General features: G+C 41.3%; 2 protein-coding genes across 11 annotated transcripts in view; both read left to right on the top strand.

Moving 5' to 3' along the window:
• The window catches only part of ATF2 (activating transcription factor 2), a 93,645-nt gene extending 53,237 nt beyond the window's left edge, over nucleotides 1-40,408 (top strand). For 5 of the 7 annotated variants that reach the window (XM_084642793.1, XM_084642790.1, XM_084642792.1 and 2 more), the window contains 4 exons: nucleotides 6,795-6,944; nucleotides 10,423-10,629; nucleotides 25,629-25,734; nucleotides 34,837-37,954. In XM_084642793.1, coding sequence (XP_084498919.1) covers nucleotides 6,795-6,944; nucleotides 10,423-10,629; nucleotides 25,629-25,734; nucleotides 34,837-35,063 — 690 coding nt within the window. In that variant the 3' untranslated portion in view covers nucleotides 35,064-37,954. Of the gene's footprint in view, nucleotides 1-6,794; nucleotides 6,945-10,422; nucleotides 10,630-25,628; nucleotides 25,735-34,836; nucleotides 37,955-39,040 lie in introns of those variants that run through there. The other 2 variants (XR_014713519.1, XM_084642795.1) reach the window with 2 other exon arrangements.
• Nucleotides 40,409-71,961: 31,553 nt separating this feature from the next.
• CHN1 (chimerin 1) lies at nucleotides 71,962-239,670 on the top strand. Of its 4 annotated transcripts, none has more exons than XM_084643859.1 (14): nucleotides 71,972-72,066; nucleotides 72,325-72,456; nucleotides 115,751-115,789; nucleotides 120,080-120,135; nucleotides 129,714-129,745; nucleotides 130,949-131,062; nucleotides 156,739-157,027; nucleotides 193,456-193,533; nucleotides 216,145-216,229; nucleotides 233,055-233,228; nucleotides 234,092-234,169; nucleotides 235,338-235,475; nucleotides 236,381-236,486; nucleotides 238,841-239,669. In XM_084643859.1, the coding sequence occupies exons 2-14, from the start codon at nucleotides 72,438-72,440 to the stop codon at nucleotides 239,010-239,012; spliced, it is 1,380 nt and encodes a 459-aa protein (XP_084499985.1). In that variant the 5' UTR covers nucleotides 71,972-72,066; nucleotides 72,325-72,437; the 3' UTR covers nucleotides 239,013-239,669. The 4 variants fall into 4 exon arrangements, with proteins under 4 accessions (XP_084499987.1, XP_084499985.1, XP_084499986.1 ...); XM_084643860.1 differs by lacking the exon at nucleotides 71,972-72,066 and adding an exon at nucleotides 72,131-72,226; XM_084643861.1 differs by lacking the exon at nucleotides 193,456-193,533 and having other exon boundaries at nucleotides 71,962-72,066; nucleotides 238,841-239,670.
• Nucleotides 239,671-248,761: the final 9,091 nt, after the last annotated feature.

The raw sequence follows: 248,761 nt of genomic DNA, 5'->3' as shown, positions 1-248,761 counted from the left end.
CCTGGGAAAATGTGCAGTCTAAAATGGGGCAGAGCTTCATTGTCACTGCTTTTTAACATTATTTTAATTTTGTTTTTTGTACATAATATTTAATGTTGCAAAGTCAAGCACTCAAAAGCTAGGAAATGCTATGATAAAGGTTCCCCATGTAACCTTAATTTGATCCTCTTATATGTATGCATTATAATAGAATCATAGAATATCAGGGTTAGAAGGGACCTCAGGAGGTCATCTAGTCCAACCCCCTGCTCAAAGCAGGACCAATCCCCAACTAAATCATCCTAGCCAGGGCTTTGACAAGCCTGACCTTAAAAACCTCTAAGAAAGGAGATTCTACCACCTCCCTAGTGAAAAAGTTTTTCCTAATATCCAACCTAAACCTCCCCTGCAACTTGAGACCATTACTCCTCGTTCTGTCATCTGCTACCACTGAGAACAGTCTAGATCCATCCTCTTTGGAACCCCCTTTCAGGTAGTTGAAAGCAGCTGTCAAATCCCCCCTCATTCTTCTCTTCCGCAGACTAAACAGTGCCAGTTCCCTCAGCCTCTCCTCATAAGTCATGTGCTCCAGACCCCTAATCATTTTTGTTGCCCTCCTCTGGACTCTTTCCAATTTTTCCACATCCTTGTAGTGTTGGGCCCAAAACTGGACACAGTACTCCAGATGAGGACTCAGCAATGCTGAATAGTGGGGAACAATCACATCCCTCGATCTGCTGGCAGTGCCCCTACTTATACATCTCAAAATGCCATCTTGGCCTTCTTGGCAACAAGGACACACTGTTAACTCATATCCAGCTTCTCGTCCCTGTCACCCCTAGGTCCTTTTCTGCAGAACTGCTGCCTAGCCATTCAGTCCCTAGTATGTAGCGGTGAATGGGATTCTTCCGTCCTAAGTGCAGGACTCTGCACTTGTCCTTGTTAAACTCCATCAGATTTCTTTTGGCCCAATCCTCTAACTTGTCTAGGTTCCTCTGTATCCTATCCCTACCCTCCAGCGTATCTGCCACTCCTCCCAGTTTAGTGTCATCTGCAAACTTGCTGAGGGTGCAATCCACCCCATCCTCCAGATCATTAATGAAGATATTGAACAAAACCGGCCCCAGGACTGACCCTTGGGGCACTCCGTTTGATACTGGCTGCCAACGAGACATGGAGTCATTGATCGCTACCCGTTGAGCCTGACAATCTAGCCATCTTACTATCCACCTTATAGTCCATTCATCCAGCCCATACTTCTTTAACTTGCTGGTAAGACTCCTGTGGGAAACCTTATCAAAAGCTTTGCTAAAGTCAAGAAATAACGCCTCCACTGCTTTCCCTTCATCCACAGAGCCAGTTATCTCGTCATCGAAGGCAATTAGGTTAGTCAGGCATGATCTTGGCCAGCCTTACGTAAGGCCCTGACAGAGCCAGGGGCAAACTTGAACTCACTGGAGTCTTCATCTAGTACTATAAACACAAGAGAGCATACTTCCTGTTCTCTGTAACCCTCTGTACCATAACACACACAGCTAGTCAAAAGTCAGAATTTCCGTTTTGTGGAAAAGTACAAAATTCTGGAGGAGGGGGGAAATCATCCAAGTTCAGAATGAAAAGCAGAATATTTTGAAATGTCCAACAAAAGGGAAAATCCTCGCAAAACTTGTTCCAGAATCTAAATGTTTCATTTTGGAAATTTTGAGCCCCAAGTTCCAATGGTTCCAGCTGCACAGGAGGGAAGCTGGAAGTCCTGAATCAGGAGCTGAACCACAGCTAGAGTCAGAAGTTACAGCTCCAAAGGAACCAAGCATGTGGTTGTCAGAAGTTCATAGAACATGATATGTTTCTGCAAAACATTTCAGATTAGATGACTTGGCATTTTCCAGCAAAACCCTGCTTCCAAAATTCCTGGCCAACTCTAATAAAACATGCACAAGGGGGGTGCATTAAGCTTGTATTTCTTTAAATTATGAGTGACTTTTGAACCTTTAACATTCTGGTGAAAAGTTTCACAGAATTTTTTTTAAAGAAGCTATCAGGTGAACCCATATTGTTCCACAGCATGGGTTATCACCAGGAATCCAAGACTAGATTCTAGAGGGATAGCCTAGACCTCGACCACTTAGGTAAGATTTATGCACTGTAATAAGAGTGCCCATACAATATTCTAGGTGCCCTTAACGTTTTATATAAGAATACACGTGAATTAAAGCAATAACTAATTGTGATAGTAGGCTGTTATCATCTATGTGGACCAGTCACCGAAGGGGGACATTTTACTACAGACACTGTGTCAGTGGCTTGCACAACTAGTTTCAGGATAGCAGAGGAATGTTGGGAGTTAGGAGTTCTGGATTCTATTCCTAGCTCTGAAGGCAAGCCTAATCTAGGCAAGCACCACAGCTAAGCACATAGATTTGGTATAATTTGTTGTGCAAAGCAACTGATGTGACTTGCCATTTTAGAGCTTTGGGTTCTGTTCTCGGCTCTGACAGAAGTGGCTTTGTCCAAGCTGTTACTTTAATAGTAAAATGGATTAAGATCCTTTCCTGCCTCCTAATGTAGGGAAGGGTATGAATCCTTGCTTAACAATAATGGCTTTGAAGTTCACAGAATTAACATTGTTTAGCTGAAAATGTGAGATTAGAACTTCATCTCCGCTTGACTCACAGCCCCCAGTACACCTTCTTGCAGGCCAAGAGTTTGGATGCCTGCCATTGCCTCCTGTCTTCAGATATCTAGCTCTGAAGCAGATTGTGAGTTCTGAGGGCATGCTTAGTGAGTTGGTATATAGTGAATTCTGTGGCTCTGGGGCATATCAGTTCAGAATGGAATACTTGGAGACTTTTTAGCAGTAAGCCTCCAACAACCTTTGCTGAGTATGTGCAGATCTGGATGGACTTCTATGAAAACAGCAAAAGACACCTCTTTGATATCAGGACTATCCCCTTTGCCAAATTTCAAGTTTATGCTCCAATGTGTGGAGGTGCCAGAGCTCTTCAAAGAAATTCCTGGAAAGAAAAATTTATCATAGGAAAAAATAGTTTTTGTCACTCTTCAGCCTCAGATTTAGCAAAACCTCTTGCTAAAACTTTTTCCAAAAAAATTCAGTCTGAGAATAAAGAAAGAGAGCATGGAAAATTCCAGTCCAAGTGATTAAAGTTAGACAAAATTTATAAGCAACTGAAAGTGGGGACCATTAATGGAAAGTGCTAAGTAACCTTTACAATGGGCATCACTGCCAGTTATGCTTGTAATATCTTATCATACTCCAAATAGTCTTCAGGTGTTGTAGGGCTGAATGTGAATTTTAGGCTATTTAAACACAAATATCTCAATTTAGCGCTTTGTAAGATTTGGATTATAGCTGAGCATCTACATGTTCAGATGCTTATCCAGACCTGTAGAGGCATCTATATGAGTCTCCATCTGTCCCCACAGCTTCCCTTAGGTAAAGCCCTGTTGGGAATCAATCTGTGGTCTTCCTCCTGTGGGTAGTGGGGAGTCTTATATTCAGAGAAAGGTGGCAGGCCTATTTTCTACTGTTCTTCCTAGTATCTTCCAGGGCTTCCTGGGGTGAGGAGCAGGGAGTGCTTCTGCCTTACTCATCAATATATCTGCATTTTGCCTTTTTTGAATTAATGACCTCCTTTCTTGTGCACTTTTGTCTATGGTACACGGGAGAGCTGAATTTACACTAAGCCTGGTGGCATTCAAAAAAGGATAATAAATATTGATGTTTTTTCTTTTATGTTTGTGCAGAAGGTAACAATGTGCAATAATAAAGATTATTCGAGAGATGTGCATTTTAATGTATTTTAGACCGTCATGTAATAAAAAAATCTTTTAATTTGTTGTAAAAGTATACTAATGTAGTTTTTAATGAAGTTGATGGTTTTAAGTACAGTACTGATCATTAGAAAGATGCAACCTCATGCACAGTTTATCTTGCAGGGAAATTGTTTGATAACACTGAATAAAACCTTACTGTGGGAGTGCAAAATTTTGAAAATAAAACAAACCTATTAATATAATCATTGCGGATACCTACATCTGTGTTTTTATTAAGAAAGAGAGAGACAGAAAATATCATATTGCCTCTATATAAATCCATGGTACACCATGGTATGTGCCGATGTGGTCGCCCCATCTGAAAAAAGATATACTGGAATTGAAAAAGGTTCGGAAAAGGGCAACAAAAATGATTAGGTGAATGGAGCGTCTTCCGTATGAGGAAAGATTAATAAGACTGGGACTTTTCAGCTTGGAAAAGAGATGACTAAGGGGGGATATGATTGAGGTCTGTAAAATCATGACTGGTGTGGAAAAAGTAAATAAGGAAGTGGTTTTTTATTCCTCATAACGCAAGAATTGGGGGTCACCAAATGAAATCAATAGGCAGTAGGTTTAAAACAAATAAAATGAAGTATTTTTTCACAGAATGCACAGTCAACCTGTGGAACTCTTTGCCAGATGAGGTGAAGGCCAAGACTATAACATGGTTCAAAAAAGAACTAGATAAGTTCATGGAGGATAGGTCCATCAATGCCCATTAGCCAGGATGAGCAGGGATGGTGTCCCTAGCTTCTGTTTGCTAGATGCTGGGAATGAGCGACGGAATGGATCACTTGATGACTACCTGTTCTGTTCATTCCCTCTGGGGAACCTGGTATTGGCCAGTGTCTGAAGACAGGATACTGGAATAGCTGCCCCTTTGGTCTGACCCGGTATGGCCGTTTTTATGTTCTTATGTCCTTACACCACATTAGGCATATAAGCTTGTAAACAGAATACATTAGCTTTTGTTGAAAATCTGCTGTAATTCTAATTCACGTTTATAGTGAAAGCATAGCTTTTATTTTCAAGCGGTTGTAAACTTAATTATCAAATAGACTAGTACAGTCAATGAGATCTGTTTTAGAATATAGCATATAGTTAATATATAAAATCATCTGTGGCTCTTGAAATATATTGTATACAGATACAGTTTGTAATTACTATTTTTTGTAATTGTGTTGCTTAATAAATCAGCTAATAAAAGCTTTTGTAAACCATTGTTGAAAATATTTAGCCCGTGCACTATGTAAACATTAGTTAATGCTCACATCTGAGTGAAATAATGTCAATCATTTAATGCATCATCAAGATATCATCTTAGAATAAAGAATATGATTAAAAAAAACAAACTATAAACCCACCCAGATGTTTTTTAATTTGGTTTTGAAAGAAATTTCCTGTGTCTGGGTTTACTGTCTCTGTGTATTTATCCACTCTTGTTTCTCTATCACATTGTACACTGTCCACTCCACTCCATCATTGGTATTAGTTCACTTCTCTGCAGGGTGGATTTGATTTAAATCAAATTGATTTAAATCACTAGTCAGGAACACTCAATTTAATCATGGTTTTCTTCATAAAAGTGCATTCTTGTTGGTTGTTATAACCTTAATACATATTCTTCACAACTCAGAGATAGATGTAGATTTCATTTTTAGAAGGTATACACTATACATTTTTAAACAGATATATTTTGAAAACTTTTTCAGATTAGTTTTACAGCTATATCAGAAAATGAATGATTGTTTGGTTATTTCATTTACCAAAGGTAATTGAAGCAGATATTTATGAAGTCATTGGGAAGTGAACTATCTCCAATTCGGCAGGTTAATCATTAATATTTGGAGGATTTTCTTGCCATGCTGTATTCGGAGAAGAAGACATTTAAATTGTTTTATTTAACTAAAACAACAAAGTTAAGTATTCTGGATTTTTTTCTTCAACAGCAAACCTAGAATATTTTAACAAAAAAGCATTTGTCCCTCACTTCTCACATTTATCTCCAGACTTCTTCTCCTTGTTCAGCTCTATTCCGCCCCCAGCAGTCGTCTATTCTTTGAACTTTTTGAAACTTTGCACTTTTAGAGTGAAGTAAGGGATTGACTCTGCGTACACAAATTTGCAGAGGGACAATAGAGTTGAGGTCCGTTGTTTCTCACCTCTATTTATTTATTTACTTACTTTAAAACATTTTTGCTGTTAACAAGCATGTTACCTCTGGAGACACACATCCACAGTTTGAGAACTGCAAAACTAAACATCTCTAATGGTCTCTTCTAGACTGAGCACTGAGTCCCATTGGATAGATAGAAAGATTAACCTAAATAATTTATACAGAAGCCTGTGGAACCCCATAAGATTGGGTCCCTAATCCATGAACTATTGGAACTTATTTACAAAACTTTTCTTAAACATTACATGAATATATTGTCTCATACTATAGAATTAGAATTTATAATCCCTATTCCATGATGAAATACGTTATAGCTCAACGATATCTTAATTAAAACTATATTTAGATTTTTTCCTCAAACATTTTATCAAAATCTGATTTTTTTATGTATTTATTTATTTTTAAAATCATTGATTTTTCGCCACCCTGCTTCTCCTACACTGTTCTGTGCATTTTCTTCCATATGATGCTCTGTAGAAGGAATGCCCTTCCTAAACTTGTTCATAAAGCCGTTACCCTTCTTTGTATTCCTTTTCACTACTCACTTCTACAGTGATGGTTGCAAGCAATTTTCAACTAGTAGAAGGCCAATTAGATTGTTGAAACATCAAAACATTGTTTTATCCTTTTGCACCCTGTGTGTGTTTCTTACCTTAAAATGTGAGCTCATTGTGTATGTTTGGAAAGTAGCTAGCAGTATATGGGTGCTACTGCTATATAAATAGCTATTATTTAATGAAAGTTATCACAGTATCTTCCATTATGAAAAATGTGACAGAATATTTTCTTTCTATACTTTCAGCGATTGAAAGCTGCCTTGACCCAGCAGCATCCTCAGGTCACAAATGGAGATACTGCCAAGGGGCATGCTAGTGGATTGATTAGGACTCAGTCAGAGGAAGCCCGACCACAGTCATTACAACAGCCTGCTACATCAACTACAGAAACACCGGTATGACAACAAAGCCAAAATGTACTTCTAACCTTTTACTGTTATGCAAAAATCTCTGATCCTCTTTCCTTTATTTTATATATTGAAAATAAGATTGAGGTGTGGTATGAACCAATATTGGAAAAAAATGGGGGTTGTCTTACCTACTTGATAAGAAGCTAAGGCCTCCTGATTTCCTTAGCACACTGGCATTGAATTCTGGGGTAAACTGAAAATTGTGCAGCAAGTTAAGATACATCTGGAAAATATCACCAAAACAAGGGTTACCATGGTATTGTATTAGTTTAATATTAAATATCATGAACACCTCTTAAAATATTTTTTCAATCATTTCGGGTTCCTGCTTAAGGTACCATTTGCTTGGAAGAGCCGTTATTGACTGATATAAAAATGAGAGACTCAGCTGCATAATTTAGTTAGTTTACTGTGCTCTCTTGGGTGTTGTGAAAATGGTGATGTTGGGAGAACTATCCTAGATGATGACTAGGAATAGGATGAAAATGGGTGGGAACAATGAGCTAGGTTGGAGAAGGGGAATAGGTGTGCAATTGGGAGTTGGGGAGAGGTCTGGTCCTCTTGATTCTCGGAGAAGGTTTCAGAAGCTACAGTTTTTACCTCAGAGGTGTGATGTTGACTTGCTTTCATCTGGTCAGAGGAGCCTGTCTGGAAAGCTCTTTCTCTAGAAAATCCAGTCTTACTAAGTAGCACAGTTAAAAGAGAACCACACACCCCTTTTGTGGGGGGAGAAAGAGACAAACATGAAGGAAGCAATGCTATAGTGAGTGTATTTCAGATGGTAACTTTCTTTTGTAGGTATTAATGTATACGAGGAAAATGACGTTTAGTAGACGGAGGTTGTCAGCAATTGGTCACTTTGTCTATTCAGGAGTTCCTTCTTTCCCCTAGCCAGTGTCCTTAAAATCAGATGATCTGTATCTCTCTCCTGTCTGTTTTCCCAGCTGTAGAATTTCTGCCAGTGGAAAAGCTGATATGAAATACTTATTCTCAAATATCATTGCTCCTGTGTTGGCAAGCTCTAGCTTTTAGAGTTAGACTTTCAAAGAAAAGATGTATAGCATCTCTCTTCTCTGATACCTGTGGATACTACTTTGGCTCTGTAGTACCCAGCTGGAACTCTCTCACATGGTAGTGGATCTCTTGAACAGTAACATCACATGCTAGTCTTTTTAAGGATGTTCAAAATAAAGACCTGAAGATAGACTCCCTTCAGGATTTATAAAGCAATTGGTAGGGCCTTAAGAATCAAGCTAGAGTATTCCTCTAGGGTTCTCCTTTTAGAGGTGAGGTGATGTTTGGTTTTTAGAGCAGCTGAGAAACAAAAACAAAGACTTTGTCATAGTTGCATGGGATTTCAACTTTATCATGAAAATCTTCTCAGGGATTTGAAAAGAGCTTCTGTGGAGTGCTTTAGGAAGATTTCTAACCATAATGTTGTCTTAATAATGGCCATCTGCTTGTCCAGAAAATTGAGGATGAAGCTCCCTCTATCCTTACCAGTTTTTTCATCAGATCAAGATAGTAACTAAGGGTCAAAATTTAAAAGGATTCTTAAACTTCTCTCTCTTTGTGCCTATAACCAGTGACAGGCTCATTAATAGGAGGTGTAAATGCTGTCAATACAATCAAGCAGTAAGATGTGTTTTAAAATTTTTCGTCACAATTGTTTGGTGCAAAAGGAGACAGTTGAAAATAATTTGTGTGTGTGTTCGGTCAGGAAGTTGTTCTCCCCTTGTTCTGTCAGGCCTGGTGAAACTGACTGAGGGACATACTTTCATACATACTATAGAACAAGCTTTGCACTTCCTATCTGCAGAGAACTTTGAAAATTAGAAAAACAGATCCCCTGCTTGTTCTTTTGTGAAGTACCAAAAAAGGCATTACAGCTTTTAAAGTTTAGGTATCTTGGCCAAGACTTCCAAAAATGGACGTGTACATTCATATCTAGGCACCTAAAGAAGAAGTCTGATTTACAAAAGTGCTGAGCACCCATTAAAGGCAATGGGAGGTGGTGGGTGCTCAGCATTTTTGAAAATCAGGCCATTCAAACACTGAACGTCAGACGTCCCTTTTAAAAAATCTTGTCCCCTTCTGGTTTTGGGGCTAGGTTAAGCAAGTGCATGCTGCCCAGGGTAAAGAGGCTCTTCTTACTGAGTCCATCCAGAAGAGCAATGTCTACTCTTGGATTGAGACTGTGTAATGTCGCCACGTCAGTGTTGTCCTCTACTTTTTATGTTGTTAATCTTGATGTGACAATCTCTGCAGATGCTGCCCTGAGAAGGCAGATCTTTTTTTTTTTTTTAAAAAAAACACTTGGTCACAATTTTTCTTCTAGGTATACATACCCTGTGTATAATCTGGTTAATGAGTACTACTGTGAAAGTTCTCAGTGTCTAATCAGTAAGAAATATTTGCAAATGGTCAATTCCTAACTGTTAATTTAACATCTCAAAGTCCCTTTATACCAGTCTACATTTCATATTATGAGCTGTGGCAGTTAGGATTGGTACTTTGATTTTTATTTTTATTTATTATTACTTTTTGCATAACAAGTATTGAGCATGCAGAGTCAGCCAGGTCCCTTTATGAGGAGAGTTAATTCAAGGTGCAATTTTATCCTCCTTATCAGCTGATTAGACTTGAAAATCCGAGGTTGTATAGCTATAATGCAATAGTCCTTTTATTGGGGACTATATTCTGCCCATGTAGAGGGTGGGCTGTATGATTTAATAGGATATTTTCATTTCTAACTACTTTGATCCTATCCATGTCTGGGCTGGCATAGAGGGACTTGGAAAAGCCAGAAATAACAGGTAAGAAATTACTCTTCTAGGGATCAGTAAATACCAATGCTTTGTCCAGATCCTTGTGATGAGCAGTTATTATATATTGGGCAATAATTACATAATAACAACCAAAGTATAGTTAAGTTTTAGGAAGATAGGTGTTTGGAAAACACCAGAAACAGAAACTATATGAAGTTATTGCCTGATAAATTTCATTTTACAAAGTCATTTTTAGTTAAAGGGTCTTTTAAAAGTTAAACCCTGTAAATATTTTGTCTTCCTGTAACTTTAAAATGGGTAAAAGAATGTTTGAAAAAAAAATCTAAAAAGTTATTTCTTTCAGGCTTGCTTTTATGCTAAGTATCAAAATGGAATGAATTTTTGCAGCAAGATTACAAATCTGGAAACCAGTGGGTTATGATTAAAATACTGACAGAACCTTAAATGTAGTGCACTAGTGAGCAAAATCACAATGAAAACCATTAGACAGTATTCATAGAATTAAGATGTATATCTAATGTTTCCTTTAGTCAAAAAATATATTTTAAATATTAGAGAAATATTGTTGATGTTTTCCTATGTAAATATGTGTACATTTATACATGTAAGTCAAACCCTTACATTTGAGTTACATGTTATGTTACACTGAACTATGATGTTCCTGTTTCCTTCAGGCTTCCCCAGCTCAGCCCACACCCCAAACCCAAAATACAGGAGGTCGTCGAAGAAGAGCAGCAAACGAAGACCCTGATGAGAAAAGAAGGAAGTTTCTAGAGCGAAACCGTGCTGCTGCTTCAAGATGTCGACAAAAAAGAAAAGTGTGGGTGCAGTCATTGGAGAAGAAAGCAGAAGACTTGAGCTCACTAAATGGTCAATTACAGGTATTTTCTTTTTTGGTTACAAGCAAGAACTAAAGAGTTATCTGAATTTTCAGTTAGCAATCCTGAGGTCATGGGGAGCAAACTTGGTATGGGATCTACAATATGAATAGCTTTCTAAAATGCAGTTGAATTCAGAACAGACATAATTGGTGAATGCACAAATCAGAGGTATAATGAGAATGAGACTATGCAGCTTCAAAGATATGTGAAATCTGGGATCTCACCTACTTGGCCTTTGTTCCATTTTAAGTAACTTTAGGGTTGTGACACAAACCAACAAGAGCAAGTCCATATTGAAGTGAAGTCTCATTGGCAGAATGTTAGCCTTAATTTAGAAATGCCTTGTTTATATCAATTTGTGTCACTGCCTGAGTTACTTAAATTCAGATTTTTGTTTCCTTTGTATTTTTTAACTGTAGTTTTTTTTCTTTAAAGTGAATGTAGTGCTCGTGAAAGGTGCCAGATTGACAGCACTGGAAACTGAAGGCCTCTATTTGTCCACAGAACAGGTACAGCACAGGCAGTGGCAGTGCAAATTTCACCCCACTGCCCTAGCAGTGCGCCTCAACCCTATTTTTGAGGGACCACGTAGTATGAGAGGGTTGTCCAGTATCTGTTCCTAGTCAGCGTTTGGTGCCTTTGCTGAGACTGCCCAGAATGTGTCAATTAATGCCAAGTTGTGATGTTGACCCCCACCCAAATCCAGTGAACTGAAACTACCAATTCATTTCATTTAGACAATAAAGCAGGCAACTGGTGCTACTGGCATTTTGCTACCGATCTGGATCTAAGCTCTGTATCAGTCAACTTGAGCCAGCTAGGCCTCTTTAATAGGCTTTTAAACAAAAAAAAAAAAATACAACCACCCACTTAGAAGTGTATAAGAATTAACACAATAAACAATGTCTCCTTGTAAGGTACTAAGGTAAATAAAAAAAACATAGCTATCTTTTATTTTTATTGAAGATTATCAGAAATATAATAGGATAGAGAGTAAAGCAAAGAATCACAGTAACATTCATTTTTTGGTTCCTGAATATTAATATACAGAAAACTTTGGGTTGTCAGATCCTCGCTGGTATAAATTAGTGTGGGTTGACTGAAGCCAGTGGAGCTTCAGTGACTTATACCAACAGAGGATCTGGTTCTCAATCTCTTGACATCCACATTTTTAAATGAAACTTAGAAGCAAAATATTGTAAGATGTATTGACATAAATTACTTATGCCATACTGTCCTTCCATTTTTTTCCTGAAAACAGTTGAATGCAAAATGAGAGGAAGAATAACAAGGAGCAAGAAAGAACAAATTTTCAAACATCCATTCTTTATTCTTTGACCTGCAGAGTGGGCAGGCATGTTGAGCACAATGCTGCAACATGCTGAACACCCTTAGTTCCTCGTCTGCAGGGCTCTTCAGCATGTCCGAGGATCCTGTCCCATTATGCAAATGAGACTTAAATCTAGGTAAAGGACACAAAGCTGTCACCCAAATTCAAGAAAAGATGCATTATACCTCAATATTGGTGGAATTACATTCAAATATAATACATAGTGTCTCCGCAAACTCTCTCACTGCTCAGTAAACATTTTTCTAATAGTAGTGGAGTAACAGTTCTGACTTCAGAGTACTATAATACAATGATGCAAGGAACATGTACAGCACCAAAGTTAGATGTAGATGGGTGTGGGCTTATAAATGGTAATATTGATAGATTTTAAAAATACATAAGCTTCTTCACTGCCATCTATTGACTGCACCATGATTTTATTAACATTGACAGGAGTTGTGTAAATAAGTTGTGCATATCCCACCAATTATCAGACATACTAAATGAAACTTTTTGAAGATTACTGAAGAAATTAAAATGTATGCCACAATTACTGGCCAAAATTCGGTTGCTTCAAGCGCTTGCACATGTCCCTTCAACTGTAGGTATGTGCACCTCTATCACAGTCACTGCAGATTTTTCCCTCGGTGGGACCTGCCTGGGAGGCTCAGGCACTTTCTCGTGCTGCACAGTCATAGCGCCAGTGTAAAGGGGCCCAGATGACTCCTCAGTTCCTTCTTACTACCTGGGATGGTCTCTGAAACTGTTCTTTTTGCTATGGCAAGCTTTCTCAGTCGTCTTTATTTTTCTGATAGTTGTATATAATTAATAGTTATAAATAATTAATTGGTCTTCATTAGTATAGTTTGTTTTTCTCTTTCTGTTAGTGTTTTTTCCATGCTCGGTGCCAAGGCATGCCTCGGTCACCGGGCTTCAAGCCCTGTACCTCCTGCATCAAAGCTCTGCCCCTGAGCGACCTGCACTCCAGTTGCTTGAAGTGCTTGGGTGAGGCTCACTTCGGGGATCGCTGTCAGATTTGCAGGGACGTTAAACACCATATGAAGGAGGACTAGGAGGCCAGGTTCAAGTTCCTACTTATGGAGGCAGCGCTGAGACCTTCCTCCGAGCCTAGCCAGTTGGACTCAGCACTGAGCACCTCGGCATCAGTGAGGAGTGCTCCTCCAACCATGTGAGAGTCCCAGCACCGTTCGCCATCCTTGGTGCCAAAGAAGAGGCATAAAAAGCAGCCAGCTGAGAGGGGACGTTCCCCAACACCAAAGAAAGCCAGGCATGGGGAGCAAAGCAGAATGCAACCTAAGTCAAGCCACTCCTCTGCCTCAGCATTGCAGCAGTAAACACCATTGCGTCTGGTTCTGGATGAACCATCGGCACCCAGTGTGGTACCAGCGCTATTGTGATGCTGTCCACACTGGAGGTGTTTGCTGCCACCAGGGACCTGCTATTGCTGTCCGTACTGGTGTCACTGGCAGTACAGGCGTTGGTGGTATTGGTGCCAGTGGGAAGGAGAGAGCAGGTGCCCCCAGTTACCGTCCGGTACTGGTCCCTGCGGTACCGTCCAAGGAGAAACCAACCATGCTGGCCGCAACGCAGCCTTCCCTGCCTCAGCACCGATCTCCATCACTGGTGGGAACTGCTCCTCTGTGGTCACCAGATGGAGACTCCTTGTCTTTGGAGTTGGAGGTTGGGTCAGACACCTCTCATCCAAGGAGTTGACCCCGCCACTCCTCCAGTGATCCCTACCCTGCCCTGAATTGGGGCACAGGTGGGCCATTGAGTGCTTGGCCTAGTGGTCACTGAGGCACCTATGGCAAAGGAATGGCTCTTTTGGAGCCCATGAGGGTTTCTACCAAACCCAGGACTCCACTTGAGGCAGTCCTGTTCGGTGGCCCCCAAGAGAAGGGTTCCACCACCCCATCAGGCAACACCCCATCCAGACTCCAGTCAGCTCCATGGGATCCAGTCGGCACAGAAAGGGAAAAGAAGTACCCTCAGGTGATGATGAGGCTGTGTCAGGAGCAGGGGTGTTGCCTCCCTATCAGGCCTACCAGGAGTTGCTACAGAGGGTGGCCCAAAATATGGGCATGCAGGTGGAAGTAGTAGAAGAGTCCTCCCATAGTCTGGGCGACATTCTGGCCATGATGAGCCCGTCAAAAGGTAGTCCTGCCTCTCAATGAGGCCATCGTAGACCCTGTGAAAACCTTGTGGCAAATCCCCACTTCCCTTCCCTACACCTCAAACAGAGCCAAGAGGAAATTCTTTGTTCCTGCCCAGGATTATGCGTTTCTCTATCTTCATTCCACCCACCCCACTCCCCCAATCACAAGTGTTTTCTGCTGCCAATAAAAGGGAAAGGCAGGGTTTGCAAGGTGTGGTACCTAAAGCAAAGGACTCCAAAAAGCTGGACTTATTCAGTAAAAAGGTCTACTCTACCAGGTGTCTGCAGCTCAAGATCGCTAACCAGCAGATGCTGCTCGGCTGATATGATTTGTTGAACATGTGGGACTCCATGTTGAAGTTCAAAGACTTGGTTTTGCAAGAGGTGAGGCTGGAGTTCTCGCTCGTGGATAAGGAGAAATCTATAGCAAAGGTTTCCGTGCAAGCTGCCCTGGATGCAGCAGATTCAGCAGCCAGGTCCATGGCTTCCACAGTCACCATGCGTAGGAGTTGCGCAAATCCTCCAGGATCTCCCCTTCAAGGAAGCTTCACTCTTTTCAGGGCAGACTGGTGCGAAGCTTCATGGACTGAAGGACTCCAGGGCGACCCTTATGTCCCTGGGATTGTTTGTGCCATCAACTTCAAGGAAGCACTACAAATCTCAACAGTCCTCCAGGTACTCTGACCCACCGGCCCGTCAAGACCCACAGAAGAAAAGGAGCAGGAGCTTTACGTATAGATCACCACCCCCTGCTATCTCAGCATCACTGTCTGCCACACCCAGGAGATTCCAAGCTGGCCTTTTGGTGGGATGCTCGAGGACATTATACCAGTCCCTGTGTTTCCGGATCCGGTTTACCCTGTATTTGTGGACCGCCTGTCCTGCTTCATCTGTTCATGGTTCTGTACCACTACACAATGTATGGGTGCTGATCACAGTGGAAATACTTGACAGTTCATTTTCACCCTCGTCCCCAGCCTTCCTCTCACAATCTTTGGCCCAGGAGATTTCCTTCGGGTGGTAGCCGTGGAAGAGGTTCAACAAAATCTAAGGGGTAAGGAGTTCTCTTCCTGTTGTTTCTTAATTCCGAAAGCCTTCTAGACCTTCACTAGCTCAACAGCTATCAAGAAATTGACATAGGGGACACCGGGGAAAGAGCTATCAAGAAATTGATAGCTATCAAGCTATCCCACAGTATTCTTGTCAGCAAGTTAAGGAAGTATGGGCTGGATGAATGCACTATAAGGTGGGTAGAAAGCTGGCTAGATTGTCGGGCTCAACGGGTAGTGATCAATGGCTCCATGTCTAGTTGGCAGCCGGTATCAAGTGGAGTGCCCCAAGGGTCGGTCCTGGGGCCGGTTTTGTTCAATATCTTCATAAATGATCTGGAGGATGGTGTGGATTGCACTCTCAGCAAATTTGCGGATGATACTAAACTGGGAGGAGTGGTAGATACGCTGGAGGGGAGGGATAGGATACAGAAGGACCTAGACAAATTGGAGGATTGGGCCAAAAGAAATCTGATGAGGTTCAATAAGGATAAGTGCAGGGTCCTGCACTTAGGATGGAAGAATCCAATGCACCGCTACAGACTAGGGACCGAATGGCTAGGCAGCAGTTCTGTGGAAAAGGACCTAGGGGTGACAGTGGACAAGAAGCTGGATATGAGTCAGCAGTGTGCCCTTGTTGCCAAGAAGGCCAATGGCATTTTGGGATGTATAAGTAGGGGCATAGCGAGCAGATCGAGGGACGTGATCGTTCCCCTCTATTCGACATTGGTGAGGCCTCATCTGGAGTACTGTGTCCAGTTTTGGGCCCCACACTACAAGAAGGATGTGGATAAATTGGAGAGAGTCCAGCGAAGGGCAACAAAAATGATTAGGGGTCTGGAACACATGACTTATGAGGAGAGGCTGAGGGAGCTGGGATTGTTTAGCCTGCAGAAGAGAAGAATGAGGGGGGATTTGATAGCTGCTTTCAACTACCTGAAAGGGGGTTCCAAAGAGGATGGCTCTAGACTGTTCTCAATGGTAGCAGATGACAGAACGAGGAGTAATGGTCTCAAGTTGCAGTGGGGGAGGTTTAGATTGGATATTAGGAAAAACTTTTTCACTAAGAGGGTGGTGAAACACTGGAATGCGTTACCTAGGGAGGTGGTAGAATCTCCTTCCTTAGAGGTTTTTAAGGTCAGGCTTGACAAAGCCCTGGCTGGGATGATTTAACTGGGAATTGGTCCTGCTTCGAGCAGGGGGTTGGACTAGATGACCTTCAGGGGTCCCTTCCAACCCTGATATTCTATGATTCTATAATTCTATGAAATTAGTTTCGCATCTCTCCCTGGCTTCCATTATTCCCTCCCTGGATCCTGGGGACTGGTACGCTGCTCTCAATTTGAGATGCCTACTTCCCTATATCAATTTTCTAAGGCCACAGAAGGTTCCTCAGGTTCCACACGTGAACCACACGCTCTACCAATTCGCATTACTCCTGTTTGGCCTGTCAGCAGCTCTGCGGGTGTTTACAAAATGCATGGCAGTAGTGGCAGCCTTTCTGAGGAGGTGAGGGGTGCAAGTCTACCCGTACCTGGATGACTGGCTAGTCATCGGCCGGTCCAGGACCATGTAGAATCATAGAATATCAGGGTTGGAAGGGACCTCAGGAGGTCATTTAGTCCAACCCCCTGCTCAAAGCAGGACCAAACCCCAACTAAATCATCCCATCCTCCTCATTGCCCTAGGCCTGCTAATAAATGTACAGAAATCTACCCTCACTCTGTGTAGCGATGCAATGACTCACCGGTGTGGCGCCTCTTTCTGGTCGTCTTTGGAATTAGCTGTCCAGCATACAGAGCACCTCCTAATGTCCGCTGTCTTGCCTGCCACTGGCTCCGTGTCCCTCCCGGACCCCGGTGCCCTTTACCTCGGGGTTCTGCCCCAGCAGTACCTCCACGCTCTGGGTCTCCCCTCCCAGAGGAACCCCCAACCCTCTAAACCCACCTTGCCTCAGTGATCACTGCTAGTCATCATCTAGCCCCTGCTCACTGGGGCAAACTGCAGTCTGTAATGACCACTCATCATTGGCAAAGGGTTAGGACCTGTTGCCTTTTCCTGTTCCCAGGCTGTATCTCTGCAGGCACAGTACCTTTGAAGGCCTTCACCAAGGCCTCCAGCCTGGGGGTTTACCAGGCTGGAGCTCCCCCGCTCCCTTTGCTCTTCCACAGCACTGCTCTGCTTCAGGTACCTGCTCCCAGGCAACTAGCCCTCTCCACTCCAGGGCTATAGTGAGACTCCTCACAGCTCCTGGCCCACATCACTCTTATCAGGGCCAGCTGGGCCCTGACTGAGCTGGCCACACCTGTGGTCAGCTATTCGGTCAGCTTCCCCCAGTTGTTCTCACTCATCTTATTTCAGGAACGGGGTAACTGCCCTGCTACACTCTGGTACAGAGGATAGAGTTTATTGAAGCGGTGCTCAACTCTACCAAGGCCTGAGCCTTCCGTCCAGAAGGGCGGTTTCAGGTGACTAAGTCCTCTGACAGGGCACCTCAAGGGCCAGTCAATTGCAACTGCCCAGAATTGTCTGAGGCGTTTCGCTCACATGGCCTCCGGTACGTATGTAGTGCAGCATACAAGACTGCTCAGACACCTCCAGGCGTGGCTGGCCTCGGTGTCCTCACCAAACCGTCACCATCTAGGCTCCGTTCTTACAGTACCTTCCTTGGTCCTCACCTCCTTCAACTGGTGGCTGGACCCCACTGGTGGTCTGCACCAGCATTCCATTTTCATGGCCCAAACCATTGATATCCCTGGTCTTGGACACATCAGCACTAGGCTGGGGAGCTCACCTGGGACCCCTCAGGACTCTCAGGACCTTTGTTCTCCGGAAGAGTTCTCACTGCACATCCATGTCAGAGAGCTCAGGGCAGTTTACCTGGCCTGTCAAGTGTTCTTGCCTCACATTATGGGCAAGAGCATGTTGGTTCTTACAGACAACACTGCAGCCTTGTTCTGTTTCAACAGGCAGGGAGGGTCTTGCTCTTTCCCCGGTGTCCCCTATGTCGAGAAGCAGTTCAGCTGTGGGAGTTCTGCATAGCCCACTCAATCTACCTCGAGGCTTCTCACCTTCCAAGAGCACAGAATGAGCTAGCAGATCACTTTAGCAGGTCTTTCTCCAGTCACCAGGAGTGGTCTCTTTGCCCGGATATTGCAAAGGACATTTTCCAGCAGTGGGGGACTTCCCAGGTAGACCTATTTGCAACCAGGCGCAACAGGAAGCGTCACCAGTTCTGTTCCCTTTGAGGTCACAGCCCAGGATTGCTCATGGATGCCTTCCTACTCCCAGGGATAGGTCAACTGTACTATGCTTTCCTTCCTATCCTGCTAGTGCACAAGATTCTGCTCAAGATCAAGCGGGACTAGGTACAGGTCATTCTTATAGCCCCAGCTTGGCCCTATCCACACTGATTCACGATGCTGCTAGGCCTTTCCATGGTGGCTCCAATCCTGCTCCCTCTGCATACAGACCTGATCTTTCAGGACCATGGTCAACTACTTCAACTGAAGCTCAGCTACCTCCAGTTTATGGCCTGGAAGCTCCATGGCTAAATCCCAGAGAGCTGGCTTGCTTGGAGCAGGTTTATTAGGTCATATTAGGTCATATTAGGTCATAGCAGGAAGCCCTCCACCAGGTCTACTTAACTCTCAAAGTGAAAGCAGTTCTCCATATAGGCTTCTCAATGCGGGGGTCTCACCCATGCAGTCTTTGCTGCAGGACTTTCTTGAATATGTATTACACCTGCAACATCAAGGTTTAGTGATTTCCTCAGTTAAGGTGCACCTTGCATATCTGTTTTCTACCATTGGGTGGATAACCAGTTCATTTTTCAACATGAGATGTCTATCCGTTTCCTCAAGGGCCTAAAAGGACTATACCCCAAGTGTGAGAACACATCCCTCCCTGGGACCTAAACCTGGTCTTATCAAAACTTATGGGTCCCCCGTTTGAACCGTTGGCGACATACCCCTTGTTATACCTTTCATGGAAGGTAGCTTTTTAGTGGCCATTGCTTCGACTAAAAGGGTCTCGGAGATCTGCGCCTCTGTACACGATATCCTTTAAGGATAAGGTGCAGCTATGTCTTCACCCTAGCTTCCTCCTGAAGGTGGTTTTCCAGATTCATAGCAATCAGGCAATATTCCTGCCAGTTTTCTACCTGAAACCATATGCGAATAGGGAAGAACAGTGGCTTCGCACACGGGACATAAGACATGCCCTAGCATTCTATATAGAAAGGACCAAACCATTTCGTAAATCCACCCAACTGTTCATAGTGGTAGCTGAGAGGATGAAAAGTCTCCCCATCTCTGCTCAGAGAATTTGGTCATGGATCACATCGTGCATTCGCACATGTTATGAGCAGGCGGGTATTCCGCCACTAGCTATCCTGACTGCCCACTCCATGAGAGTGCAAGCGTCATCAGCGGCATTCCTAGCATAGTTCCCTATCCGGGACATTTAAAAGCAGCAACTTGGTCGTCTGTGCTTACGTTCTTTGCTCATTACACCATCACTCAGCAGTCTAGGGACAATGTCTGATTCAGTCGAGCTATTTTGCAGTCAGTATGTCCATGAGCTCCAATCCCACCTCCTATGTAACTGCTTGGGAGTCACCTACAGAGGAATTGATGTGTGCAAGCACTCGAAGAAGAAAAAACGGTTACTTACCTTTCTTTAACTGTTCTTTGAGATTTGTTGCACATATCCATTCCACAACCTGACGTCCTACCCCTCTGTATTGGAGTTGGCCAGAAAGAAGGAACTGAGGGGGCATAGGGTTGGCTGGGCCCTTTGTACCAGCGTGGCATAGTATATGAGCAGATGGCCCGAGCTGCCCCAACAGTTACCACTGAGGGAAAAATTACCAGTTACTGTGCTTGGGGCATGCACACACCTCCAGTAGAATGGATATGTGCAACACATCTTGAAGAACAACAGTTATGGAAAGGTAAGTGGTTTTTTTTCTTAATCAAAGTTATTTTCAAGTTTTACTAATACACAAACTTAAATCCATAACTCTCTCTATTTTTTAATTTTCCAATAACTTAAAACAAGCTAAATAACATATTGTTTGCAATTTATTAATGACTGAGCTTGAGAACCATGCCAGATATCTGCCTACAGCAAATATTTATGGTGGAATTTAAAACTTTTAATTAAATATTATATACTATATTCATTCTAGCCACTTCTTTAATACCATTTTTTAGTGCTTTATAGTTGCAAAATGTCCTGGTACACTTCTGCTTTTCATTAACTGTAAAAGGAATTCTGTTTTTGCTATACTCAGTATCTATGTTCAAAATTCCATTTTATAGACATATTATAAAATTATAGCAATTCTTTGGATATTTTAGTGAAAGTAATGTAGTTGTCTCATATCTATATTTAAATTAGCTGTCTCACCATAAATACTTGTAGCTGTTAAAAGGGACCGGGCAGCTATTGGAGAAAACAGTTGGTAAACATTTGCTAGACTCCACAAATCTAAAAAGAAGCTCAAAAATTCTCTAATTCTCCACTGCTTGTATTTCCATTAATCTGGCTTGTCACATGTTATTGGCAATAGAAGTAAATTTTGCGACAAATGGGAAAGCAAGTCAGGTCACCAGTGAGATAAAATTTTGTGTTACTTTGGGTCTTTTGTGCTGATGCTGCAACCACTTAAACACATGGTTGACATTATTTATGTCCCATTGAGGTCAGTGGGATTATACTAATAAGAGTAAACTTACTTAGGTGGCTGTTCTATAGCTTTTATCTGTTAGCATTATTAGACCCATATCTACACCTAGAGACTTTCTTCATTTAAAAAAAAAAATACGAGAAGCGTTTGGCTTCCAGATTGTCAAGAGTTAACCCAGTAACAGTGAATTCAGGGGAAAGAAATTTCTTTCCGTCTGCCAATACCAAAACCGTTAACTGTGAAGAACAGAATGACTTGTAAAGAAAATTGAATGTCAAAGAAATAATTAAACTGTACTTTATGTGAAAACATTAATCAATCCTGCATTTCCATAATAGATCTTCACTTGACAGCCTGGCACAGCTGATCAGCATAGTGGGCAGTAATGACCCATGATTACTTATGTTCTATTTAATAATAAATGTAATAAGTTTGGAGCTTTGCCTTAGCATAGTTTTACAGACTGCATGCTAGGGTTTAATAGTTCATATTTTGTTTAATAGCTAAATGCCCTGCTCAGCTGAATTTTACTGTTGACATCATTAAGCTATTTCTAAAAATAGACTGATTTTATAAAGACTGAAAGTGGTATTGAGCTATTGAACAAAAACAATTGTCTTTCACCAGCGTTAATAAGTAGTTGTCCTAAATTCAAGTATCATACAGTGTTGTGTTAAATTTCACAGGGTTTTTAGAATGAAGACACGAAACAATACATATAGAAATAGGAAGATGAGACTGGATATTCTTTCTGATGTAATTTCTACATGATATATATTTTACTGCATGTTCTCTGTTAGCTTCCCATAAACACACTTCTATACAAATAAAGTCTACTTTAACCTTTCTTGGTACTGTCCAGTATCCTATCTCCTTCTTAAGTTAAACGGTTGTGTATAATTCCTATTGCTACCCTTCATTTTCTTGGTTTTGAACTATTCTATTTTATTATATATGTAGTACAAATGTCTATTACTTGCATCACCTCAATAACATTCAATATTTTCAGTTAAACCGGCAAAGTCTCTTCTTTAATACAAGCTCTTCTACATCAGTTGCTCCACACATGCAATCTTTTAAAACTTTGTATTCTTTTTGCTTTTGTGGATGGCTTTCTCAGCCAATATGTTTCCTTGTTAAAAGATCTCAAACATTATATATAATTCTAAGTATTGCCTCTGTGCCTTACAGAAATATTGCAGAATACAGTATTCCTGTAACAATAAAACATACCCTGTTGTCTGTTTTACTATAACTAAGGCTATGATTTAGTCACGGGTATTTTTTAGTAAAAGTCACGGACAGCTCAAGGGCAATAACCAAAAAGTCACGGCCAGTGTGCTCCAGCAGACACTGCTCCTCCTGGCGGTGGGGGATGGCCCAGGGCCCTGCAGATGCTGCTGCTCCTGGCGGGGAGGGGGCATGGCCCGTGAGGAGCTTGCCGCACATTCTTACCCGTTTTTATATAGGGTTTCCTTTAGGATAATCCTTTCACTTTCCCTATAATGTAATCCCTTCTGAATGGCTCCCTCTTTATGGTGACTTGAACAGACACATCACAGATGTTGCCTTTTCACACACACACCCCCAAACCCTTGTGCAACAAAAATGCTTAATCCATTCCATGGACTATATACAAATACATGTAGTCTGGACCTGTTAGCTTTTGGCTCAAACCAACAACAGGCCAGAGAAGTTCTCATGCTGAATCTCATGAGGATTGGAAGTAGAAAGAGAGTATTTTTTGTCTGGGGGAATACAGATATGTTGAAACAAGCTATGAGGAATCTAATAGAGACTTAGTTTTTCTCCACAAATTTTCTTTCTGATAGTATATTTTGAAATCTCTGAATTTAGAAAATGTGTATTTCATCACTATTACTTTGCTCAAGATGTATTTCATATTTAGTTGCATCTAACCAAATATTTGTCCATGTACTTAGCTTCTTGATGTTGTCATGGTATCTGAATACATTAGTGATGTGACAGCTCACCTGCCCGGTGCCATGAATCTAAATTTTCATTTTTTATTACACCAGTTTAAGTATTCCTCCTTTGTTTTCCTTCCATTTTCCTGTTTTCTGTAAAGAATACTATATATGAAGATTTAGGAGAAGAAACCTCAAACTGTCATGTACAGAGCAAAAATATGCCAGGGAATATAGAGGTTGGGTCTAGCTTTATTACACTCTATTCTGATTTCATTACCTTCCAAAACTGGTTTCTAATAATATCCAGATGACTACCCTTACTTGAACTTGTGTGTCATTAGTCTTCATGCTGTATACAACGTAAGTACTTACATATACACTGGTACACTTAAGAATGATTAATTTCATACTTTCATCAAAATCATGTAAGACTAACTTCAAATGCGTGGTATCTGTTAGCACTAAACACTGATAAATATATAGTATATGCCATTGTTAGCTGGTGGTGTTTTTGCGTCATCTCACTTGTTAATGATGATGCTAATTTGAGTTAGATACCTCCAGAGTTTTTTAAATTTTATATAAAAGAATCTGACATTTCGTCTTTCACTTTCAAGTCTGCTTAAATATAAAAGTTTTGAGTTATTTTCCATATTTTTATTAGAAAAAAATTAAAAAATTTAAAAACTACGTGGGATTAGGCTATAAAATACTTTTTCAACCATTATCTTTTAAAAACATTCTGGAGTTATGCTGATAATTACCCACCTCGTCTTCTATCTGCCATTAGTATATGGAATTGTTCAGAATTAATTTTCATAAAAATTAGACACACGTGGACAGGAAAAAGCAAAAAGACACAATCTAATGTAGGCTGAATAGTCAACACGTTTAAAATTGCTACATCTTGTTGAGAATATTCTCTGGAGTCAAAATGGCCGTCTCCTAAAAGGAGACCAAACTATTTGTTTGTTTTTGTTTTTTTTTAAACTTATCTTTATATATTAATAAACTACTATTTACATAGGATGTACCCCGAGGAGTGAAAGTAAATTTAAAATCTCGAGCTCTCTCTGCTCCTTCTGCAGCAACATTAAATTCACATACCCTATTCTGAGAACTATTCAGGTATCTTTTGTGCCAATTCAGTAGACAATCACCTATTTACTAGAGCTAGTCAAGAAAAATTTCATGAACATTTTTTGTCTGAATTTCTGACCATTGAAATTGGAGCATTCCACAGGACAATGTCAATTTTGATGAAATTCCACTGAAAACTGGGTAGGTTTCTGATGGAACTCTGTGTGCAAAGCAAGTTTCAAAAGTTGCCTGGTTTCCTACCAACTCGCTTGCTCATCAGCCTGAGCTCCTAGGCTCCTCAGCAGCCTGGCTGGCTGGCTGACAGAGAACCTGAGTCCCAGCACCGGGGCTTCCGGGGTCCAGGGCAACCTGCCATGTGGACTGCCCAGGAGGCAGGACTTATAAAGCTGGGTAGAAAACAGTAATTCCATTTCCCTAAATATTTGAAATTTTGGGGGGTTGTCACAAATAGGAACAATCTTCTAACCTCCAAGCTAATATATACCATATTTGACATAATTTTATCTTCAAGGACCTCTTTCAGACCTAATTTTCTTCTGTTCTTTCCTTTATTCCCCTCTTTTACTGAATATAGTAACACACTGATAAACTGAACAATTTTTTGCTATGTCAAGTTTCATAAGCTACTGTGAGAACATACTCCTCTTTAATATGCATATTTCTATGAAGGATTTTTGTTTGATGCAAAAATTAAGCCATCAAAACTTGCATTGAAAATACATTTTGAAAAGATATGGGAGCAGCAAATATTGACAGGTAACTTAATGTTTTGTAAAAAATTTGATGTTGCTTAAGATAGTTTGTAACTATTTTTAATGTCTAAAATGTCACGCTGTTCTTAATTTTGATTCTTGTCTAATATAATACCAGCTGTTATCAGGCTCTTCATCAGTAGAGTTCAAAGTACTTTACAAAGGAGGGCCAGTATCATTATCCCTTTTTTACAGATTGGGAAACGTAGGCATGAAGAGGTGAAATGACTTGCCCAAGGTTACCCAGCAGGCTAGTAACAGTGCCAGGAACAGAATCCAGTTGTTCTGAGTCCCAGTCTAGTGCTCTACTAGGTTACACTGCATCTGAGTGTATCATTATTAATTCTTCTTTCCTACAGTGCGTTTGTTCTCATTCCCATTACTTGATTCTTGCATACTGATTGTTTCCTGTTAATGGCTATAAAAAAAAAAATCAGAACATTAATAGATCACTATTCTATTATCATTCCTGTTACATTTTGTAGGGAGGCACTCTTTTATAGAGTCTAAATGTGTTTATAAAAAAATTCATTCCACACTCACTGAGCATATTTGGGGTTATAACATATGTTATAATGTGGATGGTTAAAATTAGGTTTACGTGGTTGAAAGAGAACCTACAAAATCATCCAGAAGAGACATAAAACAGTCTGATCATGTGAATTGGACTGTGTGTAGAACCTGCAGTCTACTAACTACAAAATGTAATACAATCAATGTAATGGCATATACTATTAAAAAAAATCTTTTTACAAGTAATATCTCTAGTTTAATATTACAGTGTTCTAAAGTCAAAAATAGTTCGTTTGTTTTTTTTTTGCCATCTGCAGCCATGGAAATGTGTACTGTGTTTTATTTACCCCTAAATGAGCATTCAAAGATCTTGTAAAATTTAAGACTGTTAATACATACCTCTGAAATGCACATAGTCTGAGCCTGGTAAAGTGCATAACTTTCTTCTCCTTTAGAATGAAGTCACCCTGCTGAGAAATGAAGTGGCACAGCTGAAACAGCTTCTTCTGGCTCATAAAGATTGCCCTGTAACCGCCATGCAGAAGAAATCTGGCTATCAGAGTGAGTAATGTTCCATTACCTATAGCCTGAGGCTGCAACAGTGAAATACTGCCAAAGTGAACTGAGCAACCATTAAAAATGAGAAGTGCAGTTATAATATTTAACATTTAATATATAAAATTCTGCAAGCTTATTGCAAGACAGGAATGAATATATGATATTTTGCAATTATTTTTCTAAATGCTTTCAGTTTAAAAAATGTTGTAGATTATCTGAAGTTTAAAGATAGTTTTGGTTGGTTTTTCTATAAGTATGTACCCAAAATTAATACTAAAGGACTCTAAGCTGCAATAGCTGCTTCTAGTATATATGATTAAAGTATTGACAGTATATGGTGAACAATCTCTGTAATGCATCATCTTAGGTAAGATGAAAGGTCCTTGTTTCTTCCATTTCATAATGAGATTTCCATTGAGGGGAGGGTAACAGCTGTCCTTATTTACTAGCACATCCAGGATCAGTCAACCCATTAAAATAATCAGATGCAGGTTCCTGGCTCTTACTGTATGCTGTCCCTGAGATTGTTTTGACTTAAAATAACTGTTGTTTGTCATACGAATTTAAGATGTTTTGAATTTTTAAAATAGGATTCTAATAGTGAAGGGCTTACTGAGAATTCTCAAGTTAAACTGAAATCAGTAAAACTGTAAAATAAAGTTTGTTATTCACTTAATTTTTCACATTTGAAGCATTTTAGAAGTTAATTGTGCTTTTCTTACTTCTAACTTCTTTTTTTGGATATGATGCACAGAGCTAGAACCAGCTGCTGTTGTAGAATAAATGGCCAATTTTGTCCATTGTACACAAATTCGTAACAAATAACTGAGCTGGGAATGCATTAGGCAACATTCATAATATATAACCCACAGCTTTCGTTTTTATGATTTAGTGATATTTCAGGATATTTGTAAATGTGAAGATTGTTTCAGCCATATGTAGCCACTTCATTTTAATTTGCCAGTGTCAGTAATTCGGGAGAATAAAGGAACATTTTGTATTGCATGCAAACAGTTCCTCAGGTGCTTGCGATAAAACTTAATGGCCACCATCTTTACTTGTAGTCATTGTAAGCAGTTTCATCAGAATGGGCAATATTTTTTAATTTAAAAGATTCAGGAGATTTAGCAACTCTCTGTTGCCATATATATTTAGAACACTGATTTTGTCAGTTTGAGCTTATAAATCTTAGTCCTTTGATCTCCAGTCATTTTGACAGGATGGAAAATAGCATCTTGGAGTAAATTGGAACCATATAGAAATATGTTCGGGATTTATATTAACAATGATTGCTGCAGGAATGAAGCCATTATGGCTCCCATCTGACAGAACAACATAATTTCATATAGAAGCTACTAGAAGATACCATTATGCATGCACGGTTTTCCTAAACAGGCTAGGTTTCTTGAATTTTGCTAGTTTGAAGATACATGTGTTTCTGTGGATTTGCATGAAAAATTATTAAACGTATGCATTTTTTAAATAGACTGGCAGATAATTCCAAATTAAGGATTTTTTTCATTAAAATTCTAAAAACTAAATGTTTAGTAATACTGTTGACCTTCATACTTGCAAAAATGCTACAGTATTTATAAATCACTGCAGATCTTGAAGTTCTTAGGCTTGTCTTCATTATAAAAGACAAAGTAAAACTAACTCACTGCTAACCAGAACAGAGAATGTAAAGTTGATAAAATATCTATTTTTGAAAAAAGGAACTACATTTTAAAATAAGTATAAAAAGATGTTCAGAAGGGAACGTGCAGGCATAGTTCACTTAGTATTTTTTTAAAGCCTTTGGCACAGTGCCACACAAAATAATGATCTACAGGATTAGTATAATGAGTAATATGGTATGGGGATGATCTAGGTACATGTAAGTAGATAAAGAATGCGCATACACACCAAACTCATCTCTCTCTGTATAAGTGTTATGTCCAAAGCACTTCACAATATCTCTGAGAGAATTAAATAATATCTTAATTTTACAGATATTGGGGCAACACACACATAAAGTGACTTGTGCAAGACTATATGATGAGTCATAGCAAGTACCAATTAAAATGGTTTTAGTTAATGTTTGTGGTTGTGGCATGAATAGAAAATAACTTCAAATCTTTAAAAAAAAATTAACAAAGTTATGTCCTATGTACATCAGCAGCATGACCATGTTAGCTGAACTTTTTAAAAAGTATTAAATAGTTTCTTATCATCTTGTGTGGTATAAAAGAGGCAGAATTAGAATACTCCTGCAGTGCAAGGTATTGTGTGCTGCTGGGACACAGTTAATTTATATCCTGCGGACATGACTTTAACAATTCGGTCCACAATTTAATGGGGTTTCACTTAAAACGCACTTAAACAGGCAGAAGCAAACAATGGCATTGCAGGATTTTTTGACATTTATTTAGGTATCTTTAAAAGATCTTTTGAACAACTTCTGCTTCACATAGAGTGAAAAACACAAGTACTAGGTCCCTCTTTCTTACTAGCATTTTCCAGTTACTTTAAGTACCTTTCACCTGCTTCTGAGGCGAGAAACCAGAAAAGGCAAAAAGAGAAGTGATTACATTTCATGAGGCTGTTTGGAGGAAACCCTGAAGCAATGTAAGAGTTGTCAGTCAAGTATAAATTCATGTCATTCCCAAGCAGATATGCTACTGGTCAGTTGTTTAGGAAATTTCTTGAACAAGCCCTTAAACAAAATTTTTAAATCGTATGTGTAATCTACAAGAGAAACCTAAACCCTACGTTTTCTATCTATAGTCCCATCTCAGACCCAGTTTCAGGAATACGCTGCTGCAAAGCCTATATAGTCTCTTAAACTTCTTCTTGGTGTGGAGGATGGGGAGAAATGAGGGAGGATGAATAATCTTGAAGGGGCAGAGGGTAGTTGGAGAATTGTAGGTGTGAGGACATTACTTCTCTTTGTTAGTAAAGATTCAGGAAGCTTCCAGAACGCTAGATGATCGCATTTGAATAAAACTTAATAAAAATAGGGATTGTAATTGAGTCATGATTGAATCAAACATTTTTTGATTCCTGCTCTAGTTAATTGTAAAGAAACAATTGGGGTCCCGCCATTACAATAATTATGTAAATCCATTGCCTACAAATTGTTCAGGATAAGTCAACCCTTTCTGTGATTTAGCCACCACCCTAGAGAATTTTCTAGCTACTGTAGAATTGCCTAGATGTTGACCTACATATTCCCATAGTCCCCTTGCGCCCTCAGTATCTGCTTTTATCTCTGGAGACTTCATCTTCAGTATTGCACTCTGCACTTGACTCTGTCCGTTCTGTGCATTTGCACCAACCTTATGTAAGCTGTCACAACTGTGTGAATAACTGATTTTTTCGGTTTGCTGGCATTTCCAGAAAAAACAGCAAATGAAAAATTCGAAGGAAAAAAAAATTGGAAAGAGTGAAGTGTTTTGTTTGACCCAAAACATTTCACTTTTGAGCTTTATCTTTTAAAAATAAAATTGAAGGAAATCTAAAACAAAGTCATTTCAAATAGAAAAATCACAATTTTCATTTAGAAAATATGAAAATGTTGGTTTATATTTTCAGATTTTTTTTGAAAGAATTTTTCAACTAAAACAATATAGCAAAATTCACACATTCACTAAATGTTTTGATTGACCCAAATCTCCAGGTTTGGTCAAAAAACTTCAACCAGCTCTAGTCAGACTACACCTTTGGCAGAAAGTGTTGGCAATTTTTTCCCATTTGGATGTCTGACGAGTGTGTAGCAATACTTTTTAGTGTACCCAGAAGGCATTCGCCCATACTTCGAAGCTTGTTGTAAATTTCTTCAAAATACCCTACTTCCAACACATTCTAGTCTACGTGGTAGCCCACTTCCAAAGTGCGTGGGCAGAGCCCTCCTATCTATGAAGAAGACAGTCAAAATGAAGCAAGCCTTACAAGAATTGTGAAGTCACCAAGACTGCAGTTTTTCCTGAGTTTTAGTTAGAACCCATCAAGACCACTGAATTTGGACAAATTTACTCTGTCAATGCCACTCTGTCATGGTGGCTTCCAGATTTAACTGTTCCTACATTTGGATCTCAAGATGCTGGCCCTGACAGCTGGGCACATAAAAGCTAAATTGTTCAATAGCTGTGTCAGAATGCAATTCTATCTTTTTTTTTATACCCTGGGAAATTTCCCACCTCCATTTCTGGCTTCAGATTTAGGAAAAAAAGTTTCCTTTGGTGTCAAGTAGTTCTCTAAGTGCACTATATTTCCACTGAGTAGAATTTTTTGCTCTTCAAAGGGAAGTTCTTAATTCCAGCCTTTGTCTGCGGGTGATATGAAGGACTCACCAGGCAGGGGACTCTGAAGTGTGAGCAGCAGAAGGAGCTGGTGTATAGGTTGAGGAGTTTCTGGGACTTTCAGTATTTTCAGTCAATGGGTGGAGCAGTAACAGCAGCACCTGACAGGGGAAGAAGAGGTTTGTCAGCTGGGAGTCCCCATTGTACATCCTTTTCTCCAGTGATGCCCCATCCACTACCTCCTTAGTCTCTCCAAGAAAGAAGGGACACTTCACAGCTCTCCTGTCAGTTTCATAAAATGTTGTTGTTTTTTAAATCTCTTCATTTTGTAAAATACAGGAAATTGCATTGAAGTTTCCATTATTTTTCAGGGACAAATCTCTAACCTCTTTGCATCTCTCTTTTTATTTGGTTTTACATCAATAGAGGTTTGTATACTGCTTGAAATGGGGTATGGAATACCAAGGATGTGACCATTACCAAATGGTGCACGCTGAATGAATAAACTCTCTCTCTCTCCCACCCTTCCTCCCTCCCTGCTCCCCACCATGGGTGGCTACAGCCCTGTTTAGGGACTTGAACAGCTTTTGAAGCCATTTGTTCTATCTCCTTTTTCTTTATCTTGCTGCATTCCCTTGCCACATGATCTTTTGAGATGTGTGAAAACAGCCACCAGTCAGTGAGCTTCCCCTCCTATCCTGATACCATTTCTGTCTCCTTTGATGTTTGAAGCATCCATTTAAAAAAAAAGAACAAAGTCCACAAAAACATGCTATCTAAATTAATAGGGATTTTTTAGCAGTCTGTTCCAAAGGGTCAGCACTGCACTCTTGAAATAGGACTCATTCCGTAAAAAAACACCGTAATAGAGATTCAAACTAAATGTCTATCCCAAATTTAAAAAAAAAAAAAAGTAAGACCAAAAAAATGCCACCATGGGTAAAGAGTGGAGAGTAAAAGTGGTGAGAAGCAAAAAGGCGCAGTTTAAAACCTGGAAGTCAGATCCTACTGAGGAAAATAGGAAGGCGCATAAACATTGGCAAGTCAAATGTAAAAATATAACATGTGAGGCCGAGAAAGAATTTGAAGAGGAACTAGCTAAGGACACAAAAACTAACATTACCCTATTTGTTTAAATACATCAGAAGCAGGAAGTCTGCCAGAGTAAGTGGGACTACTGGACGATTGAGGTGCTAAAGGAGCACTCAAGGAAGACAAGGCCATTGTGGAGAAGCTAAATGAATTCTCTGCATTGGTTTTCACTGCAGAGGAGATCCCCACACTCAAGCCATTCTTTTTAGGTGACAAGTAAGAGGAACTGTGCTTGACTGAGGTGTCAGTATAGCAGGTTTTAGATCACCTTGATAAATTAAACCATGTTAAGTCACCAGGACCAAATGGTATTCACCTAGAATTCTGAAAGAACTCAAATATGAAATTGCAGAACTGCTAGCTCTGGTATGTAACCTATTGCTTAAATCAGCCTCTGTACCAGATGACTGGAAGGTAGCTAATGTAACGCATATTTTTAGAAAAGGCTCCAGAGGCAATCCCGGAAATTACAGGCTTGTAAGCTGAACTTCAGTGCAGATAATTGGTTAAAACTGTAGTAGGGAACGGAATGATCAGACACATAGATGAACATGATGTGTTGGGGGGGAAGAGTCAACACAGCTTTTGTAAAGGGAAATCCTGGCTCACCAATCTCTTAGACAAGGGTAATCCAGTTGACAGAGTACTTTAACTTTCAGAAAGCCTTTGACAAGTTTCCTCACCAAAGGCTCTTAAGCAAACTAAATAGTCATGGGATAAGAGGGTAGGCCTTATCATGGGTCAGTAACTGGTTAAAAGATAGGAAAAAAGGGTTAAAAATGAACAGTCAGCTTTCATGATGGAGAAAGACTAATAGAGGGTCCCCCATGGATCTGTACTGGGACCTGTGCTGTTCAACATATTCATAAATGATCTGGAAAAAGGGGTGAACATGAGGTGGCAAATTTTGCCACCTCAATACAAAATTACTCAATTTAGTTAACTCCAAAGCTGACTGGGAAGAGTTAAAAGGATCTCACTAAACTGGGTGACTGGGTGAGAAAATGGCAGATGAAATTCAATATTAAATTCAAAGTAATGCACTTTCGAAAAAATAATCCCAGCTGTACATTCAAACTGATGAGGTCTAAACAAGCTTTAATTACTCAAGAAAGCAATTTAGGAGTCATCATGGATAGTTTCCTGAACACATCTGTGCAGTGGCAGTAAAAACAAACAAAGCACCCCAAAACTAACAATGTTAGAAACCATTAGGAAAGTGATAATAAAACAGAAATATTATAATGCCACTTGAAAAATCCATGGTATTCCCACATCTTGAATTACTGTATGCAGTTCCAGTTGGTCCATCTCAAAAAAGATATATTAGAATTGGAAAAGATGCAGAGGACAACAAAAATTATTAGGGCTATGGTACAGCTTCCATGCAAGAAAAGATTAAGACTAGAGCTGTTCATCTTAGAAAAGAGACGACTAACGGGGGATATGACAGAGGTCTAAAAAATCATGAGTGATATGGCAGAAGTGAATAGGGAGTTATTTAGCTGTGCACATAACGCATGAACTATAAGTCATCTGATGAAATTAATAGGTAACAGGTTTAAAACCAACAGAAGGAAGTACTTCTGCCCACAATGTACAGTCAACCTATGAAACTCATTGCCAGGGGATATTGTGAAGGCCAAAAGTATAACAAGGCTAAAAAAATTAGCTAAGTTCATTGAGGATTGGTCCATCAATGGCTATTATCCAACCCATTCTCTGAGTGTCCCTAAACCTCCAACTCCCAGAAGCTGGGACTGGATGACAGAGATGGGTCACTTGAAATTGCCCTGTTCTGTTCATTCCCTCTGAAGCATTTGGGCACTGGCTGATGTCAGAGACAGGATACTGGGCTAGATAGACCATTGGTGAGCCCCAGTATGGCCACTCTTATACTGTTATACTAGTTAACATTTCTTTGGAATACATTTGCAAGGCTGCCTACTTGCATGTTTGTCTGACTTTGCTTCTATTCAAGCAATACTGTGTAAAACGGTTACTTTCTGTCTCTGAAAGTAATCCCTTCTTAGTGTGGATATAGGACTGCTATAAAGATCTCATTATGTTGTAGAATTGACTTGCTCATCAGTGAATTTTCATTCTTGCAACTGGTATTTCTGCACTGAAAAAACCTCAGCCCACAATAATCTACCTTCAAGGTTTTTTTGTTGTCCGTGCTAGGTTCTTAGTTATTATCGTAAACTTTGGTGTATCCTTCCTTGGACAGTGTTTGTGTCTTTGTTATCCTTTTTAGTTTTGGATTCAGTTTTTCTATGCATACCCTATTCAATAAAAATCTTTATTTTGATTGCGCCATTTTAGAATGGAGCTCTTTTCCTCCTTAACTTCTAGACAGGTGTCCGTCTCCATTTCAGTTATTAAGTGCAAAAGTAAATGCTTTGGAAGTTGCCGCAGGAGACTCAAGCAACATTCCAGGAAGCTTGGGATGGTACCAAAAAATCTTGCAGTTAAATTTATCATTCAACTTTCCATTTTTATGTGAGCAAAAACCGGTTGTGAACTGAAATTACTTTATCTGAAAGATACCACTTACCGGTAAAAAATCTGAGTTCCTCAATTTATTGTCACTTGATAATAATGCCTGTTCAACAATCTGACTAATCAGAAATAGAGATTACACAATGGAAGAAGAGATTTAATTAAAACACTAATTAATTTACCAATTATCACATATAAACATAAAATAAAAGTTTGATGTCTAAACAATGTTCTCATCTAAATATATGTGTCTGTCAGATAATCTATTAAGTGGATTTCACATCTCATATTGACTTCCTTATCTCCTAAAATGCCCCATATATATATATATGAACTTTCTCTGTTCTAAATGAAAGGATTGTGTTGTAAAATGTAACTGATGCATTTATTGAAAGAGTAATTCCTGTTAAATCGTGCCTCTGTTTTTAAAAAAAAAACAAAAAAAACCCCTATATTTGCACAGGAAGAAAATTTTTTTGTTTTTTCAATACTTGGATTTTCTGATAAAAAAAATTAGGGACAGGAATGTTTGGGTAATTCATTTGAGTACTTCATTGATTCAGAGCAAGCCAAACAAAAGAAGTTCTTGGATGTCTTCTCATTTTTAAAGACTTTTATATCATACATTAATTAACTCTTATTGGCAGATATTTAAGTGCTAAGCAAAACAAATGGAATTTCACCCTGTTGAAAGAATGAAGATTTTGCATATTGAAAACTTTCTTGTCCAACTGAGCAATAGCAATTTACTGTATTACAGAGAGTGATTTTCATAAACATTATTAATGATCAAACTGAGAATGATTCTCTTGCTGAATTACTAGTCAAATGCAGTATCTTGTGGTTTTTAAAAAATCTGAATCCAATTAATTCACATAACTATAGAACAGCTGGTGGCATTTAGACTATAAATACTGTTTTTCTCATATGTGTGCATCATTAGACTCAGGTGTTGTAGTCATCAGTTCCTGCACTAGATGGAAAATCAACCAAAATTAACTGTGGTTTTAAATAGGTGGGAATAATCATTTGAAAATGTACCTGTGTCCATAAATATTCTAACTTTCTATCCTGGTTTTGTTTATCAATAGCAATTATACTAAAAATAAATTTTTGAAAATGTCTTTATATATGTGCTATTAATTGTGATTATTTACAGGACTCGTATTGTTAGCTGAACATTTTTTATGCATATTTTAGAAAAAACAGCAAGTGAATTTTTTTTCTTTAGCTGCAGATAAAGATGACAGTTCTGAAGACATTTCAGTGCCAAATAGTCCACATGCAGAAGCTATTCAGCATAGTTCTGTCAGCACTTCCAATGGAGTAAGTTCCACCTCCAAGGCAGAAGCCGTAGCCACGTCCGTTCTCACCCAGATGGCGGACCAGAGTCCAGAGCCAGTGCTTTCACAGATCGTTATGGCTCCACCTTCCCAGTCACAGCCTTCAGGAAGTTGATTAAAAACTTGCATTGCAACAGTTTCTTAGATATACATTTGTGACTTTAAAGGGAAATCAAGACCAGTCTCCATCTAAAAAAATATGTAGCTTAAAATTACTCATTTTTAAAATTTAAATTTAAATTTGGCTTTAAAGATGGGCAAATGAAGAGGAGACTGAACAGCAGTTTCTAGTCTCCTTGCAGAAGATGGATTTTTTTTTTAAAAAAAAAGATGATTTACTAGTTATTTTCTGTGCTCAATGTGTAAAGTGTGTGTAAAGTACAATGTGGTTTATTTCACTTTTAATTTGGTATTATTTCAGCCAACTTTGGGGTGAATTATTAAAGCTCATCCCCTAGACTGTGATAGTAATATTATGTGACATTTTATACCAAAGTTCTGCATAGTCCCTATTGACTTTGTAATGTTGGCAAGGTCATAAAGCACTAGGCAAGAGAAAAAGACAGTAATAGTACATTTGCTTTTAGTCTTTTTGCCTTTTTATTGTTTTGCACATTATGAGAGAGAACATTGGGAGAAAATGTTTGCTTTGTATCATGTGTAGCATTTTGTTTAGCTTATTAACTGTTTTGTTTGGTTGGTTTTTTTTTGTTTTTTTTTTTAAATTGTTTAACAGGGCCAGTATGGTGTAGGGACATACAGTACTTTTGTGCACATACCTAAACTAGATGAGGGTCATTACTAACTAGATTTTCTTTAAAAACTGATGCCAATTTTTTCAACACTTTAATTTTAAAGCGGGAGCTTTATTTCTGCTGTCAAAACAATGGTCTACAACTACCCTTTGTTGGTAGGCTAGTAGAAAACAGTAAAAAGATATTGTACAATACAGGGTTATCAAATATGGAATAATTTTCATAGCTAGCTTGATACGTTGTGGATTTTTGAATCACAGACTAAGGAGTTTACTCATACACGAGTATGGATGCCAGAAAAGCCTAAAAAACCTTTGTTAAACACTTTTTCCCTTCTTCTTTATCATGGTCTTGTATTTGCAAGCTAACTTGTACTTAATTCTTGTGAAAGCACTGTCATCTTTTAGTAGCAAAATTTTGATACCTTTCTTGTGGAAAAATCAGTATCTACCATATCTTGGAAACAATGTAATTATAATGTGGCATGTATGTGCGCGTATGTGTGTGAGGATGGTTCAGTAGTTTATGCCAGCAATCTTTGCTTGAATGTTTAAAGATGCCTTCAATGTGATGCTGGCTGATAGATTGCAGTTTAAAAATGTTATTTACAGTGTGAATTTGGATAACTAACATTCCATGATGTACGTTTGTTTCTGATGAGATGATTGTAGGTACACTTTTTCTCATTATCCAGTCGTCTGTAAGATATTGAGTTTTTTAAATGTGCCATTACCTATTTGGATTCTGTACTCATGTTCAAAATACAGTACAATATTTTACAACAGATTATGTTGGGGGGAAAAAAGTAGATGTGTGCTTTCAGGTCAGAAAACTTCGTATAATAGCAAAAGAGTAGCAAATTTTGGCAGTAAGACAGGATTCCATTATGTATATAACAAAGATTTAATGCATTTATAATGGGTTGTGTAGTTCATTTTCTCTTCCTTCTCCATGCTACACTGTTTTAAATCTCAGTGCTATCAAATTCCTTATGAGATTCATTTTTAAATCTATGAAATGTAATTGGTAATACAGAGGAAGAACATAATTTGTATAATATACAATCATACTATAATCAAAACTGGACAAAGACATATCTGAATTGTGTGTATGTCATTTCAGTGCTGTAAGTGTGAAAATAGGAATTCTAAATATTTTGTATTTTAAAAACAAGGAAGTAATTTTTGAGTTGATAAATCCATATGTTTAAATACTTTTACCAGTTTCATGGGGGAAAAAGTTAGTTACTAAAAAATTCCGCAGTGGTAAAATATACCATAAGTCTTGTGAGAAGGGAATTTATCTCAAAGGCACAAAATGTGAATTACACAGGAAAGCTATACAGTTACTATGTTTCATTGTAATTTTGGTGAACTAGATAAAACCTCATTGGTTACAATATCATTCTCTTTCCTAAACACTAAGGCATTTTTTATCTTATTTATGCAAGTGATTTTTTTTAATAAAACTGTTGTGCCTGTAAAATAAGTCTACATAGGTGTGAGAAGACATGTAAGCATTTAACGAATGGGGTTGGGAAAAGAACCATAATAAACATGTCTGTGTTCAGCAAATAGAGAAAACAGTTATTAGTTGTACAACCATGAATTCCGTTTTGATACATGTGTCACACTACTTCTGTACTTATCATTTCAAGTCTTTACATTTTAACATTTCACAAACTGTACTGTTTTCTTTTATGTGCAATTTGCATGAGTAAATCATCAGAGAATAATCTTTTAAATTATGTTCCTATTTTAATGAAATTACAACTGTTCTAAAAAGGTAGTGGTGTACTCAGACTTCTTTCTCTAGGGTTTTTTTCTCTAATGGTTGTTAGCATTTATGTGGAACTCACCACTAAAGTGTCAGTGTAACATTAGATAAACATAGAAGAACATCCCTGTCTTCTAGAGAAGGAGTCAAATTCCATTCCTCTACCCTTGGATTCAAACTACTTTGTTTAGAGGAATTATTCTTCCATCATTAGTTCCAGGAGCGGAAGATGGACATCAGAAAGGAGTCTTACAACATGACCCGTAGGTCACTGATGTGGTTCAACCTGATTTCTGTTGGCAGTGAGTTCCATAGCAGAGTTTAATGTTTTTTTTGTCTCTCAGCTAATAATCTGTAAAGTTACAAAAGTAATGTAAATCTACAGCTAACTCATATAATCCCTTAATAAATACAGTAAGTATGTAGAAAATAGAGGTGGGCAAATACTACAAAAATTATGAGCATTCAAATTTAAAAATAAAATGTTCCCCTTTTGTTTGCTTTTTCTGAACATTTGGGTTGATTAAGTTTTATTCTCATAAATGTTTGTGGAAAGCTTATTACAAGTTTACATGCTCACTCTGAAAGTGGTGCATTCTGTATGGGTCACCCCTTAAAGTATAGAGCAGGGATCTGTAAGCTTTGTCCCACGGCCCGCCAGGGTAAGTCCCCTGGTGGGCCGGGCTGGGCCGGTTTGTTTACCTGCTGCATGCGCAGGTTCAGCCAATCGCAGCTCCCACTGGCCGTGGTTCGCCTCTCCAGGCCAATGGGGGCCTTGGGAAGTGGCAGCCAGCACATCCCTTGGCCTGCGGGCTGCGTGCCAAAGGTTGATGATCCCTGGTATAGAGATATGGTTCCCAAAATCTCTCCACAGAGCGCTGATACAGAGGCAGAAAAATAAGCAGACAGGAACCTGACTGCATCCTTTGAAGCTAGATTTGCGCACGCAATTATTTTGTGTAAATGTGATGAGAAAATTCAATTTAAATTCTGCATGTAGTCATTCATTCTTACAGAAGTTTAATATAGGAAAATTGCTTCAAACAAGGGCTACATGATAAAGAGAAATGTAACATTTTACTATTCTTGCTTTTCTCCCAGAGACATTCAGATACCCTTTTGCTTCATCAAACTCCCTTCCTGATTATAGGAATTATAGTCACCACCTCAGGAAAGAGAAACAATACCATGAGTTTTATGTGAAAAATCACTACTCACCACCATTATTCAAATATTGAGTGCAGGGTCAGACCTAAGTAAATAATTGACTGTGTGTGTATATGGTTCTGGGGCCAAACTGTGTGAGGGAGTTTGGTTTGAACTGAAACTGGATTTATTTGTTTTTTCTTGCAGGAACAAAAAACTCGAAAACATTTCATTCAACCCAAAACAAAATTTGTTCAAACCCAAAACTGTTTCATAATTAGCTAAATTCCTTTACAAAATGGATTTTGAAATGTCAAGTTTCATTTCAAAATGGTTCAAACACAGTTTTAACATTCAGTGTCAAAATGGCTGAAAGTTTAGACATTTTAAAATTTATTTTCCATTTCTTTTTCAGCTGTTGATTTTCAGTAAGTCTTGGTACCCCAAGGAAGCTCTAGAAGACAGGAAGAAAGTTAATGTGCCAATATTTAAAAAGGGTGAACAGGATGACCCAGGTAATTATAGGCCTGTCAGCCTGACATCAATCTCAGGCAAGATGATGGAGCGGCTGATACAAGACTTCACTGATAAAGAATTAAAGAAGGATAATATAATTAATGCCAATAAACATGGGTTTATGTCAAACTAACTTGATACCTTTTTTTAATGAGATTACAAGTTTGGCTGCTAAGGGAATAGTGTTGATGTAATATACTTAGACTTCTATAAGGCATTGACGAGAATAATATAAAATGAACATGGCACACATTAAATAGATTAAAAGTTGGCTAACTGATAGGTTTCGAAATGTAATTGTAAATGGAGAATTATCAAATGATTGTTTCCAGTGAGGTCCCACGGGGATCAGTTTGTGGTTCTACGCTATTTAACATTTTTATCAATAGCCTGGAAGGAAACATAGTCATCATTGATAAAATTTTCAGTTAGGAGTGGTAAATAATGAAGAGGACAGGTCATGGATACACAGAGAGATCTGGATCACTCGCTGTGTGGCTAACGATAAATTATACTTCTAGGAACAAAGAATATAGGCCATACTTACAGGACAGGAGACTATCCTGAGAAGCAGTGATTCTGAAAAAAATCTGGGGGTCGTGATCAATAATGAGCTGAACACCAGCTCCCAGTGTAATGCTGTGGCCAAAAGGGCTAATGCAGTCCTTGGAGCAGAGAGGTAATTTTATCTCAGCAGCAGTTGCACCAGTGCAAAATACAAAAATACTGTGTCCAGTTTTGTGTCCACAATTCAAGAAGGCTGTTGATCAATTGGAAAGGGTTCAGAGAAGAGCCACAAGAATGACTAAGTCATTATGCAAGGTAACCTATTTCCCCCTTTTTTTCCTACCCCTCCCCCCCTCCCCCTGACGTTCTTGTTAAACCCTGGATTTGTGCTGGAAATGGCCCACCTTGATTATCATACACATTGTAAGGAGAGTGGTCACTTTAGATAAGCTATTACCAGCAGGAGAGTGGGGTGGGAGGAGGTATTTTTTCATGCTTTGTGTGTATAAAAAGATCTTCTGTACGTTCCACAGTATGCATCCGATGAAGTGAGCTGTAGCTCACGAAAGCTTATGCTCAAATAAATTGGTTAGTCTCTAAGGTGTCACAAGTACTCCTTTTCTTCTTGCGAATACAGACTAACACGGCTGTTACTCTGAAGAATGATTAAAGGATTAGAAAACCTGCCTTACAGTGATAGATTCAGAGTTCAATCTTTTCAGCTTAACAGAGAGAAGGTAAAGGAAGTACTTGAGTAGTCTATAACAGAGATGGGTAAACTACAGCCCACGGGCTACATCCAGCCCATAGGACCCTCCTGCCCAGCCCCTGAGCTCCTGGCCCAGGAGGCTAGCCCCCGGCCCCTCCCCTGCTGTTCCCCCTCCCCTGCAGCCTCAGCTCACTGCGCTGCCGGCACAATGCTCTCGGCAGCGGGGCTGCAGATCCGCAGCCTGACCCGGTGCTCTGTGCTGTGCAGTGGTGTGGCTGGCTCCAGCTTGGCGGCATATCTGCCGGTTCTGGTGCTGTAGCGCCGCCAGCCATCTGTGCTCCAGGCAGTGCAGTAAGGGGGCAGGGAGTGGGGGGGTTGGATAGAGGGCAGCGGAGTTTGGGGTGGTGATCAGGGGGTGGGGGTGTGGATAGGCTTTGGGGCGGTCAGAGGGTGGGAAATGGGGGTTGAATGGGGGGCAGGGGTCCCAGCAGGAAGGAGAGGGGGTTGGATGGAGCAGCAGGGAGCAGTCAGGGGCGAGAAGTGGGGGGGGGGTCAGATATGGAGTGGGGGCTGGGCCATGCCTGGCTGTTTGGGGAGGCGGAGCCTCCCATAACTGGCCGTACAATTTCGGAAACCTGATGTGGCCTTCAGGCCAAAAAGTTTGCCCGCCCCTTGTCTATAAGTACTTACCCAGGGAGCCAATATTTAATAATGGTCTCTTAAATCTAGCAGAGAAAGATATAACACAATCCAATGGCTGGAAGTTGAAGCTAGACCAATTCAGACTGGAAGTAAGGTATACATTTTTAACTGAGAATAATTAACCATCGGAACAGTTTACCAAGGGTCATAATGAATTCATTATCACTAGCAATTTTTGAATCAAGATGGGATATTTTCTAAAAGATATACTGTAGGGATTACATTGGGGAAGTTCTTTGGGCTACGTTACACAGGAGACTAGATGATCACAATGGGCCCCTTCTAGCATTGGAATCTATGAATCTGTTAAGCTATTTGCTGAATTTGATCTGAATTTGTGAATAGTTTCCCCCCAATTTATTGGCAAATTTACTATTTGCCCCCCAAAAATTTCCAATCCGAGGCTATGTCTTCACTTCACCGAGATAACTGTCTCTGGTTAGTTGTTATTGCAATGTAGAATCCTAATGGAGATGAGTGATGGATAGCTTGTATCTTGATGTAGTGAGTTGATGTAAATGAGTGGGAGGTATAGAGTTGATTTCAACTACCTGTATCTTGTATCCACTATGATTTTACGTCTTGATGTAAAAAACACACCTCTTTTGCAGTGAAGACATAGCGTACTGTTCACAGCAAAACTGTTTCTAGTCAATCTAGTGTAATAAAAGAAAAAGTCAATAAAAATATCAGTTTTTTTTAAGAAAATGATCTGGCTACAAACTCGTCATAACCATGGAGTAAACGATTCATTCAGATCTAGTGAATACTTGTTGGCCCACTGCAGAATATCTCGGACAAATTGTACTCATAGAATCATAGAATATCAGCGTTGGAAGGGACCTCAGGAGGCCATCTAGTCCAATCCCCTGCTCAAAGCAGGACCAATCTCCAACTAAATCATTCCAGCCAGGGCTAATCAGTACTCTGATTTCTAATCCTCTTGTCATCTTGCTTCTTCATGCCCCTAGCCCCCTTGTTGTTTTCCCTCTTGTTGCTGCTCTTTGAAGTTAATAGCTTAGTAATAGGACTGTCACATCAGAGGTAAATAGGTTTTGGCTCCTTCCTTGATCCCACTTCTCGGTTCATTTGCACATGGCAGTCTTGCTGGTTAAAATATCTTAAAATCTATCACTTTTAAACTAAAAACCAAACCTTTCTACTTAGCTATTTTCATGGTATCACACGTTTACTGCCTGCAGAAAACTGATTAAAATGGCATTTTATGTATCCAGGTTAGATCCAAACTCTAGAATTAATTTGCTATAGACAGACAAAAGTACACTGACAATAGAACTTGCTACAGTGACAAGGCGAAAATACACTTTAATAAATTGGTTCCTCTAGATAACATTACATTTAAATACAGTGAGTCCTCATAGATACCAATAAAATGTGATGTTAAATTAAGCTGAACAAGATTTTAGATAACTCTTTGATATATTTTTCATACACTGGAGGAAATGGACCTATTTTGGGAAACTGGAGTTTGTCTGTGTATAGCTATATCTCTTGTAATATGCTATCTGCTTGTCTCTCACTAGTGAAATGATTAGCAGTAAAGAGATTTGTTTTGTAGTATTGTAAATGTTACTTGTCTGTATTATCTGTGAAAATTCTTACTGTGTGTTGCATTATTGCCTGTGTCAGTAATTGTGAATGCACTAATATATACTGGCAGTTAGCATTTTAACCATTGTTTCATGTAACTGCACAGAACAGGCCTGGACTGCACTACTGATGGTCACAGGAATCTTATCTACACTAGTATGATGGGAAATGTTTAAGAAAAATGTAATACAAAACAAAAAGAGTTCAGTTGTCTTCCTGACTTTTTAGGTCCTGACACCTGCTGCACTTGAGGGCAGGAATGCAGGAGGCATCTCACTTCAGAGACATTGTCCCATTTGTTGATGTTTTGTTATTAAAATGGCGACTGTGCACTTAGATCTGTACAAGACAAAGGAAAAAACAGTCTGTCAGGGAAGAGATTTAGACACCATAGATAATAGCCATGCAGAAACAGTGTATTGGCCTTGCTTCCCTGCATCTTTCCCAATCTGATTTTTTTCCTTTAATTTCCACCTGTAGATGTATTTCTTTTATATATATGGATTTTTTTACTTTAACTTTGCTTTATATTTTCCCAGAGCTTTTCCTTTTATTTCTTTTTCCCCCTCTCCACATTTCTATGCAAAATGGTCCTTGTAGGTTGCCCACTACCTTTTCTTGTTTTCCATTTTTGTATTTTGTTATGGGTTCCTTTCTGTATTTTTTTCCCCAAATGCTTTTCCTGAGTTTTAAAATCTTACTCTTTCCTTGTTTTCCCCCGGGTGTTTCTTTCTCCATGTGGATTGCCCCTGTAATTGTTTGTTTGTTTTCAGTGGGCTACACTGGAATTTTTTCATGTTTTTTCCTCTTTTTTTGCTTGCCCCTAGCATACGGACTGTAATGACCTGCCATTTTTCACACACACACACCTCCCAGCCCCCATATTCCAGCAATGAGCAGCCAAAGGGAGCTTTTTCTGCAGCCTGTATACCTGGAGTCTGATTTGACATGTCAGCTTTTTGCAGCCTATATACACTGCAAAATACTCCACAGCACAATGGAAACCAAAAAGTTTATGAAGGTATAATTTTTATCTCTCTCTAGAACAAACCTGTCACATAGATTACATACTGTATTTTTAGATTTAATTAAAGTATGTTCTGGAATGACTTTGCAAATACATCACGCTATTACAGAATTTTCAGTGTGGCATGAAAATTAGTATGGACGCAGAAATCAGGAGCTCTTGCAACTGAATTTAGCTTGTGTGCACCACATGGGGCCCTGCCTCCAAGTTATAAAAAAATAAAGCATGACTGTGCCTTTAAAAGAGGCTTTTTAATCTCCCAATTGTACGGCTGGTCTAGGTCTATCACTTAATAGGATTACAGTTCGTATATTAACAACTTGATAGTTTTTAATTTATTTCATTTGCTGTAAAACATCTCCCCATCATCTTTTGCCATTTTTGTAATGGCGTTCCATATTTTTATTTGCTGTACCTGCACGTAATTCTTTTCTGTTAATAACTTTTTTTTGCAGGGGTGAGGTAGGGGAAGGAGTGGTCTATACTTTCTTCAGTTACTCAGTAAAGCTACATAGTTAATTTTTATCTCAGAATGAAGATTTAATCAGAAAAATGCAGTGAAATGAGTATGTAAGAGCAGTCATTGTTATAGCCTGCCCCCAAGCAGAATGAACGCAATGGGTGTGAGAATGTATGATAGGCTTGTTGAACAAATTTGAATGACAGCATTCAAATCTTAAATTTTACGGCATAAACTGGTCTCTCAATAGTCATGGAAGGAATTCCTCCACCTGTTTCCAGAACAGCATTACTGGCTAGGAACATAATGGACATTTCTGTCTGACTCTTTCTGAATCACTAGTATTAGGTCACTACTGGAGACAAAATAGTACCCTAGATAAAAAATTGAATTGTTTCAAAAAGCAGCTTATTGTTGGCTTCCATGATATTTAAAACAAAATGGAAAATTACAGCTAAATAATATATGTAGGAAATCTAAACAGCAGAAAAAGACTTAAGGTAGATGTAGTTATTACTGATACCCTATTATCCAGTCAAATGTATCCGAAGGACAATAATAATTAATTTAAATGTCTTCAGTGTACATAGTATTTATAATCAAAAGTTATAAAATTATTTTGATCATACTTCAGGTAAGTATTATAAAATAGCCATGGATACATATTTTGTATGGATATGCTTAATGAATTTTAAATGCATGTTACGGCAAGTCAACACTACAAAATTAAGTCAACCAAAGTTACACAACATACTGCTCCCTCAGTAATTAAGTTGCTTTTCTATGTCCACACTACACCCCTTATGTCCGCGGTGTGCATCCTCACTACCAGCACTTGAATCAATGCAGAGATCAGTGCACCGTGGGTGGCTATTCCACAGTGCAACTCAGCACCATCTAGTGCAGGGTGTTTTGGGAAGGGCTTGCAATACCTCACAGGGGCAAATGAGTCATACAGGGGTGACTGGGAGCATGGTTCAAATGTCCCATGATGCAGTTTTCTCCATCCCATCATTTTATCCGCATCTCATAATGCGTTGTCTCTTTTCAAAAGCCCCACAAACCCATGCATCCGCCATCTCTGTGAGAAGCAGAGCTGTGCAGGATCCATGCACTATTGTGATGAGCGTTGCAAGTGCAATGCACCTGATCTGCAGCATTTGCAGAACTGCCAGAGGAGCTGCGAGGAACATGATGATTCCTTGGAGGCTAGCTTGCTGTTGGACATAGAAAGAAACAATTCATGGTTGTTGGCCTTCACGGAGAAGCTGCAAATGGTGGAGCACTAGTTCTGGGCCGGAGAAACAAGCACTGACTGTTGGAATCACACTGTTATACAGGCTTGGGATGGTGAGCAGAACTTTCAGATATTCAGCCACATTCCTGGAAGCGTGTGGAGCTTGCCCCAGCCTTCCGGCACAGCAACACCAAAATGAGAGCTCCACAGCCAGTGGAGAAGTGAGTGGCGATCGTTGTGTGGAAGCTTGCAGTGCCAGATTGCTGTTGTTGATTGGGAATCAATTTAGAGCTGGGAAATCCACTGGGGGGTTGCTGTGATGCAAGTGTGCAGGGCCATTAATCATGTTCTGCTACAAAGGACTGTGACTCTGAGCAATGTGCGGGACATAGCGGATGGTTTTGCAGCAATGGGGTTACCAAACTGCAGTGGGGCGACAGATGGCAAGCATATCCCCATTTTGGCACCAGTCCACCTTGCCACAGAGTATGTCAAAAGAAAGGGCTGCTTTTCTATGGTATTGCAAGCGCTGGTGGATCACTGGGGACATTTTACCAACATAAAGATGCACGTGTCATGTAGCTTTAAGAAGACAGGCCTGTTCAGAAAGCTGCAAGCAGGGACTTTCTTCCAGACCAGAGGATCATCATTAGGGATGTTAAAATGCCAGTAGTGATGCTGAGAGACCCAGCCTACCTCTTACTCCCATAGCTCATGAAGCCATACACCAGCCACCTCGACAGCAGCAAGGAGCACTTCAACTACAGGCTGAGCCAGTGCAGAATGACAGTTGAATGTGTCTTTGGCCATTTGAAAAGCCACAGCTGCAGTCCACTCACGAGATTAGATCAGTGAAAAAAATATTCCCATGGTTAGAGCTGTCTGCTATGCGCTTCATAATATCCGTGAAACAAAGGAGAGAAAGTTTCTTCTGGGGTGGAGGGAGGAGGTGGAAAAGCTGTCTGCAGATTTTGAGCAGATAGATACCAAGGCTATAGGAAGAGCTCAATAGGGAGATATATGGCTCAGGGAGGCTTTGAAAGACCATTTTAATAGTGAGCCACAATAATGTGTATTGCTGTACTGTGTTCTGCCTGGCCTTTTTTTGTTTTTCTTGGGTTTTTTGGAACCCTGATGTGAACCTTGTAATGAGTTGTGTGTGTGTGTGGAGGGGGGTGTGTTAACATAAAATTGCACGTGCACCTCTTGCTATTATCTCTGAATAATGTGAGATCCAGCCAGTATATGTTGTGAACTAATAAAGATGAATTAAGTTTCCAGAACTAGAGTTCTATTCCAAACCCATGCAAACAGACCTATTTATAACTGAATGAAATGTTACAAATACAAGGAAAAGAACCTTGAAATGGAACCTTGAACAGTCGTTTTCATTTCACCAACACACAGACTGATCTGTGAGAGACGTGGTTACTGTATGTGTGGCTGTGATTATCTGTACTGTTCTCCAGGGTAAAGTGGCAGGGGTAGTGCGGCGGCCCTGGGCACCACACGGAGTGGGAGTGGGGGAGCGTAGGGAGGTACAGTTCTCTGTGGGCCGCAGAGGGAGGTGACCATGGGACTGTTGAACCTGAAGGTCAACAAGAGTCTCCAGCATTTGTTTGCCTCTTGAGAAGCACTAGCATGTCCTGCTGCTTGTTTCTCTCCTTGTCCTGTGCTTTGCTCCTCTCTGATCTGTCCATTCCATCCGAGATGGTGATCCTGAAAGCCCTGTGTTTGGTATCCGAAGAGCCAGAGGCTTGCAGGGTCTCTTAGAACATGTCATCCTCCGTTTTCTTCCTTCTACTCCTCATCTGGCTGAGCTACTCTGCTGGTGTGGTTGGAGAGACCCTCAAGGCCACATTTTAAGCTACAAAAGATACAATGAACAGAGGTAGTATTGTGAGTGTATTCACAGGATAAATGGAAACTTGGTATACTGAACTCATTCCCCTTGATCCACACAAGTTGCAAGCACTACATTCTCACTTCTCGTTGGGATTCCTTGAGCGAGCACAGCAGAAGTCCTAGCCAGGGTGAGTACGACAGGGTGGGGTGGGGGACGGGGTTGGCAAGTTGGGACAATAAGCAGGGGATAGCTCACAGGCATAAGTGCCTGTGGAAAGAGCCATTGAACTGAATACTGGCACCGTATCCCACAGGCAGTGGTGATTTTAGGTGATGTCTTACTTCTGAGGGTAACAGGCTGAAAGGGAACAGCTCCTACATTCATATGGCTGCAGACCGGGTCCATATGCTGCTAGCTTGTGTGCTGCAGTAGTGCTTGCTGAAGTAATTGCTCAGTGGTGTGGGAAAGTGTCCTAAGGCGGCCTTCCCCAGAAACCTTCAGGAGAGGATTGCAGACTACCTTCATGAAACTTTCCTTGAGATCTCTACGGAGGATTGATGGGACATACTGGTGCACTAAACTGTTCCACAGGGCCCTCTCTGCCAAACTGTACATGGGAATGAGAAGCAGATAGCAACTCTACCTCACTTGGTTATTTTACTACCTTGTCACTATTAAAAAGATGAAATGATTTAAAAAGAGTAAATGAACAGAGGTGTCCCTGCAATATCAAAGTAACCTGCACACCTACCAGAGGTTCCTTCCACTGCATCAGGTTCGCCCATGCTGGACTGTAGGAACTAGCTCGACTGCTTTGGAGTCAAGAACAGATCCTGGCTCACTTCGCCACTGGTTCGCCCAGTTGCCTGTCCCACATACTCCTCCTCTTCCTCATTCAATACCACCTCCTCATTGTTCACTTTGTGGGCCTGTGGCTCCAGCTCCCCCGAAGTATCCATGTGACTCTTGGCAGTAGTCATGAGGTCTCTGCCAAGGATAGCATGCAGTTCTTTGTAAAAGCAACATGTCTGCGGCTCCATACCAGAGTGCCTGTTAGCTTCTGTTGCCTTCTGGTGCACCTACCGCGGCTCCTTGACTTTCAAGTGGCACTGCTGCATGTCCCTCTTGTAGCCTGTCTCTCCCATGCCATGAGCAATCTACTTATAGATGTCCATGTTTCTACAGCTGGATTGGAGTTGTGCCTGCACAGCCTCTTCTCCCCACAGACCCAAGAGATCCATCACCTACTGTGTACTTCAGGCAGGAGCATGTCTGCATCGTGGAGCTGGCATGGTCAGCGGGGAAGTTGCTAGATGTGCTAGGTGAGCTCTCCACACTGAGCAAACAGGAAATGGAATTTCAAAAATTCACAGAGCTTTAAAAGGGGAGGGGCGCATACCTGGCTGCTGGGCCATGGAGTTCAAAACAGTGACCAGAACAGTGGTAAGGCATTGTGGAACACCTGTTGGAGGCCACTAAAGTCGATGTATGTTGCCCTAACTACATCAACCTAAATGCTACACCTCCTGCAGAGGTAGAGTTATTAAGCCAGTGTGGTGAGCAAGTTACATTGTAGGGAACAACATTTTAGTGTAGACACTTATGGAGTTAGATGGACATAAACTGCCTTGCATTGACCTAATTCTGTAGTGTAGACTGGGCTTTAGTCATTCTACATTTTCTGCTCTGTAAAATATCAGTATAAAGCTTGTATTTACGAAGTATAAACTTTATATTCTACATGTTTATGATTTCATAAGAAAAGAGACTAATGTTTTAATTTTCTTGTAATAGCTTTTGTCTTCTGCATCCAGACAAATAAAGCCTTTCAGCAGAACTGCATTAAAGGACTAATGATTTTTGCTGAAAAAATAGATAATCCGGGTAAATTAAGAACAGATGCTATATATCCGTCATTGTGTGATAGAAACATTTGTTAATTCTGTTGATCATTTTGTTGAGCATGTCATGAATTTTAAACTGGCAGATTTACAACTTCTATGACTGTCACATATGTGTGAGTATATAAAATATTTCCTTATAATATTTCTAACAATCCAAACATTTTAGATCTCTGGCCATTAGAGTGGAGGCAGGGATCTTGTTTTTTTATTTCTTCTCTAAAACACCTAGCACTTACTTGGATACAGCATAAACAGAAGCAAGAAGCATCCATGGGTCTGCAAAACTGTTACCATTCCCCAAGGCCAGTCCTCAGAGCTACTAGTTCTATTGCTATGGTGTCACCCTGGCTGCACCCATGTAGTTTTGTCCTAGCCTACATACTGCAGCGTAGATTCCAGTGCACTGAGAGGGGAGATATGTTTCATGCAGTGGATGCTTCCCCATTACTTCCCCCTTCTAGCTGACTGGGCAGCCATTTTATGCAGCAAATTGCTATAAATTGTGACCCCCTTCCTTGCTTATGCCCTGAGCAACAGCAAGATACACTGTTATCTTTACCTGCTGCTGTAATCTGCCTCTGAGTAAAGAGCATAAGAACAACCATACTGGGTCAGACCAGTGGTCCATCTAGCCAAGTATCCTGTCTTCCGACAGTGGCCAATGTTAGGTGCTTCAAAGAGAATGAACAGAATAGGGTAATCATCATGTCAATTGGGAACAGGGTTAAGCTAAACTGCAAAGAAAAAAAAATCTTAAACCATAATGCAAGACAAGGTTTTTCACTAGTTTTACTAACTGTAACACTTCAGGCAGTCTTCCTGCTGCTATACCATACTGCATTGGGGAAAAGTCAACATGAATTTGGAAAGGGAAGTCATGCCTCACCAATCTACTAAAATTCTTGGGAGTGGGGGTTCAAAAAGCATGTGGACAAGGGGGATCCAGTGGATATAGTGTACTTAGATTTTCAGAATGCCTTTGACAAGATCCCTCATCAAAGGCTGTTAAGCAAAGTAGGCTATCGAGGATAAGAGGGAAGGTCTGTACTGGGACCAGTCCTATTCAATATATTCATAAATGATCTGGAAAAAGGGGTAAACAGTGAGGTGGCAAAATTTGCAGATGATACAAAACTATTCAAGATAAGTCCCAGGGAGACTGTGAAGAGCTACAAAAGTATCTCACAAAACGGGGTGACTGGGCAACAAAATGGCAGACGAAATTCAATGTTGATAAATGCAAAGTAATGCACATTGGAAAACATAATCCCAACTATACATATAAAATGATGGGGTCTAAATTAGCTGTTACCATTCAAGAAAGAGATTTTGGAGCCATTGTGGATAGTTCTCTGAAAACATCCACTCAATGTGCAGAGACAATCAAAAAAGCTAACAGGATGTTGGGAATCATTAAGAAAGGGATAGATAAGAAGATCAAAAATATCATATTGCTTCTATATAAATCCCTGGTATGCCCACATCTTGAATACTGCATGCAGATGTGGTCGCCTCATCTCAAAAAAGATACATTGGAATTGGAAAAGGTTCAGAAAAGGGCAACAAAAACTGTTAGGGGTATGGAATGGCTTTCATATGAGGAGAGATTAATAAGACTCTGCCTTTTCATCTTGGAAAAGAGACGACTAACGGGAGATATGATAGAGGTCTATAAAATCACGACTGGTGTGGAGAAAGTAAATAAGGAAGTGTTGTTTACTCCTTCTCGTAACACAAGAACTAGGGGTCACCACATGAAATTAATAGGCAGCAGGTTTAAAACAAAGAAAAGGAAATATTTTTTCACAGAACGCAGAGTCAACCTGGGGAAGTCCTTGCCAGAGGATGTTGTGAAGACCTAGACCATAACAGGTTTCAAAAAAGAACTAGATAAATTCATGGAGGATAGGTCCATCAATGGCTACTTGCGGGGATGGTGTCCCTAGCCTCTGTTTGCAAGAAGCTGGGAATGGGCGACAAAGGGTGGATCGCGTGATGATTACCTGTTCTGTTCATTCCCTCTGAAGCACCTGGCATTGGTCACTATCAGAAGACAGGATACTGGGCTAGATGGGCCTTTGGTCTGACCCAGTATGGCCATTTTTATGTTCTTATGCATTGCTTTATGTCCGCATGAGCGTGTCTGTTAAGGGTCACTAGCTAGTTTCTTCATCCTTCTTTTGCAGTATCTGCTCAATGGTATGCTGGTGGTTGGCTAACTGCTCATCCAAAGCCACCCATTTTCATTATTCCAGGTACATCTGGAGCACCCTGTTGGTATTAATGACGTTCAGGATCTCAGTGCTCAGCAGTGCTTCCTCCATGCTATGTGACAGCAGTTTGAAAATGGTGCTGGTCTCCTAAAACCAGACAAATTATGGGATACCAGGAAAGGAATCATGGGAGTTTGTCAGTTTGTCCTCAAGTTCTGGAATTCCAGTAGGTATCTCTCAGTGTGCTGCAAGAAAAATCCCAGAATGCATTGAGTCTATCAGTGGAACATTGCACAATGGGCCATCTGCCCAGAATGCGGTGTGGCTATTTCAGAAAAGCACACGCTGACTTAAATAGCTTAAAGAAAGTGGTGTGGATGCACTGTTTCAGTATACTTGTACCTGTATAATTATAGAAGAAAAACTTGTATTAGCAAAGCTTTCCAATGTAGGCAAGCACAGGCCCTGATGCTCCTTGCAAACATGCTAGTGCACATCCCAGCAATAGTGTGGAAGCCCCGTCTCTCCTGCCATGCAATCCTATTTACAGAGGACTGTGGTAGGAAATGTGTTAATGAGCACTTGTCTGTGGTAAGTGGTTGCTTATTACACACTTTCTTGTTACTGTTTCCTTGGATGGTGTATTGATGCTCTGATTACTTGGTGAATTTTGCTGTGGCTGATTCTTATTTAACAATTTAATTTATCCACATTACTATAAAATTGTGTGCAGACACATCCCTGGTGACTCTTCAGTGACTAAAACTACCTATGTAATTGGGGGGCAGGGAGGGCGGTAGAGCCTTGCGGGAGGAGCTGCCGGCGTGGGGCTGTCCGACGGCCCCACGTTCTGCTCCTTTTGCCACTGTGGTTCACTGCTGAATGTGCCCCCCACAAGGCATCTGGGAAGGGGCATGTGACCCTTCTTGACCCTCTCAGGCATCACCTTGCTTTAAGTATATGAGTGGGGCCTTTTCAAGCCAATAGGTGTAACTGAAGGTGCCACCACAAATGACCTATTGCCGTGGGCACCCCCCGCCTCCAGCTCCACTTAGGGTGACCAGACAGCAAGTGTGAAAAATCAGGACGGGATGGGGGGTAATAGGAGCCTATATAAGAAAAAGACCCAAAAATTGGGACTGTTTCTATAAAATCGGACATCTGGTCACCCTAGATCCACTTCTGTTCAAAATCTGTTTCGGCATGTGAATAATTTTCATGTCACCATTTCACAAATCAGTGTGAGTTAAAATTAAAATGGTCCAATATAAGGTATACTAAATTACAAGCAGAACATTTAACTCCTTTGCTGCTGGATAGAAATGCCTCTTCTATGCTGCTCTTTGTCCTGAATGTTAAACTGACATTAAGGTAACATCAGGAAATGCTACATGTAACAATCTCTGGAGCAGTGTATGTTTGCCAAATATTCTGGATATATTCAGGAGCCAGGAAAGGGCTTAGAATTGTCTTTTATTTAAAAATAAGAAGCTTCCCCCCAGCAGTGCATTATTAAGCGCTGACAGTGTGCTCAGTACTGTATGTGGCATAAAATGAAGATGGTCTTTCCCGTGAGAGAGCTCACAATCCAAAGAGAAACGGAATGGAATGGAAAAGCTGATACATTTGCTAGTACAACTGAGCTTTCATTAATGGCCTCTAACCTGCAAAAGAAAATCAAGACTAAATTACTAACTGAATCTGCTAAGTATTTTCATTTCCTATTATTTCCTGCTTCCTATTATTACATGTAAATCCAAACCCAGGATTTCTACCATTGATTTCCATGGAACAAAATGCCATCTAGTGGTAAATGAAAAATATTTAGAACATTTCTCTGTACTAAGTTTCATGAAGCTATATATATTTCAGATAGTCTACCACATTTTACAGCAACTCATGTTTTCTTTTCTTTTACTGAGAAACTTCCCTATCAAAGACACTGATTAAAGACATAGGAAACTTATTTAAATGGTTTGTTAATGAGATAATTTACAGACATGAGTTGCAACACAATTGGAAAAATGATCACTTTCTAAAGTCTTGTCTCGACACATAACCCAGCTTGCATCAATTTAATGACATCTGTTTTTAAACCCACTTAGGTCATGTCTACACTACAAGCATTGGTAGATGCAAGTTACGTTGGCATACAACTGCCAAAGTCCATCTATTGCTCACGCACGTGCACACTTGGCTACTTGCATCTGACTGTGTGTACTCACCAGGAGTGCTTGTGTCAATGCAAAGTGCAGTGCGCCACAGGTAGGTATCCCAGTGTGTCACATACTGCTGTCCAGCACAGTGCCTTTTGGGAATTTTTTGCAGTATGTTGTGGAATAGAAAATGGCTCAACCAGGAATCTCTGAGAGCTAAGGGTCAAGGTCCCAACATGCAACTTTCTCCATCCCTTAATGCCATCCATATTCTATAATTTTCATGCCTTTTTTAAAAAATCCCACAAACCCGTTCAGCCCTTTTCAGTGTCCGCCATTTCTGATAGAAGCATGGAGCCCACAGAACTCTCCACTATTTCTATGAACATGGCAAATACCAGGGCTCATGATTTTCCAGTATTTGCAGACCTGCTGGAAGTATTGCAACAATGGGGGATATGAGGAGTTCAAGGACAATTTACAAATGGACATAGAGAAAAACAATTCAAGGTTGTTGGTGGCATTCGCAGAGTAGCTGCAGGCAGTGAAGCACCACTATTGAGGCTGAGAAATGAGCACTAATTGGTGGGATCATATCAAAATGCAGGTATAGACTGAACACCAGGAGCTGCAGAACTTTTGGATGTGAAAGGCCACATTCCGGGATCCGTGTGCCATGCTCACCCCAGCCTTCTGGCACAGGGATGCCAGAATCAGAGCTGCATTGACACTGGAGAAGTGAGTGGTGATAACAGTCCAGAGGCTTGCAACATCAGATTGCTACTGGTCAGTGGGAAATCACTTTGGAGTTAGCAAATCCATATTGGAGGCTGTTGTCAAAAAATGTGTAGGGCCATTAAACATCCCCTGCTATGCAGAACTGTGACTTGGCAATGGGGATGGATTTGAAGCAATGGGGTTCCCAAGCTGGAATAGATGGCATGTGTATCTGTATTTTGGCACCAGCCCACCTTGCAACAGAGTACATCAACAGAAAGGGCTATTCTTCTGTGGTTATACAAGCGTTGGTGGATCACCAGGGATGCTTCACTGATATCAGTTTGGGCTGGTCTGGGAAGGTGCATGATGCTTGTATCTTTAAAAACACAGGACTATTCAGAAACATGCAAGGAGGGACATTCTTTCCTGACCAGCGGATTACCACTGTGATACTGAAATGCCAATAGCGATACTGGGAGACCCTACCCCTTGCTATCCTGGCTCATGAAGCCATACTCTGGCCACTCAACAGCATCAAGGACAGATTCAACTACTGGCTCATCACATGCAGTCTAACACAAGCACATTCAACAGAGATGCTGGAAGTGTTTACTCACTCAATTGGACCTCAGTGAGAAAAAATATTCCAATGGTTACAGTGGCCTGTTGTGTCCTGCATAATATCTGTGAGGCGAAGTGGGGAAAGCTGCAGCCAGGGTGCAGGGCAAAGGTGGAGTGTCTGCCTGCTCAGTTTGTACAGCCAAACACAAGGACCATTACAAGAGCTAAGTGTGGGGCTATACAGGTGAGGAAAGCTTTGAAAGAGTGACTTTAATGGTCAGCCACAGTAGTGTTCTGTGCGGGAATGTTCTCAGGGCCTGGAACTTTGGGTGCTGCTAAGAATTGTGGAGTGCTTGCCGTACATTAACAAGTACTGCATGCTTTGAGTACCGCTATGCATTCTGCAATGTGTGTGTGTGTGTGTGAACTAATAGAGATACTTTTGTTCACCAAAAATAGAAATTGATTGAGTGGGGAAAACAGTACAGAAAACCCCCTCCAGGCAATTTTAATACAGATTTTAAACATAAATTAACTGTGGAACATTGGAATTGGAAAGGCAGCAAACATGTCTGTCCATTTCGTGGGCGGGGGTGGGGGGAATGGGGGAGAAAGAATTTTAGGTTGCATGAAGCAATAAAATTTTAGTCCCTGTTACTTGGATACAAGGACAGAACCATAATATTGAATACAGACACTGTTTTCCACAGGCACTGGAGTTTTTAGCTGAAATCTCACTCCTGGGGGTAACAAAGGCACAGAAAGAACAGCTGCCACTGGCATCCCGAAGCCACCCAGGCTTGTATGCTGCTAGCCTGATTACTGTAATAATGCCAGCCGAACTCATCGCGGAGTAGTGTGGGAAAGTGTCCTACCATGGAGGAATTAATAAGGCAGCCATCCTGAGAAACCTTCAGGAGAGGATTTCAAAGTAGCTCCATGAAAGTTTTATCAAGATCTTTCAATAGTATTCAAAGGATATCTCTATGTACATAACCAAACTGCTCTGCGTGGCTTCCCCCCCAACTCACTCAATAGGGGAATGAAAAGCAGATACCAACTCTACCTCTGTTGCAGTGCTACCTGTTGGGGATGGTCTGGGGGATATATTTAAATGTAAACATTGTAAGGACAAATACACGCACACACTTACCCAAAGTCCCTTCCCCTTCAGCAGGCTCATCTGTGCTCAGTTGGCAGGACTGGCTAGACTGGGGTAGAGTCTTGAACAGCTCATGGCTCACAGCATGGAGCCCCCCCGCTGCATCTCCCCCACCTCCTCCCTGTTCGTAGCAGGAGGCTCTGGCTCTGGCTCCTTTGAGGTATCTGTGGTGGCCTGTAGGGTGCTGGGGTATGGCATGCAGCTTGTTGTAAAAGTGGCAGGTCCGTGGCTCAGCACCAGATCTATTGTTGGCCTGGCTTTGTGGTATGCCTGACACAGTTCCTTTCTTTCACACGGCACTCCTGGGGTCCCTGTTGTACCCTTGTGCCTGCATCCCCATGCAATCTGTCCATAGAGGTCCATATTTCTACAGCTGTTCCATGGCTGTGCTGACACAGCATCTTCTCCCCACAGGTCCAGAGATCCAGTAACTACTCCAAGCACAAATGCATCTAGTGCATAGGGTCAGCATGGTCAGTTGGGCAGTTGCACAAACAGAGAGAGCTGCTAGGTGTCCTTGCCAAGTTGGCTTCCAGTCTTTGCGACCCCTGGGCAGTGGAGTTTAACATTGTGACCAGATCAATTGGTGTCCCAGAGAATAGTGGGACTGCTGCTGGAGGACAGTTAGGATTGACACAGATCATATAGTGTCTACAATCACATTGTGTGAACTTAGGTTAACCATGGCCATTGAGGGAGGTGGTTCTACTGTGCTGCTGTAAAAGGGCATTGGTGGCTCCTTGGTCCCTCCTGCTCTTTGCCTGTGGCACACAACAGTGTAGTCTCCTGAAGACCTAAATACTTAACCTTAGCCAAAGTTATTGGGCTCCATATAGGGGTAAGTGGGTGAAATTAAGCCACCTGGGATATAAAGGAGGTCAGTCTAGATCAGTGGTTCTCAACCTATTTACCACCGTGGACCACATATGCAGCTCTCTGTGTGTTGTGTGGGCTGCATCCACACAATATATATACTACCTGTATGGCCCTGAGGATGTCACTGTGGCCACAGCTGTGTACTGATTGGGCTGCGGGTTGAGAACCACTGGTCTAGATGACCTATTTGTACGTAATCTTTAAGGGAATTCTCATTAAAGCCACCCTTGCAGCTCACTTCTGTGGAAGCTCCACGTACATATACCACTACCACAATACTAGTGCTCTTGGAGCATCTGCTGAAAACAAAAAGTCTTCCCCACCATCATAAGTGTTAGAAGTTGGATGTTTGCCTTCATCCCTGTGATGACGGGGACCAACACCTCACTGGAGGAAGAAATGTTACTGCCACCGAACATTCTCAGCAAGTACTGCAACAGGAACATCAAGAACTCCCGTCACAAGACTACCATGGTTACAGACGCAGGCTTGGTAAAAGCTATGCCTCCTTTTCTTCACCCTTTCTCCGGTAGGAGCTATCACAGTTTATTTTGGCCTGGAAGATCAGAAAATGCAGCAATTCTGCTCTATGAAATGGCCAGTTGAGAGAAACACAAAGTGTAGGAGAGCTGCACTCTTCCCACTGTGGAAATTTTCTCTTGAATCCTGACCTCTTGCATGGGATCACAGTACATTGCTGGTATGCCAAAGCCCAGCCTGGGTTTTCTTGCCACATTTAATTTGCTCAGACTTGACTTTTCCAGGCACATCTGTAAGAAGAGACTTGTGGCCACACTAAATTATAAGGAGACTTAAGGCCTCATCTACACACAAAAGTTGTACCACTATAACTATGGTCTGGTCTATACTATAGAGTTAGGTCGATGTAAGTTGCCTTGGATCAGTCTATCTGTGCATGTTTCTACATTCAAATTTGGCTCTGGCTGATGTAAGTGCCCTGTTACAGCAGCACAGTAGAACCACCTCCCCCAATGGCCATGATCAACCTGAAGTTGACGCAATGTGATTGTAGACAATATATGATCTGTGTCAATCCTAACTGTCCTCCAGCAGCAGTCCCACTAACAGTTCCTGAAGATGCGAGCGTCATGTACCTTTCCCGGCCATCCCACATTGATGTTGGTGAAATGTCCCTTGTGATCCACCAGTGCTTGCAGCACTATTGAAAAGTATCCCTTGCGGTTATGTACTCGCCGGCTTCGTGCTCCGGTGCCAAGATAGGGATACGGGTTCCGTCTATGGCCCCATCACAGTTAGGGAATCCCATTGCAGCAAAGCCATCCACTATGACCTGCACATTTCCCAGACTCACTACCCTTGATATCAGCAGATCTTTGATTGCGTTGGCTACTTGCATCACAGCAGCCCCCACAGTAGATTTGCCCACTCCAAATTGATTCCCGACTGACTGGTAGCTGTCTGGGGTTGCAAGCTTCCACAGAACTATTGCCACTCGCTTCTCAACTGTGAGGGCTACTCTCATCTTGATATTCTGGCGCTTTAGGGCAGGGGAAAACAAGTCACGAAGTTCCACGAAAGTGCCCTTACACATGCGAAAGTTTCGCAGTCACTAGGAATCGTCCCAGACCCGCAACACTATGCGGTCCCACCAGCCTGTGCTTGTTTCCCGAGCCCGCAATCGGTGTTCCACGGCATGAACCTGCCCCATTACCACCATGATGCCCACGTTCCCAGGGCCCGTGCTTTGAGAGAAATCTGTGTCCATGTCCTCATCACTCTCGTCACCGCGCTGACGTCGCCTACTCGCCCGGTTTCCCTTTGCCAGGTTCTGGTGCTGCATATACTGCTGGATAATGTGCTCCTAATTGCCAAAGTAAGCTGAGCGGGCTCCATGCTTGCCGTGGTATGGCATCTGCACAAAAAAAAGGAGCGGAACAATTGTCTGCTGTTGCCCTGACGGAGGGAGGGGTGACTGACAACATGGCTTACAGGGTTGGCTTACAGGGAATTAAAATCAACAAAGGGGGTGGCTTTACATCAAGGAGAAACAAGAACAACTGTCGCATGGAATGGCCCCCCCCCAAGGATTGAGCTCAAAACCCTGGGTTTAGCTGGCCAATGCTCAACCCACTGAGCTATCCCTCCCCCTGGTATTCCAGGCAGGACTGAATCTCCATTAAACTTTTCAAGGTGCCCCTGACAGACCTCACCGAAACAATTGTCGGCCGATGCTTTCATGGAGGGAGGGAGGGGGGAGCAAATGAATACAAAACAAATCTGGTTTATTTCTCATTTTGATCCATTCCATCTATCTTTTACATCTTTGGCTGGCAGCAGATGGTGCAGTAGGACTGCTAGCCATCCTTATCTCCTGGCTGCTTGGCATAAGATGGTGCAATAGGACTGCCGGCAGGACTAAAGAGAATGACCTGGTCGAGTCACTCCTATTTCAGACCCTGTGCCCATGTCTGCCCAGGCGCTCCTGACTGACCTTACCGAGGCGGCCAGGAGCACCTCGGACATGATGACGATGGTTATCAGGCCTATTGCACCGTCTGCTGCCACAAGGCAATGGGTTGCTGCTGCTGTGTAGCAATGCAGTACCGCGTCTGCCAGCACCCAGGAGACGTACGGTGACGGTTAGCTGAGCAGGCTCCGTGCTTGTTGTGGTATGGCGTCTGCACAGGTAACTCAGGAAAAAAGGAGCAAAACGATTGTCTGCCGTTGCTTTCATGGAGGGAGGGAGGGAGGAAGGGAGGTCCTGATGACATGTACCCAGAACCACCCGCGACAATGTTTTTTGCCCCATCAGGCATTGGGATTTCAACCCAGAATTCCAATGGGCGGCGGAGACTGCGGGAACTGTGGGATAGCTACCCACAGTGCAACGCTCCAGAAGTCGACGATAGCCTCGGTACTGTGGAAGCACCCCGCTGAGTTAATGCACTTAGAGCATTTTGTGTGGGGACACACACAATCACCTATATAAAAACGATTTCTAAAAAACTGACTTCTCTAAGTTCGACCTAATTTCGTAGTGTAGACATACCCTCAGAGATTACACATTGGAAGCTAAACTAAATTCTATACATGACAAAGGTATCTACAGAGCTGTTTTCCTGCTGTTAAGAGATCCTGTCATAGGAGCTATATCTATGGTAAGATGCCAAACCTATTCATCAGGTAACACTTCACAATGTTCTTATTTATACTATTTTCCATTAACACCGGACAGCTTTAATGTATGTTTGTTTTCTTCAAACAATATTATATTTACAAGCTAGCTTTGTGAATGATGCAGAAGGAGAAAACCAAAGGAAAGGCAGGTGGACTGACAAAGTGCAAGTATCAGAGTAGCAGCCGTGTTAGTCTGTATCCTCAAAAAGAAAAGGAGTACTTGTGGCACCTTAGAGACTAATAAATTTATTTGCGCATAAGCGTTCATGAGCTATAGCTCACTTCATCGGATGCATTCAGTGGAAAATACAGTGGAGAGATTTTATGTACACAGAGAACATGAAACAATGAGTGTTACCATACACACTGTAATGAGCGTGATCGGGTAAGGTGAGCTATTACCAGCAGGAGAGAAAAAAAACCAAAATCTTTTGTAGTGAAAATCAAGGTGGGCCATTTCCAGTTGACAAGAATGTGTGAGGAACAGTGTGGGGGGGGGGGAAATAAACATGGGGAAATAGTTTTACTTTGTGTAATGACACATCCACTCCCAGTCTTTATTCAAGCCTAATGTAATGGTGTCCAGTTTGCAAATTAATTCCAATTCAGCAGTCTCTCGTTGGACTCTGTTTTTGAAGTTTTTCTGTTGAAGAATTGCGACTTTTAGGTCTGTAATTGAGTGACCCGAGAGATTGAAGTGTTCTTCGACTGGTTTTTGAATGTTATAATTCTTGACGTCTGATTTGTGTCCATTTATTCTTTTAAGTAGAGACTGTCCGGTTTGGCCAATGTACATGGCAGAGGGGAATTGCTGGCACATGATGGCATATATCACATTGGGAGTGGAAACAAGAAAATGGTGCGTAAATAAAAAGAAATGAATCCATTGAGCGTAAACAAAAACAAATACAGAGAAGCAAAGCAAGCTGCCAAGTAGGCAGTGAAGAAGGCCAAAGAGAGTACCACAGACAGTGTGTATACTGAGCTTGAAAATGACCCATAGCGGGCTGGCAAAAAGATTTATAGCATTACATAAACTAAATGTAAAGGGAAGGAGTATTGTAAGGTATTGGACAAAAGGATGCTCACACCAGTGCTGACAAAATATGGAGTGTCTGAGGATTTAATATCTCTGGTGAATACAGTGATGTGAATATGTTTTGGAATAACAAGCCCCTTTGAAGTGAAAGTCAGACTGCATTGGGGTCAGCTTTAAGTCCCCTAATGTTTGTCATATTGATGGACGATGTTAGCAGGAAGATCCCAATAGCAAAAGGTGAGAAGCGGCTATATGCAGATGACATCGCAATACAGGTATCCTCAAAAGAAGACTTAGAGGAAATAGTAAACCAGTGGTATGCCCAGATAAGGTGGCATGGGATGAAAAAGAATAGATAGCCATTGATTGACCTATCCTCAATTAACTTATTAGCCAAGATGGTCAGGGATGCAACCCCATGCTCTGGGTGTACCAAAGCCTCTGACTGCCAGATGCTGGGACTGGACGACAGGGAATGGATCATGCAATAACTGCCCTGTTCTGTTTGTTCCCTCTGAAGCATTTGGCGTTGGCCACTGTTGGAAGACAGGATACTGAGTCAGATGGACCATTGGTCTGACCCAGTATGGCCGTTCTTATTTTCTTATGTAAAATTAGTATGATTAAGACTGAGGTCCTGTGGACCAGTAGAGGTGCCACAGGGAAATTGGACATATATGTTAATGGAGTAAGACTAAACCAGGCTAACCAGTTCAAGTACCTTAGCAGTTGGGTTACAGAAGACGGTGAGCTTGAATGTGAGATACAGTCCAAACTGGGCAGTGCTGGAAGAGTGTGGCAAAACATCTCTTATGACAATTATATGCCACTCAGACTAAAAGCGCTAATGTGTAGAATGCTGGTGCAACCCTCAATGCTGTATGGTGCAGAAACATGGGTGACAGACACCTTCAGTACCCACAGGTGTTTGTGATGAGATGACTTTGCGCCCTAAGAGGAGCTGCACAAAGACAGATTTCTGGATGGAAGTCAACAAAATCCAGGAAACATGATTTCTGGATGTGGCAGACAAAATCCAGGAAACACGACTTCACTGGTTTGGACACATGAAGAATGAATGAAGGGGACCTGGTAAGACAGAATAGCAGGAGAGGGTGCTAGGAAAGAGATCACGAGCATAGTCAAGGAAGCAACTATAGATTGCACCAAAATTGGGTTGGGTTGCCTCAGATAGATGAAGATAGCAGATGCTCGGATGGCAATCTGACTGCAGCTGATGAGATAAGAGGAAGACAAAGAAGCTGTGTGAATTATTTGCTGTGAATCAGAAACAAATGAGATTTACAGTAACTGGAAGGTAAGTTGCCAACCTATTGGTTTCAATGGTATTATTTACTTGTGCAGGCGTGGCTCCACTAATTAGGTGTCTAGACCCTGGAAAAGATGCACATGTAAGGTGGGGTGGTGGCCTTGGGCGGAAGGGGCAGTGGGGTGAGAAGAGGGGGTGAGAGGAATTTGGGACGTGCAGGGCTGCAGCGGCCAGAAAAAGAGACGACTTTCCCCAGCTCCAGGGCTGCAGCTGCTGGGGAGAGACAGCCCTGCTTCCCAGTCTCAGCTCTGTGGCTGTAGTGGCAGGGGAAAGACCCCCCCGCCCTCCTTCCCAGCCCCAGCTTGGGGGCTTCTGCAATGGGTGAGAGAGGGATAGACCCCCCCATCCTTCCTACCCCCAGCTCGGGGGGCTGATGTGACTGGGGAGAGAGGGCACATCCATCTCATTAGAAAGGTAAGACTACTTATATTAAAATATGAGTTGTGTGCTTTTATTTGTAGAATAAAATAACTTTAATTATTATTAAGGGTTTTTTTTTATATAGTACTTTTATCCAAAGCGCTTTGCAATAGTTAGCTAATGGTACAAACAACATTAGGAAAGATCATTAAGTGGTCCGGCGAGACCCTCAGTAATTTTAAAGTGGTCCATGGAAAAAAAAAGAGAACCACTGCTGTAATCCATTCCCCTTCCAAAGCAGATTGACCCCGGGCACAGAGAGTATATTAATTATTAACCTTTACTAGTTGCTCTCAGTGGCAAATAAAGTGTTAAATATTTGTCACAAACAAATATTTCAAGGTATGTTTTAGACTCAATGTTCCTTTTCTTCAAATTGTTACCAGTGGAATAAAATTCTCAAGATTATAGATATTTAGTACCCGTTATTGTTTTTTATAAGAAATACATGTTAAAAAGAGTAAATAGTTTTGTAAAACTTTAGAAAGGGGATGGGGGTCCAAATTTGAATCAATTTAAATCAAAATTCCCTCTGCCTTAAATTAGGCCCCAGATTTAGGGTTCTCTGTTGTAAAGAGCAAATTTACAGCCTCCTCTGCTCCCAAAGGGCCTGATCGCGATTGCTGCTGAGCATCTTAGGTTTCCACTGTGTCCAGTGGGAATTGTGGGTGCTCAGTACTTCTTAGGAGTTAGCTGGGAGCACACTTCACTGAGCTGTGCTTAAATCGTTGTTATTGTTGGGTGTACTAAAATGTGTTGGCATGATAAGGTGTTATGTAATTTTAAGATAATGTTATTATTAAACAGCCATGTTAATTTCAGTTTCATTCAAATCACTGGGTGTGGGGGAAGGAATAATGTTTGTTTTGTTAACTTTGGGTTAGATTCTTTCTAAGCTGCACCTCCCGCAAGAGGATGGGGGTTGAGATAGATTTACATCATCTTCACACCTTTCGCCTGCTCCAGGGGCTGCTATGCTCTTTGGGTAAATTAGAGCAGCCTCTGCACAAAGCACTGACATAAGGCTGCCACTCCTGGCATGACTATGGCCACTCCCCCTTACATTCCTAGCAAGTCACGCTGCCAGGGTATGCAGGGGAGATGGGCAGCACCAGGCTGTGAATGTTAGCCCTACACTGAGCAAATTTTTCCAGGGGCTGTTGTGGTTTCTTTGTTTTCTGCACGATGCTAGCATAGGAGCCAGAATAAGGGTCTGCGCCAATAAGTCATTTGAGATATTGTTGTAGCATGTCATATTGATTTGAAAACTCAGGTCAGTCTCAGAATACTTTCTGGCAAAGACCTCACCATAATAAGTAATTGTGAAATGACTGACACACTTCCTTAGACTTAAGCGGTAATAGTAATAGCAGTAGAGATAACATCAGACTGAGTGAAAATAGTGATCAGATTAATCTCACTGATCCTAACAATTCTAGCATTGATAATACTTATAACAAAAGTGTTACTTTCTCTGAATAGGAAGCATATTTCTAGTGAAAACAAGCAGTTCATTAAATAGCAGGAAATGCTTCTGTACAGCAGAAAAGTAAAAGTTGGTTATTTAATTCAAGGAAAATGGAGTAAAAGCTGGTTGTTTAATTCCAGGAAATATAAGAAAAACAGTTTAAAGATCCAACTCCTTTAAAAAAAAAAATTTGGGGAGAAAATGTATGCATTCTTTAAGCAGAGTGGAAAAGGCAATTTTGTGTTCTCTGTTGTTTTCACAAATATTAGTTTTCTATTTCACTATCCCTTTTTTCTTCTCCAAATTTCTCATTAGCAGAGCTGGTCAGAGAAGCACTGGTGGAACCATATTCCATTGATATAAAAATGCTTTGCAAAATTGGGTCTATCTTGCCAGATTTTCATTTCAGAAAAAATATGGAAGAAAAAGTTCTGATAATGTCAAAACATCCCATTTGAATAGTTTTGGAATTAAATGTTTTGACTTTTTTGGTTTGAAAGGACTTTTCATTTCAATTTTAAAAATTTTGTATTGTGTAATATAATACAAAATAAAAAGTCAAAATTGAAGTGTTTCATTTTTGTCTAAACAAAATGTTTTGATTCACAACAAACATTTTTTTCAATTTTCCTTCAAAAATTTCAGTTTTTGTTCCTATTCTGAACAAAACCAGATTTTGAGATCTCAAAATCTTTCACAAAATGGAACTTCCGTCCTCTGCACAGCTCTACTCATTAGCATGTTGGAGTAGGGGCACTGGTTTGAAAACTGACTGCAAAGTTGTATGTGTGGGGGATATTTTAAGGAGCAGAAGTTAGCTAAATAATATGATAGTCTGAACTGTTATGTGCAAGCAAGTGAATTCACTGGGTAAAAAAGTTCAAATTTTGATGGAGGAAGTGAATGCTGGGGACCTAAGTTTGTAACTGCTTTGCTGAAAGACTGCACTACTTTTATACACCTACTGGGCCTAATCCTGCAACCTTTGGCCATGTGAACAGTCTTTATGCACAAAAGTTGGCTCCATTCTTTGCAGTAAGAAAAGGAGTACTTGTGGCACCTTAGAGACTAACCAATTTATTAGAGCATAAGCTTTCGTGAGCTACAGCTCACTTCATCAGATGCATATCGTGGAAACTGCAGCAGACTTTATATATACACAGAGAATATGAACCAATACCTCCTCCCACCCCACTGTCCTGCTGGTAATAGCTTATCTAAAGTGATCATTAGGTGGGCCATTTCCAGCACAAATCCAGGTTTTCTCACCCTCCACCCCCCCACACAAATTCACTCTCCTGCTGGTGATAGCCCATCCAAAGTGACAACTCTTTACACAATGTGCATGACAATCAACTTGGGCTATTTCCTGCACAAATCCAGGTTTTCTCACATCCCCCTCCACCCCCATACACACACAAACTCACTCTCCTGCTGGTAATAGCTCATCCAAACTGACCACTCTTCAAGTTAAAATCCAAGTTAAACCAGAACATCTTGGGGGGGGGGGGTAGGAAAAAACAAGAGGAAACAGGCTACCTTGCATAATGACTTAGCCACTCCAAGTCTCTATTTAAGCCTAAATTAATAGTATCCAATTTGCAAATGAATTCCAATTCAGCAGTTTCTCGCTGGAGTCTGGATTTGAAGTTTTTTTGTTTTAAGATAGCGACCTTCATGTCTGTGATTGCGTGACCAGAGAGATTGAAGTGTTCTCCGACTGGTTTATGAATGTTATAATTCTTGACATCTGATTTGTGTCCATTTATTCTTTTACGTAGAGACTGTCCAGTTTGACCAATGTACATGGCAGAGGGGCATTGCTGGCACATGATGGCATATATCACATTGGTGGATGTGCAGGTGAATGAGCCTCTGATAGTGTGGCTGATGTTATTAGGCCCTGTGATGGTTACTCTGAAACCATTCTTTGCAGTGGGATTAGTTGTAGGTACAGGTTCAAGTCCCTGCTCCGCTTAATTTATAGCGATTTGGAATGAAAAAACTCTGCTCTGAATCAGGCAGAACAGCGATACACATGCCAGGATAGAGCCCTAGCCACCACACTTTGGAATCTTTCTCTCTTTCCTGTTTCACCACAGAGAGCCCTTGACCCCAAAAAGACCTTCAGCCACAGTTCTGTTTTTATAACAAACCCAAATTTTGAAAGTTGTTGCAAAAAAGAATTGTTGTTCTCTGGACACCTCTATTGGATAAACAGGAAAAAAAAATCTGTGATTTTGCAGTCCATATTCTTTATGGAAATATGCTTATGAATATGACATAACTGGAATATGCTTTATGCTAAATATTCCTGGTATGATGTCATTAGAAAGCTTTTAATCTACTAAGCGTGTTCATCCTATTTGTTTGCATGTGTTACTTCTATATCTGGAGTTAGGAGAATAAGATATAAACTTGTATCACTGATGTAAACATATGACATGGAGGCCATTAAGGGTGCTCCAGAAACAATCAGTTGTAAATGGCCTTATTTACTTGAAAGCCTTCCTGTATACTTGTGGGCCAGCCCAAGGGGAATGGAGACTAGGGGTCTTACAGTGACATGTGACCATGTCACCTGATAATGAAATCCATCTTAAATCTGGTACTTTTCCATTTAGGAGGAGGAGTGGGGACCCAGAGAAACAAAAGATTCCTGCCTTTTATAGCCAAAGTTATAAAAGGGAATGGAGCAGGACAAAGGAGGCTGCCAGTCATGAGAGAACCCCTGCTTACCACCTGAGATGTCTGCTGGAACTAACAAAGACTGTACCACGAAAATGATTGGCCCAGACTAGGAAGGAGTCTAGTCTGTGAAAGAAGCTTATTGGAACATCTCTGAGGGTGAGATATTACCTGTACTCAGTTTCTTAATGTATTAGGCTTAGAATTGCATGTTTTTGCTTTATTTTGCTTGGTGACTGTCATAAATATAAAGGGAAGGGTAAACCCCTTTGAAATCCCTCCTGGCCAGGGGAAAGCTCCTCTCACCTGTAAAGGGTTAAGAAGCTAAAGGTAACCTCGCTGGCACCTGACCAAAATGACCAATGAGGAGACAAGATACTTTCAAAAGCTGGGAGGAGGGAGAGAAACAAAGGGTCTGGGTCTGTCTGTAGTCGTCTTGGCCGGGGACAGAACAGGAATGGAGTCTTAGAACTTTTAGTAAGTAATCTAGCTAGGTATGTGTTAGATTATGATTTCTTTAAATGGCTGAGAAAAGAATTGTGCTGAATAGAATAACTATTTCTGTCTGTGTATCTTTTTTGTAACTTAAGGTTTTGCCTAGAGGGGTTCTCTATGTTTTTGAATCTAATTACCCTGTAAGATATCTACCATCCTGATTTTACAGGGGGGATTTCTTTATTTCTATTTACTTCTATTTTTTATTAAAAGTCTTCTTGTAAAACACTGAATGCTTTTTCATTGTTCTCAGATCCAAGGGTTTGGGTCTGTGGTCACCTATGCAAATTGGTGAGGCTTTTTATCCAACATTCCCAGGAAAGGGGGGGTGCAAGTGTTGGGAGGATTGTTCATTGTTCTTAAGATCCAAGGGTCTGGATCTGTAGTCACCTAAGCAAATTGGTGAGGCTTTTTACCAAACCTTGTCCAGGAAGTGGGGTGCAAGGTTTTGGGAAGTATTTTGGGGGGAAGGACGCGTCCAAACAGCTCTTCCCCAGTAACCAGTATTAGTTTGGTGGTGGTAGCGGCCAGTCCAAGGATAACGGGGGTAATATTTTGTACCTTGGGGAAGTTTTGACCTAAGCTGGTAAAGATAAGCTTAGGAGGTTTTTCATGCAGGTCCCCACATCTGTACCCTAGAGTTCAGAGTGGGGGAGGAACCGTGACAGTGACTTACTTTGTTCTATCTGTTACTACTTGAAACCACTTGAATCCTACTTTTTATACTTAATAAAATCACTTTAGTTTATCAATAAATCCAGAGTAAGTGATTAATACCTGGGGGAGCAAACAGCTGTGTATATCTCTTTATCAGTGTTATAGAGGGTGGACAATTTATGAATTTACCCTTATAAGCTTTATACAGAATAAAACGGATTTATTTGGGGTTCAGACTCCCAGAAAGGTTAAACACTGGGCACTGGGAAAGTCCCTGTTAACTGAGAAGTCCCTGGGCTGAATGAATCTCCGTTTCAGTGAACTGCAGAGAGCTGTGACCCAACCTCTGGGTCTGTGCTGGAGCTGACTGGAATGTCTAACTCAGCAAGACAGGAGTGGAGGGGCACCTGTTCTGGCAGGAGGGTTGTTCTCAGTGGTATTCCAGCTGATCGAATGACTGTCTCGAGGGGAGTCTCTGTGACCGAACCTGTCACATCATCGCATTGCCTATACACCTTCTTTGAGATTCACAACACTTAAAGTACAGTTCTAGGCTGAAAAATGGCATTGTGGGCCTCTATTTATAGTGTCAGTGATATGTGTATCAAATGAGCTCAATTCATAGATAAAAGTGAAGGTTTTTTTTTCTAACTGCCAGTCCTGGAAACTCTGAGAGTCAAGCTTGGGTTCTTTCTATCTTACATATTGTTACAAATAAAGGTCTTGCAGACTACATTAGGTTCACGGTGACACCTGTGCAATTTCATTGTCTTCAGTGGTGCCTCTGCAGCCCCCATTGCCTTCAGTGCTTTTGCAAAGGTGTAATTGATTATAATTTAAATAATTGGGTTGATATTCAGGATGGATTGGAATTCTGCGCTCATTCAATTTCAGCTGAGCTGGCTCAGCGGGGCTAACAAAAATAAAAAGCAACAGAAAGTTATTTCTGTCACTAATAAGCAAATCTCTCTCAATGCACACGGGGGCGGGCAGATCTATTTAGTAAGAAGTTGCCATTTTTATGTACCTGCTTTTCAGGGTAATAGCGCACTTCAAGTTTTCTTGTGTCTATATGTAAGCAGAATATATTGTACTTCTGACATGTCAGCCATTTGGTGCCTTATATATATCCTTGATTTCACTTTTAAAAGGTGTGGCCCTGGAATTTCTAAACATATGGCAGAAGGGCCATATATTTCTAACATTTCGTATTTCCAAATTTTGATTAAAAAAATCCATGGTTTTTTCCCTTCATTTTTCACCCAGCTATAGGGCTAGTTGAAATTGTAATGATAAATTTCAATTTTTAAGTAAAAAAGTAAATTTTTTTTACTCATGCATTCCCTGTTTCTTCTACCAGCTTTATGCGGCACTGTGAGAGTTGAAGAAATATGTGCCAGTACATTGAGTCTAAATCTCACTGAAAGTCATAAATACCTCACTGTTGAAAATGGGATTTAGACTCCTAAATCATATAGACGCTTTTGAAAATTTTGCTCATAGTTCTTTACAGTCTCAAAACATTGTACCAGCATTAATTAACTAATCCTCATACAATATCACTTTGAGGCAAGGAAGGATTAATCCCATTTTACAGATGGAGACTGAGAAGTTACCCAAGACCACAAAGCATGAATCTGTGATGTAAATGAAAATGATCCTAATTAAACACAGCTATTTAAAGTAACTGTAAGGAGGGTACACGAAGTAGTAAATAACTACATTTCTTTGGGTATAAATGACAGGTTTCAGAGTAACAGCTGTGTTAGTCTGTATTCGTAAAAAGAAAAGGAGTACTTGTGGCACCTTAGAGACTAACCAATTTATTTGAGCATAAGCTTTCGTGAGCTACAGCTCACTTCATCGGATGCATACTGTGGAACGTACAGAAGATCTTTTTATACACACAAACCATGAAAAAATGGGTGTTTACCACTACAAAACGTTTTCTCTCCCTCCACCCCACTTTCCTGCTGTCTGGTTACGCAATTACAGACATGAAAGTTGCGATATTACAACAGAAAAACTTCAAAACCAGACTCCAGCGAGAGACTGTTGAATTGGAATTCATTTGCAAATTGGATACTATTAACTTAGGCTTGAATAGAGACTGGGAGTGGCTAAGTCATTATGAAGGTAACCTATTTCCCCTTGTTTTTTCCTAACCCCCCCCCCCCCAGATGTTCTTGTTAAACCCTGGATTTGTGCTGGAGATGGCCCACCTTGATTATCATACACATTGTAAGGAGAGTGATCACTTTAGATAAGCTGTTACCAGCAGGAGAGTGGGGTGGGGGGAGAGAAAACCTTTTGTAGTGGTAAACACCCATTTTTTCATGGTTTGTGTGTATAAAAAGATCTTCTGTACTTTCCACCATATGCATCCGATGAAGTGAGCTGTAGCTCACGAAAGCTTATGCTCAAATAAATTGGTTAGTCTCTAAGGTGCCACAAGTACTCCTTTTCTTTTTGGGTATAAATGATCTGTTTTTTCCCTAAGATTTACTCCAGTGCAAAGCTGCTCTTTCAGGACATTAATGTATATGTATATCTACAGCATATTACAGTATTATTGTGAACATATCAAGAAAGAATAAATGAAATGTAAAAGTAAGAGGTAAAATTTAATTACAGGGTAAATGTGTTGCTGCAGTCCCTTTTACATGTTCCCTGTTCCCAGACTCCAGTTCTGTAAAGTGTTATGCACAGCTGTATGGTTCTGAAGTCTGCATTAACTCCTGCTGAAATAACGGAATGTTTCAGTTGTAACTCCCTGCAGGATCAGAATCAGGGCCTAAGGCTGGAATCTGGATCAAACACTTCTGCAGTTCACAAGGGCTGCCATACTTCCGAGAACAGCAATCCAAAATGACCAGAGCAGCACATACTCTGCAGACCCCCATAGTCCTACACCCTGTATTCTCTTACCAGTCTCCCTAGCTGGACCCTAGGTCACTCATGTACACTTGATCACTTTTATGCTGATACTTTATGGGAGGCAAACTCTCTGTCATTCCACATGAAGGTTTTTTCTCCTTTATTCTTAAAATTAAAATAAAACAAAGTTAAAATGGAATATGACTATTATCTAATTATTTTCCTTCCTCACAGATTTTGTTGTGAAAATTTTGTGGCGTGAGGTACATTGCATTATATCAGGGCTGCCCTTGAAAGCTAGGAATATCCCAGGTCTTGAGACCGGATCCAGTGTGCCTTTCAATATTACCCAAACAGGTGTTTTCTCCCAGTGTTTCTAGAAACCTGCTGCCTCTGTCCACTTGAGCCAGTAAAACTGAACCAGGCTGGCTGAGTATATATGCACCTTCAGAACCACCCTGAACTAGACCTGGGACTTGTTGCCACCCTGCCCTTCCCATACCCCTAGCCTGAGTCTCCCTCTTCACCCGCAGCTGCTCACACCCTGTGCACACCAGCCTAACACTGTAACCATCCTCTGCTGCTCCCTGCCTCTGCAGGTGCCTCAGTTGTCCCCTGTTTTCACATGGCCGGTGTAGTCGCCCTAGCCCTACCCTGCTCTGTGTGAGACACTGCAAAGCTGAGAGAGACAGGTGGGTGAGGTAACCCCTTTTATTGGACCAAGCTTTGGAGCCACAGGGAGCTGAGCGATGCACAGCCGGGGGAGGCGGGGAGATGTCTTCCCTGCCTGCAGCTGCTGCACGCTCAAAGCCAAAGGGCAGAGTTTGGGAGCCGGGGAGATTCTCCAGGTTTCTTCCCTGCCCCACAAAGCAACCAGTGCCTGTCTCCCTCCCCAGCCGCCGCTGGGTCGGTGCTGTGGGCGCCCCCTCCCTGAGCTCCGGCTAGCAGGGCCTGCTTGGAGGCTGGGGATGGAGTGGCCCACGAATTCCCTGTTGCTATGGGAACTCACGCAGTCATCCGCGGGCTGGTCTGGGAGGCAGGAGAAGGAGAAGCCGGTCATGTGGTGCGGCAAGATGGCTCCCAGAGCCTGAAGGCTGCAGTGTGAGTGAGTGGGTGGGCGGGGGGAGAGTGAGCACAGGCTGGCACTGTCTATCCGAGCCATGCAGTCAGCGCTGAGGCAGCGGCGGCTGCTGGCTGCCCCTTTCCCTGCGCTGCACCCTTGGCTTGTGGGCCAGGGAGAACTACAGCCCAGCAGCCCCCCGTGGGTTGTAACTCCCCGCTCTCTCCTGTGCGCATCGCAGCCGCAAGTGGCTGTCCCTGCTGGGCTTCTGACAACATTGTGTCTAACTTTTATTGCAGGGTTTTCTGCCTGCCGCTCTGCGCCCAGCTGATGGGAGAGCTGCTGGGCCAATGCCCATTCCGCGCGGTCTGACCAGCCTTGACGTGATCCTGCGACTTGCCGCGCCTTTACAATGGCCCTAACCTTGTTTGGTAAGTAAAACCCGTCTTTACACCTAGGGCTCCGACTGCTTCATCCTGCTTCCAGGAGAAAGCATAGGGGGTGGGGGTATGTCTGTGGTATACAATAATTCTGGGCTGTCTGGAGTGCCTTGTACAGGGATGATGGCTAGCGAGATAAGGCTGGTCGGTCTCTCCCATTGTTTCCCAAGGCAGAGCCTATGGGCGTGTGCTCCTTCTGTTCATTTCAGGCTTGTAAAGTAATAGCTAGCTACAGTTATTGGGCACTGCAGTCTTAGGCTGCAGATATTTTCAAGCGTGAGCACTCTAGTTACACATCACTTGATTATTACTATAAAGTTGATTGTTTTGCAAAAAAAAACAAAACAACAAATCCCCCCACCCCAGAGTTAGTTCTTTATAGCCCAAAAGCTATTACTACTGTGCTGTGCACAAGACTAGCGTTTACTGAGATAGTTCAATGCCATGGACATTGCACTGAAAGTATGTTTGAATGGTAATATAAATAAAAGTTATACTGCTTTAAAAAGAGCTCTAATGGCAAGAAGAATTGTACAGCAAAATGATGAATTAGCTAATGAGACAACCTCCTTCTTCTGGGAATAGCTCTGTATAGTGCTTAATTGCCCATAACAATTAGATGTGTTTCTTTAATTATATTTAATAGTACAAATTCAAGAAAGAACATAGCATCTAGAGGTTATGAATGTTGTCTTTGAGTGTTTTTATAACATAAGACAATGTGTTGGAAAACAAAATGTAAAGACTACAATTTTAACTGTGGAACATATGGTTTCTCTTAAATAAGATTATTAAGCTTTATTGTGCATGTTACTTATTTTGCAATTAAAAAAGGTATTGGGTGGCACAAAGTCCATTTACTTAATTATGCTAAAACCAGCAATACAAAGGAAGCAAAAATTAACATGATTAATATTAACATAATATTAATTGGAACCAATTTCATTGCTCTCATAAACAACTCATGGATGCCTCTTAATTCAGAAATGCTTTCCAGTAAGTAATTTTACATAATTACCGTTTACGTGAATTGTGTTTTTAATGTTTTTTACTCCTTGTGTAAATAATTTGGTTCGATTTATTTTATGACTCTGAGGTTAGTGCAAAGTCTTATAGGTATCAGACTTGATTCTTCACTCTTTCTGCTTATAATTATTGTAGTATATTGTACCTTCTGAAGACCAGATGCAGCATGGGTACTGAACAGTTCTCTTCAGGTGAAGTCTAGCTGGTATTGCATTTAGCTACAGCGCTGTCATTTGAACTTATATTTCCTGATTCAGTCTTTTAGGGTCCCCAAGATTGTAAACCAAAACAGTTGAAAATGGAACAAACGGTAGGCCCTGATCTTGCCACTGAGTCCTTGTGATGGACCCCTGTGCCTATGCAGAGTCCCATTGACTCAGTGTGGGCGCAGGGGTCTTACGTGATGCCAGTTGCTGGTTTGGGGCTGAAATTCACTCCTTTGCCAATGCAGGATGTAAGGACCAAATAGCAATTTGATGTTTATATGCTTATATTACTGTATATATTAAATAATATCAGTATACTTTATCTAGTAGAGAAAGAGATGGCAGGTGTAGGAGGTTAACAGTACAAGACAAGTTTCACAGTTATTCATAAACATTAATAAAATCAAACAACTTTCACACTGTGTAGAAAATAGAGCTACATCATGAACCTTTTACTTACGTTGGTGAGAAGTTACACAGGTAGTTCCATCACAATCGTAATTTGACTATATAATTAATTACAAATAACCAAAACAAACACTGAAGTTAACAATAACAAAAAAGCACTTTTTAGTTATCTACAAGGTGACTTTTCTTTCTCTTCTTGTTTTATTTCATATATGTATTTTATGTACTAGATATGATGCTGCTGGTTTTTTTAAATAACAATTTCAATTACAAAATAAATAGACTTGATAGTACATAGAAAAGGTCAAGTTTCTCTATCATGAGTTTTTTGGATGCACCAATGCCATTTAGGGTATGTCTACACTACGAAATTAGGTCGAATTTATAGAAGTCGGTTTTTTAGAAATCGTTTTTAAATAGTCGATTGTGTGTGTCCCCACACAAAATGCTCTAAGTACATTAACTCGGCGGAGTGCTTCCACAGTACCGAGGATCGGAGTGTTACACTGTGGGTAGCTGTCCCACAGTTCCCGCAGTCTCCGCTGCCCATTGGAATTCTGGGTTGAGATCCCAATGCCTGATGGGGCGAAAAACATGTCTGGGTACATGTCATCAGGCCCTCCTTCCCTTTCTCCTTCTGTGAAAGCAACAGCAGACAATCGTTTTGCGCCTTTTTTTTCTGAGTTACCTGTGCAGACGCCATACCATGGCAAGCATGGAGCCCGCTCAGCTCACTGTCACCGTATGTCTCCTGGGTGCTGGCAGATGCGGTACTGCATTGTTACACAGCAGCAGCAACCTATTGCCTTGTGGCAGCAGACAGTACAATAGGACTGGTAGCCGTCATCGTCATGTCCGAGGTGCTGCTGGCCACATCAGCCAGGAGCGCCTGGGCAGTCATGGGTGCAGGGACTATATTAGGAGTGACTCGACCAGGTCACGCTCTTTAGTCGTACTGTACCATCTTCTGCTGAGCAGCCATGAGATGTGGATGGCATGCAGTCCTTCTGCACCGTCTGCTGCCAGCCAAAGATGTAAAAGATAGATGGAGTAAATCAAAACAAGAAATGGACCAGATTTGTTTTGTACTCATTTGCTTCCCCCTCCCTCCGTCGCTCCGTGAAGTACTGCCTGAAATACTCCTTGATGTAAAGCCACCCCCTATGTTGATTTTAATTCCCTGTAAGCCATGTCGTCAGTCACCCCTCCCTCCATCAGAGCAACGGCAGACAATTGTTCTGTGCCTTTTTTCTGTGCGGACGCCATACCATGGCAAGCATGGAGCCTGCTCAGCTCACTTTGGCAATTAGGAGCACATTAAACACCACACGCATTATCCAGCAGTATATGCAGCACCAGAACCTGGCAAAGCAATACCGGGCGAGTAGGCAATGTCAGCGCAGTGACATGAGTGATGAGGACATGGACACAGACTTCTCTCCTGCCAATGTGTGCATCATGGTGCTAATGAGGCAGGTTCATGCCGTGGAACGCCGATTGTGGGCCCGGGAAACAAGCACAGACTGGTGGGACCGCATAGTGTTGCAGGTCTGGGATGATTCCCAGTGGCTGTGAAACTTTCACATGTGTAAGGGCACTTTCATGGAACTTTGTGACTTGCTTTCCCCTGCCCTGAAGCGCCAGAATACCAAGATGAGAGCAGCCCTCACAGTTGAGAAGCGAGTGGCAATAGCCCTGTGGAAGCTTGCAACCCCAGACAGCTACCGGTCAGTCGGGAATCAATTTGGAATGGGCAAATCTACTGTGGGGGCTGCTGTGATGCAAATAGCCAACGCAATCAAAGATCTGCTGATATCAAGGGTAGTGAGTCTGGGAAATGTGCAGGTCCTAGTAGATAGCTTTGCTGCAATGGGATTCCCTAACTGTGATGGGGCCATAGATGGAACCCATATCCCTATCTTGGCACCGGAGCACGAAGCCGGCGAGTACATAAACCGCAAGAGGTACTTTTCAATAGTGCTACAAGCACTGGTGTATCACAAGGGACGTTTCACCAATATCTACGTGGGATGGCCGGGAAGGTACATGATGCTCGCATCTTCAGGAACTCTGGTCTGTTTCAAAAGCTGCAGGAAGGGACTTTATTCCCAGACGAGAAAATAACCATTGGGGATGTTGAAATGCCTATCGTTATCCTTGGGGACCCAGCCTACCCCTTAATGCCATGGCTCATGAAGCCGTACACAGGCAGCCTGGACAGTAGTCAGGAGCTGTTCAACTACAGGCTGAGCAAGTGCAGAATGGTGGTAGAATGTGCATTTGGATGTTTAAAGGCACGCTGGCGCAGTTTACTGACTCGCTTAGACCTCAGCGAAACCAATATTCCCACTGTTATTACTGCTTGCTGTATGCTCCACAATATCTGTGAGAGTAAGGGGGAGATGTTTATGGCGGGGTGGGAGGTTGAGGCAAATCGTCTGGCCTCTGGTTAGATGCAGCCAGACACCAGGGTGGTTAGAAGAGCACAGGAGGGCGCAGTGAGCATCAGAGAAGCTTTGAAAACCAGTTTCATGACTGGCCAGGCTATGGTGTGAAAGTTCTGTTTGTTTGTCCTTGATGAACCCCCCCCCCCCACAACCTCAGCTCTTGCTTCATTCTACTTCCCTGTAAGCTAACCACCCTCCCCTCCCCCCTTCGATCACCGCTTGCAGAGGTAATAAAGTCATTGTTGCTTCACATTCATGCATTCTTTATTAATTCATCACACAAATAGGGGGATAACTGTCAAGGTAGCCCGAGAGAGGTAGTGGAGGATGGAAGTACTGGGTGGGATGGTGGAGGAGGGAAGGACAAGGCCACACGGCACTTTAAAACTTATTGAATGCCAGCCTTCTGTTGCTTGGGCAATTTTCTGGGGTGGAGTGGCTGGGTGACCGGAGGCCTCCCCACCGCATTCTTGGGCGTCTGGGTGAGGAGGCTATGGAACTTGGGGAGGAGGGCGGTTGGTTACACAGGGGCTGTAGCGGCCATCTGTGCTCCTGCTGCCTTTCCTGCAGCTCATCCATAAGCTGGAGCATATGAGTTTGATCCTCCATCAGCCTCAGCATTGAATCCTGCCTCCTCTCATCACCCTGCTGCCACCTATCAGCTTCAGCCCTCTCTTCAGCAGGCACCTGTCCTCCCAGTCATTTTGTGCTTTCCTGAACTCTGACATTGTCTGCCTCCACGGATTCGTCTGTGCTCTGTCAGTGTGGGAGGACAGCATGAGGTCAGAGAACATTTCATCGCGAGTGCGTTTTTTTCGCCTTCTAATCTTCGCTAGCCTCTGGGAAGGAGAAGATCCTGTGATCCTTGAAACACATGCAGCTGGTGGAGAAAAAAAAAAGGGACAGTGGTATTTAAAAAGACACATTTTATAGAACAATGGGTACACTCTTTCACGGTAAAACTTGCTGTTAACATTACATACATAGCACATGTGCTTTCGTTACAAGGCCGCATTTTGCCTCCCCCCACCGCGTGACTAACCCCTCTCCCCTCCCCACTCCCAGTGGCTAACAGCGGGGAACATTTCTGTTTAGCCACAGGCAAACAGCCCAGCAGGGAACGGGCACCTCTGAATGTCCCCCTAAGAAAAGCACCCCGTTTCAGCCAGGTGACCATGAATGATATCACTCTCCTGAGGATAACACAGAGAGATAAAGAACGGATGTTGTTTGAATGCCAGCAATACGCTGCAATGCTTTGTTCTGCAATGATTCACGACTATGTGCTACTGGCCTGGCGTGCTAAAGCGTCCTACCACAGTGGACGGAATAAGGCTGCCCTCCCTAGAAACCTTTTGCAAAGGCTTAGGGAGTACATCCAGGAGAGCTTTATGGAGATGTCCCTGGAGGATTTCCGCTCCATCCCCAGACACATTAACAGACTTTTCAAGTAGCTGTACTGGCCGCAAATGCCAGGGCAAATTAATCATTAAACGCGTTTGCTTTTAAACCATGTATGCTATTTAAAAAGGTACGCTCACCAGAGGTCCCTTCTCCGCCTGGCGGGTCCAGGAGGCAGCCTTGGGTGGGTTCGGGGGGTACTGGCTCCAGGTCCAGGGTGAGAAACAGTTCCTGGCTGTCAGGAAAACCGGTTTCTCCACTTGCTCCCTGTTTGCTATCTTCCTCGTTCTCCAAACCTGCTTCCGTGTTGCCTCCCTCTCCATTGAAGGAATCCAAGCACACGGTTGGGGTAGTGGTGGCTGAACCCCCTAAAATGGCAAGCGGCTCATCATAGAAACGGCACGTTTGGAGCTCTGACCCGGAGCGGCCATTTGCCTCTCTGGTTTTCTGGTAGGCTTACCTCCGCTCCTTAAGTTTCACGCAGCACTGCTTCGGATCCCTGTTATGGCCTCTTTCCTTCATGCCCTGGGAGATTTTGACAAAGGTTTTGGCATTTCGAAAACTGGAACGGAGTTCTGATAGCACGGATTCCTCTCCCCCTACAGCAATCAGATCCCGTACCTCCCGTTCGGTCCATGCTGGAGCTCTTTTGCGATTCTGGGACTCCATCATGGTCACCTCTGCTGATGAGCTCTCCACTCACCTGCAGCTTGCCACACTGGCCAAACAGGAAATGAAATTCAAAAGTTCCCGGGCCTTTTCCTGTCTACCTGACCAGTGCATCTTAGTTGAGAGTGCTGTCCAGAGCAGTCACGATGGAGCACTCTGGGATAGCTCCCGGAGGCCAGTACTGTCTAATTGCATCCACAGTACCCCAAATTTGACCCAGCAAGGCTGATTTCAGCGCTAATCCTCTTGTTGGGGGTGGAGTAAAGAAATCGATTTTAAGAGCCCTTTAAGTTGAAAAAAAGGGCTTCGTCATGTGGATGGGTGCAGGGTTAAATCGATTCAATGTTGCTAAATTCGACCTCAACTCCTAGTGTAGACCAGGGCTTAGACTAACAAGAGTGAAGAAATGTAAAGTGAGGACTTCTACTCTGTCCTCAGTTCACTCTGTTTTGTCTAGTTTTTAATAATATCTTGCACTAGTTGAAGACTCCTGCAGATTCTCAGCTGATGTAACTTGTCATATCTCCATTGACTTCACCCCTTTAAAAAGCACAAAATGGGGAATAAAAAAATCACTATAAAATTACGAATCAGCCCTGTTGATTGTACTGTGAGTAAAATGCATTCTCTCTCTCACACACACATTATATTACAGTACAAAACAAGTTGGGCTTGTTTTAAATGATGCAAAAAGGAGAAGACGACTAAGGGTTTGTTGACAGGGGAAAGTTTTACCAGTTATATTGGTATAATTATACCAATACAGAAAAGGAGTACTTGTGGCACCTTAGAGACTAACAAACTCCTTTTCTTTTTGCAAATACAGACTAACACGGCTGCTACTCTGAAACCTATAGCAATACAGTTATACTGGTATGGTTCCCTGTGTTGATGATTTTATTCCAGAATGAAAAGTGGCTTCTATTGGTTTATCTTCAAAAACAACGTAAACTAAACTGAAAAGGGGCCTCTTAAACTGGAATAAAAGGGTCCATACACACACAGTTATACCGGTTTAAATTCACACCTTAGCTTATTCCAGTATAACTTTCCCATGCAGAGAGATATTTAACTGTGGATTTACACATTCAAATATGCAGTAGTCTCATTAATGCATTTCTTCTAATGCACTATCAGTATATCACAGATTCAGTCTGGGGCTATGAATGCCAGTGTGTAGTTCATTGTGTGCTACATTGCATGCAAAAATTAGAAATGAACAGCTATATCGGTTTGGGGGAAAATCCACCAAGGATGCTAGATCCTTTCCAATGGCATCTGGAAGGTGTGTATGATTAGGGAGGTTTAGTTATAATGTTCCCTCTCTCCACTTTCAAGATTGTATTATCTAATGATTGCATTAGATGGGGTAGAGGGAACTGGGACAGCAGACTGTGGTGGCAAGGGCATCTAGTGTTGTCAAGGCTAATGCCCCACTCTGGCACTTCAAGTGCAGAAAGTGGGGAGGCTCGCAAAGATTCTAAAAATTAATACTGGCCACTCCAGGCTTGTATTAAACTCCCAAGGTTACAGCTATTCTCTGACCTTGGATTGGTAGATGCTGCCACCACCCAAGTGCAGAACCCCTTTGAGAGCCCAAGAAGGCGCACTTGGGAATTCCTTCGTGGGGTACCCTCAAGCCGTTTCAACCCCCACTCCAGGAAAGAGCTGAGAAAGAGAAAAGAAAAAAAAAAGGAAATCAGCTAATGCCACTAGCTAATTAAACAACATGTGCACAAACCTCTGAATACACAAAAATCCAATTCTGTTCTTAAAAAAGGTAAATTTTATTTATAAAAAAAGAGAAATAAAATACATCTGGGAATGAAGGCTATTGCTAGATTTTAGAAGAGCAACTACAAGGATTAAGCACCAAGAATTGCTTTCTTGAGGTCCAGCTTAAAGGTTACAAGAAAAACAAAAGCACCAAAAAACAGAGGAATCCACCAGCCATAAAGAAATAAAAGGGATAAACCTAATCGCATCTTCCTAGACATTTCCTGATCTACTTCCATATCTTTGGACAAGGAGTACGTGTGGCACCTTAGAGACTAACAAATTTATTTGAGCATAAGCTTTTGTGGGCTAAAACCCACTTCATTGGATGCATGCAGTGGAAATACAGTAGGAAGATATATACACACACAGAGATCATGAAAAAATGGGTGTTGCCATACCCACTATAATGAGAGTGATCAGTTAAGGTGGGCTATTATCAGCAGGAGAAAAACCCCTTTTGTAGTGATAATCAGGATGGCCCGTTTCCAACAGTTGACAAGAAGGTGTGAGTAACGGGCGGGGAGGAGGATAAGCATGGGGAAATAGTTTTACTTTGTGTAATGACCCATCCACTCCCAGTCTTTATTCAAGCCTAATTGAATGGTGTCCTGTTTGCAAATCAATTCCAATTCAGCAGTTTCTTGTTGGAGTCTGTTTTTGAAGATTTTTGGTGAAGAATTGCCACTTTTAGGTCTGTAATCGAGTGACCAGGGAGATTGACATGTTCTCCGACTGATTTTTGAATGTTATAATTCTTGATGTCTGATTTGTGTGATATATGCCATCATGTGCCAGCAACGCCCCTCTGCCATGTACATTGACCAAATCAGACAGTCTCTATGTAAAAGAATAAATGGACACAAATCAGATGTCAAGAATTATAGCAGGAAATAACTCGGGTGGGGGGCGGCACGGGGAGCTTGGCAGGCTGCAGCAAATAGCTCTACGGGCCGCATGTTTGAGACCCCTGCTTTACAGGTAGAGCAATTACAGAACAGCTACCAAGAGGGATTTTATAGCTGCTGGCTGGCTCGGTGCCCATAAAAGGGAGCTCCCCCACCCTTCATTTATCACAGGTGTATTAAAGATTAAGAAGGATATGTAACTTCTAGGGAATATACAGATAGAAGTGATGACCAAGTGTGGTTTGTCCCCATTTTCACTTGCCAAGTGATGAGGTGCCCTGACATGTACCTTCCTCCCTCCATGCCTTTGTCACCACATTGTAATGTAATGTAATTACTATAATGTGCTTGATGGGAGCTGCACCTGAAGACCACCTGGAAAGTTCAGCTGGAGCAGAACATGGCTGCATGTTAAGTAGTGTTTTGCACCTGAAGAAAGACTGTTAGCCCTCTGCTCCATGATCTGCTTGGCTTCCTCTTTGTTTCCAATTGCAGTTTATTGTGTTGCTTTTGGCCTTTAAAACCTTAATTATTTGGATGCTGGTTACCCTAGGAAATACCTCTCTCCTTATGCCCGTACAATGGCAGTCATGATCGTCTGACATGCTCAAGTCACAGTTGACTAGTGTGAATGCTGCAAGGGCCTGTCCACTTCCCCAGGCCTTCCTGGGGAAGGTGGGAGATTTGATAGACTGTGGAGTGTATTAAGTGGAAGGGATACAGGATGACTTTTCCAGATGGGGAGAGGCCTCCAGCAGAGAGGCTGTGCTCAGGTCAAAGAGAACACGTAGGTTGTTGACTACTGGAACAGTTACTATGCTATGGCCACAATGAAAGAGGATTGAAAGTCTGTCACAACGTTTGTTGGGTGAAAAATAGAGATCTGGCTGACTTATTTGTTGAAAATAATAGATCTGATTAATTCATTCATTTTATGTGTTAATTACTTCCCAACAATTGGTTTAGGAATTTGTTAGCTGTTAGTTCTACTGTTCAACAAAAAGTTAAAGCAAACTTTCATGGCCTGATCAGTATACGTATTTGCTATTCATGATCTGCTATTTACTGCATGTGACTAGTCACCCAGTTCCCATGGTATGGTTTTGGTTGTCTAATTGGATGACCTAAGCTTCATTTAAAGGAAGCAATGATTGTACTTTGAAAGTAATACACTTTTATATTCTGTCTGTTTCAATGATTGCAAATTTCCCTTGATGTTTTATGAATTTGTTTGCTTTTCATAATGGCTCATCAACTCTCGTGTGAATAAAAGAAAAATATTCTAATTGGCCAGGAGAGCTCTTCTATCATGAAGATATTTGCAAATATGATTCATATGTGTATTCATGTTCTTACTGTTCATGAACAATGTGGTGTGGTGGATAAAATCTCCTGAGTGATTAAGAAATAAAAGGGATCAAGTGATGGATCTTTAATCTTGTGAAGTGCTCACATTCTATGGTCAAAAGCATCACAAGCTTGCCTACCGATAAATGACATTAGAGATAGAACCGTGGTTAAAGTGCCCAGGAGGGTTATTTAAGGTGAGGCTGGACAAGGACAGATTATAGAGAATTGGGAAAGATATCAGATGAAAAGGAATTAACAATGATGCCAGTATAAGGAGAAAGAATGGGGGAAACAAAATCAAATATAATATTTGTCCTTTGACTAGGGTCTCCAAAGACCATTGAAACCCAAATATTATACTACTTGCCAACCATGGCCCAACAGACTGAATTTTACAGCTGTGCCATTAAAAGTTGTGCAGTGTAACTGCTGTTTGTCGGCTCTCCTGCTGACAAAAAACTTCTACCCCCAACGAGCAGTGCTGGTCACACTGGCACTTGTCGCCGCAAAACTTGTGTCTTTCAGGGGGGTGGGGGTTTAACACCTCTGAAAGACAAAAGTTTTGTCGTTCAATTGCCAATGTAGATATAGTCTAAATAGTGTCTTCCCCATGAAAGATCACTGGAAGAAAGATGAAAAAGGGCTTCATGCAGGGGTGCCTGAAGGAGGAAAACAGAGTATGTTGCAATTCAAATTGGTCTCTTTTGTAATAATACTTGTCCAAGAATCTCAAAGCACTTTGCAAAGATGGGTAAATACCATTATCCCCATTGCACTAAGGCCCTGTCTATACTAAAAGTGTTGCACCAGTGTAAATAGATTTTAAAGCAATCTAATTAAACTGGCACAAACCTATAAGGTAGATGCACTTAAACCTATTTAACCCTGGCTTAAAATCTCTTAGGATAAATTGGTAAATTTCTGACACAAGCTAAACTGATTTAGGCAATGTTTGAATGGTTAAAGGCCATCTGCATGATGGTTTTCACTGGTTTAACTAAATTGATTTATAATCTATTGAGTTATTTCGGGGCAATGTTTCTAGGACAGACAAGGCCAATATTTAATTTTTTAAAATAGCTAATAATGAAAATGCTTCCTAAAATACAAATAAAGAGTGTTATGGAAGCAAAATTTGCAAGTATTCTTCTGTACAGCCTCAATAGCTGGGGCTTGGGACAGAAAGTGAGTCCTAATACTGAGAATCAGAGGGTTCTTTTCTCTCAGATGCTGTGCTACACTTCTCTAATTTATAGAATCTAATGAAGCAAATAAGGACAGTAACCTTTAAAGGGTTTTGCTGCCAGTGCAATCTCTGAAAAAAATCAAAAGGGAAAAACATGCTTAGGAACTTGGAAAATAAAACAGATCTCTTAACTGATACAGCGGTATCAATTGATCATAAATTTGGAGCACTGAACGCTTTATAAATGAGGATTTAAAAAAATTCAGTCATGGCTTCTCAATTTAGTATTCTTAAAATTTTGGTTTAATGCAGTGGCTAAAGATAACTCAGGACTTCACTTTAAATATTGGAAAAGAATCTTAAAAGTGGTAGTCGGAGTTCAGGATTACCTGATGAAGATTGATGGGATTGGTTCAATAATGTGTACAGGTAGCTAATGAAAAGAGGTTTTAGAATTGAATACAGAGATGGAGATTACTGTAGGGACACTTAGTAACATTATTTGTTGAGTCTAGTTGGTGTGTGCTCAGAGCTGCAGAGGACCATTGTTAGTCCTACCAGGTAGCAGGTGAAATGCCTGAAGATGTACCAGAGGGTGGAGCAAGAAGTGATGAATCCAAATCCAGTAATGGACCTTCCCCTTCCATTACTGTTACTACCGTCAATTTTTCCCTAGTTGTCTGGCTTGTGGTTCTTGCCGACACACTCAGGGCCCAACTGATTGCCATATTCGGTGTTGGGAATAAATTTTCCCCCGGTCAGATTGGCAGAGACCCTGGGGATTTTTAGCATTCCTCTGCAGCATAAGGCATATGTCATTTGCTGATTTAAACTAGAGTTAAGTGGTGGATTGAAGTCTTTAATCATGATATGAAGACTTTAGTAACTAAACCACAGGTTATGGGTCTATTACAGGAGCGGGTGGGTTTAGTTTTTATGGCCTGCAACGTGCAGGAGGTCAGACTAGATGATCATGATGGTCTCTTCTGGCCTGGAAGCCTGGAAGTAGGCTGTGCTGCACATGCATGTGTGGCTAACTTATCTGCATGGGGTGGAATTTTCAAAAACACTTGGGGCTAGTCTACGCTGGCAAAACTAAAGCACTGCTGCAGCAGCGCTTTAGTGTGGCTTGTGTAGTCACGGCAAAGCGCTTTACAGTTTTACAGCGCTGAAACTTGCTGTGCTCAGGGTTTTTTGTTTGGTTTTTTTTCACACCCCTGAGCGAGAAAGTTGCAGTGCTGTAAGTTGCCAGTGTAGACAAGCCCTCAGTGCTGGCCTAACTGCTCTGTCCCTAAAATCAATAATAAAGCTCCCATTGAGTTCAGTGAGAGCAGAGTTAAGCCAATGCTTCTGAAAATCCCACCCATAGTGAACGTGTATATCTTGTTAGGTGCACGCTGAATGAGGCCAGGTTCCACAGGACCAGAGCAAAACAAAGCAAAACAAGAAAGGGGAGCTTGGCCAGCACTATTCACTTCTCTTATTCAATAATCTAGCGACTCAGTTGTATAATTTTTTTAATTTAATTTAATTTTAAAAAATGATACATCTTACATGACATAAAAAAATATATAAAATAGAAACCTTAGAAATTCCATTTAACCTAAAAACACAAAACATTTAAAAGCAAGAAAATGTCTTATTATGAACCTAAAAGATTCCACTGCCCGCATGATGATACGCAGATACATTCTAATCAAGCACAGAGAATACTTCTTTCATCACAACGCCAATGGCTTTTACTCTGACTTAAAATAAATACTGTCTTCAGCAGTAAGCTTAAATATAAAACCAGCACAGCCCTTTTTTGAAGAGTAGATATTGATATATACAAGCATAACTTATGACACTAATCAGCCCCCAAACAAGTCCATAGACACACAATTTTTTCCAAAAAGGCATTGTTACCGTTTTCCTTGCTCTCGGTGTCAGGCTGAGTCTTAGCTGCTCCACCTTGTGGCCACAGACTATATTGACTGCTCAGCAGAGTGGCTGAGTTAGCTGCCACAAGCCAACTGCTAGCCAGGAATGCAGTTGTGTAGTGACTGGAAGAGTAGGCAGAAGGAATTTCCACATGTAGTGAGGAGTAGTGAGAAACTGGTCTGGCATCTGCTCAAAAATAAAGGGATCCACAGCTGTGGATTTCACAGGTTTTAAGAGCTGGTTGCAGGAAGGGCTGTCCGTACCTTGTGATTTTTAGAAAAAAATGACTAACAAAGTTTTAATCCTTGTCAAGTTTCCTTCCCCACTCTGAACTCTAGGGTACAGATGTGGGGACCTGCATGAAAGACCCCCTAAGCTTATTCTTACCACTTAGGTTAAAAACTTCCTCAAGGTACAAACTTTGCCTTGCCCTTGAACCCTATGCTGCCACCACCAAGCGTGTTAAACAGAGAACAGGGAAAGAGCCCACTTGGAGATATTTTCCCCCCAAAATATCCCCCCAAGCCCTACACCCCCTTTCCTGGGGAAGGCTTGGTAAAAACCCTCACCAATTTGCATAGGTGAACACAGACCCAAACCCTTGGATCTTAAGAACAATGAAAAAGCAATCAGGATCTTAAAAGAAGAATTTTAATTAAAGTAAAAGAATCACCTCTGTAAAAATCAGGATGGTAAAAACCTTACAGGGTAGTCAGATTCAAAACATAGAGAATCCCTTTAGGCAAAACCTTAAGTTACAAAAAGACACAAAAACAGGAATATACATTCCATTCAGCACAGCTTATTTACCAGCCATTTAAACAAAAGAAAATCTAATGCATTTCTAGCTAGATTACTTACTAACTTAACAGAAGTTCTGAAGAGCATTCCTGACCTGGTCCCAGCAAAAGCATCACACAGATAGACAGACCCTTTGTTCCCCCCCCCTCACCCCCGCCCCAGCTTTGAAAGTAACTTGTCTCCTCATTGGTCATTTTGGTCAGGTGCCAGCGAGGTTATCCTAGCTTCTTAATCCTTTACAGGTGAAAGGGTTTTGCCTCTGGCCAGGAAGGATTTTATAGTTCTGTATACAGAAAGGTGGTTACCCTTCCCTTTATATTTATGACAATCCTCTTGAGAATTTGCATGTTGCAAGGCTGTCTTTGGAAGGAAAAGAGCTGTAAACTCACTGAAAAAATAAGCTAAAGATGAGGTTAGCTTTGGTGTGTTAAAGTATTCAAAATTAAAAACCACTGGGGCTTGTGGCTGTAGCTCCCGGGGCCTCACACACACACCCTGGCTGGTGCAAGATGACTGATGAAAAGAGAGCAATATGGCAGCTTGTATTTTATGTTCAGCCAAGTTAACAGTAATTCATCTCAGTGTCATCACCAAGAGCTCAGTTGCTATATATGGCAGTATAGTGGGGTAGTGTTGCAGATTCCAGTCCTGGGTGGGGGTTGTCCACATCAGAGTGGAAAGTACAGTAGAGAATCGGAAGCTGCAGAGTCAGGGAGGTCTGCATAGTGTCTGAGAGCTCTGGAGCTGAGGTGGCAGCTTGGGCTGGTCAGAACCCTTGGTTAGGATTTTATTTCACCACAAGCAAACATTGATATGACATGAGAGCATGGCTTGATCTTTCATGTAAGCAAATCCACATACCGGAGGCTGGGGGGAAGGAATTGGAATACTGCACCCTCTGGCCTCAGCCCATAGCAAGCTCTGTGTCCCTGTAGCAGATTGCCCTAGTAGCAGCAGGCTCAGCCTTGATCCCGCAAGTGGTTCTGGGCACCAGCATGATGTCCATCACCAACAATGAGGTTCTGTAAAGATGCATGGGTCCGCTTGTGTAGAGCACTTTATGGGATCAGGACCTTAGTTTGGTGATTAACACAAATGATGAAAATGCTTCAGTGCTTGGCAGCATTGAATGTCACAGTGCAGGATGCCCTTTCACCTCTGCCCCAAATTAGCTCAAGCTGGGGGACATTGTGCAGGGAACCAATAAAATGTAAGATGACGTATAAATTAAGTCACTGACCCTAAAAGGGTGGCAGCTGTGTCTTTTTTCTTTCAATATTTTGTTGCTTTTGTCCTTTCCCTTTATTTTCCTGTCCATTTTCTTCTCTTCCCTTTATCAATTCTCTTTTATTGCCTTGCAAGCCAGAGAAGCCCCTGGCTTCCTTCTTCCTGACAGTCTTTTCCTTCCTTGCTCCCTCTCTCCTTCCTGCTTCGTTCCTTGTCAGAGTGACTGTGCTAGTGACCCTGCAAAAAGTTTTAAAGAACAGGGGGCCTTTATCAGGAAGTGGCTGTCCCAAGGTAACTTATTAATGGGAATTTCCAACTTCAAAAGTGAAGGCAATTAACTTCTCCTGCTAAATACTTGGATTGCCTGTATTGGATTCCCACTTCTTACTATTGGTACATCTGGCAATGGGGGTCAATTAAACATACATGGCCCATTCAGCATGTGGACATAGGAGTACCCCATCACCCAAATGGTTCACTAGTTTGAAAATATAGCAAAAGAACCCTCTGACCAGTGTTGGAGCAATGGAAAAGGGTCACCAGGATAATTCCCATGAAAAAGGGAGCTTGGAGAGATCCAGAATAGGGAGTAACAATAAGCATAGGATTTTTACTGCAGCATAATTTAAGTCTCTGATTCTCACCTGGCAGGGTATAAGCAGGTCTCCTCCATGTCAGACTATTATCTGATGAGAGTGTAGTCAAGAGTCTTTGTAAAAAGTCAATGGGCATGATTTGTTAGGCCCAAAATTTGATCTTCCAGATTTTTCTTCTATGTTTATAGAATCCATATACCTAACTCACTATTTAATGGTTTAGTTCAAAGGTCAATCCTTCTTTCCTGAAAGTGAAATCAGTTAAATGAGATTCCTTACTCAGGTTATACTTTCTCCATTACATGGACACTTGTTCGTTACTGCAGAGTTGCTTATGAGCTGCATGTCTCCTGAGTCCCACTCCAGTGCCCTAGGCACTGGTGTCTCTCTCCTTCTCTCTTCCCCTGCCGTACAGGGTTCCATAGAGAAGCCTGAAGAGCATTTTTCTAAGGGTTTGTTGACTCTTTTAGTGTCAGACTTGGTCTGTTGATATTTTAATTGTTGGATGTAAAGTACACTATGCTTCTATTGTCTTGTTCCTCCCTTCCCCCATGAGTGTGCAGCAGCAACTGCAGAGGGGGCTGACAGGAGATAATACAGTCTGGAGCTGTATTAACTTTGGACCCTGTTTGGCATAGCAATCTGGTGGGTCTGCAGGGGACACTGATGCAAAGCATGACTACTTCTTTTCCCTGACCTTTGTCCACTTCATTGTTACAGCAATGTCTCAGAAAGCTTTATTCAATCATGTAGATATGCCAGAGGAATCTTTAATTTCAACCCAGGTTTTTGATCCACCGGGTGCTGCAGTTTTGTATGTGTTTCTGAAGCACAGCCCGTGCTGTGGACTGCAGTTGTGGAGGAGCTATTTATAAGGATCAAAAACGGAGTTTAAAATGCAGAATGAATTTTTTTGTATGGAGAGATCGTATTTCTAATGAATTATTAGATTGACTAGGACTTGGAGTCAAGAGAACTGCCCTAGCCTGCTGAGTGACCTTTGCCAAGTCGTTTCCCCTCTCTGTACTTCAGTTTCCTGTAAAATGAAGCTAATAAGTCTGACCACCTTTGTAAAGTGCTTTGAGATCTACTGATGAAAAGTGCTGTGTGAGAGCAGGGTGGGGATGTTGGTCTTTTCCCTTTAGATTGTAAGCTTTTCAGGGCAAGGACTGCATCTCACTATAAGTTTGTACAGTGCCTAGCACAGTGGGTCCCAGCCTCATGTAGCATGTGCAGGTGCTACTGGAATGTAAATAATGATCATATAAAATTTTCTGTTCAGAACTCAACCACGATTCTAGTGCCATGCTTCCTTATTTTAAAAAAGGAAATAAATCTAAGTTCTCATTACTCAGACCAGTCTGTCTTTCATAGACTTTAAGGTCAGAAGGGACCATTATGATCATCTAGTCTGACCTCCTGCACAATGCAGGCCACAGAGTCTCACCCACCCACTCCTGCAATAAACCTCTCACCTATATCTGAGCTACAGAAGTCCTCAAATCATGTTTAAAGACTTCAGGGTGCAGAGAATCCTCCAACAAGTGTCCTGTGCCCTACGCTGCAGGGGAAGGCGAAAAAACCCCAGGGCCTCTACCAATCTGCCCTGGAGGAAAATTCCTTCCCAACCCCAAATATGGCGATCAGCTGAACCTTGAGCATGTGGGCAAGACTCACCAGCCAGATACCCAGGAAAGAATTCTCTGTAGTAACTCAGATCCACCCCATCTAACATCCCATCACAGGCCATTGAGCCTATTTACCACTAATAGTCAAAGATCAATTAATTGCCAAAATCATGTTATTCCATTATACCATCTCCTCCATAAATGTATCAAGTTTAATCTTGAAGCCAGGTAGGTCTTTTGCCCCCACTGCTTCCCTTGATGGTTCACTTCACTCCTCTGATGGTTACAAACCTTCATCTAATTTCAAATCTAAACTTCCTGATGGCCAATTTATATCCATTTGTTCTTGTGTCCACACTGGTACTGTGCTTAAATAATTCCTCTCCCTCCCTGGTATTTATCCCTCTGATATATTTATAGAGAGCAATCATATCTCCCCTCAGCCTTCTTTTGGTTAGGCTAAACAAGCCAAGCTCCTTGAGTCTCCTTTCATAAGACAGGTTTTCCATTCCTCCAATCATCCTAGTAGCCCTTCTCTGTACCTGTTCCAGTTTGAAATCATCCTTCTTAAACTTGGGAGACCAGAACCGCACACAGTATTCCAGGTGAGGTCTCACCAATGCCTTGTATAACAGTACTAACACCTCCTTATCTTTACTGGAAATATCTCGCCTGATGCATCCCAAGACCGCATTAGCTTTTTTCACAGCCATATCACATTGGCGGCTCATAGTCATCCTGTAATCAACCAATACTCCAAGGTCCTTCTCCTCCTCTGTTACTTCCATTTGATGCGTCCCCAGCTTATAACTAAAATTCTTGTTATTAATCCCTAAATGCATGACCTTACGCTTCTCACTATTAAATTTCATCCTATTACTATTACTTCAGTTTACAAGGTCATCCAGATCCTCCTGTATGATATCCCGGTCCATCTCTAAATTGGCAATACCTCCCAGCTTTGTATCATCCGCAAACTTTATTAGCACACTCCCACTTTTTGTGCCAAGATCATTAATAAAAAGATTAAATAAGATTGGTCCCAAAACCGATCCCTGAGGAACTCCACTGGTAACCTCCCTCCAGCCTGACAGGTCACCTTTCAGTATGACTCACTGTAGTCTCCACTTTAACCAATTCCTTATCCACCTTTCAATTTTCATATTGATCCCCATCTTTTCCAATTTAACTAATAATTCCCTATGTGGCACTGTTTCAAACGCCTTACTGAAATCTAGGTAAATTAGATCCACTGCATTTCCTTTGTCTAAAAAATCTGTTACTTTCTCAAAGAAGGAGATCAGGTTGGTTTGGCACGATCTACCTTTTGTAAAACCATGTTGTATTTTGTCCCAATTACCATTGACCTCAATGTTATTAAATGACCTCAATTTCTCCTTCAAAAATTTTTTCCAAGACCATGCATACCAAACTAACAGCCTGTAGTTACCTGGATCACTTTTTTTTCCTTTCTTAAAAATAGGAACTATGTTAGTAATTTTCCAGTCATACGGTACAATCCCTGAGTTTACAGATTCATTAAAAATTCTTGCTAATGGGCTTGCAATTTCATGTGCCAGTTCCTTTAATATTCTTGTATGAAGATTATCCAGGCCCCCTGATTTAGTCCCATTAAGCTGTTCAAATTTGGCTTCTACCTCGGATATGGTAATATCTATCTCCATATCCTCATTCCCATTTGTCATTCTACCATTATCCCTAAGATCCTCATTAGCCTCATTAAAGACTGAGGCAAAGTATTTGTTTAGATATTGGGCCATGCCTAGATTATCCTTAACCTCCACTCCATCCTCAATGTTTAGCGGTTCCAACTCTTCTTTCCTTTTTTTCTTCTTATTTATATGGCTATAGAACCTTTTACTATTGGTTTTTATTCCCTTTGCAAGGTTCAACTCTACATGACTTTTAGCCTTTCTCACTTTATCTCTATATGTTCTGACCTCAATAAGGTAGCTTTCCTTGCTGATCCCTCCCATTTTCCACTCCCTGTATGCTTTATGCTTTTTCTTAATCACCTCTTGAGATGCTTGCTCATCCAGCTTGGTCTACAACTCCTACCTATGAATTTTTCCCCCTTTCTTGGGATGCAGGCTTCTGATAGCTTCTGCAGCTTTGACTTAAAGTAATCCCAGGCCTCCTCCACCTTAAGTGCTTCAGTCCAATCCACTTCCCTAACCAATTTCCTTAATTTTTGAAAGTCAGCCCTTTTGAATTCAAAAACCCTAGTCACAGATTTATGTTTGTTTATCCTTTCGTTCAATTTGAACTGAATTAGCTCATGATCACTCGAGCCAGGTTGTCCCCTACAACCATTTCTTTTATGAGGTCCTCACTACTCACCAAAACCAAATCTAAAATGACAATAGAAGGAGAAATTACTTGAAAATGGAGAGGAAAAGAAACAAGGTGAATTCAACTTTCTTTTGAAAAAGTGGAAGTTACTTAGGAGGGAGACTTGCAGGTTGCATTCAAGCGTCAATCATGCTGAGTCTTTCCACTAGCTCTGCCTTTCTCTCTGTGCAGGGACACACCTTTTTCTCCCACTTTCCTCCTAAGTGCTGTTCCTAGTGTTCCCCAGCCAGAAGAGTGCTCTTCTCATTCACAAATGTACAGAAGGAACCACGAAAAGATGGAGAGAGTGAGAAACCCTCACTCTCCAAAGCTCTTCAGAGCTGGTACACTGGCTTCTGGACAATCATTTGTCTATTGCTTTAGTCTGACTACAAGCTTGTGTGATGCAAGAGAGGCCCCAGAGCACGGTTTTTACACTGACCAGAGTGCCTCTACCGGCTCCCTTCTCTCTATGTGTAGTTTTTGCAAGTAGAACAGCTCTTTACTAGTGCAACAGAGTAACTAGCTGCGGGGAAAGAGATTTAGAAAATTGTGAACCTGGAGTAGCCATTGTTAAGGTGATCTGTAAAACACCATCTCATTCAAATTCATCATCACTCAGGGCTTGTCTACACTGGCAATTTACAGCACTGCAACTTTCTCACTCGGGGTGTGAAAAAACACACCCCTGAGCGCAGCAAGTTGTAAAGCGCCATTGTAGACAGTGCACCAGCGCTGGGAGCTACGGCCCTCATGGAGGTTGTTTATTAGAGTGCTGGGAGAGCTGTCTGGTGAAAGGAAATAATATATTGCTTCCCCTTTTATTTAGTTAGTAGAACCAGAATTGCCACAAAACACTGTGGTGCATTAAGTATAAAATGATAATGAACTTTATATTGATAAGCCATAGGGTAACTTAAAAAAACCTACATTATTCAGTAGATTAGGGCTCTTCCAGTGGATCTCAGATTAATCTGTCATTATGGTGAATTTTGAATAGGTTATATGTAAAAAATGTGAAGCCTTCAATTTCGAAATGACAGGGAAAAAATCTCAGTGGCTGAAGATTCGGGTGTCTGATTAAAAAGAAAGTAAACTCAAATTTAGAAATAAAAGCATGTCCATCAGGGTAACTTTCCCTTCCGTCATCATAGAGAACAGTAAAGTAATCAATTACTTCTCAGGGTTATATCCTTAATCCTTAACCTGAACACATTCCAGGCCAAAAGTATGTCACTTGGCAAGGTGTCCTTCCTGGCCATTGTATGAGTGGACGTATCATTGTGTCTGTTCTGGACAGTGAAAGTATCAGTGCAAACCATTATTTTCATATAAGTCATGGCTTGTATTTTTGATGAGTATTTTAGAAACTGAAAACCCCATTTGTAGTGGGAGGCAGAAATCAGATATGCTCTTAATAATCTCCTGGCAATTTAGGCTGTATATTCACTGCTAATAAAGTGAGGGTTTTAGAGTGTGATAACTAATGCACAATAGTTATCATGCTGTAAAATCCTAGTAGAGACAAGCTCCCTTTAGTTTTTACTCCAAAGTAGCTATTGAATGTAAGGCCAGAAGAGACCATTAGATCATCTAGTCCAGGGGTGGGCAAACTTTTTGGCCCGAGGGCCACATCAGGGAATAGAAATTGTATGGCAGGCTATGAATGCTCACAAAATTGGGGTTGGGTTGAGGAGCGGGTGTGGGCTCTGGGGTGGGGCTAGGGATAAGGAGTTTGGGCTGTAGGAGGGTGCTCTGGGCTGGGACCGAGGGCTTCGGAGAGCGGGAGGGGGATCAGGGCTGGGGTAGGGGGGCAGGCTCTGGCTGGGGGCGCGGGCTCTGGGTGGGGTTGAGCTAGGGATGAGAGGTTTAAGGTGCAGGAGGGTGCTCCGGGCTGGGATCAAGGGGTTTGGAAGGTGGGAGGGGGATCAGGGCTGGGGCAGGGGGTTGGGGCGTGGGGTGAGGCTCAGGGGTGCAGGCTCCAAGCGGCGCTTGCCCCAAGCAGCTCCTGGAAGCAATGGCATGTCCCTTTTCCAGCTCCTACGTGGAGGCACTGCCAGGTGGCTCTGCACGCCACCCCATCTGCAGGCACCTCCCCATCTGAAGGCACCGCCCCTACAGCTCCCATTGAAGTGCATAGGAGCTGGAGCGGGGCCATGCTGCAGCTTCCGGGAGCTGCGTGGTACGGTCCCCGACCCAGCACCCTGGAGCGGAGCGTGGCACGGCCCCAACCCAGTGCCCCGGCCGAAGCACCGGAGTGGAGCCGAGCCACATGGTCTGGCCCCCGACCCAGCGCCCTGGCCGGAGCAGGGCCGAGCCACGTGGTGTGACCCCAACTCAGGGCCCCAGCCAAAGCGCCGGAGTGGGGCTGAGCCACATGGTCTGGCCCCCGACCCAGCGCCCCGGCCGGAGCGGGGCTGAGCCACATGGTCTGGCCCCCGACCCAGCGCCCCGGCCGGAGCGGGGCCGAGCCACATGGTCTGGCCCCTGACCCAGCGCCCCGGCTGGAGCGGGGCCGAGCCACATGGTCTGGCCCCTGACCCAGCGCCCCGGCTGGAGCGGGGCCGAGCCACATGGTCTGGCCCCTGACCCAGCGCCCCGGCTGGAGCGGGGCCGAGCCACATGGTCTGGCCCCTGACCCAGCGCCCCGGCTGGAGCGGGGCCGAGCCACATGGTCTGGCCCCCGACCCAGCGCCCCGGCTGGAGCGGGGCCGAGCCACATGGTCTGGCCCCCGACCCAGCGCCCCGGCTGGAGCGGGGCCGAGCCACATGGTCTGGCCCCCGACCCAGCGCCCCGGCTGGAGCGGGGCCGAGCCACATGGTCTGGCCCCCGACCCAGTGCCCCGGCTGGAGCAGGCCAAGCTGCGTAGTGCAGCTTGAGGGCCGGCTTAAAACAGTTCGAGGGCTGCATCCGGCCCGCAGGCCGTAGTTTGCCCACCCATGATCTAGTCTGACCTCTTGCATATCACAGGCTATCACATTTCATCCGATCTATATTGAGCTCAAGGACTTTAATTAGACCAAAGCATTTCAGTCCTCAAGAGATTGTTGTGTTGCACAGGTGGAGAACAGGAGAAACCAAGCTGCCACCAGTGCCCAATGGGGAAAATCTTCCTCTGCAGGTGAGGACAACACTTTTGCCACACTCATGGTTAGCTGTGGTTGGCAGGATTACATTTTGGGAATGTATGAAAGTTTTTCTTTTTTAGGGTCTCTTGTGGACCTTAGCCGGAATTAATTTAGTCTAAAATGACATTTTAACATATTACTTTGTATTTATTCTTCAGTCCTACTTCAGACAATGTGTCCAGAATGTGTCTCAATTTTCAGGACCTGTTCCAATTTCCCAGTTGTTTGTATTAATTTTAAAAAAGTATCTTGTCTTCTTGTAAACCTTTTCACTCTGACTGCTTGATGGAGTTGCTGGTGAAGTTGACAGTAAGTAAGATAAGCACACATACCTTAGTGACAAACTGCCTGCTTCTTCCACCCGAGCCCAGGAGGAATGGAACAAAAGAAATAAGTGAGGTCTCTGAGCAGGGAGATAGAATCATAGAATATCAGGGTTGGAAGGGACCTCAGGAGGTCATCTAGTCCAACCCCCTGCTCAAAGCAGGACCAATCCCCAATTTTTGCCCCAGATCCCTAAATGGTCCCCTCAAGGATTGAACTCACAGCCCTGGGTTTAGCAGGCTAATGCTCAAACCACTGAGCTATCCCTCCCCCCCATAATGATGCTTACATAGGGAACAAAATAAAGTGAAGGGTTTGTGTCTTGGACAAACATTAAAGGGGATGCAGAGGGGTGAATGTTGTTTTCTTTACTGTAACCATCCTGTATTTCATTTTAAAAAGGGAAGGGAAGAGGGTACAGTGTGGGAAGGGCAGCTTAACCATGCACATTTACTTTTGCCTTCAGCTGCCAAAACACTCCTAAGCACAACCTCTCTAATCCCTACCAAAACTGCACCCTGCGCAACGAGAGGTGTCCCGGCTTGTTGGTTTAAAAATCTGCTCACCATGTTCTTCATATTTAAATGACACTGTTTTTCCTTGTATTACTTCAAGTCTTTGAAGCCCTCAGATGCAAGAAAACTTACACACAGTGCCTACCAGCAAACAGGTTTGCTTGCTAATCTAATGCACCATGTAGACACACATCTCTGTTGAGCCTTCTGACTTCACAGAGCTGGGCTGCAAAAGACTTGTTTCAACACCACTTTGGAATTGCAGACAACAGTGCCAAACCCATGTCATTTCAGTAGTGTTTATCTCTCAATGGCATATATTTTTACAAGAACTAATTGAAAATACATTGATGGAACATTTTGCAAGAAAATGGCAATTTCAACGGCATTTTTAATGGGAAAAGGCTGAAAGGAATCATTTGATTTTCTCAGTTTGTTTCAGTAAGGTTGAAAATTTTTTGACTACAGATTTGATTTCAATTTCACTTTTACATTATGTTAAAATATTAATATATTTTGATTTTAATATGATATATAATTTAATATGACTAATCAAAATGAAACTGAATATTTGTACCTTATTGAAATGCTTTGACAATATCAAAACATTTTGATGATTTCAGATAATTTTTTTTTCAGAATTTTTGTTCATAGAGGAAATTTGGAAATTTTGGCGTTTTGTTCCAATTCGAAACATTTTTTTTTTAATTCAGAATTTCCCTCAGACAGAAATTCTGGTTTCCAACCTGCTGTGATTGTTACTTTGTGCTCCCCCTCCCTGAATCCATCTGTTGTCTCTTATATTTTACTTAGATTGTAAACTCTTTGAAGCGAGAACCATCCTTTTGCTATGTAGTTGTACGGACCCTATCACAGTGGAGCCCTAGCTCTGATCAGAGGCTCTGGGAGCACTGTAATATAAATAATGTATAATACAATCAGCTTTTGGTTGAGGGTATTAAGCCTGAATTTTATTTGTATTGAGGTAACATTCACAGGCCTCAGGTATGGGTTTGAGGCTGTTGTGCTAGACATTGTAGTAAAGATTGCCCCTGCCCCAAAGAGCTTATAGTCTAAGCATATGAAAACAGGTGGGGGAAGAAGGCAGGGCAGTGTAACAGGCACCGCTGTGTTTGATATATTAGGTATGCTTAGACTGCTGCTTATGACCTAGCCATTGCTGAATGCTCTGTAGATGCACTAGCAGTAAAGCACAAATTGGCTAGATTTTTAAATTGCTCTTCTGCTGTACAACCATTGCAAATCCTGCAGTGCTGTAAACTGGGCAAGATTAAATTCTATGTACATCAAATGTCCACAAGATGGCACTTGTCATCTTTTTACTTCTGTGTTTCAAATGTACTTTTACATTTGCAGCAGGCATTTTTAAAAATGATTTTTAGAGATTTTGGAAACATGATATTTTAAAAATAGTTGGACAGCTGTGTTTTTATGTGCAGTGTTTTCATTGCAGCTACATAGCAGCGGGGAGAGAGGACCCTAATCTCAATAAAATCCAGTTCTTACTAGACTGGAAATAAAATTCTAATTTTTGTGATACTCAGACTGTCTTTAGTAATATGATAAATATTTCAACCGTTTTTTCCACATATCAAATACTCCTGTAATCAGCTGTCATATTATGTATCTAGTGTTGGGAAGGGAAAGCATCAACGTCTACAAAATAGTTGGTCATAGCTTGATTTTCTGTTCCCTGTCTTGCTGAAATCAAGAAATGAAAATTTGGACACAAACTACTGCAATCTGATCTATTAATGTACAAGGTGAATTCATTTACTGTGATGCCGATCGTGATAAGTCAGAAAGTATTAGAGGTTTCCTCACTCCGTTATTCACTGGACAAATAATAATCGTAGCCTGACCCTAGGAGGAGCTGTATGCTGCCTCTCCAGTTTTCTTTGGTGGGAGCTGAGCACATTCAACATCACACAGGACCAGGATCCACCTTAAGCCCAGTGGAAGGCTTTCCATTGAAATCACTGGGTCTTGGATCAGGCCTATATAGAAGCTGAGATTGGAGTAAAGTTGTTATTTTTTCCTAAAGCTTGATTCAATTATGTAATGCATGGCCTTCCTTAAGCCATCTCATTTCTGTGCAGTGTATGTAAGAGCTGTTTCATTTCTATTTCAAGCAGTTCAACTGCTTGTGCAGATTAATTGTGAAATGGAACTAGCCCTGTTAGTCATCATGCATTTAGCTCACCGTTGCTTTCTGTTACTCATTTTTATCGCAGTATTCCATCTTAGAAAGCGAACAACATTTGTTCAGAAAAGTAATAACTAGGGTACACTTCTGAAGATGTAAACTACGCCACTGAAGAAAAATAACTGAGTTTTGATCCCTCTGAAAACATGTTAATGTGTAGTATATATGATTTAGTGCCATGTTACAGCTGGAAGGCCACTTTTAATCTAAGATCCTGTTTTTACTGGCTCATAACTTTCCCCAAAATTGCATTATATCCTTATGCTTTTCGCACATGTGACTTTCTGTGAGACATTTGAAGAGAATCCATTCAGCTGGTTTTACTTTATTGCTCAGATAACTGCAACATGGTTTAATTGTAAAAGTCCAAGTCTGGCATAGAAGTACAGATACAGTATTTATAAAAGATGTTGTACAAGTGCAAAGTATTACTAACTAGGGCCAAGACTGGAGGCAAGAGAGTTTGAATGTGGAGAGAGTCATAAGTGACCATATCCTCCCCCTGCAGCTATGAGCAGGCAGCCAAATGTATAAGGGATGCAAAACTACAGAATTGGAGACGGGGGAATGAATCTTTCCTTCCTCTTCTTTCTCTCCCTCCTTCTCCTCCTCCTCCTCCTCCCATCACTGCTGAGACGAGGTGTCTGCTATCGCACTTTCTGAAAAGACTCGAGCTCAGTAGATCGACATGCTTTAGCCAAGGCATTAGGGAAACGGACTGTGCAGACTGCTAGTGATTAACGAGAGCTTGTCCTCTCACCTACAACATGCATGTGTAGGTAGCAGTATGGTTGGTGGATCAGCACAGTCTTATGCTTACTGGCCATACCGTACCATTTCCCAGCTTATACCAGAAATGCCCTCCCCTCCCCCCAGGTCTGCTGTAGAGGTGTTTCAGAGTAACAGCCGTGTTAGTCTGTATTCTCAAAAAGAAAAGGAGTACCTGTGGCACCTTAGAGACTAACCAATTTATTTGAGCATAAGCTTTCGTGAGCTACAGCTCACTTCATCGGATGCATACTGTGGAAAGTGTAGAAGATCTTTTTATACACACAAAGCATGAAAAAATACCTCCCCCCACCCCACTCTCCTGCTCGTAATAGCTTATCTAAAGTGATCACTCTCCTTACAATGTGTATGATAATCAAGTTGGGCCATTTCCAACACAAATCCAGGGTTTAACAAGAACGTCTGAGGAGGGGGAGGGGGTAGGAAAAAACAAGGGGAAATAGGTTACCTTGCATAATGACTTAGCCACTCCCAGTCTCTATTTAAGCCTAAATTAATAGTATCCAATTTGCAAATGAATTCCAATTCAGCAGTTTCTCGCTGGAGTCTGGATTTGAAGTTTTTTTGTTGTAAGATAGTGACCTTCATGTCTGTAATGGCGTGACCAGAGAGATTGAAGTGTTCTCCGACTGGTTTATGAATGTTATAATTCTTGACATCTGATTTGTGTCCATTTATTCTTTTATGTAGAGACTGTCCAGTTTGACCAATGTACATGGCAGATGGGCATTGCTGGCACATGATGGCATATATCACATTGGTGGATGTGCAGGTGAACGAGCCTCTGATAGTGTGGCTGATGTTATTAGGCCCTGTGATGGTGTCCTCTGAATAGATATGTGGACACAGTTGGCAAAGGGCTTTGTTGCAAGGATAGGTTCCTGGGCTAGTGGTTCTGTTGTGTGGTATGTGGTTGCTGGTGAGTATTTGCTTCAGGTTGGGGGGCTGTCTGTAGGCAAGGACTGGCCTGTCTCCCAAGATTTGTGAGAGTGTTGGGTCATCCTTCAGGATAGGTTGTAGATCCTTAATAATGCATTGGAGGGGTTTTAGTTGGGGGCTGAAGGTGACGGCTAGTGGCGTTCTGTTATTTTCTTTGTTAGGCCTGTCCTGTAGTAGGTGACTTCTGGGAACTCTTCTGGCTCTATCAATCTGTTTCTTCACTTCCGCAGGTGGGTATTGTAGTTGTAAGAATGCTTGATAGAGATCTTGTAGATATTTGTCTCTGAGGGGTCGGAGCAAATGCGGTTGTATCACAGAGCTTGGCTGTAGACAATGGATCGTGTGGTGTGGTCAGGGTGAAAGCTGGAGATAGGAATAGCGGTCAGTAGGTTTCCGGTATAGGGTGGTGTTTATGTGACCATCGTTTATTAGCACTGTAGTGTCCAGGAAGTGGATCTCTTGTGTGGACTTGGCCAGGCTGAGGTTGATGGTGGGATGGAAATTGTTGAAATCATGGTGGAATTCCTCAAGAGGTGTAGAGGTGTGTTTTTCAGGCATAGGAGTGAGATCCCTCCCTACTCTTTTACTGGAGCAGAACAATTTAGCCTTCCGTGCATGTCTAATATGTGTATTCACATACTTACCCTTTCACTTCAATATTTAGACATTAAAATGATTGCAGGACTGGTTTCATATGTATGGGGGGTGTTCAAACAAATATTTGCTTCTGTGTGGAGATTCACTTGGGAAGCATGTTGCTTTCAGGCTCTTTTTGGTTTATCTAGGGGACTTGGATACTTGAGGAGTTGTGTTGATGCTTCAGGAAGCTTTTTAAATGTGTGATCTCCCTGCCTTTATGCCTGTTTTTTTAACCCAAGGAAATTATGTTCAAAGAATTATGTTGAAGTAATGTTGAGGGTTAGTTACTAATTGAAGGAAATCCAGAAAACTTAGCTATGACTTCTGAGCAACTACAACACTGTGACATTATACATACTGGTTATACTTGTGGACACCATTAAAAACTCAGCATTCACTGCTCTACATACCTGCAGAACCCAAGATACCTTCCTACAGAAACGGAGATACTGTGGAACCACAATCACTATAGTGATAACAATTACTGCATGTACCAACAGGGACCACAATGCTTAATGTCCTTGCTTTCATGAATTAAAATACCAATGCTAATTTTGTATTAAGAATGTCTGTAATGTATTTCAAATTCTAAATAAAATGGAAATTTCTTTATTAACAAAGCCATATAGTAATTTCTGAGATAAAAGGAAATATACAAAACAATAGTCTTAAGGTTCTTACCCTGTGTTTCTCACAGAATTAATTTGCCATTTCTGCGGTATTGGAAGGCAAAGATCTGGCATTAGTGAGTCCAAGGGCCATTTCCCTCTGCATCTTCATGTGCCCCTGTGAAGAGCGATGAAGGTAGAGTGACCTAATGCCAGAGAGATCCTTGCTTCTTGGAAAAAAATTGATGTCCGATTTTCATTTTTGTTAGCCAAGCGTAAGCTAGGCTGAAATGAACTTCTTAAACTCTTGGTTCCAGAATTGGCTGGAGTACGACCAACAGACTCCATGCTGGAGAGCTGATGATCTTTCTTGGTTAGGCAGGTCTTCATGCTAGGCTTATTACCCTTTGTGCCAAGACCCTGTCTCCATCCATCACCTCATACAGACAGGATACCTTATTTTAACTTATTTAACATAATTGCTAAGAGATCACATACTATTCACACAAGCCAGAGATAAACTTTTTTCATGTCTATCTTGAAAGTAAAGGTCATAGACCTTTCTGCTTTATTAATGTTTCCTGTACAATCTTTAATTAATTTACTTTTTTTTGTCTGGGAATTTAGAGGCCCTGGCTGCTCCCCCCTGCCTGGCTGCAATTGAAAACATTTTCTGGTGGGTTGAGTTTCATCTTTGAGATTCTGTTGGCACTCATATTCTATAAACAGAGAAGAAATGAAATATCCTGTTTGACTTGGCTATCTTCTTGGTTTGAGAATGTCATCGTTAAGTAAATGCTGGCTGTTTTACAGTAGGTCAGGTAATTTCTTGAGCACATCCCATTAACATCTTGGAGATGCTAACCAACAGACCCTCAAGGCTGAAGTGGAGTGTTCTAGAGATTGTTTCTGAAAAAATGGCATACACCTAAACTGGCCATGGTGATTTGTCATACTGCTTCTAGCCCAGGGGCGGGCAAACTTTTTGGCCTGAGGGCCACATCGGGTTTCTGAAATTGTATGGAGGGCCGGTTAGGGGAGGCTGTGCTTCCCCAAACAGCCAGGCATGGCCCAGTCCCCGCCTCCTATCCGACCCCCTTGCTTCTCGCCCCCTGACGACCCCCCCCCAGACACCTGCCCCATCCAACCCCCCCTGTTCCCTGACAGCCCCCCGGGGACCCCTGCCCCATCCACCCCCCCATCCCCACTCCCTGTCTCCTGACCAACTCCTCCTCTCCTTCCTGACTGCCCCCCCGGGACCACTGCCCCCATTCAACCCCCGTTCCCCGCCCTATGACCGCCTCGACCCCATCCACGCCCCTGACCACCCCCCGAACTCCCCTGACCTCTATCCAACCCCCCCCCCCCCCCGGCTCCCTGCCCCCTTACCGTGCTGCTTGGAGCACCGGTGGCTGGCGGCACTGCTGCACCAAGACAGGCAGCTGCGCTGCACAGCACAGAGCACTGGGTCAGGCTGGGTGTTGCAGCCCCGCTGCCCCGAGCATTGCGCCGCGCCATGATATGGCTGCAGGTAAGGGGCCAGGGGCTAGCCTCCTGGGCCAGGAGCTCAGGGGCCGGGCAGGACGTCCCACGGGCCGTAGTTTGCCCACCTCTGTTCTAGCCACTACTCTCCAATGAAGATCTGTTCTGTTCTACTTTTCAAAAGAGACTAGAGACTGGGTGCTTCAATTTTGGGGGTGCTCACCCTCTGAAAAATCATGCCCCTTTAAGGTATGTCTAGCTGATCACCCAAAAATAGAGGCACCCAAACTTACTAGTCACTTTTGAAAATTTTTGAAAATCTAAATACCCAATCATTGATGTGCTAATAGGAATGTTGCCAGAGTAAAGCCAATCTATAACCTGAAATGTTAACACTGTTGTATTTCTGAAGCCCACTTTGAAACAAGTTTGCTCTTCTAGTTTATGTGCCTTCTTCCATATGCCTTCTGAAATAATACTTAATGATGCCTCAAATTCTTTTTTCTCTCCTTGCATTTGGAAATGCCTATCATTCTCAAGGGAGTACTTAACCTCTGCATGAACATCAGCATTAACATAGAAGTACCCCATTAGCCTGTTGCGTGGTTGTCCTTGGTGGCCCACTGTCCCTGGTTCTTGACAGTAGTGTGCATACACATAATAGGCGAGGAAAATCCTTTGCCCTTTTCTGCTTGTAAACCTACTATTTTTCTGAAGGCACATCAAGTTCCATGGTAACCATTACATGGGTGAATAAATGGACATGTCAGCTTTATGTTCCTTCATTCTTTGGCAGTTAAATTTTGAAATGCTGTGTTGTAACCAGAAGCAAGGTAAAGAGGCCCAGAGCATTTAAGATATTGCCAGTGCTGATTGGCCAGTGAACTAGTCATAACACAAGAGAGAAATGTTTTAAATTTTCTAATATTTCTCCTAAATTAAGAGTCAAACCTCCCTTTTGTCTTGTATTTTTAAGAAGCTAACTTTTTAATTAACTATCCATTTAGAAATAGTTACACTGGATTCTTGTTTCCTAATCATTTTCCATTCAGCCTATTTGGGTACAACCTAGGTTGGTCCACAAGATTAGCAAGTTAAAGCCTGGTCTGTATTTGGATGGGATTTCACCAGAGAAAAGCAAGGTTCGAGGAGATGTTCTGGCAGCTCAGCCGGCGGTAGCATTATTGTAACTGTCTGTTAAGCCATTCCTCCAGTATGATGTTATAGACCACTTGCTGCTGGAGATGACATCTATTAAAAATAAAACTGAAGTCCCTACATGAACAGGGGGTTTATCCAAATTAGGATTTAGTCAGGATAATTATATTCTGCCTAGCTAAATTAAATGTAGTTTTAGTTAGATATTATGTACATTACTTACTGTCCTAAATTGTTTTATGTTTTGCCATGCATGGCTAAGCAGCTGTTGATCCAGCCCAAAGCTGGCCAAACTTCAGTGAGGTGGTGAAATGGTTCCTCCTTCTTCTAAATATATGTAAACTTTTTTTTCTTTCTATAAAAGGAATACACAGAGACAAGCAGTCTCAACAGTTTTTTTGAGGCAATGATAAAACAGCTTTGATATCTATGATTAAACTGTTAATTTTGCAAGCATTAAAATTAGACCAGCTTTATCTAAAGACATAAAAAGAACGTGCGACTGAAGGAAGAAAGAAGGAAAAGAACAAAGGAAATGCTATGCTTAAATGTCAGAATTAGCCATTTATGTGCCCAAGAACCTGAAATGTTCTTGTACTGTTTTGTGGTCTATATATGAATTTCTCATAAATAGCTGCCTCTAAGTGGAGTCCATTCTCTCAGGGCTAGCATGTTTCAGATTTCACTGTCAGCCTGTCATTTCTTGGCTACAATTTGACTTCTAATGACCTGTGGCATTTTTGTATGATGCCTTCCTCAGCTCCATCACATTATGAAATGAATTCTTCCTTATTAAGGAGGGCAAAATTGTCCTCTGGCCCAGGAGAGACTACATCGAGTTTTCTTCACATACTCCTTTCCCGGTATGGATATTCTGCCCTTGCCAATTACATGGGCAGAGCCCATCAGCCTACCATAGCCTGGCAAATCTTCCACCCATATCTCCAGGTCAAAAAGGAAAAGAGAGGACAGCTGGACCTCTGAGAGACTTGAGAATGAGTTCAGCTAGGTAACGAGGGATGGTTGAGGAGAGGTGAGAAGGTGGGATTTACATGCTGAACATGTTGGGTATGGGAGTAGGCAGGTTGCGGGGGAGCTGGGATGGGCTAAAATGGGGAGCAGAACCAGCAGTTAGCATGGGGTGAGGGTGGGCCTCTTCAGTGAGAGTGGTAACTGTTGAGCTCAGAAGCAGGCCAGAAGCTGGAGAAGAAGAGAACAGTGTGCTGTTTGTGAGGACATAGGAGAGCACTAAGGAAGAATTGGGAATTGTCTGGAGGGCCCAAAGTTTCCTTGCCCAGCAAAGGGAGATGAGTAGGCAAATGCTGGTGACTTGCCCCTGCCATTGAGAAGGCTAAGGTATGATCTGTCACACTGTTGTGACTTCATGATGTGTGGGACTGGGTGGAGCCTCTGCTGCTGCTGTTTGGGGCCCTGTGTTCCTCCAGTTCTGACTTGAGTTGTGGGTAGATATTGCACTCAGTTTTGAACTAGTGTGCGGAGCCAGGACCGCTCCTGTCTTTCATGGCACATACACTTCTGCAGCGAGACACTCATCTCATGGACAGGTCTCATTCTGCTCTTGGTCCAACATAGCAGGAATCCACTGCAGGATACAAGAACTGTGGACAGTGGCCTCTTCATGCTCTCCATGCTTTTAATACGTGGAAATATCCTGAACTATTTCCCCCTTAGTTTATAAATGTCTTTGAGTCTCAGTGGGATAAAAAAATGCTATGTCAATGTAAAATGATGTTCTCTTCATTTAACCTTATGGATACGTATGACAGGGATCTTTAGGAGCTAAGAAGTTAGTGCAGGTTTTGAAAAAACAGCTGTTTCTTACTGAGCTGTCCTAAGCTGGCAAATTATTAGATGTCAATGTGGCTTTAGGCCAGTGTTTCTCAAATGCACCATGAACTTTTCTTGTGACGACAGCCTCCTGGGCTGTGATGGGGGGGGGTGGGGTGGGCAAAGCAGTGGCCCCTCTCCCAGAGCCGCCAGCAATGTTTGCGCCCTGCCTCCCTCTGAAGAGACAAACACTGGAGGTGCAGGAAGTTGGTGAATTCCTAACTTTACTGGGGGTAGGGATGGCAGGCTTTGGGCTCCGTCCATGCGGTGGTAGGCTCTGGTTCCAGGCTCCGGCCCCAGGCTCACATCCCCTGCCATCATCCCTTGACCCCACTGCCTCCCTGCCCACCTCCCCATCCAGAGCTTAATTTGTCCCAGAGCTTGCCGGGACTGAGTAAGTCTGCTGTGAAAAGTGATATTAACAAACATACAGATATCACTTTTCACAGCAGAAGACTTACCAGCTAGCAAATCTTAGGAGGGGGAAAAAAAAAAGCTCAACCAAAAAAGCAAAAGAAACAACAACAAAAAGACAAGAACATACAAACCACCTTATTTGTGTTTCTAGTCTGTTTAGGTCCAGTAAAGAATAGAGACAAATGTAAATTATTTTTATTACTGAGTTGGAAAAATACCCTACACAAATAAATTACAACGATCTGGATATGTATATGTGCATATTTATTTTGTTTTTCTTAATGTTAATTAAGTATTTTAGGAAAAAGCGTCAGCGTGGTCACCAGCAAGAGTTGGTGGCTGCACTATGAAGCCACCAAAAGTTTGTTGTATGAACCCCTGCTTTAGGCTAGGATGATTTCAGAAATCACAGTGTTGTATTTCAGTAGCCTCTCCTCCACATATCCCCTTTTCTTTTTCTTCCTTCCTTTTCAGAGCAAGATTTTTGTAGACTTCAAAAATTGCCTGGATGAGGGAAATTTGTCAGTTTTTTTCTGATGCATTGCCATTTTAAAAACAAGACTTCTTGCTCCTTATGTTGCAATAACTAAATACTGTGCCTGTAAAGTTATCCTAGCTCTGGTTGAAGTGGCAAATTTACTAAAATGTGCTATGAGCATGATCCTAAAAACTGTTACTGAGTGTAACACTTTGAGTACTCAAATTGTCATCTGTAGGACTACACCCAGTTGTAAGGGTTTGCAGCGCCAGGTTAAATATTCAGATTAATTAAATATAAATTAACTAAAAAATACTGTAGAGGAAAAACATGATGCACAACTTGCAGAAAATGGTTTGATCTTATTATGAGAACTTTAGAGCAGAGTACAGGCATTGCACTGATAGGCATTATAGAAAAACCTGAGAGAGATTGACAGAGTAGAGTTTATATCATTAACTTAAAAACACTGTTGTGTTGGTGGGAACTTTTATATTTTGGGCCAGTTTTGCAGCACACTGTATCTCTGAATTGTGACTTAAAGAAACAGACCATGTCTGGCCTAAATTTTCAGTGATTAGTGATCTGGGTATCTTAATTTTTGGATGCCCAACTGGACACCTTAAAGAAAAAGCACCTGCCCTCTGAAAATCAGGCCTCTTCACAAAGTGTGCACCCAAAAATACTGTCCATATTTGGTCAGTATCGATAATTTTTTAAAAGATTTTAACAGTCCAATGCGGTGTTTAGACTTTATCTTTTTTTGTCGGCATGCAGCAGAGTAATTTTTATCATGTGCTAACAGCAACAGTACGCTGTTACAGACACAACTGGACACTATAAAACCTCTCCTTCACTATTGTCATTGTGCTGTGCTTGCTGCTACACTATTTTATATCTGAGAACATTTTTTAAAATTACAATAGAAATGACCTTTTGTTTTTCATTCCCAAATGTGGAATGTTCTCTGGGAACTCTAGCAGTGTTAAGGTAGTAAAGTATGCTGACAGATTTTTAAACAAAATACTTGTGCACAGCTGCAGAACATAAATCATTCCTTCCAGTTTCAGAATTTTATAAATTGTTGCTATGTGGAAGTTGCCTCTGTTCTTGTTTGACTTGAACGAGATTTTTTTGTTGAGGCAGAAATATTGTTGCTTCTCAGTTTTGTAAACATAATGCCCTTAGTTGTAATGATTACATAGCTGTAGTACCTTCAAAAACAGTTTAAACAGCCAAGATATTTGTATTTCCATAATGGTCATCTCCCATTGTACAAATATTGGGGATGATGTTCTTTACTTGTCATTTATTTGTAAATAAAACTGATGCAAATGTTGTTTATAAAGTAGTAACAGTAAACCAAAAGCCAGCTAATAGTGTAGTAATATTCTTCTGGGAATAAGGGCCCATTATTTTTAGACATAGGTTTTGCCATTTTCCTCATGACATACAGTACAGTGCTTAGGGATCATGTTCCAGTGCTCCTACCATGCATCCCCTAACACTGCTTTAACTTAAAATAAAATAAAAATTAGAAATGGATATTCCTTAGCCCTGGTCTACACTAGGACTTTAGGTCGAATTTAGCAGCATTAAATCGATGTAAACCTGCACCCGTCCACACGATGAAGCCCTTTATTTCGACTTAAAGGGCTCTTAAAATCGATTTCCTTACTCCACCCCTGACAAGTGGATTAGCGCTTAAATCGGCCTTGCCGGCTCGAATTTGGGGTACTGTGGACACAATTCAACAGTATTGGCCTCCGGGAGCTATCCCAGAGTGCTCCATTGTGACCGCTCTGGACAGCACTCTCAACTCAGATGCACTGGCCAGGTAGACAGGAAAAGAACCGCGAACTTTTGAATCTCATTTCCTGTTTGGCCAGCGTGGCAAGCTGCAGGTGACCATGCAGAGCTCATCTGCACAGGTGACCATGATGGAGTCCCAGAATCGCAAAAGAGCTCCAGCATGGACTGAACGGGAGGTACGGGATCTGATCGCTGTTTGGGGAGAGGAATCCGTGCTATCAGAACTCCGTTCCAGTTTTCGAAATGCCAAAACCTTTGTCAAAATCTCCCAGGGCATGAAGGACAGAGGCCATAACAGGGACCCGAAGCAGTGCCGCGTGAAACTGAAGGAGCTGAGGCAAGCCTACCAGAAAACCAGAGAGGCAAATGGCCGCTCCGGGTCAGAGCCCCAAACATGCCGCTTCTATGATGAGCAGCATGCCATTTTAGGGGGTTCAGCCACCACTACCCCAGCCGTGTTGTTTGACTCCTTCAATGGAGATGGAGGCAATACGGAAGCAGGTTTTGGGGATGAAGAAGATGATGATGATGAGGTTGTAGATAGCTCACAGCAAGCAAGCGGAGAAACCGGTTTTCCCGACAGCCAGGAACTGTTTCTCACCCTGGACCTGGAGCCAGTACCTCCCGAACCCACCCAAGGCTGCCTCCTGGACCCAGCAGGCGGAGAAGGGACCTCCAGTGAGTGTACCTTTTAAAATACTATACATGGTTTAAAAGCAAGCATGTGAAAGGATTACTTTGCCCTGGCATTCGCGGTTCTCCTGGATGTACTCCCAAACCCCTTTGCAAAAGGTTTCTGGGGAGGGCAGCCTTATTGCGTCCTTCATGGTAGGACACTTTACCACTCGAGGCCAGTAACATGTACTCGGGAATCATTGTACAACAAAGCATTGCAGTGTATGTTTGCTGGCGTTCAAACAACATCCGTTCTTTATCTCTCTGTGTTATCCTCAGGAGAGTGAGATATAATTCATGGTCACCTGGTTGAAATAGAGTGCTTTCCTTCAGGGGACACTCAGAGGAGCCCATTTCTGCTGGGCTGTTTGCCTGTGGCTAAACAGAAATGTTCCCCGCTGTTAGCCACAGGGAGGGGGGAAGGTTGAGGGGGTAGCCACGTGGTGGGGGGAGGCAAAATGCGACCTTGTAACGAAAGCACATGTGCTATGTATGTAATGTTAACAGCAAGGTTTACCCTGGAAGAGTGTAGCCACTGTTTTATAAAATGTGTCTTTTTAAATACCGCTGTCCCTTTTTTTTTCTCCACCAGCTACATGTGTTTCAGTGATCACAGGATCTTCTCCTTCCCAGAGGCTAGTGAAGCTTAGAAAGAAAAAAAAATGCACTCACGATGAAATGTTCGCCGAGCTCATGCTGTCCTCTCACACTGACAGAGAACAGACGAATGCGTGGAGGCAAATAATGTCAGAGTACAGGAAAGCACAAAATGACCAGGAGGAGAGGTGGCGGGCTGAAGAGAGTAAGTGGCGGGCTGAAGACAGGGCTGAAGCTCAAATGTGGCGGCAGCGTGATGAGAGGAGGCAGGATTCAATGATGGGGCTGCTGGAGGACCAAACCAGTATGCTCCAGTGTATGGTTGAGCTGCAGCAAAGGCAGCTGGAGCACAGACTGCCACTACAGCCCCTGTGTAACCAACCGCCCTCCTCCCCAAGTTCCATAGCCTCCACACCCAGACGCCCAAGAACTCGGTGGGGGGGCCTCCGGCCAACCAGCCACTCCACCACAGAGGATTGCCCAAGCAACAGAAGGCTGTCATTCAATAAATTTTAAAGTTGTAAACTTTTAAAGTGCTGTGTGGCATTTTCCTTCCCTCCTCCACCACCCCTCCTGGGCTACCTTGGTAGTCATCCCCCTATTTGTGTGATGAATGAATAAAGAATGCATGAATGTGAAGCAACAATGACTTTATTGCCTCTGCAAGCGGTGATTGAAGGGAGGAGGGGAGGGTGGTTAGCTTACAGGGAAGTAGAGTGAGCCAAGGGGCGGGGGGTTTCATCAAGGAGAAACAAACAGAACTTTCACACCGTAGCGTGGCCAGTCATGAAACTGGTTTTCAAAGCTTCTCTGAGGCGTACCGCGCACTCCTGTGCTCTTCTAACCGCCCTGGTGTCTGGCTGCGCATAACCAGCAGCCAGGCGATTTGCCTCAACCTCCCACCCCGCCATAAACGTCTCCCCCTTACTCTCACAGATATTGTGGAGCACACAGCAAGCAGTAATAACAGTGGGAATATTGGTTTCGCTGAGGTCTAAGCGAGTCAGTAAACTGCGCCAGCGCGCCTTTAAACATCCAAATGCACATTCTACCACCATTCTGCACTTGCTCAGCCTGTAGTTGAACAGCTCCTGACTACTGTCCAGGCTGCCTGTGTACGGCTTCATGAGCCATGGCATTAAGGGGTAGGCTGGGTCCCCAAGGATAACTATAGGCATTTCAACATCCCCAACTGTTATTTTCTGGTCTGGGAATAAAGTCCCTTCCTGCAGCTTTTGAAACAGACCAGAGTTCCTGAAGATGCGAGCGTCATGTACCTTTCCCGGCCATCCCACGTTGAAGTCGGTGAAACGTCCCTTATGATCCACCAGAGCTTGCAGCACTATTGAAAAGTACCCCTTGCGGTTTATGTACTCGGCGGCTTGGTGCTCTGGTGCCAAAATAGGGATATGGGTTCCGTCTATAGCCCCACCACAGTTAGGGAATCCCATTGCAGCAAAGCCATCCACTATGACCTGCACATTTCCGAGGGTCACTACCCTTGATATCAGCAGATCTTTGATTGCGTTGGCTACTTGCATCACAGCAGCCCCAACAGTAGATTTGCCCACTCCAAATTGATTCCCAACTGACCGGTAGCTGTCTGGCGTTGCAAGCTTCCACAGAGCTATCGCCACTCGCTTCTCAACTGTGAGAGCTGCTCTCATCTTGGTATTCATGCGCCTCAGGGCAGGGGAAAGCAAGTCACAAAGTTCCATGAAAGTGCCCTTACGCATGCGAAAGTTTCGCAGCCACTGGGAATCGTCCCAGACCCGCAACACTATGCGGTCCCACCAGTCTGTGCTTGTTTCCCGAGCCCAGAATTGGCGTTCCACAGCATGAACCTGCCCCATTAGCACCATGATGCATGCATTGGCAGAGCCCATGCTTTCAGAGAAATCTGTGTCCATGTCCTGATCACTCACGTGACCGCGCTGACGTCGCCTCCTTGCCCGGTATCGCTTTGCCAGGTTCTGGTGCTGCATATACTGCTGGATAATGCGTGTGGTGTTTAATGTGCTCCTAATTGCCAAAGTGAGCTGAGCGGCCTCCATGCTTGCCTTGGTATGGCGTCCGCACAGAAAAAAGGCGCGGAATGATTGTCTGCCGTTGCTCTGACGGAGGGAGGGGCGACTGATGACACAGCTTACAGGGTTGGCTTCAGGGAGCTAAAATCAACAAAGGGGGTGTCTTTACATCAAGGAGTATTTCAGGCAGGACTTCACGGAGGGTTCCAATAAGAAATGGTGCACCTAAGTTATTGTTCTTATTGGAACAAGGAGGTTAGCCTGGCCTCTGATTGGTACATGGCTAGATTTACCTCGCTGCACCTTCTCTGTGAGTGACTGCAGTGTGACCTAGAGGAATGAGTCCCCTAGACGGGGGGGGGAGCAAATGAATACAGAACAAATCTGGTCTATTTCTTGTTTTGATCCACTCCATCTGTCTTTTACATCTTTGGCTGGCAGCAGACGGTGCAGAAGGACTGCATGCCATCCACATCTCATGGCTGCTCGGCAGAAGATGGTACAGTACGACTGCTAGCCATCCTCATCTCTTGCCTGCCCAACAGAAGATGGTACAGTACGACTGCTAGCAATCCGTATCGCCTGCCTGCTCACCATAAGACGGTTCAATAGGGCTGACTGCAGGACTAAAGAGAATGACCTGGTCAAGTCACTCCAAATTTAGTCCCTGCGCCCATGTCTGCCCAGGCGCTCCCAGCCGACGTGGCCAGGAGCACCTCAGACATGACAATGACGGCTACCAGTCGTACTGTACCGTCTGCTGCCACAAGGCAAGGGGTTGCTGCTACTGTGTAGCAATGCCATACTGCGTCTGCCAGCACCCAGGAGACATAGGGTGACGGTTACCTGAGCGGTCTCCATGCTTGCCGTGGTATGGCGTCTGCACAGGTAACTCAGGAAAAAAGGCGCGAAACGATTGTCTGCCCTTGCTTTCACGGAGGGAGGGAGGGAACGGGGGCCTGATGATATGTACCCAGAACCACCCGCGACAATGTTTTAGCCCCATCAGGCATTGGGATCTCAACCCAGAATTCCAATGGGCAGCGGAGACTGCGGGAACTGTGGGATAGCTATCCACAGTGCAATGCTCCGGAAGTCAACTCTAGCCTCGGTACTGTGGAAGCACTCTGCCGAGTTAATGCACTTAATGCACTTAGAGTATTTTCTGTGGGGACACACACACTCGAATATATAAAACCGATTTCTAAAAAACCGACTTCTATAAATTCGACCTTATTCTGTAGTGTAGACATACCCTTAGTGTGTCTACTGATGATGATCTTTCAATGACACAGCATAAGGTGGACAGCTGAAAACCTCCGTGCTATTGTGAGACACGAGGCAGGCAACCACGAGATGGTAGCATGTCTGCATGATCTCTTGGGGATTTGGCTAATGGGATTTTGGGGATCTATTTATCTGACCCAGATGCTCACTGATTAATAACCATCTTAATTATAAATGGTCCTGATACCAAGGCACTTGAGGCACTCTATAAGCAATTAATATATGATAGTCATATATAGTAATTAAAATGTCACACAAGATAGATCATAAAAAGCCAGACAAAATGACAGCTATACAAATATGGTGGAAAGTGCAAGGTGGAGCAGTTACCATCCACAGCTGATAGCAATTAAAATAGAAAACATTCCTGAATTAGAATTGTTTACAGATGTTTCTGAATGGGGAAGGGGTGGTTTAAGATAAATATCCACAGGAAGTAAGTGCCATACCCTAAGGGAATGCAAGCCTAAGACTTTCCCAGCCTCAAGTTCTATGGTAGAATCCCTGAAAGGTGGATGGATGATGCCAGAGTGAAGATGTCTGTCACTACAAGGCTCAAAGAAGAGGTCTCGAATGTAGTCAGATACATAGATTATAAGGCCAGAATGGACCATTGTGGTGATCTAGTCTGACCTGAATAACACAGGCCATAGGACTTCCATGAATTAACTTCTGTTTGAACAAGCACACATCTTTTAAACAAACATCTTCTGATGATAGTCAGAAGTTAAGTGGGTATGTTTGAGGCATCAGACAGCATCAGTGCCAGCGGATATTTGCCTACCAAAGGTTCTGGTGTAGCAGAACACACTGGCATCTACACTCAAGTGTGGTTGTGTTTCATAGATCCTGCAACATGCAGAGTGCCACTGACTCCAATCAACTGCAATGGGAGGTGAGGTAGCTCATCATCTTGTAGGATCAGTAGCTCATGGGATCAAAACCAAAGTTAGGGGGTACCTGATAGGAGTAGAGCAGTGGTTCCCAGACTTGTTCCGCCACTTGTGTATTGAAAGCCCCTGGCGGGCTGGGCCGGTTTGTTTACCTGCCACATCTGCAGGTTTGGCCGATAGCGGCTCCCAGTGGCTGCGGTTCGCTGCTCCAGGCCAATGGGAGCTGCTGGAAGCGGCGGTCAGTACGTCCTTCAACCCGCGCTGCTTCCAGCAGCTCCCATTGGCCTGGAGCAGCGAACCGCGGCCACTGGGAGCCGTGATCAGCTGAACCTGTGGATGCAGCAGGTAAACAAACCGGCCCAGCCCACCAGGGGCTTTCGCTGCACAAGCAGCGGAACAAGTTTGGGAACCACTGGAGTAGAGGACTGGCACAAAGTGGCTGCAATGAGGGCCAGAATCTAGCCCTATTTTTTCACAGAACATTGTAACTTAAAACATCTGGTAAGCTGTCAGCAAGTCACAAGACAGACAGAACCTAGAAAACCAATTTATTTTTATGACAAACTCCAAAGTACACGACAAGAACTAAAGTTTGAGGTTTGCAAGATTTCCATTTGCAGACAAGCTCATGTGGTATCATTACAGCATCTGATAATTTTCCTATCTGGAGCTTGTACTCAGTATAAAAGGAATGCAAGTTTTTTGCAACTTCTTCAATATTACTTATATGCTGTGAAGTGTATCAGATTGCAAATCATGGATTAGCTGAGATCAATGTAATTAGAAGATTTGAAAAAGAAGAGCGATCTCAGTAGAATAAAGTTACAACATTGCTTCTTATACAGATTGATACCTTACAGTTCTCTTGCTTTCACAAATTTAGGGCCTGATTCTGCTAGCATTGACGTCTATAGGAGTTTGGCCTCTGATTTCAGTGGAAGAATGTGTAGTATCCCTTTACATAGTTTTTGCGCCCTCTTGAGACACCGTCTTCTAAAACAAACACAGAATACAGTAAACTCTACTAGAGAGCTCACAAACTATGGAAAGGGATACACGCAATTCCAAAACACTTCAGAGAAGGACTGGGTCATTAATAGTTGGAATGAAAGTTGATTGATCTGATCTTAAGTTAAATATCTTTAAGGAAATATTATTTTCTAATATAAACTTTTTTTAAAAAAGCATATTTAAAGAAAGCATTGTGCTTTTTCTTCCCAATTTTGTTCTTCTATTTATAGTAGCATTAGGGTTCTATGTAAATTGGCCATCTTGCCAAGTGGTATTCTATTGCTCTTCTTCCATCTTGTTTTGAAAAATACCTTTACAGATTTCTAAATAAAGAAGAGAAGAGTCTTTGCACTTGCATTCATTTTTTATACCTCCCTTTTTGTAGTTTTTAAAATGCCAATAGTATTAAAATATACTGCAGCTAGTTTTTTGTACAGTTATCTTGCTGAATTTATTAATGCTTCTGCTGGAATGCGTTTACCTTGTTTTTAATAGTGTATTTAGATAAGTGTCATTATTCTTTCAGATACTGATGAATACCGACCACCTGTTTGGAAATCTTACTGTAAGTATTCAAACAGATTTTTTTAAAAATGTTGATACAAAAACCTTTCATTTCTAGTGCTTTTACAACAATTGAAATATGTTTATCGAGATATAAGCTCAAGAAACATTGTGCATTAATATGAAGAATAGCAGGGAATGTTGTCATTTGGAGACACTTGCACTCCTTGATACCAAAGGCCAAGTGCAGCTGTACAGTCCCTGGGGTTGGATTTTGTAAACCTTGTTCACATGAGTGTTGCCATTAATGTCAATGAGACTACTTGCACAGGTATGGCCTGCTGGCGTAGTTCCTTAGGGCGTTAGTGACCTGGATTCTTGCATGTAAAAGCCTGATATCACATGGGAACATTTTAAGGCGCCTTAACCACATGCACCACTGGAGTTGAGACTAGAACTAGCTGAAAAAGTTTGTTCTGAATTTGCCGATTCAGCGAAATCAGGACATTTCACCAATGTTCTGATGGAATCCAGCCATGCAGACAGCTCTGGGACAAGAACTTCAGAGCTTCCTGGGTCTGCAGCTTCAGGGCAACCCATCAGGCTGCCTGCCCCAGAGCCAAGGGTCCATTCCCTCCCTTTCAAGGACAGTTTCAAAGTTTTTGGGTTTCGTTCCTAATCAAAATGAAACCAGATTTAGAAATATCTAAATCCTCCATGAAACAGAATTACCTTTCTACACACATTGTAACTGAGGCTGAAAGAGACTGAGATGAATGAACACAAGAAGTGATGCACTGGAAAAGGAAAAGTGAAACTGCTGTTAGGATGCCCCACCTGTAACTTCTGCTTCCTTGCCTGTATGCATAAGGGGGAGGCACTGGGCTTGGTGAAGCTGTGAAGGATTGGCAGAAAGAATCACCCTTTATTTAACAGCAGATTTTCAGAGTGAGTGTGTGGCTACACAACTACTTTTAAAATGCCTCTAACTCTACATTTTCTGACATATTTTTGAGGCTAGATGTCCTTCTGAGACCATGTCCAAAGACTAGAGCCAGCACGAGGCATAAGCAGACTAAGCAATTGCCTAGTGCCCCAAGCACCTCAAGGGACTCCCTATTAATTATTAGTATGTGTTGTATGTGTAGGGCCCCCCACAAACTATTCCTGCTTTGGGCCCCAAACGGGCTAGCAACAGCACTACCAAAGACACATTAAAGCAGCACTTAACATAATGAAAGTATTCACCTGTGTAAATTGGGACTTATGATCCAGCGTCCAAAAGAATGCATTTATTTAAAAATTACTGCACATCATAGAATCTGTTCTACTGAGTTTAAGGTTTTAAGTTTGTGTTAAACCTTTGACAAAAAAATTTATTATTTTTGAAGTGTAAGATGTTACTAAAGTTTATAGACACTGGATTAAAATAGTTCTTATCAACTGAAAATATATAATAGAGATGAGAGGAAGAAAAGACCTTTTGAATCATTTAGTTAATGACTTTGATAATGCAGGATTATTCTCTACAGCAGAGGTTCTCAAACTGGGGGTTGGGACCCCTCAGGGGATCGCAAGGTTATTACATGGGGGGCACGAGCTGTCAGCCTCAACCCCAAACCCTCCAGCATTTGTAATTGTGTTAAATATATAAACAAGTTTTTTAATTTATGAGGGGGATCGTACTCGGAGACTTGCTATGTGAAAGGGGTCACCAGTACAATAGTTTGAGAACCACTGCTCTACAGTATATATTCTAGGTCTAAATGCACAGAACTTCCATCTTTTCTGAAACATTCACTTTCAGTTTCCATGAGTCCTGCAGATATTGGATGTTTCTGTTACAACAGGCACTTACTTTGTAGACAGCATTGCCAACCCCAAACATTCAAAAATCATGAGTCGTGCCTCAAAACCCCCAAAACATTAGTGTTGGGTTTTTTTTACTTGCCATCTGGTTTCTGAGCATTTAAGATGAACTCAAGTAATAGTTTCAAGCTTTTCTCTGTTGCCATGAAGACTAGAAACTTAGATTTTTTTAAAAAATCCCAAAAGCTGAGATTCTTGTATAATCTCTAGTTTCCAGACGCTGAGCCTTTAACTAAAACATCTAATATTGTGAGACTCATGAGAAATTCAAGAGGGTTGACAACACTGCATAAGCCTTAAAATGTTAGCAACTTCAGAACCTTTTAAAACTTATTTTAAATTAATTGAAATGAATGAAAAATAAGCAGCAAGGATAGGGAAAAATGCTAAAGATTTTCTCCCAGCTGTCTTTGATCTTCTCTTTAGATAGTTTAATGTGAAGGAACTGAACATGAGTAACAATCTCCAACCCATTCAACTGCTGTCACATAATTGTGGTGGTTGGAACCTCAGTCTGCATGTGAACCTAGAAGCAATCTCTGTGTGTGGCTTTGAATCATAACTTATTACATTAGTGGCTTGCCATATGTCAAGCCAGTCACTTAAAATAAAGGCACTTCCACATAAAGTGACTTGAAGCAAGCTTTTGCCTTGTAGATGATGGTTAATGAATAAAATTGGAGTACATTGTAGCTTTTATATTAAACATCATTAATCATAACAGCTGTTCACCTAGTGTTTGTCACCAAGTTTTGTATGTTTTGCTTTCAGTTGCAAATATTAATAATAAATCACAGTACTGTACCTTCTGTGAACTCAATGAACTCTGCCTTTTCGTTCATTTTATTTTACGCCCTCATCTATAATGAGGTGTCCAACCTTTACAACACCAAAGCCTCGTTGGCAGCTATCCCAGTAGCTAAAGCAACGCACATCATTTGTAAATGCAACTTATGTTTTTCATAAGTTTCCGTAATTAGAAGTAAGTGCACACAGTCATATTATTTGCTTGTGTTGCTGTCTCAATGAATGAATAGAAATGTCTTATTCGAGTTCACTAGGAATAGTAGCGGCAAGGAAACAGCAGCTGATAGCTTGGTTCTCATGCAGCAGTTATAGGAAAAGGATAGAGAGCACATTTTATAACTTGACAGACCACATAGTGTGTTCCTGACCTGCAAAGAATAAAAGGCACAGTCTTGGAAGGTCATCTTCAGAAAATCTTTCTAATGTTGATGTGAGGCAAGAAATGATTACCTTGAATTTTTTAGGGCTCTACGGAGCCTGTCACTTGTGACTATCCATCATCACATTTTCAAATCTAAAATTATCCATTCTCTTGCTCTGAATTTTTTCATATAAAATCTGAGCTAGTTCTCCACAAGTATCAGATTTGGATCAGGGAATAATTTCTTCATTTGTGGCATAAAATATTATTTTATATGAAAAAATTCAGAGCAAGAGAATGGATAATTTTAGATTTGAAAATGTGATGATGGATAGTCACAAGTGACAGGCTCCGTAGAGCCCTAAAAAATTCAAGGTAATCATTTCTTGCCTCACAGAGTCCTTTGCGGGTAATATTGTTTGAAAATTAATTTAATTTTAAGGGATTACATCTCTCAATGTCTATTTCAGAAAGAAATCTAATCAGATCAAAATTTTTGTAATGATAAAATAAGTATCAACAGCCTCATTTTTAAGGTGATTTGCCAAATCACACTACTTTAGAAGGAGGAGCTGAATGTCCCTCCTTTATAGCACAGTAGCATGTTACTATCATAAATTTACAACTTACTTTTTAAAATGCCTTGGTCTTGGTGAGGTTCAATTTTTAAAGGATAACAAAAATAGATATTTTGGTATTTGTACCCATTTTAAAATAGGTTACATTGTAGGCCTTGACTATGGGAAACTGCCCACTGAATGACCATAGGTTCACAGACATAAACGACATTTTGTTTGCTCAGAAAGGTTAGTGAACAATCATAAAGACAGAGGGCCTGATTCTACAAAGCTCTGAGTTTCTTCTTCAAGGTCCTGAAGAGCTTCAGTCCCAAGTGAAATCAATGGGAGTTGAAGGTGAGCAGCCCCTTGCAGGAGGTGGTCAGTGCCTTACAGCACTGACTGTGAATCCTCTTGCTGAAGACCAGAGTTGTAGAACCAACATGTTTTTGATGTATTGTGAAATGAAGTTTGCATTGATCATAACTTCTGTTATTTTCTGCCTAAGTCTAGCTTTTTTCCCACCTTGCCCAGTTATTACATAGTAATTAGTTAGTTAAATGAATTCTAATAGCGAGTGGTTTCTGATTCATTGTGAATCAATTATAATATCTTGGCTTATGTATCCCTCTGCACAAAATCTTGCAGTGAGTATTTTTTTTAATCAAAATTTAATGTTATAAAATGCATAATTTAACACAAACAATTCTGTGTTTAGCAGAAAACTGAAATATATTTAACTTCTGCCTTCTCTCAGTGTATCAGTTGCAACAGGAAGCTACCCATCCTAGAAGGATTACCTGCACTTTTGAGGTGGGTATTATAATGATCCAAAGCTTTACATTGTCCACAAACTCCAGATCCATCCACACACGCTACATTCTGAACAACTACTACATGGGAGACATGGAAGTATTATGTAGAGGGCAACTTGAATATATTGCTTTTGCTGAAGTTAAAGGGGCACCATCAACTGGAAATCTGGTTAATTTAAAATAAGAGTTAAAAAGATTTTCAGGTACCACATCTGCCCTCTGCAAAGACCTGGTTACTTTAGCAATTTTTATTTACAGTTACACTTTTCTATTTTTATAAAACATTTCTCTGTCCCCTCTTTTGTGTGAAAGATGCCCACAAACAGGGGAAACTGACTGTACAGGGCAAATACCAGGACTGTCCCTACATTATTAAATGCACATAATAAATACAGTGAAAGAACAGTGAATTCCTCCTCTCCTCCCAATCTTTCAGTAATAGTCACCAGAAGCATTACTGGCAATAGTAGCTAAAACAGACAGAAAGTGTGGGCCCTGGTGCTTCAGTTGTGGAATCCTGTTGAAGCATAGGGAATACCCATCAGTGCAGAGGGTCAGCTCATATAGCTCAGATTGTAGGATCAGGACCTAAAGTGATACTGTCCCTTTAATGCTGTTTAACAAGACTAGCATTCTTTCGTAACTGTTTTGAAATTGTAGATTAAAATATAGGAGTGTTTTAATGGATATTGAACATCATGTCAGTAAGTTTTTATGCGTAACTCTATCCCATTGCTACATCTAGGAACTTGGGAAACATCAGTGTCAATTTTAAGAATGCTGAAATGTTGGGTTTGATTCATTAAATGATATTACAAAACACTGCTCATACTAAACCATTGCAAGTTATTGAATTGTTCAGATTTAATTGCAACAGTTTTATCATGCAACAAGAGAGAGGAAATTAATCTCTGGAATGTGTTTGTCATATTGACATAGCATTAAATATAATGGAGCATAGTACTGTCAGGGGCATTAATAGCTTATAGCTTAGATCACAAAGAGGATTGCTTTACTGACTTAAACAGGGATTTCTCTGTACTCTCTTTCAAATGCCCAACTGCAGTTCTTCCAAATAGTCTGTCAAGTTCTAGGATAAAAAATAGAGATTTAAGGGGAGTCAAATGCTTCATTTTAATGGAAACACCCTCATCTTCCATGATTAACCTGGCAGGTTTGCATTTTTGCAATAGGTGTTTAGCTATAGTTGATAGCTCTTTCATGTAGCTATATCTTGATCAAGAGTGACAGACTAATTTTTTAATGGAACGTGTCTCAGCAAGAAAAATTAGTTTTAAAAAATGTTTTGTGCTGTTAATGAGTTTGCTAATAAGGAAACAACATCTAAGCTGTTATTGTTTCTGTACAGAAAGCTTACACATTAATATTGAAGTTGAGATTTTAATCACACAGAAATAATTACATTCACAGTTTTTATTTCCACTCAACCTTTCTATTTTTCCTTTCATGTATTCAACACAATAGGATTTTTTTGTGATATCACTCAAAATGACACACATTCATTTGGGTATGGTGCTTTTTTACTCCCTGCCTGTGGTGGGGTGGCTGCGCAGAACCCAGCCAATCAGGAAATGGCTCATTGGGAGAGCCAATCAAGAGAAGGCTTACTGGAGCAGCCCATATATAAAGGGCTGCTCAACAGAGCAAAGGCAGTCTCTTCTTGGAGGACAAAGGGAAAGAACTGTCTGCTGAGGAGCACCATAGATATTACAGTGCTGGGCAGAATAACGGAGCATTAGGGGAGCTCTTGGCCGACCATGGCCAGACTGAGGCCCTGAAGCAGGGCAGAGAAGGTGCTAGGGCTACAGGGGAAGTGGCCCAGGGAAAGTAGGCAGCAGGAATAGGAGGAGGGGCAGTAAGTGGCTGCCAGCTATAGGGTCCCTGGGCCAGGACCCAGAATAGCAGGCAGGCCTGGGTCCCTCCCGCTCTTTACCCATACTTGCCAATGAGGAGAGTGGCCTAAATTCAGACTGCAGTTTGCACCTGAAGTCAGGGGCTGGACTAGAAACTTTAGTTGGCTGCTGTGGCTAGCGGAAGGACTGAGGACTGCCTGTCCCCCGAAAGTGGGGAGACAGCAGGTTGGGGCACAGTCGGAGGACACCGCGGTCCGGGAGCACCGCGGGTTCAGATGGTGGAGACGGTGGAGGAAGTGGAAGGGATGACGAGCAAGACATCGCTAGTAAAAGGTGCCCTGGTGGTCCAAGAGAGCTAATTCCTAGCACAACTAGTAAGAGGTACCGCGGCGGTGGTTCTGCACCGTTACACTGCCCTAAACTGTTGTGTACTGTTGGTAGGTGTCAAGAAATAACTGCTGCTTTCCTCCCCAAAGGTTCCTGTGTTTCAGTGGTGGGTGAAATGCATCCAGTGTATATACATTTTAAGACTATAAAGCACTCTTGGCAGGCTAATAGTGTAGACTGTTACATTTATTTATTTTGATGAGCTGTATCTTACATTGCCCGGCATTGTCTGTTGGTGTAACGAAAGACCGTATTGTAATGCATATGGATACTATGATAATGGGTGCCACTCAGGTACCTAGACAGTATGGGAACCTGAACTATACATGTCCTAATTTTTGTGTAGTCAGCGTCTCAACTTTACTATTGATATGTGTAGCTTTCAGGATAAACTTCCCTTCTTAAATAAACAGAGAAATACGAAGTATGCAGGAATAGTGCAGCTGGAACTGCATGAAGAGGCCTTATAGAAAATAAAATAATGACTGCAGTTTGGTGCACAACATGTATGCTTCATGGACTTTTTTCCCCATAGTGGAGTGTTACCTATAATAATACAGAGGAGCTCTAGCCTAATAGATCTCTCAGGAGCACAGCACATGCCAATTTGGCTGCAGGCTGGTGTTTCTGTTAACGATTAATGCCCTGGGAAATGAGAGATCATGAGCAGGAGTCATGCAAAGATCTCCTTTATCATATTAGCAATACCACTAGACTGCCAAGGCAAGATATAAAAGATATTAAGTCATATACTATAGATAAACATTTTGGCATCTGTTTCAATTGCAGTAGTAGAACAAGCCTAGAACACCAGCTGGTCATTCATTCAAATTCTAATCAGATCCATACTTGCATTATTTTTAAAATCGGACAAGATCAGGCCAATTCATACTGGGGGGATCTTCAGGCATCCGGATGCTGCCACTTCAGTTACAATTTACCTTTACTTAATTTTCTCATCCCAAGATGTATGTATATCGTTGCAGTATCATTGAGTTTACACATTAGTTTTAACATTTTATAAGTTATTGTACAGGTGGCAAATTGCAATTCGTGGTTATTTTAGGAAGAAATAGGCTGGAACTGAGCAGTGCTAACCTTGAATTACTGATGCAAGTTCTAGAGGGTATGTAGGTTTACTATAGGTTTCAGAGTAGCAGCCGTGTTAGTCTGTATCTGTAAAAAGAAAAGGACTACTTTTGGCACCTTAGAGACTAACAAATTTATTAGAGCATAAGCTTTTGTGAGCTATAGCTCACTTCATCGGATGGTGAAGTGGAAAAGAGAGATTTTATGTACACAGAGAACATGAAACAATGGGAGTTACCATACAGACTGTAACAAGAGTGATCAGGAAAGGTGAGCTATTACCAGCAGGAGAGCGGGGCTGGGGGCGGGACCCTTTTGTAGTGATAATCAAGGTGGGCCATTTCCAGTAGTTTACAAGAGCAGTAGGAGGGGAAATAAACAAGGGGAGAGAGTTTTACTTTCTGTAATGACACATCCACTCCCAGTCTTTAGTCAAGCCTAAGTTAATTGTATCCAGTTTGCAAATTAATTCCAATTCAGCAGTCTCTCCTTGGAGTCTGTTTACTATATAGTATCTAGAAAAGTCTCCGGGTTTAATCCTGTACTTGTAAAGTCTGTCAGACTCAACAGAGATGAGTGTTTGTACAATCACTTGTGAACATTCATAACACAAGGTTTCAGAGTAGCAGCCGTGTTAGTCTGTATTCACAAAAAGAAAAGGAGTACTTCATTAGATGAAGTGAGCTATAGCTCACGAAAGCTTATGCTCAAATAAATTTTTTAGTCTCTAGGGTGCCACAAGTACTCCTTTTCTTTTTGCAAATACAGACTAACATGGCTGCTACTCTGAAACGCCCATAACAATGTTTTTCATTACAAGTACTGAACATACTGTGCAGCTGAGCCACAGCTGAAGTGAAAATATATTCAGTGAGTAGAAACGTGTTTATCCTTTTTCTGTGGTCTAAGCTCCTCCTGCTAGTGCTGAGCTTTGATCTGCTCTTTCTCAGCTGGGTTTCTATTAGCAGCCATGAGTGAGGGAGCGGGGAGCAGAATCTTCTAAGTAATTGAATAGTTCTGTTGTATAAGTAATTTTATGAATATTAGGAAGAGAATCCTAGTCCAAAGAACATCAGAGATTAGGGGGAGGGAGTAATATGTAATTTGGTATGGTATTAATTATGTTATTCCTCTTGTTGAAATAAGCAGGATGATTAAAGAAAAAGGTACTTGCCAAAGAGTAATTGGAAATCACACCATAAATAATGACAGGTTTCAGAGTAACAGAGTAATAATGTTTATTCAAGGTGCAAAGGCACATGCTGCTACAAGAGATAATGTAGAGAGATATTACCAGCAAATAACCCAGTAACTTGAAAATGGTACTAAAATACTCCAACTATCCACTCTAACTCTGCTGAGGTCAATGGGTAATGTCAGGATAAAGGACTGGAGAATCAGCCCTTGGTTTTTTGGTTATGTGATGATGCAGCACAGCTGAGGCAGTTAACACTATAGCATTTTGAGTGAAAATAGCATTGTGAGTTAGTGCTGTAAATACTTAAGGATCTTTGAATTCTACATCAGATTCATACTGTGATTATAATATGAAATGTCGGTGCATTGTCCAAAGCATATTGTGGTTGCCTCTCTGGGCTGTGTGTGCATGCACGTGTGTGCCCATGAATATATATGTATAGTTAGAATCCGTCTTCAGGGTGCCCCTTGCTGTCACAGCAGGGCACCTCACAATGAATTTAAAATAATCATATGTGAAAGGATATCAAGCCAGCCAAATGATTGAGTTAATTAAAATTACTGCCCTTTTTCGCCTCATAATAAGACTCCATCCTAATCTCGTGCTAATGGCTAACAAGCCTGACTGAGCAGCATATCTAAATACCCTTGTCAAAGCAGCCTCTATGGGTAGCTAAGAAGCATTTGATCACACTGAATGGCGGTATTTAATGTAAGTTGTTAAATTTAATCTTCAAGATGAGTTCATATGAATGAGCTTCACCCTAGGTGACTTCCCAAGGCACTGAGGACATTTCAGAATGACACAGTCAAGTGTCAGAATGGTAGCCGTGTTAGTCTGTATCAGCAAAAAGAACAAGGAGTCCTTGTGGCACCTTAGAGACTAACAAATTTATTTATTTACGGTCAAGTGTGAGGCGCATGCCAGGTCTACACCATTTATCTATTCACCCACTTCAGTTTTATTAGCCACACACCATAGTTTAGGGGAAAATATAGAAACAAAACCAGAGCAGGACCATAGTGACTTGTGTGTTACAGTGCCTAGAACAATGGGGCCTAAATCCTTCCTGGGCTCTCTGGGCTCTACTACAGTACAAATAATAATAATAGTTGACAACAAATACCACATGGGTACCACTGTTATTTTCCATTCTAAGTACAGGGAAAGTGTGCTATCTCTCATACCACAGAGTAGTAACTGTGGGTAAATGCTGACTTTAAAAAAAAAAAGTACTAATTAGAACTGTGAGAATAACTGATTTTTCAGTTCACTGGCAGTTCCAAAAAATAAAATAAATTCTGTTTGGGTCAAACGGGGGAAAAAAAAGTCCAGAATTTCCAGCACATTGAAAAAGGCGTTTCGAACCTATCATGTCATTCCCACATTCTCTTTCTGGCCCAATGACTATTCAAGTATTTTATAGAAAGTGGAACAGCTTCAATAGCAGAAACTGAGAGACCTCCATCCCAGAATCCCCTGTAGCATGGTGGTTAGGACACTCACCTCGGCAGGGGACACCTGGATTCCAGTCCCTGCTTCAGTGAATATTTAATTATTTTTACAAAGTGGGACAGCTTCAACAGAAGACATTGAGAGACCCCCATCCCCAGCATACTCCATCACCCAGGACACTCACCTAAGATGTGGGAGACCTTGGTTCAAGTCCCTGCTCCAGAGCATCCCCATCCCACCTCATTCTTATGCATCGTGCCAAAATACTCTTGCTGATGTAGCCCAAGACACTGAAATGTTTCTTTTTTATTATATGATTCATTTAAACATTTCTGAAGTTTTCTCTTTTTTTCATTTTTGACTAAAACAAATTGTCAAAATCGACACGTATTTGCAGAATGTTTCAGTCTTCCCAAAGCTGCATTTTTCGGAGGAAAAAAATGCTGGCCAAAATTTTTTGCCTAGATATAGAACTGACATAAAAAGTCTTTGCTAATACAAGAATCAACTTTTATGAACCCTGTACAAACCATTGCTATGATTATTGAAATGATAAGGCAATTTACAAACTACTCTGAAAAATTTCTGAAACTCAAGGAAATTTAGCACTGACATTTACTTGGATGCAAGAAAAAATGAAGTCGTGGGGGACACATCTTATGCCTCATGTTAAATAAAATTTTCAATTAAGTGGCCCAGAAATACTGCAAAAAGCAAAAGACATTATGCGGAGATGGGGCACTGTTGGACTGACCTTTCTAGCAAGAATAGATTTAATTAAAATGATCCTTCTCCTTCAGCTGCTTCATTTTATTATGGCAATATCCATATTTCATCTCAGAAAGTAAGTGGCTCCAATCTTGGAAGGCATGATTTTGCTCCTTTACATGAGGGTTGAGAAGAGTGAGAATAAGCATCATGAAACTCCATCGTGGAGAGCAAAAAGGAGGGTTAAACTTACCAAATCTGTATAGTTACTTTGTCAGCTAACTTTAGCTATCCACGGATCTGTATTGACCAGGATGACATACATGGTGACTCAAAGAAATAGTGTTTCAGGAACTTTGTGGTATCAAAAGAAACTTTGCAAAAGATCATGGCAAGGTCAAACAGTGCTGCCAGTTCTGATGCACTTAATGGCAATATCAACTAAATTATGAAAAATGCTACGTGCTGACTAAAGAGATATGCCTGTGGGGAAACCTTTATGATAATACTCATAGTAAACATTGCAGAAAATAAGAGGCATATAATTTCCTGACCTGCATTATATACTTGGCCTACAATAGTACAGTAATACATACAAATCAACTCTATTCCAAAGGCACAATCCAGCTGCTGCTAAAGTCAATGGAAAGACTCCCATTGATTTCAGTGGGAGTTGGGTCAGGCCCTAACTGAATACATTCAAAATAAACAACAAAAAACCAATACAATAGGATGGGGTAATGAGACAACATGGGAGGTTATAAAGAAACAGGCATGTAAATTAGGTGGGCTCAGTTTATCTCCAGTCCTGAATGGGTTCCCATTGTGCTAGATGCTGTACAAACACTCAGTGAAAGATTTCAGAGTAGCAGCCGCATTAGTCTGTATTCGCAAAAAGAAAAGGAGTACTTGTGGCACCCTAGAGACTAACCAATTTATTTGAGCACAAGCTTGTGCTCAAATAAACTGGTTAGTCTCTAGGGTGCCACAAGTACTCCTTTTCTTTTTACTCAGTGAAAGGTAGCCCCTGTCCAAAGAGCTTACAGCCTAAATGAAGAAAAGTGGATGGAACAGTTTTGAAGTGAGGGCAGCCAGGCCCAGGTTCAGAGCAGTGGTAATTTGTCCTTTTAATTTATCATCCAGCAAAGTAAAGTCCCACACCCAGTCTGAGTGCCTGTAGTTACTCTCTAGCTGAGTTTTGCTTTGACAGTTTGCACTAATCTTCTGCCACTTCACATTCTCATCTTGTTTGCACACTCAGATTTTATTGTGATTTGGATATTTTCTTGGAGTGCCATGTTGGCCATTAATCCCATGACAGGTATCTAAATTTTTTTAAGGTACTTATACAGAGTTTTTATGCACAGTATTTCTGTGTGTGTGTGTGTGTGTGTTTAATGCTTTCATCTTCTCTACTTTCATATTGCTCCGAAAGTATAAAATGAAGTGGTTTGCCTGGCAGGAGGAGGGAAATTAGTACCTCATCCTACAAAGTTTTATGCATGTGTTTGCCTTTAGGCATGTGAGTAGTCCAACTCAGATCAAGGGGGCTACTTGCATGATTAAAGTCAAGCATTTCTTTGCAGAATAGAGTCCTAATTTTGCTTCTCTAGTAATACAGGCTTTCTGTTGTAATCTAGTCAGAGGTATAAAGCAAGTCGCAAGACTGTGGTTACATAAGTCAACTCTTGTTTCTTCCATTATAAGCTGTATTCTACATCTAAATTAATATATATGCACCAATGATTATAAAGTGCACACTTTAAAACATTATTGATCACTTCAATAATGAACACTGATTTTCTAAACTGATCAACCATCAGAATAGCTCTTTATTTCCTGTGACTGTGGAAGTATTATTGTTGCTAGACTCTGCATCATATTTAATATTTGACATCTCAGACATTTAAAGATGCCATTTAAATGGCATCTCAACAACAAGGGTGAAATATTTATTTTAGTTTGCTTGACATTTCCCTGAAAAGATGTGGGGATGAAACTGAAGCAGAAATATACTGTGAATATTTTGTGCTTGATTATAGCTGGATCATCAGTGACTGCTCTGGTTAAGGTTGCATAACTGTTGAATTCTAAGCCCAAAGGATTTCCCAGTTCTATAGTCAGAGGAATGATGGTCTTGGGGTTAAGGCACTGCATTGGGATGCACGTTCAGATTGTCAACTGTTTGGGGCAGAGACTGTCTCGTACTATATGCTTGTACAGCAACTAGTCCAAAAGGGTCTTCATATTGGTGGGGCCTCTAGGTGCTATTGTAATACACAAATATGAAAGTTTTGGGTGCACAAGATATGCAAGACTTGTATAATAACATTTCACTTACCACTGAAATGTAGCCACCTCTCAGGTGAAATACGGCAGTGGTTTAACAGTGCACGCAACACTTCAAGAAACTTTAGAAGAGCAAGATGACTTGTAAATTGAAGATTTTTAAAAAATGTGTTTCTAGATTATCACACGCACTAATGCCAAGAAAAAATGGCATGTATCATTTTTTTAAAATTTGCAATTTGGGCATAAAGTAGTTGGACAAAGTTACTTATGTGGCTTAGAAAAGCACCAGCATGCACGTGGTTTCAAGAGACTCTCCATTTCAGCATTTAAATAGGGTGTTTCCTCAGGTTGTGTTTAGATTGTTTCAGAGTGTAGTGTTGGACCTTTCAATGTGTCTTCTTACGCTGTACCCACTGGAAAAGTAATGTAGTACTGAGTGATTCTTGTCCTTTCCCTTCAGATACACCATATGTTCTCTCCTATTTTTTAAAAAGTTGTTTTATACAAGGTGTTCATTATGTGGCGTTTCTTCTGCAAGTAAAATATTTAAAATGTTGTTTGTTTTTTCAATAGGTAGAGAACAGACCCAAATATTATGGAAGAGAGTAAGTAATGTGCTGCTGTGAATCACTGAGTCTAATGTGAGTGGGTGTCAGCTCATGTTCAGTGTTGAGTAAAGGTGCTGCAAGTGCACCCCATGGCCTTTTCATCTCCTCTCTGTGTTTAACACCACAGGAATGTGGGGCTAGCTGTGCTAATGGTTTTAATTTGCAGGTCATTTTGCCTTGCAAAGTGGTGACTCTGCAGTAGCCTACCCTCTTGGCTGTTCAGCATACTGTATGTGGAACCTTGTCAAGGTCACGCATTACATTTTGATGTGTACATCTTGAGTGATCACTGTGAAATTCTGCTCTGTCCTGTTTCTGCCAGTCTGCTTGTTGGGCATGTGCAGCAAGGAACTTTGCTCCACTTAATCACACTACTCTTGCTTCCCTGCAAACTCTAATTTGGGTATGGCATTTTGCCCACCTCACATCACCCCTGCAGTGTCAGATGGATACGGTATTCTTCAGTTCTGCATTATCTGGGAAAGTAGAGTGCTGCTGTGCTTCACAGGGGTGGTTGGCTGTTTCCACCCCAAAGATGGAGGTGCTGCAATGAGTGTGAGTGTGTGTGTGTGTAAAACTCTCTTTGGGGCCATTTGAAATGCCAAATGCTATTAAAAATTCACATTATCATTTGTATTTCCCTGTCCTCCATTTCACTGCATTAAGCAAAAATATTGTATGTTTGTGTTTATTTTGGTATCAGTGTATGTAAATTGTGCACTTTCTTATGCAGATTATTAGTCAGATTAAATGGATCACTTGAGCCCCTGGCAAACTAGCAAACTGTCCCTCTGTATTGGAAAGTGTGAGTACCCCTAGCATAGAATATTAAGCTAATGGGTGACATGGACACTCGTCTATTAAACTAATGTAAGATATCCATGTTATGAAAAGAATGCACTTGTTCTGTAATGAAAGAGTGTTCTTCCCATGCTGTCCGTTAAGTGATTTTGACGGCTAAAGCCTACCAGCCGCAAATAATCATGCTGGCCAAATGCCAAGCAGAGAGAGAAATTAACATAATGAATAGGTTCCTGCTAATTACTGTAGTTTTTATGGAAGCTTGTTTTAAAAAGCCATGGGTTTTTGTTTTTTGTTTTTCTTTTTCCTTAAAAACAAACAAAGGTGTGGTCTAAGATTGAAAAACAGTGTGTTTTGAAACAGCTTTGATTGCTAATAAAAATGAGTGTTGTTTGTTAGATTCCATGGTATGATCTCAAGAGAAGAAGCCGACCAATTATTAAGTGTTGCAGAGGGAAGTTATCTCATTCGTGAAAGCCAACGGCAACCAGGAACCTACACTTTGGCATTAAGGTTGGTAATTACCATTTTATTTTAAAAGTTATAGAATGTTTGTGACTATCTCATTGTGGTGCTAAGATGAACTATTATTTAATTCCTTTAGAGAATTTTTTGTAATAGTGACCATTTAATGACATTGTATTTTTGTGGCTGGGTTACTGTTCAGTATCTTCAAAGTACTTTAAATCTTTCAGTGTGAGATTAATGTCTTGGGTTTGAAATACTGGGATAACTGTCTATGGCCGATTGGTTTTATTTTACTATAGATTTTCCCTCCTTCTCTCTTTTCCCATTGCCCTTCAGTTGTGTCCATAGACGCCACATCTGGATATTGAAAATGGAGATGGAGAAGAATTAGATAGTTCCTTTGTGATCCCATGTGTCTAAACCCAACTTTGTATTTATTTGGTATCCAGGTCCTGTGGATCTCCCTCTTAGGCTGTGGGGAATCCTTTAGCAATGGACGGGCTTCGCCCGCCTACTTCCCGGATCCCAGTAGGATCAAGATTGGTGACCTGTTGTAGGAGAGTAGCTGGTTGTCCTCCAGTGACTCATGAAACTACTCATACAGCCTGTGTGCCAGTCTAATCTGGCCTGTGAACTAGTGTCTATCCTTGAACAGTTGTGTGCCAACTGGGTGTGAATGCATGCCACCACCTCTATACAGCTATGAAAACTCAATCAGATTGTTTCCTAACTGAAATAGTTACAGAATGACTTTTACAGTTTTTTAGCTTTGTCATTTTATTGTTCTCAGAGATAGTATGTGAAATGAATTGACTCTTCAGTCCTACATAGTTTAACTGAGTATAGACCAGATCCAGGAAAACATTTAAGCATATGCTTAACTTTAAGCACATGAGTAATCCTTCAGTAAGACTACTCATATTAAAAGCAGGCATATGCTTTCCCATATCAGCACCAGCTTTTCCATATCAGTGGTCACACATCGTTTTTCTCATTATCACTGTACAGCTGAAAGGCTTCTGAAGCTAATAAGAGAAAAACAAATCTTACAAATCTGAGTTTTAATTAATTTCACTGTACGGTACTGTAAAGTGTTTTCCCTTTACTTCTTTAGTAGCTTTGGGTCCAGTACTGTAAACTGTACTCACATTGAGGCCGATAGTAAGCACTACTCAATGGGACTGCTCAGATGAGCAAGCGCTATGCAGTGTGAGGAAAGGTTGCAGAATTAGCCCCTTAGTTATGTTGAGTCCTGCATCCCATATTTCACAGAGGGGAATAGAGAGCAGCATGGATTATGGGCTTACATTTTCCTGGATACCAGCTGTATTGATGGTAGATGGTCTGCCAGTCTGACCTGGAGGAACATGCTGTCCTGACCCCAAAAATGGCAGTCAGATAGGGAGCAAGTCGGTGAGACCCACCAGCCAGACCTGAATATTTTTAGCGATGGAGCCTCTGTTTCTGCCCTTGCATTACTTCCAACCACTCTAAACAGACACAGTGTATAGGAAGTCTTGACAAAGCTAGGTTACGCATTTCCCACATGGTCTTTCCAAACCTGGCTCCCGTCACTCCATGGCACCAAATGTCACTATTACTATTGAAAAAGAGCCCTCCAAACCCACAAAGAAGGAGACAAGATTTCCCCCTAATTCTGACCTGTATATCTGATGTAGTGTGACCAGATAGCAAGTGTGAAAAATTGGGACGGTCTGAGGCGTAATAGGAGCCCATATTAAAAAAAAAGTCCCAAATATCGGGACTGTCCCTATAAAATTAGGATGTCTGGTCACCCTAATCTGATGATACACCTGACATGTCCATCTTGCAAGTACCGTACATATTAAAAGGGACTGAGAGACGCAGAGTGTCCTAAAATTTGATCCTCTGTTGTTTTTTTAATCTGTCCCACTGTATGTTGTGGGTGGTTTTTTTAGCATAACAATTCTATAACAAGAACTGCAACCATTTCATAATCTCTGCTCTTCAGTGAGACAAACCAACAAATAATGCTGTTTGCTGCCGTGCATAATCACGCATACAGCACAAGCATACAATGTACAGTTTGCTCCATCCTTCCCTGTCCTTGTCATCTTTGTTCTTGCAAACAAACTGATAATAGATCCAAGTTGATGAGACTCCTGCTCTCTAAAGAACAGGAAACTTTTGAATTGCAATCTCTGCCTAGCCATGTTCTTGTGAGCTCATAAGAATAAAATAATACACACAGTAGAAAACAGTGTGAAATGTGAGTTATCACATCACAAAAAAACTCCTGGCCCAAAAAACTGTGAGTCTTTGGTTAGTCATTTTTGCATTGTCCCCCTCCAAAAGGCAGGAATTTTAAGGGTTATTTGGGTATGTTAACTAGTGAGTCAGTTAGTGGGTATTTAAAACAAAGACACACAAAAACTGTTCTCCAGACATTCTGTCTTCTGATATCAGATTTTTAAACATTCTAGCAAGAAACAGAGAGACACTTTGCTTCCAAAATTTGTAACCTACTGCTGTTCTCTACAAAAGTCCAACTGATGAATTGCAGTTCCTCTGGAGCAAATATAGGATACCAACCTGAAAAAAATACGTTAAAATATCAGTAAATGCCCACAGGTCTCACAAAGAAACTTATCCAGCAAATGTTTATCTTTAGGACATGCTAGACATCTGGAAGAGCAATAGCAATTAATGAACGTGTTATACAACAAAAATAGACATATGGCTGAAATATTGATATCCTGGAATAATACACTGGGGTGAAAGCGTTTTCTTAGAAAAAATTACTGTATTTACATTTTAAAAAATAGACTGCAGTAAGATATTTTTCTCTGCAGTAATATGATTCTAACAGGAACATGAATTGACATTTAAATTGATTCACATGTGTGAATACAGCGGTATTATTATTTTTCATGGTCTAATGACTCCTTCCAGCCACTCCCCTGTAATAAAAATACATTCAAAACTGAACAAACTGTTGCAAGCCTTGTTTGAATGGCTGATCTAAAGAGAGAGAGATTCTGTCACTGAATTTTGTTCCTGCTCCGGCAAAACACACAGTGCCTTTGACCAGCAGGTGCTGATGTTGCTGGGCACCTTGCATGATGATTCTTGGTGTGGCTTATTTAATTTGAAAATGAGTAATTTTTTCCCAGGGTAACAGATTGTACCTATATTTTAGAGAGAGGAAAAACATGATCCGGGCAATTACTGATCTGTTAGTCTGACCTCAGTAGTATGCAAGGTTTCAGCACACATTGTGAAGGAAAGAATAATTAAATTCATAGAGGTAAAGGGGATGTAATGTGACATGGGTTTACCAAAGGTAGATCATATCAGCCTAACATGCTTTTCTTCTTTGAGAAAATAACTGATTTTTGAGATAAGGGAAGTACAGTAGGTCTAATACACTTGGACTTCAGTAAAGCATCTGATATGGTACCACATCGGAAATTATTGGCTAAATTAGGGAAGATATAGATCAGTACACATATTGTAAGGTGGATAAGGAATTGGCTCTTAGGGGCTCACAATAAGAATTTCTGCTACAAACTGGGGGATCATCAGTTGGAAGTGACAGAGGAGGAGAGAGACCTGAGTGTGTGTCTCGATCACAGGATGACTATGAGCCGCCGTGATGCAGCTGTGAAAAAAGGCAAAAGTGATCTTGGGAGGTATCAGGCAAGGCCTTTCCAGTAAAGATAAAGTATTAATTCCATTGTACAAGGCACTGGTAAGACCTCATCTGGAATACTGTGTACAATTCTGGTCACCTGTGTTCAAGAAAGATGAATTTAAATTGTAACGGGCGCAGAGAAGAGCTGCTAGGATGATGAGGAGAATGGAGTGCCTATTTTATGAGTGGAGATGGAAGAGCTTAGCTTGCTTAATCTAGCAAAAAGAAGGCTGACAAAGGATATGATTGCTGTCTGTAAATACGTTATGGGAAGTAAATACGAAGGAGCATGAATAGCTATTTAAGCTAATGGATAATGCTGGCAGAAGAAGAAATGGATGTAAACTAGCCATGAACAAATTCAGGGTGGAAATTAGAAGGTTTCTAACCATCACAGAGGTGAGGTTCTGGAACAGCCTCCCAAAAGCAGTTGTGGAGCAAACTACTTAACTGGTTTTAAGAAAAAGCTGGACAGGGTTATGTGTATGATTGTAGGACAGGATTGCTTGTGATGATAAGGGATAGTACTCACCAGTCTGGGGCCTCACTTCCAGTTTCTCTCTTATATTCCTAAAGCTCATGCCACAAGGTTTCAGCCGGCCACTGGCAGGGGTTAGGAGGGTCCCCACCCCACCCCACCCCCAATGTATTCAGTGGAGTTTTCTCAGTCTCCTTCCTTTGTGGCATCAGGGATGGCCATGGCTAGAGATGGGATATTGTGGGGGTGGGCCAGGGCTGTGAGGTGGCACTGAGCATTCTCTCTCTCTCGGGTGCTTGACTGGCTGGTTCTGGCTCACGTGCTCCAGGTCTAACTGCATGCCATGTGGGGATAGAGAAGGAATTTTCCCCCAGGACAGATTGGTAGTGACCTTTGTAGTTTTTTGCATTTCTCTGCAGCTCGTGGATGCGGGTCACTTGCCAGAATTATCTGAGTATGTCTCACTTAATCATTTCCCTGCCATTATTGGAGCCTCAGGTTCTGGTGCACCTCAGTCCCTCCTTTTCTCTGCCGGTGGCACACAATAATCTAGACTCCTGTGGGCTGTAATACTTTGATCTCATTTTGGCTCTTGGATTTAGTGTGTGGGTGCTGGGTGGTGTAGGTGGCGTACGATACAGAGGAGGCCAGACTAGATGATCTAATGGTCCCTTCTGGCCTTAAATTCTCTGACTCTAGGAGAAAGGTTAGTGTCTTCAAACTTTGACATTATCTTTTTCAAGGCAGAAAATCCCACTGAAAGCAACTTTTGCGGACAGTAAAGTATACATGGTGATGGATTTTACTACAGAAAAGAGCGTAAGGCAGCTCTCCTTCTGAAATTTAGTTTTTCTGCTGGCTTGGGAAAACATTTAATATACCAGTTATAAAGATTGTTTTTAAATTATGGCCAGGCTGTATTTATGTAAGAGGTAACATCAGTTGGATATAACATGGCAGGAAAATGCTCTCAGACTTCTTTAAATGCAGTGTTCATGCAGTTAACCTTAGTTTAATTTAAAGAAATTAGGATTTGGAATTAGGCATTGAAATCTAAACATTGTACATGCAGATGCCATTTTACTGTGATTAAGCATTAGCTTGACCATCCTGGTTTTACCAAGGAAAATAGCTTGTGATGTTGCTTTCCATTGCTGAAGCAAGTGATACCATATTATCCTGTTCGTTGCTCTCACTTTAAAATGTGTGAAAGTGAACCCACACACTCTGTTATCTCATATGCCATAGCTGAATATGAGTGCTTCAGACCTTTCTGGCAGCACGTTTCCTACCCTTGGAGTTCCTAATGCTTCCAACATTTATTTTCCTTCCTAGAAGGAAGGAAGCAGCAGGCATATTCTTTCCATCAGTTGCAGGCAAGAGTTTTGCTCTTTGTTTCAGTTTTTCTCTCTTTGTTAGAAGATATTCATAGTATACCAGTGTTTCCAATAAGTGTGATGTTGGACATCTAGTGTTTAACCCAATCCTTACTCTGTCACTGTTGTTACCATTACTGTTACTACTGCATTCTACTCTTATTTCAGCTTTGGAAATTTTGCTGTGCATACCTTCGTAGGTAAAGAAAAATTTGCCTGTAAACTGTCAGATTTTTTTATGGGAACCAGTTAATTTTTTCCCCATTGCTACAATGTCAGGATGAATGGTCAGCTTCATCTGCAGCCTGGAGGTGACTTTGATAGCTGTTTATCTATATTCTGACTATCATTTCCCATATCAGAAATGAGGAATGTCAGTGAGATGTGTCTTTGCACAAAATCCTGCCCCCTTTGACAGCACTCACATTGATTTCAGTGAGCTAGGATTTCACCCTCTATGTCTAACTCCATGATTCAGTTTGATCTTTTCCTACTAGTATCACAGGTGGACCTTAATACCTTTAAGGGAGAGTGGTCCAGCCCACCTGGGATTAATGAGCTAGTGTCCTGTTGGGCCTCGTGAGCAGGGATCCTAGAAATCTGTTTGCTGTGGAAAAATGTGGAAAACCACGAAATTTGCATTTTTACAGAGAATCTTTAGTTTTTACATTTTGTGAAAAAATAAAAACATATATTAACTATTAACATTTTACTGAAAGTGCCAGTGTCACATATTCAATGTGTGCAACCTTCCCCTCTTGTGGTTGATTTTTGAATGCACTTTAAATTTACATAGCTAAACATACGCAAGTAAACTGCTTCTGGCATATAGAGGTTACTCAAAGGTGTATAGTGGTTTGGGTTTTAATGGATCTCAAATTTCACTTCAGCCTCGAGACATGAGTAATTAAAGTTATGAAAAGACCGTGAAAACTTTTAAATTCATCCCTAAAGATGATGTCACTGCGTTTGGCAAGGAAAAAATTTCATGTTGATGGTAATGTGCTGTTCTATACTATATGCAGAGAGGCTTTAGATTAAGTTAGAAGGCAGACAATTGTAGAACACATGGAAAGCACTGAACATAAACTGAATGAAGAGAAATGAAAACAAGAGGCTGAATCAGCAGGGCCATCAACAACAGTGAAGAAACAGTGCATTGTGACTGGATCATTGCAGTGTGTTAAAAAAAAAAATTTTCCTGAAAATCTAGAAGACAGACAGAAGTAAGAAATACAAATTGTAATTCTGTTAATTTTATTATAATGATTGATGGCACTGGTAGGCTTCAAACTTCCTTAAAAATTGTAAATATATCTATAAAACATTGTGTTCAACTGATACCTATATGTATTATGGCTAGAGAAATTTATGTTCAGTGTTTCATTTTAAATGTGGGCTGTGGTACATGGAGGTGCTAAGAAATCAGTTTTTTGTTTTTTTTTTGTTTGCTTGGTTTTTTTAATTAAATGTTCTAAAACTTTAAGGCAGCATGAAGGTTGCCCGGTCATGCCTTGTGCTCTTCTATAATGCAGGGTGTGGTTAAACTCAAACCTCTGAAAACCGGGAAATGAGTTAAGGTAATGCAGCTTTAAACTGCTGAAAAACAGGTAATACAAAGTTAAGGTGCATGCCACCCCCACAATGCAACCTTAACTCTGTCCTCTTTGGATCCAGCAATAGTCACTGCGAATGGTTCAGTAAGGCTAGTGCAAAGGTTAACAAACTACCAAGGGAAGTGGTGGATTCTCCATCTCTTGAAGGCTTCAAGTCAAGACTTATTAAGCTTAATACATCAGTATCTGGGGGAAATTCTATAGCCTGTGTTATATAGATCAGACTATATGATCTAATGGTCCCTTAGAGCCCTAAAATCTATGAATTTACAATAAGAACATATAAGGAAGGACTAAGAGAACATGCCATTATTTGTGTTGTGTTCCACAGATAAGAATTCCAGCATTTATCTGTGTCCTCTCTAGCTGTGTTAACTGTACCTGCACTGAATGGAGGAGGGATTAGCAGAAGCAGCTTGGCAAAGCTGTGACTGTGATATGAAGAGAAGTGCATGTGCACCTTGAAGGATCAAATATGCCTCATTTTTGCACTGAATTTTGTAGCTTGTAGCAGTAGAGGTACACAAGGCTGTCTTCTTGCTGTGGGGATTGTCAGCAATGTGGTGGTATGTATGACAGCAATATCCACGAGTGAGTGAAGACAGAGTCTCAGAAGGAGTGCTCAGGACAAGAGTGAAGCAAGTCCAGGGTGGTTTGTGTGGAGTAAGCTCAGTGTTTGAGTGCAGGCGAGATATAGGTAGCTCCTGTTTGCTACGCTTGACCTGAACCCATGGTTTGCCTTGGAAAAGAGACAATGTTAGACTTTATCCTACAGTGCTCATGTCCTCTATTTCCAATGTGTTCTGTAGCACAGTGGTTCTCAACCGGGGGTCCGTGGTCCCCTGGAGGTCCGCAAGCCCTTTCAGGGGGGCCGCGGAGCCCTGTGGCTGAAACCCGGTGCACCAGCGCTGAAGCTGGCAGTCCCCCCCTACCCCAGCCCCCTCAGGAGCAATGCAGGCACCCCTGCCCCGAAGCTAGGAGCGTCATGGGGCTAAAGTTGACAGCCCCTGCCCTGAAGCCAGGACTGGCACAGGGCTAAAGCTGGCAGCCCCTCTCTGCCCTGAAGCCAGGAGTTACATAGGACTAAAGCCAGTGGACCTCCCGCCCCGAAGCTGGGAGCAGCGTGGGTCTGATGCCAGCACCCCCTCAAGCCCCCGAAGCCAGGAGCAATGTGGAGCTGAAGCGGCAAACCTCCCCCCTCCCCCGCCAAGTCATGAGCCTGGAGCCTCAGCGCCCACCCCCCGAAGCTAGGAGTTGCATTGGGAGCCTCCCCTTGCCCGTAGACAGCCCCTAGCTACCCCGCTGCCTGCACCCTGAGCTACCCTCTTGCCTGCAAACAGGCCCTAGCTATCTCCTGCCTGCACCCTGAGCTACTCCCCTCACTTCACACAGCCCCTAGTTACCCCCTACCTGAATCCTGAGTGGCTTACAAACTTTTTGAACTAAGTCCCCCATTTGAGTTATATTTTTTGGTTGCATCCCCCTGCTGGCAGGTTGGCCTCCTGAGTGAGTCAGGCTGGTGGAGGTTGTGTTTCTTCCCTGGACACCACTGTGCAGAGCTGGCTCGAGTCCCACCAGTTCTTCTCTCCCCCCCCCCCCCAATAGAAGTAAAATTATGCCTATGCCCAAAGGTCCCCCCCTGGCTCGAGTCCCACCAGTTCTTTCTCCCCCCTCCACCCCCACCTCACTGTGCCCTGGCGTTTTTATAGCATATTGAGGGAGGCCTCAGCAAGAAAAATGTTGGGAACCCCTGTTATAGCATCTGTAAGGGTATAGTCCTAATACATGTGTTACTGTCATGTGTTGCAGGTTTGGCATTTATCTTCACCCTTCCTTTCCGGTTTTCATAGGTTTAAAATTAGCCACTCTCCGCATTCTGGAAGGGCACAAAACACCACTGGGCAGCCTTAAGGAAGTTTTGAGGTATTTAATACATAATCACTCTTGAAGAGTTGGTCTAAACATTTTAAAAATCCTGACGGAAGTTGAAAATTCAAAGTTGTTTCTGTTTCACAGGATTCAAAACACATTTTTATTTTTTTTTTAAATTTTGGGGGACATTTTTAAATCAAAATTTTAACTGAAATAAAAGTCATGGCCTCGGCCTTCTCATGGATGCTTTGTACCTCTCCCATGCTGCAAAGCTGCTAAAGCACCATTGAATCTGGCAAGTCAGAGAATTATCCTTGTGTAAGGAGAATCCCCAGGTGTTCCCTGGTGACATAGGCCCAGCATAAATCAATTGCAAGGGGTGTTCCCATGGAGAAAGTGGGTGTGGCCAGGATATCTGGTGATTCGCAATTGTCATTACAGCCTCTAAGGCATAAATCAGAGCCACTTGAGGGGCCTGAATCACATTAGTGTCAAATTTCGTGTAATGGCCCCTGGCCCACTGCAGGGTTGGAGGAATGTAGAGATGGCTCAACACAGCATTGGCCACATCCTTTGAATGATCCTTTCCGAGATCCTGCACCAAGTGTCACTCAGGTGAACCAAAGAATATCGCCCCTTGTGTATAGAAATTCTGCCAGTTTCTTTTAGTCTGATTGGTGGACACTTGACCATCTGTGTTAATCTGAGTCTTTGCTTTCCTTCTAAATTTGTGAAACAAGATTCCCCTGCAGAGAGAGAGAGTGTAGGAACAAGAGACCACCCACAACCCTTCTCATTCTGTTTCTAACTCCTCTGCTTATTCACACCTTGTCAGACTCTCATGACATGAAATGTTCAAATTCACTTCACTTCACACTAAAGATTTTTACTCATGGAACCCAATGTAAAGAGATGGAGTATACTGTAAGCATTACAAATCTAGAGCAACCTTCCAAATAACTAGATAAGTAGACTTAAGACACAGGACTGCGTCATCGAGTCCGGTCCACATCTATTGCAGGCAACACCCTTATATAACTCCATGCATAAATTAATCAAGCCAGTTGAGTTACACCAGGAATTAGTTTAGCCCCATGTATCGGAAATAAATCCATGCCAGAGTCACAGTGTAGCAAAGGTGTTTCTTTGGGAACAGAGTGAACAATAATAGCAGGCCACATCCTTGTGTACAACCAAAATGCATAGAATGCCAATTGGGGTGGTACATAAAGGCTCTTTTTTGCACTGTCCTAGTCCCAGTGTTTCTCTCTTCTCACTATTCTTTTTGAGCTCTCAGTATAGTCTGAGGAGTACTCTAACTTAGTCTGGCCTGTAACAATGTGGGAGAAAAATATTAGACAACAATCAGTATTGGATCCTGGCATGTCCCCTTTTTCTCTTGTATGCCAGCAGCAGGGTGGGTGTTTGGTGTATGAGCCCCGTGTAGACATTCCAATCGGGCTGGAGCTCGGGCTCTGAGACCCATACCTTCCCTGAGCTTCAGAGCTTTGGTTCCAGCCCTAGATGGAACATCTGCACGACTCTTTTTAGCACCATAGTGCAAGACCAAGTCTGTTGACCTGGGCTCTGAGACTCACTGCTGCAGGTTTTTGTTGTTGTTGTTGAGCAGAAGTATCCTGTGTCAGTTCTACAGCACTGTACAGTCACGTTGGCCCTAGGGTGATCCTAGGTTTTGTGGATTGGGTTTATGGCCAAAGTGGCTGCCCTACATCTAGTGATCTCACTTTAATAGTGTCTTTCATCCAAGAACCACAGAGCCCGTCAGAGTTAATTAAACCTCACAACTCCTGTAAGATAAATAAAACAAGACAAGGTGAAATATGGGGTTTTAGGTTTTCTAATAAATATTTATTTCATGCTCCAATAAGAAAGTGGACCAACAGTTTTCCCCCAAATAACCGTTTAAACATGAAGTTTCTCGGTTAGCTAGGTTATCTATAGGCTGTACTGAAATATACTTTCCGTTTTCATGGGGAGCTGTGTTTTGTTTCGTCTTGATAATTACTTTCCTTCTTTGTTATTAGTTAGTTTGCATCTTTACTATTTTTTTTCCAGCTCGAGTACCCTTTTACATCCACACATGATGAAAATGCACTTCTGTTTAAAACCTTTACTAAGGAAAATAAATATGTCATAGTTTGTCTCAAGGGTAGAAGTGAATTCACAGGACAGAAGAAAATGATAAAGTAAATGCATTTTTGCCTGTGTTTTACAAATATTACTAGCAGGAGCAAATTGTTGCCTATATATTGGAGTCTGTATGCAAGAATAAAAGTGTTATAACATACATTGTAATAGAAATTAGATATTCCTAATGGATTAAAAGACCTGGAAATTCCTAATTAATTCCTAGAGGTTTTAGATGTGCTTTTAAATGTCAGCAAAACAGTAGGTCCATGCTTAATGCCAAGACCTAGAGCAAATTATGATAACAATAAGACATCACTCACAATGTAGGTTTTTGTGATTGAAAGCTTGTTTAATAATTAGGATGAGGATAAAAAGGAAATGGGGAAAAATGTACTTGTGGTAGGCGTTGAAGTGCGATCACACTGTATGTTCTTTTGCGCTGATATCTGCTGCAGCAGGTTTCGTTGGTTACCATGGTTTCCTTTCCTGCAAATCCTATTGTTTCAATATTGTGAATAAATGGAAATAGGTTCTGCAGTCTGATTAAAAAAAGGTAATTCTCTTAGTTGTGATTATTAATTGCAAGTTTTGTTTACAAATGGGTATATTCAAGGGTAGGTGGCATTGGGATATAATTCTTGAGAGAAGTTAAATGTCAGAAAACTTACTGATTCTTAGTTTATGTCACTGATTTTATGTATTGTGCAGTAATTCGAAGTATATTTTAAAAGACTGCACAGTAAAACCCCCTGAAATTTTGAAGTGGATGTAAAGAAATTTGCCACTAATATTAATTATAGAATTAATTTTTACTTTAGACAGTACATAATCTGACATCCTACTAATGAATATACTGTTCAGTGGTTCAGATGCATCTTTCAGATTTTGGAGAATAATTGCTTCAATTTTTGCATGTCCGAGTATGTTTTAAAAAATACATCATGACATTCCAAGTCTGGGATCCTACAAAGACCTCCTTTGACCTCAGAGAGATTACTCATGAGAGTAAAGTTAAGCATGTGAATAACTCTATGCAGGATCAGGACCCAAGGCTACATACCTGTGCAATGATCAGAGACTAAGTGTATTGGTGAGAAGGAGAAGGGGGATTGAGTCAGGGGAATGGGAGACTGGGAGTCACTTACCTCTAAAGCCAGAGCATCAAATTCTTTTGTAGAGAGGCTGAATTATATTTCTAATTATGGTCCATAGCAACAAAAATTGCCTTTGTTTAAAATTTTCTTTCTCTGGATAGAGTACCCAATTAAATAATTTCTGCTCTACCATCCGGTTCATCTGCACAAAAGGTCTGTATGTTAAACTACCAATAGATAATTTGATCTGAAAGGTTAGGTCTTCTCTTGAACATTTGAGTAGAGTATTTAGAAAGATAAACAATTAGATTTGCAAATAGAAAGCTCAAACTTTTTTTCAAGGAGATAAGAATTTGCACATTGTGTTTGGATGAAATTCACAAGGTAGAACAGGGGTGGGCAAACTTTTTGGCCTGAGGGCCACATCTGGGTATGGAAATTGTTTGGCAGGCCATGAATGCTCATCACATTGGGGGTTGGGATGCGGGAGGGGGTGAAGGCTCTGGTTGGGGGTGCGGGTTCTGGGGTGGGGCAAGAAATGAGGAGTTCGGGATGTGGGAGAGAGCTCCAGACTGGGGCAAGGGGTTGGGATGCGGAAGGGGGTGAGGGCTCTGGCTGGAGGTGCAAGCCTGGGGTAGGGCCAGGGATGAGGGGTTTGGGATGCAGGAGGGAACTGCAGGCTGGGAATGGAGCAAAGAGGTTCGGAGTTCCTGACCAATGGGAGCTGCAGGGCTGGTGCTTGGGGCAGAGGCAGCGTGTGAATCCCCATGGCTGCCCTTAAGTGTAGGAGCTGGAGGGGGGACATGTCGCTGCTTCCAGGAGCCACGGGGAGCCAGGCAAGCCCCCGACCCCACTCCCCGGCTGGAGCTCGAGGGCAGGATTAAAATGTCTGATGGGCCAGTTGTGGCCCACAGGCCATAGTTTTCCCACCCCTGAGGTAGAATATCTCTGGCCCAATCCATGGATATCTAGGAATTTCCTTAGATAGATACCCATGTGATTTCAAGCATCTATATTTTTTCTGCATGGCCTATTCTCTTCTCTACTAGGCCATGATTGATTGTTCATTTCTTGTAGGTATCACAGCAAATATGTGATTGAGGAGGGGTTTGAAGGAGGGGATGGTTTCATGTTTCTCTCTGTTTAGTGAGACAACTGCACTCAGCTGTGCCAAGCCATGCCGTGTGTTGCTGTGCTCAGCCTCCTTTTGGTGGTCTGTGGCATGGTAGGGCCCTCTGAATAAAGAGTTCTCTCTGTTCCCGGTGCATGCCTATTTGAGTGCTTTATTAACTAACCGTGGTGCTTGTATGCTCAACAGTTTTATAAACACTAACTTTGTGGGGGCCTCATCTTGTGTTTGCCACCCTCCTCTTACTCCCTTGGTTTTGTTCTGTTCCCTAAAGGCTCTTGCAGTTCTGTTACAAGTTTGTTTACATTTACGGGACATAATGCTGCCTGCTTCTTATTTACAATGTCATCTGAAAGTGAGAACAGGCTTTCGCATGGCATTTTTGTAGCTGACATTGCAGGGTATTTACGTACCAGATATGCTAAACATTCGTATGCCCCTTCATGCTTCGGCCACCATTCCAGAGGATATGCCTCCATACTGATGACGCTCATTAAAAAAATAATATGTTAATTAAATTTGTGACTGAATTTCTTGGGGGAGAATTGTATGTCTCCTGTTCTGTTTTACCTGCATTTTGCCATATATTTCTTGTTATATCAAACTCGGATGATGACCCAGCAAGTGTTCGTTTTAAGAACTCTCACTGCAGATTTGACAGAACACAAAGAAGGTACCAATGTAAGATTTTTAAAGATAGCTACAGTACTTGACCCAAGGTTTAAGAATCTGAAGTCCCTTCAAAAATCCTAGAGGTATGAGATGTGGAGCATGCTTTCAGAAGTTATAAAAGAGCAACTGTCTGATGTAGAAACTACAGAACTGAACCACCAAAAAAGAAAATCAACCTTCTGCTGGTCGCATCTGACTCAGATGATGAAAATGAATATGCATCAGTCTGCACTGCTTTGGATCATTATCAAGCAGAACCCATCATCGGCATGGACGCATGCCCTCTGGAAGGGTGGTTGAAGTATGAAGGGACATATGAATCTTTAGTGTATCTGGCACGTAAATATCTTGCAATGCCCACTACAAAAATGCCCTGCAAAAGTGTGTTCTCACTTTCAGATGACATTGTAAAGAAGAAGTGGGCAGCATTATCTCCTGCAAATGTAAACAAACTTATTTGTTTGAGTGATTGGCTGAACAAGAAGTAGGACTGAGTGGACTTGTAGGCTCTAAAGTTTTACATTATTTTATTTCTGAGTGCAGTTTTTTTTTTGTGCATAATTCTACATTTGTAGGTTCAACTTCCATGATAAAGAGATTGCACTACAGTACTTGTATTAGGTGAATTGAAAAATACTATTTCTTTTATCATTTTTACAGTGGAAATATTTATAATACAAATAATAATATAAAGTGAGCACTGTACACTTTGTATTCTGTGTTGTAATTGAAATCAATATATTTTAAAGTGTAGAAAACATCCAAAATATTAAAATAAATGGTATTCTATTATTGTTTAACAGCGCAATTAATCACGATTAATTTTTTTATTGCGCGATTAATCATGATTAATTTTTTTAATCGCTTGACAGCCCTAAAATAAATGCAGACTTCTGACCGATCCTGGATTCACTGACACTAACAGTGACCAGAAACCTACTTTCCACCTTTTGCTGGCTGCATGACTGCGTCATTACCTCTCAGATGGCGATATCGCTTCTTTCTTATCTCCAGGAGATACTTCTTCAGTGCGCTCTGCTTGGAGCCTTGAATGCTACTTGGAAGCTCCAACTGATGCAAATTGCAGCTGTCTGCCATTTAGATTGCTGAGAGTATGTTACACCTACGCCTTGCTCTGTGCGCTTACTGCCAATTTGCTGCCAGATGAAATGCAATGAGATTCTTGTCTTCAAAACAGTTCTTTGCCTGGGTTCCAGTTGTCTCAGAAAATGCCCTCCTCTCTCTCTCCTCTTCCCCATACCTGTTTTCCACCCACTGCTTGTATTGGCTGGCAGGAATGCTTTGGATGACTATCCCAGGAGTGAGCTCATAGGAGCTGTTGTCTGGGGTAGGTCGTATCCTCTGGAGTTTGCTCCTACTGGAAATATTTCTGGGCTTAAACCTGGCCCATAGAAGAATGCTTTGTACAACTTATTTCTTTGTTCCAGGTTTCCATTAAATTCTGCTGTAGAGCCCCCATTTCTGGCACTGTTATGGAAGTAAATTGGGGGTTATTTCAGGTTTTGGCCTGTATGTTCAAGATTTGGGGGAAATGGTTGTTTTGTACTTGATCTATCTTATGTAAATGCATCTGGGTACTACTGAGATGGGCTCATTATAAGTGCATGCAATGATGATAATCCTCTCCTAACCTTAATGAGTAATTAACTGGCTACTTGGGGCCTCCCACAGACTGGAATGCTTTTTTTCCTTATGGTTCATGTCTTCTTGCCGTGTTCCTGTTCTCCTTCCCTCTTCTTCCCATCTGTTGTTGTTGTCAGTTCTGTTTTCTTTTGGCTAGAGCTTCAAATTTATCCTTGGCTGTTTTGTAAATTGCAGACTTTTTCCTACTATTATAACTTCAGCACTTTCTGGAGATGTGTTCATTGCTTTGGTAGGTTTTGTTTTCTAGATAACCAACGTCCAAGACTGGGTTCAGTGTGTCTAGCGTATGTCAAAGCTTCTTGCTGAGCACATAGTTCATGTTTCACTACAGTCACTACTGTACTACAATTATCTACTGTAACTCATTCCACAGCAAGGGAGGATGGTCTTGTGGTCAAGGCACTGGACTGGAACTCAAGAGATCTTCCTTCATTTTCTGGCTCTGACAGACTTCCTGTCTTACTTTGGGCAAGTCGATTAATTTCTCTGTGCCTCAGTTCTCCATCTATAAAATGGGGGTAACAATATTTCCTTTCTTTGTCTGTCTTGTCTATTTCATGTGGTAAACTGGAATTTGGAAAAGAGACCGAAAGGAGTTAGTGGGAGTTGGTCACCTAACTTTCTTAGGCCCCTTTCAAAATCCCATCCAAATCTCTTTGGGGCAGGACCTGTATTTCACTGTGTTTATACAGTGCCTAGCACAATGTGGCCCTGATCTTGATTGAGGCCTGTAGGCACTACTGTAATTTAAATAATAAACAAACATAAAAATCCAGTAGCTCAAGTGTCAGAAGAAGCGTTACCCATATTCTATGTTGTGTTCTCTTCTTGAAGAAGGCCACTGGTCTAATTCCTTTCTGGCCCCCACCAGTAATGTTGCTCCCTCCCCCACCTCGTATCTTGAGGGCTGCAATTTAGACACACATCTTCCAGCCAGTCCTTTAGTTGCTCTCTTCTACTGTCTGCCTTAGCAAATGGGCTGCTTTATAAATATGCATTTGAGGAACCATTTTTAAAGCTTATTACTTATGCATTAAAAAAAATCATTCAGCGATAAATACCTTGGCCTTTTAAAGCTTCCCTCCCCCCCCCCCCCCCCCGGAAAAGAACGGGTTCCATATTGTTGTTTTATCTCATAGTTGTTTTTATCAAACACACTTTTAATTATTCAAGCACATAAAGCACTGTAAATAGTAAATGTATTAGTGCCAAATTTCCCCCTCACTGATACCTGTTTTATACTTAAGCTAATTCAATTGAGTTAAATGGCATTACTCCAGCTTTATGCCAGTGCTAGTGAGAGGAGAATCAGGGACATTTCTTTTAACATTCATAAACTACCAAATGGTGTTTAATACATTTGGTAACAAATATTTGTGTGTGTATATGTGCCACCTATACGGGACACACATTTAGGATGCCAGTTGGATGAAATCTTTTAAATTTATTCTGTTTCACTGAGTCCTAATAAAATGAAAATCACTGGTAGCATAGGTCATTTTAATGGGCATATTACTTTATAATGACTGTTTATCATCTGTTCTCTCCCATTTGTTAATTCAACAAGCATTTTAATGGCAGATCAGGCATCACACTAAGAGAATTAATTTTTTATAGATGGTGGAGCACCACAGAACAGTAATTCCTATTTGTGGTCTAAACTATTCCTCTGCAATTTATTTATGTAACCATGGTCAAGAGAAGTTAAGATGGAGGTACATAAAAACAGCAGTTTCTGTTTTGATTATGAGCATATCACCTGTTTTGACCTACTAAGATACGTTCCCCGGAGTACTATAATTATTATGTTTCGTTAGTAATTTAAAGCAAAATGTATTCAAAAAACTTCATAGTACAGAACTTTTTCTTTTTTAACTCCTACTAGGTTTTGTAATTCTAGGGGAACAGTGGGAAAGACTCTAGACTGTTTCAAACAGTAATATTTTAGTAAATAACAGCTGACATATGTATATAAAACATGGCACCTTTCATCCAAAGTGCTCACCAGTATATACAAACTACTATGTGTAGCTTTCACCTCATAAATCACTGAAATGTGGCCATGTCTTGTAAGGAAAGCAGCAGCTTTCAGACAGCACACAGCGATGTTAAACATTGTCAGGACAGAAAAATAAGAATTTCTTTTTCAGTTAAAACTACAGGATGACTTTGGAATTTAGAATTAGAATTTAGCCAGAACTTGAGGGCATACACCTCATCTCTCATAAGAAATATCATAGGAGTTCTAATGACTACAAATAATTAGAACCTTGGTTTTAAATTTCATCTAGACTACAGAACCAGAAGCATTTTACCACCCTTATTCAAAAGTAACTACAAGAATAGCAGCAGATGCTAGTGGTCTAATGGGGGCAGCGTACTGCAGCTCATGGGACACTGGACTGGGAGTTGATTGCTACTCCGTACTCTGAAACTGGCCTGCAATGTAACCATTGGCAAACCACTTAATTCATTTTCTTCATCTGTAAAATGGAGGCAAAGCACTTTGAGATCTCTGAATGAAAAGAGCTATGTAAGTACTACTCTGTCATTATTATTACTCTATTACTCAGCCATAGCCTAAACCCTTCTGTCATTTTATCCACTAGCCAAGCATTATAAGTCTAATTCACAAAAGTTTTTGGCTTTGTGCACCATCAATACTAAAGCAAATATCAGTAAAAGCACCTCATGGCAGGTTTTGAATCTTAAAATGGTTGGGTTTTTTTGTTTGTCTGTCTTTTACCTGCCAAGCTACTTGACTTTCTGTTCATCTATACGTACCAGTAGTTTACTCACTTTTAGATATCCCTAACCTCCCCTGGTTAATATAAATACTAATATTTTGTTAATTCCATTACTTCTTGCAATAAGAAGGCTTTACTTGCTATTAATTCCCTTTTTTAAAAATCGGTAATCAGTTTTAACAAATGTGTGTTGCTATTGTTTATTAAATATTATGGTAGTCAAGCAGTGAAACTTTATGGAGAACAAAATCAAGACAGCATGATCAGTAAATTGTATTGTGTGGTATACTGTTTACCAAAGAAATGAGTTCAGGCTGCAGGAATTTCAGAGGCCAAACTTGTGTTGGAAAAAGTAACCATAAAATGCAATGGTAGTCTGTAATTGGTCTTTAGCGAAGCTGCAGTCTTAATTTTGTCTTAACAACTGAGTTTGGTAAAAACAACTTTAACAAAATTTAAGACTCATGGAAATCTTTACATGATGATTTTTAATCCAGTGGGAGCTTTTAACCAAACATTTGACTCCAATGTTTGCAACCTAAATACAAGTGAAATAGCCTATTCAAAAAAACCTACTTAAACAATTTGTGTCATCCTGGTAGAAAAAGAAAGACTAAGTGAAACATAAATAGTGAAAAGCAAATTACACTTTTAAAATTCTTTTCCCCAGTTTTAAATGATACAAAAGAGGTATTAGGTATGGAAATTTCTTGTCTTAATACTGTCCGTTCAAGCCATATGTTTTCTTACATTCACAATTTAAATATTTATGTGGGTATAGGAAACTAATTTAAGAACAAGTTGTTTTTAGTATGAGAAAACTATGCAAGCAAAGAGATGGATTATAATCATGGTATGAAAACTGCTTAAATGAAACCAATGGGAATCACACACATTAGTGAAAACAAAGGTGCAATGTGGACCATGTTTTTACAGAATGCTATAGAATGATGGTCATCTCTCTATGATGATGATTCTGATGAAGTTTCCATTTCAAACCTGATTTTGCCCCCACCCTCCTACAATTTACCAGGAAAAAAAACAGTTCATATAGGACTCAAAATTAGAAGGCTAGACCTGAGATTAAGGTAGAATCTTTATGCAAATGTTGAAAATTGGTGGACACTAGGTTCCTAAATCATGATACCCTCATTATAGAAGGGTTAAAGCATAATTCCAACTTTTTGACCCTTAACAAAAAATCAGAAGGTAAAACAAGTTTTACTAGATATCCCCAGATGAGCTGTTTTTCCCAGAACCAAAATTTAGTTGATTAATTTGAATTTTCAAAAATTATTGATATTTTATTTAATAACATTTCTAGAAAATTTCTGCTCCAGGTATGTTACTATAGGGCATCAGAGGACTGCTGGAGACCTAAGCTTTCCTTTAAGAAAAATGTAAGGCTTCAAGCCCTTTCCCCAGCGGCAATAGACCACAAAGTGTAACCTGACCACTCAGGCGCTGCCAAGTCCAGGTGAGGCATTAGCCCTTCCTTTCCGTGGGGTATGTTCAGGAGAGGGGAACTAGTGCTCCTCTACCTTCACCACCCAATTAACCATGAGGGTCACCAAACAGAGAAAGCGGTGAATAATTAGTGTGTTCTGTAACTGCTCCTGAGTCAGAGCTAACCATTCACCTGGACCCCTCTGCTCCTGACAGCTCCTACCCTAGCATTAGGTCTCTGGTGGGACTTTCCCAAGGGGGCATAGGAGTAAGCTTCCCTCTTATGACTGTATTAAAAACTGAGGAAGTTCAACCCAAATAACTTTGCTAAGATTTGCTTGAGAACTGCAATCTTAACTCTTGGCTTTCTGTGTTTTAACATTTGAGGGATTTTTAAAGTCTGCATCTCCTGAAAGGTAATGTTCTCAGCTCATTGATCTGCACCTACTACTTTAATTTCATCTTAACAAATCTCTCTGATATATAGAAAGCACACTGGGACTTTGCATATTATTGACTCTGATTCACCACTGTTACTCCTGTTCGTGTAAAGCCAATGAAATCAATGAAGTTATATGGGCATAAAACAGGAGTAACATAGTGAAGTCAGAGTTAGTAAACTTTTCATCTCCATAAGATACTAATTTTAAAGCCAGTCATATTCTTTTCAGAGTATCTATTAGCAACTAGGAACAATGTTAAGGAAAATACTACTACACATTAATAACACAATTTTTGCCTAATAAATTGGCTCTAACATTTGTATAAGGTGACAAGTGAGAAAAATCAAGGAAACTCAGTTAAAGATAAAACAAAACATAATGTACTTCCATTGTTTGTTGTTATTTTTATTACATGTATTTGTAAAGCACTCATCATATGTAGTATCAGTTAGGTACTGCCTCTGCTCTTGATTCCTGCTACAGCAGTTGAGATCAGCTGCTGACACACTAAAGTGTACAGTCTTCAGATTCAGCTGGGAGGGCTGCTAGGAGGCAGTGAAGGGTCCCTTCATTTTCAGTGAAGGGTCATCAGCTGTGGACTTTGTTGCCTATCCTGATGAGACTGAGTCCAAGTTTGCTAACCTTCAGCGCACACTACAAATCCTGTATGTTTTCCCAGATGCTCTGAATTAGGAGAGTTAGAGATGGTGAGGGGGATGGGTGACAGTGGTGGCACTAACTCTGGATGCTGGTTTGTAATTATAGGTATTTTGTAAACACACAAGTGCATGTGCTTAAAGCAGTGCATAGGTACATTTTTTAAACAGCAAATTATATTAAGTTGGGGCAGTGAAGCATATTACAGAGGTGGATGAATGGCGGTATGTTGTACAATTGGTTTCACACTGTTGCATTTGTACTTTTAAAATCCATATGCATAGAGGATAAGAATGTTCTCGAAAATCTGGATGGTTTTGCAGTCATTAAACATCCTCCCTATGTTTCACCAGTGACTGCTGCATAAAGAGCAGGTAGCTGAGAGTCTGCATTACATCTTTTTAGGGATAAGGGACCTAATTGGTCTCTTCACTCCTTTATTTCTGGCCACTATTGCCGCTACACTTTAATCTACTTTCCCAGATTGTGTTATTCTCTCTGCTCTGTCTAGCCCGTTTGGCTGCCAGTGGGCAATCGCCTTTCAAGCAACTTTGAATTAAAAAAAGTCTTTTATCTTTAGGTCAGCTACTTGCAAACAAATGTGCAATAGATACACTAAGAATGTTATGATGACATGCAAAGTCCATTTTTTATTCTCTTTCTTGGCAAAGCTTCCAGTGTTCCACTGTTAACTGAAAGAGAGTGTACATTGTATATGTCTTGTTTTCTGTTTATTAAACAAAAAACAGCTGTTGCTAAAGCCTCCCTTTAGAAGGAGAATGTCAGGAAGTTCAAACATAAAATTTGTGACCTACTTAGTTCCGTGGTCATGCAGAAATGAACAAGGTATAGTAATGTTATAGATAAGGTAAAAATACCAAAAAATATGGCCTGATGGAAAAATTGAAACCAAGATATCTGTGTAGGTAAAACAAGGTCGAAAGGATTGAAACACAATTTTTTTTTAGTGGAGAGAGTATGCAGCTGCACCCATAAGATACATGTTGTAATTCATCAGAATAGTAATATTATGGAATAATAAAGAGATTTAAAAAGGGCAGACGGAAACAAAACCTGGAATTGTTGGAGAGAGAAATGCCTTCTAGACAGTAATAATAATAACCATGTAAAGAATCAGATGCTCTTTTCTCCTTACTAGTACTACCTTGAAAAAATACATCTCCCCAACTGCATACTGTAAAGAAGGAATAGCAGAGAAATAGGCTGGATTGGAATGTAGGGGGAAGCTATTTAACTTTCACCTGTTGCAGAAAAAACAATTTATTTCAGGTATCTTTTCCAAATTAGTGTGTTGCTGATTGAATTTCAGAACCACACATGAGGTCCATTTATCAAGTACCTTGCTTATGAGAGCACTCCTGGGTTAGGAGCATGCACCTGAAACTGATTAGGTACCTGGAGAAATACAGCTTTTCAGAGAGAAAGCGTGTGGTTCCCTAGAACTGTGCCAAAGAGTGAACAGGGGGGAAGTCTGGTCTGTTTGTGTTGTGTATGAGAGAGAGGTCAGTTTGCGGAAGTGGATGCTGAAAAGCTGGCATCACTGCTGATGCAGAATTAAGATTATGAACCATTGTCTAGTGGTTGTGCTAGTGGTAAGATGAAGATCTCTGGGTGAAGGCGTAGAGGATATGTACTGTTAGGGACCTTAACTTTCCATTTCCTTATTTTTGAGTTGTGTGTCAGGTATGTTGTGTGCAGCACCTTTAACAGGCACAAAAACACTATGTTGTGGATCAATGTACATGGGACTTGATCCTGCTCTTTTTGTTTTTGATGGGAAGAAGATCAGTCCCCTAAAATTTGTCCTTCCATCCTTCCTCTGTATTTTACTGTTGTGTTTGTCCGAACTTTGTATTAACATCTGAAGAATATTGCCAATCTTCAAATATACTTAGTAATGACAGGCCCCGAGAAGCTTGTCTGAGCCTTTATCTTCTCCTGTTTAGATTAATCCTCTCCTGATCCTTTCATTGCTAGAAAGCCAAGAAGTTTGATAAGTGACCTTCAGCTTATATAGAATTCTGTGACCCAGGTATTCTTAAGTTCTATAGGAGCATATTTTACAGATTTGAACAGCTCTTCACTGTTCTTAACTGTTCACTTCTTTATAAAAATCAATCTTTTTGTTTATTAGCCTCTACGGCTCTTTATTCTCAGGGTCCTGAATATATCTGAAACTTACTCAGTTCTGACTTCCTTTCCTGGAAAAGCCTAAAATCATAAAGGATATGCTGTGTGTGTTATTTCCATTGACTTTAATGGGAGTGTGTGATGGTTACCCACAAGAGCTCCAATGTGCTGAGCATTCTTACGGCACTGGGAGGTGAGGATATTCAGGATTTCACCGATGGAATAAATCTCATGATCAGGTCTGGGAGTAAATACCACTGTGCTCAGCAATAATTTAACAAATAAGGTGCAGAGCCTGTCTTCAGTGCAGGAGTCTGGCTGTGTCTCTATTGTTTTGCCTTTCATAAAATCTTTCAAAACTCTTCATTGGCACAGTAAAAACAAGTTAATGAAAAAGCCAGTGCATTGCCCTAAATATATACATGTATAATGGAGAAACTGACCCCCCTACTTACCAAAATATGTGGTGAGATGCTGTAATTGCGTGTTATCTCAGTTTGAATCATTCACCTGTTGCATTTTGTCACAAGCTAGGTTGTGAGCTCTCTGGGGTAGGAATTGTTTTTTAGACTGAGTTTGTACAGTACTTAGTACACGGGAGCTCTGATTCTGGAATGGTGCCCCTAAACTCTGTTGCAAAACAAATAACGATAAACAATTGAACATTGGAATTTCCAGACAAGTCCAATGGATGCTGTAGATCAGTATCCTGCCTCTGACAGTGACTACTATCAGTGCACTAGAGAAAGAAGGAAGAAACTCAGTAATGGAATAATCTTCCCACAGAAGAAATTTCTTCCTAAGGCCTGTCAGATATTGGTTGGCATATGACTTGAAGCTTGATAATTTATATACCTAAAAGGTTTTCATTTCCATTTTAATGTAACTGTGGCTGTTCTCATTATCTGTATAAATGGCTAAGTACTTGCCCTCAGTAATGCCTTGTAGCAATGAGTTCTACAGGATAATGTTGTGTTGTGTAAAAATGTTACCCTTTATCGTTTTTTAATTTCTTGCCTTTCAGTTTTGCTCTGTGAACTCTTCTTCCTTTATTATACGGAAATGTAAACAGAAACATTTGATTCATCTTGTGTATACTCCACCCACTAATTTGTATACATGTTTCATATCCCATCTTATTAGTGAACGGGATGTGAACTCCCCTAAAAGCTCCTTGAAAAGAACCTTAACTTTTATTTTTAAAGCACAGTTCTTGAATTTGCAGTTTGTGTTGGTTTATCTTTTTTTCCAGTTTAAATTGAAAACCAGAATGCTTAATTTTAATTGAGAATCAATAATTTTACCTACGTTCTGTTATTAAAATACATACCTTTTCAAGAACATTAATTACTTCTTTTGAAGAATACCTATGTTTCAACCTAATACTAGTCACACAATTTTGTGCTTTCATCTGTTTAGGTAGGCTCCCTTCAAAAGGCATACTTTTGTAGAGCACTTCTGTTTTCTGTTTGTTTGTTTTTTAACAGCAATATGCAGCTTTCATTTCAGAAATGAAATCTTAATGACGAGGTATTTTGTTTTTATGATTGATTTGGCTGGTTAGATATCATAAAGAAGTCTAATACCCTGAACAGCAGTACCTACTGCTGTCTGGCCAAGGAGTGACACTGGAGTCAGTAATGAAAGCAGCTTCTTGCTTCCATGCTCTTTGCAAGACAAGCATTGGCAGTTACCAAGTGCACACACTGATGTCTGTTCACGCATGTGCAGATGGCTTCAGAAAGCAAATTGTTCCAGGCTTTCAGTAAGATTTTTGAAAAGGTGCTTGAAGTCAGGTGGAGTCAACACACTCATTTATGGTTATTAAAAGGTTACATCAAAATGCTATTCAAACCAGGCTGCAGAATTACTAGCATCAGATTATGGCTTAAATATCCTGTATATTACAAAGGTTTGCTTGAAGCATAGCACAGAGGGCCTTTTGTAAAAAGCTTGAGGAGTTAGTCCTTGGCATTTGGCCAGCAATAAAGAAAGCTTGCCCTTGTGCCATTCTGTCCTCCACTGCTCAGATTCTGGCAGCAGTTTGACTTCAGTGTAATTGTTGGCACTAAAGCTAAACTGTACCCTGAATGGCCTCTTCCTACAAAAAGACAGGAGTACAGAGGTCTAACACTGCATCAAATCTCTTTATTGGTGTACTATAATAGAGGACTCTGTTATGAGAACTTTTCATATCAGAGAGGCAAGCAATAGACTATAGAGGCGCCGTACTAAAGAAATCCCTTAAACAGAGTGTGAAGTATTTTTCATTTTTTCCACAGGATAATGATGTGTCCAAACAGGATAAGAGAACAAATAGCTCGTTCTAGGGCAGGCATTAGTTTGGCTGTCTATCCACAGTTGTTGTTGTTCTACCCTTGTGTACAGTAGTTTAATTTTATATTCCTCCTCGTTCAGACCATACACAGCATAGTCACAGATTTAAATGATAGGGTATTTTTATTGTTTGCAAGGCATCACTTGCTTAATCTTTCTTTTAAAAATAAATATATATCTATGTGTATACTTTCCCATTTCATTGAGGCAGATTTGGAAATCAAACCAGGAACTTCAGACTCTACTACGATGGAAAACACTTTGTTGGGGAGAAACGTTTTGAGTCCATCCATGACCTGGTGACAGATGGATTGATTACTCTTTATATTGAAACCAAGGCAGCAGAATATATTGCCAAGATGACAATAAATCCAATTTATGAACACATAGGATATACAACCTTAAACAGAGAGCCAGCACACAAAAAACATATGCCAACCCTGAGAGATACATATGATGGCAAAGAATCTACAGGAGAAGATGAGGTAGCAGAGAAAAGGGTAAGCAACTGTTAAAACACACTTTTTTTTATTAGACTTTTATTTTATACTTTTAACTCAACTCCACTGAAGAATATTAAATATGTTTATAGGTGTTTAATCTAAATGGTTACATCAGATATTTTTGATTAATAGTAAGTTATATGTTAAGATGTTTTACTAATCTTTCCAAGTTTTCAAATGGAAATTTTTTGCATATTGCAAATGCCTCTGATTCATAAACTTTTATCAGAAGGTTCTTTGTTTTTTTAAAAGAAATTATTGCTATTACAAATGTCAATCCTCTGATATTCCAGAACGGCTAAAGATATTTAAACTTAATTACTGTGCAAAAAGACAATTGCCCTTTAATACAGAAATGTATTCCATAATCTATTCAGCATTCCCCATACAATGATAGTAAAGTTGTCCACTTTATAAATAAGTCTGTTCATTAACAAGATAAAATGTTAAAACATTTCACATGACCTAAGTTCAGCCTGTCATGAACTGACAGAACTATTTTTGGCCTCAACCAGGCTTATGAAGAAGGATATCTCTCTTCAGAGAGTTGCATTATCAACTGAGAACTAACTGCATTTGTGGGGTGGGGGAGGGCTTTAAAATAAATAAATAAATTTAGAACCAAATGCAGGATAAATTTCAGACTTTGTACTCTTGCAGATCATCTTTAATGTAATGTAGAAGACCCCAAAAACAGTTGCCATATAGCTTTGTTAACACGACAGATATGAAACTTGTTTTTAAATTCATATTAATACATTTTTAAAATAATGATAGTTTGTTAAAATAAATAACTAGAGGAAAAATTGATTGCATCTGTTTATTAAAAAGCCCATAAATGGTAATCTTTCTTAAGTGTGTGTTTAAAAATATTACTTAAAATATCTATATATTCATGCATATGTAATATGCGCTCTAGGCTCTCCTGTTTCAATGTTATTAAGCGTATTTTGCAAATTACTGTAAATCATAAAAGAAAATACTACGTTTAGGTCTGATTACATATTCATCTTCCCAATCAGAGATAAGGAACACATTTCTTGTAATCCTTACATGTATTGACATTTTGTGTCTACGCTGTTGTGATTGAACTTTTTTAATGTAGTAAATCGTAGAATCATAGAAGATTAGGGTTGGAAGAGACCTCAGGAGGTCATCTAGTCCAGCCCCCTGCTCAAAGCAGGACCAACACCAACTAAATTATTCCAGCCAGGGCTCTGTCAAGCCAGGCCTTAAAAGCTCTAAGGATGGAGATTCCACCACCTTCCTAGGTAACCCATTTCAGTGCTTCACCACACTCCTAGTGAAATAGCGTTTCCTAATATCCAACCTAGACCTCCCACACTGCAACTTGGGACCATTATTCCTTGTTGTCATCTGCTACCACTGAGAACAGTCTAGATCCATCCTCTTCGGAACCCCTCCTTCAGGTAGTTGAAGGCTGCTATCAAATTTCTATCAAATTGCTATCAAACTCTTCTCTTCTGCAGACTAAACAAGCCCAGTTCCCTCAGCCTCTCCTCATAAGTCATGTGCCCCAACCCCCTAATCATTTTCATTGCCCTCAATATATTGGAAAATATATTGATTCTAGCTGTCCATTTTAATCACCTGATTTCTTGCCTGAAACTAGCAGTGGTATAGGTCTAATTTACCTGGGTTCTGTTCCCTGGTGCCATTGACTTGCTGTCTGATGTTGAGCAAATCACTTAACCATTCTGTGCCTCCGTTTCCCTCCTTTTCTTTTCTTGACCTGCTGCTCACAAACCGGGTAGAATTAGTGGGGGAAGCAAAAGTGGATGGGAATCTGGGAGGCAGTGACCATGAGTTGGTTGAGTTCAGGATCCTGACGCAGGGAAGAAAGGTAAGCAGCAGGATACGGACCCTGGACTTCAGGAAAGCAGACTTCGACTCCCTCAGGGAACGGATGGCCAGGATCCCCTGGGGGACTAACTTGAAGGGGAAAGGAGTCCAGGAGAGCTGGCTGTATTTCAAGGAATCCCTGTTGAGGTTACAGGGACAAACCATCCCGATGAGTCGAAAGAATAGTAAATATGGCAGGCGACCAGCTTGGCTTAATGGTGAAATCCTAGCGGATCTTAAACATAAAAAAGAAGCTTACAAGAAGTGGAAGGTTGGACATATGACCAGGGAAGAGTATAAAAATATTGCTTGGGCATGTAGGAATGATATCAGGAGGACCAAATCGCACCTGGAGCTGCAGCTAGCAAGAGATGTCAAGAGTAACAAGAAGGGTTTCTTCAGGTATGTTGGCAACAAGAAGAAAGCCAAGGAAAGTGTGGGCCCCTTACTGAATGAGGGAGGCAACCTAGTGACAGAGGATGTGGAAAAAGCTAATGTACTCAATGCTTTTTTTGCCTCTGTTTTCACTAACAAGGTCAGCTCCCAGACTGCTGCGCTGGGCATCACAAAATGGGGAAGAGTTGACCAGCCCTCTGTGGAGATAGAGGTGATTAGGGACTATTTAGAAAAGCTGGACGTGCACAAGTCCATGGGGCCGGACGAGTTGCATCCGAGAGTGCTGAAGGAATTGGCGGCTGTGATTGCAGAGCCATTGGCCATTATCTTTGAAAACTCGTGGCGAACGGGGGAAGTCCCGGATGACTGGAAAAAGGCTAATGTAGTGCCAATCTTTAAAAAAGGGAAGAAGGAGGATCCAGGGAACTACAGGCCAGTCAGCCTCACCTCAGTCCCTGGAAAAATCATGGAGCAGGTCCTCAAAGAATCAATCCTGAAGCACTTGCATGAGAGGAAAGTGATCAGGAACAGCCAGCATGGATTCGCCAAGGGAAGGTCATGCCTGACTAATCTAATTGCCTTTTATGATGAGATTACTGGTTCTGTGGATGAAGGGAAAGCAGTGGATGTATTGTTTCTTGATTTTAGCAAAGCTTTTGACACGGTCTCCCACAGTATTCTTGTCAGCAAGTTAAGGAAGTATGGGCTGGATGAATGCACTATAAAGCGGGTAGAAAGCTGGCTAGATTGTCGGGCTCAACGGGTAGTGATCAATGGCTCCATGTCTAGTTGGCAGCCGGTATCAAGTGGAGTGCCCCAAGGGTCGGTCCTGGGGCCGGTTTTGTTCAATATCTTCATAAATGATCTGGAGGATGGTGTGGATTGCACTCTCAGCAAATTTGCGGATGATACTAAACTGGGAGGAGTGGTAGATACGCTGGAGGGGAGGGATAGGATACAGAAGGACCTAGACAAATGGGAGGATTGGGCCAAAAGAAATCTGATGAGGTTCAATAAGGATAAGTGCAGGGTCCTGCACTTAGGATGGAAGAATCCAATGCACCGCTACAGACTAGGGACCGAATGGCTAGGCAGCAGTTCTGCGGAAAAGGACCTAGGGGTGACAGTGGACGAGAAGCTGGATATGAGTCAGCAGCGTGCCCTTGTTGCCAAGAAGGCCAATGGCATTTTGGGATGTAGAAGTAGGGGCATAGCAAGCAGATCGAGGGACGTGATCGTCCCCCTCTATTCGACATTGGTGAGGCCTCATCTGGAGTACTGTGTCCAGTTTTGGGCCCCACACTACAAGAAGGATGTGGATAAATTGGAGAGAGTCCAGCGAAAGGCAACAAAAATGATTAGGGGTCTAGAACACATGACTTATGAGGAGAGGCTGAGGGAGCTGGGATTGTTTAGCCTGCAGAAGAGAAGAATGAGGGGGGATTTGATAGCTGCTTTCAACTACCTGAAAGGGGGTTCCAAACAGGATGGCTCTAGACTGTTCTCAATGGTAGCAGATGACAGAATGAGGAGTAATGGTCTCAAGTTGCAGTGGGGGAGGTTTAGATTGGATATTAGGAAAAACTTTTTCACTAAGAGGGTGGTGAAACACTGGAATGCGTTACCTAGGGAGGTGGTAGAATCTCCTTCCTTGGAGGTTTTTAAGGTCAGGCTTGACAAAGCCCTGGCTGGGATGATTTAACTGGGAATTGGTCCTGCTTCGAGCAGGGGGTTGGACTAGATGACCTTCAGGGGTCCCTTCCAACCCTGATATTCTATGATTCTATGATTCCCCATTTATAAAATTGATACTAATCCTTATCCAATTTTGTAAAGTGCTTGATGCGACCTACAGTTGAAAAGCACTGTGAAAGTAGTACGGTGTGACCATCTCTGACTGCCAAAGTTGACTCACCAATGTATACGAGAAACAATATGCATTTGAACATGTCTCCAGAATTTATCTCTAGTCCCAAATGAAGCCTATTCCATTAAAAATAGGTTTATCTTATTTACAGACTTCTTCATTTATTGGGAACAAGAAAACTGTTTCAAATCAATAGGTTGGGTCAACATTTTGAAATATTGGTTTGCCCCTATAAATGACAGCTGTAAGTAAAATACCTTTTTTTAATAGCATAGACCAGAGGTTCTCAAACTGTGGTCCACGAGCTCCATTCAGGTGGTCCACAGATAGTTCCCTCTAAGGTGCGCGTGTGGGTGATCATACACAAGAGAATGAAGGGCCACCCACCTAATTAGTGGAGCCGTGCAGGCGTGGCTCCACTAATTAGGTGTCTAGACCCTGGAAAAGATGCACATATAAGGTGAGGTTGTGGCCTTGGGAGGAAGGGGCAGTGGGGTGAGAAGAGGGGGTGAGAGGAATTTGGGACGTGCAGGGCTACAGCGGCCAGAAAAAGAGGTGACTTTCCCCAGCTCCAGGGCTGCAGCTGCTGGGGAGAGACAGCCCTGCTTCCCAGCCTCAGCTCTGTGGCTGCTGTGGAGGGGGAGAGAGGGAGAGACCTCCCTCCTCCCTAGCCTCAGCTCAGGGGCCGCCACGGCGGGGGGAGAGAGGGCACATCCGTTGCATTAGAAAGATAAGACTACTGACATTAAAATAAGAGTTGTGTGCTTTTATTTGTAGAACAAAATAACTTTAATATTAAGGCTTTTTTATATAGCGCTTTTATCCAAAGCACTTCACAGTAGTTAGCTAACGGTACAAACAACATTTGGAAAGATCATTAAGTGGTCTGCCAAGACTCTGCAATTTTCAAGTGGTCTGCGAAAAAAAAAGTTTGAGAACCACTGGCATAGACTGTCTAAATGGCCTTATATGCTTTTTCTTCAGTACTTAAGAAGCTTTTTCCACTCCCAATGAACTCAGAGGGGACTTAAGGGGACTCAGAACCTCACAAGATCAGGCTGTTAGTACTGAATTCTATAGATCCTAACAGTGGAGGATGTAAAATATTAGTAGAAAATGTCACCTGTTAATTACAGGTGAAGTTCAGTCAGGTGCAGAAGGCTGCCAGAAGGTCCTCCACACCACTTACACCACCTAACAAGGGCTTACATCGTGTTGGAGGGTCTTGAGTGGGCTTTCTGCACTGGCATTTCTTTCATCCTACAAGGGTTTGATTTAAGGCAAAACCTTGAACAGAAGTTCTGGAAATCATCAGATCATGGGGGGAGGTGGTGGTTGTGTGGTTTTTTTGGTAAATTCAACTCTTATCACATTTATCATACTTCACGTACTCACTACTATTCAAAGAGAGTACTGTCATTTTGTGAAGAGGTAATAGAATTTTGTTGTTTAGTGTCATAACATTTTCTGCACTGCCAGAAAAGTTTGTACAGTGTAAGGATGGTAGAGGAGGTTATTACGGAAGGACACTGTTTGTTTGTTTTTTCTTAGATGGATGCTGTCAAATCAGACTTCCATCAATAAAAATGTACATGTGTTTTCTCACAAAATAGATCAAGAACTATTGAGTAGTTCTCTCAAATTGAAATTTTAGATGAAAAGCCTTAGAGAGATTAGTCATGTAATTGCCACATCCCACACCCTTTGTTTGGAAGTTATAAGCATACATTTTGGAGACAAGGCAAGTTTGGCTAACAGTCTGGATTGGCCCGAAGCCCAGTTTTTATGAGTCTGGTCTCATTATTTGTTTTGGAACCTTATTGATGTGGGCATAGAAACAATGGGTCAGTCTATATTGCCAAAAAAATAATAATAATCACAGCAGCGAGACTCAGAGCCAGGGGCAACTGACTTGGGCTTGTGCTACAAGACTAAAAATAGCAGTGTAGATGTTCCCACTTGCACTGGAGCCTGGGCTCTGAGGGTGTGTCTACATTGCAATACAACACCAATGGCTGGCCCATGTCAGCTGGCTGGAGCCCAGGTTCTGGGACCCTGCGAGGGAGAAGAGTCCCAGAGTCCAGCACCCCATTTGGGGGAAGGGTTCCAAAGCCTGGGCTCCAGCCCGACCCTGACATCTACACTGCAGTGTTATAGCCCTGCAGCCTGAGCCCCGCAAGCATGAATCGGCTGACACAGGTCATCCGTGGGTGTTTTATTGCAGGTAAATATACCCTGATACCCTTCCCCATCGCTGGACTGAGCCCTAGTCAGTTGACCTGGCTTTGACACACTCTGCCATGTAGGTGTATTTTGCAGTGTAGATGTAACTAGTGAGACGCACACTCCATAGCATGGATAAATGCAGAGGCTGCAATTTCATTTATAACTATTACCAAGCTGGAGTAACGCCCCAAGTTACCCAGCAGGGTTATTCTAGTGTGGACTTCAACTGGCACCCATGGCCCCAGGTACTACAAACTTGAGGGTGGGTGTGTAGGCCATGCCCATGCTATACCCTTAGGCCTGCTCCAGCATCCTCCCAGCCCCATCAGAGTCACACCTCAGCTAACAAGGTGAGCATTTGAACGGTTTTTGGTTCACATGGTCAATATAGACCCCACTAGTGTCTTCATGCAACACATTATGAGAATTTACCACTTTCAGCTAAGTTTTATAAAGAATATTAAAATTGTGTGATACACAATACGCATTTTTATATAAATGCTGTGTCACTTGTGTAAAATATTGTATGTGTTTCAGAAATGCTTAGCAGAAAGTGACCCCAAACACTGGATAATAGGAAATATTTCCTTGCCTTTTTAAAAAATTGCCTGCTATATAACATACATTGTTGTTATAGCCCTGTCGGTCCCAGGATATTAGCAAGACAAGGTTGGTGAGGTAATATCTTTTATTAGACCACCTTCTGTTTGGGAAAGGTACTGAGAGTGTTACAGCTAAATACAAGATTGAGCAGATAGTACCTATTCCCGACCTGAAGAAGAGCTCTGTGTAGCTCGAAAGCTTGTCTCTTTCACCAACAGAAGTTGGTCCAATAAAAGATATTGCCTCACCCACCTTGTTTCTGCTATATAAAGATATTTTATGGATAGTGATAGCGCACAATACAAAGTAGTTGTATCCGCAGTTAAGCTGCAGACCCTAGCCTTCTCCAGCAAACTAAACATTTATTGTCTGCATTAGAAACTTCCAGAGCCCCTTAAAAATACGGTACTGTACAAAAGTTAATACACTGTTTTTTTTTATGATATGCTGATATTTGTCGCTGTTTGTTTAATGGCTGTATTTATAAAAAAAATAGGGATGTCAACCAACTAAAAAACTAATTGTGATTAAACAATAATAGAATACCATTTATTTAAATATTTTGGATGTTTTCTACATTTTAAAATATATTGATTTCAATTACAACACAGAATACAAAGTGTACAGTGCTCACTTTATATTATTATTTGTATTACAAATATTTCCACTGTAAAAATGATAAAAGAAATAGTATTTTTCAATTCACCTAATACAACTACTGTAGTGCAATCTCTTTATCATGAAAGTTGAACTTACAAATGTAGAATTATGTACAAAAAATAACTGTATTCAAAAACAAAACAATGCAAAACTTCAGAGCCTACAAGTCCACTCAGTCCTATTCCTTGCTCAGCCAATCGCTCAGACATACACATTTGTTTACATTTCCAGGAGATAATGCTGCCTGCTTCTTGTTCACAATGTCACCTGAAATTGAGATTAGGCGTTCACATGTCCCTGTTGTAGCTGGCCTCGGAAGATATTTACATGCCAGATGCACTAAAGATTCATACGTCCCTTCATGCTTCTACCACCATTCCAGAGGACATGCGTCCATGCTGATGACGGGTTCTGCTCGATAACCATCCAAAGCAGTGCGGACTGATGCATGTTCGTATTCATCATCTGAGTCAGATGCCACCAGCAGAAGGTTGATTTTCTTTTTTGATGGTTTGGGTTCTGTAGTTTTCACATTAGAGTACTACTCTTTTAAGACATCTGAAAGCATGCTCAACACCTTGTCCCTCGTCCCACTTCAGATTCTTAAATCTTGGGTCGAGTGCTATAGCTATATTTAGAAATCTCACATTGGTACTTTATTTGCATTTTGTCAAATCTGCAGCAAACGTGTTCTTTAAATGAACAGCATGCTGAGTCGTCATTCGAGACTACTATAACATGAAATATATCGCAGAATGCATGTAAAACAGAGCTGGAGACATGCAATTCTCTCCCAAGGAGTTCAGTCACAAATTTAATTAATGTATTGTTTTTTTAATGAGCGTCATCAGTATGGAATCATGTCCTCTGAAATGGTGTCCAAAGCATGAAGGGGTATACGAATGTTTAACATATCTGGCACATAAATACCTTGCAATGCCAGCTACAAAAGTCCTATGCGAACGCCTGTTCTCACTTTCTGGTGATTCTGTAAATAAGAAGTGGGCAGCTTTATCTCCCATAAATGCAAACAAACTTGTTTGTCTTAGCAATTGGCTGAACAAGAAGTAGGATTGAGTGCACTTGTAGGCTCTGAAGTTTTGCATTATTTTGTTTTTGAATGCAGTTATTTTTTGAACATAATTTTACATTTGTAAGTTCAACTTTCATGATAAAGAGATTGCACTACAGTACTTGTATTAGGTGAATTGAAAAATACTATTTCTTTTGTTTATCATTTTTACAGTGGAAATATTTGTAATACAAATAATAATATAAAGTGAGCACTGTACACTTTTCCGAGTGGTAGCCATGTTAGTCTGTATCAGCAAAAATAAGGAAGAGTCCTTATGGCACCTTAAAGACCCAAATAAATTTGTTAGTCTCTAAGGTGCCACAAGGACTCCTTTTTGTTTTTAATGTACACTTTGTATTCTGTGTTGTAATTGAAATCAATATATTTGAAATGTAGAAAAACATCCAAAAATATTTAATAAATTTCAGTTGGTATTCTATTGTTTAACAGTACAATTAAAACTGTGATTAATCAACAGCCCTAATTAAAAAAATGATATTTCTCCATTGTTTACATTAATATAAATGATGATTAGAATGATTTAACCTCCATATAAAGCAACTCTATACTCATTCTGTAGTCGTTTATACAGATTGAGAAGTTTTTCTTTGTCTTCAGTGATAGAAAGGGAAGCATTAAATCCCTGTTGCTCAAATTGAAATATATAAGCCAACTGGAATGGGACAAGTCTAACAGCAGATGCAAAGAAAATTGTAGAAAGTTAAACATGACAGAAGATGCTGTTTTATTATCTGAATGGTGCTTGTAATAATATTCACTAAAGGGAATTATTCCAGTAGATGGAGGAGAAAATAATTTCTGAAGGGCTCTGTATTTTATGAATGTGCATCTTCATAAGCCTTATCCTGCAGCTTCATAGCTTCTCCCTAATTTTTCACCTCTTGGGGATAAAGACTTATGTTTTCTCCATGGCACAAGGGAGGAAAAAGCTTCTCTGTCTAAAGTAGGGATGAATCATAGAATATCAGGGTTGGAAGGGACCTTAGGAGGTCATCTAGTCCAACCCCCTGCTCAAAGTAGGACCAATCCCCAATTTTTGCCCCAGATCCCAAATGGCCCCCTCAAGGATTGAACTCACAAGCCTGGGTTTAGCAGGCCAATGCTCAAACCACTGAGCTATCCTTCCCCCCAAATGAGCTTGTACCCAAATCATATGCTACACACCTGCAGACTCTGTGGACATTCTGATCAGGGTATAATACAGGCTTTGTGATACAGGCCTGCCTGTCATCATAAGTGAGACAAATGGTGATGTGTAAAAATAATTTCTGGAGAAGAACAAACAGAGCACAAGGACACACAGGCTTGGCTGGGGTTGTAATTTTACATTCTATCATAAAAGCGCAGAGGATACAAAGCACCCCATAAACATCAAAATAAAATATTAGAGTCCTAAGCCTAGTAGTAAATTCAGTAAGTGGCAGTGTTTGGGAATCCAAGGATACATGAGATGTCTCTATGGAAATTAACTTTAATTTATAGCAGTAGAAATTTGTGTATTTGGGTGAATTTAAAAAAATTATTGTGATTGATGGGAGAGCCTTAATAGCTGGCTTTAGCAAAGGAGAAAGATTTAAAGACCATGAAAGATGCAAAGTTGACAAACTATGCAGTCTTTGGATGAGGATTGCAAAACACAAACCATCATGATGAGCAGAAGCATTGGGTGCTGTAAGGGATCTATAACTATATTGTTGTGTGACTTAAGATTAGTTTTTAATGGGAAAAGCATGAGACTCTAATTGACCACTTGTTATGTGTGTCACTGATTACTTGAAGGCCTTTGACTGCTTGTCATATACAAGTGTAAATAGAAAATCAAAACTGTTTTAGTTTACTGATTTTTTACTTTCATGACCTTTGACAGAATTAATAAAGTTAGAGCATTAACTGGTGGGTTTGAGAATTGAAAAAGGGAGTGGGCTTGACATGGCTGAATGCTCTTAACATACCATTTCAGCACAGCAGCTAAAAATACAAAGATAGTTCTTCAAATAATCTGTAGGCTGTTCAGAAAGCAAAGTTATGCTGCCATTATGGTCCTTTGAGTTAGGGAGACAAGCCTAAAGACTCCGTTGAAAGTGTGTTCCACCTGAAGTGGCCTAATGCAGAAATGGCAATAGTTCCCAATATCCCAGAGCCAGAGCTGTTTCTGCACTTCACTCCTTGAATAGTTGACAAATCATTGCAAATCCTCCTCCTTCAGAAGGTAATTGTCACAGTAGAGTTAGTGGCCTGCAAGCAGATCAATTGATTCGGTTAAATACTTCATGTAAGATGACAGCTCTATTGAATTAATAAATATATAGATACTTATTTACCTGTTTGTCAAGGTGATTGTCAATTATCTGGCACTGATTTAAATTAACATAATTTTTTTACTTCACTAAAATATTGGCATTTTAAAATATTACAAAAGTGAAGTCTATCTAAGGTTGAGCTGTGCTGCTACATATCCTCTGTCTCTCAGAATGAAGTGCCTACTTTAAATAGTTGCAGATTAATTGTATGTTAAGATCGATGCAAATTAAATTTAATAGTCATTGTTATTTACATAAGAAATGACTTACACTTCTGCAAGAAAAGTTACAATAAAAGTAATTGCACTGGCTGTGAACAAGGACCTTCTAGTCCCTCGTGCCAACATATTGCCTGAGATGGAAAGAGTTAAGTAAAGTCTTGGAGAAGCAATTCTCCAACAACAATATTTTTGTTATTTTTTTTAATATTGATAATAGTAACAGCCATTCTTACCTTTCCATGACGATAAATTGGGTCTGATTCTGCATGCAATGCTGATCAAAGAGATCTAGAACAGTGAATCTTTATGATGTTCCCAATATGCCTTAATTGAAAACAAGCTCCTCATGCTAGCTCCTGAGTCTAGTTAGTACTAAGAGCCTGGAGGTAGTGTAAATCTCTATATGCATTTCTAATAAACCCATCACCATTGTATCCAGGAGCCATAACAAAGTTAAGATCACAGTTATATATGTCCAAAGGTAGACCTAGCTTCCCTAATTTAGGCTGCCATCTCAGGTGATGATATTGAGAAATATACCTGAGTCCTTATGCCCCCCTGGTGTTGAGGAAAAGTCTGCTTAAAGAGCTTCCAGAGCGCCTTACATGGCAAAGGTCAGGCTCAGGCAGATCTTCAGTGGTAGTGTTTTATGTAATAGTCCTTTACTGAAAGAACATTCTGCCTGTGAGAATTTCACACTTTGGTCAAAATTTCTGTGGCAGAATATGGGGGGAGAGGTGGTCCCTGACAATATTTAACCCTTTATCATTGAGAGCTTTAAAGCTAAGGACCAGAAACTTGAAACTGATCTGGAATCTGAATTGGAGTCAATGAAGAGCATGATGTATCCTTGTTGGTCAGTCTTGCTTAGCAGACACAGCACGTTAGACTAGTTGTAGTTTCCAGATGGCCTTCAAGTTGATCCCAATCAGATTGTATTGCAGTCATTTGCCCTGGAGCCAATGAAAGCATAGACCACCTTGCGTAGGTCCTAGGGTGACTAGATGAAACAAACAAAATATCGGGACACATGGGGGAAGCAAAAAAGAAAAGGGGGGGGGGCAACCAGACCAGAGTTGCCAAAGCAGAAAAGAACAGCCAGAGCGGCCAAAGCCACAATATCGGGACAAATGGCGTCCTGACCGTGCATTGGTCGGGACTCAGGACAAAGAACTAAAAATTGGGATTTTTATCGGGATGTCTGGTCACCCTAGTAGGTCCATAGATGGATGAAGACATTCTTGGGTACTTGTTGTTTGAGTGTCCAGAAGAAGTGATACGCCCAGTAGGGGCTGAGACAGCACACCACTTTAACAATCAAGGGCAGTGGTAAGGTCTAGCTGTTACAAGTTGTTTGAAATACTTTCTTTCTACCAGCACTGCTTCAGTCTTACCAGGTAGCGTTCATGGGAGGATAGTGGGGTGTGGCGTTAAAGCCTCTTTACGCACACCCCTATCAACAAAAAAGTACCATTAAAAATGCAACTGTCCTTCAATGGTAAATGCTTTCCTTTCAAATATTTATAAAGACATTGAGTGCTGAAGAATCCTGTGGGTTAACTTGATGAGATTGTCAACTCTTTTCTCACAAATGTTCCCTCACAAGTCCCTGGATAGATGTCTATAACAATCATTCTGTACATTTAGTATAATTTATAAATAAAACATAACTCTGTGGAAGGTAAAAAGTCAATCTATTTATTTTGTGCCTAGTGCTGCTTCTAACAGAGGCGTCCAAGACCACACAGCCTTGTCAATACCAAGAATGTCCCTCACACTGTGAAGAGACCCTTTTTTTTAGGTAGCTGCTCCTGCACAGTCCACTTCAGTGCATTTGGGCTGCCACATCCTCCTTATCTTTTATCTCCTTCCTCTCTTCCCTCTAGCATGCACTGTGGGAGGGATTACACTTAAAGGGATGGTACCCATTCATTCTGAAACAAGATCACTAATAATTACTTAAGCATACAAGCAGCCATTAAGAGTGTTTTATTATTATTTAAGGCCTGGTAAAAGTGGGTGAGTGGAATAATAAGTTAGTTTCCAGTGTGAGGACATGCGGAATATAAAGAACACTTTAAAGTAATATGCAAGAAATATTTTCTATAGATTGCTGAGAGAGGTATTTTCCATTCATATTAACTTAGAGCAATTGACACCTTACATTACTTTCATTCTGTGGTTGTAGTAAAGCAGATACATAAAAAGACCATACAAACTGTTCTTGCTTTAGGAGCCAAAACTCCCAAATTAAATGTAAAGATATTTTTCTTACAATAATCCATGCTCTGCAGAAGATCTAGCCTTGAAATTCCAATGTGTCTTGCTCAGAAAGGATCAGTTAGTCACACTCTAGCCAGTCTCCAACTGTGGACTACATCTCAGTTCCCTGCTTCCTCAGTATTTCTGCTGCTTCCAATCTGAATTCTTTCTTTCCTTTTATCTTTGCTAACTCAAATTAGGTTCTCAGCTGGCCACTGTTTATTCCTGCATTTTATTTAAGAGGATGTGTACTAAAAGACTGTCACCCAGCTGATTCCAATTAACCCCTCAGGTCCTATGAAAGAGTTTGCGTGTCCAAAGAATGTTAATGTAATGGTCACACAATAATGTCACGAAGGTGAAGTTAAAGTTGCTGGCACCTATCAGGGGTTCACCTGCATTACTGCCTATTAAGAACATGAGTTAAAAATACATACATACATTACACAAGATATTAAAGATATTAAAAATCTAGGAAATGCACAAAGGTGCATTGTATTTCTAACACAAGGCACCTTTGTTTCATAATACTGTGTCCCTGTAGAGAAGCCAGTGTAGCATCTTCCCTTCCTTGTAGGTGTACTATTAATACTGTACACCACAGAGCAGTAATTTAATTATTTGTCTCATATATACATGTCTCTGACACTTAAGGAGATGATGTCCCACCACACTGACTTTTGCTCTTATCACTTAAGTGCTCTAATACTGCTGGGCAAATTAGGTTAATCTACAGAGGTGCTTTAGCTCTGTCTAATTATACTTGGATAATTGACTGCCATTTGGAATCACAGGGCCCAACCTGTCAGGTGCTGAATGTTCTCCTTGGTTCACAGAATCAGGCCCTCAGCAAAGACTGGGAGAATGGTTGCCTTCGATATACCCTTTTTCTTTTTGGTTCAGGAATTTGGAATATTTCTGTATGAGTAGTGTGAATGACTGTTAAGACTGTAAAGCAGCCCCATTGCTGTAAAATTAAGATTGGAGAATTCTGCTTCTGTGGTCACTATTCAAATGAATCTGTTAGATGAAATAAGATATTATTCCTTTTTATGTTTGTCAGATAATTTAGTATGGGCACAGAGATCTAAGGTAGGTTGAGTGCCTTACTTGTAAAGTACAGCCATTTCTAGGGTTCCTAATATTGTAGGTTCGGGGTGGAGGGTTGTTTGGTTTTGTTTTTTAAACTTGAGCATTCAAACCATTGCAATCTAAACTTGACCTTGGAAATTTCCTTCATTTTTTTAAGTAGTCACAGCATAGGGATGGGAAATGAAGGAAGGTTGGTGGGGGGCTTCCGTCTTATTTCCTGATGCCAGAAGAGGATCGCCTCACTAGCGCACGTCTGCTAAGACCTTAGGAGAGGTGCACATCCCTTGTGAATCTCGGGAAGTGCACAGAAGTAGGGCTCCACCGAGGTAAGTGCATCAACCCCTAATGAGCCTTAGGAGGGTTGTCGTGTCACCACAATCCTGACAAATGGTGGGAGCTTGTTGTTTTTCTTCCCCTGTGGGTCTTGGGGTAGGTGTGGGCCATAACGAGCTCTCATAGCTATAGGTGCGTATATGGGGGAGTGGGACTTTGGGCACATTAGTGAGAGTAAACTTTTGGCGGAGGCTCCAAGGAGCTCCGAGCAAAGAGCGTTTGGAAGAAGAGCTGAGGAACAGGTATTCACTGCAGGAGAAGGCAAGGAGGGAGTCATTAGCACTTCCCTACCTTCTTGAACGGACCAAATTCTGTGGCTCACGCTAGCCTAATTCCTCTGTGATGAAGTACAGAAAATTAAGTGTCAGGTGGAGCAGGGAAAGAAGTGTTGTTTTTTTCTCCTGTCTTGTCCTGCTTTACCACTGAACTGCTCTTGAGGCCCTCCCAAAATTATTGGGTCTGTGGAAAGAGAATGAGGGATAAGGACATCCCTACCCTGTGACTTGCTCAGAGATATGAAGAGGCTTCCTGGAACAGAGGGGTACAGAGAACGATGCTTAGGATAAGCTCATGGTGCAGCAGGACAAGGCAAGGAGAAAGATTAATTACCCCATATAATAGCTGGCCTGGAAAATCAGCTCCGGTGTACAGTTTATAAGATAATATAGCTATCTGCTATGGAGAGATGAGTTTCCTGATACCCATCCTGCAGACCCAAGCATGCCCCAAAAAAGGGATCAGATTTCTCTTCCAAGCATAGTTCACCCTGACGTCTCCACCAAAGGACAAATTGCATGTAGTCTGTGAGGGGAATTTTTATCACTGCAAAAATGCAGAGAAGTGGAGGAGGGCACAGAGATGGCAGAGTCTTGAGTGAGAACTGTGCTGGTGAGTGAAGAGATCAGATCCCTCCTGTGGATCTCCTGAGATGTGAAGGAGAGAAGATCCTACAGGATGCTCAGGAGGCTCATCACTCCATAATGCAATGTTGTTTTATCTTTATAAGCTGTATACAAGAGCTCATCTTCCATTTTAATCACTGGTTACAAAGAGGGATCTTCAGGGGAAATCATTTCAGAAGGCTCTCCTTGGTTATTTGAGGAAATGGTGAGGGGATTTTAAGAGCAGTATATTGCGATTTGTGACACTATCCTTCCAATAGTCATACCTAGGATAAAGTGGGTCTCTTGGTCATTGTTTCTAAAGGTGGCGTTTAATGGTACTTTTTACTTGTGCAGTAGGCCTGCTTACATAAAATACTCTCAAATTGTGGTGCTCTGTCGCTGGTTTGCTGACTGTCAATTCCATCACTTGTCAGGCTGTTTCCTGGGCTGTATATGTTGTTTTTGTTTTGCCCTCCTTCTTCCATCTGTCTTATTCTAATTATTTTCTATTACTAATCACTTCTACAGGAAACAGGCTGGACTTTTTGAATTAGGAGAACTGTAAAGGGATAATTTTGTTATTTACAAGTTTTTCTTACCTTACTTTGATTTTATAATGTAACACTGCACAGCTGGTGATAATCACCTGGCGTTATGAGTGTATCTAATCTCATAAACTAAGCAGAGTCAGGTCAGGTCAGTACTTGTATATGAGACTCCCAAGGAAAACCTAGGGACTGCAGGAAGTGGTGATGTTCATGGCCCTTTTCACTCTGAAACAGTCATGAACCAAAGCCCAAGATTCTAATATTTTGTGTTTTAAGGATTAACATCAGACCCTTCTTTAGCTGTACAGTGAGAGATTCCTCATACATATGTTTTACCACCTTAATAGGCCATCCCTTTCTATACACAAAGCTCTCAACCATTTTCTCCTTCCTGCATAGGGTGTGCAAATGTTTTCCAATCTAAACGAATAGCATATTTTATACCAGTTATATTTAAATCATCCTGCATAGGTATCCACATCATCAGGCTTTTATGTAGAGCTCAAAATCAGTCTGTCATCCTATACCTTTCAATCCATGGTAAGCAAGCACATCTGCTGCAATTATAATTGTCCAACTATAATTGTCCAGTGGTCACCCCAACCTTGCAGACCTGTGGAGAGTAAAATACTTGGGTAGAAGTGACAGCAGAAAGAAAATAAAGCTATCACATTTGTTAGAGATCTGGACAGAAATGGTTAAATGAATTTTTTAGCTGTATTGGGGTGTAAATGAAAACTGGAGCTATTATATACCCCCTGTTTAAAGCTGTAATAGCCATCCTGTTCTGACCCCTATTTTTATTCCTTCTGAATTGTCACAACTAATCCTTTTAAAATTAAATTCTCAATGCTTAGTGTAAGCTCATAGTTGAAAATTTTCTTTTGAGTTTGAATAAAATCAGGAGAACAATGTAGTTACCTAGATAGACAGAAATGCTTGCTTTCATTACTGCACACTTGTCACACTTAGTCCTCAGCCACTGCAAGGATACCAGACTTTTCAAAAATTTCAGTTAGAATTAGAAAGTTATAAACTCTTACAAACCTATCCTCTTTTTAAAGATATTAGCGCCAATTATTTAGAGCTGTGCAGCTTTTAATGTTCCCCGATGTGCATCTCCTAATGTTTGTGAGCGCTGTAGGAACTGTCAGATTGACCGATCTGACGCTTACCTGAGTTATTTTAGCACTGACCCCTCAGCATCGGTATTCCTGGCTTTTAGTGGGGCTAGCCATGTGCATAAAGTTAACCACAAGCTAACATATTTGCAGGATCAAGGCCCAGATGATCAAATTATACTAGATATTCTTGTATACTGCATTCAGTTAATGATAGTTATATCAGTTGTTAGATGGATATTGCATCAAAGCACAGAATAAGAAACTGGTATGTCTATAGGATTTGGGTGTTTATTGCCGAGTATAATGTCCCACATTAAACTTTATTTCTGGGTGTATGTTCTTAGTTTTCAGTGTGTGAATCAGGGGTAGTAGCATTTAAAGAGCCAAGCAGCTTTTCTCTTTCCTAGGCAAGAGCAGATGAATATGGAGATGAAAGGTTATATTGTCTGTTTCTATACTAAATTTAAACATGGTTGGGAAGTGTTTAATAATGGATTATATCACGTCTCAAATGTTATTGGGTGAGGAGTGTTTTGGGTGATTTTACAGTGCAGAAAAAGTTATCATGAAGCAGTTACCAAAGCCAATATGGAAGTGAGGTACATTTGCATTCAAACATTGCTGTGACTCAGAATCAGCTTAAAGTAGCAATTTGTTCAATACAAATGCATGAAAATTGAAAGTAACATCATGTATATTTGTATTTTTCATGGAGCTGAAATTTTTCAGATCCTAAATGACAGCTTTTCATTCAAATTCACTTCAAATTCCAAATGCTGTTAGCATTCAAACCTGCAGCTTGGTGCTTTGAAACTGACAAAAGACCTCTGAACTGACAACCACCTTTGCAATAAACAGAAGATTTTAAGACAGATGCTTTGCTCAGCAAGTTGGTATGCTAGCAGCTACTGAATAACTTATGTTGGGGCTATGGGTTAATTCTCTTAAGCTACTTTTAAAGCTGAGAATCAAAACAATAATAAGCTTATCTATTTTATGTAGTTTCAACCACTTAAAATGTTGATTGATATTAGCAGTATTAAAACAAGAGAAGAGTGGGGTTTTGTGGGTGGTTTTTGTTTTTACTTCTAGTCTGGAAAAATGATAATTTAAAAAGAGCCTGGATAAGATAAAAAGGGAAAATAACTTGGCTGAATAAGCAGAAGAAAACACATCTGTTGGTTCAGTATTTAGTTTAATCCTAATAGATGAGTTGTAAAAATGAATTTTTTTTAAGCATGGATTTTTAACATCAATGTGTCTTGGTGTTCAGAAGAACAAAATATTCTTTCCAGAGATGTTTTACCTCAAATTCCAAATGAAATGCCAGATTTTTGTATTGCCAGTAGGAGCCTACGAGTGGTAGGTTTCCTGGGCTTCATCTGAAAGTCATGTTTCAAGAAAGACTTGTGCCAATGAATATAAAAAAAAATAAACAAAAAACACCATTCAGATAGAAACGATCCACTCTGGCTGCACACTGACTTTTTTCCTAAGCCAAACAACAATATATGTACCCTAATTTAGCACAAACCTCTGATGGAGAAATGGGTTGGTGGCAGCCCATTTTCAGAATGATACAGTTTTAAAATGAAGAAGCTATTTAAATTTGTTTCAGAATTGCTGTTTTTTCCCCTTTTGAGATGATAGTTTCTTCATCCCTGGAATTGCTGACTCTTGGAGTGGGAATTCCTAGTGGCCATAACTTCAACCAGAAACCTGGGTGAGTTTGCTGCCCTCTCACATAAACACTCACATGGCAGGAAAATTTAATAGAGTAACACGGGAGACAAAGCGGTAGTAAATGGGAAAGAAGACTAATATATATGGGGGTGGAGAGGAATTGAACCATTCAAATAGGACATAGACTGACTGGTTTTGTAAGTCTAGGATATTAGTTGCTCTACTTTTGGACTCACTAGTGCCTGCTAATCTAGTTCGAAACCAAGAAACCACCAAAGTTTCCAAAGCACCAGTTACCAAAGCCAGCAAGGTTATTTTGTGGGAGCAGCAACTAGAAGAGAACAAAAAGCATCTGAACAGTGTAATAAAACCTGACTCCCATTAGAAGTTACAGGCCTGAGAAGGATTTTTCATCTTTTCATTTATTTTCTAATTTTCTTTGTAAGGGAGAAACTTTCTTTGTTTTGTCTCTGCTTTATTTTCCATACTTTACAATTTTAACACTATGATAAATATTGTATTTCACTGTGGTCGTGTGGAAGCTCCCTGCAATTAGTAATTCTCTTCATTCCTCCCCCTCTTTTATCTTTCCATTTTCTTCTTGTATCTGAGGTAGGGGCCTATATTTAACAAGAGACACGTGTTGGGCACATGTTTATACCTCTTAGTGAGTTATAGATAACCTAAGGGCTTGATTTCTGACACTTCTTTAGAATGTAGTTCCACTACTGGAGATTTTGAATCAAACTCTTATCTCATTTACTCCAGATTTAAATCAGAAATAACATGGTTAAAGTCAGTTGTAATTCCTGAGTTACATGCCTAATGTTCAGTATCTGAATAGTCTCTGGGCAGGTCTACACTAAGGGGTTAAGTCAACCTAAGTTACGCAACTCCAGGTACATGAATAACGTAGCTGGATTCAACAAAGCTTAGGTTGACTTATTGCGGTTTCTACACTGCGCTGGGTCAACGGGAGAAACTCTGCCATCGACTTATCTTATGCTTCTCGTTCCTGTGGAGAACCGGAATTGACGGGAAAGTGATAAGCTGTTGATTTAGTGGGTCTTCTTCACTAGACCCACTAAATCTACCCCTGATGGATCACTCGACACAGCATCAATCCACGGTAAGTGTAGACATGCGCTTTCTGAGCTCAGTTTGGGCACATGTTTATACCTCTTAGTGAGTTATAGATAACCTAAGGGCTTGATTTCTGAGACTTCTTTAGAATGTAGTTCCACTGCTGGAGATTTTGAATCAAACTCTTATCTCATTTACTCCAGATTTAAATCAGAAATAACATGGTTAAAGTCAGTTGTAATTCCTGAGTTACATGAGTGTAACCGAGAACATTAAGGCAAATAGGATTTGATGCTTGAGCAGAATCTGATCCCTTTTTTTGATTCTGTGCTTTAGCCTTGTCTGAAAGTCAATCTTGAGCTTGATCTAGCAATTCACTGAGTGCAGGCGCAGCTGCACCCATGCAGAATCCTGCACTCAGGAAATGCAGGATCAGGGCCTGGGGAGTGCTGATAAACACTTTGGACCACCATAGTTCTGAGCTCTTTTCAGTGTTGGATGATCAACAAGGGACTTCAGAATGACGATGAAATCACATTATGATCTGCAAAAATGTTACCTGAAAATGTTATAACTCAAAAAAAAATTGTAATAAAAGTATTTTAAAACTATAAACTCATCTTGATTACTGGGGTTATATCCAGGATTATTTTAGCAAGGATTAGAGGGGTTAGCACTTTTCAGTCTTAATTATGCTAAACAAGTATGATCACGAACTGAAAGTATGTTGGAGGGGAAAACTGTGACAACACATGTATCTTAGCAACATAGCTTACTCCGGAGGATATGGATGAATTCAGAATACTGGCTGTGCCAAAAGAACAGGTGTAGCATGAAATACAAAGAATGTTTAGAAATTAATGAGCTGCAGTTTTCAATTACAAAGTGTATTGAATCATTCTAGATTGAATTATTATACAGAACAAAAAAAGGCTAATATAAGGGGCAGAATGCAGACTGCCATGAGAAGACTGATGTGGATGTGAAATATTATGCATGAGGTAAGAAAATATTAACAAGAGATAAAAAGAAACGTGCATAATGCCTGCACACATTATATCCAGCTCTGAGTCTCCTATTCCATGAATACTGCAAATTAACTCAAATCAAAGAGAGCTCTGTGGACCAAACAATTATTATCCCCAAATTTAATTTCTTTAATTAAAAAAATATGTAGGGTTTTCATGTAAAAACTGCTTATGAGAACATGGCTCTGGAGTAGATCAGATAAAGAACAGTGTTGTAAATTAATAATTTTTCCATAAAAATTTGTCACCATCAGAAATTTTACTACTTGTAAATATTTGAGAATTATTGGGGTTCTTGACAAAAGGAACCATATATGACAAAAGGATCTGTGTAAACTCTTCAAGGTGCAGGAATTGTGCCTTCTTTTATATTTGGAAATTGTTTAGCATATTGTGGGTCATTCCAGAAATAAATCATAATTTTCCTCTAAGGTTTTTAGTACTAAATAAGGTGGAATTTTAGTACTAACTAAGGTGGAATTTGAATATTTGTTTTATAGCCCTGATTTTCTTTGATTATCGAATGTGGTATATTACTGATAATGGACATCTGATGAAAGATTACTGTTAATGCAGTTTCTGCTTTTCATTAGATTATGACTGTTATCCCTAAGCTAGAGCATGTTGTGCTGTGGGCTTTGTAAATGGCTTAAAAGTACATTCTGGGATAAAATTTGCCATGAGGAATCATAGTCCAAGAAATTTTTGTGAGGGATAATACCTCGCTGAAATAAATGTCAGTTGTCTCTTGATCACAGTGATGCAGATCCCCACAGACAGGAGAAGGCAGAGGGGCAGGAGAAGGAAATAAAAGAAAACGATAGATAAATGTAATGCCATTAGCTGAAAAAAAGAGAATAAGTTGACAAAATGGAAAGTGAGGGTAGAGGAGGTGCCAATGTGCTCAGTCAAGGCAGTTAATTAGGGTCACATGGCTGCCGTGACTCCTTTCAGGATGCTGTTGCCCCAGGCAAGAACTTTCCAGAATAGTATCTGTAGGTGGTAGTTATTTACCATTTGTATTATACTAGCACCTCAATACCTCAATCAGGAGCCCATTGTGCGAGGCACTGTACAGGCATGAAGTAAAAAAACAGTCCCTGACCCAGACATCTCATAGTCCTGGTTTGTGACAAGGTGAATGAAATACATGTGTGTGGGAAAGGGTGGATGAAGTAATAGTGAAACAAGCAAATTTGTGCAGTAAGCAACTGTCCTAGCTCAATGCCTGCCTAGCCATGTTCTACTATGGGTGAAGTCAACTCGGTAATGCTCATCTGTGCTGGAGACAGCTTTCTCACAGGCCATTCCAAGACTGAAATGAACCCCGTGGACCCTCCCTCAAAGCTAAGGCCGTCACAAACATCACCACTTTCTGCTCCAAGTGCAAGGTGTAGTTCTTTGACCTTGCCTTCTCTAGCTTTAAACGTGCATGCGGAAGAGGATGAGAGAACAAACACTGCTTAATACGCTACTTACTAGAAGGTGCTCAGGTACTATGGTGATCACCACGGTATAAGAATCTGGGCTCTGAAGTGCATAGAAAATATGTGCTTCTTCCCTATATCAGCCATTCCAGATTATGAAGAAGAAATATAGGACCCTTGGTTATTCGCCCAAGAAATTGAAGTGCTGCTCCATTTTGTAGGCTATGTATTTTAGTTAAGTGGTGTTTAAGGGGATGCTTATATACCTATTTCTAAAGACTGTTTAATTACTTAGTTATTCAAGTGACTGGTGTCTCAGATCACTAGATTCATGGAGCAGTGAAAAGTGTCATGCTTTGGGTGCAAGTGGCTGTAAATTCACTGTCGCTTGGTAACCTGGGTTCAAGCAAACAAATGTGTTTCAGTACAGCCAAATGTAAGATCAGACATCCATGGGCAAACAATGTAGGCCATACTTACAGGATATCACAATGTCATCTGTGAAGTGGTCGCTCTGCAAAAGATTTGGGGGCTTATACTGGATACATGGGATCCCAGTGCAACACTGTGGTCATCTGTGCAACACTGTGCAATCATTGGGTGTGTAAACAGGGGAATACTGAATAGGAGTAAGGAGGTTCTATCACCTCTGCATTTGGCATTTGTGCAACTGCTACTGGAATACTGTGTCCAGTTCTGGTGTCCCCATTCAAGAAGGATGTTGTTAAATTGGAGATGAATCAGAGAAGAGAAGAGCCATGAGAATAACTGAAGGATTGGAAAAGATGCCTTATCCCACTGATTCCCAAACTTTTTGCTGTAGCGACCCACCAACTGCATTTTGTCTTTTTTGGGGAGGGGGGTTAGACCCACTATTACATATACTGAGTGAGTGAATGAGAGTGTGTGTGTGTGTAGAGAAACTACACACACACTATTTTTATTTAATCGTAAATTAACTATTTACTATTTTTTAAATTCTGTAACGATGCAACAACAATATTGATTTTGTATTATCTTCCTAAAAACGTGACTGTATTAAGGAAAAGTAGTCTGCGTTATAGTGAATATTGCTGTCATATCCTGGAACTCATTTAAAAAAAAACAACTGGAGATGTGGCCGGAGCTGGCTTAACACATCGACAAACTGGGCACATACCTAAGACCCAAACTCATGGGAGGAGCCCAAAATCTTTGACCAGCGCTGCCGCTGCCTTGCTCTGTCGAGAGGGCACTGACCACACACCGCAGCACCCTCTGCCCTGGCACTGCAACCCTGGTGTGGCCGGGAGGCCCAGGCAGAGTAGTTATGTTTAGGGAGAGCCTGTCCCGTTCTTTTAACATCTGTAGTTCCGAAGGGTATCCACGTGAACCAAAGACCTCCATGTACTCTGCCAATCTCTGACTCGACTGCTGGCCATGTTGGCTGTGACTGAACTAATTGGTAGTTGCACAATGTCCTCTTCTAGGGCTCTGTCCTGCAAGGTGCTGAGAACCTTAACCCTGATCCAGCAAAGTACATTAGCATGTGCTTAATTTGAAGTATGTGAGTAGCCCCACTGAAGCATATCGTCCCTATCACTCTGCTACTGCCTTCTAATGTGGGAGGGAGGCCATGGGTGCTGTGTTGTGATGTGCTTCAGTCCCCATATTGCCTTAATCATAGAATCATAGAATATCAGGGTTGGAAGGGACCTCAGGAGGTCGTCTAGTCCAACCCCCTGCTCAAAGCAGGACCAATCCCCAATTAAATCATCCCAGCCAGGGCTTTGTCAAGCCTGACCTTAAAAACTTCTAAGGAAGGAGATTCTTCCACCTCCCTAGGTAATGCATTCCAGTGTTTCACCACCCTCCTAGTGAAGACGTTTTTCCTAATATCCAACCTAAACCTCCCCCACTGCAACTTGAGACCATTACTCCTTGTCCTGTCCTCCTCTACCACTGAGAATAGTCTAGAACCATCCTCTCTGGAACCACCTCTGGTAGTTGAAAGCAGCTATCAAATCCCCTCTCATTCTTCTCTTCTGCAGACTAAACAATCCCAGTTCCCTCAGCCTCTCCTCATAAGTCATGTGTTCCAGACCCCTAATCATTTTTGTTGCCCTTCGCTGGACTCTCTCCAGTTTATCCACATCCTTCTTGTAGTGTGGGGCCCAAAACTGGACACAGTACTCCAGATGAGGCCTCACCAATGTCGAATAGAGGGGGACGATCACGTCCCTCGATCTGCTCGCTATGCCCCTACTTATACATCCCAAAATGCCATTGGCCTTCTTGGCAACAAGGGCACACTGCTGACTCATATCCAGCTTCTCGTCCACTGTCACCCCTAGGTCCTTTTCCGCAGAACTGCTGCCTAGCCATTCGGTCCCTAGTCTGTAGCTGTACATTGGGTTCTTCCGTCCTAAGTGCAGGACCCTGCACTTATCCTTATTGAACCTCATCAGATTTCTTTTGGCCCAATCCTCCAATTTGTCTAGGTCCCTCTGTATCCTATCCCTGCCCTCCAGCGTATCAACCACTCCTCCCAGTTTAGTATCATCCGCAAATTTGCTGAGAGTGCAATCCACACCATCCTCCAGATCATTTATGAAGATGTTGAACAAAACCAGCCCCAGGACTGACCGCTGGGCCACTCCACTTGACACCGGCTGCCATCTAGACATGAAGCCATTGATCACTACCCGTTGAGCCCGACAATCTAGCCAACTTTCTACCCACCTTATAGTGCATTCATCCAGCCCGTACTTTAACTTGCTGACAAGAATACTGTGGGAGACCATGTCAAAAGCTTTGCTAAAGTCAAGAAACAATACATCCACTGCTTTCCCTTCATCCACAGAACCAGTAATCTCATCATAGAAGGCGATTAGATTAGTCAGGCATGACCTTCCCTTGGTGAATCCATGCTGACTGTTCCTGATCACTTTCCTCTCATGTAAGTACTTCAGGATTGATTCCTTGAGGACCTGCTCCATGATTAATATTCATCCTGTGCTCAGCATCTTCCAGGATCAAGCTCCTGCTGGGGGCGCTGTAGAAGTTATTGATTGAAAATGAATGTTGCAAGAGGCAGCATTAATTCTGAGGGGTTTTCCTCTGGAAAATCCCACCATTTTGCAGAGGACAATGCCCCCTTGATGCACCCAACTTTGCTCCCCCAACAACTGGCAAAAGTGTGTCCCTCAAAAAAAATCCACTGAGCCCTAGCTACGTGGCTTTCACACAGTGTGGTTTTTGCTATCTGAAGGGAAGGGAGAGAGTATGTCTGTCATGCTCCATATTCCTCTGCCCCTCCCTCCTGCACTTATTTGCTGAGGTTGGCTGGCATTTTCCCCCATTTGATCCCCCTCTGTGCCCGAGTAAGTGATAGTGATTTTTGAGCGGTCAGAAGTGAAGAAACTAAGTGTACAGATTTCAGAGTAACAGCCGTGTTAGTCTGTATTCGCAAAAAGAAAAGGAGGACTTGTGGCACCTTAGAGACTAACCAATTTATTAGAGCATAAGCTTTCGTGAGCTACAGCTCACTTCCACGATATGCATCTGAGGAAGTGAGCTGTAGCTCACGAAAGCTTATGCTCTAATAAATTGGTTAGTCTCTAAGGTGCCACAAGTCCTCCTTTTCTTTAAGTGTACAGACTTATGTTTTAGTTTTAACTCATTGCTGCACTTCTCTCCTCATAGCAGTATGAGTTAAGAGTGAGGTGACGGTCTTAATTTAACTTCCTGACTATCCTTTTACTATGATGAGTGTTTGTGATTTATCTTGTCTTACTCACATCCAGCTTGGTAACAACTCTGCCTTTGTTCTGCTGTCACAGCTTGCTTTGTGCCTCTGGATTGGTAGTCGTTGCCTATAAGGGAAAGACTGGAGTAGACGATTTAACTAATTAAATACACCCATCGTGGGGGAGGCATCCCATTACGGGAGTAACCTGTGAGTTAAGGCTATTTTCCAGGGACACAGGGGACATCAGTGGGTGAGACCAGTTTCATGCAAGACAAAGAGGGTCAGTCACACAGTGGAGGTGCCAATCTCCTGGTGCATGGAACATGGTGTTGGAGAACACCAGGCCCTGGGCCCTCAATAGGGGAATGGGCCTGCAGTGCTGCCCCACTCAAGGGCATAGGAGTATTCTGTGTTGGGCTTCCGCAGAAGATTTATTGCCAGGATAGTGTCAAGTGTTGCACAGTGTCTTGGTTATTCAGTATGAATAAAGTTGTGGCAATTACTTTCAAAACTAAGCCATTGCAGTGTGGGATTTAGCACTGAAATGGCAGCTACATTCATTCTAAACCTTTTCCATGAAGTTCTTTGGAAATACTTACACTTGGAAAAAAAAACGTTAAGGAAATCCCTAGAATTCCCCCTCCCTCTGTTTCTAAAGATTCAGTGGGCCAGTTTCTGACTTCATTAAATGCTGAGTAACTCCATTGAAGTTAATGGGGTCATGCAGGTCCAGAACCACTGGCTTTAGTGTAAGTACTCTGGATTTACACCATTGTGGGACCCAGGCATCTATATCAACATAACTAAAAAAAAAAAGGAAATGTAGTTTTTAGTTTGGCAGTTGAAAAAGTATCTTGCTTTGCTCAATCATGCATTTGTACTTAAAAATAAAGTTGAATTTCTTCTAAATTGAAAATAGTAGAAGGGACCTCAAGAGGTCATCTAGTCCATTCCCCTGCACTCAAGGCAGGAGTAGTAATAACTAGACCATTTCTGAAAGATGTTTGGAGGTTTTTAAGAACAGGTTAGACAATGACAGAGATTCCATAATCTCCCTAGGCAATTTGTTCCAGTATTTAACTACCCTGACAGTTAGAAGTTTTTTCTACTGTCCAGCCCAAATCTCCTTTGCTACATTGCTTCTTGTCCTAGCTTCAGATGTAACAAGAACAGTTTTCTCCCTGCTCCTTGTAAGAAACTTTTATCCACTTGACAACTGTTATCATGTGTCCCCTCCATCTTCTCTTCTGCAGACTAAACAAACCCAATTCTAGACCTTTAATCATTTTTGTTGCTTTCCTCTGGACTTTCTCCAATTTGTCCACATCTTCCCTGAAATGTGGTACCCAGAACTAGACACAGTACTCTACTTCTACTTGAGGGCCTTATCAGCGCAGAGTAGAATGGAAAAATTACTTTTTGTGTCTTGCTTACAACACTCCTGCTAATATATCTCAGAATGATGTTCTTTTTTTTTCTTTTTTTTTTGCAACAGCATTATACTGTTGACTCATATTTAGTTTGTGATCCACTATAACCCCCAAATCTCTTTCCGCAGTACTCCTTCCTAGGAAGTCATTTCCCATTTTGTATGTATGCTACTGATTGTTCCTTCCTACGTGGAGTACTTTGCATTTGTCCTTATTGAATTTTATCCTATTTACTTCAGACCATTTCTCGAGTTTGTCCAGATCATTTTGAATTTTAATCTGATCTTCCAAAGCACTTGAAATCCTTCTCAGCTTCGTATTGTCTGCAAACTTTATAAGTGTACTCTCTATGCCGTTATCTAATATATTGATGAAGATATTAAACAGAACCGGATCCAGAACCAGTCCCCGATGAACCCCACTTGATATGCCCTTCCAGCTTGACTGTGAATCACTGATAACTACTCTCTGGGAATGATTTTTCAACCAGTTATGCACCCACATTATAGTAGTTCCATCTAGGCTATATTTCCCTAGTTTGTTTATGAGAAGGTCTTGCAAAACAGTATCAAAAGCCTTACTAAAGTAAAGATATAGCACATCTACTGCTTCCCCACAACCACTAGGCTTGTCACTCTGTCAAAGAAAGTTATTTGGTTGGTTTGACATGATTTGTTCTTGACAAATCCATGCCAACTGTTATTTGTCATTTTATCTTCTAGGTGTTTGCAAATTGATTGCTTAATTATTTGTTCCATTATCTTTCTGGGTACAGATGTTAAGCTGACTGGTCTGTAATTCCCCAGTTGTCCATATTCCCTTTTTATGGGTTGGCACTATATTTGTCCTCTTCCAGGCCTTTGGAATCTCTCCCATCTTCCATGAGTTTTTTAACATAATCGCTAATGGCTTAGATAGCGCCTCAGTCAGCTCCTTGTGTTTTCTAGGATGCATTTCATCAGGCCCTGCCAACTTGAAGACATCTAACTTGTCTAAGTAATTTTTAACTCATTATTTCCCTATTTTAGCCTCAGATCCTACCTCATTTTCACTGGGATTCACTATGTTAGACTTCCAATCACTACTAAATTTTTTGGTGAAACAAAAACGTCATTTAGCACTTCTGCCATTTCCACATTTCCTGTTATATTTCCCCCCTCATTGAGTAATGGGCCTATTCTGTCCTCGCTGAGCAAGCGGCCTATTCTGTCCTTAGTCCTCGTCTTGCTTCTAATGTATTTGTAGTACTTGCTTCTAATGTATCATGTAATATAATGATACAGGAATAAAATTGTTTGCAGTATTGTGCATAGGGGAATACTTCTCAGTATCATTTACTGTTCAGTATAGTATCAGGTGTACTTGGTCCTGCCTCAGCGTAGGGGGCTGGACTTGATGACTTCTTGAGTCCCTTCCAGCCCTTCATTTCTATGATTCTATTGTTCTCCAGCACAGAAAATATTAGCTATTTTTGGCTTAGAGTTAGTAATAGAGATAAACAGTCACCGTGGACTGTTTTTGACAGTCTGCACTTTCTACTTTTTTATTTTATTTTTTATTTTATTTATAAAGGCCAGTTTTGATAACTTGCATCTAAGTAAACTTAAAACAAATCATGTTTGTAGTAACAAAATAAACCAAAGCTAATATACCAGACTGTCCCAAGACTGAAGTCAGCTATAGTGATTGGAGGGTTGTAAAACTAAGTTCGCAGAATAATAACTTTTTAATATAAATATTATGTGTGAAGATCTTTTTGATTTTAGAAGTGTGTTTATTTGTGTATGAGAACTGTGTTCAAGTAAAACTTATAGCATAATATTTCATATTTCTAAATCTTACCATCTTTTATACTATCATGAATATAAAATTCTTACAGAATTATAACATTAATATTCTCCAGCTGTAATGCATAAAATAGTAATACAAAACACAATTCATGCTTTATGCACAGTAACTGCACAACAAATTTTAATGGCTTATCTCCTATTTTTAGCTTAGTTTTGGGTTTATTAATTATTTTTTCAATTAAAGGATTACATGTGAAAGATAGAATTAAGGTTGAATTTTACAGCACAAATAGAGCTGGATGAATGGTTTTTAATGTTTTTTATTTTAAATGGCCTATTTTTAAAAAAACAAAGTTTTTTGTGGAACGTTGTTGACATTATCAAAAATTTCATGAAAAGTTGCATGTTTTTTGGATTTTATCAAAAAAAATATGGAAAACGTCAAAATGTAAATGATTATCTACATTTTTGACATGAAAAATGTTAACCATTTCAATAACATTTTTGATGGAAATTTACAAAAAAATGGAAAACAAATTTCACAATAAATCTTTTTAAAAAGTAACAATGGGTCCATCTGGATCATTTCAAAATGAAAATATCTGGCATTCCAAAATTTGTCTCAATAATAGATTTTCATTTTTTAGCCAGCTGTAAAAGCAAATTCATCTCTGAGTAGCTGTAAACTCAATCAGAGTTACAGACAGAATAAATATGTTTCAATATCTTCAGAGTGTAGATGCAGCAGTTACACAGTATAACTGTGGAAATATTTTATTTTTCTTGAAGATATCTTTCTGCAGAAATGCATTGTATTTAGAGATATTACATATTGATATGAGAGGTTGGGACAGTGTTTATTTTTGTAAAGCAACATTCTGTGTTGGAGCTGTGTTCAGATGTGATATTATAGCAGGACAAATGACAACCCCAATCTTGGTAGTTCGGGTTTCATGATGCTTTCCATTCTAATCTCCTGTTTTTAGTTGCTCATAATTTTCTAAATATGCCACTTTACAGGCTGAGATTTTCTGTGCATCATCTCTTATCTATAGGTAAACTGTCTGGAAATCCTGAGTTCAAAAAAAAAAATCACATTCAAGGATGGTGAAAAAAAATAAACTGGTCACAAATCCCAAACAGTCAAAACTTTGTGACCATTTTGGAACAAGCCTATAGCTGAAATGCCTTGGAAAATGAGATTTGGAGATAGCCTTCAGTAAGGAAAAATGCCTGGTATTGTACAAGAGAAAATTGGGGCTTGGTTTAGTAATTTGACCGATTTATTACCCTTTGAAAATTGTGTACTGAGCCATAAAATACACTCATAAAGTGTGCAGGCAAGGAAAGATTTTCTGCACATATGTGCATGTCTAACTTAGCTATTTAGTGAGAACACTAGAAGGTGGCTAAGTGCATAGCAAATCAGGTTTCTTTTAAAATCTCATTCCCTGACATATGTGTAAGGGAGGCTGTGCTGCTGATTGTAAAGAAAATGTATATAATATAGCTGCTGACTATTATTAAAATACATTCCTTAGAGTACAGAGAATTTATTATATACAAAGTCTAAATCAATAAAAGTATATTGAATCATTACAAGAGTAAAAATACCTGTGAGAATGACAAAAACTGAAAGATATAACAAATGTATATCTAAGGTTGTAAGAAATAGTATGATATTGTATTTTAAAGAGGACCCAGGTGGTCCTAATACTGAACACTCTATTATAATGAACATGCACAAGGAGCGAGAGGAAAGGTTGCCCACATGAGCTTGACTTTGGCATTTTCTGATTTTAGAGAGCTTATCTATGCATCTGGAATGGTCTATTATAATTTCCCATTGAGTAGTTTTATTTTATTATTTAATACACACTGAATGTGTTGGCTTACCATTTTAGAAAAATATCATGTATGATACCTATTTTATTATGTGGTGACTGAGTTAAGCTTTATAACGTGACTGTTGCTCGGAAAGGGACACATTAGAGTGCATTGTAAGCAACGGAACACTGTACAAAACATTTCTGTAGATGATACATAGTAAAATAAGATCTCACTGGTTCTGAGACTAGCAAAAATAAGTGTATATAGCCTAATTAAATCTTATTTAGAAAAACCAGGTCACAAGAAAAACCAGAGTAGCTAATACTGCAACAGTACAAAGGACTTCACAAATAAAAGAAAAAAGAGCACAACGATCCTTGTATGTTGGTAAGAAATGCACTGTGATAAGAGGTCATGGTTTTAGGAGCAAAGAAGGGGCCACACTGATGGAGGGAGCCAGAGGATGGGAGGTAGGGTAGAAGCAGAGGGGAGTGTGGCAGGAGCTGTGGGAGGTGAGAGAGGGGTGCAGGAGCTATGGGGTGGATGGGAGCAGAGGGAGGGCAAGAGCCAATGGGTGGAGGGGCAGAAAGGAGGAGAGGGAGGCAGGAGGCTGAGGGGTAGCAGAGAGAGTAGGAACAGAGGGGAAGACAGGGCAGGAGCTGGGGTGGGGTGGTTAGGAGAAGAGGGGACAAACAGGCTAAGGGCACAGGAGCAGTAGGATCCTTAGCCACTAAACAACACTTCCCTACAGCAAATATCTATAAAGCCCACTGGTAAAGAGTGTATCTCATCTATTCACTCTAGTGGCTGGTCCACATAGAGGATAACAGCCTACTAATAAAAACAGCGAGGAGTCCTTGTGGCACCTTAGAGACTAACAAATTTATTTGGGCATAAGCTTTTGTGGGCTAGAACCCACTTCATCAGATGCATGGAGTGTAAAATACAGGAGCAGGTATAAATACATGAAAAGATGTGAATTGCCTTACGAAGTATGAGGTTAGTCTAACCTATGTTAAACAACGTTGCAAAGTCAGACTAACCTCACACTTGGTAAGAAGAAAAGGAGTACTTGTGGCACCTTAGAGACTAACAAATTTATTTGAGCATAAGCTTTCATGAGCTACAGCTCACTTCATCGGATGCATGCCGATGAAGTGAGCTGTAGCTCACGAAAGCTTATGCTCAAATAAATTTGTTTGTCTCCAAGGTGCCACAAGTGCTCCTTTTCTTTTTGCGGATACAGACTAACACGGCTGCTACTCTGACACTTGGTAAGGCAATTCACATCTTTTCATGTATTTATACCTGCTCCTGTATTTCCTACTCCATGCATCTGATGAAGTGGGTTCTAGCCCACAAAAGATTTTGCCCAAATAAATGTGTTAGTTTCTAAGGTGCCACAAAGACTCCTCATTGTTTTTGCTGATACAGACTAACATGGCTACCACTCTGAAGCCTACTAATAGTTACTCAGTCTGTTAGCTTGTGTGGTAGAGGTCTATAGGTCTGAATCCTGCTAATGACCCAAGCTGTGGGTCAATATGGCTTCACATAATGGAAGTTTTGTTTTTTCATTTTTTTTTAAAGTAGGAAATAACATAAAAAAACCTGCAATAAAAGAACATTAAGGTTGCAAAGCCAAGTATTCAGTTAGGAACTGCCAGAAATAAGGTTTCCTGTGCAATCTTAATTTTGACCTCTTGTGCATATACATAGGAGTCTTTAATTTCATGATCACATACTATTTTCCCTAATTTTTTAATGCTTGACTTTGCAACTTTGTTTAACATAGTTTGATTGGATGCAAAAATTACATCATATACAATATAAAAAATACAGGTATAAGGTATCAGCAGTATTTGTATCTCTATGTGTGTGTGTGTGTATGTATGTTTAATCATCAGAAAATACCTTGCAGTAAACAATGTGAAGCTACTTTATGCAAGACTAATAACCAGTTGTAGGTAGTTTTTTCTAACAATGCATTTTAATTCTAACACTACTTTATCTTAAAGCTACTTTTCAGATTACAAACCTTTTTCATAATTACAGCAGTGAGAGGGTGACCTTTCCCTGTTGCGTGGTTTTGTTTACCTTTTTATTGGTGTTCTCTAGATTTAATTTTCTAGGATCCAGACATCATTTTCTACTAATGTGACTCTGATTTATTTTCAGTTACACTTTAGTCTTTTAGAAATAGGAAAAAGGAAATTGACAACTAAGAAAAAAGTATGTCAGACTTTGCCAAAGGATGAAAAGGAAAAATCAGAATGATTTATATTACTTGTTAAGTAAAATAATTTATTTATAGTGTTATAAGAACTAACCGTTGTATGTTGTCTGAGTGCAAATTTACCATTAAAGAATGGCTGGCTTATTTCTTCTAGTAATGGAACTGGAAAATATATTATTTTCTTGCTAGTTCAGTGCATCTTCAGAGCAGTGTCTGTGATTTTATTTTTTTTAAGGGGTGAGTGAAGTGAAAAGGAAGTTGGGGGCTAGTTGGCTGGCCTACTGGCATTAGTATTCTACAGTGTCATCTGAGACGGATCTTTGGTTCCCAGGACCAGTCTCTCCTTTGCTGAGCTGGCTGTCGCTGGGAGCCCTTTGGAACAGATTTACACCACTGTTGTGGATTTACCTTATTATTTAATAGTGAATGCTGCCAGCTATGGCAGGTTAGGGGTGGAATTGTGATGTGTCATCATAGCCAGAAATTTGTGGCTGGGATAAGCCCTAGAATTTCAGCACCCTGAAGAAGTGTGTGAGTTGTATGGCCCATGCAGCTTCCACCTCACCTGTGAGAGCATCTCCTTCCCCACCTGCTTCCACATATGTGCTGTGGTAACCTTTCCCGACCACTGCTACTTGCCTGGGACCATCCCCTCCCCACCACATCCATTCCATTATGTGTGGCTCTACAAACCAGGACAGAGATAAGAGAGCACAAGAAATGGACACTGATTCATATTAAGTATGTTAAAACTAAGGCCAGATACTGCTGCAGAGTGGAGTGGTTAAAACCCATAGATCCTGGCAGCAGTTGGACAGTTATTTTTCAATAGAGTAATGGCAGGAACAGATCCCAATAAGAAATTTAGGCAGCAGTATTCAGAGTCTGGCTAACCAATCCCATGTCGGAGTTGAACTGAACTGCTTATGTGGCCACTGCATTACAACTGCAGCCTGTAGCCAACATGCTGGTTTATGGCTATTCAGAAGCAATGTCCTAGCAGTAGCATTGGGCAAAGCATCTGTATGGCATCTAAACCAGCCTGGATTTGAGGTTCAGGATATTTTACAAACCTGGCAGGAGATATTGGCCAAGCAGGAAAATCAGAAAATCCTGCTCAAGCAGCTTGATTCTCAAAGCTCCCATCAATTGGCTCCACACAGCTTCTGCCCATCAGCCTTCACATCCCTGTTTGTCTTAGGCATCACACATAGACTGGTGAGTACAAAAGCTGGTCCTCTCTCTCCCCTACTGCAGAGCGTGGAGTGCTTGTGGTGTTGGAGTTAGACGGAGGAGGAAGAGTAAATGGGGATGGCACCCTGGCTAGTTGGTCAAGTCTGTGCATGCAGGGCCTCAACCGTAGCAGATCCTCCAGTTCCCTTAGCATTCTTGTAATTTGGAAATGTAAATGCTAAATGGGTGTGAAATGCTTTCCTTCTGACCTGGTAGTATTTTACACCCACTTTGCACTCATTTTGTGCTGACATGCACAGCTACATAGCAATGTGCAGGGCAACAGCAAGTCTAATCCCCAGATCTTTGGGTGGAAAAGATGATTTAAAGAGGTGAGATCTTGGTGGGGTACATTGTAAGTGCTGAGATCTCCACTGGAGAGAAGAAAAAGCTGACACTTCCACTCAGTAGAATTAGTTTGTTAAACACATGTAACAAAGACAAGAATAGTGTCATTATAAATGAAAAACAATCTGCACTGACTGCTATGCTCAGCATTAATACAGTTTGGTTCCAGTTGCCAGCATCACTTTATAGTTAGCAAAAAATAGAGCTGTTTCCTTAGTCTCTCCTGGGTTATCTTTTCACAGTATTTTTAAGCATGAGAATGTATTACCATCTCCTCAGCTTTTAAATGGCAAAAAGATGCCATTTTGTAATGATGCATGACTCATTCATTGCTCATTATCTTCCTGCTGATATTTTTCCTTGAGCCAGCAAGTAAGTCTTACACGGGAGGAGGGAGAGTGAGTGAGTTAGGAATACAGTACTTAAATACTATTGCTGTTTTTTCATTGGCTATCTGCCTTCGTAATGTGACCAGTCTAATCCATCCCTGACTGCTAAAGCCCACACTGCCACCCCCTCCTTGCTAGACTGAGGTTAGCAGAGTGTCTGTTGCTAGAAACTGATTATATGCAGTATGTGAGCATCTTTCATTCAAAATGGGCATCAGTATATTGAGTAGGAATGAGAGCTTTTAGAAATGCATTATTTGACTAAATAACATGTTTTTTAAATGGATGAAGAGACACTTGGCTTTCTTACATTAATAGTAACTCCAATTTTATTGGTATCCAGACCTTTAAATTTTTCATATTAGAGCCCTTTAAAAACAGAAGCAAGAAGAATCTGCCTAGTTACGTCAGCCTTTTTATAAGAAGTGCATCATTATCACTATGAACATGTCTTTCTCCAGATCAGTTTAGGTTTCTGAAATGTTTGTTTCTGGTTTTTGAACTCAGATTGATCTCCAGAGAGCACAGATCAATACAGCTTTTTATTTTTATTTCCTGTCAATTCTAAAATGCCATCCAAAGAGTCTTGGTCAGGGCAAAAAGCTAATAGATCTGCACTTCACGACTCAAAACAAGAGAGCCGTCAACAAGATTTATTGATAGCAGCCTTGGGAATGAAACTGGGTTCTCAGAAGTCATCTGTGACAATTTGGCAACCTCTTAAACTCTTTGCTTATTCACAGTTGACATCACTTGTCAGAAGAGCAACTCTGAAAGAAAATGAACATATTCCAAAATATGAAAAGGTTCACAATTTCAAGGTAAGAATTATCCTACTTTTTTCAACTTATAACTACAGAAAATGTTTTTTTAGTTCTAGAATAGCTTCAAGAATGCAAGTAAATATATGCAATGTGGCTTTTTAAAAACTTAAACACATCAGCTAAAATATTCTTGCTAGTTAAAGCAATTAGACATTTGAAAACATAAATTAGCAGCAAAAAAATTGTGCAATGCTTAAATACATTTAATTGTTGTGATCCTACTTACTGTATCTGGGGTATCTATGTTAATTAAAACTGTTTCTATATATAGAGAGAGAAAAGTTAGCAGTGAGATACAGTGAGAAAGTTATCTTTCAGTTATCAGTATTTCAGTTTAATTTTTATTTGTGAAACAAAGATGTCAAAAGACCTTTGTTAAATCTTTGATTAGAGGATTAAACAGATCGTATCTCTGTTCGTTGCTGGTATAATAGCATTGGATATAAGAAGCATGTTCTGTTGCATCTGGATTGAGCAGATGGTCTGCATTTCCCTTAGTTTCTGGCTTTTCTCCTGTGTTAATGAACTGACTCTGATGAAAGGAGTGTGGCTTACCAGGGGACTACGGAAGCTGCTGACACTAGCACCTACTCTTCAGTTTAATGTCATTTGCTTTTACTTCTGTGTAGCTTCTAATTATTGTTCCAATGTGTTTTTATAAATACATTCCTCTTTCATCCATTAAGAGATACGCATGACAATGCATGTACTCTGTGTATATGGTTGTTGTAACTATCATTTAAAGTCTTAGAAATTCAGCTTTTTGCAGCCAAATTCATCGCACAATAGGCAGTCTATATATGCAAAACTGTATAAGTGAACTGAGTGATTATATCGACTTGACACTGAGTGCCTAGAATGCAGATTTTGTTGTTGTTGTTTTTTCCCCTACAGATTTTTTAAAATGTTAGGGGAGGGGAGGGGAATCTTGACTATTTTAGTGAGAAATCTGATGACATTCGCTTATTTTCTGTTTCAATTCCCATCTGATATTTTACTTTTACTTACAGTTCAAGTAGTCAGACACTCCTCATTTGATTTTTTTTGTTTTTAATATGGCTTCTAGCTCTCATGTTCATACCATCACTAAAATTGGAAACCTTTATGATCACAATGTTTTTCTGGAGAGGACTCCGCCAATATATTGAAAAATGTATACAAAATATTATATAAACATAGAAAATTAGCATTTAATATGAAAATTTGACAAAGAATAATCCTGCTAGCTGTCAATTAAATCCACAGTATACTTCTGCAAGAACCTGAGTAGTACAGGTGATTTAAAATCTTGCCTTGCAACTGAGACCTTTGCCTTAGATTTTGAGGATAATCATAAGTGCTAATAGATACTGATATCCCATGAATACCCATATATATAAAATACTTTTTATGTTTAATTTTGTTTAATTACTGCTTTCTTTCTTAGCTACTGTATGAAATAGCATATATTTCTGTTCTGTTCTGAAAATATTCTGTTGGTCTGATTCTTGTTAGTCTACTTCTTTTCTGAAATAGATTCTTTTCTATAGCACTGTCCTTGTAAATTTTAATTTGTTATGCTAGCTGCTTAAACATACTGCTTGATCTTAAGGAGTAAATGCTGCACAAACTTTCCACCATCAATATTATTATTATCATCATCATTTTTGTACTGCTCTTCCCTTAAATGTATACCTGTTAGAAAAATACACCTATTAAAAGTATGCCATTTCTTCCACCAAGCCATTAAAATGAAGTCAGTCTAAACAGATACCTGTTGTTAAATAAATTTTTTAAAATCCGCTTATTCTTCACAAGAACAGAAGCTTGTGTGCCAGAGGGCATATGATGGTATATTTACCTGTTAAAGGGATGTTGTCCTGAATGGTAGGCTTAAAGTCTGGCTGTTACCTCCATTTACAATGGCTTTAAAAATCCCAAATTTTTTTCTTTTCTTAAACTATAAACCCTCCCAATTGTTGCTCAGTATGACAGTCAGATTGTCATCCTAAAAGTATAGATATAATCATTTTAAATCACTAACTAAATATCTCAGGTCACTAGCAGGGTGGTAGGCTGTTTTACCGGCTCAGGAAAGGAAGCAAACACCCTGCCCAAGTGATTGTTAAAGCCCTTGCCTCAGGGCACGATTTATTGTTTGAACACAAAATAAAGCAACTCAATGGACCAAGCTGGATGTAGTCCCCGCAGGCCTTTTGCTTTGCATCCACCAACCAGGCGAAGAGAGGACACACACTTTTCAGCTTCCTCTTCCTTGCCAGCCATGTGATATGCAGGGATCTCTTAACCCTTTCCAGGTTGATGCTATACCTTGTCACATCACTTTTCACAAGGATAAGAGGTGTCCTAGAAGACTTTCAACCTGGGAATGTCATGTTTTTTCCCCTAGATTCCTTCTGTATCTTACACTTGAAAATGGTAGGCTTCTTTGCGTCCTGTCTGAACTGCTGCAGAGTGCAGTGTAGGTGCATTCAGTAACATGCTTTTGATTCCTTTGGGGTAAAAGGCAGGTATACGTATCTGAGGTGTTATTAATTTATTGTATTTATTAGACTGTCTCACCAAGTACTTGAGGTAAGTGTCTCACTAGCACAGTTGGGGGAGAGGAAATGGAGAATTATTTTTGTTGCATGTGCTATTACAACCATGGCCATCACTTTGGAAAGCAGTGTGGACGCTTATTGCATTCTTCTGCTGACTACTGGATGCATGCAAAATGGCAGAAGACTTGGCTGCTGCCTCTAGCAAACTTTAAAATAATTAGAAATATTGTAAAGCAGTAGCAGAAATAGTCTTTTATTGAATAATGAGGTGAAGAAATTGTAAATACCAGTGGTGATAGGACTATATCCCAAACACAACAACTGTCTCCTTCAAATCATCCAGAGTTGTCACCAATAAATCTGCTAACTCCAAATTTGTTTGATATGGAATTAGAAAAAGGGGTTAAAATATTAGAGTTCAACTCTGTGTTGACATAACTGTTTTTGGACCCGCAGTATTGTTTAAGCCAACTGAAAGTCCAGTTATCATCCCAAAGCTATCTTCTGCCCTAAGTGGGCGGCCTGATTGGCTGTGGATGATTCTGAGCTCTGCAAGTAGGACTATGCTAGCACAGTTAATGATCACCATTTTGCAAATACTATAATATTCTATAGGTTGTACAGTTATGATGTGATGTTTACACGTCTCAAATGCAAATTCACTGTGACTGAATTCTATTTAATTTCTCTCCATAAGTAAAAAAGAGGGATGACAACTTACAAATGGCAAGCCAGAGTGAGTTTTTAATATATAACCTCCAGGGTAAGAGGTAAATATTAAATATATTTATATGGATAAAATATAAGCACATCTGCTTTTCTGTGTTTTTACATAAACTTTATTATTAAAAGCAAAATAAGTAATTCCAAACATAGCAATTACAAGGAATTTGTTTAAAATGACATTTTATTTAACAGTAATTAAATAGCGAGACTTGAAAGTGAACCGATATGATAAATGTGGCTTAAACTACATCTGGCCGTATTGATTATTTGGTGCATTTTACTTTCAGTCCATTTATCCCACTTGTGTAGTCCAGCATACTGTATAATATTTCAATTGTCAAAACAAACTAGGGCCATCTGTTGAATCATCTTTATGATTCCAACCAGCCATCAACCATATCAAAGCCTCTCTATATTTAGATTTAGTTCCCATTATGGGCATGACTCAACAACTACTGAAATCTGCTTATCAGTTTTGTGCTGCAACTCAGTACCATAGAATGAGTGTCTTCCCTTTTGGGGCTAAAGACAGGTCTGTTCTGAGTGTTTGTTTTTTCTTTGTTTTTTGAAGCAGGGGAGAGAGAAATAGTTGAAGCTGCAGATGTTGTTCTGGTTATGGTAGAAAAACTTTGTCAAATAGGAAAGTTTTGCAGCATTTCCTAAAGTGGTCAGACTTTTGATTTGTCTAATCTTCTCCTGAGGTTCATTCCACAGTTGGATACCTCAACTGTGGAATGAACCTCAGGAGGAGATTAGACAAATCAAAAGTCTACTACTCAACTACTAATGCTTTGTGTCTGCCTGTTATGTGTTCTCTTCTAGTTTCTGTAAACTGTGTTGTCCCGGGAGACCACAACTGTCTTGGTAGTTTGTAGCTGGAGATGAAGTTTCTAACGTAGCTGAGACCTTATCCATTGAATAATGTTAAGATTAAGACCAAGGACGTGAACTGGCTGCAGAATCAGACTACAAACCAGTGTTGGGACAGTGGGAGTAGAAATTGGATTATGCTCCTGGACAGTATGATCTCACAGCCACATACTTATTCCAAACCAAATTTTGAAGACCAGATCAGAGAAGTGATTTATAGAGCCATGCCCAGAGTGAGGGACATGAGGCTAATCTTGGGTCCCTGAGCATGTGCAATAAAGAAATGTGAAACATTCTTTTCAGACTGAATGTATTAAGTTTGATGGAATATGCAACTTCTTTCCATGGGAATGTCTGCTTGCTTCCATAGCCCTGAGAATCACTCCACATTTCCCCTCAGTTGAACCACCTCCATTCCTAAAATGCTATAGTGATATAGAGCTTTTCCCTCTCTTTCTTCTCCCCAGCCCATATTTTGTCATGGTAATATTGGTATCACCCTGAACGTGCTGTTTCCATTGAGGTTGGGGAAGAATGATAATTTGTAATAACTGTTGAAGGACATAAACACCAAGGCAGAGGAAGGAGAGATTATTTAGGGTTATAAAAAGGGAATATAATCAGGAGGTATGGGAGGAAAGTATAAGATTTTAAGATGAACGGCAGGAAAACCTTCCTGTCAGGGAGATGTATTAAGCCTGTGGAATAATCTCCCAAGGGGATGTAGTGGAAGCCCCATCACTTTGCAGATTTAAAACAAGACTGGACAAAACACTAGCAAATATACTGTAGGGAACAATTTTACAGTGTTAGGGAGTTGGGCTAGATAATCTAGGAGGTCTTTTCCTTCTCTGGATTGTATGATTCACAGGCCTTGGGGAATTGATAATTTTGATCTCCCTTGACTTGTTTGTGGGTATACCACCAGCATCTTGAGTCTTGCGGAATGTGAATCTTGCTAGGAGAAGAACTCTGCAGATATTTCATAAATGTCCATATTTCAAGGTGCAGAAATACTTTCCTACCTAGATTAGTCCTGTACTGCTTCACTGAAGCAAGGAGGTGTTCATGTCTGTCGAAGCAGGGTTGGAATTGTTTGTTACAGTATATACATTTTCCTGTGTTTTTTCTCTAGGATGTCGTCTTACTTATTTTGTGATGGATAAAAAGGAAATATGTTTCCAGAAGAACATTTATCTAACTTCTTTGTGCAGCATTTGCAATTGCCATGCTGTTGTTTTTGTTGCTATGCTACTTAGTGTCTGTCAGAGCATGACTGGTTAATTTAACATGTTTGTACTACTGGTTGAAAGACTACAATGGTAAATTACTGATGCACATGCAAACTTAATCTCTTTAAAACCAAAACTTTGTTCCATTGAGACACATTTTTCCATTTAATTTGTCGGCAGAGATGCTGATTAACCCTCTTTTTGTGGTTCCCTAGCATGTATCTAATATTTGTGTCATCATAACACCATCCTTGAGAACTCCACATTGAAGGGCAAAATACTGTTCTCCATTACACTGAAGGAAAAGGACTTGCACTGTGACACTGAAGGCAAAATATGGCCTTAAAAGTGTTACACAAGTGGAGATTGAAGTGAGGGCAGTTCTGTGTTAGAAAGGGTTTGATCATAAAGCTATACCAACAGACCCCCTCTAGTGAAGAGACAGCTTATACCAGCAAAAGAGAGCTTTTGCCAGTATAGGTTATATCAGTCCCCTGAACAAAATAAGCTACACTGGCAAAAGCACTTGTTTGTCAGTATAACTGCATCCATGCTCGCGCTTTCTGTTGGTATAAGAATGTAGTGAAGTATCACTGTCCTGACATTATCATCCTGGCAAAAATATCTAGTGTAGACCTGGTTTAAGACTTTTTGAGCTGAAAGATGAAGCACAGCATGTATGTTCCAGGGGAGAAAAAAAAAAAAAAAACCATGTGGCAGACCCTTCAAATGTTCATTGGATGCATTTTTTTCATAGCTTCTCATAGTAATGTATATGGTTTCATATCTGATTGTTTGGAATTGTGGGCCAGATCCTGAGTTGGTGTAATTTGGCCTAGTTCCACTGAAGTAAATAGAGCTATACTGATTTACAACAACTGTGGATCTGGATCTATGCTTCTGAAATTATTTCAGAATATCTTTAAAGGAGTCAGTACATGCAAATTAACATTCTGATAAACTGAGTGTCTCTCTAGTTTTAAAAAAACATAGTCTGTCTCTTTACACATTCTCAGAGATAAGAGAACCCTGAGAAATTTGAGGTTTCTTCTAGACATTTAGAACTTTAAAAATCATTCAAAGGTGAAAAAAGCTCTTCTTCCCATAAATCCAGAGTGAAGAAAACTTTTTAAAAGTTCCTCAAGGCTTCAAGGAAGCTTTCAGAGATTCTGTATCTCTGCTTTTAAAACTAATAATAGACTGTAAGATGCCTAAACCTTCATGGTATTAAGTTTTTGGTGCATTCTCTCCAACAAAAGTATTCAATTACTGGTACATTTGCCCTAGCTTTTCCAAAGGACATGCCAGTCCTCAGTTTCAAGCTTTCCTCCTTTGTTTAAAAAATAAAATAGCATTTTCTTCAAATCCTTGTTTTACTCAAACTACTGTACACAGACACAAATAGTTTTATACATCTCTCTTTCTAGATCTCATGCCCTTGCATGTGCATGGCCCCGGGAGCTGACTCACTCACTTATATGGTGAAGTTTAGAAAGGCTGTAATGAGGCAGTCAAGGCATTTGCCTCAAGGAGCATACATAGTGTGTCATAACTTCTTATCAGTTGCTTTTCTCCAAATTAGCTGTAGCACATAGCAAAGTGAAGTCCCTTTATCATCTGTCCTTTCCGAGGAATATTTTACATTTCTTTTACTCCATAGCTTTAAATCTAAGAACTCTATTTGGTTTTCAACTCCAGTTTCTAACTATTGTATTTTACATGGACACTGTATCAAGTGATGTGGACCCTCTGTTAAAATGGGCATGTGATTTAGATTCTAAATATCAATTTAAAGAAAAATCCGTTATTCCATTGCTCAAAGAAATGTCATCATTTTTGTTGAATTTGCAAAAAATTAGACTTCCTCTCTCTCTCTTCTTCTGCCTCATGAATTGGTCCTGCTATAGCACACTACTTCAATATAATTCCCAGTTGTTCACATTCCTGCTGACATGATCAGCACAAAGCAGGAAGTAAAAAGACTTGACAGCGCTCCTGGCTTGGTATGAGTGAGGACCTGGAGGAATGTTCGCCTGCTCAACATTCAAGACAATGAGCTCTTTCCTGATAAAGGTCCTATTTATACTCGACTCTCTGAATGATGGTGCACTCAGTGCAGAATGTCCCTTCCTCTCAAGAAGTGCTGAACAAAGTTGTTGGCACAATTCAAGACTAGCTCTAGGAAGTTGACACCATTGTTGATACAAGTACAGTCAGCGCACTTTTAAAAGAGAGTATACCATAGCCTTCACTTCTATTATATCTTCAAATGAAAGCAACTATACTGTATATTAATCACACTTCTTCCACTGATTCACTGTGTGGCCTTGGTGGTCTTTTAACTTCTCTTTGTTTTTAACAACAAAGCATTATTTTAAAGATTATATAGGAATATTGGCCAAACTGATATTTGAGTTGATTCATTTCTTGTTGGCATCTGTTTCCTTCACCCTTTGCATCTGTGTGACTTCACTGTCAGACCAGATCTGGATATAGAGTACTTTTCTTATAGAAATTATGGCTGCTTGAGTGGCACATTTATTCCAGTGCTTGGTAAAATCCACTGTGGCAGTGAGCATACTACAGGTTGAGTTAATCATTCAAGCTGACATACTTTAAAATGCTGTAGAATACATTTACATATAAAAAAACAGAAAAATATTGTATCCAATTTTAACTGCTTGGGGAATTTAAGCAGGCAGAATTTAGTTGCTGAAATTGGAATTCAGCTGGGACCTCTGAGCTAATAATGCCCTAGGGTTTGCCTAAGCAGGGCTTTAGTCTGCACCAGAGGGGTGTAAATTTTAGCCTGCACTAGCATGTAGCACCCTAACTGGTTGTGGGGTCCCATCTGGCACATACTAAAAGTTCCCTAGTGCATGTTAGTGTAGTAGGACCTAATTGCATTAATGCACACTAGGGAACTTTTAGTGCATGTCAGCAGGGTCCTTGCAGGCCAGTTAGTGCACAACACACTAGTGTGGACTAACATTTGCAGATGCAAACTAAACCCCTGTGTAGACAAGCCCTTAGTCTTGCCAAAAGTATCATAGGATGTTTAATGACTACAAATTATTAGGAACTCCGTTTTATGCCTTGCCTGAAAGACAGCATCTCCTGCGGAACAGAACTTCCTGAATACCACATTACTTTATCAGTTCAATACTGACACACAAAAAGTGTCACTTATTCAGCCCCCAACACTATTTCCTGCAACACCAGGAAATTTCCTGCAACACCAGATTTCCTTCCAACCACTGGCCAGGCCTCAGCCCACTTAGCTTATGAACCCCAGGAGGTAGCCTTGCAGTGTTGTTCTGTGTACTTATTTTTTTAATTAGTGCATGACATATTTGCTAAATGTATGGATTAGTCAGAATCTGTTATTCTGACTGACACCTAAATGAGATCTACATACAATAGACTACATTGCCATATAAAAGGTATGGGTGTCATCTGACACAGAAGAAAAAAAAGCTGATGCCCTCAGGGGCTGGCATAGTGGATACTGGCTTTAGCTTATAAATCGTGAAGACTTTTTTTGTCTCAAGGCACAGTCATTAGGACTATGGTTTGTGTGCTTCAGTGGTAAACTATACATACCTCACTTGTCACATCCAACCCACCATTCTTCTCATTGCTGGCTTTGATGAGCCTCTCCAAATTATTCTTTTTCTTTCACATCACGTTTCTGAAGCATTTTTATTGCATTCTTTCATTAACTCTCTCATTTTTTCTAAATGTTTGTTAGAATAACTGCTAGAAGAATTTGCTAGGTAAAATAAGAAAGCTAGAGTTTCTTAATTTGTTTAATTTTGAGTGTAACATAAGTCTACCTGTTTTATCCCATTAGTGATTATGAATTTTATTTATATGCTGTGTCATTCTTGTCTCTCAGATTACAGTCAAGCTATCCTAAGAGCAGCCTAATAATTTCAAAAGGCAAAAGATAATATGCAGAAAGATGGATCCCAGAAAGATATAGATAGCTAACTCTTATGGCTGGTATGTCACTGACCTATTTTACCAAGGCCTCAGATATCACTGCAAGTGAGACCTGCTTGAGGATGTCATGCTTGTGGTATATGCTGTCGTCAGAGCCCTCAGTGAAATTATTTATTGGGACTCTTTAAATGTCTGACCTTAGACATATAAGCACTACCTAACGCTCTAATTAAACTAATTAAATACCGTACAAAAATTGATATGATTATAAATCACTGGAGTGCAGCAGTTTTTTCCTACGTATAGAAAAATGGCTTCCAGGAAAAGAATTAAGAATTCTACAAACCTCAGAAACAAGCTGTCTGTCCATGTCCTGTCAGAGTAGTTTTGTCTGTCTAATGTACCCCATTTATACTGTGGAGAACTCAGAATAAAAGTGCCTAGAGTTAAACATTTAAATACTAATGGAGGACACTCAACTCTGAAACTTGTTTTCCTCTTTGATCTGACAGAGATAGTCTGTTGTACTTTAAGCCATGATATGAGGCTCTCCTATTTTCTCAGGCTTTGGGGAGGGATCTGTGGTCAAATTTAGTGTGCTTTTCAGGCAGGTTTGTTCTTTTAAAACTCGTCAGTTAAGTTTTTCTTTCAAATTTTATACATTAGCCTTAAATTTATAAATTTAAAAATAGATCTTGATAAATTGGTTGTGCCCTCTCTTCCAAGAAGTTCCTGGATGAAAGATCATGGAAAAAGCAAGACAAAAATAAAAAATTTTTGGAGTGTGAAGCCACAAATTGGCAATTCTGCTTTCACATCTTTTAAGGCAGTAAAATCTGCATATGGCAGTTGCTTTTTATACGGGGGAAAAAAGGTATAACTTAAATTAGGACTTCTGGAATACTACTATTCGAGAATCCGAGATTAATAGATTACAGTATTCAACATTCACATTCAACTGTGTGAATAGAAAGAGCCTCATTTTTCAGAAATGTTATCCAAAAAGTGGTGGCAGGATTTGGACACAGCCTGGATGATATTACCATATCTTAGGTAGAAGCGAAACTCGAACAGCTTAATGGGACTAAATCGGGGGGCCCAGATAATCTTCATCTAAGAATATTAACGGAATTGGCACATGAAATTGCAAGCCCGTTAGCAAGAATTTTTAATGAATCTGTAAATTTAGGGGTCAGACCGTATGACTGGAGAATTGCTAACATAGTTCCTATTTTTAAGAAAGGAAAAAAAAGTGATCCGGGTAACTACAGGCCTGTTAGTTTGACATCTGTAGTATGCACGGTCTTGGAAAAATTTTTGAAGGAGAAAGTAGTTAAGGACATTGAGGTCCATGGTAAATGGGACAAAATACAACATGGTTTTACAAAAGGTAGATAATGCCAAACCAACCTGATCTCCTTCTTTGAGAAAGTAACAGATTTTTTAGACAAAGGAAACACAGTGGATCTAATTTACCTAGATTTCAGTAAGGCGTTTGAAACAGTGCCACATAGGGAATTATTAGTTAAATTGGAAAAGATGGGGATCAGTATGAAAATTGAAAGGTGGATAAGGAATTGGTTAAAAGGGAGATTAAAGTAGGTCATACTGAAAGGTGAACTGTCAGACTGGAGGGAGGTTACCAGTGGAGTTCCTCAGGGATCGGTTTTGGGACCAATCTTATTTAATCTTTTTATTAATGACCTCGGCACAAAAAGTGGGAGTGAGCAAATAAAGTTTGCGGATGATACAAAGCTGGGAGGTACTGCCAATTTAGAGAAGGACTGGGAAATCATACAGGAGGATCTGGATGACCTTGTAAACTGAAGTAATAGTAATAGGATGAAATTTAATAGTGAGAAGCGTAAGGTCATGCATTTAGGGATTAATAACAAGAATTTTAGTTATAAGCTGGGGACGCATCAAATGGAAGTAACAGAGGAGGAGAAGGACCTTGGAGTATTGGTTGATTACAGGATGACTATGAGCCGCCAATGTGATATGGCCGTGAAAAAAGCTAATGCGGTCTTGGGATGCATCAGGAGAGATATTTCCAGTGGAGATAAGGAGGTTTTAGTACCGTTATACGAGGCACTGGTGAGACCTCATCTGGAATACTGTGTGCAGTTCTGGTCTCCCAAGTTTAAGAAGGATGATTGCAAACTGGAACAGGTACAGAGAAGGGCTACTAGGATGATTCGAGGAAAACCTGTCTTATGAAAGGAGACTCAAGGAGCTTGGCTTGTTTAGCCTAACCAAAAGAAGGTTGAGGGGAGATATGATTGCTCTCTATAAATATATCAGAGGGATAAATACTGGAGAGGGAGAGGAATTATTTAAGCTCAGTACCAATGTGGACACAACAAATGGATATAAACTGGCCATTGGGAAGTTTAGATTTGAAATTAGATGAAGGTTTCTAACCATCAGAGGAGTGAAGTTCTGGAATAGCCTTCCAAGGGAAGCAGTGGGGGCAAAAGATCTATCTGGCTTCAAGATTAAACTCAGTAAGTTTATGGAGGAGATGGTATGATGGGATAACATGATTTTGGCAGTTAATTGATCTTTAACTATTCATGGTAAATAGGCCCAGTGCCCTGTGATGGGATGTTAGATGGGGGGGATCTGAGTTACTACAGAGAATTCTTTCCTGGGTATCTGGCTCATGAATCTTGCCCACATGCTCAGGGTTCAGCTGATCGCCATATTTGGGTCGAGAAGGAATTTTCCACTAGGGCAGATTGGCAGAGGCCCTGGGTGTTTTTCACCTTCCTCTGTAGAATGGGGCACAGGTCACTTATTGGAGAAGTCTCTGCACCTTGAAGTCTTTAAACCATGATTTGAGGACTTCAATAGCTCAGACATAGGTGAGAGATTTATTGCAGGAGTGGGTGGGTGAGATTCTGTGGCCTGCATTGTTCAGGAGGTGTCATAAATATAAAGGGAAGGGTAAACCCCTTTGAAATCCCTCCTGGCCAGGGGAAAGCTCCTCTCACCTGTAAAGGGTTAAGAAGCTAAAGGTAACCTCGCTGGCACCTGACCAAAATGACCAATGAGGAGACAAGATACTTTCAAAAGCTGGGAGGAGGGAGAGAAACAACGGGTCTGTGTCTGTCTGTAGTCGTCTTGGCCGGGGACAGAACAGGAATGGAGTCTTAGAACTTTTAGTAAGTAATCTAGCTAGGTATGTGTTAGATTATGATTTCTTTAAATGGCTGAGAAAAGAATTGTGCTGAATAGAATAACTATTTCTGTCTGTGTATCTTTTTTGTAACTTAAGGTTTTGCCTAGAGGGGTTCTCTATGTTTTTGAATCTAATTACCCTGTAAGATATCTACCATCCTGATTTTACAGGGGGGATTTCTTTATTTCTATTTACTTCTATTTTTTATTAAGAGTCTTCTTGTAAAACACTGAATGCTTTTTCATTGTTCTCAGATCCAAGGGTTTGGGTCTGTGGTCACCTATGCAAATTGGTGAGGCTTTTTATCCAACATTTCCCAGGAAAGGGGGGGTGCAAGTGTTGGGAGGATTGTTCAGTGTTCTTAAGATCCAAGGGTCTGGGTCTGTAGTCACCTAGGCAAATTGGTGAGGCTGTTTACCAAACCTTGTCCAGGAAGTGGGGTGCAAGGTTTTGGGAAGTATTTTGGGGGGAAGGACGCGTCCAAACAGCTCTTCCCCAGTAACCAGTATTAGTTTGGTGGTGGTAGCGGCCAGTCCAAGGATAACGGGGGTAATATTTTGTACCTTGGGGAAGTTTTGACCTAAGCTGGTAAAGATAAGCTTAGGAGGTTTTTCATGCAGGTCCCCACATCTGTACCCTAGAGTTCAGAGTGGGGGAGGAACCGTGACATGGTGGCACAGCGGTGGGATTAACCTGAAATCATTTTGAGATCCAGTTGAGATTTTTTGAACTAGAAATACAGATTTTAAAAAGGAATTTTTAGGAAGTCCAGGAAGCAGCTTTGAAACTGAAAGCAGCTTGGTTTCTCTCTGCTTTGTGGCCAAGCAGAGACAAAAGGGGATTATCTTGTGAATTGCAGGTTTTCTTTGCCTGGAGGCAGGGTACTTAACTCCTGCAGGGAAATTCACAGTCTTCCAACCCAGAGGTTTTTTTTTTCTTTTCTTCCTAAAAGTAAATAGGGGGGGTGTGCTCTACCCATTTGCCTGGAGACAAAAGTGGCAGGGGTTTTTTTTAGGATTTTGATTTTTTTTTGTTTTACAAGGAGCACAGGTTTGAAAAGAAATTTTTTTTTCTTTGGGCTGGGTAAGCAGGTTTCCAAGTAGTTGGAGGTTTTTTGCTTTAATTTGGGCCCAGAGCAGAGACAAGGGAATTGTCTTTTTCTGTAGGCTGACAATCACTATCAGAGAATAGGTATTCTATTCCAGCACAGCAAAATTTTACAGCCAAGTTTTGTTTGTTTATTTCTAAACCTCGGGTGTAAAGTTAGTTAAAAACAGAGAGGTTAGAATGGCCAAATCCTCGGCTCGACTACAGCTGGAATTAGCCAAATTTCAGGCTGAGGAAAAACAAAGGGAACATGAAAGACAGATAGAACTCATGCGGCTGGAGAAGGAGGTACAGGAGGCTGCCCACAAGAGGGAAATGGAGGCAAGGAAGCATGTGGAGGAGATGGAGAGGATAAAGGCCCAGCAGAATATACCAACAAACCCTAGCAATCCTTCTCCAGGTACCACTTCCCATCCCAGAAAGTTCCCCACCTACAAGGCAGGTGATGATACTGAGGCCTTCTTAGAAAACTTCGAAAGGGCCTGCCTTGGGTACAACATCTCTACTGACCAATACATGGTAGAGCTGAGGCCGCAGCTCAGTGGACCCTTAGCTGAGGTGGCAGCTGAAATGCCTAGAGAACATATGAACAAGTATGAACTGTTTAAATCCAAGGCGAGAGTCAGAATGGGGATAACACCCGAGCAGTCTCGTCGGAGGTTCCGAGCCCTAAGGTGGAAACCAGACATGTCATTTACCCGACATGCCTACCACATTGTGAAACATTGGGATGCCTGGATATCAGGAGCAAGTGTTGAATCTCCAGTAAATTTGCCCTTCCTAATGCAAATGGAACAATTTTTAGAGGGTGTTCCTGAGGAAATAGAAAGATACATCCTAGATGGGAAACCCAAAACTGTAATCGAGGCAGGAGAGATTGGAGCCAGATGGGTGGAGGTGGCAGAGAAGAAGAAAATTGGTCGCAGTTGGAGCGGAGAGCAGAAGGGACCACCCCAGACCACACCCTATTACCGGGGGCCGCCCAAAGCCCCACCTACCTCCCAAAGAACCCTCCAGACCCCTTATCGTCCCACCACCCCGTTCTCCAGCAACCCACCTCGCCCCGGTGACCCGTCAGCTGGACGATGTTTTAAATGTAACGAGCTGGGGCATGTAAAGGCCAACTGCCCCAAGAACCCCAACAGATTAAGTTCATTGCACCGGAATCACACCAGAGGTCCACAGGCCCAGATACCTCCCAGATACCCTTGGAGCGGAGGGAAACTGTGAGTGTGGGCGGGAAGAAGGTCACCGCGTGGAGGGACACCGGAGCACAAGTGTCAGCTATCCATGCTTCCTTAGTGGACCCCAATTTAATCAACCCAGAGATCCAAGTGACGATTCAACCCTTCAAGTCCAACTCTTTCAATTTGCCTACAGCCAAGTTGCCTGTCCAGTACAAGGGCTGGTCAGGAATGTGGACTTTTGCAGTCTATGATGATTATCCCATCCCCATGCTGTTGGGGGAAGACTTGGCCAATCATGTGAAGCAGGCCAAGAGGGTGGGAACAGTCACCCGCAGCCAGGCTAAACAAGCCGTGAGGCCTAGCTCTGTTCCGGAAACTTCTATCAGAACCCGGTCAGAGGTGATGGACCCGGACCCCAGGCCAATGTCTGCAACAGCAGTAGTGGATCCAGTCCCAGAGACCCAGACGGAACCAGTCCCAGAACCAGAACCAGCCGAACAACCAACACCAGACCCCGTGTCAGCACTGAATCCAGTACTTGCAACCTCAACACCAGAGGGCCCCACTGAACCTGAACTGGCAGCAGCCGATAACCCTACCCAAGAGGCTCAGCCGGAGCCTGAATCCCAACATAGTGCACCAGCGGAGAGCGGTTCACAGTCAACAGAAGCAGCTCCATCCTCTATATCGCTTCCAGAGGGACCAAGCCTAGGTCCACAATCCAATGAGGAACTGATGTCTCCAGCATCAAGGGAACAGTTCCAGACTGAACAGGAAGCAGATGAAAGCCTCCAGAGAGCGTGGACGGCGGCACGGAGCAACCCACCGTCTCTCAGCTCTTCTAATCGATCCAGGTTTGTTGTAGAAAGAGGACTTTTATACAAGGAAACTCTTTCTGGGGGACACCAGGAAGACTGGCATCCTCAGAGACAGTTGGTAGTTCCAACTAAATACCGGGCCAAGCTCTTGAGCTTAGCCCATGATCACCCTAGTGGCCATGCTGGGGTGAACAGGACCAAAGACCGTTTGGGGGGGTCATTCCACTGGGAGGGAATGGGCAAGGATGTTTCTACCTATGTCCAGTCTTGTGAGGTGTGCCAAAGAGTGGGAAAACCCCAAGACCAGGTCAAAGCTCCTCTCCAGCCACTCCCCATCATTGAAGTTCCATTTCAGCGAGTAGCTGTGGATATTCTGGGTCCTTTTCCGAAGAAGACTCCCAGAGGAAAGCAGTACATACTGACTTTCATGGATTTTGCCACCCGATGGCCGGAAGCAGTAGCTCTAAGCAACACCAGGGCTAAAAGTGTGTGCCAGGCACTAGCAGACATTTTTGCCAGGGTAGGTTGGCCCTCCGACATCCTCACAGATGCAGGGACTAATTTCCTGGCAGGAACTATGAAAAACCTTTGGGAAGCTCATGGGGTAAATCACTTGGTTGCCACTCCTTACCATCATCAAACAAATGGCATGGTGGAGAAGTTTAATGGAACTTTGGGGGCCATGATACGTAAATTCGTAAATGAGCACTCCAATGATTGGGACCTAGTATTGCAGCAGTTGCTCTTTGCCTACAGAGCTGTACCACATGCCAGTTTAGGGTTTTCCCCATTTGAACTTGTATATGGCCGTGAGGTTAAGGGGCCATTGCAGTTGGTGAAGCAGCAATGGGAGGGATTTACACCTTCTCCAGGAACTAACATTCTGGACTTTGTAACCAACCTACAAAACACCCTCCGAACCTCTTTAGCCCTTGCTAGAGAAAACTTACAGGATGCTCAAAAAGAGCAAAAAGCCTGGTATGATAAACATGCCAGAGAGCGTTCCTTCAAAGTAGGAGACCAGGTCATGGTCTTAAAGGCGCTCCAGGCCCATAAAATGGAAGCATCGTGGGAAGGGCCATTCATGGTCCAGGAGCGCCTGGGAGCTGTTAATTATCTCATAGCATTCCCCACCTCCAACCGAAAGCCTAAGGTGTATCATATTAATTCTCTAAAGCCCTTTTATTCCAGAGAATTAAAGGTTTGTCAGTTTACAGCCCAGGGAGGAGACGACGCTGAGTGGCCTGAAGGTGTCTATTACGAAGGGAAATGTGCTGGTGGTGTGGAAGAGGTGAACCTCTCCATGACCCTTGGGCGTATGCAGCAACAGCAGATCCAGGAGCTGTGCACTAGCTACGCGCCAACGTTCTCAGCCACCCCAGGACTGACTGAACGGGCATACCACTCCATTGACACAGGTAATGCTCACCCAATTAGGGTCCAACCTTACCGGGTGTCTCCTCAAGCTAAAACTGCTATAGAACGGGAGATCCAGGATATGTTACAGATGGGTGTAATCCGCCCCTCTGAAAGTGCATGGGCATCTCCAGTGGTTCTAGTTCCCAAACCAGATGGGGAAATACGTTTTTGCGTGGACTACCGTAAGCTAAATGCTGTAACTCGCCCAGACAACTATCCAATGCCACGCACTGATGAACTATTAGAGAAACTGGGACGGGCCCAGTTCATCTCTACCTTGGACTTAACCAAGGGGTACTGGCAGGTACCGCTAGATGAATCTGCCAAGGAAAGGTCAGCCTTCATCACACATCTCGGGCTGTATGAGTTTAATGTACTCCCTTTCGGGCTGCAAAATGCACCCGCCACTTTCCAAAGACTTGTAGATGGTCTCCTAGCGGGATTAGGAGAATATGCAGTCGCCTACCTTGACGATGTGGCCATATTTTCGGATTCCTGGGCAGACCACCTGGAACATCTACAAAAAGTCCTTGAGCGCATAAGGGAGGCAGGACTAACTGTTAAGGCTAAGAAGTGTCAAATAGGCCTAAACAGAGTGACTTACCTTGGACACCAGGTGGGTCAAGGAACTATCAGCCCCCTACAGGCCAAAGTGGATGCTATCCAAAAGTGGCCTGTCCCAAAGTCAAAGAAACAGGTTCAATCCTTCTTAGGCTTGGCCGGTTATTACAGACGATTTGTACCGCACTACAGCCAAATCGCTGCCCCACTGACAGACCTAACCAAAAAGAAACAGCCAAATGCTGTTCAGTGGACCGGAAAGTGTCAGAAGGCCTTTAACAAGCTTAAAGCGACACTCATGTCTGACCCTGTACTAAGGGCCCCAGACTTTGACAAACCGTTCCTAGTAACCACAGATGCATCCGAGCGTGGTGTGGGAGCAGTTTTAATGCAGAAAGGACCTGATCAAGAATTCCACCCTGTAGTGTTTCTCAGCAAAAAACTGTCTGAGAGGGAAAGCAACTGGTCAGTCACTGAAAAAGAATGTTATGCCATTGTCTACGCTCTGGAAAAGCTACGCCCATATGTTTGGGGACAGCGTTTCCACCTGCAAACCGACCATGCTGCACTAAAGTGGCTTCACACCGTCAAAGAAACTAACAAAAAACTTCTTCGGTGGAGTTTAGCTCTCCAAGATTTTGATTTCGACATCCAACACATCTCAGGAGCTTCTAACAAAGTGGCTGATGCACTCTCCCGTGAAAGTTTCCCAGAATCAACTGGTTAAAATCATCCTTGAGATGTGGAAAATATTGTTAGTCTTTATGTACTTGGTAGTATATTTAGAGATGCATGTGTCTTATTAACTCTGTTTTCCTAGAGCTCCAGGAAGAAATCCCAGCCAGTGTTTCACCCTAGCTGAGATTTGGGGGGCGTGTCATAAATATAAAGGGAAGGGTAAACCCCTTTGAAATCCCTCCTGGCCAGGGGAAAGCTCCTCTCACCTGTAAAGGGTTAAGAAGCTAAAGGTAACCTCGCTGGCACCTGACCAAAATGACCAATGAGGAGACAAGATACTTTCAAAAGCTGGGAGGAGGGAGAGAAACAACGGGTCTGTGTCTGTCTGTAGTCGTCTTGGCCGGGGACAGAACAGGAATGGAGTCTTAGAACTTTTAGTAAGTAATCTAGCTAGGTATGTGTTAGATTATGATTTCTTTAAATGGCTGAGAAAAGAATTGTGCTGAATAGAATAACTATTTCTGTCTGTGTATCTTTTTTGTAACTTAAGGTTTTGCCTAGAGGGGTTCTCTATGTTTTTGAATCTAATTACCCTGTAAGATATCTACCATCCTGATTTTACAGGGGGGATTTCTTTATTTCTATTTACTTCTATTTTTTATTAAGAGTCTTCTTGTAAAACACTGAATGCTTTTTCATTGTTCTCAGATCCAAGGGTTTGGGTCTGTGGTCACCTATGCAAATTGGTGAGGCTTTTTATCCAACATTTCCCAGGAAAGGGGGGGTGCAAGTGTTGGGAGGATTGTTCAGTGTTTTTAAGATCCAAGGGTCTGGGTCTGTAGTCACCTAGGCAAATTGGTGAGGCTGTTTACCAAACCTTGTCCAGGAAGTGGGGTGCAAGGTTTTGGGAAGTATTTTGGGGGGAAGGACGCGTCCAAACAGCTCTTCCCCAGTAACCAGTATTAGTTTGGTGGTGGTAGCGGCCAGTCCAAGGATAACGGGGGTAATATTTTGTACCTTGGGGAAGTTTTGACCTAAGCTGGTAAAGATAAGCTTAGGAGGTTTTTCATGCAGGTCCCCACATCTGTACCCTAGAGTTCAGAGTGGGGGAGGAACCGTGACAGGAGGTCAGACTAGATGATCATAATGGTCCCTTCTGACTTTAATATCTATGAGTCTATGAGGTAGAGTTTCAAGAGGGAGGCCATGGAGTGGAATTCAGCAAGGGTGGCAAAGTACGGTTCCCTAGCAAATTACATAGTAGAGTTAAGGAAAGAGAGAATGAATTTGTGTCAGTAGTGGAGGAAATCCAAAGGACTTCCTCCAGAGGTGTTTGACAGCACAGGGGCAGGAATAGAGGAAGCAGATGCTGAGGGTCAGCCAGGCAAGAGGTTAGTGGGATGGACTACACAGTGTCAACAATATTTTAATATGTTTTTAGTTGCATATCAAGGCTGGACAGTGATACTTCACAAGCAGCCCATTGACTTCAGTGGAACTACTCATGGTGTACGGTATTGCTAAATATGCGTACTGGTTTCACAGTCTAACCCTAATATAGTTACAAATACCCCTATGGTTTAAAAATACCAAAGAAAATACCACCAAAACCTGATTGTTATAGCATTAAAAGCCTGACTCTATATAAAAATCACAATGACATTCAGGAGTAAGTTTCCAGACTGGCTCTTAGATTTACCTAAACACCTGTCATATAGCAGTTACTTTTTCTTTATTGGTACCGATTTCTAACGGTTTATGGACACCTTAATGAAACCCAAATGTTTACCTAAATTTCCATGAACTGCTCTGAATACTCATTTTGTGTAAGATAAGTGTCATTTTGACCTATTTCTGCCCCACTGGAGTCAGTGGAGCTGTGGATTGGATGCTCAACACCTCTGAAAATCAGGCCACTTCAGATCCATTATTTATATCCACTAAATACTGTATGAATTTAGATTATTAACTTAAGGCACCCAAGTTTGAAAAAGGTTCACCTTTCTCTTTGATACACCCACTTATGATTAGGTATTGCATATATTTGCGCAAGATGACCCCCTGTCAATATCTAAGAAGAACTGAATGAGTTAAGGCTAAAATATTCTTGACTATGAATTTCATTACTTTGTGATCATCAGTTACTGATTTAATTTATGTTCACCATCTATTACAAGTAACCACTCAAAGTCCTTTACATTGGTTAACAAAATAAAGATTTTTTCTGCTAAGAATCTTGTGGTTTTCTAAGCAGGAAGCCTACCAGAATAAATCAGAGGCAGCTCATTGTGGCTGAAGGACTGGAACAAGCAGGCGAGCCTGGACTGAGACTAGCATTAGCTTCCTCCTTAGCTTTGAATTTGTTCTTGCTTAAGTGGATTCCTGTTCATTTTCTGCTTACTAAATTCATGCATGCAGGTTTTCAATATGTAACATTGTTCTGAAAAAAGGCTAATCCTTTATACTAAATCAAGGAATCTCTGACTATGTATTCAGCATTTCTATGTTTACTCCTGAGGGAATTCTGTGCTACTGCGCATGTGCATAATTAATGAGCTGTGCATATTTTTATTGTTTGTGCAGAAAAAAGCTTCTGCTGAAATGTTGCTGCAGTTCTGCCTTTTGCCCACCAGAGGACGCTGTGGTGCAAGAACAGCAGCAGCTCCCTGCAGAAAATAACTTCTGCAGTTCCACCTTTTGCCCACCAGGGGGGTGCTGTGGTGATAGAACACAGGAGCTGCTCCCAGCCAGCTAGGGAAGAGAACGAGCCTGCCTTCTTCACAGTGCCTGTCAGGCCAGGTCAGGAGACAGGGGATTTGGGAAGACAGACAGTGTGGGACTGCTGGGGGGTCAGATGGGCTCGTAAGAGCTAGTGGGGGAGGACAGATTAGGGCAGGGGCTGAATGGGAGTGGAGGCACAGGGCCACAGGGGGGAAGGAGGTTCAGGGTCACATGGTGATGGGGGATGGGGTGCAGAGCTACATAGGGAAAGGGGAGTTGCTGAGTGGGGGCATGGAGACACATAGCGATGGGGGAGGGGGTACAGAGCCACATGGAGATGGGGGAGGGGGCAGCGCCAAATGGGGATGGGGGAGTGGGTGTCTGAGTGGGGGGTGAAGGGACACGTGGACGGGGGTGCAAGGACACATGGGGGTGCAGGAACACATGGGGACAGGGGCAGATGTGCCTGCTGAATGGGAGAGGCTAGGGGTCAGCCAGGATCTGCATGGGGGAAGCTCCCTAACAATTCCTCCCAGCCTCCCAAAAAAACCTGTTCCATACTTTTTCCACCCATATACAACAACCCTCCAAGTTCACACCCAGGCTCCTTCCCAGCAATCTACTTCCCTCTCCCTCAGCTCCTCTGTTACCCCTGATTCCCCCAAGCCTTTGCACTGCTTCTGATGGGTGCGGACAATACGGTTCTGTATTTTAGTTTAAATGAATTATTACTCAGCGTTCTATATTAATATGCCTAGTAAGAAATCTATTTGTCAAAAAAAATGTCCTGAATCTTTTTTGTTGTATGTATTGTTACAGACATACTTGCTGACAAGTATTTTGAAATAAATGACCAAAAATAATTAAAACTGGTGTGATTATATTGTGTTATTTTGACAAATAAAATTTGGAGAATTTTAAAATATTGTGCACAGAATTTTAAATTTTTTGTTGCAGAAGTTTTAATTTTTGGCACAGAATTCCCCCAGGAGTATATGTTGTACCAATACATTTGCCTAGCAGGGCTCTTTCTGATTTAGGCACAAGCCCTGCAGTATGCAAGACCATATGTAGGGGACAGGCAGCATGAATCCCAAATGAGGGGACCCCAGGTCCCTTACATACTCTTCTCTGTGTTGGAAAGCAGTTGCTGTTTAGTTCCATTTACAGCACTAATGCACAGTGCTGAAATCCCACCCTTGGTGGTGGTCAGGGGAGGAGAGGCACAGGAAACTGGCTGTCTGCTGGTTTACATATCCTGGCTTAGTGAGCCTAGCCCAGCTGCACCTCTCTAGGTCAGGTGGGGCTGAGGATTCCATCACTTGACCCTATAGATCTGTTCATGTTAAGCAAAGCCATTTCCTAAGGACTGGACTCCTTTGTTCAGGATGGCCATCGGGATAGAAAGCTCACCTTTTTCCATGCTATAAGAATCTTGGCAGTTAAATCTTTCTCTTAGATTGTGTCATCTTTTCCTTCAGTGGTAAGCCCCAAACCAGAATGAAGGGAAATGAACGCAACTATTACCTTAGTAAAAAGGGAACCGTGGCTCATTTATGCTCATTAATATTATACCTGTGAAATAATCTAGTCTCTCTTTCTGCTACTGTTTTCTAGGTTCACACGTTCAGGGGTCCACACTGGTGTGAATACTGTGCCAACTTTATGTGGGGCCTCATTGCTCAGGGAGTAAAATGTGCAGGTAACTGGTTCATTCTTTGCTTCTTAAGACAATCCTGCTGCTGTAAAGCCTTAGACATACTATCTATTTCTTAATAAATTGTGCACCTAGAGTCTGATCCTCCTGTTAAAATCACTGGAAAGATGCCCTTTCATTTCAGTGATCATTGTATCAGGTGCTTCTATTGACCGTTGAACCTTACTATCTAAATGCCTTCCAACAGTCAGAGATGGAAATAATAATCTATCTTTCCTTTCTTTCAGCATGTAGGAGAAGTAGCTTGAATGAGTTGTTGTATTTACTTTGTAATGGATGAGTCTGTGTGTGGGGTGGGTGTGTATGAGAAACTTATTGAGGATCTTAATGAAGCTTGTAGACAAACCTCACAACACCTTTGTGAGATAGATATTTAGATTCATTTTACAGATGGATAAACTGAGTCGCAGAGCAGTAAAGTGACTTGCCAGAAGTTGCCTATTGAGTTAGAAAGGGAGCTTGGTACAGAACCCAGTCGTCCAGACTCTGTCTTGTTTGTGTGTGTGCTCTAACGACTATACACAGATGCTCTCTCTAATTTGAAAAAATAAATTAATGGATTGAGAAGAAGAGAAATAAAGATGATTAAAATGGGTGTATACATAAATCTATAAAAGCACTTAGAGGCTATGTTATAAATGCCTGGACAGACAGATACTGCATGCATTTGGGGATTTAGTCTTTCTGTTCTAGCTAAAGAACTTAGGTAAAATAATTCAGCAATATTATTGGTAGCCTCTGAAAAGGGAGAGAAATCAACTTTAGGAGAAAAAGATCAAAGTAATTGGAAAAACAAGTTGCTTTATTTAAAATGTGCCTTATGATTTTCCTGTAACTAATTTTATAAAAGTAGTATAAAGAAATGTTGATGTATGAAAAGCTGCATTTGTTGCCCTGGAAACTGAATTTTCAAGCTAATTTAAGAATTTTTTCCCTGTCTAAAGATTTCTGAAATCTTGTCTTAAGCAAATAATAGGATTTTTATAGCATCAATGCAAAATGGTAGAAATTTCAACATAAACAAATAAGTTTATAGAAAAGCTATGACTGAAAAATCATGAAATATTTCACAAGAAATGTTTGATGTGTAATTTTTTTATTGTGTCATTGATGCAGATTTTTTTGTCAACAGAATCTTTATAGTTCATAAAGTTTTTTAGCAAAAAGAAAAGGAGTACTTGTGGCACCTTAGAGACTAACCAATTTATTTGAGCATGAGCTTTCGTGAGCTACAGCTCACTTCATCGGATGCATACCGTGGAAAGTGCAGCAGACTTTATATACACACAGAGAATATGAAACAATACCTCCTCCCACCCCACTGTCCTGCTGGTAATAGCTTATCTAAAGTGATCATCAAGTTGGGCCATTTCCAGCACAAATCCAGGTTTTCTCACCCTCCACCCCCCCACACAAACTCACTCTCCTGCTGGTGATAGCCCATCCAAAGTGACAACTCTCTACACAATGTGCATGATAATCAAGTTGGGCCATTTCCTGCACAAATCCAGGTTCTCTCACCCCCCTCCCAAAAACCACACACACAAACTCACTATCCTGTGTGTGTGTGTGTGGTTATTGGGAGGGGGGTGAGGGGGTGAGAGAACCTGGATTTGTGCAGGAAATGGCCCAACTTGATTATCATGCACATTGTGTAGAGAGTTGTCACTTTGGATGGGCTATCACCAGCAGGAGAGTGAGTTTGTGTGGGGGGGTGGAGGGTGAGAAAACCTGGATTTGTGTTGGAAATGGCCCAACTTGATGATCACTTTAGATAAGCTATTACCAGCAGGACAGTGGGGTGGGAGGAGGTATTGTTTCATATTCTCTGTGTGTATATAAAGTCTGCTGCACTTTCCACGGTATGCATCCGATGAAGTGAGCTGTAGCTCACGAAAGCTCATGCTCAAATAAATTGGTTAGTCTCTAAGGTGCCACAAGTACTCCTTTTCTTTTTGCGAATACAGACTAACACGGCTGTTACTCTGAAAGTTTTTTAGCTTATTAGTTATAGAAATAACTGAAACAAATGAAAGAACATTCCTGTGCAGTTATATTCTGTGAAAATGGCACTTCCTTACTCCGTAGTCCTAACACATGTTTATTCAGAGTTCTAGCTACATACTCTACTCATTAAATTAATGTTTTGCCACATTTTACTCTTGTTAAATCTGCACAGCCAATGCAACTCTGTGAAAGGGAGCTTGATTTTATTCTGCTTCATGCATCAGCAAGAGAGATGTCAGCTAAATTTTCAGAGTAGACTTTTTATAGTTGATGATACATGAGCCAGAAAATACACAGCTCTCTGTTTCTGATCTCATGTTGAATTTGCAACGCTGGCAGTTAGGAAAAATAACGGGCTTTTTAGTTTACATTAAGTAGCATTGATCTGGAAGTTCAATAAAGACAATAAATAGAAAGTCTACAGTGTCACTTTTCAGAGTAGTTGCACACTTTTGTGGAATGCGCAAAAAAGATAGGTTTTATAATTAAACTGACAGTACTTTTCTTTTTACTATTTTTATTTATAACTATTCTAGACAACATTGTTTTCTTATTTTATATTTTAATGCAGATTTTTCTCCAAAAGATCCTACTGGTTTCCTTTTCTTAGCTTGTATTATGGAAGTGGGAAATAACTACAGTGCTTTCTCTTTTTCTCTTTTTGGCTCTGTACAAGGGTGACTGTAATAAGAAAGGAACAAATGTGAACTGGATGGCTTTAGAATTTCAGACATAACTGGACTTTTCTGTTTGTCTAAAGTTGTCATACCCATATCAATAACACCCAATAAATACAGCGATTTTTTTTATTTGTAATTCCATTTCATGCTATCAATAAAGTACACTACAAGATAAAGCCCACCAAGAGATTACTACACTTCGTGACTGCTCAAGGCCACTTAGCTGGTGATCATAATCTTTATGATGGCTGTCATACCTTATCTGAGGAATGACAGGTTGTGCCGGTGGTAAGATACTCACAGGCTTCACATAATTATCCTTGTTCTCTCAACCCCCTAGCCAACCGCTTGTACTCAGCCCCTGGTGGGTGGAAGAGAGAAAGTGCCACGTGTTAATAAACGACAAACCCCCTCACCAGGACAAATGAGTTCTGAATGGAGGCCAAATTCTGTCATTTTCAGCAGAATGGATGGTGGCCAGGAAATGGACCCTCAAAGACAGAGGTGTTATGTGGAGGAAATGGGAACCATTAACAGCTCCAGCAGTGATGTTGAATGTGTCTGGTGGAAGGGTAGGGAAAGATTACTTAACATTCCATGAAAAAGTTCAATTCAGTAAATGTGGTTCTCTTCTGAAAAGTGGCTATGTAAAAAATGCCACCTTCTAAACTCAGTAGATCTGCTCCACGTGTGTGTTCAAAGTTGCATCTTGCTTACTGAATGAAGAAAAATAACTTGTGCGGCTTTTTAATGCTGTTTCACTCTCCTGAACCAACAGAGCTAAGAGCGAGTGAGCTGGATTCTATTCCTTCTTGTGCATCATCAAAAGATTGTTTACTTGTTCCAGTGAGCTAGAACTGTGCAATTGAGAGGCTGCACTGGTGTAACTGAGGGCATAAATGAAAGAATGTGGGTACCGCAGGTATAAATGAGGGCTTAATTTTCCCTGTGAAATTGTTTGTTCTTCTGAACTGAACACCTTTGCTATGGAAATCGAGAGACCATAAACGATGAACCCCAGGACACCCATCACTTTTCTGAGTAGAAGTCCACATTAAAAATTAGAGGATTGAGCAGGATGCAGCCTGCTAACATTCAAACTGGGCTCCGTGTCACTCCAGGAAACTCCAGAAAGTCTGACTTGTGATCGGTGTGATAATTTTATTGAAAATGCTTTAGGAACAAAACTATGCTTATTATAATATTCTGTACTTTTTACTCAGTTTGCTTTTTTAAAGCAAACAATTACAGATCATAAGCTGAATCTATTAGCTGTACAAAAGCGATACTTATTACGGCTGTAAATGAATACTGCAGGGAACACACTCAATCATTTTGAGTCTGTCTCTTAGCAAGAGACATAGGAATAAAAATGCAGGGCATTCCTGGATTCCCTTTATAAGGATAAAAGTCACCCATTTCAGAAAGCAGGAGGCGGAAAGAAAAATGGACGTAAGGAGATTGTTGCCATTGGCATATAGATTAATTTATGGCATAAGAGCACAAGCAATACTTGGGGGGGGGAAACTAGAACCAGGATAGTACCAACAATACATATTATGCTATACCAGCTAGCTAATATGTCATAGCAACTAGAACTGTACTTATTCATTCTTTATTACAACTCAGCATCTCCAGCCAGAACAGAGCCTGGTTAACGTCTATGTTCTTTGCCCCATATACAGTATAATTATCTCTCCAAGGCAGTTTGTCCCTACCCCTTGTGTTGATTGGCAGGGAAAGAAGAATGATTATAGTCATCCTCCTGCATGAGGTCCAGGGGTAATCGCAGTGTCAGTACATCTCTGCTGAGACTGCCAAATAGGGAAGGTGGTGGTGCTGGTGGTTTTTGTGACGTGAACAGTGGTCCAGTAGGAACTTGTCTCACATAAACCAAAAAACCTGTGAGAGAGAATTGTGAAGAGCAGGTGGCTGCCATTTTGACTGATGAGGTTTCATGATTAATCTGTTGCTCCTCTGCACTTCTTGAAACAAGATGATATTTTTATTTCCAAAGTTAAGACTCAGTTTTATGTCCAGTTAAGCCTCCATTCCTCCACCAACTCAGAACTGTGCCTTAAAGACACAGCCAAGTCCCTCTTCTTTCTCCCTCTACTTTCTCCTGGGTGCACAAGCAACTTCTGTCTGTCTTGGTTTTGTTTTTTCCTCTCTACCTCCCCCCTCTCCCACAAGCCTATAATACATGAAATCAAGGGTAGATTCATCTAGCATCATATTGCTTTTGCTCCTGCACTATACACTTAACACTTAAGAGCACAGGCTATCAGCATTAAAGGACAGCATGAGGAAGGAACATGAGCAAAGAAAGACTCATGCAGATACCATTCGTGGTCTGAAGCCATCACAGGTGGGAGGTGGTTTTCTGGCAGAATAGACAGTCTGCTCATTACCAGAGAACCATGGAGTAGGGAAAGCAGTTTGGGAGCATATCATATATGCTTGAGACATGTTTTTGTCCTGGTGCCACTTAGAAGAGCAGCCCAGGTCAGTAGTTACACTAAGATCAATACAATATGTCAACAAATGGTGTTTGCTTTGGGTATCATAGCATTTACGAGTAATGCTAATTATCAGTGCCCATAAAACTAAAGAATGGTAAATGATTATGCGCGCTACAGAGAGAGTAAACTTTAATTTTTGAAGTAAAGAAAAGAGAATTTAACTGCCGTAAAAGGAAAGCTACTATTTGATGAATGATGTATTGGGGCAAATTCCTTTACATCTGTTCACCCTCATTAAAGCAATACTAATAGTTAGCTCTTACGTAGCACTCCTCATCTGCAGATCTCAAAGTGCTTTACAAAGGTGGGTAGTGGTATTATCCCCTTATGTCAAATGGGGAAACTGAGGAACAAGTCTTAAGTGACTTGCCCAAGGTAACACAGTGATTTAATGCCAGGCCCAAGAATAGAACCCAGGCCTCCTGCCCCTTTCCCACACCACTTTGCAGTTATCATAAATGTCTGGAGAATCTCTTAGAACTCTTAGAGGAAAATGTAAATCTACCTTTCAGTACCTTAAACCATCCCCTCAGAAAGACAGAATACATAAATGTCTTTCAGCTTAATTTATAAATATACAGTAACTGCTCACTTAACGTCCTCCCGCTTAATGTTGTTTCAAAGTTACATCACTGCTCCATTAGGAAACATGCTCATTTAAAGTTGTACAATGCTCCCTTATAACGTCGTTTGGCTGCCTGCTTTGTCCACTGCACGTAGGATTCTGTGGAAGAGCAGCGACTTTACAAGGGAGCATTGCACAAGTTCCTCTTCTCCGCCTCCTCCCCCTCCCTCCCAGCGCTTCCCTCATCACCAAACATCTGTTTGGCAGCAGGGAAATGCTGGGAGGGTGGGGGAGGAGCAGGAAAGTGCCGCATCTCTGCTCCTCCCCCACCCTCCCAGCACTGTTGTTGGAACTAATTAGTGTTCCCTTTGCATGTTATACATGACATTATACAAATAATGTACCTTTTTTGGTAGAATTCTATTGTGCCATGCAATTTATTACCAGTTCAAATTGGAAATATCCATATCTTTTAAGAAGGAAGTCAGGTGGCCATTAGGTGCAGGGAGAAGTGGCATCATATGACGTCCACTGCAATGTTATTATTTGTAGATTATGGATTTATCATGTCAGAATCGGACCCTAAATAGGCACCCCTTTGCCAAAGTACAGTTCTCAGGAGGTGATATGATACCATCCACAGGTACTCACCGGCTGTAAACACCAAAGTCAAGATCATGCCGTTTCAGCATAGATCTTCATTAGGGACATGTACTCCCCAGCATAGCTGATAACAGGAAGGGACAGAGCCGTGATTCTACCTAATTCCCCCTCTCCCTGCTACATCTGGGGTGCCAAGTGCCTCTGGGGAAGTAATTCTGGAGGAGTCTCTGAGCTCTGGAACTGAAATTCTGCTCAGAATTTATGGCATGCCAGTGTCAGAACAAGGGGAGGCCTTAGTTCCTCCTCTCCTACTGTACACCTGTGCCAGAGCTACTCACAATCCAGCCCCAAGGAGGGAGAACAAAAACAGGCTGCAGGGATTAAAAATGTAAGTGAGATGATGTGGTGAAATTAAGAGAAATATCATTTTAACCTAAATAGCACACAAAATTTCTAAGAGAAGGAGTGGAATTGATCCCTAACTTTCTGTGCAGTCCGTGGGTAGAATTTTAACAAGTGGAAGTGCTGGGAGGGAGGGAGAGGAGCAGGGAAGCGCCGCTTCTCCGCTCCTCCCCTTCCCTCCCAGAAAGTCCCAGGAAGTGGGAGGAGCGGGGATGCAGCGTGCTCCGGGGAGGAGGTGGAGTGGGGGTGGGAAGAGGCAGGCCTGGAGCATCCCCCAGCAAAGTCAGCGCCTGTTCTTCTGGGGGGAAGCTGCTGCTGCTACTGCACAAGGTGCTTCCTAGTATCCTTGCTTGTCTCATTGTCTTCAGCAGGCTGTGCCGATGTGAGGTAAGCCAGGGGCATGTCCCAACCACAGTACTGTACAGTATATAATGCCTTTTGTCTGCCCAAAAAAAATTTCCTTGGAACCTAACCCCCCGCATTTACATTAAAACGTATGGGAAAATTGGATTCGTTTAACATCGTTGCACTTAAAGTTGCATTTTTCAGGAACATAACTACAAGATTAAGTGAGGAGTTACTGTAATTTATAAAGTATATTACATGTGATATAATTTCAATAGAGCATGCTCAGCAGCCACATTTACCAGTAAGCAAAAGGAAATCTAAAACGGACTAAATCAAATCAACAGCACAGCAAAAAGTGACAGCTATGCGTATTTTATTCTCAGCCAATATTTGTAATGGGCGCTCATAGGGCAGTATTAATATGCATATATTTTTGGGCTCTGCTCATGCATTAATATGATCACATTATTTCTTCTTTCAGCTCAATGGACTAAAGTCAATATTAGTTGCTTCAGAAAAATTGTGCAATCTTTTTCTGGGCTTCCTAGGAAAGCATTGGCTATGTCAGGCTCATTTCTCATACATGTAATGCCACAGCCTATCCAAACTCTTAGAGTAAGATCAATATGCTATTAAAAATAGTATAGCTTACCTGAAACTTTTTCAAAAACAACATCTATAAAGTCTGTTTTATTCCGAAATTTGTAAACTTGTCTACCTGCTCATGAATTTCTAAATGTACTTTTTGGTGAAGGATGGCTGCAGCTTGATGATAACATACAAAAGAAACCTATACTCAACTACAAATCCAGCCAATGAAATGATCCACTTATACAATGACCTTACTGAAGTCAATGAGAGTTTTGCTATTGACCTCTGCGGGGCCTAGATTTCACCCATAGTCTCTTAAATCTTTCCTTTATTCTGGACTTTACTGGGCGATATGTTACTTTATGTAATTTGTGTGGTTTTAACAAATAAGGGTCACATTTTTCTTTTAGGGCCTGACCCAACTCCCATGGAAGTCAATGAAAAGACACTGATGTACCGCCACAGGAGTTGGATCAGACCCTTTATTTGGTGTAAATCAGCATTTAATCCACTGAAGTAAACTGAAAAGGAGTACTTGTGGCACCTTAGAGACTAACCAATTTATTTGAGCATGAGCTTTCGTGAGCTACAGCTCACTTCATCGGATGCATACCGTGGAAACTGCAGCAGACTTTATATATACACAGAGAATATGAAACAATACCTCCTCCCACCCCACTGTCCTGCTGGTAATAGCTGATCTAAAGTGATCATCAGGTGGGCCATTTCCAGCACAAATCCAGGTTTTCTCACCCTCCACCCCCACAAATTCACTCTCCTGCTGGTGATAGCCCATCCAAAGTGACAACTCTTTACACAATGTGCATGATAATCAAGTTGGGCTATTTCCTGCACAAATCCAGGTTTTCTCACATCCCCCCACCCCCATACACACACAAACTCACTCTCCTGCTGGTAATAGCTCATCCAAACTGACCACTCTCCAAGTTTAAATCCAAGTTAAACCAGAACATCTGGGGGGGGGGGGTAGGAAAAAACAAGAGGAAACAGGCTACCTTGCATAATGACTTAGCCACTCCCAGTCTCTATTTAAGCCTAAATTAATAGTATCCAATTTGCAAATGAATTCCAATTCAGCAGTTTCTCGCTGGAGCCTGGATTTGAAGTTTTTTTGTTTTAAGATAGCGACCTTCATGTCTGTGATTGCGTGACCAGAGATATTGAAGTGTTCTCCGACTGGTTTATGAATGTTATAATTCTTGACATCTGATTTGTGTCCATTTATTCTTTTACGTAGAGACTGTCCAGTTTGACCAATGTACATGGCAGAGGGGCATTGCTGGCACATGATGGCATATATCACATTGGTGGATGTGCAGGTGAACGAGCCTCTGATAGTGTCGGTGATCTTCCTGATAACACCATCCTGGCCACTATGGATGTAGAAGCCCTCTACACCAACATTCCACACAAAGATGGACTACAAGCCGTCAAGAACACTATCCCCGATAATGTCACGGCTAACCTGGTGGCTGAACTTTGTGACTTTGTCCTTACCCATAACTATTTCATATTTGGGGACAATGTATACCTTCAGATCAGCGGCACTGCTATGGGTACCTGCATGGCCCCACAGTATGCCAACATTTTTATGGCTGATTTAGAACAACGCTTCCTCAGCTCTCGTCCCCTAAAGCCCCTACTCTACTTGCGCTATATTGATGACATCTTCATCATCTGGACCCATGGAAAAGAAGCCCTTGAGGAATTCCACCATGATTTCAACAATTTCCATCCCACCACCAACCTCAGCCTGGTCCAGTCCACACAAGAGATCCACTTCCTGGACACTACAGTGCTAATAAACAATGGTCACATAAACACCACCCTATACCGGAAACCTACTGACCGCTATTCCTACCTGCATGCCTCCAGCTTTCACCCTGACCACACCACACGATCCATCGTCTACAGCCAAGCTCTGCGATACAACCGCATTTGCTCCAACCCCTCAGACAGAGACAAACACCTACAAGATCTCTGTCAAGCTTTCTTACAACTACAATACCCACCTGCAGAAGTAAAGAAACAGATTGATAGAGCCAGAAGAGTTCCCAGAAGTTACCTACTACAGGACAGGCCTAACAAAGAAAATAACAGAACGCCACTAGCCGTCACCTTCAGCCCCCAACTAAAACCCCTCCAACTCATTATTAAGGATCTACAACCTATCCTAAAGGATGACCCAACACTCTCAAAAATCTTGGGAGACAGGCCAGTCCTTGCCTACAGACAGCCCCGCAACCTGAAGCAAATACTCACCAACAACCACACACCACACAACAGAACCACTAACACAGGAACTTATCCTTGCAACAAAGCCCGTTGCCAATTGTGCCCACATATCTATTCAGGGGACACCATCACAGGGCCTAATAACATCAGCCACACTCTCAGAGGCTCGTTCACCTGCATATCCACCAATGTGATATATGCCATCATGTGCCAGCAATGCCCCTCTGCCATGTACATTGGTCAAACTGGACAGTCTCTACGTAAAAGAATAAATGGACACAAATCAGATGTCAAGAATTATAACATTCATAAACCAGTCGGAGAACACTTCAATCTCTCTGGTCACGCAATCACCGACATGAAGGTCACTATCTTAAAACAAAAAAACTTCAAATCCAGACTCCAGCGAGAAACTGCTGAATTGGAATTCATTTGCAAATTGGATACTATTAATTTAGGCTTAAATAGAGACTGGGAGTGGCTAAGTCATTATGCAAGGTAGCCTGTTTCCTCTTGTTTTTTCCTACCCCACACCCCCCCAGATGTTCTGGTTTAACTTGGATTTAAACTTGGAGAGTGGTCAGTTTGGATGAGCTATTACCAGCAGGAGAGTGAGTTTGTGTGTGTATGGGGGTGGGGGGGATGTGAAAAAACCTGGATTTGTGCAGGAAATAGCCCAACTTGATTATCATGCACATTGTGTAAAGAGTTGTCACTTTGGATGGGCTATCACCAGCAGGAGAGTGAATTTGTGTGGGGGGGTGGAGGGTGAGAAAACCTGGATTTGTGCTGGAAATGGCCCACCTGATGATCACTTTAGATCAGCTATTACCAGCAGGACAGTGGGGTGGGAGGAGGTATTGGTTCATATTCTCTGTGTATATATAAAGTCTGCTGCAGTTTCCACAATATGCATCTGAGGAAGTGAGCTGTAGCTCACGAAAGCTTATGCTCAAATAAATTGGTTAGTCTCTAAGGTGCCACAAGTACTCCTTTTCTTTTTGCGAATACAGACTAACACGGCTGTTACTCTGAAGTAAACTGAGTTACTCAGGATTTACTTCATTGTAACTGAGAGTAGAAATTGGACGTAAGCATGAAATAAAACAAACTCTTGGGTCTGAAGCCTGCTAATCTTATTCATGCAAGTAGCCCAATTGAAATCAGCGGGACTACTTGTATGAGTATGGCAAATGGATTTTAGAGCCTGATCCGTAGAGGTGCTGAGCATTTGAAGCCAGTGGAAGTAGTGAGTGCTTGATACCACTCAGGATTCAGTTCTGGCCCTCCGAAAATGTCAGGATTCTAAGATATTGCAAAGCAGATGTGCTACGCTCTGGGATTTGAAAAAGAAACAAACAAAAAAACCCGACAATTTATCTTACAATACCCTGTGTTCCAGCTTCCCAAATTTAGGCTGAATATCACTACTGTAGAAAGTTTGAACAATGGATTGCTCTGGGATTTTGTAGTACTCTGTTGGAAAGCAGCCTGTCATGTTACTCATGCACTTTTTACCTTGCTTGAATAAGCAAACAGATAATCATTCTTATATTGGTGTGTAACCAGCACCAAGTTAAACTCTCATCAAATCCTGAAAATGAAAGCCTACTGACTAAAACAATACCATTCTGCTTCCACAGAGTATTGTGAACTCAGAGAAACGACCGTCCCCATGACAAAAGCATAACAAAATGGCTATGTTTCAACTTTATTTAAAAAGCAACAACATTATTCTTGTTTTAAACTATGCATTTAAATCTTACAAAAATATTAATTTTGAGTTGTCACAGGACTTCAGTCTCAGATAAGGACCAAAAACATAGCTTTTTTTTTTTTTAAAGCCTGCAAAGCATAATAATAATGGTAATAGAAATGTGCTCTGCCTTTTATAAACCTCTCTTAAAGCATGATATATTCCTCAGGAGTGTTTATAACCCTTGCAGCAGTGTTCTGATGTATGAGAACCAATGAAGTGTACAAAGCATAAAGATGGAAAAGCAATGTTGATTTTTAAACATTTCTGGTGTTAATGAGACCTGATCCAAAGCCCCTTCAAATCAATGGGAATCTTTTCATTGACTTAATTGGGCTTTGAAGCAGACCCCAAAAGGATTAGCAGTAACTCAGGTAATTACATTTGTTTTTTTAGAAATATGATTTTCAGCTTGAAATGTCCCTGCAAGCGAAACATTTTAATAAAATAGCACTTTGTTGAATGCAAATATCCTTAAGATGACCATGGAAAATGTAAAGATTGTTTTAATTCAAGCATAGGACATTTGTAAATACATGTTTTTCATTCTTATATACTTAAAAATGAATTATCCTTGTTCTCACAATAGTGTAGCTCTAAGATATCTACTCTCCCATCAGTGTGGGTAGATGTGTGCTCACAAGACCAACCCAATTCCATAAATAGCCTTTCAACTTGCTTACACCTCAGTTGAAACAGACCTTTAAGAGTTTAAACATTGTTTCTGAAAATGTTTTGCTCCCTGTTTAATATTTAAATCTTTAAAGATAAAGTACTTGCAGTATGCTGTAATGAATGGCTCTTGCAGCAATTTTAGTACATATGATAATTATGCATACAAAAGCTGTATTAAAAACATTATAAAGATTGCAAAGTCAATCACTCAAAAGGCATGACATGCCAGAATTAAGGTTGCAAGTACACTCTTAATTCAGCCCCCTTGTGTGTTTTCATTATCATAGTCTTTAATTACATAATCACATACTGTTTTTTTTCCCCAAGACCTTTGCCTCATTCTGGGCACAGAATGGATGGTGCTCACTTAATAAATGGCTATTTTGTATTTTGTTTTCTCGTAGTTGCTCAATGTGTGGCCCCAGGCCTTACTTGCTACACATTATTCATGTCTGCTCTGAAAACTGAATTTTTAATTTCTTCATGGGCTTTCCACTGTGATTTTCACTATAGTATCTGAATGCTTCACAAACATTTAATTAATTTATTTTTAAATACCCCTGTGAAATGAGGCGGTGGTATTATCCCCATTGTACAGACAGGGAGCCGAGGCACAAAGAGATTAAGGTCAAAAGTGTTCACTAATTTTGGGTATCCAATTTGAAACATCTAGGATCTGATATTTTTCAGAGTATTTAGCATTATATAGCACTTCATATGTTCAAAGCAAAATTCCCATTGATTTCAGTTGTATCTGAGAGAGCGCAGCACTTCTGGAAATCAGAGCCCAGAGTCTCAAGTTGGGCAACCATCAGATAAGGAGCATGCAACTAGTGACCACCTGTGAAAAGTCTGGTTGAAGTCACTTGCCTAGCACCATACAGGAATTCTGTGGCAGAGGCAGGGATAGAATCCAGTTCTTCACGGGAGCATTCAACTGCCTTAGCAGGAGACTGTCCTTTCTCTTTCTGCAATCCCCTCCCTCATTCACTACCCACCTTCCATCTTCTGCAACAAATGAAGCCGAGGTCCTACAGACAACAGCCTTCATTAGACAACCCTGATGATTCATCCTCAGAGCAGGTCCATCATATGCACTGAATGAGATAGCGCTCGTTTGGAAAAAACAGTATGTGATCATGTAATTAAAGACTGTTGTCATAATGCAAATGCACAAGGGTACATCCAGACTTTACCCCTTGGGCCCCATCCCCTCCAACTTGTCCTTCCCCAGTCTTTTCCTCATCCCTGTCTCCTTTTCCCAGTCCCATTCTTGTCACCTAGCCACTCCCTGTCTCTACTCCTTAGGCTTCTCATCTCAGTGCCAATACCCTTGCCCAGACAATCTAGTACCCTCTCACACAGCTCCTCATCCGATCAGTCTCTTGTCCTCCTCTGCCCAAATTCCTTGTCCCTCCGTTTTACAGGGGGAGAAATTGAGACACAGGATGATTAAGGACCAAATCCTAAAAGCAAGCAAGGGGCCAGGCTCTGCTCTGGAGTTCTTCACAGCCTGAATGAGGAAGGGTTAGGCTCCTAACCTCCTGCCATAGAGTGGTGCTGTGCCACAAACACTATGAAGTCTCAGAAGCACAACAATCTCTGTAGAGGGTCTGTTCCCCCTCCAGGAAAGAGGGTGGCTGGTGGATCTGAGTAATCTACTGCCCTCACCCCCAGTAATTTTTCCAACCCCCACCATGTGTTAGGGTGGAGGGAAGCCAACAGAACTGAACTCTGCAGCGTGCAGTGGGCCACCCTCCTTGCACAAGTCTTCTGATCCTGCCCCACTGGTGCCAGTTCTGCTAGATCAGGGTCTGCTGTGTAGGAGGAGGCTGTACTCTACGTTATTCGCCTAAGGTCACCCAGGAAGTTTGTGGCATTAGTAGGTGCAGAACCCAGAATTCCTGGCTCCTCATCCTGTCCCTTAATTACAAGATCACTTTCTTTTCTTCATGGAAGGGAACTATTCTTATACTTAAAGAGTGAAATAGAATTGTAAGCAGTCATTTTGTCTGGAACAGGGTTCATAAATTTTGACTGATTGAATGTGACATGTTGAACTTTTATTGTTACCAAGAGATTGAGCACTTTACAATAAATTCTAAGTGACAAAACTCTTTAGCCTTACAACCCTATTAAGAAAACAAAGTGCTTTTTGTAATAGCATATGATCGACTGAGTTGGAATTAAACTAAGATACAAACATTGGCTTTTGCTGTTGTATAAAAGAGAGCCACATCATATGTGGACTATTTACTGTAAATTAAAATATCAACAAAATCAGTGATAATCAGATACAAAGGTGACTCCTCTATAGACACTAGATATTGGGAGGGGCAGAGGGAAGGGAAGGGATACTGTAAATCTTCACCATGGCCCCAATCCTCCAAACTCTTACATGCGTTTAACTTTAATTCTATGAGTAGTCCCCTTGAGATCAATGAATAATTGAAATCAATGGGACTACTCATGGTAGAAAAGTTAAGCACACTGGAAATCTTTGCTGGATTAAGGCCTAAGAGAGTGTACACTCTAGGCTCTGTGCTGTTTTGCTGTGGCAATTCAGCATGTCACTTTGTAGGATTGGGCTCTGGGTGACATTTGTATTGCCAGTTACCAATGAAAGTTCAAGATACTCAGCATCTTGCAAGACAGGGGTCCCTACTGCAAGACAGCAGAGACCTGATGAAACTCCCAGTGAAGTCAGAAGGAACTAGGTTGGGCTTCAGACAAGGCAAAATGCTGCTCATACATCATTGCACAAGACTTATGGATTCAAATCATGGATATGAACATTCTATTAACTTAAAAGGAACTGCATTGCTTAGTCTGTCTTCACTATGCTTTCTTGTTGTATTATTGCTGGTTTCCCCGCTTTTTTCCTACATATGGAGCATTAGTGTTCATAGTTATGCTTGGCCCATTTTTGTACAGAATGAATGTTTTTTCTGCATATCTGATTTCAATTAAATTGTACTCTAAAATGAACCAAACCTTCATTTGTAAAATGTTTACAATAAAACTGTGGAACTGTTCTTTAAATAAATTGGGATTGGTCCTGCTCTGGGCAGGGGGTTGGACTAGATGACTTCCAGAGGTCCCTTCCAACTCTGATATTCTATGATTCTATGACATTCTTCCCAAATTCATTTGAATTTAAATAGAATTATTTGGATTGCCAGTTTTCTGGGCTTTCTCTTTCAAAAACCCAGTCTATGAAACAGCATTGGAAGTAATACCTCCTCCCCTACCCTGCTCAGGGTTAAGAGTAAATGTCACAATCTATCCCTAAGGGTGTGTCTACCCTGCAGGATTCTTTTGGCAGTGTGTAGTGCACATACACGCATAGCTCTCATAGTACAAGTATAAACAGCAGCATAGACAGTGAAACATGGATTAAGCCAGTCAAAACACACCTGAAGGATGTGGGTATAAACCCAGAGTACGTACCTAGACGTCCTCTACTGGGCCAAGCCATGCCTTCCCAGCACCACTGCTATTTTTAGCTGTGTAGTGTCCCGTTACCTCTCATTACTGGTCCCCTTCTCCTTTGCAGGGAAAGACTCCAACAGTGGACGGAGTGGGGGTGGGGTGGAAGGGTGGGAAAAGGCTGACAGATCTCAACAGCTGGAGCCTTTCTCCTATGCAGGGGAAGACTCCAGCAACTCCCCTCTGCTGGAGCCATTCCCTGCTATAAGGAAAGGCTCCAGCAGCAGTGAAAGTCTCTGCCAGCTCCCGCACTGCTGAAGCCCTTCCTCTGGAAGGGAGTAAGCAGCAGGGAAAGGCTCAGCCTTGTTTCAGCTTCTCCCCACTGCCAGGGCCTTTCACTGCCACGTGTAGCTACACACCACAGATGCAGTGTGCTTTTGGCTGCAGCATGTAGCTATACATACACTACATGCCACCGAAAGTGGTTTGTAGTGTAGACTTAGCCTAAAATAAATATAAAGATACGGGGAAGGTATTAGATCATGAGATAGTCACATATAAAATATAGGAAGAGAAAAACATTACAGAGTAATAGATCTCTTCCCCTATGGAAAAGTCCTACAGAATGTAATGGGGATTAAACCAATAGGGTTCTGTTGAAATTACTGTACAAACCTATGCGATTTGATAGAGAATTAAGGACTTGGACCATTTGATTTTCAATCGGTTGATTTCTGTTAAATCCTGTAGTAGAGGAAACGTCTGTTTTTGCATCTTAGAATGGAATGTATTCAGCTAGTAAGTGTTCTTTAAAATCTGCACCAGTCCTTTTCAGCTTACTCACAGGAGCAGTCCTTACAGGAATGAGGTCTGCAGGATCAGACCCCTGTAGAAGTAATACATACTTTATTATATTAACATTACAGCACATTTTCACCCAACGTTGGGTTAATTGTTTTTTCATTTTTTCTCCCAGATTGTGGTTTAAATGTTCACAAGCAGTGTTCCAAAATGGTCCCAAATGACTGCAAGCCAGATCTGAAGCATGTCAAAAAAGTGTACAGCTGTGACCTTACGACGCTAGTAAAAGCACACATCACTAAAAGGCCAATGGTAGTAGACATGTGTATTAGAGAAATTGAATCTAGAGGTAAGACATCATTAATGGACTTTGGTTGCTTTAATGATAATCCCTTTAGATTGATCTGGGTCATTTGGGTTTTCGCTGAATTTATGTTTGCTCAAAACAGTTTCAAACAGGGTATTTTATGACTGCCAATTATTCTACACAGTTCATATCATACTTGGTGTTATTTGTTGGTTCACAAATATCTGATTTTTTTAAAAGCTCTACTGAAATTACTTAGTCTTATAAGGACTCCTCTAATTAATGCACAAGAAATGGACAGATGTAATGCATGTTTTATAATGCACAGCATACAGTACTGTTTTGACATAGCTTCATGCTTGCTAAATTCCAGTCTTGGATGATCTCCTATCGCATTGATGTACATGTGCATCTTCCGCCTCCTATACTTCCCATGGTATTTTAATCAGAAAGATTAACACAGTAAAAACTAGAGTAGCCAATATTTACATATTTCATCTTCATAGTTCTCCCAGCCCACATTTAATATTCTTTACTAGAATATATGGTTTGCTTCTAAAATATTTACTGTACATCTAATATGCTAATCTCAATTAGCTGATTAAAAAAATTAGCTTGTAATTGGGCTAATCTGTTTTTTCACCTCTTGGAATCATTATCATAAACATGACTACATAAAATGATTGGGAGCTGAGCCTAAGAATGCAGTTGATGCAAGGGTCAGGGTTAAAAGGATGGGGGTGAAATTGTATTCCAAATGAAAAACCTGGTAAAGCTTTTGAAACCTAACTAACCTTGTTGCCTCATTACCTTAAATGAAGAACCTGGGCAGGGACAAGCCAGTTTTAAGGGAGATGCAAAGTTAATACTAATTTTAATCAAGTGAAAATGTTCTCTCCTAACAGGTCTTAATTCTGAAGGACTATACAGAGTTTCAGGCTTTAGTGACCTAATTGAAGATGTCAAAATGGCATTTGACAGAGGTATCTGCTTTTGTATCTACTGCAACTTTTATGCCAGCACATTTGAAGGGTTCTGTTCAGCCCTAGGGGTGCCTCAGCACAGGCTCCATCTGCCTGTTGGGCTCTGCAGATGCGGAGGCTGGTCATTATGCTGAGTGGAGGGGTACCCCACCTGGACAAACACACAAATCGCATTTTGGCCTGGGTTGCCAAAAGCTGCCCTTTTCCCTTCGGCAGAGTTTGTCTCTCCACAGCCTGACTATGACAGTTTGGCTCTTGGCAATGATGTCATTGGGATAGGAAAGTAGTGAACATTCTCAGTTATTGTCCTGATTTACGAGTGAACCCCCAGGCTCCTCTCTCGGTGGGATCATGAGTCAGCTGGAGAAGAACCTTAAAGGAGCAGTGCAACTCGAAGCCCTCTCCCTGAATGATAACTCCAAAATAATAAGGAACTCATGGGCTAAACATCCTTCCTCTTCCACCAAAGGCAATGAGAGAAATAAGGAGTTCCCACCCTCAATACCCCACAGTAGCAATCAGGGGTGGGGAGATGTGTTCCCTCCCCATATGTTTTTTTACTGAGCCAAAAATTCCATCCCTCTTTGCCTCTCAAGGCTACTGGGGCTACACAAAGAGAGTTCAAATAACACCTGCCTTCTGTGTGGTCCTAGCTGGGCTTGAGGTGCTGGACAAATTCAGGCCCTGGCCTAGTGCCCATTGAACTCAAGAATAAATAGCACCACTGCTCTGAGAGGGTGAGCACATGCCTGTCCTAGCGACTAAGTACTAAAAACATTTTCCTTTTTGCAAACATTCCTCATTTCCCATTCAGCGCTGACAAATGTGTTTTTGGCAAAGTGATATGTTCAAATATAGTTGATCTGCAACACATTTTTACAACACAGACAGTCACCATTAAAACAGTCACATGGGTTTCTGCATAACATTTTTTTGTTAATCTTAGATGAAAAAAGGACTTGTCTCTGTACAAAAGGCTTTAGGCTTTATCCTGAAACAGTGAAATTCACAGTCAAAGAACAGGTTTTATTGGTTAGTTTACATACTCCAGAATCTGTGGCTGTGCTGATCTTAATAATTGCTAAACAGCCTAGATTTTTCCACTGAATATTAGTCTAGATCTATTTATATTTGTAAAACATTAATGTCAGCTGCTTTCTATACACAGATGGGGAAAAAGCAGATATTTCTGTGAATATGTATGAAGATATCAATATTATCACTGGTGCACTTAAATTGTACTTCAGGGATTTGCCAATTCCACTTATCACATACGATGCCTACCCAAAATTTATAGATTCTGCAAGTAAGTATAAAATAACATTTTTCCTGTTTTTCTTTGTCCCTTTTTCTCTCTCTGTTTTGTTTTTTAACGTGTTATTAATTAAGTACTGCTTAAGCTCTTCACATGAGTGCTATAAATTGAGATGAAAGCAGAACTGAGTATGTGCCATAGATTATAAGAATGTTGTACTAAGTGATCTTTGTTTCAGTTTCTCCTCCATTTTTCTCAAATGTTTCCTTTTCACTACGCATACTGGAAAGATATGTTCTCATAGTACATATGAAGAACCACAGTTACTGTGCAGGATGAGTAACCCCTTTTCCTGTCACCAAGTGTTGAATGATCCTATTTATCTGACAATGTCATAATTCAAAGTACCCTTCATTTTATTTTACTGTGAATGATGTAATTTATGAGAGTGATTGGTAATGAGATAAAGGACCCCTAGGGATGAAATCTCAGACCCATTGAAGTCAATGGCAAAACTTGAGTAGACTTGAGTAGGCCCAGAATTTCACCTCTAGGTCACTTGTGCAAAACTAGTCCAAGTCAGTAGTAATTACTATCTTGACAACTTTTTCAGTACCTATGAGGAATGTCTTGGTGGACTCAGTCCAGTTCCTAGTGGACAGGAATTCACGTCACAACTCATCACAGCTCTTCTCCTCTAACACTGTTCTTGACAGTGCATTGGGGAGGCCATGGAAACTGTCACAACAGAGTCATTCCAGAAGAGACCTCCCAGAAAAAGGATTAAAATTGATTAAAGCTAAACCAAAGCTCATTGACATAATCGGGAGATAAACAGGCAGATTTAGTCATGAGGATTCCTTTCCGACCTGTCACTCCCCAAACCTACCGTGTGTCTACTTCTCTGCTTGAAGTCTGGCATTGTCTGCACTGATATTTAAATGTTTCTGTTTCAGAAACCATGGATCCTGATGAACAGTTGGAAACACTTCATGAAGCATTGAAACTACTGCCACCTGCACACTGTGAAACCTTAAGGTATCTCATGGCACATTTAAAGAGGTATGTTGTTTATTTTAAAAGACATTAGATGAATTCCTCTGAAACAAAGGCCAATCCGCAGTCTCTACATAAGTCTGTGTAAGCCCCACAAGATGTATTTGGGACCTTGTACGGGTTTCTATAAAGCAAATTCTGAGTTGTTTTTATAAATTTAACACAGCACTACAGTCTCTCCAGTGTCATTTGTTATAGCAGAATGAACAAACAAACTTAAATATGTCTTAAAAGAATAGAGTATTAGAATACACTAAAACAGACACACAAACATTATGCTTTCTCCCACTTTTCTGCACTCTCCATAGGCCTTAAGGACTAGACCAATAAAAAAACCACAATTTTGATGCAAATAATAATAATAATAATAATAATAATAGTAATAATATACCTAACTAATGTTTATTCTACTTTTAGGTACTGCAAATATCTACAAGGCAAAAAACTATTCCCCTTCTGTAGTCAAAGTATATACAAAACCACAGAGTAAAAAATGGAATTGGCATATTAGCTACTCTGCCCATTTTGTTTGTGACATGTACCTATTGTCAGCATGTACCTATTGTCATGAGTAATCATTTCTTGCCTTATAAATAGCTTCATTTTAAGCCTTTTTAGTGAAAACACAGTTCCACTGTAGGATTTGTTGAGTCTGCTGAGTATGTCTAGCAAAATGCAACCCCAGGGCTGCTGCATGTTCTGGACCAGATATGTCAGTGTCCACTTATTTCAGTGGAACTTCAAATGAATGTATTAGTTCAGACTTAGGAATGGAAGCCCAGCAGCAAAGTAGTTAAGCAAATTTTAGTACTTGTAATGCAGCTAGCTCATTGGCTTTTTGCAAAATTCAGCTAATTAGCCGTTGCTCCTTTATTTGGAGTCATAAACTAGGAAGCAGAGTTTTGGAAATACCAGAATAATATGTCAAAAAAAAGAGGACATCAAATTCTGACAACTATTGTATATGCCTGAAGGGATTTTATTCATCACAGGAGATTAGATAGTGCAGAATTTACATGTTTTTATAACCCACAAACTTCCTACAAATGGATATTTAGTCATTTACAAGAATCCTTATGGAGATTTGTTTCATGGTAAAGCAGTAGTGTATATTAAGTCCTTTGTTTAGTCTGTGAACAAACTCATTTATAAATCTGAATTTGTTTTATTGAGAAAGGCAATTAACTGCCATAAACCAAAGCAGAAGTTTAGTGTCTCTAGACAGCATTTTGTTTACTATTATTATGCCAGTAAACAGAATTTGCGGAGACATTTATTCAGTGTCTCTGTACTTCTTAACTATATACTGTCTGCGAATACTCTATATATTCTGCTCTGTGTGCATATGTGGTAAATTACATGCTGCGGTCCACCAAAAGATAATATATTAGCAGATGGTGCGCTTTGGAACAGGCACTGGTGGAACCTACGTTCCAGATAACCAGCAATAGGAAGGTGCTACAAGTGGTGGCAAAGCTGCACTAGCAGTTTATAACCCCACTCTGTTAGGACCCAAGAGCTGCCTGATGCAGCTAAGGAGGGGTGGAGTAAGCCTGCCAAAGCCCTGACTTAGCACCTTTGTTAGATGGCCTCTACAAATGAGGCTCCACTGCGGCCCTGATGGATTTTAAAGCAGCCCCAGGGTGAGTCCCTGTTCAGGTGCTCCTGCTCTTGTCTGTGCCAGGGATGTAATTTGCATGGCTTGTGCCTGTGGGAGATTCCGTATAGTCCAGTTGACCACTTTATGTCATGGTTAGTTTGCAGTGTATACATCAAATGAATTCAGATAATAAAATGCATGAGAGAGAAACAGTTTGAGCCTGGTGAGTCCAATCAGGTTTCCCCTATCCTGTAAGTGGGAACACTACACTTGTGGTGAGTTTTAAATTGGTAATCTTATTACAATCCTGTAAAGAGGATCTTTAAACTAAGTTTTCCCTCCCTGCCTAAATGGCCCTCAACACATTTATAAATGGCAAAAGTAGCATTACTGTGCACCCATGTTCTGATTTGTAGCAACATACCACACACACATACCCTAAACCCAGATTATGCCTGCTAGAAGCACCAATAGTCTGTGCAGGAAGGAAGAATGGTGGATCAGAAAACATACAACTAACTACACCACACAGTGCATATACTCACCTAATCCCTAGATACTCCCCAGAACACCTCTGTGTGGTTCCTGTTGCACAGGGCCTGTGAAGAAGTCTCTCCACAGGTTTTTGGGAAAGGCAAAGAATGCACTTTTTGCTCCTCCCTTCTGCCCAGGGGTTTTCAGACACATGTCTATGTGCACCGTGTCAGCAACCAATATTTGGTATGAGATGCCTTGTGTTTAATATTGTCCTCCTTTACAGGGTAACCCTTCATGAAAAGGAGAATCTCATGAATGCAGAGAATCTTGGCATTGTTTTTGGACCAACCCTTATGCGAGCACCAGAACTAGATGCAATGGCTGCACTGAATGATATCCGTTACCAGAGACTTGTGGTGGAGATGCTCATAAAAAATGAAGACATTTTATTTTGAATGTTTTGTTTTGTTCTTTCTAAAAAAGGAAACAACAATATTCTGTGGAGGAAGGAATATTTTAATGTAATTTAACTGGCTCTTGTTGCTGAATTCCATATTTGCTAGAGCTTTTGATGTATACAGGATAAAAATGAAGGAACTCTGTGTCGCTTCTGTAGTGCCATTCAGCTGATGTTGAAAAAAGGTTAACACATTTTCCAGTACTAGTAATCCTGGGTGTTTATCATGTTTAAAACAAAAATCTAAAGCTCTGTTGCATGATTGGCTCCCTGTTCTCCCTGCTTTGGTGAAGAACTTTCTGCAAAAGAAACAAGAGAACTGGTGCAGCATCTTTTATAAGCATCTTCATTCTGGATAGTTTGTGATTGTAATTTAGCATGTTTCTCAGTGTAAACCTATTGTGAATTTGCTTTTATGTTCTACGTAATTGGTTTCTGATACTAAAAAAGAATGATTTCTGTGAAATGGGACTTCTGCCTATATGCTGATATTTCCTATCATTCTTTTCCCACTTTCTTGGGTGATTTCTTCCTGGTTTCTCTCAGTTCTTTTATCATGTAGTAATTTGTTTTTAACAGAAACAAAATGTGTACTTTGTCACTTTAAGTAATTCTTCATGCCTTTTATCATGGTTGCAGTAAAATCTGCAAGACTGTACAATGTTTCCCTTATTGTTATTTCAATTGTAATTTTGTATTTTTATCGGGCATGCATATATTAATTTATTAAATTTTGCTATTAGAAATCTCACATTGTGCTGTGTTTTTTTAATTAATTAAAATATTTTCAATGCCTTTGTTTTCATATTTATATTCACAAAATAAAATCTCAACTCATTTCTGGTTGAGCTATTTGAATTATGTGTGGCATTTTGGCACTCAGAATATATTGAATGACCTTTGACTGAAAAGAGACAATTTATAGTTCTGTTATTTTTTTGGCAGGACATTCCCAATCTAAATAGCTTGGAGTCTGACACTTGTTAAGGTTCCCATCAAATTCTCATGATTATTTTATTAGCAACATTCTTTAATCAGCATCCAGAACATTTTTCAAGAGCTCATCAGCACCTCTTAAACAACAAAAACAAAAACTAATGAAGTACTGCAAAGCCTCCAGTACTATTAATAACTAACTTTCTATGAATTTTTTCAAAAAATTTAGTTATTTGCCTGTATACAGGCCGGCATTGCAATTTACAGTTACACAAATAAAGGTGGCCAGAATAGGTGAATCCACTACTTATTTACAGATATACCAAACTATATTTGCTTCAGGCTTAAATTATTCAACATTGACCCCGACACTTCTGTCCTTCCTTCACACACACACACACACCCCGCTCTCCCCATCTCCTCCATATGAAGGGGAAGTGACCAAAAATTATCTCGGACAGAGCAATGCATACAAATTGCTTCTTATCAACCTTTCAGCAGTCCCAGTGATATAGTCACTTCGTGTATTCGCATTTTATTCTCTAGAAATGCTCCTGAGTGTGACAAAGCAATATTATTCCATCCAACGGTGTAGAGTCTGACTGCATATCTCTAAGCAAGTTAACACCAAAAGTCATACCATTAAGTTTTAGTAAACTAGCAAGCACTATTTTCTCAGCTTTCACAATTTCTATAAGACTGGTACTCCAATGAATTTTGTTTGGCATTGTTGGAATTTTCTGTACTGTTGTACTCACAGCCCTTAAAACAAATAAACAAACCAAATTTTTTCATGTTAAGGTTTCTGACTCACTCTTGTCACCAAGAATGGCAGACCAGATTTGTCCACGTGCAATATGACTATACCAGGTCTTTACCTCCTAAAATATATTGGACCTGATTCTCCATTGCCTTGCACATGTGTAATCATTTACACAAGTGCAAAGTGACTGCACACTGCATGTAAAATGTTACCATTCTGATTTGCATTTATGGAGCAAGCGAAGCAAGGTCTGATGCTCAACTCAGTGGCATTTCTCAGGCTGTAAAAAGATAACTTGGGAACACTGCAATCAATCAATTTCAAAATTGCAGGGAATGTTCTAGGCATCAGCGGGCACAATACTATTTATTTTGGTACAAATCAGAACAGCAGAAAAGCCTGATTCACAGGAAAAGCAGGAGGCCCAAACTGCCTGGTGCTGCAGACAGAGCAATCTCTCTGTTGCCCCATGCTGCTGCCTCCATGTATCGGGGCAGCAGCTTAATCTGCTGCCTAGAGACATTCCCTGTAGCCTGGAATCCAACAAAAAAAGAAGAAATAAAAAGGAGAGCTCTTTACCTGGAATGTTTATAGCGGGAAGAGGGGGACGTGGGGAAAGGGGAATGAGTGACTCAGTGGGGTAAGGGGGGGTAGAAGGTTGGGAACTAAAGGGTTGGGCAGTGGTGGTGGAAGAAGCAGGGACCAGGGGGCGTGGAGGAGGAAGAAGGAACTCACACAGGACTGGGGGGGTCTAAGTGATCATGATGGGGGAAGTAGGGAATCAATGGGGAACGTGTGGGGGAAAGTGGACTGTGGGGGGTAGGGTGTGATGAGGGAAGCAGGGACCGAGGGAGTGTGGTTGCGGGGGACTCCATTTTGCCAACTCATGGGATTTTTTTCTCTTGTGACAGACGTTTGTCAGTCAGGGCTGGAGCCAGTCTGGCAACGACACAAGAAGCTCCAGTTAGCTAGCAGATGTGAGCCTTCGGATTGACTGCCCACCCTCCTTGCCCGCCTCCTAGGACAAAGCAACCAATCACGGCTGCTGCAGGAAGCTCCCATCCCCTCAACAACCTGAAGCCATTCTCACAACAGGTGCAGGGGGACAGAAAGAGGCCAGCAGCCCAGGGCAGCTCCGTTCTCCCGTCCCCACCCCCATGAGCAATAGAGGGGCCAGGTCTTCTCCTCCCCCCTCCCTCACTGCACCCGCAGCCAGGGAAGGGACAGAAGGGGTTAAAAACCCCTGGAGCTGCCTCCCTAGGCTGGTGTGGGGAGAGGAGGCCCCACTGCAGCCCTCCAGGCCTGGGTGTGTGTTAAGAACCCAGCAGAAGCAGAGGTGAGGCTGGGGGACTGAACGGATGGCAGCAGGTGGGCTGGGCAGATGCAGCAGGTTGATGAGGGGACGGGAGGTGGGGGTACAGGATTAATTGCTGAGCAGAGAACAGGCAGATGTGGAGATGAGAACTCCTGCGGTGGGGGCCAAAATCACCTTACCCAATGAATTTGGGATTGCCCCCACACACATATGGGATGTCAAAAGACAGACCAAACGACACAGTATAGTCTTTTTTAGGCCCATCATGATTTTGGGGGGTTTGGTCATGATTTGTGTTGTCTTGAAGTTGGCAATACTGGAAACTAGATGGGCAGAGGTGGGGGGCAGGGATCCAGAGTGGGGAAATGGAAATGGGGAGGAAGAAAGTGGGCCCCATGGAGTGATGGAGCTGGAGGGGGGTGGAAAGGAGGGCACACAGAGACCCTGCCATGAAGGCGAAGGTGGGAAGTGGGGGGCACCCTGAGGCCCTGGCCCTGAAGGAAAGATCATGGTGAAGGCTGGTTTGGGGGAAAATTGAAATGGTGGTGCACACACTGCCCATGGTTGCAGGGAGACCCTGAAATAGAGGGGGATGGGAGGGTTCCATATAGGGAGCCTGTTGGTAGCAGCTGGAGAATGCCAGGGGCCCCTGGGGCATGCAACTCACTTGGCCTACTGAGCTACACAGCAGATTTTACACTGACTTGCACAGCTGTAAGTGAATACAAGCAGTACAGGCAAACCTGTCACAGCTGAAAGGTCTCTGCTTGCTCCTCATCTTGGATTGGGTGGAGGGCTGTGGTTGAGTTACTTGTTCCTGCAGCTGACTGCTCTGGGAAAGGGTGGGGCTGGGCTGCTGGACCATAGCTGGGTGCTTAAGGTGGCTGCTCATGGCCCTTGCTCCCAGGAAACTTGGGACTATAGCTGTTACTCCAGGGGCCAGGGCATGGCATGAGGACTAGAGCACCACATAGTAGGACCCCAGCCTTGGCTCCAAGCTTTGGGGTAAACTAGGAGACTAAGCTCTAGGCTTTCTGCCGTCTTTGTCTCCTGAGTCTCTTGAACAAGTATGTGCAGTTCACCAAGAGTGGGGCCTTCTCTTGTCCCTGGGTCTGCAGTAATTACCCGTTCCCTGATTTTAGTTCCTGGATGGGGTTGAGCAACAATCCCTGGATCACAAAGAACCATGTAGCAATGTGCTGGCCCGCTGCTGCTCCGGTATTCCTTTCTTAGGAAGGACTTGAGCACTGCTAATGCTCCCGACCCGCCAAGCCTCTGCGCCGTGGTGGTAAAGTGTGACCACTTCCCGCCCCTGCCTACATCAATGGTTCAGTCTCTTCTGTGCTGTGGCAGCCGGGCCGTGGCAAAGGAATGAGCGAGCAGCCACCTCTTCCCAGAGGCTTCAGGAAGTGGGGACTGGCCTAGTGTGGTGGCTCACTTCCTGCTCAGCGGAGTGTGCTGCTGGGTTAGAGCTGGTTGGGCCCAGCACCAGCAGGATGTGGCGTTCTGGAAGCACCGGGCTCCAACTCCTCTCCCAGGCAATCAAGTACACAGCTTGCGTTGCTGGCCAGACAGGACCTTATCCACTGGCGCCCCCAGACCGGCAGAGTAGTGGGAGGGGGAGAACCAGCAGACGGCATCCCAGCAGAGGCTGGTTGGCTCCTGTTTGGGGCATGCCAGGTGCAGAACAGGCTGCTGCACTCAGAGCTATTGCTGTGCCAGCTGCCCAAGACAGGCAGTGTGGATCCTGGGATGCCCAAGGCCAGGACCTGGGTCTTCTGCTGCCTGCTGGGCACCTGCTGGTGCAAAGAGCTTCCTGAGCATATGTGTCCTGGTGGTGGTGTGATTTGCCTAACTGATCCTGGTGTGCCAATACCAGTGGGACCTGCTGCTCTGGACTGAGAGCCTGGCCGGGATGCTGCTCTTCACCATGAGTTTCATCATGGTCGCCTTCCCTTATGGCTCAGGCTACTGGTGTGCAATAAAAAGTATGCACCTTTCCGGCACTTTTTTGGGAAGCCAGAACAGCTGTCCAGTACTTTTATTTTTAGGACTGGAGCTCTGCGGATAACATTGCTAAAGTTAAGATAAAAGGCTCAAAGATATGCCTGTGCTCATCTTATCTGTCCTAGCACTCGCTGCTGGGTTCATACGGCGCTGCAGTAACAGCCTCAGGCGCCCTTTTGCGTGTTCATACACGGCTGCTCTAATGGCCCCGTATCCCCTCTGCTGCTTTTGGAATACACTGCATTGCTCTAACAGCTCCATACGCCCTCTGCTGGATGTATACTGTGCTACTCTAATGGTCCCATGTGCTTTCTCCCCTGTGTAAATGACCTAATACACTATCCGCTGTTATACCACACTGGTCTAACAGCGCCTCACCATCTTCTGAATATTCCAGTTCTCAGGTCTTTGGTGCATTGCCCTCCCAGTGTTGTACTCCTAAATAATCTTTAGGTCCATGATCTTTTTTTTTAATAATGTTTGCCAACTTTTATGAGTCCTTGCGTTGTTTGAACTGCTATGCTTGTAGATACGTTATCTCAGATTCTTCCCTGCCTCTGGATTGCTTTTCACCATGCTGCCAATGCATAATGCCCTCAAAGCCAGCACAGACAGCCATGAGAGCAGTGCCCCTTTGTAGGGACATCCTCCAGTGTTCTAGAGCTGGTATAGAGAGTCACGTACGACCAGTTCTCAGCAGCCGGCATAATGTGGCCAGATAAGGGGTCATCTCTGGGACTTCCCTGTGCCCTGGCAATCCTGTTGTAATGACACTTTGGGTATGTTGACACTGCATGTGAAGGTGTGACTGTAGCACGGATCAGTATACCCAGGCGAGCTTTAATCGAGCCAACACAGGTAGTATACATGGTACAGGCTAGCAACTGGGACCCTGGTTCCACAACAGACTGTACTTGAGTGGCTAGCCTGGGCTGAAGCCCATGCCACTATATCTACATCATTACTATCTGACAGGTTTCAGAGTAGCAGCCGTGTTAGTCTGTATTCGCAAAAAGAAAAGGAGTACTTGTGGCACCTTAGAGACTAACAAATTTATTTGAGCATAAGCTTTCGTGAAGTGAGCTGTAGCTCACTAAAGCTTATGCTCAAATAAATTGGTTAGTCTCTAAGGTGCCACAAGTACTCCTTTTCTTCTTGCGAATACAGACTAACACGGCTGCTACTCTGAAACCTGTCATTATGCAAGGCACCGAATTTAGCCGTATGGAGTGAAAATCTATCAACTTCATGAAAAAACTCCTAAAGATACAGACAGACATCATCTTCCTTTCCAAATGCAAACAGATGGACATCGTACCAAAAGGACTGAAGGTAAAAAATCCATTACAATCTACATACCACACAGACTATGCTGACAGCTTGTGCCACACGCTCTCAAAGAAATTGTGGAACCACCTGATCAACATCCTCTACAGCAAACAGGGAAAGATTAAGCATGAGCTCTCTAAACTGGATACTCTCATAAAAAAACCAACCTTCCACACAAACTTCCTTGTGGCTGGACTTTACAAAAACTAGATAAGCCATTTACAACACACACTTTGCTTCTCTACAAAAGAAAAAGGACACTAAACTACTACATGCCACAAGGGGCCATAACAGTGGTTCCCTTAACCCATCCAGCAATATTGTTAATCTATCCAACTATACTCTTCGCCCAGCAGAAGAATCTGTCCTATCTTGGGGCCTCGCCTTCTGCCCCTCCACCCCCACAAACATGATACAGTTCTGTGGTGACCTAGAATCCTATTTTCGATGTCTCTGACTCAAGGAATATTTCCAACACACCTCTGAACAACATACTAATCCACAGAGACCTTCCTACCAAGACTACAAAAAGAAGGATTCTGGGTGGACTCCTCCTGAAGGTCGAAACCACAGACTGGACTTCTACATAGAGTGCTTCCGCCAACGTGCACGGCCTGAAAAGACTGAATGCATCCGATGAAGTGAGCTGTAGCTCACGAAAGCTTATGCTCAAATAAATGTGTTAGTCTCTAAGGTGCCACAAGTACTCCGTATCATTACTATCGTAACTCACATTAGCTAAATTAAAGCTAGTGCACACATGCCTACCCATGCTACAATCACACTTTTATGTGCAGTGTAGATATACCCTTTGCATCCTTTGGCAGAGTAGATTTTAGTGGATTGTCCAAAGAACACACAGTGAAAGAACTTTTGTTCTGAATTCCTGTCTGTGCAAAATCCATCTGTTCAAAGCGTATTGCAGGAACTGCATGCTAAACAGGAGTAATGTGGATAATTTTATCTGCCTTTGTCTATCCATGCTTTCTCCAATATGAAGTACACCACTTATCCGGTCCAAGTGTGCGAACAGATTGGTGCTGTTGACAATAATGATTGTATGCCTCACTTTTCGTATCAGCCTTTAGAAGCACTGGCACATCTAGAGCAACATTGCCAGTTGCTCAGAAGAAAACTGGATTGGCCCCAAAATAAGTTGGAGAAAACAAACCCAAAATCTCAGACATTGGTTGGACTCTCAATAGCCAACAGCCAATGAGCAAGGGGGGTTTCATGTTAGCTGCTATTGAACTTGCCCTGGGCACATTCCTGTTCGTTGCTGGTGCTGGAAACACCATCCCTCCTTGCATTGATAGGAATTATCTAGACTGGGAAGTGTTCAGTCTTTAGAAACTGATGCATATTCCCTCAAAAAGCCACATGCAGCTGTAAAATTAGCCCAGCATATCACAGTATGTAGCTCCTCCTAAGGGCCCACAACCAACTTTAGAAAGCCACTCATAGTCATGGGCAGCCTTGGGATGACTGGCCCAGGAAGAGAAAGAAGTTAAACTGCCATCAGCTTCTAAGAGGGGAGCAGGGTTCGGCGTGCTACTTAATTTCCTTTGTGTATGCATCCCTCTTTAGAGCTAGCTAATGAGTAATTAAGATTTTCTCTGCAACTAGTATACATATGGACTTCTAGTCCATGTATCTGTTTCTCTCCTGTAATAAACACACTCTATTTTCCCTCAGTCTCCAAACGTGACTCTAGATAGACGAAAATACACACCAAATATTGATGATAAAACCTCTGAATATGTTAAGCAACAAATAATCTCAGGACTGTGGAGTCTGCATAATTAAGACTGTCAGAATGTTTCTGATAAACATGTAGTTACCCGGACACCAGAGTGGAAAGCACATTCTGGAATGTTCAGTCATCTACAGTGAAATATGTGAATTTAGTCTATTTAATTTTACATGCTTCATCCATTAATGTGAAATGATTTTCCTCTTTTAAATAATAAAGCTAATTAAAATCATTTCAGTAAAGTGATTATTTTTCATTAAGTTTTGTCACAATGTATTAAATGTACATTAGGTGGTTACTGACTTGCTTTTCAGTGCTTGAAATATACTTGTAGCATTTCATTTACAAAGCTGTACCTTACCTTCAGCTGGTTGGGCCCTAATTTGCGTTAGTAATAGGGAAAGGAGCTTTGAGGGACTAGCACAACTGTTAAAATATTTGATTGACTTTTAATCCCTAGTGACCTGTGTTTGGATTTCAAACCCTACAAGTAAAGTGATTGTCCACATCCGAAAACCACTACATTAAGGTGACATAATTCAGCATGACTGACTGTGCCTGCCTAAGAGAAGTACAAGCCTGGAAAAATGTATGGGACTGCAGGTCAGGTTTTGAAAGACGTGGGCTTCATGAGGGATTGCTGAAAGATCTGAGTTTAAAAAAGAAGCCAGTTCTGGAGATGGGAAAAGCGAAACCAAGAAAGACTGCTCAGTCCAATTTGTGGGGAAAATATAAGGGAAAAGAAGCCGAATAAGTTCATTGTAACCAAAGGGGTGTGTAGGATTAGTACTAAGGGAAAGTAAGTCCATTAATAGGGGCAGAGAAAGAGGATGAAATTAATGACTCAAAAATAGCTAAGACACTGAATGTCTTTTTGAAATCTGTCTCTAACAGGGAAAAATAAAGATAAAATATCAGAAAAGTTTGGGGAGGAATTGGGTGCATAATTAGTAGTGATAGCATGAAATGGAAAAAAAGGGACATTTTAAGTTATCAGAATAAACTTCTTGGCTATAAGGTGTAATAAACTACAAAATAATCTCTCAAAGGAAATAGTGACAGCATTGTTGCTTGAGCCATTTAGATCTAAATTGGACCAAATACTGGAATAGGTACAGTGAGCGATGTGCCTGAATTTGCAGGCAGATAGCCTGGATGAGCTAATACTCTGTTCCATTTAGGTTCTTGTGCCACATGTGTGAGTATCTTTCCTTCGTTTTATCATCTAGTGACTCTGTATGTTGGCAGCATTAATGGTATCAATAATACTAGTAAATATGTATATTCTGGTATGAAGTTAGTCAGTACTGTTTAGATCTATAGATACCGATATACCCCGATCACTAGCGTTTCTCAGTACCACCTATATATCCTCACAACACCACTGTGTTGGGGATATTATCCCCATTTTATAGATGGGAGAACTGAGGCACAAGAAAATTGTTGCTTCCCAAGGTCTAGTAGGAAACCTATGACAGAGCTGGGACGTCAACCTAGATATCTTGTATCCTAATCCAGTGCTTTCACCGCAAGACAATCATTCCTCTATCAGTTTATTTGAATGATGAGTATATCTGCTATCTGGGAAGGTAGAGACAGACTCTTCTAAAGCCACTGTGGTTCTTCTGCGTCAGCTGTTAAACA

Source organism: Lepidochelys olivacea, assembly GCF_965140295.1.
Source record: "Lepidochelys olivacea isolate rLepOli2 genome assembly, chromosome: 11".
NCBI lineage: Eukaryota > Metazoa > Chordata > Testudines > Cheloniidae > Lepidochelys > Lepidochelys olivacea.
The sequence above is the reverse complement of the archived record's forward strand: the minus strand, read 5'-3'. Positions and strand labels throughout refer to the sequence as shown.

Coding starts and splice junctions, on each gene's coding strand:
- CHN1 (XM_084643859.1), top strand. Junction 120,136..129,713: donor GGATTACCTGCACTTTTGAG/GTGGGTATTATA, acceptor TTTTTTCAATAG/GTAGAGAACAGACCCAAATA. Junction 129,746..130,948: donor CCCAAATATTATGGAAGAGA/GTAAGTAATGTG, acceptor GTTGTTTGTTAG/ATTCCATGGTATGATCTCAA.